The sequence below is a fragment of the Ochotona curzoniae genome, unplaced genomic scaffold, assembly GCF_017591425.1.
Source record: "Ochotona curzoniae isolate NIBS_2020 unplaced genomic scaffold, NIBS_Ocur_1.0 contig_2210, whole genome shotgun sequence".
In the NCBI taxonomy this organism is placed as follows: domain Eukaryota; kingdom Metazoa; phylum Chordata; class Mammalia; order Lagomorpha; family Ochotonidae; genus Ochotona; species Ochotona curzoniae.
This window is the reverse complement of record NW_024465369.1, coordinates 27019870-27264043: the sequence shown is the minus strand read 5'-3', so window position 1 is coordinate 27264043 and position 244174 is coordinate 27019870. Positions and strand designations below refer to the sequence as shown.

Here is a 244174-nt window from a genome sequence, read left to right as displayed (position 1 = left end):
GAGCTTAGGTGATCTCAGAGCTGAAAGAATGGAAGAAAGAGTCTGAGAGTCAGCGCTGCCGGGACCCCTGCCACGGCAGATCCCGGCGGGAGCACCGGCTCGGCTCCGAGCCTGCCTCCAGCGGCGCTGGGCCCGCCCTGACCCGAGTTCAGCCCTGCGCTCGGGCGCCCACCTGGAGAGGCGACGGTGCCGGCCGGGGGAGCAGGCGGCCCGCAGCTGAGGTGCCGGGGCGGGCGCCCGGGGAGCGAGGCCGGCGTCCCCGGAGCGCGCTGTGGGGGCCCGCCCGCCGCTCGCGCGCCCTGCCCGCCCCCCGCGCGCCTCGCCCGCTCGCCCGCGCCCCCACCCACCGGCCGCTCCTCCCCTCTCCCCTCCCTCCGCTCCTCCGCCCCCTCCCCTCCCCCGCCGCCTCACAGACTGCTCGGCCGCGCTGCTGAGGCGCCGTGGCGGGAGCGCGAGCGGCCAGGCCACCGCACCTGCAGGGCGCCCGTGCAGCCGAGCCGCTCCACACACACACGCCCCTGCACCCCACCAGCTTCCCGCCGCCTGAGAAGCTGCTCCTCACACGCCGGGCCTCCCATGACGCCCGAGCCCCGCGGCCGGCCACGATGACCACTTCCCTGCAAGATGGGCTGAGCGCCGCCGACAGGGCGGCTGCCCGCGACTCGCCGCTGGCCGCCCAGGTGGACGGCGCTGCCCAGGGGAGGGGCGACGCCCACGACCCCGCGCCGGCGTCCAGGCTGCCCCCTGCGGACGCGACCCGCGGCTGGGCGGCCGACAGGTAGGCAGGCAGCCCTGGGCGGGCGCGGGGGAGTGTCCTGGCGTGGCGGCCCGCGAGGGGATGTGGAGGCGGTCCTAGGGGGTGAGCCATGTGCCCGGAGCTGGGCCAAGTTTGAAAAAGTCTCGGAAGACAATTCCCGCGGAGCTGGCTCCCGCCGGATCAACAGGACATTGTGCTCTCACCGCGCCTTATAAATAGCATCACCGTTTCGTTGCGAGTTGGCGGTCTCCCTTGCCTTTGCTTAACGGTGTGACCTGGAGGGAGTTGTGCAGTGCCAGGAGCGGGCGGGCGGGGAATGAGGCCCATATTCCGGGTCAGTCACCCTCTGTCCCTTCTTCATGCCCCCTGTGCATTTTAAAGAAATCCCCTTTATTTAAAAGAAAGAAAGAAAAAAAGAAGCAGTGGCATATGTGAGTTTACAATAGAGTCTTATAATGACCCCAGAGAAGCAAAGCATGGATTCACATTTAAGCAGTCTTGCAGTTAAGCAGAAAAGAATGGAGGTTTTAAAAGGTTTCCCCATCCTCATGTCATTTAGCACTAAGTGGCTTCGGAGTTGAGCATACTTCAGGCAAGAAAATCGACTCCAATAATAGCGAAATCCAGAGTCTTTGTATTCATGCATTTTCTTCCTCCTCACCCCAGATTTTTGAAGTGCTCCAACTTCAGTGAAGTCACAGTGACTCTAGTGGACTGGAGTACATTCGTAGCAGCAAGTTCTATTAACTCACCTCCTCAGAAGCCCTGCCTTGCCGTTGAGTATCTCTAGTCACTTCAAAAATCAACAGACTGTGTGTGGGCTACATTGTGAATGGAATTTCAAGTGAGATGAACTACAGCTAACATTAATAGATCATCACTTCCAGAAGTCATTAGTAAAACATGACAGCGATGAACTCCCTCAGTGTAATGTAGGGACTTGGTTGATTTAACGGGTGCACAGCAAGGTTGACCTCATCAGGAGGATTTTTGCATTAGGAATTCCCCAGTCCATATTTCTTCCTCAGAAAAACTAACGAAAGTGCTGAAAATGGAGATTCCTTGTTTGGTGACTTTTCCAAAGGCCCCCCCACCCCATTTCCCTAAATGAGACAGAGTTCTAGATGAGTTTTATTCGCATCAATTAACATACTTTATTTTTATCCTCAGAAAGTACAGCAGGAAACTCTTCTGTATGCTTTATATGCAATATTTGAAATGTCCCAGGGTGCTCTGTGTCAGCCTTAATGTACTTTTAAATCCTGATAGCGTTTATCTTTTACATTCTGTTTATGTAAATTATATGCTCTGTTCTCTTGGTGTAGGAGAAAAAAGAAAGATCTTGATGCTCTGGAAATGCCATCCATTCCCAACCCTTTTCCTGAGCTGTGCTGTTCTCCGTTTACATCTGTGTTGTCAGCAGGCCTCTTTCCCAAAGCAAATTCAAGGAAAAAACAGGTATGCATTTCTGCATCTTTAAGTCAAAATACTTTAGGTGTGGTAAACCGTATGATCTGCAAAGATTTTCCCGTCAGTTACAACATTAACAAAGGATTTTCATGGCCTAAGTTAAATTATTCCTGACTGACAGTCCTTCAGTTTGCTTTTTCCTTTTTGGGCCTCAGTTTTCTCTGTTGTATAATGGAATTGCTAAAAGTTAACCTCTTGAGGTCTTGGGGTTGACTAAAAGAGAGAATGTGAGTGTAGAGCAGGTATGGTGGCTAGGAGATATTGTCATTTGCTGAATAAGTGGGAGAGTTCCAAGTGAGAATAGATTGCCAGTTTAAAGTCTAGGCTTGGGAGGCAGTGAGGCAGTGGAAGTGGGGACAACAGGGGACTGATTCGTTCCTCTGCCTTCCTCTTTAATTGTCTGTATTTTCAACCAGAATCAATCTCACTGCTAAAGCAGAGTGATACTATGAATAATGACACAAGGTCGATGGAGTTTAGGATTGCACCTGTTTTCTTCATTTCATTGAATTCCTCAGTTTGGAATCCCTGGGTGGAGAGGACAGGTGATGTGTAAGTGATGGTTACAAGGTGGACTTCGGTAAATCTGCCAAGAGCAGAGACATTTTCTGAATTAGGATGTTCAAAAGGAGGAGGCAAACCCTTAGCTGTTGGGACTGTGACTTTGGGAAGGTTGACAAAGAGATTCTTTTGCTATTGTGAGGAAGTTTAAATCAGATAGTATAGGCAGAGCATGACTTGGGGTACAGTCCTACTGTCTTAAACTGTGTGAGATTTTCCTTTTGGGTTAGGATGTAAGTTGTAATGTGAGATGATAGACCTGATTGTAGATTGTAGTGAGAAAAGGAAATATCTAATAATGACTTAATAGTCACTTGGGGGGATTCAGTAGATAATTTTTTGCCAAATATAGAGTGCCTGCTATGGTATTTGCAACATTTTAGGCGCATGGCACCTTGGTAAGTGAAAATACCCAATTCAAGGAATATTTGCTGAAGTGGCATTTTATCAGATTGAAGTAGGGAAAGGGAAATGGCTGGTAAGAGATGTAGAGGGAGAGATGTAGGATGACCCTCACCTTACTTTTCCTTGGGCATGTTAACAGAATGCCTGTGGGTACACTTAATAGGACAGGGTTTGTTTTGAATAGACGGTGAGAACATGTGCTGTGTTGATTGAACTATGTCAATACAGGAAAAAAGAGAGTGGGTGAGAAGTTGGGGTCACATCAGAGTATGCCCGAAAGAGGACACTCATTAGCCTAGAGGAAACATCATAGGGAAAGAGAACATTTCCTCAGATCATATTTAGCAAAGAGGAACAGGGGAAAATGGTAAGATGTTGCTATGGACTTCAGTACTTTTCTGCTCTGGCTTCATATCCTGTGCGTTTCTCAGGCAGTGAGATATACCTACAGAGATGGTTGTGCTGCTTCATGAGTAGAGGGTCTCAGCCTTGCTTCTAAGGGCCATTCCCTGGGGGTTGTGTCCACTTTACAAGGCCATTCTTCAGGAACTCTTCCTTGGCCCAAGGGTTGGAGTCTGTGAAGAGAAGTCCCAAGGCTGGGGAAGAGGAAGGTTTCTGTTCACTTTCTTTCCCTTTTTTCCTCCACCTTGATTTTGCATCTAGAGCAGATTCCTCAGGGAGAAAGTGAAAATTTATGTTTTTTATTTACAAGTAAATGACCAGAAATTTCATATGTTATATCTCATCTGGCATTCAAAATCATGATCCAAAGTTATTTTAAAGTATAGTGCATGAGTGATAAAGCATATTGAAGCAAAATGTAGGATATGGTTTTTCTGTTTTCACAAGTAGAGTGTCCCAAAGTAGGTAGCATTGTTGGATCTTAGTTATTATTTCAGTTGAGAGTTTAAATGAGAGAGAAGACATACTCCTTAGTTCTCCTGTTACTGTTTTGTTGGCCGGAAATGTTCTCTAGCCCCATTTTCTTAAATTTACCAGTAAAGCAGATTTAAAGTGTTACCTTCCTTTATTTGTATATGGCTTATAAGAATAGCCAGTGATAAAGGTGGCAAGTTATGTACTTAATGTCTTTTTATATACTAGTTTAAGATAGAAATTTACTGGGAAATTTCCTTTAACGATAAGCCCCAAGCATCTAAAATTTGTTGAGAAGGAAAGAGTAATATATTTTTAATTCTTGCAGCTGAATCAGTTTTTGTCTCACCGTTGTCTACATAGAGGAAGTTTACATAGATGGACATAGTGTTAACTGCTTCCCGGGACTATGAAATATAACTAATCCAAAATAAACACTCTGAAGATCCTAAAGATTACAAGTAGTTGTGCAAAACTGTGTCATAGGATATTTGAGTTGGGAGCTATTTTTGAGATTATTCGGTGTAGTAGTCTTTTAAATAGATGTTTAAACTCAGTGCAAGCAAAACTTTTATGGCTGACAGGGGCACAGCTGGGACCCATGGCAAGTTTCTGAAAACTTTGCCAGTTGCTATTTAGGAAGCTCACAATATCAAGTAGTACCAGTGATAAATGTATCGGTGTCAGTAGGTAAAACTTGGCCCCGAATGGAAGAGTAGGGTTGTTGATGGCATTGTAAGGATGAATCTAAGGACTCAAGAGTCTCTCTTTTTCTGCTGTCCTGAAATGTAACTTTGTTGTTTATTTCTACTTTCTTTTCCATTTCCTCCCAACTTGGGATAAAAATGATGAAATCATTGGTTATGTCATCATATGCAATTTATTACTATCATTAGCAGCCAACTTTTCTATGTAGTTTATAATCCTTAGGGTGTTACTTCAGAAGTCCACCGGGAAGTGAGTGTGTCGACCACAATTTAAGATTTAGAAAAGATTAAGAGAAACCCTGTCCTTGTCCTGCTCATGCAATTACAGTTAAAGGAAGATCAAAAGGAAGATCGTGTCTCAGGGTGCTTTGCCCCTTACCATACTATATCTATTCCAATCTCCTTCTAGTCTTTCTATATCTTAGAAAAATAAAAATGTATCTTCCAAGTAATTAAGCAGTAATTTTTCTATTGTATCTGTGATCTCCACCCTGCCGCCACTATGTTAGGAACTTTCCAAGGGCAAGTAGAGCTCTGTCTCCCAAATTTAAGGGCCTCTCTTGTGTGATTCTTTTGTGGTAATTATGTCAGCTTGTATGTGCTGAACATGTATAGCAGTTGGGATCCTGTGGGAATCCTGTGTGGCTGCCACATTAATTGAACTCTCATATGCTCATTTCCCTAATGTACTCAGAGTGGAAATAAGAAAACTCTGCCCCCATATTTTCATCTTTACAGACTTAAAAGGTCAAGATTTCACTTCATTTACTTTATTTATTCCCTTTATAAAATGCTTTCTTTCTTTCCTGAAGCCACTTGAAATACATTTGGAAAGTCTGTCATCGAATCCCTACCTGGCTTTATTTGCATCTCTGAAAAATGTTGTTTTCTTAAACAACCTAAATATCATTATTCTCTAATGAAAATAACAATAATTCCTTGGTTTTGTCTAAAACCATCCATAATCAAATTTTCTCTGTTGGAATGGCACATAAAATACTCAAATTACATACTGGTTATGTTTCAAAAGATTGCAAATTAGCTTTTTGGAAGTTTGAATTCATTTTCAGATGGAAACAACATCACAAATTGTATTTTGGCCCTCCAAGCTATTTTACAAGACTCCATTTAATGTGAAATGAAACATGAATATATATGCAGAAAGAATAATAGAAAGGACCTTGTCCTACAGCCATTTGCTACTTTTTCATGCTGACACTTGATGAATATCATTTTTTGAGGGGGAGACTTTGAAGCATGCACATCGTCATAGCAGGGTTGGAGCAGGCAGGCTAAGCCATACTTCTGGAAATGTGGTCAGAAAACCAGGTCCAGAGAGGAGTTAGACCTCTTGCAGATTCCACCAAATAATAATCTGGGAAGGACACAATCATTCAACATTTTTTTCCCTTGAGATATATACAAACTCTGGGCTACTCTTGTGCTCACCACTTTCATACTTAAACTTTGTGATCTTTCAAAATTGTTAGCACCTTACTTAATTAAGAGGAGGGGGAGTGTCACAGGTAGACATTAGTTAGTATTGAGTGTTTGCAACAAAGAGCTTTCAATGAAAGCTGAAAGATGGTGTTTTAGAGCTTGTAGACCAGAAATTCGCTGCTCTCAAGGAGGATTGGAACTGGTTGGAACCAGAAAGTCCGCAAAAATCAAAGCAGCCACTTTCTCTATTCACTCTTATTATTATTATTATTATTATTATTATTATTATTATTATTATTGTTATTATATTTAGAAATCACAATTACAGAGAAAGGGAGAGGCAGAGATCTTCTATTCCCTGGTACTCCCCTGAAGTGGCTGCAAAAGGCTGCCAGTCCGAGTCAGAGTGAGCAGCTTCTTTTGGGTCTCACGTGTGGGTGCAGGGTCTCAAGGACTTGGGCCATTTTCTGCTTCTTTCCCAGGCCATTCATTAGCAGAGGTCTGGATTAGAAGTGGAGTGGCCAGGATTTGAACTGGCATCCATATGGGACTCCGGTGCCACAGGCTGAGGATTAGCTTGCTGCATCACCATGCCTACCCATATTCGCCCCTTTTGTTCTTTCTACTTGTATAGCTCAGAAGCACTGTTTCTTCTGGCTACTCAGCTTTGCTTTCTGATATTTCTCAGTAGTTCTGCTGGCCCTGCCTTCATGTCAGCCCCTGTGGCCCTGAATGGCCAAACTGAGTTTTCTTGTGAAGGTAACTGATTGGAGTCTCTTTCTGGAGGAGGTATTTAGTCTGGTGTTCCCAGCACTTGTTCAATCAGTTATGGTAAAGCGATGAGAGACCTGAATCCCCACTCATTAAGCAAGGCTGTGGAGATAGATTTTGTGAGAAAGGCATGTATGTGTCGTATGGAGGACAGGGAAGGAAATGGTGGACAGATCATGTCCCAGTGGGAAAAAAAAATCTCAGACGAAAAACTAAGTCTTAGCATGTCTGTGATGAGCTATTGATCATTTTGTGTGACTTAGCCGAAGCTGTTCAGTGGTGTCCAGTTCTTCTGTCTGAACATACTTTTCAGTAAGTGTGTTTTTCCCTTCTGTCATCCCTCAGTGTATTCAGCTTCCTTGGCCTTTGTCCTGGGCTTACATTTGTGAGGTCACTTAGCTGAGAGGGTAGACGATAGCAGCCCCGAATACTCCTGGCCTCATGCTAGTTACCTTCATTTGCAGCAGCAGACAGCTGTCTGTACTCTAACACTCTAATCCCCTAGCAGTTGTTCTTTGTTGAGGTTGTATTTCCTGTTTGAAGGCAGCCTGTAATTTTTGGTTAATATCCTGGGAACATTTGCTGTCAAGTCCTTATCTATAACATGGGTTTTATTTTTCACTTTCCTGGAAACTCAGCTTTTAGTCTGCTCTTCCCTAGGGGCATGCTTTATGTTCTATTAAGAGATGGAAAACTGGAGTCATTCATGCTTCCATATAAATGTGGATCTTATTTCATATAAAAAATGTTTCTACAGTCATGGATATTACTTCGAAAAATGTCAGCAGGGATGGAATAGTAAGAAATTCTGTTCTACAAGTATGTGGTTACATATATTTTTAATGGAGATAGGCAAGCATGAGAATCATCTTTTTGGCATTTTGGATAGAGAACAACTCAAGGAAGATGCTAGAGAGTGGCCACAGCCTTTGACAATGCAAAGGAGAAATAGAAATGAATTTATTTAGAGAAAAAAATCAAATAACTGGTATATTGTTCTTGCCTTTGGCCTACTTAATGTTTTTTCAAGGATCAGAAGGAAAAAAAAACAATAATAGATTTAATCTTCTTAACCAGTTTCCAAATGCTTATTTTCCAAAAGATCATTAAAAACTTGACTGCTTACTCAGATTCATTTTTTCATAGATGTGATAGTTAGGTGGTAATATTAAAGTTTCTAAACCCATCAGAACTCCAAAGAATAATGTATTTTCAATATCCCCATACAATTTTTATTACTGTTATTATGGAAAATGTAAGTCAATAGGATATGATTTAAAGATACTGATTGAAATAATCAAATCCGGTTTTCAAGTCTGATTCGGCTGCTGATGTTTGATTTGATCTTAGCCCTGGTCCACACTTTTTGGCACTTAGAATTTTGTGATTTTGTTCTATTCATGGAGAAGGTTGCCTGATAGCTCTTGTAGCACCAAGATTCCTGTGCAGTAAGTGCTGGATTGGTGTGGGGAGTTGGTGGAGAAGAAAGGGAAAGTCAAGGGAAGGGGAGTTTGTTTGGATCTACTGTTCCCACATGCTCCTTCCCAGCCTCTATTCACACACTCAGTTATCAACAAGTGCATCTGGATTGTACAGGGCAAGAGCATAGCATAGCATATCAGCGGAGATGATGGTTGATAGCAAAGTCTGGTTAAACTACAAATTGTGCATCAAAGTCAAGTTTCAAATATTAGAAAAAAATCAAAGAAGGCGTCAGATCTAAAAGGAGCCAAATTGAGTGCTGAAGTTGAAGTACAAAAGCAAATACTTAAGAAATAAGAATATGAGACTTAAGATGAAAATTTATTTGAAGCTGGCATACTTCCAATGTGCATTTGGCTGTGCTTGCCTTGGAGGGTGTGGGGTAGGCCTAGCCTCTGTCATTTTCTAAATTCTTCATGTTCCACCCTCAAATCATCTATTTGGTTGCTCAAGCCTAAAGTCACAAAGAACATCTTCTGATCTTATAAAGTTTTACCATGTGTTTCATCCAAATAGACTTGAGCCTTTTGACTTTCTCCTTCATGCAGCCATTTTAATTTCAGCTGCTGTATTCTTACTTTTAGGAGCCATATGCTGGCATATGCTGGCCTCCTTTCTTCTCCATTAGCCTATCTTGGTCTATTATCCTCATAGTTTATGGAATTAGAATATTCCATATAACTGCCTCCCTGAAAAAATAAAAAACAAAAAACAAAAAACTTCTGATAGTCTAGAATAAAATCTGTGACTTGTTTGGTCTACAGGTCTCTGTATGGTGTGGCTCCTATCTTTTTAAACTTGATCTGCATTCTATCCTTGTGTGTGTGTGTGTGTGTGTGTGTGAACTTGGCAATCTATTTTATTTTTATCTTAGAATTTTAGGCTGACATGATTTTGTACTAGAAATTTATTTGTAAGGCAGAGTCACATAGAAAGAGCAGGAGGGAGAGAAAAAAATATTCATCTACTGGTTCACTCTCTAAATGGCCACGATGGCCAGGACAAGGACACACCTCTTGCTCTCTCTTTTTCTTTATCTGACCCTCTTCTATTTCTCTCTCTGTCTCTCTGTAACTCCAACTTTCAAAATAAATAAATAAACAAACAAATAAATAAATAAATATGATAAATATTTAAGATCAATTCTGCCAAATTAGATTGTGACCTTTTGTAATCGTGGTCTTTCATCTTCATCAAATTCTTAAAAATTATTTTTAATTCTAGTATTAGAGTCTGTTCACAAAAATTAACTTATGTGGTGAGCTCCTAGACAAATTGGATTTAGCAGTATGCATCTTTTGGTTTCATTTCAAGCACAGGAAGTTTTTATCATGCATAATAAAGTTAGTGGTCATGTTTTTTATTTTATTACTGTTTTAGTGTGCTTGTGAAAAGGGCTCACTGCATTGCTTTTTTCTAGCTTGCTTTATGTTATGAAACCCACCTCTTTAGAAAATCTAAAGTGGAAATGTCAGTGGGGTTTATATGAGACTCAAAGAACAATGAATAAATGCTGGCAGATGTCTTAATTATTAGGTATTAATGTTATTTGTGAGTTAGACCACCACCTACAAATGGTGAGACTTACCCCTTAAATATACACAAAGATGTTACAAGAGGTGCTCAAACTTAAAGATTTATGGGAATCTTCAACTTCCATGTGTATGTTTTCCTAAAACTTACTATTCTGAGAAGGCCTCTGTTTCACCATGGACTTCTCATCTGGTGTATTACCCTGGAACATTGAAACCTTTAGGGCATCGTTCAAAGGGAAAGCTTCCTTCAGTGGTTAAATTAAGCAGTGAAAATCATAAGGGATTTTTTTTTCTGTTTACGTCTTACTTAATTCTAGAAAGGATAACTGTAGCTTGGAATGATCATTTTGGCTGGTGCTGAAACATTCTGTGTTTGGATATATGATGCTGTGATGCGAGTAATAAACATCTTAATTTAAAAAAATTATTTTAGAGAGAGTATCCGTCTACTGGTTCACTTCCCCAAGACCTATAATGGCAAGAACTGGAACAGTCTGGAGCCAGGAGTGGGATAAGCAATCTAGGTCTCCCATGTTGATATTGGGAATCTATTATTGAAGGCATTACTGTTGTCTCCCCAGCATGCATTGGTAGGAAGTTGAAGTCAAAATGTACTACTCTGATATGGGATGCAGATGTCTTAAAAGTTTAAATCTCCACTTCCCAATTTTCAATTTCTTTTTTTAAAACATTTATTTTATTTTTGTTGGAAAGTCAAATACACAGAGAGGAAGATCTGCCTGTTGATTCAATCTCCAAATAGCCACAACGGCCAGAGCTGCAATCAGTTGATCCAAAGCCAGGAGCCTAGAGCCTCTTCTGGGTTTCCCACGTGGGTGCAGGGTTCGCAGGGAGCTGGATGGGAAGCAGGGACGCTGGGATAAGAACCAGCGCCCATGTTGGATGATGGTGCATGCAAGTTGAGGACTTCAGTAGCTAGATTACAATGCCAGACACTCCGATTTTTAATTTCTGACTTCATTTCTTTCATGGCCTATTGTTGGAAAATATGGCATAAAATACTTGTGGGGGGTTTGTGAGGATGAATCAAAGAGGTTATCAGAAATAGTAAATGTCGGAAGTATTCTTTTGTTATTTATGAAAAGGCATTTTTCATGATTCTCAATAAGTTTTTACAGAATATATAAATAGCTGGAAGGAAATGCACATGCTGATTCTAATATAATATGTAGGCTGGTGCAGCAGATGAGGTTTGCTGGGAAGCTGACTTTGGAACAGAGATATGTTTGGCTTCAGGACGTTTTATTAGGAGAGCCCTTAGGAAGAACAGCCATGGGCGCAGTAGCCTAGCAGCTAAAATCCTCGCCTTAAAGGTGCTGGGATCCCATATGGGCGCCAGTTCTAATCCCGGCAGCCCCACTTCCCATCCAGCTCCCTGCTTGTGGCCTGGGAAAGCAGTTAAGGGCAGCCCAAAACCTTGGGATCCTGCACCTACACGGGAAACCCATGAAGAAGCTCCTGGCTTCAGATTGGCTCAACGTTGGCTGTTGTGACCACTTAGGGAGTGAATCAACAGATGGAAAATCTTCTCAGCCTCTCCTCCTCTCTGTATATCTGTCTTAAATCTTTAAAAAAAAAAAACCCATAGGAATGGCCAGAGGGAAGAGAAGCCTCTCCAAGCTAGCATTAATTCATCCCATAGGAACTCGGGAGCTGGAATGGCTCTGTAGACTTGTATGAGGGCAGTTAAACTGCCTGGGAAATGTATGACCTGTGGCAGGGCTCCTCTGTTTAGTGGAGTGCTGTGGGTTTCAGAGTCTCAGTCCTAGGTTCTTCATGACTGAAACTCAGTCCCTGGGTGACCCAGTGTTTTAGCTGTGATGGGTGGATTGGCTTGACTTGCTACAGTTAGGGCCCGATTCTTCAGCAGAAATCTTTGTTGGGAGTTTGGAAGTGTCCAAGATAATCTGAACAAAACTGGAAGAGAAAGCTCGTACGTTACTTCTTTCAAATTTAGTGTATGTGATTTGATATTGTGGTTAAATATATTTCAGCAAATCATATTATGAACTATTTACTCTCTAAGTCCAGTCAATTTCCATTCTGTTTCACCCTCAGATGTTTTAATATTTTCCACTTCCTAAAAAATTATATGTTGGCTGCTGGGGTAGTTTTTTAAATGTATGCCATTTGCTTTCATTAAAAACATAAGCAATTTTTTATCTTGATGAATACTACATTTAAGGCGGATAGTTCTAATTTTATACTTGGTTTTTGTTTAATGAGATTCAGCTGAAATCCAGAGATGGAAATGCATACTCATAGAATTACCAAAATAATTCTGTATGCTTGCCCTACCTCTCCCTTATACTCCCCAGAATCTTTAGTTCTGTATTACTTCTGTCTGAATTCAGTTATTTTTCTTGTAAGATAAAATATATCATTTTCCCCTGATTTAAAATATTTTTACTTAGAATTGTATATTTATACCTCAGTTTCAATTGTAAAATAAAGTAAGATTTTATCTGAGAGAATAAAAATCTGCTTTGGCTGATTGCTTTGAGACTAAGAACCAACTTCAGCTTGCACGGTTGACATTTCCCTTACATTTAATAAGCTAAATCTGAGACCTTAATCTGTTTTTAAAGATTTATTTATTTTTATTGCAAAGTCAGGTATACACAGAGGAGGACAGACAGAGAGAAAGGTCTTCTGTCCGAGGATTCACTCCCCAAGTGGTCACAACAGTCGAAGCTGAGCTGAGCTGAGCTGAGCTGAGCTGAAGTCAGGATCAAGGAGCCAGGAGTCTCTTATGGGTTTCCTAGGTGGTGCAGGGTCCCAAGGCATGGGCTGTCTTCCTCTACTTTCCCAGGCCACAAGCACGGAGCTGGATGGGAAGCAGGGCCACCAGTATTAGAACCTGTGCCCATATTGGATCTTGGCACGTTCAGTGCGAGGACTTTTGCCGTGGCATGGGCTACCTCATCGGGCCCCAAGATCTTAAACTTTTGATGAGAGTAGATTCATAATGTATTTTGAGATAAAGTCGTTTTGTGAAAAAAAAGAAAAATCAGGCCAAAATCATATGAGTGTGTTGATTTGGTCATTTTGTGATGGATAAATAAATAAAATAAACCCACGTTTTTCTGAGTGTGAACAAAGTACATTTAGGGGAAAGAGAAATAAATCATTAATGGAAAAGCTTTGTTGATTTAATTGGATAACAAATACTTTTTAAGGAGGTGGTTTTCAACTTGATTTCTGTACTTAAAATAATATTTTTACTTGTTTGTTGTTTTTAAGTGGGGCAGAGCTTTCAGGGAGAGGAGATTGCCTATCCTGGTTCACTACCCAAATGCCCACAAGAGCTGAAGCTGGGCAAGCCTCAAGTCAGGAGCTTGGAACTCCATTTGGGTGTCTCATTCAATCTTTACCACTTAGGGTACCTGTCAAGCAGGCAGCTGGAATTGAGGGTTGAGGCAAGATAATCCCTCAAGCACTATGTGGAACACAGGTCTTTGTGCCAACTACGGACCCTGAGTTCATCTTCAGTCATCATATAGGAGATCCTACTTTATTCAGTGGTGTTGAAGGATCGTTCAGTCTAAGCACATCTAAGTTTGGATTACCCTTGCTCCAAATTAGTTCTGTGCTTTGTCTCCCTTGTAAGCATTTTCAGTCTTACCAGTGCTCGCATACCAATGAAAAGAAATATATGCTTCATGAGATTTCCAGTAAAGGCCCTTCAATCAGGTCACATTTACAGTGGAAGATGACCTTAATTCTTGGGAAGGGTGGCTTATGTGTGTCAAGCACAGTGTTCAGATGAAAGGGCTACTTTGGTATTATTTAACTGTGTATTGGCAAGACTCAGTCCAGTATCTAGTTTCTCTTTAGAGCCATTTTGCATTATATTACAGTACTCTTACTGTGCTCTGCCAAAGAAATTAAGATCAGCTGGAACACACTGTAGGTCATTGGGTTGGAATCTTAGGGCACTGGGAATTTCATGTTTTGTTTTAATGACCTCATTTAGGCTGAACCTGCCTTTGTCCCAAAGGAATAAGGGCCCTTTACAAAGCCATGATTGCATCTCAGGAGAAATGTGGAGAGACCCAGGGAGAAAAACAAATGACTGAATATTTAAAAATACTGGGTCAAGCGCCACACTTGGTGTACTTAATAAAGATGATGCTTAGTGGGAATTTATGGACCAGGAGACCTCATTAAAGTCTCCTTAGCATGGGTTTTAGTTGCCAAGTTCCATGTTATATGAAATTGCTTTGAAGCCTGAAGGGTGTAGTTTTAAGAAAAATGAAATGAAGAAGTGTTTACAGATTGTGCAGTAGTTTATGGGTCGTGTTCTGTAGGAGATGTTTTCTGGAGAGATGTCCCATCATTTCTGAATGCATTATTAAGGAATTATTACTCCCATTATTAAGGAATGAAGACCTCCTATATATTTATCAAAGTGACATTTTACAAGTATGATGGTAAGTGTGTGAGGACTGTTGAAAGGCCTTCTGGGAAGTTGCATGATTAGCACTGAACATAATTTAGGTGAATTTTTAAGTTTTTCTTTTTTAATTTTATGAGAGAGAGAGAGGAACACTTTGTCCTATCCACTCATTCACTCCCTAAATTCTTACAGTGCCTTTGGCTTGGCCAGGACTAACAAAGGTATCTAAAATTCAGTCTAGGTTTTCTAAATGGTACTTGAGCCATAATCATTTGCAGGAAGCTGGATTGGGGAGCAGAGTGGGAACTCGAACCCAGGCACAATGATATAGTATGCAGATGTCTCAAGTGGTGCCTTCAGTGCTATTGCCAAGTACTCCTTCCTACATGAAATTTCCGGAGAAACTAAATTGCCTAATATTATTGCCTAGTCCAAGATGGCAAGATGTTTAATTACTTCCTTATGTCTTGGTGATTCTGGCAGGAGCATGTGAGAATCACTCATGTGGTTTTCAGTGCTCTGAGAAATCTGTCTTGGTAACTACTAGGAGAGTCATTGATCAACTTTCCTCTCATATAGTTGCTAACTATGTAATTTGTCTCTGGAGGTTCTCTGATTTCACTGGACCCAGAATCATTGATATTGAGGCTATTGGATACGTTTTTTTTTTTTTTTTTTATTCAAGTGTCTTCTATTTCTTGCATCTTGCAGGAAATTGCTCTCACCGAAGACCACCTTATTGCCACTTTTTAATCTTGCCTTTATGTCTCAATAGTACTGGACATGTTGGACCACTGTTTCCTTCTTGAAATAACTGACTTCTACCTTCTATAGATCTCTGTTGTGGAACTTCAGTGTTGATGTTTATTAGGGTTTCATCCTGGAGCTTGTTGCTTTCATTTTACTGCCAATTGTTTCTGTTTCCATGGCCTCAATTATAATACATGCCTACAGTCTAGGCTAGATTTTTATCTTGGACTGTCTACTGGAAGTCTTTGCTTACATAGCTATTGGCATTTCAAGCTGCACATATTTCAAACTGATTTATTGTTTTTACTCTGAACTTGTGCCTTCTCTAATGTTTTCCTTGATTGGGAATAGAGTGCTCTGCTCATAGCAGAAACTCAGCATCTTACTTTACTGATGGTATCTCTTCATTCCTTTCTGTCCTCATCCACTTGGTTACCAGGTCCTCTCAGAAAAACAACTGTTGGATTTACCTGCTTTTCATAAACTCTTTGCCAAGGCACTAATGAGGCCAAGTCATCTCCTTCCTAGCTTCTTTGAAACTCTCTTCATTGATTACTCTACTTTGTCTTCTACTCTTAGAAGTATAATATTATATTAAAAACTCTTCTTAATAAGGAGGTAAATTTCACAAATTGTAAAATTAGGCATTTTAAAATTCATTGGCATTTCATACATTTATAATTTCTGCCACCATGACCTTTATCTAGTTTCAAAATTGTCATAAGCAGAAGGGGAAACAGTACACATTAAGCAGTTACTCCCCAAACTCCTTTTCCTCTTAGCTGCTGGCAACCACTAATCTACATTCTGTTTCTATGCATTGACCTGTTCTGTATGTTTCCTAAAAATTGAGTATCCATTGTGTAACTTTTTGTGTCTAGGTTCTTCTATGTAGCCTTGTTTTGAAGTTCATCCATATCGTAGCATGTACCAAGATGCATCTCAACATGCAGCCATTCTAAACATGTAGAGAAGTAACTACCTTTCCCCCCTTTTCAGAGCTGGTTGTTCATCTAGTGTGTCATCACTGTTTGTTTCTGCCTTTGTTCTCATTCCAGTTTGGCATCGCTTCTCCTTCTAGTTAGGGAACCACTGTTCTGAAGTTGCTGAGCATCCTTTCTTGCTACGTTTTTATGCTTTCCCAACATACGTACCCTAGCACATTTCAGTGACATTTGTAACAATATTTTTTGTATGCATTTCTGCAGCATGCTGTTTTCATTGGACATTTTTGCTTAACCTTTATTAAATGATGTAGATTCAGTTCATTTCAATGGTATATTGCTGTGGATATATATCATAATGTTTTAATTCTCAACTGAAAAAAAAATCCCATACTAAGAACCCTTGCTCTTGTGACTGTTTCAAGGATTTTTCTACCATATGTATTTGGGAGTGGAAGTGCTGTTGAGCAGGTGCACATTCAGTCTTGCTAGATTTTGCCAAATTGCTCTCCATAGCAATTGTACCCACTATATGTGTCTCCATTTCCACACTTTCTCATCAACAGCTGGTATTTTTCAGAATTTTACATTTTGCCAATGTGGTGAGTGTAATAAAATTTAGTTACTATGTTAATTTGTGTTACTTTGATTACTTGTAAGGTAGAACATATTTTTCGTTTGGTTTTTACCTTAATTGTTCTTCTCTTTGATTTATCTGTATGTACTTTATTTATTTATTTGTTGGAGGACTGGAGGAAAAAATATGAGGGGGGAGGAGAGAGAGAGAAGAAAGGAGAGAAGAGGAGAAGAGAGAAGAGGAGAAGAGAGAAGAGGAAAGAAACAGAAACATTTAATTGTTCACTATCTAAATACATGCAATGGCCAGAACAGGGTCAGGTACAAAGCTGGGAGGTGGGAACATAATGTAGGGACCTATGTGGGTGACAGAAATGCAATCACTGCGTCATCACTGCTGCCTCCTAGAATTGTTTTAGCAGAAAGCCAAATTCAGAGGCCAGCAGAGCTGGCAATTGAACCTTGGAATGCTGATATTGGACATGTGTTGGGTATCTTAATGGTTAGAAAAACATCCACTCTAAGGCCAATTTTTACATTATCTTTTAAAGATGATTTGCCACCATTCTTTATCATATTGATAATAATCCATATGTGATTATAAGCATTACAATTTTGTTTCTCAGTTATTATTACTAGCATTAACTTTGTTTAGAGCTCATTTAATTATAGACTATTTTAATCCGGTTTTGTTGTATCCTTATATATGTTTTGAAGATTTTTTTCCCCCTCCACATCATGAATGTATTTTAGCTTATTTTAGCATTTTACTTCTTACACTTGTGTCTTTAGTATAACATGGCATATATAGGAATCATTTGTTTTTTCAAATGAATAGCCACAATGGTTCATTCATGCAACCACTACTTATTATTTCAGGATTAAAAAAAGAAATCTCTTTCATCATGTCCTTTATTTTAGGTGAAACTAATACTTTTGAATGGCTTATGTATATCATTCTTCTCTTACAACTCTTCCATGGTTCTTTTTACTTTTCAAATTCTTCCTTTAATAGAATCTGAGAGTCTGAGGATTCTATTAAAGGAAATATTTGTACCACCTTGCTACACCTTTTTCTCTGTATTTCTTCCTCAACTACTGCGCTTTGATTCTATATTAAACTTCTTTTGTTTTTTTTTTTTTTTTTTTACCATGTCTTTCTTTGTCTTAGCTGACCTAATGAGGATGAGGTCTGTTCATGAGACAGATGTTAAGTTTTCTTTTGCCTGTCAGTCTTAAAGTAACTTGTTCAATTAGGTCCTTTTAAAGAATTAGTGGAGAGGCTTCTCTTCTGTTGTCACATTCTTTGGGTGACTGGGCTTGGCAAGTGAGTTACACTGAAGTGTCTGTCTGTTTACTTCTCAGTGTTTTATGACTCAGGTAACTATCTGGGGGCAGCAGAAATCATGTCTGCCTCAGGAAGCAATGTATTTCTGGGCTTTCTTGCTGTGTTGAGCATAGTGTAGGTTCTCTCTAAATATTTGCCTAATGAACAGAGGTTCAAATCATATTTTCATCATTCTCTCAATCAATCTGTTTCTCTCTTGTTCTCTTCTTTCCACCCGTCCTGCTTCTTTCTCCTTAAAAAACTTTGGAAAAAGCGTTTAAGTAGGCTACTGCAGAGTAGAATTCTCAGGAAGATATTTGCTGAGCCACATTTTTCACATTGTCACACAAAGTGGTTGATAACTTCAGACTTAGCCATGGGCTCCTTTCCTCCAGTATTTGCTCGGACTTGGTTGGTTTATTCATGGAATATAAGTCATCATAATAAAAATTTAAATGCAGAAATGTTTGTTACTTCTTTGAGGAATTTTTTTCAAAACTATTAAGATAATATCCTGAATTGAAAAGGTTGTACAGTATAAAGCAACGTTACTTCCTTTTGGTTATATCAACTAATAAGATTATCGTGCTGCGGTTGGAGAATCAAGATGGTGGAATAGGGTAAGGACACATTTAAACAGACAGAGAAACATTTAATCAGGATGAAGCAGAGAGGTCACATTACAGGAAATAGGAGAGGACAGAACAACAGCAGAGGGGTACCTGGAGACTGACAGACACAGTAAAGCAGCAGACACAATGGTGTGGTGTTGCAGTGACTGGTACTCCAGAGGCATTCAGCTAACGGCCATCTGAACTCCACCAGCAGCCGGAACTCCACCAGCAACCAGGTGGGAAGGGACTTTCACTGGGAGCTTGGGAGGTGAACCCAGACAAAGAACTGTCCATCCTGCTGGTCCGTTTAATTTGACGAGGAACAGAGACAGAGCAGCAGATCCCAGATGGGCAGTGTGAGAACAGGGTGGATTCCACTGCCCAGTCACCCTCCTAGAGCTGAATTGGGTGCCATTTTGCATAAGGAGGCAAAGGCAAAGGAAAGGACTGAGCATACGCTGAGCCGGGAGTGAACTCTTTTCTGACTCAGTAAACTGCATCAACGTGGCATTCTACAGGTTCCACCCAAGACAGGTCTGGGTAGCCCTCGGACCTAATGGCCAACAGATAAGAACTGTAGTCGTGGTATATCAGGCGCCATTTTGTACGCTGTGGCAAAAGCTTTGGGACTGCAGGAGACAACAGTAAACTGTGCATGTGCTGAGCTCACGAGAACTCAATGAGTTCCATGGATTGTACTGGTCCCAAAGGAAAATAATACCGACTGTGGCATTGTATTGGTCAAAATAGATCTGTGTGGCACCCAGACCTAACGTTCGACAGGTTCCTGCAAGATCAGAGCCACAAACAACCTAGCTATATAGGACACTTGGTGTCTCCCTAATTCTGGGTCCTGCTCCAACCGGAAGTGGGAAAAAGGTTGTACAGACAACGGTGCAGCCACAGCACGGCATCACAGAAGGTGGAGATTGGTGAGCCAGGAGTTGGGACTACGGAGTTCTTCGTGGAAATCTAATGTGAAAACCCAGACTGTGAATCTAATGTGAAAACCTGGGACTTGCTGGAGGGAGTGGCATTATTGGCTGCAAACAAAAAGTTGTGTATCAACTGCGATAAGTAAAATCAAACTTTAGACCTGTGAGTGACACAACTTAGAAACCTGCCCCAAGGAAAAGACTTTGCTAACCAGAAGTACAGTGAGCAAGAGCAAAAGACGAGAGAAAGGAACAATAAATATTACTGAAAACTTCCCTGCAAAGGAGCAAAACCCTTTGCCAACCTCAGAGTTAACTGAGGAAGACATCGAGAAAATGGGGGACACAAAATTCAGAAAACTCATTTTAAAGCTTCTGATCACATACAAGAGTTCAAATATTTTAAGGAATATTTTACACAAGCAATAGCAGCAGTAAAGCAAATCAAAGCTGATATATCAGAAATTAAGAACACAGTAGAGCAAATTAAAAGTACAGTGGAGAGTCTCTGAAATAGAATGAAGCAAGAAGAACAAAGAATCTCAGAATTGGAATATATTTCCTGTCACCAGGGGGAAGCAAAGAAAAAGCTAGAAGCAGAGCTGGATCAAGCCAAAAACAAAAATGTATATTCAAGAATTGAAAGACACTAGTAAAAAGCAAAATGTAAGAGTTATGGGAGTCCCAGAAGGTGCAGAAAGGGAAACTGGTTTTACAAATATATTTAATGAAATGGTAAAGGAAACTTTCCCTAATCTGGAGAAAGAATTGGGAAACAAAATCCAGGAGGGGCACAGAACTCCCAAAAGGCTTGATCAAAAGTGATCTTCACCAAGACACATGATCATCAAGCTCTCTTCAGCTGAACAAAGGAAAAGAACCTTAAATGTGCATGTGAAAAAAATCAATTGATATATAAAGGAATGCCAATTAAACTCACAGGAGACCTCTCACAGGAAACTACAAGGCAGAAGAGAATGGAGCAACATATTCCAGATTCTAAAAGAAAAAAATTGTTGGCCCAGGATAACATCCAGCAAAGTTTTCATTTGTCTTTGAAAATGAAATACAATTTTTCCACAGTGAGGAAAAGTTAAAAGAATTTGCCTCTTCTAAATCTGTCCTACAAATGATACTTAAAGATGTTCTCTTGATGGAGAGGAGGAATAGCATCCAACAAAACCAAAGGCAAATGTGAAGAACATCCCAGTAAAATAACAACAGATGACTAAATCAATGAACAACCCATTTTTAAAATGACAGGGCCAAATTACCACTCATACATATTAACCCTGAGTGTAAATGGCTTAAGCACAATCAAACATCATAGATCAGTAGACTGGATTAAAAAACAAAGCCTATCTATTTGTTGTCTAGAAGAGACACACTTTACCAACAAAAGTCAGCGGAAACTATATCACATGGGTTTTGATGTTTTCTGTTAGTTTCATCTCTTCAAAACACTTTCTTCTGACTAAATTCTTCAATGACTCATAGATCATAGAGTAACATCATTTTCCTCAAGGAGGTTCTTGATTTTCATTTCTTCAGCGACACGTTAGTCATTTAGTAGCATGTTCTTTAACTTCATGATGTTGTTAATTTCTTTTTTCTTCCTGATGTTGATTTTGTTTTGTGGCTTTTCATTTAAGAGGATGTATAGTAACTGTGTAATGGAGACTGTCATATCTAGTAACATGTTATTTAGTTTCATGATATTGCAAATTTCTATTTTTCTTTCTATTGTTGATTTTGTATTATGACTTTTCATTTGAGGGGATGTACAGTAACTGTGAAATGGAGACTAACATATCCAAATGTGAGGATACAATGTAATATGTATGCATTTCTACTCCAGACAAAGATGGACTCACAATGAAACTGTTTACTATATCATGACAATAGGGTGCTGGACTGTCTGCCATTGTCCATGCCCGCAGTGATGGACATATGACTGTGTATGAGGAACTATGCTTTAGTAATGATATAGAGCAACTAGGTGGGGAGAGGAGGGAATTGGGGCTGGGATAAAGGAAATACCAGGAGCCTATGGAACTGTATCATAAAATGATAATAATAATAATAATAATAAATAATAGATATGCAAAAAAATTTTTAAAAAGGTTATCATGTTACAATAATGACACCATTTACACGATACCTTGAGAGATATTCCAATTGTTATGGTTATATTGTCTGATTGTAGTGAATAGAATATTTAGTGTTATTCCTGTTTTACAAATAAAAAATAAGGCTAAAGTACAAGGGTTAAATCACACAGTAGGTGCTTTATAGCCAGGAGTTAAGACCAAGTTTTCATGATTTCAACCCCAAGACTTGTTACTTCATGCAAAATTAGTAGGTAGACATTTGAGGGTAAACCACATCAAAAATATATTCTCTGTGTTTTCTGTATTGGAGTTGCTCATTGAGTGAAATATAGGTTGAAACAATAATAAAAGGATCATTGTTTAAAACATAGATGAAACTCAACCTTAATATATTCTGATTCCCCCTCTACTTCCATAGTGACTTTTGTATGTAATTGTCAGGCTGCCTTCAAGGAATATATTAAAAGAACCCTCTTATCATTTAAGTAATTGTCATATCTTTAATCTTATTTTTCTTTTTTGTGTTGTAGATTTTGAATTTTTTTTCAAAGATTTTTCAAAAAATTTTGGAGATTTCTAGAGTAATTGAATCATTCTAAGCTCAGGATGTATTCTGGCTGAAAAAAAAACTTGTGGGGTGCTGAATAAATAAATTTTCAGTGACTGCTTCTTGCCTGGTTAATCGAGGTTTAAGCCAGTAAAAATCTTGCCCTGTGGCCTAGAGAACTAGTGGCCATGGTGGATGACTTGGAGAGGAATGGGCTTCTCCCAGTCCTTTTTTCCTCACTGGGCAGAACCCAAGTCACCTGCTGAGAGGAATGATTTGGCCTTGTACCTGTCAAATACTCATCATTAGAACACACATGGGACTATAAATCTCAGTGCTGAGAATACTGATGATTCAAGTATTTAGACAATGGATTAAGTTCCATGTAAAAAATGAAATTGACATTCTTTCAGCTCTCAATAAAATTATCCTTCAGTCGTAGAAATGCTGTTTTGTATGTAATGCCTCAGCATGGGAATTCTCAAACTTGAGGGGATGCAATTAGAGCAGCTGATAAAAGCGCGTATTCCTGAGTCGTCCTTGGAGAGTCTAATTTCACAGGTCATGGAATGAGGACTTCTAAAAAATATCTTGCCAGGAGGTTGTGATAATTCTGGTGCCAATTGTAGACCACGTTTGAAGATTTATTGATTCAGAATTTGGAACAACAGTATGTTTCCCCACAGAGCAAAGAAAAGGGGGATCTGTCATCTCGCCTCAAGTGTTATTACTGCTTCACTTTTTGTGGTGATATTTTCTTTCAAGAGTGGACCTTGTGGAAATATATTTTTCTATCAGTATTGACTAGCTTTTGGTTGAAAAAAGGTTTTTTTTTACTGCGATGTCTTTAAAATGAAAAACAAAGTTTATTGCTGAAGAACTACCTCCATGGGAATTATGACTCCTGGATTCCTAAAGTTGCTGCTGAAGTAGCTTACACAGGGGGGCGCTGTTTAAGTGCATTTTTGACTGTGAAGCCTTCCAAAGATTTAGAGCAGAAGAAACATGCTTTAAATGATACAAGCAGCTGATACCTGAGAGTTTTAAGTTCCATTATTCTAAATTGTGTTATTAATTCATTTCATTTAGACTGTTAGAGAACTATCCTTCATTGAAAATGAAGATCTGTTTGAGGTAGAACAATGTTAAGTGCTTGTAAGTTAATTAAAGAAATATATTTTCAAACCTGTATTTAAACAATTCTGGCTTGTTTTAAGTGTGTGTGTGTGTGTGTGTGTGTGTGTGTGAATTTATGAAAAGTGCCAGCAACTAGATCTCTTCCGGGTTGAAGTATTTTTGTTGTAGATGTTGATTCTGAAGTCAAATACTTAGACAATGGCAGGCATCTCTTATAGGTTAGTTCTTGAGTAAAATGTCATAATGTTCATCTAAGAATTAAAGGTTTATTTCATTCATACTGCACAAGAGGGATTTGAAGAATCTGTAGAAAATTTGTGTTAATTCCTTTTTTATTTTTGCACGAAGATTTTGAAACCCTCTTGTATTACGCCATTTGCTCCCCTCCTTCCAAAATGTAGTTTCTTTGCAGATATTTGTTTATCATTTGGTGTTATTATAATATAGTATTTCCTTAAATATGCTATCATCAATTTTCTGTGAGTTGCCATTGACTTAATCAGCTTTGAATTAACCTAGGCAGAAAAGGAATTCCCTCTCTGTTGTTCTTCTGCTTAAATAGTCAACATGTTTTTGGAGGTTGAAACTGTTCCTTCTTTTTTATTTCTTTGACTTTTACTGTGAACTCCGGATTCAGAAGCATACCATTGGCTCCAGGTCCTAGATACACACCATGTGAGTGACGGATGGCTTTGATGCTCTAGAAGTGTGAAGGGCTCTGATTATTTCGTGGCTAGAACACAGTGGACGTGGCAGTGAAACAGTTTATCATCTGAGGCTTTGAGAGACTCTAGCTTCCATTTCCAGTTTCTTACAACTCTCGATTGCCTCTCTGAACCTTGTTGTGCTGTATGGAGAGCACCTTGCTGGAGAGGCCACATAGCAGTTCTCTGGTCAGTATTCTTAGCCGAGCCCAGTTGTTTAGGCATCCCTGCTGACTGTTAGGACAGTGAGGCAGTTATGAATTCTTCAGACCAGCGCATCCATTGCCTGAAGTCTTTGCAACCTTTATCAACACTGTGGAGAATAGAAGAATCTCTCACATAATCCCTGCCCTCCCATTTAGGAGTGTTGTTGTAAGTCACTGTGTCTCAGGGGTCATTTGTTATACAGCAATAAAACAGGCTAAGGACTTGAGAGAAGAGGAAATGGAGGCAGCAGTAGATTATTTAGCTTCTTCATTTTGGAGGGAGAAACTATATTGCAAAGAGATGAAATAAAATGCTCAACGTCATCTAAACAGTGTAGTCTCTGGCAGGACCCCAATCTCAATCTGTTATCCTTGCTGTTATATACCGTTATATATAAGACTGTATGTATCTTATGATTTGTTAATAGAGACCTGTAGATGTGCAGCAGCCATTGTGGTATTGTCTCAAGTTGCCATCCAGGACTTGTACAGACCTTGTTGGTATTCCATTTTTCATCCAGCCAGGGAATGAGCACATGCTTGTTCAACCACTTGAATCTCTGCTATCTAGCTGGGAGACCCAGATGGAATTCCTGGCTTCAGCTTGGCCCACCTCCAACCATAGCATTCATGTGGGGAATGACACAGAAGGTGGATATTTCTCTTTATCACTTTCTTTGCTTTTTAGATACATAGATCTTTTAAAGGTTAACTGTTTTTCACAAAAAGACATATGGATTTAGCCTGGACATACTTGTAGAACTATCATGATAAAGAAAAACCTATGCAATTTCAAACAAACCAAACAAAACCAAACCAAACAAAACCACTCCAACAACTCTATTCTATTTAAGCACTAGTATAAAACATGATATTCCAGTGTAATTATGTTTCATTAACTAATATAACAAATACTGAAGAAAAGGCATATGCACAAATAATGTATACTCATATCATATGTGGACAGTTTCTACTTTTATGCAGTTTCTACTCCAAAATTTTTTGGTAAATTGGGAAACTTGGAGTTCATCCTATTGTGGAAATGGTGACATTCACAATTCAATTTAACATGTAACAAACCTAAAATATAGTGATTAAAATAATCACATTTATCAACTGTCTCAGGAAAATTGTGTTCCCAATTCCAGCTTGGTATCTGAACCAGCCAGTCCAGTTTGTCACTTTGTTTGACTTTGAATTTGGCAGAACTTATTGTTCATTGAGTGCTTAGAGGCGAGTGCCTCACTTTGCTGCAGGCACCAACTGGTGGCTGTTGGGCCTTCTTAATCCTCAGGATGAAGCAAAAGAGAATCCTGTGGACTTCAGACAGTGGGAGAGTGTGCTGTGCTTGTTGAAGAGGGAGAAGAAAGGGTGTAACGGCAGGGCTCAGGACTCATGCTGATTAAATTTGCTAGTTCAGGCCAGTGCCTGGTACTTTTCCTTCCCTCCAGTTTTAAGTATGTTAGGGACTGGTTTAATTGCTTTCCTTTCCACCTTTTCTAGTAGTTTCTGCTTTACAAGATATCAATTCCTTTTTTTTTTTTTAAATCTTACTATTTTATTTTACTGAAAAGTCAGATGTACAGAGAGGACAGAGAAAAAGATCTTCCATCTGTTGGTTCATTTCCCAACTGGCCACAACTGCTGGAGATGAACTGATCCAAAGCTGGGAGCCAGGAGCTTCTTCCAGGTCTCCCATTTGGACCATTCTTGACTGTTTTCCCGGGCCACAAGCAAGGAGCTAGATGGGAAGTGGGGTAGCTTTTGGGATCCCAAAGCGTGCGAGGCAAAGAATTTAGCCACTAGGCAACTGTGCCAGGCCTGGTATCAATTCTTACGCTCAGTAAACAACAGACCAAGTCATACAGTTCTCAGTATTTAAGGTGGTTTTTTTCTTTCCTTTATTGTTAATTTCTCTTTTGTCTTCTCTTTTCCTTTGTTCCCCCTCCTGCCTCTCTTCCTTTACTCTCTTGTTCCTCTTCACCTATTTATTGTCTTATTTCTCTTGAGGTCATTTCAGTTTCTTCTATGTCATGTGATTGGTAGAGCTGGTAGTTAATTGTAGCATTAACTAAATTCCTCAGTTCACTTTTAGAATTAGGAGAGGTTAGTGGCAATGCCATGTACCTCCTGCTTTTACATCTAAGACTAATTCTAAGTATTTCAACTTGATAACGAATGCTGGAGAAGAGGGACTGCATCTGTTTTGCTTTTATAATTGACATCATATAACTGAAAGTTTTGACAAAATTTGCTGCTTAAATGGATAAAGTTTAGAGATCACAGCTGTTCATTTTTTATGAATGTATGCCATGAGAGGGTAAGATGCACTAAAAATTATTTTAACATTCTAAAACATTCTATTGTCCTTTATTTCTAGCCTGCCTGTAAGACTAGGGTCTGTGAGATTTTTTATTTTCATTTATTTTATTATTTTATTTGAAAGACAGGATGCAGGGAGTAAAGGAAAGGAAGGCAAGGGAAGGGAAGGGAAGAGAAAGGGAAGAGAGAGAGAGAAAGAGAGAGAGATTGAGACAGAGATCTTCCCTGTATTAGTCCGCTACCAAAATTGTTACAAGGCCAATGAATGTCACAGATTCCAAGCAGGAGCTCAGAACAGATTCAGGATATCCAGATGTCCCATGTAGGTGGCAGAGACTTAGCTGCCTAAGTTGTCACCTCTTGCTTCTGAGAGTGTACATAAGAAAGAAGCTGGAATCAGGAGTGGGTGCAGTTTGCAGACTCCTTAGATGTCCCTCTGAATGCCTGTTGCTATTTAAAATTTTGCCTTTAGTTTTCTCTTTCATGTTTATTTTTGACTCTCGATGTTTTTCACTTGATAGGACTTGATTGTCTTGCTAGGACACCATCTAACAGTGGAACTTTGCAATGGAATAGATTGATGTAATTAATTAACTTATATTAAGGAATATGTGACATTAAATATTTCCATTATTTAGTGTCAGATTAAATAGATCAAGGTTTGGTAGGATATTTCTTTTCTTAAATTTATTTTTTATTATATTTTTGACAATCTTTACATAATTAGGGTAAAAATGTTCAAGGGCTATAGGGAAGTGGGTAAGACTATTATTTCCATATTGTTTCCTTCATGTATCTGAGGTAAAGTGGAATATTGAGGGAAAAGCCTCACCCAGTTTCCCACCCACCCCAAGTCCCAGATGTGAGGAATGCTCTGAGATACTTGCTCAAGTGGTTTTGATAGTTCACCAGTTATGAATCGCTGCCAGTCTCGCCACTCTGAGAATGATGAGGTCATTGAAGAATCCACTGATTGACACAGTCCATCATAGAGTCTCCATTTGCCCAGTATTTCATTGCCAATATATAGCTGAGGTGGTTGATTGACTTGTTCTGTCTTCTGTCTTTTCTTGGTTAGGGTTCTGCATCTGGCATTTTGATTGGGGAGATCTCCAAAGAAACTTTGAGGTATTCCCAGACCAGATTCTTGTGTATTCTAGCAAGCACAGGGCCCGGCACAGTCCATCTCCCCGATCAGCTGGTGGTTGCAATTGCTGGGTTGGTTCTGTGTTCAGTCCCAACTTCCACTGTAACCAATGGGTGTTGCAGTCCAGCCTGGTTCTGCCCAGCACATACTCAACCCTCACATAAACCAGTGGGAGCTGCAGCCCCTGTCAGGGCGACCCACAATAATCCACACCAGGCCCGCCCCCTACCCTGGTTTGCCAGTATATGTAGCAGACTAGACCACTTTGTCCCACATCCCATTTGGCTCTCGTACATGCCAATGGGTATTGAAAGCTTAGTTCCATCTAACCAGCTCAACTATCCAGCCCTCACGGATATTGTTGATTGCCTCTCTGTCTAGCCACCCCAGCCACCATCCTAGTTTTAGTGCCCTCCTGTGGGAGTGGTAACCCAAGAGGGAAGAGCCCACTATTTTCCTCCCAGGTATCTCACTCCTGGTTTATGCACTCTTCAGGTGGTTCTGTGGTTTGACTTGACAGAATTAGGCCCCAGTGCTAGCTTCTGCCAGCTGATGCTGCGGCTAAGCCCAACCAACCCTCACCCACTCTAATTTATGCTTGCACCAGTAGGAATAATCAGCCCAGCCTGGCTTTTCCCTGATCTAGTCCGCATGAGGCGTCCAGGTGTTGTAGCCCTGCTTAATTTGGTCTGTCTCCATCCCAGCCCATGCTCTCCAGTGGGAGTAGATGTCTGGCAAGGGGATGCCCCATATTCCCCCTGCCGGCTCTGCCCCCTTCCTTCCTCATTCTCATGTGTGCAGGCTGGGTGGCTGCGTTCACATCCGGTACAGGCAACCTCACCTTGGCATTCTGTATTGAGCACTGGTTTTTGTTGCAACCGAACCTGGCCCGGCCCACACTCTGTTCTGGTGTTTGGATTTCCCAGTGGATGACGTGAACTGATTCAGCCTAGTCTGCCCCTGACCCATGCCAAATGTATGCCAGTGGGAAACTTTCCATGGCCTAGTCTGGGCTGTTTCCTATCATGCTCCTTGCGCTTACCTGCAGGGTCTGTGTCCTGCCAGAGAAGTTGCCCAGGCTCCTCCACCAGAACCTTTCCCAATGCCAGATTTTGCACATACCAGGGGGTCCATGAGCCATCATTACTCAGTTCACTTCCTGTCCTAGCAGGAACAGTGGCTTTTCCTTACTGGCCTTCAACCCAATCTGGTTCTTGCTGTTGGATGTTTCAGCCTAGCCATAGCTCGTCCATACCCACATACGGCTCACTTATGGCTCAGTAGGGGTTGAGACCTAGCTTAGTCTGTCCCATGTCTACCCTGGTCCTCCAGGACACCAGAGGGTGTGGGGGTCTGGCCTGGCTCGGTGCATCCGGTCCCAGCCCACACTAGTGCCAAGGGAGACTACAACCGTTTCCTGATTAGAACACAACCCCCATTCCAGCACATGTGCCCCTTGGTGGGAACCTCAACCCAGTTAGGGTGTCCCCTTAGCTCCCCAACTGAGCCTGTTCCCAGCCATAGATCACATGCAGGCCAGTGGTTGCTCTGACTTAGCTTAGCTCATCACCTCACCTGTCCCGGCCTCTGCCTTAGGCAATGTGGCTTAGCGTCCCTGACTCTCACAGACCAGTAGGTGTAAGAGCCTAGCTCAGCATGACTTTGCTCCTTGCTGGTTTCTACTTTTGCTTGTAGGATAAGGTTTGCTCAGTCCTGCCCAGTACACCCCGTTCTATTACCAATTTACACATTAGGCCAACTGTTGGAGCTACTTGCCCAGCTTGTCCGACCCCCAGGTTTGGACCACATGTTCACCAGTGGGAGCTATGACTCGCCAGTCGAGTTTCCCAAGTTCCTCCACTTGATCCACTCCCAGACCCAGTTCTCATACATGCCAGTGGGTTTTAGGCCAGTGCCCAGTGCATTCTGGCCTTCCATTTGGCCATGTATGAGCTGGTGAATGTTGCAGCCTGGCCCACCCCACACCCTGTTCAGGATGCACATTCGGGTGCTCCTGTTTTGACCAGTCCAGACTGTTGTGGGTTCCTTTACCTCTGATTGATGGCAGGCTCCTTGGTCACACTTAGCTTAGTTCATCACCACCCAAACTCTTGAGCTAACCAATGGGGCTAGAATTTCCACAGGGTGTGACCCACACATCGCCCACAGAATCTACCCCTTAATATGGTTCTCGAGTGCTAGTTAATGTTGGCACTGCCTAATGTGACCCATCTGCTGATCCATCATCATGTCAGGTAATAGGGTATCTTGTTGGAAAAGCCCCAACCCTTAGCTTTTGCATGAACTAGTGTTGGGTGCTCAGCATTGTTAAGTGATTACAAGTTCTTCAAAGGAAGAGTTACTGTCATTGGGAATCTTTAGGATTGACTCACATCCTAGAAGCACAGTGGGATCAACCTGGAGCTACCTAAGCAGCGATTCAAAGAACCAAAACCCCAGAGCTCCCCGGCCGGGTGTCCAGCAGGCAGAGCCTGGCTCCAAATGGCACGCTGGATGCCTGGGGACAGCTCACCACATGCACGTGGTGGCTGGAGTCGGGATCCGAGCAAGACCACCCTGTCCTGAGGCCCACCAGCAGTCAGGAGGCTGCTGGAAGTTTAAACCCCCAGGCCCAAGGTTGCGCCCCTCCCCAATCCCATTCACCCCCCATTGAGGGCAGTAGGTAGGCCCCGGACCTACCCAGTCACGAAGACCTCCCCGCTCAGTGTACTCATCCCGAAGAGAGCAACCCCCGCACTCAAGCCAACCTAGGGACAGCTCACCACGTGCACATGGAGGCTGGAGTCGGAATCCGAGCAAGACACCCCGTCCTGAGGCCCACTGGTAGGATATTTCAAAGTCTAGGTTATTAAAGACTAGGTTTAGTAATTATTTTTTCCAGTCAGCTATTTTGATAAAAAAAAACTACTATTATTTAATAAAACAGAATAATTGGCTGTGTAGTTCCAAGTTACCCCAAGGATAAAACAAAATTGTTCTGAAAAAGTTCAAGGTAATTTGGAGTTTTGTGTTACCTTGAGCCTCATTTGAAGAGTGAAGAGAAGATGCCAAGAAGCTCCTACATGAAGAACAAGTTATTCTACAACACGATATCTTTGTGTATTTATCAGTTTTTTGACCTAGCCATTCCAAACTATTTGCTATTTTTATCTTCTTAGACAAAATGTACTTTAAATAATTCCTCTAGTCATCAAGGAAAACACAGCTATCTGAGACTCCCAGATAATAATATCAAGGGAAATTTAGAATAATAATATAAGGAAGCCTTTGTTAAAGATTTTGTTTTTTATTTCCTCCACTCCTCCCCTCACCCTCATTAAAAGGAATGCTAGCATTTTTTTAGGAGATATTAATTACTTTCTTATTATGCAATAATATTATGTTAAGGTTCAATATTGGTCATACTCTCATTGATATGCTTATTTTTTAGAAATTTAGCATTTAAAAAGACAAAACACGTCTTTTCACTTTATTGAAACTTGATTTATTTCAGTTACAGATTTTACTATAAGTAAAAACCTTGTTCTGACCCATTTACCACTGCTTAGTCATTTATGTTTGGGAAAAAAAAAAAAAAACCTCATTTTAAATTGTATATGGAGTAGAATTCCTAGAGTACATTCTAAATAGGGAGTTATACTTAGATAAAAATATAATACCACTTTTGTTTGCATTTTTCAACTGAGAATATTCTAGTTCTACTCAAGATCTTATTTATGTGCTATTCCAATAGTCTCTAAGTATCTTCAACTGGTATCCGGGATCATACTCTTTTTGTTTATTATTGCTAAAGTATTATTCATAAAGCCACAAATCTGAACATTACTTTTATCTACGCTAATTCTTGGGTGGCTCCCATGACTTAGAGAGTGGAGCCTTAGCTTTTTTCTGTTCCTTTCAAAGTTCATTTGGGATCTGACTGCTAAACCACTGTCCCTAGCATACAGTCTCATTTCTCCACACCTCCAAGTAGTTTACCATGTCAGAGTGCACATTCTCATGTTTTGGGGTGAAAAAGACAATGCTCTCCCTGGGCCTCTGCTGTGCCCACTGCATTTGTTCTCACAGGGTGTGTAACATGTGTATGCTCAAAGCTGTTCTGTCTTCTCTCAAACACTGAATTGAGGGTTTTACATTCTTGAGAATGGGCATCTTGATTTACTCATTCTTGCAGAGGAGCCTTTGGCACTGCATGGTTTAAAGAATGTTTGTTTGATGAAATAATGAATAGCTTTGCTAAACTTGAAGCTTTTTTTTCTAGGTTTTTACAAGTTTTATTTTTAATATTATTTACATTGTTGAGAGGGATGCATACCCATGTAGACCTCTTGTTAGGATGGGGAGGTTGGATTTGGATGAAGGTGAGTAGGACATATGTTTCAGTTTTCTTTTTTTGTATCTGCAGGGGAGGAGAGTGGGATTTGCTCCAGCTATCAAAATACATCAGCATCTGGGGATGGGGGACAGTCATTTGATGAAGGTTGTAGAAATCCTGATGTGGAAAAGAGCATTCTGAGGATGTTACTTGAGTGGTTTTGATAGTTCTGAGAAGTTGTTGGTTTCATTGCTCCAGTGTTAAAAAATATTTCCAAGGTCTGTTGGTTGATAAAATCTACTTCAGTTTATCTATAGACCCAGGAGCAAAGTTTGGTCAAGAGAATTGTCCATCCTCTGCTATGGCAGTTAATATCCTTTTGTTTGCTTTCCATTCTCTGATGTGGCAGTTATGTCCTCTGTTGGCCTAGTTGAGCTGGTTATTTTGTCTCTCTTGTGCTTCTGTACATGCTGTCCACTGCACAGACTTCAACAACTGAGGAGGTCCTGTCCCGATACATGCACTCTAAGGATAGAACACATACCCTGTAATTTTCCCTGTGACCAATCAGGGTTGAGTCTGATGGTCTAGTCTGGGAATCCCCCAAGAAACCTTGTCTGTGGTGAACTCAAACTTGACTCCTGTGTGCACCTGCCAGGACAGGGTAAGGTCTGGTCTGTCATTCCCAGCAGCCAATGCATATACAAGTGGATACAGTCGCCTGGTTAGTTCCATCCCAGCCTCATATCTCACATGAACTGATGGATGCTGTGACCCAGCCTGCCCCACCCCAAGACCCAGCCCTCACATATGCCAATAGGTACCTTCCCCATGTCGAGCCTGGCCTGATGCCAGCCCTGGTTCTTGTGCTCAGCAGTGATAGGTACAGACTAACAGGGGAGTACCCACAGTTTCCTGGCCAGGCATTTCTCAGCCCCAAATCTTATGCTGGCCAGGGAATACTGCAGTCCAGCCTGAAATGATTTGCACTCAATCCCTGGATTGCCAGCTTGTGCTGCAGTCTAGCCCAGCTGGCCTACACTCATTCTGGTTCTTGTGCTCACCACTGGATATGGTAGCCTAGCCCAGCCTGGGCTACATCCAGTCCCAGCTTTCATGCTCATAGTGGAAGCAGCAGCCCAGCAACTAGGACTTAAAAGTTCTCCAACTAGGCTTGCTCCCAGCTCTGAATTTTGTGTGTACATCAGGTACTGTGGCCCAGTCTGAGATGATTCACCCTTAGCCTTGTCATTTGCCAGCAGGTGCTACAGCTTGGTTCAGCCCAGCCCACCATCAGTTCCAGCTCTCACCAAGTACAGGAGCTTGGCTAAGTGTGCCCACACTTAGACCACATGTGAACTGGTGGAGCTTGTGGTCCATCCCAGCCTGGCTTGCACCTTGTCCTGACTCACACTCATGACAGTGTATGCTGTGAACTGACCCTTCCTAGCCTTTTCCCAGAGCTCACCAACACATATGCCAATGGGTGCTATGACTCAGCCTTCTTCAGCCTGCACCAGTAGCAGATGTACATAGCAAGGGATTTCGCCAAGTTCCATACCAGGACTACCTCCAGCAATGGATCTTGTGTGTACCAGTGGGTGCTACTATTCAGAATGACATGGCCTGCCCTGAATCCTGGCACTCACTGGTGTGTATTGTGGCCTAGCCTGACTGGCCCAAACCCATTCTATCATCAATCAGTGCTACAGCCTAGCCTAGCCTGCACCTCTCAGACCTAGCTGTCATGTGACTCAGCATGCCATGACCTAGCCTAGCTTGCCTCACACCCATTCTGGCTCTTGCGATCACCAGTATGTGCTAGAGCTTGGTCCAGTCTGGTCTTCCCCACAGACCCAGCCCACACACATTCCAATGGGTGCTACAGCCTTGTCCAGCCTTGTTTACCAACAGCCCCAGCTCTCTCATTCATGAGTGGGAGCTGCAGTCCAATAGAGGAGTCTCCAGAATTCCCCTATCATGCCTGTTCCCAGCTCTAAATCTTCTATGTGCTGAAAGTTTCTTTGACCCAGCATGGCATTTTCTGTTTCAGTGTTAGCTCTAGTTGGTGTTGCAGCTTAGTCCAGCTGGGCATGGCCTACATGCTGTCTTGGCTCTTGTGCATGGTAGTGAGTGCTGTGGCTTGGCTCAGCCTGGCCTGTCTCCAGACCTGGCCCACACAAATGCTGATGAGTGCTACAGACTTACCTGGGATAGCCTGTCCCCAGCTCTAGCTGTTGTTCTTCCCAGTGAGAACTGCAGCCTATTAGGAGAATTCCCCAAGTTTCCCTACCAGACCAGCTTCCAGTCCTGGATCTCACATACTGCCATTGGGGACAGTGGCTCTGCTTCACATGGTCTTCCCTCAGTCCTAGCCCTTCCATTTGCAGGCAGATGCTGCAGTCTGGCCCCGTTTGGCCTTATCCCTGCCCCAACAAGTGTCAGATGTGTTCCTGTCAGGTTAGTTCTGTCGTTCAGCCTGGACTGGCCAGTCATCACATCTAGCTCTCCATGTAAACTGCTGGGTGCTGTAGTCCAGCAGAGGCAAGCGTACAAGTCCCTTATAGCATCTAACCCCAAATCTGGTTCTCTCACATTCTGGTGGGTGCTGTGATCCAGCCTGATATGACCCACCCCTTGCTCTGACACATATAGGGAGGTACTGTTGCCTAGTACAGCCAGCTTTTGTGAGGGCCAGGTTTTGAGAGTGTCAGCGGGTGCTGAGTGATGCTATTTAGTCCAGCCCAGGTCTTCCACGCGGTAGGGTACCATGGCTTGACCCAGACATGCACTCTGGTTACTCTTCTGAACTACTGTATCTCAGCTCTGTTGTTTACTTGTGAGTGCAGTGGCCAGGTCAGTGGAAGACCTCAGAAATTATTCCTTCCCTGTCGGGTATGCTTCTAGCTACTCCCCCTCCAACATGTCCCTGGAATCCCTTTCCTGGGCAGTCTGCAGCTATCCCCTACTCCACCCCCATCCTGGGCACTGGGGTGGCATGTGCTAGCCTGGTGTTCCTCTTCTTCCCCTTTGTTTTATCTTAAAACAAAGACAGAAAAAGAAAAATAAGCAACTGTGTTGATTACTGATATAGTTAACACAGATTTGGCATTAACCAGGCCAAGAATGCCCACAAGCTTTTCTCATAGCAATGTAACTCTTGCCTAGGTATAAGACAATCTAGGCAGTTGCCTACAGCTGGGATGAACTTGAAACTCTTAATTTGCATTTTATCATGTAAATATAGATTTATTTGCATGTCCTGAAAATCTGTCAGCATCATCTGGGAAAGAGGTAAGATAGCTATACATATGTTCTTACGTACATTAACTGGATAACTTCGGTCATCAGCAGGTATTTTATGTTGTCAGTAATATGAAGGTATGATTATAGTTCATGGAAGGGTGTGGTATTGTGCTGTTACAGATACAGCTGTCTTACTTATAACCCACATGGGTACCAGTTTGAGTCCTGGCTGGTCCACTTCTTATCCAGCTCCCTCCTAGTGTGCCTAGGAAAGCAGTGGAAGATGGCCCAAATACTTCGGACATGCAACTCATATTGGAGCCCTAGATGGAGTTCCTGTCTCCTGATTTCCATCTGGTCCAGCCTTGACCATTGAAGCCATTTGGAAAGTTAGCCAGATCTCCCTGATTTTACAATTAAATTTTGTCATCCTTCCTAAGAGATCAGTAATGGGGCATTTCTTCTGGAATTTTCTGTTTTTCTACTTCTATTTTGGTGCTGTCTAGAAAGGTTACTCTTCAAAACTGCCATTTGGAATTTTTCTCTCTTTATTCTGAGAATTTCTTTTTCTTTCTCTTGTATTGTGTTCCCTGTTTTTTCAGTCTTCTCTCTGTCCTTTCCTCTCTCTGTAGTAATGTACAAATTTGGGTATTCACAACTATGAAAATATCTTCATAGTAAGCATACAATTTAGCAATAGTTTTGCTGAATAGAGTTCTTTCCCTTTTCTCTTTCTTTTGAAAGCATTTATTTATTGACTTTTATTTATGAATTATTAACAGTTTCAATTAATTAACAATTTAAATACTCTGCAACATGCCTTTACCCATTCTTAACGCTTTTAATGTCATCTTTAAAAAAATTGACAGGCAGAGTGACAAACTTGCTTTAGACTTACTTGTATCAGAGCTCATTTTCTTGTTTTCCTTTCATCCTTGCTTTTTATACTCACTGAATGTTTTTTTTTCAATTTATGTTTTCATTCTGAAATTATTTTTTTTGTTTCAGGAATTATGCTTAATATATAAGAATTTTGATTTCTAAATATTGCTTTAAATTTTTTATAGTAATCATGATGTTTATCTGCCAACTTAGATTATTTATGGTTGCTTTGAAGTCATCTATGTTATTCATTATGTCTGATTGCTATCTGTCTTATTCATTATGCCTGATTGCTATCTGTATGCTATATATCTGATATTTGTACTCTCTTATTTCTTTGATGGAGATACTCAACAGTTGTTGGCTTCTGGCTGTCCATTCATGTTTCAAAATGAGGTCATAAAAGGATGATTGAAAGCTTTGCTTTTTGCTTATGTCCTACATGGCAGAGCCGTGTTAATCAAGCTTATTGGGAATCCACAGGAGACTATCTGCATTTGTTTCTCTGAGGCTGTGGAGTTTTTCTACATGTGGCTCCTCCAGTGTGTTGCTGGTGAATATGAATCTGGAGATTTAATGTGTGGGAACTAGGTGAGGACAGTGTGCTTGGGGTGTGGCTATCTTGGTATTTGGAATGTAGATTTATAATCTCCCCGACCCTGGAACCGTTCCAGCTCTGTTTTCCTCAAGATTTTATATGTCTTGGGTGGTGGTGGTAGCAGTGGTCTTACTTTGTGGGGTATGAGCAACAGGATTTTAAAGACCCATTGGTCAGTCACTTATGCCAATGCCTTTTTAAAGCTGTAGTCTAGTTCCTTAGTACTTTGGGGCTTTTTAGGACATTGGTGAATTGTTGTGGTTCATTGCTTTTGCTCTTGAGTTTGAACTCTCTCTGTTCTCATAAATATTTATCATTCTTCCATCCACTTTATGTTTTCATGTGAATTTCATAGTTAAATCTGTTGCTTATCTTTTTATAAATGGTTTCTTCTTGTTTTTACCGTTTTTAATTAATTACTTTACTTACTTGAGAGAGTGGCAGGGAGGAGGGTTGTGGAGAAGAGAGATCTTCACTGCCCCAGTGATCAGAACAACCAGGTTTAAGCAAGACCGAAGCCAGAAATAAGCGATTCCATTTGGGTCTCCCATGTGGACGGTGACAAATCAAATAACTTGAGCCATTGTGTGCTACTTTATGGACATGGTAGCAGAGAGCTTACAAGATGCCGAATATCTGAGGCTGAAACTAGAAGTGCCAAGCTGTATTTTAACCCATTGGCCACAGTGCCTGCCATTACTCTTTTTCTTTGATGTTATATTCACTTTGCATAAATTTAACAGGAAGAATTAAAATATATTGATTATTTATTCATCTTGAAACTTTAAAATCAATAAAAATGCATTTATTCATTTGATTTTACTTGTATTCTTCATACTATCTAGGATTGCATGTAGTTTTCAATACTAAAAGTTTTAAATTATTCATAAAGGAATTTTACTCCTATTTTTGATTTCATTAGTCCATACTCAGTCCTTGTACAGATTCACTTTCATCAATGTCTTTTATGCATCCTCATGTGTATTTTGTATATTAATAGCCATGAAGATGTATTTGTTATAGACATGTTCTATTTGCTTTGTCTCTGAACTTAATAGTTTTTCAATAACTTGAAAGCAGTTTAAAAAACGTAGAACACTGGGCCTGGTGTGGTAGCCTAGTGGCTAGGGTCCTTCCTTGTACATGTTGGGATCCCATGTGGGCTCCAGTTCTAATTCTGGTGGCCCTGCTTCCCATCCAGCTCCCTGCTTGTAACCTGGGAAAGCAATCGAGGACAACCCAAGGCCTTGGGACCCTGTACCCTGAGGAGGCTCCAGGCTCCTGGCTTCGGATTACCACAACTCTGGCCATTGCGGCTGCTTGGGGAGTGAATCATCAGATGGAAGATCTTCCTCTGTCTCTCCTCTCTGTATGTCTGACTTTCAATGAAAATAAATCTTTTAAAAACTGTAGAATATTATATACCATAAGGTTATTTGTGTCAATTTATATTTAAGATTGATTCTTAGGCCCTTGCAATCACATATTTATGGAACACAACTCCTGTCATGGGGACATGCAAACTCTTGCTAATAATAGAACAAAGGAGTAAAGGTATGGAGGCTGAGTGGAGATATCACAAGAGAAACATGAAAAGAAGATAAAAAGAATTAAGAAAACTGAAAGTGGGTGGTTAGACTAATATTTATCAACTATGGAGTATTTCTACATATAGGAAAATCATCTGTGTAATGTGATGAGCTATATAAGGCACTTACAAAGTGAGCGGATCGAAGGGAGTTGGTTGTTTCATAGTGTCATTAAGTTCAGGTCTTATTCTTTTAGTTTTCCAGTTTGTGAGTAAGTTGCCACTCACATGATTTCAGACTATGAAGACAGAGACTGTGTGAATGCAGTGTGTCTAGAAGCTGACACTTGCTGTGTGCTTGCATCTTGGGCTGCTGGCATCCGAGAAGCAGAGCCTTCAGATCAGAGCTAGCTTGTCCGGGGCTCTGTCCCAAAGGTTTCACTGAGATTAGTAGTGTATGAGGCAGAGGTTCTTGGCCAACTTTACCAAATGCGTCTGCTCAGCTTCCCAGAACAGTAAGTACTGTTTTGGAGAAGGCGGTGGATTCAGGAAATAGTTCATGAGGATTAAAGAGGAATGCTAGGGAAGTAAACTGCCCCAACATCATTGGAAGCCTGTGATCTACGGAACAGCAGTTCCGGAAGACTCTGACTCCTTGAATCTCCCCTCCGAGACTCTGCAGAACGACAGGACAGTATTTCAGAATCCAGTTGGGCCTTAACAGAATAGACTTTCCTTTGGTATTGTTCTATTTCTGTCTGCCTCTGTCTTTCTTTCAAATAAAAATGAAAGTAAATTAAAGTAAGGATTTCTCTGCATACCCCACCCAAAGCAGTATGGCACCTCAATTGTCAAAAAGTCATTGAAATGGTCGCAAGATGTTAAGAGTGTACATGTAATTCCAACATATTGTTTATTCAGCACTAGGTCAATTGGTTCCAAAATGTTAATCGGGATTTTACTATTTTGGCTTTACCGTCAGATCAAAGAGGTCTCCCACAGAAGACATTGTACTTATCTGGACAATAAGACACTGGACTCTAGGCTTGGTATATGCTCGCATTGAGGGAATCTCAACTGAACTTAAACTGTGGTTACACAACAAGGTGGAGGTATCCACCAAGGTGGGAGGATTGGGGGAGGATGAGGGGAATCCCTTGGGAATCCCATTACCTACGGAACAATGTCTTATAAACACATGTAATCAATAAAGAGAAAAAAAAAGAAAATAAATGAACAAATAGATCTTTACAAGTCTGTTTATGACACTTGAACCAGAGGTCCTGTGTGGAATGTTATTCACTGAGGAATTGGGTAAGCTGTATTAAATTTTCTTTGAGCTGTGAAGCGTCTGGAGACTTTGTCACTGGATGAACACTTCAGTCTTGAGGTCTGGGCAGAAGCCCTCATTTAATGGACCGAGGTGGACGGTGTCTGGGTTATTTGGTGGCAGTAGAAGGAAACGCTGATGTCCTCTTCCTTTGTGCTCACTCTCTAAAAAAGTCTTCACATTTTTGCACAGAAGATTGATGTGAAAGAGTACTTTTGACTTCCAGTTTCTCTATTTAGCTTCTGAGATGCAGAGAAAGTTTCTCCTAAATCCAGGCAGAAATTGCTATACAATGTCTCCAACCAATTTGATAATTAGGATAGAAGGCAGTTCGTTGGTCTGATAGAAATTTGTGAGACCACAAGTAATTTTGCTATGTTAATAGCATAATTGATTTAGGATTGCAGCTGAGTATTGGCATTTACAACACATGTGATGTAGCTGCCTTTTAAAATAGTTCAGCAAATGTGTACACATTGCAAATGTGTACTAGTATAGTGAGAGGTTTAATATCAAAATAATAGCAACAATTTTCTGTTTATAGAGTGAAATTCCTGACTGTGTCTTGTTTATAATTTTAAGAAGTTGAAGCTATTCTACGCAGCAGTATTAAAGGAAACCCAGTCTTTAATTCAGATACTGAATACTGTGGAGGAGAAATGTTTAGTTTTAAAGAATTCATTCCCTGTCAGAGTGCCTTGTGCTGTATATAGGGCATAAATTTAGTGTTGATTTGTAATAGATTACATAATCTGAATAATGCTTTTGTTGCTTTCTTTCCTCCAAATTCTCACACCTGCTGTATTTGATTGTGGCTTATATTATACTGTTTTTGCTTTATGATTTTGAAAACGGAAGTTTATTTTTAAATATTGACAACAGTCTTTGAACAATTTGATGATTGATCTTAAATCCATGACAACATAAACTGTGCAGGTTGAATACTTGGTCCTCCTCAGTCCCTCCCATGGACCCAGATTCCTATATTGAAATCCTAACTTGTAATGTGGCAGTATTAGGAAGCAGGATCTTTGGGAGCTAATTATGACATAGTGGAGAGAGCCCTCCTACATAAGATTTGTGTCCTTGTTAAAATAAGGCCTGTGGATAAAGGGAGCTCTGTTTGCACCACATGAAGGCCCAGTGAAAAGCTGGCCATTTGTAGCCAGAATGAGGGGTCCTATCAGAACATCAGAACCCATCCTAGTTTTGCACTTGCAACCTCAGCAGCAATGAGAAATAACATTCTTTTGTGGTTGGATGCCACTACTGGTGTCCTGCTATAGTATTCCAAACTGATTCTGTTGGAGACATTGCTGGACTAAATCTAAAACTCTTGAGGTTTTCCGTTAAATTGCAGAGTGGAACATTTTGAAAATTGCTAATATTGTTTCAATGGGTAAGAATGATTGTAGTTGTAATTTGAATTAAATGCATCCCTAGTAGGACAGTTTCTTGAAAGTGAAAATATAGTGATGTAACTCTCTAGAAAATAGCAGTTATGTTTTACTCACCCTGCATTTTAGCACTTATAAAATGTCCGGATGACTCATTGTCTGCAGGAGAAACTTCTGTGTACTGTGATGTGTACATTCAATGTACGAGGAGAATAATTCTACCTGAGAATTCTAACTTGGAGCCAATACACAGAAATTTAAAGGTTTAAATGGAACCCAAATCTTCCCCAGTCTCCCCCACAGCAAACCGAGCATTCCAAACTGCTGTATTGATTTCAGAACCATGTTGCTAAGAATAGATTTCAACTCCTTCCCATTTATGCTGGAAAATACTAGTCTCTCCTTTGTGATTAAGCCATCAAGTATATAAAGGAGGCTGAAGATAAGAATATAGGCTTATTTTAAGTACTTTATAATGGAGCTCTGTATAATGAGGCCTAGCTTAATAACTTCTGAGACAGTCACTTTTTGAAAGATTTACTCCATTTGTATTTTCTGGTATACTTGTTAAATCAATATCATTATCACATAGTCACAGTTCATAAATATTTGAACTTAAGGTTAAAAAATGCGTGTTTCCTTAATTGCAGTTAAGAATACTTTTCTCTTTCCACCTACATACAACTCTGTAATGATGTCCGCATTTGTGTTTTCAAAGTCTCTGCTGTGACCACTGGCAGAAGCAGCAGAGCAGAGCAGATGGTCTGTTGATTTGAGTAGAGAAATTCTTTGGCCCTTATTTAATTCAGTAGTTCTAGCCAATCTGCTCAGGAGAGTCTAATGACAGAACATAAGGATGCTACTGTTAAGATGAGGTACATTGGCAGCTTTTTATGTATTTCTTGACTGCCCATGGCTGAGCATGGGTGTTAGTGTTCTTATCTTTACAGAACCATTGAACAATTATGTCAGTAATTCACATATTATATTTTCCCCAGGTGACATTTACATTTTCAAGAAAGGACTCTGTTTAAGTCTGGTTACCTGTAGAGATTTACAAGTTGGGAATGCGGATTTACCTATTAACAGTGGATGAGATATCAATAATCATATTTGGCTACAAAATAATTTGAGTGATCACCAGGGCTCTGCTGTGGAAGAATAGGACGGAGTATGTTGGAAGTCATAAGGAAGCAGAGGATCTTTGCGACTGAATGTTTCTTTCATAAGCCACCATGATGAACACTGTCTTTTAAATACCCTTGCTGCTCACTGCCTCTGGGGTCTAGGACATTGATTCCACTTGATCATAATCTTGTATGTTTTGATGTCCAGTGATGTCCTTTTCATTTGTCCTAATTTCTGGAATGGAACATTGCTTTGGTTGGTAATGGTAAATGCCGTTTTCTAGTCACTAAGGTGAGCTAACTTAGAATTGGGAAAATAGAAGTCAGTGAACATACTTGTCATGCTTTCTTTATTGGAGATTAAACTAATTGGTGGCCTGATTTCCTCCTAATTTATTGGCAATAATGTTATTTGTTAGTCATAATGTGAGAATTGGCAGATGTAGGCATAAAAGATTATTGTGTCAGTGCTCATGTTAAAGACCATTCCTATATTTAATAAGTTATTGTCCAGATATTGCTGTTAAACATGTTTTGGTACTATAGCATTCAAAAAAGGGAATTTTTTGTTGACAGTAACCAAAAAGACAACTTTCTTAGCAGTGTAGCTGTATTGAACAGAGGAATCCACCTGAGCTAATGGAAGGCCAGCCACTATTTTTGACACAGAAAGGATGTTCATCCGTCGGGAACTCTTTCTGTAAAGAATTTCTTCATTTGACTCTTGCCTTGTTTAATGATTGGTCTGTACTTTGAATTCTAAGTTCAAAACAGTTTGATTCTCAAATTTTTGAATGTATTGTGGTACTGTTGTCATCCAGCATCTAATTTTGCCGATGAAAAGCTTGTAATCTGATTCTTGCTTATTTGCAAGTAAGACGTTTATTTATTTATTTACTTATTTACTTTTCCAATTATTAGTTTTTCATCTTCCCTTGGGGCACCTTGTAGTTGTTCCCTTATTGTTAGGAGTTTGATATCTCATTAAACTATTTTTAAAATCATCTTTTTAAAGAAAATTATCCCTGCTTTGTTCTTGGTAAGCTCATTTATTCTGAGGCTTGCAGTCTTTTATTCAGCTAAGAGAACGTTATGTGTTTCATTATTTTCTCTCTTCTGTTTTCCCCTTCTGGGTCCAAATTTTGCCAAGCTGATGTCAGGCTTGTGGCTTTGAGTACGTTAACCTTTAACATCTTTGATCATCAATTGCATTATAAACTGGAAATTATGGTCCCCAGGAGGCCAGTGCCAAACATAGCAATTATTTTCTCTCCTTCAGATACCTTGTTCCTTTAAGCTTATCGTTTTGATCAAGGCACTTGAATCTAAATATAGATTTCTGGCACTTAAAGTGATGTCTAGGCTGTTTTTAGCATGAAGGTTACTGGACATGACTCTGTTTCATGGTAGCACTGCTTCATTTCTGAAAGCTTCTCTGGATGCTGTATAGCTTGTGTTATATGACAGATTCAGAATATAGAAAAGTGTCAAAGCATATATAGCAACAAGAGGATGTTAAGTAGCAGTGATTCTTAGAGTTTGCTTTAATGTAGTCTTTAAAAGAAATTTGTGCTATCTGTAGTACTTCTCTATGGATTCATCTGATAAATAACTTCTGGATTTATCTTTCCCAAAGAACACCTCTGGTCATATCCAATTACTCCTCAAAAACCTTCATTGATGAGGCTGGCATTGTGGCACGATGAGCATAACTGCCACCTGCAATGCTAGCATCCCATATGGATATGGGTCTATGCTAATTGCTCCATTTCCTATTCACCTGCCTGCTAATGCACCTGGGAAAGCAGTGAGAGATACCTAGGTCCTTGGGCCTCTACATCCATGTGGATGACCTGGATAGAGCTCTTCGCATCGGTCTGGTTCAACCCTGGATGTTGTGGCTAGTAGGGGAATAAGCCAGCAGATGCAGGACTTCTTTCTCTCTTTCTCTGCAACTCTACCTTTTAAATAAGCAAATAAATCTTTTAAAATAGCCTTCATTAGCTACTCTTTGCCTACAAAATTAACATTCAGTTCTCTCAGCTTAATTTTCAAATTGCTAAAAAGATTGGTTCCAATGAGATATTCCTTTGGCTTATCCAAGTGGCTTACTTGTGCTTCCCAGAGAAAATCCCTTCTGTTCACTGAAGTCCTGTCTGATTCCCATTTCTACTAATGAAAATTTCTTTTTAAGCTCCAGATTTGTGACTTCTTATTTAAAAAGCCTTTGTCAGGACTGTCACTGGCATTATGGTATAGAGGTTGAAGCCATCACCTGCAACGTTGACATCTCATGTGGGTGCTGGTTCCTGCTCCAGCTGTTTCACTCTGATCTAGCTCCCTGCTAATGGCATGGGAAAAGCAGTGGAAGATGGCCCAAGTGTTTAGGCTCCTGCCACCCATATAGGAGAACTGTATGGAGCTTCTGGCTCCTGGCTTCAGGGTGACTTAAGTCCTTTGAGACCTCTTGGGGAGTGGACCTATGGGGATAGTTCTGTCTGTCTCTCCTTCTTTCTTGGTAACTCTTTCAAATAATTTTCTTTAAACTTGTCTTCACTGATCTCTGTAGTTCCACATTCTGATGTCTTTGAATGCACATAATTTGTGCAACTTTTAAATTACTTAGCTTGCTGCACTGATGTAACTTTTCATAGGAATTGTGTCATATTAACTGTAACACACCTGTGTTATGTGTTCAGTATGTGGTTTAGTGGATAACTGATTACTGGATGAAAAGAAAAGAGCAGCATTATAAAGTTCAAAATATTTTAAGTCAAATCATTATAAATGAGGCAAGTTAGGCACTCTGTGTGTGTATGTGTGTGTGTGTACACATAACATATTCTTTACTGTTACTGTAAGGAAACCAAAGCATAGCTCTGATACAACTGAAAGGAAGGAAGAACAATCTTCCCACTGACATGAAAGAGCTCTGTATTCTCTTAGCTGTGTTAATGGCAGTGTGGTGGCCAGGGGAAGTCTGTGATCATGGAGATAGTGAGGTTTCACTTCATTCCTGAGTATACAGTATGAGATGCAAATAACTTGATTGATTTGATGATATAATGGATATGGATATTGGTGCATATAAGAATGATTCCTAGGGGTCTGCTTTGCGGCTTATAGGCTAATCCTCCTCCTGCAGTGCCGGTGTCCCATATGGGCACCAGTTTGTGTCCTGGCTACTCAACTTCCAGTCTCGCTGCTTGCTTATGGCCTGTGAAAGCAATGAAGGATGAAACAAATCCTTGGGACCTTACATCCACATGGGAGACCTGGAAGAAGCTCTTGGCTGCTGGTTTGGGCATGGCTCAACTCTGGCTGGTATGACATTTGGAGAGTGAACCCACAAATGGAATATACTGCTCTTTCAATCTCTCTCCTTCTCTGTGTAAATTCTCCTTTCACATAAAAATAAATCCAACTTAAAAAAAAATACTCTGGCCCCAATGCAGTAGCCTAGTGGCTAAAGTCCTCCACTTACACACACCTTACGTAAGTCTGTTGCTTCACAGATCTGTATCCACACAGGTGATCAACATTTGTGAGTGTCTATCTGTAAAGTAGTTGCGAAAGCTTGGGCATGAATAAGTTGGCCAAATAAGAGGATAGCCAAGAGCGTCAGTATACTGCTGAAGGCAAATATAATGAAGGATGATGAGGTCCATTTCATTTAGCTTTATGGAGATTGCAGATAAAAGGGCTGGATTAAAGCTTTTTCTGTAGAGATGTTAGATTGTAGTTTAAGCAGATTGCTTGGTTAAAGAGAGTAAAAAAGGATTTTGGGTAGAGAGCAATTTTATTATATTTTGTTTATAAATAAAATTGTGGAGCTGGGATTGTGGTATAGTAGGTTAAACCACTGCCTGCAATGCCAGCATTTTATATTGGAGTGCTGGTTTGAGTCCTGGATGCTCTAATTCTGATCCAGCTCCCTGTAAATGTGCATGGGGAAGCAGCAGAAGATGACTCAAGTACTTGAGACCCTGTCGCCGAGGTGAGAGACCGGGATGGACTTTCAAGGCTCTGACTTCAGCCTGGGGTAGCCCTGGCTATTGAAGCCATTTGAAGTGTGACCGATTGGATGAAAGATTTCTTTTTTTTTCCTATCTTTCTTTCATTGCCTTTTAACTAACCAAAATAAATTGTTAGGGCTAGTATTGTGGCATACTGGGTAAAGCCATCTGCTGTTAGTGTCATTGCACATATTTATGCTGGTTTGTCTACAGTTTAGTTTATACTTTTGGGAAAAGGTGTGATTGTGTTAAAGGCTGTACCTTCTCAAGATTTTTACAGATACTGCCAAATTCACCGCAAGAAGTTTATCCCCGTTCATATTTCTTTGAACAGTATGGAGAATTGCACTCTGACCGGCATTCAAACCTCCAATGCAAGTCATCAAGGCATTTAAGTTTTTCTCAAATAATAAAGGCGAGTTACTGTTTAAACTGATTAATTAATTGAAAAGCAGAATGACAGAGAGAGGGAGGGAAGAGACAGATCTTCGTTTAATCCTCCCTCCATTTGTTTTTAGTAACACACACATGCACACACACACACAAACACACATGAGTCTATCAGTTCTTTATAAAAACAAACTTTGGTGACTCTGGTTTTATTGTATGCTAGCTTATCAGGTTTGTAAAAACTCTCCTCATTGATCTTGTTTGTTTAGTTTTCTTAGCTATATTCATACTTTCTTTGAAGCACTCTGGATGCTTTTTTTTTTAAGATTTATTTTTATTATTTTTGTATTGGAAAGGCGGATATACAGAGAGGAGAGACAGAGAGGAAGATCTTCCGTCTGATGATTCACTCCCCAAGTGAGCGCAATGGCCGACACTATGCCGATCCGAAGCCAGGAGCCTCTTCCGGGTCTCCCACGCGGGTGCAGGGTCCCAAAGCTTTGGGCCGTCCTCAACTGCTTTCCCAGGCCACAGGCAGGGAGCTGGAAGGGAAGCGGGGCTGCTGGGATAGAACCGGCGCCCATATGGGATCCCAGGCGTGCAAGGCGAGGACCTTAACCACTGTGCCACCGTGCCGGGCCCTATATGTACTTTCTTTGTAAATTAACCTATCTAGTACTGTGTCATCTTCAGGGGAGTGCATCTTTAACAGCATCCTGTGTCTTCTGTGGTAGCTAGTCCCCTTGAAATTTTCAATTTCTGGGGTCAATTTGTGCAAACTCTTTTGCCCTAGAAAATTATCCATTTAATTAAGTTTTATTTGGATAAGACTGAAGAATGTCGTTTCTTATGATTCCCTCAATTTATTCTTCATTTTTTTTCTGGAATTATTTCTGGTTTTATACATTGATATTTTTCCCTCCCTCCATGATTCTTCCACTTCTATGTATGTTTCACTATTTATGTGTTACATATTTTTTTATCAACCTTTTCTCGTGTTTTTATTACAGTGACTTAAGTTACTTTATATTTTATTATAACTTCATAATCATGTGCTTTATTGAAATTTAGTTTCATAGTTGGTTTCAGTACTTGTTCTACTTCTTTCCCTAGTTTTTCTAGCCATCTCTTAGAGCTATCTTTGAAAAAGACCCCATGAGACCTTTGTGGTCACTGAATCTGGCTGGGTTACACATCTCCTGGCTGTTTTCTTTCTTCAATGATTTGGGAGCCTTTGTTGAGCCTCCTTGATCAGAGGAGTAAAGAGAAAGCTGTGATTGCCCCCTGTTGTGAAATTACCTATGGAGAACTGGAGCTGCTCTCCCTACATGCATCCCTGATAAGCTACTGGAAGGTTTTTGTCTTGCTGTGCAGAGGACTCCAGGGCTTTCACTAGGAAGTCTCAGTGTTGACTTTCTCTGGGAAACTGAATGATCTTTCAATAAGTCCTTTATTACAAAAAATTTTCTTACATTTTGTCCTGCGTGTTGATTGTTTTCCTTTTGTGAGTACCCCAGTTACATGGATTTAGATTTCCTGTACCTGTTTTTGTATCTCTGTTGTGGTCTGATGCTTCTTCAGTTTAAAGTGTTTTTCCTTCTCACATTGACTGGTTTTCTTACTCTTGTTTTCTGTTTACTTGCACTCTACAGTTCAGAGTAGAGCAGTTAAATCTCTTGTACTCTGGCAGCTGATGTTTGATCTCCTCTTATTGCCTACTATTTTTATCAGTGTGGGATTACTTATATTTTAGGGGTAATCTTTTCCCAGGTTCTGGATGACCTCAGCCTCTGCATTCTTGTATCTTATATCTCCCTATAAGACACACTGTGATGAGTCTTAGCAGGGTGTAAGAACTTTAATCCTGGGATTTCAGAGTATTGGAGACTTCCACCTCTCCACCCTCCTCTTTCTCATGTAGTTCTCTCTCTCATATTATTTTTCTTTTTATTTTTAATCTCTCCGTTCTATCATTTTGCTTGTTTATAGAGTCTGTCATTTCATATGTTTTTATCAGCCTAGTCCCACAGACTTTGTAGCTTCTAGAAGTCTTTTTTGCTTTATGTTCTACTGAAAGTGTCTATCTTATCGTAGTTCTGTATGAAAAGAAGAGAATATCATCTTTTTTCAGCAAGCAAATTATTCTCCCATTCCCCTCTCTTCTTTTTTTTATCTTATCAGTTTGATCTTAAGCAGGTGATTATAAAGAAAGTCAATGGTTAATGAAGAAAGGCTGTTTTTCCTAAGGATAGATTTAGGGCCCAGTACGATAGCCTAGTGGCTAAAGTTCTTGCCTTGCATGCACCCAGGATCCCATTTGGGCACCAGTTTGTATCCCAGCTGCTCCACTTCCCTTCCAACTCCATGCTTGTGGCTTGGAAAAGCAGTTGAGCATGGTCTAAAGCCTTGGGACCCTGCACGCATGTGAGAGACCCAGAAGAAGTTCTTGTATGCTGGCTTCGGCCGTTGTGGCCATTTGGGGAATGAGCCAGCACTCCTCTCTTTGTAAATCTTTCAAATAAAAATAATTCTTAAGAAATTAAATTTTAAAAGATCATATCTAATGCATGTGAAATTTAAAGAATATGTAGTCATAATTATGTTATTCTGGCCTGTAATTTTAAGTTGCATTATTGTATAAAGAAAAAACAATTTTTATGGCTTTAATGTGTACTTGAGTAATTGCTTGTACAAGGTCTACCCCCTGGCATCTTTGGCCCTATTCCTCTTCCTATAACTGCAGTGTCTCCCTTAGCCTCTCTCATGTGTTCTTGATGATTATTGCATTTTGTGCAGGATTCTTAGAAACAAGACAGTTTATCTTCCATACTGGGATGAAATTCATTTCATGCTCAAATATCTCTGCCCTTAAGGACGAGGTCCAGCCCCTTAGCACAATGTAGAATGACTATGTAAACCCTGTTTTTTTCCTTTCTTTGTTTCCACATTCACCTTTGTGTATATATATATTTTTTTAATTTAAATATATTTTTTATTTATTCAGATTCTCTTGAGTATCAGAAGTTAAATTTTTATTAGGAAGAATTTTGGAATGTAGATGCATTTCTTTTTTTTTTTTATTGTTGCTTACATTGTATTATGTAGTACAGTTTTATAGGCGCTGGGGATTCCCCCCACCCCTCCCATACCCCTCCCCCCATGGTGGATTCCTCCACCTTGTTGCATAACCATAGTTCAAGTTCAGTTGAGATTCATTGCTTGCAAACACATGCCTAGCATAAAGTTCAGCGTCTTATTGTCCAGATAAGTTCAGTGGCCTCTTGGGGAGACCTTCTATGGTCTGAAGATAGGTCTAACAGAGTAAAGATCCGGTCAGTTAAAAGCCCCAACAAGGCCTCAGTATCAATATACAACATTATGGAATTAATTGACATAGTATTGGGTAAACAATATGTTAAAAATAATGCAAGTTCCCTTCTTCGAAACATCTGGGTTGAGACAGTATCAATGACAGGTTCAAAAAATAACAAACAACCAAACAAAAAATTACAGGTTAAATCAAGGCAAACATGTGGTATCTAATCTTTTGGGATTCGCTCATTTCCCTTAGCATTATAGTTTCCAGTTGTGCCCATTTAGCCACAAAGAACTGCATTTTGTTTTTTTTAATAGCTGAGTAGTATTCCATGGAGTAGATGAACCAAAGCTTTCTTATCCAATCTTCTGCTGATGGGCAAACATTTCACAAAGGAACAAGTCCAAATGGCAAACAAACATATGAAAAAATGTTCCAGCTCCCTAGCAATAAGGGAAATCCAAATTAAAACATCGATGAGGTACCACCTAACACCAGTAAGATTGGCCCACATAAACAAGAACACCAACGACGCTTGCTGGTGAGGATGCGGGGAAAAGGGAACCCTACTCCACTGCTGGTGGAGCTGCAAATTGGTACAGCCTTTATGGAAATCAGTCTGGAGAACACTCAAACAACTCAAAATCTGCATACCATATTTTTGTTTATTTTTAAGTTGAAATTAGTATCACTTAAGAATCTGTGGGGTTAAACAGGAAACAGAAACAGTTAGCCTCAACTCACATATACCTTACTAGGTGGGACATGAACATAAGTTACTCCTCACTAAGTTATTGAAGATTTTTCTGCACACCCCTCCTAAAACTGTTCTGCACCTCAGTTGTTGACATATGCCTTGTTAGAGCTGTAAGCCAACATGGACTATTCCCAAATCCACCAAGTTCAGTAAAAATTGTGCTTCAACAGTATAAACTACTACTTCAAAAATGAAACTAGACATGAGACAGCTGAATAGTACCCTATAGCCTTTTAAGGTGTATAGCAGCCAGTTGTGTATAAACGAAAATTGAAATGTCAATGAAGTAAGCACAGGATGTGGTTAGAAAACTTGCGTTTTCTAATATATTGGCCACTCAATACCATGTCATTTAACTCCATAAGGTTGTAAACAGTTGTTGATGTTATGTTGTGGCTTTTAATTGGTCAGGATGATATTCTGCCAGCTCTGCCTTCAGACCAGAGATGGTCTCCCCAAGAAACTGTTGAATTTATCTGGACAATAAGATGCTGGACACTATGCAAAGTGCATGCTTGTAATGAACAAATTATGATTGGATTTGAACTTTAATACTGCAACTATGTGGAGAAATCCACCATGTGGGATGGGTACAGGGAGGGGTTGGGGGAATCCCAGAGCCTATGAAACTGTGTTATAAAATCAAAAGTAATAATAATAATAAAAGAATCTGTGAGGTTTTTACCAGATATCTCACAAAGAAGTTAAGCTCTTTCTTTTTTAATTTTTAAAATTTTTCCTTATTTATAGACAATTTTAAACCTTATCATGTTGTTGTAAAACACTTATTAATTCGACAAAAGGACAGAGCGAGATGGAGACACATATACAAGTAAAGGTAGAGAAGAAGAAACAGAGATGTCAACTGCAGTGGAGATAGATTCCTTCCCCTACTCTCATTTGCTGATTCACTCCCCTAGACCCCATAGTGGCTAATGCTGGGCATGGCTAGTCTGGGGCTGTACCAGTGCTAGAGGCAGGATGGAACACAGTTCACATTTTCCTCATGAATGTCAGGACTCCAATTGCTTGAGCCATCATCATCACCTGTCAGACCGTGCAATAGGAGATAACTGGAATCAGGAGTCAGACCTGAGGGTTAATCCAGGGGCATGCAGTTGACTGTAGTTGTCTTCACCATGAGGTTGCAGGCTCCGTCTCTTGTAAATGTGTGTAAGTGCCTGCCTGCTGTCCTCTCCATGATATGGTTGGCACTTTACGTCTCCTTCTGCATCTGCAGATTCAGTCAATCACAGATCAAAAGATATTTGGAAAAAATTTGTGTTTTCTATGAGGATGCATATACTTTTTTCCCTTGTTATTTCTAAACAGTAGAGTTTAACAAATATTTACATAGCATTTTTCCTGTATTAGCAATTGTAATTTCAAGTGCTGAAGAGTATATACATAGGTTATGTTGAAACACTGTGCCATTTTATACAGGGAACTAGAGCATCTGAGGTTTTGAGTATTCTCTGGGGGTACTTCAGTTGGTTGTTAGGCAGGGATAAAAATTTTAGAAAATAGCTTGAAGTATACAGTAGATAGGTCCATTTTGAAACACTTAAATGAACTGTAGTATTTGGTACTATTTGTTTTCACTTGAGTTTCCAGATCACTAAGCAGTATTTAAAAGAAAATAACTTATAGTAAAGTTTACATTAGTGAAAATCCTAGACTTTCATAATTGTATGAGAGAACTGTTAGAGCAGAGGTTGAAAATGGGATGGCGATAAATCAGATGTAGCTCATCAAATGTGGAGAAACTGATACTATGACACACACTCAAGGAAGTGATGGGTCTTATGAAGTGAGATGAGTTGAAGTAGAGGTTCTGATTATAGTTCTATGAATTTAGAGTACATATTAATTGCATAACAAAGTATTTTTAGGTTTTCCTGACACAGGAGTTCCCAGGACTATATTCACACTGTCAACCATTAATAGAACTGTGTCAGTGAAAGAATATCCAAATGTTGCTACAAAGAGACTGTGTGTTTTTGTTCAGACTAAATTATGAGGCTAAGAATTGTTAGGATGAGAAAGGAGGCTTGTCTGCCATGTAACAGGAGTGGCTAGTCTTTCCACGTTGATTGTACTAGAACATAATGCCTAACTGTGTGCAGAGAGCACTCTACTTAGTATCCTGGGAGAAGCAGGAGAAATAAGAGCCTAGGTCTCCCCTCAAGGCTGCTTTGGCAGAGGAGGTGGGGTGCAGTAACAGTAGACCCAATAAAAGGATTTAAGAAAGGCAATACATTAGTAAGTAAAGGGTAAGATGTGACAAACAGAAAGCCAAAAATCCTGAAAATAGGCAAAACAAAGAATGCTATAATGTAGGTGCAGGAATGACTTCCTGGCTGAATGGATTCTGACAAATAGTTGGGGAGATGAAGGGACAAAGCAGGTGCGTCTTGTGTAAAACAAGAAACTACTTGTCTGAAAGAGAATTTTTAGGACTTAGAAAATATCCAAACATGTTTTTCTACTTTGAGGGTTTTGTTTTCTGCATAAAGTTTCTGGGTGAATTACCATGTTGTTTAATGAGAGCTTACACATATTTCTGCACTCATGGAGCCTACTTTCTGAACAATGTGAAATACATACCCTGTTGCTGAAGCTGGGTTAGACTAGTATTTGACAAATAGTAAAGTGATAGTATAAAAAGAGTGGCTTTTGTTCGAATCTGTAAATGGAATTAAATAATTCAGATTTTACAGAGTTGTTAGAATAAAACAACATTTTTTGTTCAGAATTATGATTTTTAAAATTACATATATTTATGGGATATGTTGTGATATATATATATATATATATATACACACACACACACAGTTTGCAATGGTCAAATCAGGACAATTAACGTTTGTAAATTTTGTATTGTTTCTTATAAAGATTTATTTATTTGAAAGGCAAATTGGAAGAGAGAGGAGAGGCAGACTAGATCTATCCACTGTTCCCTTACACAACAGCCAGGGCTAGACCTGAACAAATCCATGGCTGAGGGATGCTGTCTTGGTCTGCAACATGAATGTCAGGGGCTTCAATACTTGAGCTGTTGTGAATTGCCTTTCTGATGTCAGGGACTTAAATATTTGAGCTACCATATACTACCTTTCTGTAAGAAGCTGGACTGGAAATAAAGGATCTGAGATTTGACCCAGAATTCTAGTTTGAGATGCAGACAGCCCAAGCGATGGCATAGTTCACTGTGCAACAATGCTGCCCTCGATACTAGTAGTTATTCCTCCTATGTTATTGTATTTTGATACACGTAATTCAACCTTTGTCTCCTTCTGCCCTATGTTTAATAGCCTCTAGTAACTACTCTACCTGTTTCTACTATGAAATCAGCCTTTTAGCTTCTGCATATGAATGAAAAGCATACATTATTTATTTATGTGCCTGGCTTATTACACTTTATATTGATGTTCTGCAGTTAGATATATAGTCACAAATGAAAAGACTTCATTCTTTTTATGGCTGAATAATATTTTATTGTGTATTTGCAGTTGCTTTATCCATTCACACATTAATGAATACTTCTTGTTTCCATGTCTTGGCTGTTGTGAATAGTGACATGATACATGTAGGAGTGCAGATGCCTCCAGGAGGTTCGTTAATTTTTTTTTCCTTAAATATATACCTATGATTGGGATGACTGAATCATATGGTAGCCCTAATTTTGTTGTTATTTTGTTCTATTTTTGTCAAAATTGATTTTATTTATTTGGAAGGCTGAGCGACAGACATAGAGTAAAAGACAAAGAGAAAGATATTCCGTTCAATGTCTCATTCACCAAAGGTTGCAATGGTTAGGACTGGAATAGGCTGAAGCCGGGGGTGAGGAGCTCCATGTTGGTCCCACGTGTGTGGCCAGGGCCAAGTGTAGGGCGTTCTTCCACTGCCCTTTCAGATGCGTTAGCAGAGAGTTGCATCAGAAACAGAGCAGCTGTGATTTAAATCAGGCATTCGGATATGGGATGCTAGCATCCTGGCAGCAATTTAACTTGCTGTGCCACAATTCTGGCCTTCCGAGTTTTTGTTTTGGAAGAAGGGCTCCAGGCTCTTTTCCATAATGGCTGTGTTAGTTAACACGTCCCCAATCGATTATGGGTCCTCTTTTGTCTGATTACCAGCATTTATTTTTCATAGTGATAAACTATTTTTGTTGTTCTTCACATGTGTGAACATATACATATATTTTAGCAACAAAATTGAATTTTGTTCTACCAAAATATTGAGGAATAATCTAAAAAATATACAGTGCTGTTATGTATTACTTCATTATTGGTCCTGTCACATAAAAATACCTCTAATGTGAAAATTTCCTTTTTGGAGATAAAAGACCTACATCAAAGAATAAGTCTTAGACCTGATTCTCTGAAATAATTGAACAGAGCCCTTTACTTTCTTCAACATCTTCCTTGAGCTGTTGCAGGCCTTATGCAGGCTTGATTTTCTTGATACCTACAATAATTTCGTGTTAGTCAAATTTTTTGTTTCCATTATGTATCTGAAGAAATTGCACTCAGTTGACAAGGTAAAGTGAGGGATAGCGTAACTTCTGATGATAAAAAGATAGGCTCAAGAATTTTGAATGAGTGTCTAACCTAGTTTCAAAGCACAGTAAAGCATAGTCAATGGGACACCCAAAATGGATTACTGGAATAGGAGATACCCTTCCCCCATTCTAACTACACATGCCATTTCATTAGTTTCTTATTCTGTTGACTATGAGAAGTGTATGATTCATTTTTGGCATCTTTTATAGCCATATAGAGTCACAGAATACTGAATTTTGTTCTTCATGATTTTCACAGAAAATCTGGAAACTTCAATTTTCGAGTGTTCCAAGGAGATGAACTATTCCACTTAAACAGTTAGTTGTCTGCCAAGTGTGTTTTGAATACTTCCAGAGCAGGCATATTTCGCTGTAATTAATACAGGAATTGGACAGTGTTTTGTTATGAAGGATTTAGTCCAGTATTCAGCAGGCCTGTTTGTATGATAGTTGCTTAGATTTCAAACAGTCAGATTTGAGACCTGCATCGTATATCTGCATCAGTTTCCAAGGTCTGCGTATTCTTTTCTTCAGTAACTTTTTAAAGAAAATATCAACTCTTCCTTGAAGTCTACCCTGATTTCATCATTAATGTGGAGTTTCTTCAACCTTGGTGAATGCTGAATACTTGTATTTTCATCACCACTGAGCTCAGCCCAGCTTATGGAAATAGTGACCACATCGTAACCAATGGTATTCGGGATGTAGTATATACTTTATGCTTTATGATTTAGTGAAAGGAGACCAAATAGGGTCTTTGAAACAAAAGATAACACTTTTTCTAAACTGAGGAAATAAGAGCAAAAAAGAAAAAACCCAAATAATATGGATGATTTTCTTAAAAATTACGTAATTTTCATGGGCTTTGCAATTGTTGATTTGCCAAAAAATGGCTCTAAGTAGAGCAGAATCTTACACTGCACAAATGGTATCCCCATGCCTGCATTCATAGAATTTTATTGGTACTTTTTTTTTTAAAAGACCATGATAGACATAACTAGATAAGGTGCAAATATTAAATGTATTAATACATGTTTGTGTTTTGTATATACCTGCTGCCTGCAGGTTCTATTCCGAGAGATTGAGTGTTTGGAGGTTTTGGAATTCAAAGTAGGGAAACATGGAGTTGTATTTTCTCTTTCTGCCCCCTCTCTCAAGAAATACAAGCTTGGTAGGTGTATAAAACATGTTCAAGTGGGAAGCAGTAAAATGAGCCCTGCCTGGAAGCAGTCTAGATAATGAAATGGAAAATTTGGATCCAGGTTGCTGAGAATATCTGTCTTTCCTTGTTACCACAACAATCATGCTGTCGGGTAGAATTATGAGAAATTCCTCTTCTGCCAAAGACTGAGGGTCATTGGGGTGAGTCATGACTGAGGAGCACTTACGAGGTTTAGTGCAGCTTGTCAAGGTGTTGTGTACTCTGAAGGGACTTTCCCTTTGTCAAACTTGACTAATGTTAACATTGAAACACTTTTTTTTTTCATTTTGGCTATTTTTAGTTTGAAAATTTTCTTGTTGACCATGAATATTTTTAGTCGTGAACCTCCATCAACTCCCCAAAAACATTATAGTGAAGCTTTTAGGTATTGTAACAAAATCCAAAATGGTTATTCAAATTTTGAGATACATTCAGTGAGAAGTGTCTATTATTAGAGTTACTTTAATGGAATAAAATAGTAAGTCACACATATCTGTGCTCTTTAATAATGTAAGGTCTTAAAATGCCTATGTTATAGTTTAATTTCTTCCTCTTTATATTTAACATCCTTATTTTAGTTGATTTTTAAAGTGATAATTAATGGGTCGATTTTGGCAGTACAAGACCTCAAGGATAGCCTTAAAATCTACAGTGCAAAAATTTTATCTGTTGAGGAGATAAAATGAATGAATATACCTTAAGTTCTTTTATTATATCGTAAAAATTAAAGTCAGCACCTTAGCTTTCCTTATTGTGCCTCGTGTATTATGTGTCAAGTATGCATTTATCAGTTTATGAACAGAATAAATTTGGCTCATTTATATATCTTTAAGCTTTAAGCAGGCCTATGTGGACAGTTGCTTATCCACCATATGTTGAAATGTTTATTATAGACAAAACTGCCTCATCAACCAAGATGGCATTGAATTGCACTGTTTTGGAAAAAAAAAGTTAAGCAAACTAGATGCCTGCTAATCTGCTTCTTTAAATATCATAAACAAAAGTATCAGAATGTGTTTCCAAGGACAAAGACGGAATTTTCCGGGCTTTGATTGGTTGCTGCCTTGTCCTGTCCCACGGCCATCCTTAATTGGCTTGGGGTGGATGGGAATCACATAAACAGGGTGACATTTATTACTTCCCTGGTTGCTCCTTTGCACTGAGTCCTGAAGTTCCCAAGGAGTGACCGTTACAGATTCTTTCATTTCGTCCATGACCTGCAAGGGGAAATCATGCTAAGGGAGGCAGGCATGAGTTTAAGTGCAAGAAGAGTGACTCTGCCTGCAGTCACGCCAGTAGTTCTGCAGAACAGGGTATGTGACTTCTTTCCACTTTTTCTCTTTCACTTTTCTTACTTTTTTGCTACTGTGTGTTTGTTAATACATTAGACGTTTTAGTGACGTATTCTTGAGAGAGACTGTGTACTTCACTGAGGCTATAAGTAACCAAAAGATGTATATAGGTATTGAACAGGACAAATGCTTCACTGGGACATGGCTAAAGTGGAAAGAGAAAAAAAGAAACTGCATGTAAAAACTAGTTAGTTCTAAATTTCAGATTATTGTGATTTAGAAACCATGAAGAAGCTTTGTGGCTTTTGGCTTTTTTCCCCTTCTTCTTCTGTGACTTTAGGCCTCTTCCTGTAGCTAAATAGAAAATCTGCTAGCTGTTATGTTTTAAATTTGTTACTGTGGAGTGGTTTGTTTCAGTATAATTCATAATACATCCATCTCTTCATTGTTGAATAGACTGTCTAGTTATTTTATTGTTTAAATGTCACCAGTTCATTATTCTCAAGTTTCAATCCATTTCTACTGACTTTTCTCTTTGTCTTAAAAAAATAACTTTGCATTAAATTCTTCTCTGAAAGGATTTCTGTTAATTATTAATGTGATCAATCATGTGTATGAAAATATTTATTAGATGTAGTTAATGTTATAAATATTTTTATGTCTTACTTGTGACATTGCTTTTTACTAAATGTTAAATACACCTCATAATGTAGCTAAATTTCCATTATAAGTGCACTAAATATAAACATTCTCTTCAAACAGTCAAATCTCTTGCATGGAGGGAAGGAAAGTACGGAAAGCTGTTTTGTGCGATATGGTTTCTGTATGGGTGGCAGTAGAAACTGTAATGTTTATTTCTGCCCTAACCTGTTAATGGTTAATTGTTAGCTATTAGTGCATTCCTTTAAGTCAGGGGTGAAGTTGTTTCTTTGAAACATGACAAAATCCAACGAATAAAATATCTTTTAAAGGAGCATTTTTGTGTGTGTGTGTGTGTGTTGTCTTTAATATTTAGGTTTTCTGCTGCTGCTTTTTTTTTAAAACCAGTTGACCATTTACTACCCAGGATAGTTATATGAGAATTTACTCAACATGTGTTTATTATCTTATTGCCCTTCTCTCAGCTTAAGAAAATTTAATTATTTTGCTACAAACTTAAATCTTGATTTTGAATTGGAATTAAGAATGCTAGAAAAATGGCAGTCTAGTTTGTCTGACTCATTTGGGGCATGTGAAATAAGTTTGTTAACCTATGTCAAACACTTTTTTGTGGGTTTGAATTCTACTTTATCTAGGTAATATTGCAGTTAAGACTGACCAAGAAACTAAGTATTTCGTTTGTTTTGGATGACATATTGGTCTAGTGGAAAGCATAGCATTTAGACTCTGTGTATTCGCCGTGTGGCCTTGTGAAATGATTTAACCTCCAGGAGTCATTGGTTCCTCACTTGATCAAGTTATTGCTTGTTCAACAATAGCTGAGGAGTTTTCAAAAAATCATTTAGTCAGTCTTAGTTGTGTCTGTAATTGTAAAAATCAGATAATGTATTTTATACTCTATGGCCAAACTGAAATGCTAGGTCATTTTTAGATACAAAATAAAATGTTTTTTAAGGGTGCTATCATTTTTAGGGACTATCAAAATACATTAAGCCCAAATCAAGTTATTCCTTTGCAACAAGTTCACAAGATGAATGCTCATATAATTTTGTACTCTATTATTTACTGAAATAGCATATTTACTATTTCTTTCTCTTAACATTTTAATTTATGGAGGAGCTATTTGTCTATTAAATTTCTCTGAAAATCTCAGTATCTTTCTTGTGCTCAAGTAATTGAATTTTCCTTACTAAAATATTAGTATTATCTGGTCATATAAAAAACAAGTTTTATTCTTATTCAAGATAGGAAATTTCTCTACTTATACAATTACCATGTGTTTAAAAACATCTTAGAAATAGTACAACCAGTTCTTAGGTATTTCAGTGGTAAATTCTCGTTTACCAGCAACACGGGTGTTTTTTCCACAATTTGGTATAAAGCTTGCTCATCTCGAAGCTGTTTTTTTTTTTATAAAGCTTTATTTATTTTTAATGCTAAAGAGATTTACAGAGAGAAGGAACAACAAAGAGGAAGATCTTCCATCCACTGATTCACTTCCCAAGTCTCTCCAGTGGCCAGAGCTGAGTCAACCCAAAGTCAGAAGCCTCTTCTGGTCTCCTACATGAGTGTGCAGGGTCCCAGGGCTTGGGGACATCCATACTGCTTTTCTGAGCCACAAGCAGTGAGCTGTTTTGGAAGAGGAGCAGCTGGTGCACATATGGGATTGTGGCGCTTGAAGGTGGATAATTGAAGGAGCGCCTGCGCCTTGAACCATGCTTTTCCCAGGCAGTTTACCGGCTGAGATCCTAACCATTTGAATGGTTGAATGCGTTTCTACAATGGCACATTCATGTGACTGAGTTGTTTTTTACCTATAGGTGTCTCACTTCTCCTGGGAGTGTTTAGGAACTGGTTATACATGGTCCTCAATGTGGTAGGGTCAGTTTTGGTCTTTGATGAGCAGGGCATTTCGTTAGACTGTCACTCAGTTTTTCGCTTTTAATTCTATTAGGATTGGACTTCCCTGACTGCAGTGCATTAGACTTGTAGCAGGGAGAGTTAAGTTGTGTCGCTCAGAAGTGATCACTTCCTTAGCAATCATTCAGAATGAATCCTTTATTCATAGTGTTCTTCTCAGATACCTATTGGGTCGTACCTTTGCTTTTTCCTGTTTCTTTCCTTGCTTGTTTCTTTCTTTCCTTCCTTCCTTCCCTCCTTCCTTATTTCCTTCTCTCCTTCTCTCTCCTTCCCTTTTTCTCCCTCTCCCTCTCTTCCCCTCTCTGTTTCTTTTTCTTTCTTTCTGCAGATGAGAAGACTGAGTCTATTGGGTGTTGAGTGACTTAAGCAAGGTCACCCAGAAGGTCAATGCAGAGCTAGAAATAGAATCTAGGTCTTATGACTTCCAGTGTGTTTCTTCTGGATATGTGTTACCTCCTGAAATTAGTATGTTAATGAAATTGCCGTATGGTGTGTATAATTGCCATTCAACTCCAAGTCTGGAATTAGCTTAGGCAAATCCTTTCATCTTCCTCTGCATCTCCACCAACTCCCATATGTTCTAGCATAGCAAACATTTTATTCAGAAAGCAACTGTAAGCAGCTCTGTGTGTGCGTGTGTGCGTGTGTGTGTATACAACCTAATGGAAAGCTAATTTACACCGGAATCCCTGGATTGTCACGATATATCAAGAAAACATTGTAAGGATCCTGGAAGCTATCGAAAGACTCAAAAGCATTGTTATATCTGAATTACATAAAAATTAAAATTGATACTGTTTCAGGAAAACTGCAGTCAGTGGCATGTATTCCCGATTTTGTGGGTCTGCGTGTGTAATCCCTCCAGACTGCTTCTGGTTAACAATGTTCTTCAAATTGTTTGCAAGAATGTTCACATCCATTGTCTACATGACAATTTGACATGTTCCTAAGCACACACAAACTTGAAGCAATCTCAATGAAAAAGAAGCATGACATGACAACAGATTTTTTCTTAAAATTTATAATCTTTAAAAAATACAATTCCCACATATACTCATCCTTTGAAAGTCCTTGGTGCTTATCTGAAAATGATCTTGTAGAAAGAGTGCAGATCACCAGATCTCTATTTTTCCTAGAAACTTTTCCACATTTGGAGTCCCAGAGTGCCTAGCCTGCAGTATGGTGTGGGCCTGCATGGCCCATGGTTCCAGTAGTTTCACAGGAACTCTCTGCTGGAGCACCCCTTTCATGAGTGCATCTTGTAATAGATTTACATGCCCATGTCTCTGTTCTCTTGCTCCCAGAGTCACACTCTGTGGTCTCCACCAGCACCTTCCTCCACTTGTCAAAGCCTCAGCCCAGGCTGTGGTCTCCTCCCAAAGCCTTCTGAGGCTATCCCTATACATTTATCTTCTCAGAGTCTTGATTCAGTGCTACCGCACAAATCTTTGTTACTCATTTGTCAGGTCGGCAGCTAATACCCTGTCACATCAGTTTTATTTTTCTTTTTATACTATTTTACTTTTTCAATTACTTTTCATTTACTGTTTATTTTTACTTTTTATATTGTGTAAACCTTTCTACCTACCTGTAAGTGTATGCTTTATTTCTTGGGTTTTCAAATTTATGAGGTGATTATCTCTGTATCTTTTTATATTATTTTATATATTCATTCAGTAAAATGCTGTTTTTGTCATCTATTGTCAAAAATTCAATTTCACATAAGCAAAAAATTTGAAGTACAGTAGAATTAGCAGGGAAGGGAATTATTTTCCTTATAGTTTGCAAGCAAGATTAGTCCAAAACCATTGGCGCAGTCCCGTATCGTCTTCAGGCAACCAAACTCCTTGCTTTCAACTGTATTTTCCTGATATGAGTCCTGTTACCTTTTTATGGAAAGATATATGCAAATTTATGTCATTCTGCTCACATTGTTGGCACCTAGGGCAAGCTGACTAGGTTACTTTGTTAACATGGCACTCTGAATAAACAGGAGCTTTGTCTTCCATCATACCCTGGTGTCACGTGAAGGAAGCCAGAAGACACAGACCTCATGCTCAGGACATTGCTCGCTCTCCAGATTCATTACAAAGGAAGTGGGGAGGAGTGACTACTGTGGGGTCATTAGCCACTTCCACCACAAGTGCCTTAAACTCACCAGGCATTGAATAAATATTTATCTCTCAATTTCTTAAAAAGTAATTTATCTATTTTTATTCAAAAGTCAGAGTTATAAAGAGAAGGAAAGCACTTTTAGTTTTAAGTATATTGGATAAGGGACACTCAACTTGTAGTTACAATTATGTGATAAACAGGGTTTTTAAGAAAATGAGATTGAGCTCTTTAAACAATGAACTAACTTTGATAGTTCATTCTTATTATTTGTCTCTCTGTTGCTTTTCTTTTGTTTATTCCCAAGTTTCATTTACAAGGGGGTGAAAAACTACATACTCAAGTCTTTTCATTATCATCATCTGGAGCCATCGTATGTGTGTGGGCAATTTTGTATACTCACAGCCACCCACACAGACCACTGAAAATAGAAAGTAATTAGATTAGGTTCAGTACTGATTATACATTCTCTTTAATTCTCATTGAGCCCTACAAGGAAGGTGGCCAAACCCATTTTAGGAAGAGGAGAATTGGGTTGGAGGGGTTAGATGTCTTCCTTAACAATTGACAAAGAACGGACAGGAGCCCATGTTTCAATTCCATGCAACTCAGAATTCTACCTGCAAAAATCACTGGGCCCCATGCACTGCAGAGCCGTCTCTCACAGTGCAGCTGCAGTGCCTTCTCCTTGGCCCTGCAGGCGGGTTCAGGTACGTATTTCACTTCTGTGCCATTCTGCCTTTTCTCCTCTGAGTTGTTTTCCTTTGCTGTGCTCAGTCTTTCCTCCATGGTGTAGTGAATAAATCAATGTGTTAGAGTTCCTTAGCATTCAGCAGGATTCTTGGGATCACTTGGAATTCACTCCTTACATATTATATTTTACTTTCAAAAATTACAGTGATGGGCCAGGCATGATGTTTCAGTGACTAAATGCTTGCCTCACACGTGCTGGATCCCATAGGGACACTGGTTCACATCCTGGCTGCTCCACTTCCAATCTAGCTCCCTGGTTATGGTCTGGGAAGGCCATAGATAATGGCCCAAAACCTTGGTACCCTGCACATGTATGGCAGGCCTGGAACACGCTCCTAGCTCCTGGCTTCAGATCGGTTTAGCTCCATCTGTTGCGGCCACTTGGGGAGTGAAACAGAAGACAGAAGATCTTTCCCTCTCTCTTGTGTTTGTAAATTTGCCTTTCCAATCAAAATAAATAAATCTTTTTAAAAAGTACAGTAATAACCACCAACTTCCACTGTCAGATATCAGTTGGCCAGCATTTTTCCCATTTTACAGCATGAGCCATCTATGACTTGTAACTGACAATAAACCGCTCGTAGAGCAGACTCCAGAGTCCCAGCTACTGTAGGCACCTGGACTGAACCTTCATGAGAACAGATGCTGGGCCTCATTCTGTTTGGTAAATTACAATGCATGATACATGCTTGGCAGGGAAAGCAGATTAAAAATAGCCCCGCTGATGAACAGTCTGAGACTTTTGCTTGGGGCAGTCTGTAAGGCAGGCCGTCCTGGCCCTGCCCCAGCACCCTAAGCCAAATCTTGAAAACAAGAGTCTCTTTTTGGCAGAGAAAAGAAAAAAAAAAAAAGACTTCTGGAAATTTCAAATACTAGCCCGCTAGAAAAGATAAAAGTTTTCCATCCCTGTCAGATATTTACAATGCTTGCTCCTAAGATAGTTCCAAGATGAGAATCTGAGAATTGTTTTGAACAAACAACAACAACAACCAAAAAAAAAGTTGTCAGAAAGTGTTCATCACCTCCTAATCTGACATGCAACTAGGACATATATTTGTGTTTGAAATGGTTCAGGAATATTGTTTTATAGTTTCAATAGTCAAAATAGCATGGTTAGTCCTATCAAAAATTTAAGAAAAAGTTTGGCATTTACAATCTAAATACCAGTGAATTTTTAAATGCATGTTACACTATGTGTTTTTTTATGTATTACACAATATTTAGGGGACCACAATTTCTTTACAACAAAATACATTAATACTTTCAATTGCATTTTCCATAAATATTTGAAGTACTCTCACATACATATAATCTCGTTATTGTAATTTAAGATGTAAAATTTATTTGCCATAAATATTCATGAAATTGAGAGCTCTTCAAATAGACGTAAACGCTATTACATGCTTACAGTTATATCAAGTAGAAACTCCACAGTGTTAACAATGTTATGGTTCTAATTTTCAAACCAATTTTTTTTTTTCTGTTTCTGTCAACTGAGAGATAAAAGCTCCCTCTCCTGGCTGATTCAGGATTTGCAATTTTTCTAGCAAAATGATGAGAAAAAAAAAAATCCCTAAGAAATGCAACTTATTTTGGCATCCAAAAAGTTAGGTCGACTGGGGACATGCATATATACTTATGTTCTCATGTTTAGTTATTAGATTTTTTAACAGTATGTTGCATAAAAGCAGAAGCTGAAGTCATCACAAAGTTTGGACAAGATGATTTAGAAGGAACTGAGCTTCAGGTTTTAACTGAGATGGGATGCCTGGCTAGTTCTAGAGGGCATGCCTGAGGCCAGTAGACAAGGCTATCTCTGCAGTCTCAGCTTCTTCATTATAAGACAAGAGAAATGGGTGTTGCTCGTAAATGCATTCTTACCTGTATTAAGATTTTGTAAAAAATAGATCTATTTAATTTTTGAAAGGCAGAGTTATGCATGTACAGAGAGAGAGAGAGAGAGAGAGAGAGAGAGAGAGAGAGAGAGAATCTTCCATCCCCTGAGGAGAGAGACAGAAAGATTGATTGATTCCAGCTTCCACCCCCTGGTTCATTCCTCAAATGTGCACAATGGCTGGGGTCGCGCCAGGCTAAAGGCAGAAGGCAGGAGCTTCTTCCAGGTTTCCCATGGGGCTTCAGTGGCCCAAACATGTGCGCCGTCTTTTGCTGCTATCCCAGGTATGTTAGTTAATCAGAATTGGATAAACTGGGACACTAAAGGATAATTGTTTTGTATTTTAACAACTTTGAGTCCATTTCCTTGACAGAACTACTTTATTCTTTGTACAGATTTTCCATTGATGTAAAACAAATATTTAGAAAAACGAAAAAAAATTAAAATTTGATGCGTTAATTATTCCTACTGCTGTCATAATGTGAGAGTGTTAGGATTTAAATAAATAATTACTTTTTATATGCTAATTAAGTTTGTAAAATGATAACCCAAATATCATAGAAATACTGGACATAGCATCTGTGATTGACCGTGTGGTATATTAAATCATAACAAACATCATTATTTTGTTGCACATTTAAAAATCAGTGAAATAATTTAGTCCAATAAAAGTGCTTCAGTTGATACCAAACAGGTGAATAATTGAAATAAATTCTGATATTCCCTGGGTCTAATGAATAGCATTATCTTTCCTCTTCTTTTGTTTTCCCTGTCTCTATTCTAACACTTCTCCCTTCACCTCTCTCCGACTTGTTCTTTTTCTCACTGAATGAGCCAGCATTTAGAAATGCTTATTCTGGAATAAAATATTGCTTAAAGACTCAAGTGAAACACAAGACAAAAATATTAATTCCAACATAAGCAAGACTTATCATTTTATGATTTAAATATGAATGCACATTAGCATTTTGAAGGTTTTCACTTCAAATATGAATTATTCAGCTTCAGAATCTTAGCAAAAATTACATGAATTTTAAAAACATGGAAGCATCAGAGAATACCTGGTAGGTGAAATCATTAGAAACATTATTGTGGCTGGTGTTAGGCATGGTGGTTCATGTCTCAGTTGTTCTGCTCCTAATCTACTTCTCCACAAATTTGCCTGAGAAGAGCAGTGGAAGATGGTCTAAGTGTTTGTGCCCATGCTATGTGTGTGTGAGTCCTAGATGAAACTCCTGGCTTTTGACTGGCCCAGCCCTTGTTGTGCCATCTAGGGAGTGAATGAGCAAATGGAAGATCTCTCTCTTTCTTTCCTCTCTTTGTGTATAACTTTTATAAATAAATTAAAAATAAATATTCTTAGAGAAGCATTGATGTAATATTGTTTTGGTTTGACCTACTCTAAATTATTTTGAATTTAAGTGCTAATAAAGTATCAGAAACATGTTTGTGGGATTGTAAGGTATTTTATAAATTAGGTTTTAATATTTTCCTTCCTTTTATAATGAAATTGGCGCAGCTTCTTTTGTTTTTCCCTTTCTTCCACATAAGAGAATAAACTAAGAGAATTACATGTTTCTCTCTGTGGACTTGAGCCTCCTGTTAAACAAGGGGCTTGCTTCTAATCCTGGGTGGGAAGGGAACCAGCAGCGTTCTTGGGTGGGAACGCAACAGACAGAAAGGGGGAGGAACAGGTGTGGACTCAGAGTACAGGAGCCGTAAGGAGATATTTTCGGCCTGCTCTTGCTACAGGCTGCCTGTCATCTCTTGGTTGGAAGTCTAGACAAGGCGTGACTCTGCAGTGTCACTGATCCATGCTGTCAGGTGTGGCCATGCTGAGATGCTTTCTATGCCAAGTCGAGGGCATTTCCTGAGGCGAGTCTGCCCTGGGCCTCTTTACCGTGACCCAGGAAACAGATCTGGTGGACATGTTTTGAAGCTTCCTCTGTGCATTCTGAATGCACGTCCTGGCCTCCTGGAAGCTCTCTATGAGCACTCTCTCCCTCCCTAGTAGTGTAGCTCCTATGATTCTGAATGAGTTCTCTTTTATCCAGGCAAGCTGTACAGTGTTCCTGTAGAAATTAATAATGTGAGGTTGATCCAACTTGTGAGCTTTGTTTGTAACATCTGTCTCACTTTGATGTTTACCTACTTCTTTTTGTGAATTTGACAAAATCTCAGCTGTGAAATAGACACCAAATTACCAATGAGAGGAGAGTCATGGAAAGCTTCTCCAAACAGTGGTTTGTCTGTTCTAGAGGAGCAGCACTAGATGGTAGGGACACCATGTTCACAGAAAGCCCAGGAGTGAAATCTTCCTGTGTATATAAGGAGCACAGCTTCATCAATACAGAACAAAAAACAACTGAGTGGGGAAAACAGTATGTGGACCCAGACACTAAGGGAGAGATTTCAAGAGAACAAATTTGGTCAGGAGCTCAATGAATTCATGTAATTCTGTTACTGGCTGCACAATCTTTTTTCAGTTAGTGTCTTTTAGTTAAATAGACATACATGATCAAGTAAAATATGTTGCTGAAGAACAGTTTTGAGGAACAGGCATCTGGTACAGACCAATTGGGATGCCCACGGTTTGTGTCAGGGTACCTGGGTTCAAGTACTGGCTCTGCTTCCAATTGTGACTTCCTGCTGATGTGCACCAGTGGAGACAGCAAGTTGGTAGCTTAGGGACGTGGGCTCCTGCTGCCCAGGTGGGGCGCCTGACGTGAAGTCTGGATTTCTGGCTTTTGCTGGCTCAGCTATGGCTGTGGTGAGCATCTGGGGAGTGAACAAGGGGATAGGAAATGGCTCTTTCTTTTTCTGTATCTCGATGACTCTTGCCTTTAAAAAAAAAGCAACTAGGTAGGTGCGTTAAAAACATCCCTCTGAATGGAAGTAATTTTAGACTTCTCTGATACCTGATTTCTTTAAACTGTATACTGTTTCATCTTAGTATTTAACATATAGCAAAATGATTCAGGGTTGAACTAAGAAAGCAGCAGCTTTTCCAGAGTGGTGTAAAGACTTTTGGAACAGTTAAGTTTTGTAAATGCATCATTTTATAATTGCTGTTAGAGTTTGGGATGGGAAATGATGAATAAAGTATTTCACATTCGCTTCAAGGGAATGTGTTGAGTTGCCTAATTCAAAATATCTGAGAATGTCTCTTCTTATCTTAAAACACTGCATTCCTATTTAGAAGAATGTAAAAATTCAGGGCTACTTTGTGACCTCGATAAAAAAAAAATTCCACATGACTTGGATAACGTGCCTATCTATTGCAAATAATTAAGAAATTTTGAAACATTTAAAGATGTTTTGTAATTATACTGTAGTTCAGTGGTGAACTTTTGAAGAATTATAGAAATAAGCTTCACTTTTGAACCTGGTTCACAGCAAACTGGTTATGTTTCCTATTTTCTATTAGTTACATGTCAATAATACACTTAATTCTATCTTATGTAATATATGCAATAGTTATATGATTTTTTTAAAGATTTGTTTATTTTTACTTGAAAGGCAGATTCACAGAGGGAAGAAGAGCCAGGGAGGAAAAGATTTCCCATCTGCTAGTTCTCTCACCAAATGGCTACCATGGTCAGAGCTAAGCCTATTCAAAGCCAGGAATCAAGAGCTTCCCCTTGGTCTCCCACGTGGCTGCAGAGTCCCAAGGACTTGGGCCATTCTCCACTGCTTTCCGAGGTCATGAACAGTGAGCTGCATTGGAAGTGGAGCACCTGGGACAAGAACCAGCCCCCATATTGTTTGCTTATACTTGAAGGTAGAGGATTAGCCTGTTGAGTGATATATTATATGAATTTTAATGTGTGAGTAATAGAAGATATGTTAATAAATTTGGTTCTGCTTAAACGTGCTTTTAATCACAATAATATCATACTTACCATGGTGTTTAAATTATTTTAGAGCAAATATTTAATTTTTATTTATTTAAAATTGAATTTAAATTTTCCCAAAATTCAGACATTAGCACCGAAAATAACTTCCTGTACTCTTTTTGTGTGCTTGCCTTCACTTCATCCTCTGTATTCTTGCTTATTCATATACGCTTAACCTGTACTCATTGTTTTACCTGCTGAAGGAGAATCTCATTTCTCCATTTCCTTCTTGGAAGAAACAAAGGGTAAATGGAGCACATCTACGGAGTAACTAATTGCTTTCCAGTTGTGGTGGCACTGTGGCAGAGCCGTTACAGTTAACAAACCCTGGACTTGTTTCAGATATTCTAATGTGAATCCAGATTGGAAAAGGACCTGGCTATCTATCCATTGCCTTCCCAATCCCTCAGGCCAGTGGCAAGGAGGAAGTAGGCTAAGCGTATCGTCTTCGCTCCAAGTATTCTTGGGACTTTTTAAAAGAGTGTGCTGTTAGACCTGACTTTGGGGAATTATTGCTGAGAAATTCTGTGTGTGTTTTGGAGGAATGCTGACACATGTTGAGTTGACTTTCAATTTCTATATCCTTGTATATTCTTGTGTATATACACTAATACACATAAGAACATATACAATATATATAATGTAATATATAGTATATATTTAATATATATACACAAGAATATAAGATTAGCCTGAGCTTCCATTTTAAATATTTTGTCTCTTAGGCTAAAAGCTTTAGTGTTCTCAAACTTTTATCCTGAAAATTACCATGCTTTGTTGTCTGAATTTTAACATTGTTGTGTCTACTCCTTTAAAATGGATTCTATTAATTTTCAGTCCCTTTCCCCCACTTAACTTTTTAAGGAGGATAGTGCAGGGGAGGAGTTGATGGAAAAAGTGTGTAAACATGGGTTGATAGGATGTTGGCCAGAGAATTGCTCCACTCACATTTCAGCAGAACCCTACTGAGGTAACTGTGACCATGTATTAAATTTGCTTTGTGAGATGCCATTTGCTGTGAGGGCAAATGTTTGAAGGCATAAACTCCTCCAAAGGCCAAGGCTGTTCTGATTGTTAGGAATACAGTGTCCCCGAAAGGGCTTCCAACCCAGCCAGTGTGTACAAGCTTAGCCTTCTCTTTGTTTCTGCAGCTGGGCTGGTGTAGAGACTTATCAGTGGCCTATAGCCCTGGCAGGTCAACTTTCAGGTCTCTGATGAAGAAGAGCTTATTCCTTTTCTTATGTCCTCAGGCAGGAATTATTACTGTTGCATACAATTTCAAATGATCTTGAAGGTAAATGGATAATAATAATATTATTACCCCAGTTGTCCCCCTTTATAAAGCGAAGTGGAGATTTTGTTCACTGAATCAGAAAGATACGATATTCCTTTGTTAAATAGCGTCATTAACTATTCCTATGTAGAGGAAACAGGATGCCAATATTTTGTTAAAATGTAATGACTCTGAAGAACAGTTCTGTTATTTGATATCTACATGATCACAAGTCTTTCACTTAGTTTTAATCCACACTAATCATGTCACTTTTGTAGTAGGTTGACATTTTTTTCTTATGTGGGAGTGTTTAGTGAAAGCATCGTTTTTTGGCAGGAAGCTTGTTCAGTACTAATAAGAGAGTTAAAGGTTAAATTAGTTTTTCTTCCTTTTCCATATGTTTTAAGGAAAGAAAGAAATAAAAAGAACAAAGGCACTCCATTGGTAAAGGAAGAAAGTTTCATAATACAAAACAGATCTAGAAGTTGACACGAATTTACTGCTAGAAAGTATCACTCATGGATGAATGTATATTTTGTACCAATGTCTGAATTAAATAGATTTTTAAAAATGTAACTAGTTGAAATGGAGTTCAAAATGTTTTCTCTCAGCAGGTGTTTATTTTAAAAACTGAGTAAACACATCTATTCCAGTCTTTGTTTCTAATGTGCCGTGACTTAATCTGAATGATATAACGGTATTTGACAATTGGTTAATTTTTCCTTTTCCCTTTTTTCTAACTTTGCCTATTGTTGTATTCTTTCGTTGTTTTGAATTTGTAGCATAGATATGGGAACATCTCCTATTTTTCATTCTATTTTTCTTTAAAAAAAAAAGATTTATCTATTTAGTTTAAAAGCAGAGTTGAGAGCGAGAGATTGATCTTCCATCCAATGATTGATTCTGCAAATGACCACAACTGTCAAGGTTGCACCAGGCAGAAATCAGGAGCCTGAAACTGTGTCCAGCACTCGGATGACAGGGGCTAAAGTACCCACACCATCCTCGGCCTCCCAGGAGCATTAGCCAGGAAATGGAACAGAGGCAGAGGAGTCAGAAGCTGAAGCAGTGCTCTTACTAGATGCTGGTATCGCAGGCAGCAGCTTAACATTCAGCAGTGCAGCCCCATACAGTTTTGTTTTGCTTTACTGTTTTATTTTTAAAAAGCAGTTGTACAGAGGTACAGGAAGCCTTCTAAGTAGCCACCGGTCATTTTTTTTTTCCACTACTCTATCCCCATGTCCTGTTCTGGTATGTACAGCAGAGAGCTGAAAGAATGACTCATCATTGCACGCATGTGGAGGAAAAGTTCCAGGAGCAGCCACTGGTACTTGATCCTCCTAGCTGGAAGCACAGCAGCAGGGCTATGTAAGGGAAGGCATCCTTAGAATTCAACTAATTTTCTAGCACAGAGACAAATATTGAAAGCATGCCCTGAAGAAGAAAAATGTACTAAGATGTGGGTACAGCAGAGTACTGAGACTTTAAATGAGACGTGGAGAATGTCTGGTCCACAGGCCATATAAGTATTGTGAAAATATTGTCTGGCTCTGCCAAGGCAACCGCAGATCAGACTCAAAATTCGCCAAGTCCTTAGCAGACCAGTTTTTAAGTTGATAATTTAGTTGATGTTATAAATACCCAAATGCCTTTGGCAAAAACAATGCTGCCTATCCAATGGAAGTGGCATCAAAGTGAACAACATATATGTCTTAATCAAGAGGAGCTGAAGAGAAAATTTCAGAGAAGATTATCTGATTTTGATGGTGCATTTTTCATGACTTTCCTTTTGTGCCCTTATGCTATCTCAGTGACTCCTGAGCTGCCATACTATTTTAGTTTTATCCGTGATTTTTTGTGATGAAAAATTGTATACCTGTTGCTTATTCACAATAATTTTAATTTATTGAGCACTAGAATTTAAGTACATAGTTCTTGTCTGAAAACATTTCTAGAGTCTTTTGTACAAATACATGTTGAGTGTGTATGATGTGCAAATCACTGTATTAAATGATCTTGCAGAATGTGTGAGGCTCACTCTGTCAAGTTCTGACTGGATTAGGTCCTGATGATGCAATGAAACTGGAAAATAGACTTTAAAAATCTTGATATTATAGTTGAAGAGGGAGACATGCAAACTGAAAAGTGAAAAATGAGGTTACAGCAAGGGGCATATTACAAAGCCTTGGAGAACTTTCTAGAGCATTGTATTGTATTGGTCTCTCTACCATTGTGAGAGATGTTTATCTTTCTTCAGTAACTTACATAATTCATAACATAATAATGGAAAATCTAACATACAGCATAGCTTGATAAATGTTGAGGGGTGTGTTTATTGTGAAACTCTAATTCTGTCCAATTAGCAGTAACAGTGGGTAGATGTGTCCTAGACCATAGTGAGTTAACATGATTGAAGTTCATTACTAGTTCATGTCACAGTACCCTATTAGTTTCCTAGTTAGGAATCATTTATATGGTCACTTAGGGACAAACATTTATTTTATCACAAGATTCCTCTTTCCTGTGGATACTTATTGTTTTTATTCAGCAAGAGAATGGGTAAAGAATGAAATATGATGTGTAAGAAACTTTTTTTGAGCTGATCCTGGATCAAAACATTCTGTGTGCTTACATTCCATTGACTAAAATTCATCAGATTTCATTAACAGCTAGCCAGTCTTTACCCAAACTTCCATAGCTGAAATGGAGAGATATTTTTGTATAGTCTGATTCTGTTCCTAGCTTTGACTTCTGATATGAACCTGGGAATAAATCATCACTGTCATTTGGATCATTTACAGGATTTAAATATGGATAGGAAAATTTAGAATATTGATGAGTCATGGATATTGTGGAACAACAGGTAAAGCCACCACTTGCAACACCAGCATCTGATATCAAGTGTCATACAAGTCCAGGCATTTCTGATTCTCAGCTTGCTCCCTGCCAATGTGTCTGAGAAGACAGCAGATCATGGCTTAAGTTCTTGGATCCCTGACACCCATGTGCTTTACCCTCAATAGAGTTCCTGGCTACTGGCTTCAGTCTGAACCAATCCTGTTTGCTGGGAATATTTAGGGAGTAATCCTTTTGAATGGAAGACCTTTCTGACTCTCCCTCTCTGTCAGTTGGAATTTCAGTTCTATCAAACAATTAAATTTATAAATTATTGATAAATTATATAGCTTTGTAACAGAACCATAGTGGTGGGAAAATGATATTGAATAATCATGGAATGCCCTTTATTTCAGTTCGTATTGAATAATCATGGAATGCCCTTTAGTGAAAGCTGTTGGTCAAAGTGGCTTTGATATGTAAATATTGTCTAGGTAGTCTTCATTTAATGTATAAGAAACTTGAAAGTGGAAGGTATGTGAGAAATCCTCAGAAATTACATTGAAACATAGTTTATGAAAAAAATGCATATTTAAAAAGTTTCTTGCACCAAACATATTTTCTTGTAGCATTTATTCATTTGAGAGACAGAAAGAATGTGCATCCATTTATTGGTTCCCTTTCCAGATGTCCACTGGGAGTAGGGAAGTCAGAGCAGGAGTCTGGAACTCGATCTGCTCCTCCATATCTAGCTTCCCTCTTGCCCATGTGGATTGACATTGGCAAGAAGCTGGAGCCAGAAATGGTGCCTAGTTATTCCAATGTTGGGTGTGCACCTGCTCGAATACCTGTTCCTCAGCTTCTCTTCTGATTGTATTTTTCTCTGAATGTTTCACATTTTCCTTGCATAAAGGACTTATGCTTAACTAAACATATAAGTTTGTCAACTTAATGAAATTATATTTTAATGAAAATTCTACTTGTGAACTGCATGAAAGATAATAAAGCCAAATGTATGATAATGATTGATAAAAAGATTTGTAAAGAGTTCATACTACTGAATGGTAGAAAAACAATTAAAAATGAATAATGGATTTGAATAAATGTTCCTCTAAGGATATAAAAGCAAACAACGGATAAATGAAGAGGTGTTCAATATCACTAATCATTAAGGAAATGCAAGTTGAAAGACTGAGGTTTCACATTAAAGCTGTTGAGAAGTCTGTTACTAAAAAGACAAGAAATAACAAATATTACTGAGGCTATAATGGGAAGAGATACCCTTATACACTATTAATGGTAATGTAAACTGTTAAAACCATTATTGAAATCAGGAGAATGCTTTAAAAATTCGAAATAGAATTGATAAAGATATCTGCACTCCCATGTTCATTGCAGCATTATTCACAATAGCCAAGGCATACAAACAGTGTAAATAGTTATGGATAGATGAATGAATAAATAAAGTGAGATCTGTGTGTGTGTGTGTGTATTCTATGGCATACATACACATGCAATGAAATATTAGTAAACCAAAAAAGGGGGGGGGCTCACCTTGCTGTTTACTACAGCATGGTTAATTTAGAAATATGCTAAATGAAATTACCAGATACCAAAAGAAAAATATTGCATGCATGACCTAACCCATGTACTCTTTTAAAAAGTCCAATAAACAGAGAGAGAGCAGAAAACTATAGCTTCAAGGGTCAGGGAGATGTGTGGAAGTAAATGTGAGGATACGGGTCAAAGGACACAAATGAGTAGATATGTAGGAAAAACAAATCTAAAGATTTAATATACAGTATGTGTAGTGTAGGTTGTTGTATTATTTTTTATTGAAAAGGCAGATTTATAGAGAAGGAGAGATGGAGAGCATTATCCTCTGTTAACTTCCCAGATGGCTGCAAAAGCCAGAGCTGAGCCTCTCTGAAGCCAGGAGTTTCTTCCAGGTTTCCTGTGTGGGTGCAGGGTCCCAAGCCTTTTGGCCATTCTCTGCTGCTTTCCCAGGACGTATGCTAGGAGGTGGATTGGAAGTGGAGCAGCACCCATATGGGATCTCGGTGCGTGCAAGGCGAGGATTTAGCTACTGAACCAATGAACCAGGCCCAAGTTATTGTATTATAATTGGCATTTTTGTTAAATCGGTTAAGTTTAGTTGATCTGGTAACGCAAAAATAATTATTTAGGTGAGTCAGAGAATGCATTGAATACCTTAAATTTTTACAGTAAACTTTGTTGTAAAACCAAAGCAAAGCACAATATTAAGTGTTTTTTTGTTGTTGTTGTTTCTACCTACACAGGTGATTAAAGTATACAGTGAAGATGAGACTAGCAGGGCCCTTGAGGTTCCCAATGACATAACAGCCAGAGACGTTTGCCAGTTGTTGATCCTGAGGAGTCATTGTGTTGATGACCACAGCTGGACACTTTTTGAGCACCTACCTCACATAGGTGTAGGTAAGAACGCAGCATCCTGGTTTCACATCATTGTCATTCCATCTCATATAATATTAATCATTGGACAAAAAAAATCCCCTGATGAATACAGCTGGAAGGGAATTATGCGTAATTATTTTCTTTACTTTTTTTATTTCTCCTTGTTGGTTGAGACACAGAGGGGCACAAATACAAACAAGGATAGAAATATTATATATTTCCTACCTCTTTTCATGTCATTCCATGGTACATGATAATTTGGGAACTAAAACATAGAGCTCAAATGGATATATAAATTTCCTAACACTTTTCCTAGACTTTTTCTAGTACAATGAAAACTGAATATTTACTAAAATAAACACTTTTTTTTTTTAACCTAGGACTATGTTGGGGATTGGTTGAAGCACAAGTACCCAAAATGGTGATTCTCTTTATGGGAGAGTGCACCCTATACTTTTTCTTGACGAAATATATATAAATGTATAGTTTAAATATATATAAACAATATATTAAAACAAATGTACGCACATATATATTAACCTTTTAAAAAGTTGAAATTGAAATGCACCTCTGTTTTGTGAACTGTGCAGCAGTTTTCAAAGATTTTTTTTAATGTTGTAAAGGATTCATCCCTCCACTAGAATGAGGCAGGATTCTGCATCGATTTTTATTCTTTGCCTTCCTTCTTTTACAGATATTAGAGATAGAAAACATTCTCACAGATAAGTAGATAACAAAGAAGGTGGCTTCTATGGCAATGCCATTTGATCCTTTGAACTCTGTGTTACTCTTCTTTGGTTGCTGTTACAAACTACCATGCACTTTGTGGCTTAACCAAGAAGTTGGTTCTCTTGTAACTCTGAAGGCCAGAAGTCTGCCATCATCATTGCTGTGTTGAAATCAGGCATGCGTGGGGATAGGATTTTCCCGAAGGATTCAGGGGAGACTTCAATCCTTGCCTTCGCCAGTTTGTGGTGGCTGCCAGCATTCCTTGGCATGGGGCTGTGCCACTCAGGTCTCTGCCCTCTGGTCTGGCCAGCTTCCTTCCTGAAGAAAACAGTAACACTCAGGGATCACTTAAGTAATCCAAAACAATTCTGTTTCCAATTCTTAATCATATCTGCAAAGACTCTCCACTTTTTTGTTTGTTTTTGTTTGGGGAACCATAGAATATAATATTCAGATTCCAGAAATTAAAATGTGGCTGACTTTTAGGGATTGCTATTCAGCCTGCCACAAATTCCTTTGTACTATATGCTTAAATTTTTAGTAATAAGTCATCAAATTCACTTTAATTTATCAGTAGCAACTCAGTTAGTTTCTTCAACTTGTTTAAAAAACATTGCAAAATGATTTCATGCCTAGCCATTAGTCCATTGTTTTCTCACATAGCTGCCAATACAGACTTAGAAAATTGTTCCTTTGTTTGATGCATTTGAGGGTTTACGTCCCAGAGCAATGTGCAAGAGCAAGGTTTGGTCTAGATAAGAAGTTTTTTTTTTTCCCCATGAAGTGGAGTAAAAAAAAAACATGATGTTGGCAGAAAGAGTGTTTTCTTATGAGGATTCATTTTGAAAAGATCCTGGAAAGTGGTTTTGCTTAACACTGCCTGCATTCCCTGGGCCTTTAGATAGTGTGGTATGCGTCTAATTTGATGACTGCTGTCCTAGAACTTGTCAGAGCCTCAGGGAGGAGAAGGGGAAGCCTGTGGAAACAAAGCTAGAATCATTCCCCCGTCTCCACAGGGATGCTGAACCTGAGCAGCTCCCCAGCGGACAGCTGCTGAGCAAAGTGGTGCCGGCTGATGGTGACAGGCAAGCAGACACAGTAGCCTGATGCCGAGAAAATCTGAGTTCTGAAGGTGTGCCATGCTGGCCTGTGTGACGTGCCGAACCATCCTCCTGGGGCAGGCTAAGCTCTACATGCATTTGAGATTAATTTAATGTCTGCTCATGATCCTTAATTGCTCAGATGTCTGAGAAAATTATTCATTTACTTATGGTAGCAGAAATATAGCTGTTTATTGATTAGTGTAAGATAAAATAACAGCATTTTATACCCCCAATATTTGGGGGAGGTGGGGAGCTTAAATTTTTTTGGTTGTTGTTTTTGTTATAGTCACTATAATTTACCTGTGAGAAACACTTTTGATCTTTAAGAATAAAAACTTGCCCTATAAATCCAGCAATGCTTTTCAGTGAGAATGTGTCACTTACATTAAGAAATGGAACGGACAAGACTTTTGAAATAAAAATTTAAAATGGAACACTGAGGATTAATTTGAGAAATATAATTAAATGTAGGCATCAAATAGTCATTCAAGTGCAATTTTCTATTGGGGATTTCTCTGCTTACCTGCCTAAGACTTTTCTACTCTTCAATTGTTAATATGTGGCTTGTTAAAGTTATGAAACTGTTTTGATAACCCTAAAACGCACAAAGTTCTGTAAAATCTTGCTTGAATACTATTAACTGCTAAGTATAAAAAACAATATTCAAAAAAACGTGCATTTCTCCATCACTATATTTTGTGGAAACAGCGGAAATAAAATCAAATGTTTGAGAATATTGTCCCAAGTCATAATTAACCATGCATTCAGCTGAAGCTTATGAGGTTAAGTTTTAACTTCACAGCTTTCCCATGTTCATTTTCTTCTTCTGTTACATTTGGATCATTATGTAAATAGAAAAGTTATAGACAGAATGCACTCCAATTCTGACAGTGATAGGTTGAACAGCCTACAGTGCTTCCATATAATACCTTCACAAAATAGCCACCACTGAAGTGCTGTGACTCAGCATCATAGAAACAGACGTGTCCTCGACAAATTTCGCATTGTTTATTAATAATATTTATAGTATATCTTCAGTATCTGTGCTGTGAGGTAACTTTTTCCATTTGTGTCTTAAATGAAAAGTACCAGTACTTTTTTCCTTTTAAATATGACATCTGGTTGCAGATGCCCTGTGTCTGTAGAAGGGACCACTGTCACTGACCTCCTCGAGTTCTGAAGATGCCAAGAACCAAGGGGACCAGACACTCAGCTCTATGCATTGTTTAGGAGACATTCCTAATGTCCTTGGCCACAACTATAAATTTTCAGAGAATAGAATTCTTAAAGGAAAGGGGGTAGTATATAATAAAAGAAAAACAGTATTTATAGGGTCAGACATTTGACACAAGCGTTGAGACATCTCTTGGAAAACCTACGTCCTGTATTGGAGTGCCGAGTTTGAGTTCCCACTCAACTTCACGCGTAGCTCCCATGCTAACCCACATCTCATGAGGCAGCAAGTGACAGATCAAGTTCTGGGATTTTTGTCTGTATGGAAGGGGAATATTAAATTCAGGCTCCTGACTTTGGCCTGAGTCAGCTCTTGGCTACTGTGGGCATTTGGGCAAATAATGGGTGGAAGATCTTTGTCTCTTTTTGTCTTTCTGCATTTCAAATGAAAAAAAAAAAGTATTCCTGGACTCTGAGCAGGCATTTAATCTAGCAGTTGAGATGCCAGCATCCCACTTTGGAGTCCACAGTTGTAGCTCCTGGCTCTAGCTTCTTGCCAGTGCAGACCTGGGAAGGCAGCAGTAATGGCTCAAGTAGTGGGCTTCCTTCCTCGATCTTGGGAGATCTGTTTGACATGTTGGTCACTGGCTCCAGCCTTACGCAGTCACAGCTGACTGTTTTTGGCATTTGGCAGTGAATGAGGATCCTGCTTTTTTTCTTCCTCTCAAATAATTTTTTTTTAAAAAATAAAGTACATTATAGTGACTCTCAGAGAGTTTTCTATGAATTTCAAATGCTTCTTGTACAAAATTTGCCTTTTAAAAATATTTATTTCATTGCAACACAGAGAAGGAGGAAAACACACACACACACACAGGGGAGAGAGAGAGAGAGAGAGAGAGAGAGAGAGAGAGAGAGAGAAATAGAGATCTTTCATTTTCTGGTTCACTCAACAAATGGCTGCTGTATCCTAGCCAGGCCATGAAGGGTCAAGCCGAGGCAAGGAGCCTGGAGCTCCATCTGAATCTCCCACATGGGTGGCAAATACCCAACTACTTGACTGTCTTGCACTGTCGTCCCAGATTAATTAGCAGGGAACTTAATAGAAGGTGGTGCTACTGGGACCCAAACTGTATTTATCTGGGATGCCAGACATTTAGCCATCTGAAGCATAATGATAGCCCCCCCAAATTGCTGTTAATTCCATTTCTATAAAATTTTCAATACTCTCATATTTATTTTGACCAAGTAAAAGGGTCATCTAGAAATAACATGTTCTTGAACTTGCACACAGCAAATGTCATGTTATGCACCTTTCAATATAGTTAAAATTCCATATCCTATTCCCAGAAATATGAACATATACTACTCAGAATTTTAACAGAGTAAATCATTCCAAGCAGCTAATAATACACTGATTTTGTTAACCACCTTCGAACATTTTGACTTGGGATAACATGGTCCTGGTTGTCCAGGCTGTTTAATAATCGCTGGATACGATATGTCAGCATCTCTACAATTATTGCTCATTCTTTGATACTGGTTTTGTAACTCGTGTGCCTTCTTTCACAGCCACTGGGTGTCACTGTAGCTCCCCAGATGGAATCGTCTGTTATTAGGGTCAATGAAAAAGAAAGTTGGGGCAGAGAACTTCAGCGTGAGTCCCCTGGAACTTTGAGATCTATGTTTGTCTTGCTCCCATTTTGATTGCTAATTGAAAGCATGGTATGAGGCAGTGGCAATTAACACAGTACCTCCAGCACATACCTATAGACTGCTTGGGAAGAGGAATTAATTGCATTTTAGTTTCATTGTTAGGGACAGCAGAGATTTCCATTGTGAGTATCCTTCTGGAGTGACTTTAATAAGCAAAATGAATGACTGGAGGCTTTTAATGAAACCGTTTTCATGTATGCTGCTATATCCACAAGTTCTCTTTAAAAGCAAAGCAACATACGGGTCAGCATGGGACCCGTTTACTGCCTTCTGCTTTGAAATGGTTTCTTTCTGTCTCCTTTTTATAAGCCAGTGAGACACACATGTTTTTCCTTTTTTCTGAAGCTGATCTATAATGGCAAATTCTGTGCTGTTTATAGCCACGCAGTCTTCAGAGTAGTGACAACCCTCGTTGACAGTTAAAATAATTGTGATGTTTTGGGGACAAGTAGCACTGTGCTTACTTCTTTCCAGGAGCTCCTGTGCCAGGATCCTGGTGGCATAGCCACTGGAAATGGGTACTGATTAGTCAGCAGTTTGAGAAGTACCCATAACTACTTTTATCTATTTATTCAACTGATTTTTCCACCCATCTATTCTCATATCCTCCATGGTCTGAGTTCAGATCCCATCATTTCTCTCCTCTAGAATTACTTAGCATTGCAAGGGGTCCTCTTGCCTCCAACCATTGCAAGGTTATTCTGAGTGCAGACCTGGCTCTCCTTGCAGGTTCATGATCCTGTGTGGAGCTTGTAACACCCTGTGGCCTGCAAATTAGCTTCCTGATTTCACTCCTCTTAGTGCCTCTGCTCTTGTTTATACATCAGGCAGCTGTCCACAGATTCTTCTATACATCTCAGTTAAGATTTTCAAGAATCCATTTCCTGTCCTTTTTTTGCCTTGCTAACTACAGTGCATTTTCCAAGGCTTAGTTATTGAAGCTTTTTTTTTTTGATTTGTTTGTTTTTATTGGAAAGGCATATTTACACAGAGGAGAGGCAGAAAGACCTTCCATTCATTGGTTCCCATCCTCAAATGACTGCAAAGGCCAGAGCTTAGTTGATCCGAAGCTGAGCTGATTTGAAGCCAGGAGCCAGGAGCTTCTTCCAGGTCTCCCTTGCGGGTGCAGGATCCTATGATTTGGGGCCCTTCTGTGCTGCTCTCCCAGACCACAATAAGCAGGAGCTGGATGGAAGCAGCCGAGACACGAACCAGAACCCATATGGGATCCCAGTGTTTGCAAGCTGAAGATTTAACTACTGTGCCATTGTGCTAGGCCCAATTATTGTGATGTTAAAATAGTAGGAAGGGGCCCGGCGCGGTGGCGCAAGTGGTTAAGGTCCTCACCTTGCACGCCCGGGATCCCATATGGGCACCGGTTCTATCCCTGCGGCCCCACTTCCCTTTCTGCTCCCTGCCTGTGGCCCGGGAGAGCAGCAGAGGACGGCCTGAAGCCTTGGGACCCTGCACCCGCGTGGGAGACCTGGAAGAGGCTCCTGGCTTCGGATCGGCATAGCATTGGCCGTTGCGCTCACTTGGGGAGTGAATGATGGGACGGAAGATCTTCCTCTCTGCCTCTCCTCTCTGTATATCCGCCTTTCCAATAAAAAAATAATAATAATAAAAAAATTTAAAGAAGAATGCTGGTTATCATTTATAAAAAAAATAGTAGGAAGATGTATTCCCTAGACATTTCTTGAAAATACCAATGAAAACAGAATAAAGATGAGATGTCTCGGCTGCCTAAGTTGAGTAATAGCTGGCCAAGTACCACTGTGTGGGGAGAGTTGAGATAGAAAAGCCATTGGAGACATCCCACATTCGTCTTTCTGCAGGTGGATTGTTTTGAAGGTATCCCATATTAATCTTTGTGCATTTTCCATGTGAGGGGAGGATTGGAAATGCATCTGCCTCTTCCGTATGCCAGCCCTTTGGTGCAGAATATTGCTTCTGAAGCTGTTTCTTGGGATGATCAGGATACTTGCTGGTAACACCTGTTCTTATACAGGTATCCCTTGCCTGAAGGCCACAGAGAAGTGCAGGAGACAAAGAAAGTGTTAGCAAAGAATTGTACCTTGCTGTGTGATGCTCCCATGAGATATGCTGCAGGTGGTGCAGCAAATAATTAGTTTAAGCAGGCATTGAATATAGGAATTTGTAAAGCAGGTTGAATATAGTATGGTTTAGTTACAAAAGAAAATCCTAATGTATAACAGGAGAGTACTAGAAATTATGGGTCATCAGTAGAATGTTGTGTTACGCAGCTCTTGCTCTCCTAAGTGTTTCCTCTGAAGACTGATAGAAACAAATACATGAAATTGATGATGATACTTGCATAGTCACAATGACTAAGCAGGTACAACATTTCCTAAATTCCAGGAGCATTGTATACGCATAGGCATGAGTAGACCCACAGAAACAGGCATGAAAGGGATATACAAAAAAATTGGATACTTATTCCTGTTTGGAAAGTTTAATATATTATCAGTGGTAAAATTTTCTCTAACGGAAACATTATTTTAGTAATCAGAGAAAAAAGCAGTAAGGTCAATATATAAAACTGTTCTAAATCAGATGATTTTTCTGAAGTCTTTTTTGGGTCTAAAATGTCTCCCTTTTTTGTTCGTTTCCATAACATTATCTATAGCCTTGTTAATAATGACTGCATTGCCAAAATCAAGCAGCAGTCCCATGACAACAGGACCCTGCTTACTAGGGTTTAAGACAAATAAGTATGTTTGTAACTAAGATGTGCTGAATTTTGAAGAAGTTTTCAAGTTATTCTTGAATGAATTATAAAGTACACAGAAGGAAAAGACTTGGAAGCAAAGTAACAAGTCACTTGCTAGTGACTTGTTAAAATTCCATCCCAGATGGAATTTTATTCTGAGTCTTTAAAGGATGCATAGAGTAATTTGAAAATTACATAAGCTGCTTCTAAACTCTTCAGATACTTACCCAGCCTGCCTATAATCATCTAAATGCAAACATTGTTGTGCAAAAAAATAAGGCTTTCTATGAAAATAATTTGTTATTGTTGGATTAGAGCTAATACAAAGACTGGATTTGCTGAAGAATGAACTGCAAGGCTTTTATCACCATCACCCTGAAGTGTCACTATTTTCCTATTATTGCACTAGGGGAGTTGAATCTGGCAGTGGCAATTTTCTGGGGGATCCTGCTGGCATTAAGTAGTATTCTTAGGTTAAGGAACCTTTTAGAAATTGAGCCCTGTTTTATTCTTTGCTTCTGCGCTCTTTGTTTTGCTTGGTCAGAAGCTGTTCATTTTTATCTGAAAATAAGATTGACAAAATGTATGTAGTTTCTACCCAGCACAGAGTAGTACAAGGACCATTTGTCTCCTGGAGTTTCCTGTAACAAAGGCATACAAAGAATTGTTTTCTGGGTGAATTAGAGGTAAAAGCCACTTTTGTTTCTTCTCTTATCAAGTGATGAGAAGAGTAGGGACTCAGGTTTCTATTTGAGCCCTATGCTGTACTTTCAGTAGATTCAGCCAAGAAATCCAAGCAGAAGGTCACAGGTGAGCACTTTCCATTCTTGGAGGATTGAGGTTTTTAAAAAGACTTTGAAGTTAAATCAACAGTTTCAGAAGAAACTTTTCTTCTTTTTCTCTTGTTTTTTTTTCTCTTTTAAAGAAGAAGTTCCTGAACATTTAATAGAAAATTAAATTAGAGATATTTATCGTTATTTGGTAATATTTTTTATTGCTGTAAGACCTTACCATTCCATTAGCAACAAAAATAAAACTTAAGCAATATGTTATTTTGTTTTTCAAAAGCATTAGAAAGTCATTTTGAAGCTTGTTTTCTCTTTTCCCCAATTCTTGATTGTTATTTTTACTTATGTTACAGTGGCATTTGAGAATAATAATTCATTTTCAGAAAGCTTTTTAAACTATATTTGTTCCTGTAACATTTTATTAGTGCATTTAATCTAGTGTTTTGGATAGATTATATAAAGTAAAAATAAATAATGTCTTTAAAAATAATGATGATGAATTTATGTGAAGACTACCTGGGGTCATTTCCAAGATGCTAACTCCAAAATTGTGTTCATTTTGGGCTTTGAGCATTGCAACCAAAAGCTCCTAGTTGCAGGATTGATCATGGTGTCTTTTACGTGTTTAAAAATACATGTTATAAATACTTCAATAGAATTACCTTGTTGGCTAAAATTTGCTTGATTATAGGGTGAAGCTAAAGGAGAAGAGTCAAGGAACGTTTACTGGGCTGTGGGGCTTGGTGTTAGGTGTTTTGCTTTATTGGGTCTTGGTAATGGTGTTTTATAACTATGCTTGGGCAAAAATAAGAGTCTTCAGTGATGTTTTACCTCCTTTTTGAGCATTCTTCTTTTTCCTTTCGAGGTAATCCATCTACCTAGATTGTCTCTTCCTGTTAAACTTTGTCTGCTAAGGTTTATATTTAATAAACCATCTGCATTAAAAAAAAACAACTTTGTTTATAAGATGTGATTGACTTGTGATCAGTTATATACCCTTCCAGGATTGTTTGGATTGTGGTACCATTAATTCTTTAACATAATGAGCTTGTTTAGGAGATGATGTATGACAGTACACCTAAGTTTGGATTATGATACATAAATTTACAAAGAATAGCTAATACAATTTTTTAAAAGACATGTGATAATCAAATCTGATCCCCATTATTAAGCCAGTGCTTAAGGTAAAAAAGAAAAACTATAGCTACATTTGGTCCTCTGGACTTTTATTTGCTGCCGATGTATGCTATCTGAATTTTCAATAAAATAATGCCAGAGGATTTTTTTGAAGGAATGGAACATCTGCTGTTTACATTCTCACAAATGCTCTGGTTTTTGATATTTTGCTTTTCTCTTACTTATGCCTAAAAGGCAGGGAGGCAGAAAACAGACAGACATCTTCCATTTTCTGGTTCAGTTTCCAAAAGACTGAGCTGGCCAGGCTCAAGCCAGGAGTCTGGACTGTATTTGGGTTTCTTTAGTTATTGGTAACATGGACCCAAGTACTTGAGCCATCATTTATTGTTTACCAAAGTGTGCATCAGCAAGAGTCTGGATAGGAAGTAGGGCAGGTAAAATCAAAGTGGACATCGCAAGAGTAACTAAGAACTGTATCGAGTGTTCATGCCTTTATATATTTATAAAGACATATTTCTTCTTAAGGTCATCAGAATATTCTCTTTATGTTAATAATTTCATAGTTTAAACATTTAATATTCTAATTCTGTAAAATATTCTCTAAATGTTTTATTCCTTATTTTTTCTTTCTAGATTGACATCCTTTCATTTGCAGGTTTCAGCAGAACCCCTTACTGGATTCACTTCTTTATGACCACATATATTAGAGTACCCGGCTTTTCAAATACAGCTTGCTTCTGCAACACTATTTATATTTTCTTTTCCGACAAAATCCAAACTAAAATGATTTATGTTACTTTCATGAAAAAAATCCAAATTAAAATGGTTTGTGTTACTTTCATGAAATAATAAGTATGATAAAATTAAAAGCTGGCCTATTATTTTGTTATATTCAAAATGTGGTTTTTATTTTCAATTAACTAGGAACCATTTATTAACACATTTTGGAATAAAAGAAATTGATGAAACTGAAACATGAGAACTACAAGAACATGATGAAATGATGTTGGCTGATATAGAGAGAATGCGTGGGATGGAAACAGAGCCAGCAGAGGGACAGGAGATGCCTGGCAGGTGGGGATGTTTATAAAGGCAGAATGGATGTTGTGCTAGTGAGAGAGCATCAATACAAAGCTGACATTCCACCTGGGCATATTGGCCTTTCTAAACTTCAGTTTCTATCTGTAAGATGAAAATATAATTTGCCTACTTGATAATATGTTAATTTCCTGTGGACACAATAACAAATTATCAGAAGCTTTGTAGCTTCAGTAGAAGAAATAGATCATTTCTTGTAACCTAGTGGCTAAAAGACGTGGCTTGAATTACCTATATCCCATACTAGAATGCCTGGCTTTGGTTCTGGGTTCTGCTTCCCATTGAAGCTTCCTGCTAATGTATATTCCATGAGGCAGCAGATAATAACTTGAGTCATTGACACCTCTGTGGGACTCCTGGTTTTCCCTGGCCCAGCTCCTGGTGTTGGAGGCATTAACTTGGCCCAGCTCCTGGTGTTGGAGGAGTTAACCAACAGATTGTGCAATGAACGGACTCTCCTCTCTCTCACACCCCTCTTCCCACCACCCCGTGTGTGTGTGTGTGTGTGTGTGTGTGTGTGTGTGTGTGTGTGTGTCTTCATTCCAGATAAACACAGATTGATTTTTTAAAGGGAATTACCATTCTGTAATGACAGAAGGGAAGTGAACAAATGGAAATGCATTCTTTACTTGGTTGTAAAGTGTCTCCCTCCTTCTGGAAACTCTGGAGGAATGTGGTGCTTGCCACTCCCAGCTTCTGGTGACTGCTACTGTTCTTCAGCTTGTGGTTGCCCAACTTGAATTCTGGCCTCCAGGATCTCATTGCTGTTTACTCTTTTGTCTGTATCAAATCTGTTTCTTCCTCACTCTTATAAGAATGCATAAGTAGCAAAGTGTTGGAGTTGTGCCTTTTGTTGAAGGACTATACTATTGTAATAAAATAGGGGAAAACAGTGGAAGGTAGGGAGGAGAAAGGGACAGTAGAAGGAAAAATCCCTGAGCCTGTGGAACTATATAATAAAAATTTAAAAAAAAAGAATGCTTGTGGTTGGATTTAGGAACCACCTGGTTAACCCAGGAAAATTTCCTTGCTTCAGCAGCCTTGATTTGGGTTCGGGCATTGTGGCGTAGTGTGTAAATCCACTGAATGAGTTGCTGGCATTCCAGGTGGGCTCTGGTCCGTGTCCTTGATGTTCCTCTTCTGCTCCTAGGAAAAGCAGTGGTAAATGTTTGCGCCCATGCTACCCATGTGGGAGATGTGAAGGAAGTGCCTTGCTCTTACTTTGATCTGACCCACCCCTGGCTGTTACAGCCACTTGGGAAAACATTGGATTGAAGACTTACCTCTCAGCAATACAAATTTCAAATTATTGAATATATTTTTTAAAAAAGTTATCTGTGAAGACTTTGTCATATAATATTACAATTAAAGATTCCAGAGATGGGGCTCTTGTAACTTGAGGGCTGTTATTCAGCCTATTCCCGATATTACCCAAATTTAGTAAAAGAATAAGATAGCCTTGGGATTGAGACATGCAGAGGTAACTGTAACTTGAATGCATTTCTTTGCTTTGAGTCTCCTGTCTTTTGTATTGCAAATGTTTTAATCTCCTATTATTTGTGCCTTGGATTGTTCTTAGTTGAGGTAATTAATCATTTCAGTTTCTATCTGTGAGTTTCATATAGGCATACTATTCCTAGGTGAGAATTTAGACCTACAGTCAGACCCTCAACATCCTGTTGGGAAATGTAAGTCAAAAGAGAGGTTTTTATTTAACTCTTGCCAAACTTTTTTTTTTTAATTTTCTGGAAACTCCTGCCACTCTTAATGTTTTTGCTATGAAGCCTCTAAACTATGTTATCTCAACCCCACATCCCCCAGTTAATTTAAATAACTTACTAAATGATCTTAATGAGTTCCAAACCTTAGAGCCTTTTTCTTTCTTTTTTTTTTTTATTATTTTTATTGCTTTATGACACAGTTTCGTAGGCACTGGGGTCTCCCTTTCTCCTCCCCAATTCCCCTCCCCTCCCCAGTTTTCCTTCCCTCCAGTCTTACAATAGGTGTCTTTGGAGAATTTCACAAGTCCATCTTGCTCCCACTGAGGTGTCTTCCAACAAAGTAGGAAATTAGCAGCCACTTCACTCACTAATTCCATCCTTGTGATGCATGCATTGGGGCCATACTTCTCTCTGTTTCTACCTATAAGCATATTAATTTCTGCTACACTTCCTTTATTAATCCCCTTAGGTACAGTCCACCACAGGGACAAAAGCTAGCTAATCCTGAATATTGTGCGGTCAAGCAATTAAATATCTGTAAAAGTTAAAACTCATAAAAGTCACAATCCTCAGAGGCTACAATATTGAATGTTGAAATCCTGAAAGCCACATTCTTATTAAAGCAGGTTGCAGAACAGAGATTTAAAGATCATTTCTGGGAGGAATTGGTGAGTTTTTAGTTATTTGCAAGTAGCTGCATCATGTTAGCTGGAACAAAACTCCCAGAAACCTTGTAACAGTCATTTTGAATGTATCTGTTGAGTGTTTCCTGGGTGGCTGGTAGCATTGTTCTTTGCATTTCCCTGTACTGTGCATTCATCTCTGTATTCTGATTAATACTAGAGGGATACATTTTTTTTTGGTCTTTAGAAAGTTTTAATTGGTTTCATGCGCCTTTTATAAATTTAACTGTGAAAATGCCTGATCACTTTCACAATATTGATTTCATGGGTGAGTATTCTGTATGTGCATTGAAAAGTGAAACTTTGTTTATTAAGGAAATGATATTTAAGGATTTGGGTTTTGGACAGTTGCATACATTAAGTTCATGTGTACATACATGCACATGAGGTATGATGCTTATGTATCCTCACTTTTCATCAGTACTTTCACAAGGCTTTGATGTTCCATCATCTGGTTTAGAAAGCTGGAGGCACATAACTAATAATAACACATTTGTACAATTCACTTTTTGCTCAATTTCTTAATGAATATGGCTCACCTGTAATTATTGTACCTGAGTTTTATACCTGCTAAAATATATATTTTTGTAGGTTTTGTTGGATAAAGTGGCTATGAAGTGTTCTGTCATATTTTTATGTTTCTCAAATTAATCTTTCTTTAGAGATGTGAACAAGATCTTTTAAAGACTTTAACAATTATTTATGCTGGAATAAATTTTCAGGATTTTGGACTTGAGGGATTGTAAACTTCAAGAGTTTTGATCTTTTGGTATTCTTATATTTGAGGGTATGAGTCAAACTCATTAGAGGCTATAGAAGAAAAAGTGAAATTGTCAACTGAAACAGGAAATTAGGGAATGGGGTTGTGCGCTGGTTGAGAGACCTTGGAAAGGAGAATGTCTGATACCTTGAGGTGACAGGAATCAGAAATGGAGAAAATGCAGTAGTCTTAACTCTATGTTGTTTAAAAGGGCGTGCTGAAAATAACATTAAGAGACATAGAGTTCAGAAAATTTAATGGAAAAAACAGTTTGAGAAAAAAATGAAATGGCCTTGTTATGTTTAAAGTTCTTTTATTTATTTATTTATTCATTTTGGTAAATGTACATAACATAAAACCTACCATTTCATCTATTTTTAAGGGTGCTATTCAGTGACATTGTTTACATCGCTATATCACAGTCACCGGTTGTTGCTAGAACTTTGTCTTCCAAACTGACATTCTGTGCCCCTTAAACAATAACTCCTGTTTCTCTTTATCCTCAACTACTGTTTTCTCCTTCATTGCCTCTATTCATTAAATGATTGTAATTACCTCAACTAAATGGAGTCATTCAGTATTTGCCATTTGTATCTGCCGTATTTACTTACACGTCAACTTTAAGATTTATCCGTATTGAAGCACATGAAAGAATTTCCATTTTAAGCCTGCATTCTCCATTGTGTGAATGTATTTTGTTTATTCATTCAATATTGATGGTTGTGTTGCTTCCAGGTTTTCCTGCTGTGAATAATACTGCTGTGAGCATAGGTTTGCAGGTATTTCACCCAATCTTGGCTGTCACTTCTTTGGAGTATATACTGAGAAATGAGACTGACTGTGTCATGGGAATTCTCTGTTTTACTATTTTGAAGAATTTCCATTCTAACATTGATTTTAGACAAACTGAGCAACCAGAGAATCTCTTAGCAATGATCCAGGAGTGAAAGAAATGTTAGCTAAATGATTTACACCAGCATTTCAACAGATGTGGCGACTGAAGAGGTTGAAGTGGTTAAGACAAAGGGGATGGAAGCAGTTGAGCCAAGGACTGAGTCTTAAGAGAGGAGTGAGGGGAGCCAGTCAATGAGACAGAAAAGGAGTGATCAGACTTAGGAACAGAACCCAAGTGTTGGTGCACTCTGAACTCACACTCATCCATATTCATTGAGCACTCTTACAAGAACTTCCTTCCAGATGAATAAGCTTCTTTTAAAGTGTGGCATTACTTTCAAGGGTTTGGGGGTTGAAGGTCACAGATCATTAGCAAGTGTTGAATTTCTGAGACACAGATACTTTTTTGAGAGGTCCTAGACACACTAAAAATGCAGAAAATTTCCATATTCCTTTTTTGGTTATTTCCCATTTCTTCTTGTGCATTGATAATTTTACAATTTTTTTTATGTGTTACTGAAATATGACATTTTATACAGCAAAACTTGAGCAAAACATATGTGGACAACTTAGTGAATTCTCAAATATTGCCTATGCTAAATATCCAACACCCAGTTTAAAAACTGCAGTGTTACCATTACTCTAGAAATCCCTTTCATCTTGCTACTTACCCAATGTTTCTATGAAGGTGCAGTTTCTCTGTTTTGAATGTTAGGTAAGAGGATTCACACAATATGTACTATTTGTGTCTGACTTTTCCTTTAACATTGCACTTGTGAAATTCATGCATACTGTTATAGGTCATGGTAGTGTATATTCCAATGTGTGCTTTTATGTCATTTATTCATTTCTGTGTCTAGAAGTACTAAGGTAATTTCCAGTTTAGATTTATTATTAATAGTACTGCTATGAACATTATCACAATTTCTTATTTAAATTGAAATTTTTCATGTTATTTTTACTGCTTTAGAGCTACCCTTGCTTACTTCATTTAAGTGCCCTTCATCCTACCTATTTTCCTTAATATTAATTTTAGAAATATGAAATGTAAGAGGAATTGTGTTCCTTCCCAAACTGTTTCTGCCTTTGCTAAAGTTTTCCTTGTAAAGCGTTCATCCTTTTTAAAGGATCCAAGGTATACATTTAAAATGCAGATTGAACCTGTCAATATTCTCCATCTCTTAATGAGGTGAATCATTCAACCTTGAAACGAATATTTTAATTTTGACACCATGATGAGTTAAGGAAAAAACTACTTCCCATATATTTACTGCAGGCTTGTTGTCAAACTTAAATGATAATTTAGAGAGTAACCAAATGAGATCAAGAATTGGCAAAAAGTTCATTGTGACATTTTAATGTATTTGTACTTTCAGGTAAGAATCTACTTGGTAATAAGCTCAGCATTACTGATTCAGCATTGGCTATTTCAGGATTTAATTGAGTTTTCATGTTGACTAAAGACAAAACATATTTTGTATTTTGTATGGGAATATATGTAGATGTGATATATGAATGAATGAAATTTTAAAAGTTTAAGAAAAGTTAGCATTGTCTTAAAAAAAAACGAACATTGTCTTTATTTCCATTTTGCCATGAACTTTCTGAAGTCTTTTGTGTATGATTTTATATCTGTCAAAATTCTCACTATGGTTTTCAGAAAGAATAATAGAAGACCATGAACTAGTGACCGAAGTGCTATCTAACTGGGGAATGGACGAAGACAATAAGTTGTTCTTTAGAAAAAATTATGCCAAATATGAATTCTTTAAAAACCCAATGGTAAGTTAAATTTTCATGAAACGTTATGGAAAAAATACATGAATTGGTGAAATTTTATGTAAACAGAAGTCACAATACATGAAATCATCCTATTTGGTAAATTGTGGGTAATGATTCTGGTTTCTTTAAAATTATGGTGACATTTCTCCCTGTTCTAGCAATAACCAGACAATAAAGCATAAACTCAGGAACTGTTTCTTAGTCAAACTGATTAAGTCTGAATTCACACAAATTTGATTCATTTTAGAATGAATGCAAAAAACAAACAAACATACATACAAACTGGTTTTGGGGAACCATTGCTTTTTTCTCTTGTGTTTTTAGAAAAAAATGCATGTTTGAGAAACTGATTATTACAGATTTTCAGAAGGATTCTAAAATATTATAGCTTAACACTTTTGATAGAATTTAGGAAATTTAGATGAAAACCCTTATAAAGTAAGGGTTGGATGATTGGACTATTTAATTTAGCCTGGAATTCGAGATTGACATAGATCTTGCTCTTTCAAATTATTTTGTTTTCAGAGCAATAATCCCCAAGCTAAGTGGAAATAAGATAAAGACCAGTGCTTTATCAAGTAAATACTGCTTTCATTATAGTTCTCTTTAAAAGAAAATAAACATATGTCACATTCTAATGAAGACTAGGAATCTTGAGGAGTCAGAATTGCCTTTGGGCTCATTATTTTAAATTGTTTTTGTCTCTGCAACTGTAGTATATTTTTACACTTAGTTTTGAATAATTGGATTGAAATGATGCTTTATGAAAAAATATATAATATGTACCATAATAGAATATTTTCAAACCCTGACAGACCTCTTAGGCTCTCTTTTATTTTAACCTATAAATAGAAACATAATGGGATAATCTTTGACAAAGAAAATGGGAGTTCTTATAAAAATTAAATAGAGTTATGATTTAAAGGGAAAGCATCTTCTTGTAAGTCTATTAAAAACAAGAGCTTAAAGATTACATTTAAGAAATATCTTCATAGCAAACTTTTGGTTTTATTTTTTAATCAAACAATGTCAGAAATTTGTTTTATAGACACCAAACAATGTTTTTTCACTGAGGGTTGGGGATGTTTGTGTTGTCACAACCTAGGCAGCTTGGTGGAAAGAAGATAGGAATGCTAGCAGCCATGCTCTAATGAACAAAACACAGAAGTTTTAGACCAAAACTTATTCATAGCAAAGTTCATTGAAAGTTATTGAGAATCTGTGTCCTCAAGGAAGTATGTTAGAAAAGATTTTCCCCAAACTTATCTGGTCATAAAACTTCCAACGGCTGTCCCAGTGCCTGTTAAAAACACAAAATCCAGGATCTATCTACCCAGAACTACTGAATGAAAAAAACCTCTGGAATGAGGACCAAGACTTACTGATTTTAAACAATTGGTTTGGATGAGCTTTATAATTGGGACTTGAAGCTCTCCAGGCCAGTATTGATTATTCATTCCTGCGTTGGTGGGCTGTGATCATTGCATACCTTCTGCTGTTTAATGAGCCTGAGGTTAGCCTGATTTAGGAAATGGTCTAATGGTGTCAGGATGTGAGTGAGGTGGGTCTCAGCACATTGTCCATACTACTGCAGTGGTTTGTAACTCCCTGCATCAGCATCATCTGGGGGTATACTTGATAACATTTGGGCTCAATTCCAGGCATCATCATGAAGATGCCAGAGGTTAGAGTCGTGGGATAGGCTTTTCAAAAGCACTTTGAATGAATTTTAGAGCAGCTTAAAGGTGATTGATCATACTGACTCTTTGCTGAAGTGAGTTTAGGGATAATTTAACCTGTATCTTTTTGTCAGTATTTTTTTCCAGAACATATGGTGTCTTTTGCAACTGAAACCAATGGTGAAATTTCCCCCACACAGATTTTGCAGGTAATGTTAAATACGTAAGAAATAACATAATATAAGGCATGTATGAGGAACATATGGATGCCTGCCCAGACTTTGAAATTTAATACCTTGAATGACTACATTTTAATATAGGAAAATTACCTGGGTAAAAATTGCTCTAGATTCGTAAAGCCGGATCAATATTCCTTTTCCTAATTCTGGTCAGTTGTCGAGAGATTTTAAACATAGAATGCTTCATGAAAAGCATATTGCAGTGTTTTATCCTGTACTGTGTATAAAGATGTTAGTATTCTTAACAATTTTTTTTAACTCTCCTGTAAACTGCAAATAGGTGCAGTAGCCTGTTGGCCAAATTCCTTGTCTTGCATGCACTGGGATCCCATATGTATACCGGTTCTAATCCCAGTGGCCCTACTTCAATCCATCTCTTTGCTTGTGGCCCAAAGCCTTGGGAACCTGTACCACCTGGGGGAACCTATAGCACCTGGGGGAACCTGTGCCACCTGGGAGACCCTGAAGAGGCTCCAGGCTCCTGGCTTTGGATCAGCATAGCTCTGGGCCATTGCGGCTGCTTGGAGATTGAATCAGCAGACAAAAGATCTTCCTCTTTGTCTCCTCCTCTCTGTATATCTGGATTTCCAATAAAAATAAAATAAACCTTTAAAAATGTATTTACTATTGTCTTTCATAATTAACATCTGCAGTTCTTAATGTTGAAAATATTAGGCATTATAGGGAAAAATTGATTGAGTATATTTCTACACTATTACCTGTTTAATGCTCTAAAATTCGTGCATATAATTGTATAAAACTAGGAGCTGAATTGAGATTAGTTTTTCTGCTAAAAAAATCCCTAGCTTTATGTCTGTTGAGCTCATTTCTTCCAAGTGGTTAGTGAGTGGCTTGAGATAGTCATTTTATAACACACAGTCATTATAACATGTCGGGATTTTTTTTTATTCTGATGCACAGATTTTATATCATAAGCTCTGAATTTTTTTCTTCACAGGTTGATATTCAACAGTGTCTTTAGAATGCTGCTACTTGAGCAATCCCCCACCCCTTGTCCTGCTCAGTAATCTCTAATCTTTAATACAAGCAAATTTCAATATTTCTTACATATCTATGACTATGTTAAATGGGTTTGTCTTTTGCAGATTTGCTTTCCGTGAGCTTTTGAATAGACTGTATTTAATTGTCACTATTCAGACTATTTTTAGAAAAGTGATTAGTCCCAGAGCAGAGTTTTCAGAATCTGGGGTGAATGACAGCAGCAACTGTATCCCCAGACCCCAGATTTAGTCAGGATGCCTCTCACTTTATTAATACACTGGAGTGGTTTGGAATATTCTTTTTTCTTTTCTGCCTCCTTTCCCAGATCTTCCTATAACATGGTTATATTGCTTTAATGTTAAATTATAAAAACAAGAGAAATGGTAGGCTTTGGAAGCAGCCAGCCCTGCGTGTGCCCTTAGCCTCTTCTCCCCACTGAGGCGATGTTTCCACTTTTTAAAAGGTTTCTTCTTTTTCTCGTGTGACCTCTGTGACTCTCTTTTTAAAATTTAATTGGTTTGGTTTAATAACTTGGAAAGCACTCAAACTAGAAAACCTACTTGCCTGTTTTGCATGTCAATTAATTAATATCCATGGCTCATTAAATTTAAAAAATGTAATAATTTACTTTAAAAAATGTAAATATCTACTATCAGCATTTCCTGGAGTAGCCTTTTAAAGTACGTTGCGTTGTTTTAGTTAATAATTTTCTCATTTGGTTTTTCCATTTTGCATTTGTTTATTCGTATGCTTTCCTGTTTCTTTCGGTGAGACACTAATGCATCCCCATTGCCTGATTCCAGGCACCAAGCACACCCACTCTAGACTGCGTCCTAGCCTTTTCATTCTTGTGTTTTTGACCATCACAAGCTCACTGTCTCAATTATTCCTATAGGAAAAAGGATTTCAAACCTTATGGGCTTTAGGTGCCCATTTACATGCTGTGACTAATTCTGTGGGGCAGGAATTTTAGAAAATTATTAGCTGGGTGAGTCGTCTCTGACTCCTGTTGCGTCAGTGGCTGGGCACTGTTCTGAGATAGCTTTTTCTCTAAGTGTGCCTCAGTGGTCCTGAGCCCCTCTTTTTCTCATATGGTGTCTCATTACAGAGTACCTTCTCCAGTTGCTGCTCACCCAAGGTGGACTCAGGGTAGCCACATTTCTTTTATGTGAGAGCAAACTTCCAAGAATCATCCTTGGAAGCCGTTAGGATGAAGAAGTGCTACATCCAGAACTCACAAAGCTTCACTTCTAGCGTATGTGTTGGTCAAAGCAGTGCCAGGCTTGCCCAAACTCAAGCATGCCATGATTCAGGATCAAGATTACTTTGTGCAAGAGCAGGTAGACTGGATGTACTGTTTTAGTTCTCTTTAGTAAACAAAAGCTGCTCTGCTCAATATCACAGGGAAACCATAGAAGATGAACAAGAGTATTAACTCTCATCAAGGAGGTGAACTTGCCTTAATTTCCTGTTTAACAATCCAAGTTTGGATTGCAGTCTTTCTTTTACCATAGTGAGATTGTAAAGTAAGCCTATATTCAGAGAGGAAGCCACAAAAAAGATTGAAAAGCACCAGTACATTGTAACACTTAGATGTTACCAAATTTTGTATGGATATTAGAATAGATTATACTTTTGATGGTTGCTTCAGTATTGATTGCTAGGAATGTACATTTTATGTACATGTTTTCTTTTGCAACCTGCTTTGAGTTTTTGAAAGACGTATTTTTTTTAAAGATTTATTTCCTTTACTTGAAGTTTAGAATTACAGAGAGAGAGAAGGAAAGCCAGAAATAGAGAGCTTCCATCTACTGATTCATTTTACAAGTGGCCACCTGTGCCAGAGCTGGACACATCCAAAGCCAATAGCCAGGAACTTCCAAGTCTCCCATGTGGAAGCAAGGTCTTCACTCCCTTTCCACCCCATAAGCAGGGAGCTGGATGAGAAGTTGAATAGCCAGGACTAAAACAGATGCTCATGTAGGATGCTGGCACCACAGATGGAAAGTTAACCTGATATGCCGCTGCATTTGCCCCCTAAAGCTATACTTCTGATTGTATATACATTATGATTTCTGTAATATTGTGGATGCTATTTGATCTTACACATTTATACTTGAAATTGTAACATGATTAGTTTAAAGCTATGGTATCACTGTCTCACTGATATGATAAGGGTTGGATTTTTTTCTAGATGTTTCTGAGTTCAAGCACATATCCTGAAATCCATGGCTTCTTACATGCAAAAGAACAGGGAAAGAAGTCCTGGAAAAAGGTTTACTTCCTGTTAAGAAGATCTGGTTTATATTTTTCTACTAAAGGGACATCAAAGGTAAACCGAAAAATTTATGATGTGTTTTAAATGACATATTAGCTGTGAATTTAAAGTAAGCTGTATGCTACCCTATTAATTGGTTGATATGAAGACTGGGTAGTTTTTAGGGGATTCCATATGTTCTCTGTAATCGTTTTAAACTAAGTATTCACTTTATTTAACACTTGTCTTATGGCCATCTTGCTCATCAAAAGAACATGTGGGTAATAGGGCAGAGTATATAAAATAATTAGGCTTTGACAAGTGCATATGTACAGATGTGGGGAAATGCAAGTGTCGTTCTTGAATGTCAATAGTATCTATTTTTAATCCTCATTGGCTTGAAGTGGAAATGTAGCACTTTGTAATGTCTTTTTGAGTGGGAGCACAGATGGCATTGAATAGGGTAATGATGATCCTAAGCATAGAATTAAAGTTTGGGTCATTTTGTTTTTTTCTATTGTTGGGTAGAAATGGACAAGTAGGAAAACCCATGCTGTAGCCATTGTGCTGGGGTGAGGCAGAGATGACGCTGGTGGGGGGCCATCTGTTGCTTAGGGAAGTCTCTGATGGGATCTGTATGCTCTTGTTTCAGTACCACATCTAATGTTCATTCTTCCTACACCTTATCCTAGTCAGAGATTTTGGCTATGATATGGTTTGTGTCTTTTCTTCTTTTCCTTAGATCAGATGACAGATCTTGACCATGTCTAAGTTTCTGATGATCAGTTAATAACACTTCTTTCTGTTATATGTAGTTTTACTTTTTTTTGCTGGGTTTTTTGCACAGATGTGCATATGGTGTATCTGTGTCTGTATTTCCTTGAGGTATGATGTTTCATGGAACCTGGATCAGCTATTTTTGTGACAATTGCCTGGAAGAAATCTTTTTAGTATAATCCTTTAGTAATAGGCAAATTGTATATTGGCTACTAGTGTTCCATCATACTATTTCTTAAGCATTCAGGCTAGTTCCCACAATTTTCTATTATAAATGTTTGTGTGAGTGGTTATCCATCTTTGCTATTAAGGTTTTAAACTTAATTATTTTAATGACATTATTCTTTCCCAAGTGTTCTTAGTGTATAAACTACCATTTATAGTGTTTGAAAAATAAAATGTGCTGGAACTTTAAAAAATTTTTAATATCAAACTAATTTATATATCCCTAAATCATGCTTATCTCATCCTCATCCCAGAGTGTCTTCACTGTAAGATGTAATGAAATCTTTTAAACTCCTGAACTTTTTTCTTTAGGATTTTTGTCATTAAAATCCACTGTCCATCCTAGTTGTGTTTAATTCTTTTCTTCCTTTCCCTGCTACTCTTTCTTTTTACAAAAATGCCTCCTCATTCCTCTCCTGGATCCACATTCTTGTCCCTGCAATGCACTCTCCCTTGGTAGAACAATGAGCATCAAATTTCTGTTCTTGTAATGTAGATCTCTGCAGCATCGTAAGAGAAGTATGCCTTCCCCAGTGATATGCTCCACATTCTACATGTGGAAATGATTTTAATTCCCCCTTCTCAAAGAAAAACATTAAGGCTATTAGGTTCCCTCAATGTTTATGACCTTAATATACATTAAGCAGGTTGTCTGATGTCTTCTATGGCTTTAATAGTTGGCAAGAAAGCCACTTTCATTCTTTTTTCTATAAGGTCTTGATGTCTGTTTTCCAAAAATATCTGGGCTGTATGGGAGCTGCAGTTCTTATGGATGTGGCTCTGACTTACATTTACAGAGGAGCCTCCTAGTACCATCCTCTCCACCACCACTCTCTTCCTCCCAACTCCAGAAACAAACGCATGGTTAGACTTTGCTAAAGCAATGCCAAGTCACAGTTATAGTCTTGCCCTGCTGTAAACAATTCAGGTATGTCATTGCAGAATAGAAACACACCAAGAGACGAGACTGATCATGTTTCTTTACCTTCCAGTGTTTCTCAAGCTGCCTTTCAAATGACTTCTGTAGTATGAAGGATTTTCAAAGGGTTCTGGAAAAAGGCTATTTTGCAAAAACAAAAGCAAAAAAAACCCCACATATAGGTTTTAAATATTCATTCAACATTCTATCAGTGGAGAGGAGTGGTTTTATTTCAGAGTCCAGAGTGTTAAGCATTGCACTATGGAACCCTCTCTTAGAGTGGTTTTATTTCAGCTTCATAGAAGTCAAACTTCTTGCTAGCATTAGTTTCTGTCAAGGAGTCAAGTGTTAAAAAGACCATATCAGTAAGAATATATTGAATATATTTCTGCTTCCTCCCCTTTTGTTCCAAGGGTCCTAAGCTGGATGCTTTATGCTTTATCCCATCTGCCTTATTTTCAGTGAAATAAGGAACCTCAGTGATTCATTTCGTTAAAATGCTTAGACCGAGTGACACACACAGAAATATTACTCTAAAGTTATCAGAGATAGTGCACTTCTTTGGATTTGAATAGTTTGCTTATAATGCTGAACGACCTGTGATTGTTTTCTTTTTTTGAGTACCTCTTCTCAACTTTTAGTGCATGCATATCACCTGGGCTCTTGTTAAAAATGCAGATATTGATTCAGTAGTTCTCTGGTGGGCCCTGAGATTTTTGCATTTCTCATAGGCTCCCTGGTCTTGTTGCTGGTGCTGCTGGCTTGAGACCACACTCCTTGGAACAAGGTTTTGGAGAACAAATACATTTTGGCCAGTTTTGATTACATATCCAACCTCAGACTTAAGAGCTTCTCCAAGTTATTAACCTGTCAAAGAGTAGTATGACCCAGTGATTTCCCAGGACCAATTCTAAAGCTCCTGAATTTCCCAAACAAATAACCATTGATGACTCCACTTTGCCTTGAAAATCAGGCACATTGCGCTTCCAGATAATATATCTGAAAGTATCTGTGTAGGCCCCCTTCTTTTTGTAAGGCCAGAAAGTCGTGTAGCTGAACTCAGTGCTTCCTGTGCATGTTATGTAGTTCAGATGTTCAAAAGGTTGTATCCAAAGGAAAAGGTATTATTGCCACAACTTCTTTAACTTCTGTGGCGGTAGAAACAAACTTTCATCCCTCTGTGGAACTATCATTTGAAAACTAGATAAGGAAAATAGTTTTTAAAAACAATTCTTGAGAGAAGGGAAGATGGCCGACGTAGGAGAAAGGCTATGAGGGAGAGTTCAGTGAGAGAAGGTTAGAGTGCTGCAGAGGCAGCGAAGAGGAGCGGCAGGAAACCGTAGGGAGAGGTCCGTGAAACTCCCTGGGACAGTGTGGAGCCAAAAAGTTCCACACAACTCGGAAGAACAACGAGAACGGAGCAGGGCAAAGGTAGAGAAGCCGACATCCCACTCCAGACCTGCTGAGTCACCTTTGAGAGCGGCCTGACGGGAGACGCGGCCAGCTTGGAGACAGGGAAATCGGAGGGATCGTCGCCGGCGGAATTCTTCAACAACAGCAGAAGCAGACTGCAGCAGCCGGACCTTGGTGAGCTGGGGATTAACGTGGCAGCCTCCGCATTCCCCACCCCCTGCTGAGGCTCCAGCCTCTGAGAACACAAGGGGCGCAACCTGAAACTGTCAGGTCTGTGCCTTGGGAACAGCGGTGCGTGTTGGTGGCTGAAAAGGTCCCGGGAAAGCGCCTCAGATCTTCCTGCGCTAAGTGGGCCAGTGCATCTCAGCGCGCGGAGGCTGCTGGTGGGAGTCTGGAATCCCCGACACCCTGAAACCCTGTGGGTGGGCGACAGCACCAGGAGGACTCTGAGCGCCGCGCCGGGCTGGGCTAGGCGGTCCCGCCTGCAGCAGCCGCCTCCGTAGCGCAGGAGTCAGGAGGGTGCTGAACTGGGAAGTGTAGCGCTGTGTGTCCCTGACACGCAGATGCCACTCCCATAGTGTGAACTGTCCATTCCTCGCCTCCCACCCCGCAGTCCTGAGTGTAGGCGACACACCGGGAGAGCTCTGAAATCTCCTGTGCCACACTGGCACTGTGCGATCCCGCTGAGAAGTTATTTTAACAAGGCGCCTGGGTCACACCTCCTCTACGGTCCTGTGAGGAGGAGCCACACACACACCACGAGTGGTGGAATCACTGCACAAGAGCCACGCCCAGAAAGTGCCTCAACCACAGTCTTGTGTGTGGGAGACACACCAGGCGGGCTCTGAAAAACCCTGCAGTCCCTGACAAGGAGAACGCAGGGAGAAAGCACATAAAACCTTCTACGTCCTGTGGATTCCCGTGCAGGGGGCGCGCCCAGAGAGCGCCTCCATCCCTCCACGCCCTGCGGTGGCACACCTGTAGAAGAGGTGCCCAGAGTGTGCCTGGAATCCACTGGGCCCCCAAGGTGGTGCTCTACAGCCCCGGGCCCTGAGAACGCACCAACGGTGCCTTGAAAATTACCACGCCCGGCAACACCACGCTTGCAGGCTCCAATCTCTACAGGAAAGCACCTGACAGCCCCTCAACACACGGGTCCATTTGCCTTACCAGAATACACCAACGCAATGGGAAAAACCACTAGAAAGAGCTGTGCTCCAGATGAAAGAGCCAGCACCCCACCAAACATGGGCCAAAAGCCATTATCAATATCGGCGATGCGAGATGAAGACATGGACGTGTTACCAGCAAAGGAATTGATGAAAATAATGCTAAAATTTCTCAGAGACGTGGACACAAAGCTGGAAGACTACCAGAACCGCATAATCACCGAAATACAACAAATCAAAACCAAACTGGATGCCCAAGAGAATAAAATTGAAAGCCTCATCAACAGAATAAATGCGGCAGAGGAAAGGATCTCTGAAACAGAAGACACACAAAATGAAAGTGCCCAGCGAATTAAACAGCTAGAGACAAACCTCAGCAAAACTAATAAAATGATGCAAGAGATGAAGGATTACCTTAGAAAATTGAATATTCGGATCATCGGCCTCCCCGAGGGAGTAGAAAGAGAATCTGGGATGCAAGCAGTGCTTGATGAAATTATACAGGAAAACTTCCAAAACACTTGGAACACGAATCCACCCCGCATACAGGATGGACAGAGAACTCCCAACAGACATGATCCAAAGAGATCTTCACCCAGACACACGGTGCTCAAGTTCTACTCCAATGAAGACAAAGAAGGAATCCTGAGACAAGTACGAAGTAGAGAAAAGATCACATACAGGGGAAAACCCATCAGAATTACTGCTGACTTCTCCGAAGAGACCCTACAAGCAAGGAGAGAATGGACAAAGATCTTCCAAGTCCTGAAACAAAACAACTGTCAACCAAAAATAATCTACCCAGCAAAGATCTCATTTGTATTTGAGAACGAAATCAGATACTTCAATAGCAAAGAAAAACTAGAAGAATATGTCTACACAAAACCAGCCCTGCAAAGTCTCCTTAGAAATGCGCTAGTCCCGGACAAAAAGGAGGCAAATCACAAACAAAGTTGGCAAATAAGAAGGTCTCCAAACTAAAGGCCGCACAAACAAGACAACTACATAGGCAACAACACATACACAACACAAACACATGGCAGGGCAAAATTGCAACCTCTCAATTTTAACTCTCAACACAAATGGTCTAAATTCACCAATCAAAAGACAGAGATTAATAGAATGGATCATCAAACAAGACCCAACCATCTGTTGCCTACAAGAAACGCATCTAACCAGAAAGGATGCAAAGAAACTGAAAGTGAAGGGATGGAAAAAGATATTTCACGCTAATGGACGAGAAAAAAAAGCTGGGGTAGCTATCCTAATTTCAGACGAGATAGATTTCATTCTAACTAACATCAAAAGAGACAGGGAAGGCCATTTTATACTGGTGAAAGGAATGATCCATCAAGAAGCAATCACCATCATTAATGTTTATGCACCGAATCTTAATGCACCTAGTTACGTAAAGCAATTACTTACAGACTTAAGGGAAGACATAGACACCCGCACAATTCTTGTAGGCGATCTCAACACACCTCTAACAACAATGGACCGGTCTACGAAACAAAAACTCAACAAAGAAACAACAGAGCTCACACAAACAATAGAACAACTGGACTTAGTAGACATATATAGAACTTTTTATCCTAAGGCCACAGACTATACATTCTTCTCAGCGGTGCATGGCACCTTCTCCAGAATCGACCACATGATAGGACATAAAGCGAATCTAAACAACTTCCAAAACATTAGTATCATACCATGTACCCTCTCAGACCACCATGGGATGAAACTGGAAATCAACAACTCAAAACTCCCCAAGAAGTATACGCACTCTTGGAAATTGAACAATATGCTATTAAACGAACATTGGGTCAGAGAAGAAATCAAAGATGAGATCAAAAAATTTATGGAAACCAATGAAAACTCTGATACAACATTCCAAAACTTGTGGGACACCGCCAAAGCAGTGCTACGAGGTAGATTCATCGCAATCGGAGCGCATGTCAAGGCCCAAGAAAGACGCCAAATACAGGAACTAACCTCACACCTCCAGGATCTGGAAAAACAGCAGCAGAAGAGTCCCACGCACAATAGGAAACAAGAAATCATCAAAACAAGGGAGGAGATAAACCAAATAGAAATCAAAAAAACTATACATAAAATCAACAAATCAAAAAGTTGGTTTTTTGAGAAAATAAACAAAATAGACACTCCACTGGCCCGATTGACCAAAAAAAAACAAGAGAAAGTGAGAATTAATAGCATTAAAGATGAAAAAGGCAACATAACAACAGACACTGCAATCATTAAGAAAATAATTAGAAATTACTACAAAGAACTGTACTCCCACAAATTTGAGGACCACCAAGAAATAGAAAAGTTCTTGGACTCCCACCACTTACCAAAACTCAGTCCGGAGGCAACTGCAGAATTAAATAAACCCATAACCGAGGTAGAGATTGAAACAGTCATCAAGGATCTCCCAACGAAAAAAAGCCCAGGCCCAGACGGCTTCACTACAGAATTCTACAAAACATTCCGAACAGAACTAACCCCAATCCTCTACAAGCTCTTCAAAACAATAGAGGAGGAAGCAACCCTCCCAAACTCATTCTATGAAGCCAACATCACCTTAATCCCAAAACCGGACAGAGAACCATCAGAGAAGGAAAACTACAGACCTATTTCTCTGATGAACATTGATGCTAAAATTCTCAACAAAATCCTAGCCAATAGAATTCAAAAAATCATCAGACAGATCATTCATCCGGATCAAGTAGGATTCATCCCTGGGATGCAGGGATGGTTCAACATTCGGAAATCCATAAATGTTATAAACCATATCCAAAAACAGCAAAACAAGAACCACATAATAGTTTCAATAGATGCAGAAAAAGCTTTCGACAAAATCCAACACCTCTTCATGCTAAAAACTCTAGCCAAAGTAGGCATAGATGGGAAAATCCACAACATAATCAAAGCAATTTATGAAAAACCCAACGCCAGTATCATACTGAATGGAGAAAAGCTAGAACCCTTCCCACTGAGATCTGGAACAAGACAAGGGTGCCCGCTATCACCACTGCTATTCAACATAGTCCTAGAGGTACTTGCAGAGGCCATAAGACAAGAAAAAGAAATCAAAGGCATACGTATAGGAAACGAAGAAGTCAAGCTTTCACTATATGCAGATGACATAATCCTATACATAGAAAAACCAGGAGACTCAATACAGAAACTGCTAGAACTTATACGAGAGTTTGGCAGAGTGGCGGGGTACAAAATTAACGAACGAAAATCAACAGCCATAGTGTACGCAAATAACACCAAGATGGAAGAAGATCTAACCAACAGGATACCATTCAAAATAGCAGAGAGAAGTATGAAGTATTTGGGAATAAATCTAACCAAAAGCGTAGGAGACCTATTCGAAGAAAACTACAAACTATTTAAAAAGGAAATTGAACAAAACCTCAAAAGATGGAATAACATCCCGTGCTCCTGGATAGGCAAAATCAATATCATTAAAATGTCTATACTACCACAAGCAATATACATTTTCAATGCAATTCCAATCAAATTGCCCAAAACATTCTTCACGGAACTGGATACAATGATTCAAAAGTTCATCTGGAAGCACAAAAAACCACGAATAGCTAGAACCATCCTGAAAAATAAGAAGTCAGCAGGGGGAATCACAATCCCGGACCTCTGGACATACTATAGAGCAGTGGTTATCAAAACAGCCTGGTACTGGCACAAAGACAGAAAGGAAGATCAATGGAATAGAATAGAAGCACCAAAAGGGAACCCACACAAATACAGCCAATTAATCTTTGACAAAAAGACCAATGACAGCTCAAGCAAGTGGGAAGGCCTCTTTGGTAAATGTTGTTGGGACAACTGGCTGATAGCCTGTAGAAACAAAAAAATAGACCCACATCTATCACCATACACTAAGATCCAATCTACATGGATAAAAGACCTAAACCTACATCCAGAAACCTTCAAACTCTTGCAAGAAAATGTAGGAAATACCCTGCAAGACCTAGGAGTAGGTCCCGACTTTCTAAGAAGGACACCAAAAGCAATAGCAGTTGAGAACAGAATAAACAAATGGGACCTCATCAAACTAAGAAGCTTCTGTACAGCAAGGGAAACAATCAACAAAGTAAAAAAGCAACCCACAGAGTGGGAGAAGATCTTTGCACACGATATAGGCGATAGGGGGCTAATTTCCAGGATATATAAAGAACTTCAAAACAACCAAAAAACCAAAACAAACAAGCCACTCAAGAAATGGGCACGGGAAATGGGCAAACATTTCACAAAGGAACAAGTCCAAATGGCAAACAAACATATGAAAAAATGTTCCAGCTCCCTAGCAATAAGGGAAATCCAAATTAAAACATCGATGAGGTACCACCTAACACCAGTAAGATTGGCCCACATAAACAAGAACACCAACGACGCTTGCTGGCGAGGATGCGGGGAAAAGGGAACCCTACTCCACTGCTGGTGGAGCTGCAAATTGGTACAGCCTTTATGGAAATCAGTCTGGAGAACACTCAAACAACTCAAAATCTGCATACCATATGACCCAGCAATAGCACTCCTAGGAATATATCCAAAACACCTGTTTTACGACAAACCAACATGCATCCCTATGTTCATTGCAGCACAATCAGTAATTGCAAAAACATGGAAGCAACCGAAATGCCCATCAGCAGAAGATTGGATAAGAAAGCTTTGGTTCATCTACTCCATGGAATACTACTCAGCTATTAAAAAAAACAAAATGCAGTTCTTTGTGGCTAAATGGGCACAACTGGAAACTATAATGCTAAGGGAAATGAGCGAATCCCAAAAGATTAGATACCACATGTTTGCCTTGATTTAACCTGTAATTTTTTGTTTGGTTGTTTGTTATTTTTTTTTTTTGAACCTGTCATTGATACTGTCTCAACCCAGATGTTTCGAAGAAGGGAACTTGCATTATTTTTAACATATTGTTTACCCAATACTATGTCAATTAATTCCATAATGTTGTATATTGATACTGTGGCCTCGTTGGGGCTTTTAACTGACTGGATCTTTACTCTGTTAGACCTATTTTCAGACCATAGAAGGTCTCCCCAAGAGGCCACTGAACTTATCTGGACAATAAGACGCTGAACTTTATGCTAGGCATGTGTCTGCAAGCAATGAATCTCAACCGAACTTGAACTATGGTTATGCAACAAGGTGGAGGAATCCACCATGGGGGGAGGGGTATGGGAGGGGTGGGGGGAATCCCCAGCGCCTATGAAACTGTACTACACAATACAATGTAAGCAACAATAATAAAAAAAAAAAAAAAAAAAAAAAAAAAAAAAAAAAAAAAAAAAAAAAAAAAAAAAAAAAAAAAAAAAAAAAAAAAAAAAAAAAAAAAAACAATTCTTACTGTATTTTTCCCTCTCAGATTCTTTGAAATGGCAAAGAGAACAGGAAGTTTAAAATAAGAATGAAAAAATATGTTATATCAAAGACTTCCAGTTTTTCAATACTAAATAATAAAATGTTGTCTAATTCTTGATTGGGTCAGGACAGTTGTGTTATAATTTCTTTTCCTTTTTTGTGACATTGTGCTTAAAATATTTTTAAAAATAATTTTTGTCTGAGGTATAAAATATACAATGTAGTAGAATCATAAAAAGAGAATGCAAAAATACTTATTGGGCCTTGCGCAATAGCCTAGTGGCTAAAGTCCTCACCTTGAATGTGCTGGGATTCCATAAGGGTGCCGGTTCTAATCCCAGCAGCTCTACTTCCCATCCAGCTCCCTGCTTGTGGCCTGGGAAAGCAGTTGAGGACGGCACAAAGCCTTGAAACCCTGAACCCACGTGGGAAACCTGGAGGAGGCTCTTGGCTCCTGATTGGCACAGAACCGGCTGTTGTGGTCACTTGGGGAGTGAATCATTGAACAGAAGATCTTCCTCTCTGTCTCTCCTCCTCTCTGTATATCTGCCTTTCCAATAAAAATAAATAAAATCTTTAAAAAAAATTTATCTAATTCAACCCTCATATGTGATTCTCTTTTTTTCTTTTTGAAGGAACCCCGACATTTGCAATTTTTCAGCGAATTTGGCAATAGTGATATATATGTGTCACTGGCAGGCAAAAAAAAACACGGAGCACCAACTAACTACGGATTCTGCTTTAAGGTACAGGCTTAATACTTTGATAGATGAATAAAGCAAGTCTCAGCTTTTTAGGTAAGAGTGGGTTTCTTTTCATTTCTTTTTGAAAAGAGGTAGCTTTTTCTTCTATATAGAATTTTAGTGGCTTTTATTTCAACAGGTATTACCTTCAAGATATGCATTAACGATAAACCATGTGCTGTGGCCTTCTAGCCTAACAAAGCAGGAGGGCCCCGAGACCTGAAAATGCTCTGTGCAGAAGGAGAGCAGAGTAGGACGTGCTGGGTGACTGCGATTAGATTGCTTAAGGTAATCCTGTTCCAGGTGTCAATTTCTATTAAATGCTATGGGCACCATGAAAGTTGTAAAATATCTGTGTTTTCAAATGAGAGTACTTACTATGAATCTGTGTGGTGGTGTAACAAAGAACGAAAGTGCTACCAAGTATGTGTGTGTGTGTGTTTCTCAATCTAAAGGGTAAACATTTGTAGAGTGGCATTATCTAATTTATCTTTTGTATTTGGAATAGATATTCCATTGCTAGAAAGTTTCTGATTTTCATTTTTGTAAGATTATTACATGTAATGCCTAGTTATAACTGAAGGAAATGACTGTTATCCACAACAGTTGCATTTTTTCAAACATTGCCAGCAATCAAGTATATTTAATATGTACCTACCTGACTATGTGTAATACAATTGTTTTATCTTCTATTTAAGTGTTTCATAATTTTTCTTTCCAAATTAGTAAGCATGATGTAAATTTCTGCATATGTTCACAGGACACTGTGAATATATTTTCAAAACAGCTAATTTTGTGCTCAGCAGACACTGCAACTTCCAGAAGTGTAATTTGAGGGTGAGCATTTTGAAATGAATAAAAACACAAAATTAATTTCTTCCAGAATGGAAAGGAAACACATGTATTCCAGTAAATTTAATACAATTTTAAATTTGCTAAAATTTAACTATTTCCATTTTAAAAGAATTCTCTGGTAGTTGCAAATAGGAAAATTATATTGAAAATTGAAATCCAAAGAGTGTTTATTCATTTTATTGTCAGCATCACTGCTGCTGAAGTCAGCACAATACATGAAACATAACCATGAAAACTTTGGCTTAAAATAGCTTGTCCGCATGAAGAAGCCAGAGTCGTCATCCTTTGTTCCTGGCAGCAGCTAGGGTCCATTCTCCTGAGTGGATATGAGGAGCCAGATGGGTAATAGGCAGTTGGGGTCTCCAGTCCCTGGTGAAGTTACCTTGTAATTTCTACAGTGTATTGGACTTAATATCAAGGACATTCAACATTGCTGTGGTAGGCATTCTGCCTGCGGTGTGATGGTATATGCTAACTATTGCCCTCAAATGTCTCCACCGACATCCTAGAATCACAGGACTTATGACTGCCCTTATGGCGGAAGTCTTTGTGGTAGAATTTGTTCCAAAAGCAGAGGGGAGAGATGTGGGTGATCGCCCCAGGCTCCTGCCCTGCTGCCTAGTGGGTGTAGCTTAAGCCTAGCCTCCCCTTGGTCTGAGGCACAGCCTTCAGGTTTATGGGTGGAATGGTGGAGTGTGACCTCCAACATGGCTACAAGGTCAAGGGTGGTACACCTGGAACATGACCTCTGACATGACCAGAAGATCCAGAGAAATAGACATGTCATACAGCCAATTGCAGCGTCTTTGGTAGGTGTGGGGTCGGCCAGAAGGCTCCCTTCTGCCCTCCCCTTCCTCACCCTTTAAAATTTGTAACCTGTGCATAATAAAGCGGACATTCCTCAAAATAAATAAATAAATAAATAAACAAAACAGTTTGTCCGCATTTCCCAAGGTGCTCTTTAAGATTCAAGCCTGAGCACTGATGTAAAATTGCCAGTGTGTACATAGCATGAATATGTTATATACATGATTCACTTATTGCCATAGAAAGATTCTGATTATCAATGTTGTATGTCTTAAAACTAACTTTCTGATGTGTTTAGAGATAACAGCCAGGACCAGTAGAGTCTTGTTAAATCTTTGGATTTTGCTGTATCTTTTAGCCTGAAGAAAGGAATGTAGTAGACTTTTTAATTGACTGTGCCTGTTCATTTTTCAAGGTTCACTTTTTTCATTCTATCATTGTGTTTTTTCTCCTCTCCTATAACTTGTTAACATGTACTGCCATCGGAGTGAAAGACAGAGAGCATGCTAAAGAAGGATAAGAAGAGCAGACTTTTTAAGTATCTTTCAAAGATTAGAGGAAAGACTTATTTTGTATTTTTTTTAATTGGCATGAAATTCTCATAATAATGTAGAATCATGGCACTTAGGCATTTAAGATGTTTTCTAGCTACCACCTTCATCTCATTCCAAAACATTATCATTAGCTCCAGAGAAAACTTTGAACCCTTTGCCCAGTTCCCTGGCCAGCACCAGGCTGCATTCTTTCTCCATGGATTGGCCTGTTCTTAATGCCCACGTATAAATGGAACCATATAGCTTGTGGCCTGTAGGATCTGACCTTTACTGAGCATAGTGTTTTATGGTTCACCTGCAGTGTAGCTTGTATCAGCTTTTGTTCCTTACAGTGACCATATAATATTCTATTTATACATTTTTATATCCATTTGAATAAACAGTCTGCTTATGCATTTATTCTTGATCAACATTTTGGTTGTTTTACCATTTGGCTTTTGTGAAACTGCTAGTATGAACATAGTGTGAACATACTCTGGTTGGAGTATCAGTTTTCGGGGAGGTGAGGTGTGATGTGTAAATTTATAAAAAGGGAATTACTGGATATTCAGCAAGTCTATGTTTTGCTCTTTGAGGAACTGACATGTATTATCCACAGTGGCTGAACCATTTACACTCCTACCAGCAATGTACAGTGATTTCAGTCTCTAAACTTATAGCAACACTGATGTTGGAAGAAAGGCCCTTGTGATTAAATTGTGCCTGACTAAACAATCGAGCATAATCAACTCCATCTCACCTGGAAGTTTTCATTCCCCTTTGCCCTGTAGCCCCTTTATATGTGTAGGTTTTGGGGATGAAGGTGTGGATGACTTTTGGAAAGTGCTATTCTGCCTACTGCATCCATGTCCCCTGTGCATTTCAGTGTTAGCACAGCTTTTCAGATGAGACAGGGAGGTGGGTGGCCATGAGAACCTTTCCCCTGGAGCCTGTGAGAAACCAAACAGGGAAGTTATGCTCTCTTCTTTATGCTTTAGCATACTCGGGTCACAGTTGACCAGGGCTTGCTGTGGGCTGGGCAGGCCCAACTCAGTCATGCTCTATAAAAGGAGAAAGTGGGCACTCATTGGCCACTACGCTCATGCAGCTGGATTCCCCTTGTGTAAGAAGTGTCCTTAACACCTTTTTTGTTCATCTGCTGTGTTATTTCCATCCATTGTCATTGTTTTTAGCGGAGAGGAGCAGGGAGGTAGTCTATATTATATTGACCAGACCAGAAATATCCTCAATTTCATTACACTAAACTTGCTATTTTATGGCTTAATGCTTTATTCCTTTTCTTTTTCACATGCATAAGGAGATTTCTCCGGTAGGCTATTGGAAGCATCTTTTTTTCCCTCTGGAGATCCAGTTACAGATAGAATTATGAAAAGCCTGAGACATAAATTGGGAGATTTACTCATGTGTAGTGTCCTAGTCCTACGTTATCTTCCTCCCCTTCCTTTTGAAGCCTGCCAACTTCTTTCTAGCATTTATGGTGCTTTATTTGCCCCTCCTAAAGCTAGGGAAATGTGAAGGTGACCCATGCTATGTTTGTCTGCCAGGGTTAAATACCTGCTAACCACCTCCAGCAATACAGAGGCAGCTTTCCAACCCACAGGTACTGGGGGCAACACCTCTTTGAAGAAAACAGTCTTAATAGTAGATAGAACGTGTTTCAGTGCAGATAAATAAAAGGTAGCTAAACAGAATATTTTTGTGAAAGTGTTGGCTTGAGTTAATTATAAATTCTCTAAAATGGGCTTGTCTAGGAATTAAACTACTCTGTCTTCTTTATAAACTTACTGTATGTTTAGAGTTGATTTAGGCAAATTTCATTTAGTCCCATTAATGTCAATCAAACCTTAAATTAAAAAATAATTTTTAGAAGTTGGGAAATAATTGAATAAAAAAGTCAGCACAGAGAATTTTTATTGAATGTGAGTTTGTATTCGTGTTAAAAGCAAAATCTTAAAAACAGTGACACCCTGAGAACCCCTCTGATTTTTTTTCCTGCTTAATTACCAAATATATCCACTTTGCTGGAACTGATTTTAAGGAAATAGTTCTTAGTAGATAAAATAGTTCTGTTTGAATGTTTAAAGAAAATTCATCCTTTGGTTGAGATTTGATTCCTAGGTATCTGCCTTTGTATACATCAGACCTAACTTAATTTTGACAGTGAGCAAGAAAACTTACGTTTAATATGAACATTCAAGGTTGAGTAGGTAGTACCAAGGAATTAGGCACTCAGTAATTGGGCAAAAAAGTGTGTGGAACATAGACTGACAACTGGTTTCAGTAGAGGATTTGGGAAATAAGGGCTGGTCAAGGGAGAGCCTCCCCATGGCCCAGGCAGACTGAAGGCAGCCTACTCTGGAGAAGGTATCAGGCAGGCCTAAGCCCTAGGGCAGAATCTGGTCCAGAGAGATGGGTTTGGAGTGGGGTCTGATAGCACCAGAGGCTCTCAGAACTGATGCTGGGGGAAAAGGCATGTCTGCTACTCAAATCCCTGCTGCTTGTAGCATCAGGAATTCTGCAGGTGCCATAGAAAAGAGTTAACACGGTCTGACATGGGGTTGATGGTGGTGTATTCTACTTCCCGAAGGGTCTCATTCTTGCCTTCTATACATATACCCTTAGTAATACATAGGTTCCAGTTGCTGGCTTGAGCTGCAAGGTCCAAAATGTAACACATACACCTGTACCATGTATAAGCTCTGAGCAGAGGTGGAGACAGGGAACTGGACATGGAACTTCCTGAAGTTTTTATGCTTACTTATTTACTGGTGAGGTAGAGAGTGGGAGTTGGGGAAGCACAAATAGAGTTTCCTTCCGCTGGTTTACTCCCCTAAATGTTCTCAATGTGTGTAACTGGACCAGACTGAAACTGGGTGCCAGGAATCATATGTTATCCCATGGGTCTGGCAAAAATCCAATCATCTGAACCATTACTACTCCCTACCCCTACCACATGCCCTTGTTTCTGCATTAGCAGAAAAGTGGATCAGGAGTTTCAGACTCCAACCCAATGTGGACTGCTGGTGTCTTAAAGCTGTAGCCTAAATGCTTACCTCTAGGATCTAAAAACTCACTAAGGTGAATTTTAATAGATGGGCCTACATTCTTGGTTGGAGTGCATGGGCTCTTGTTCCGGCCTGCATTCTGTGTTCCAGCTTCTTGCTAAAGCATGCCAAGGGAGATGGAAGCAGGGATGGCTCAAGTAGCTGAGTTCTTCCCTCCTCTGTGGGAAACAGAGAATGAGTTCCTGGTTCCCAAGCTTTGGATTTGCTCAGCCCTATTACAGGCATTTGAAGAGCGAGCCAGTGTTTGAGGATTGCCAGTAGTTGAAGGATCTGTGTATGTGTGTGCGTGTGTTAGGAGGGGGTTACCTATATGTTGCTTTCTTTTGTGTGAAATGGCTCCAATGTAAGAAAGTAGTTTCCAACTTCAGTTAGAAATGCCTCCTTGAAAAGTGTGGCAAACTCAGTGTTTCTCTAATAATGTATTTATAATTCATACTTATTTTTGTACCACAATGGGTGACACTGTTTTTGTGTGAACTGTCTTGTCACTGAGTAACTCCAGTTGGTTGTGGTACTATTTGCTGCTATGCATAATGAGTAGAAATACCAGTTGCTTGATTTTAATAGTGGTGAACTAGACCTTAACTTGTGGATCCAAGTAAAAAAAATAAATTTCTTTTTCAATATGTTATTTCAGGGCATCAAACTATGTTTAAAAATTATTGTCATTTTATTTTCCTTATGGAAAGCTCATAATTCTTTCTTGTACTGTTAATATGTAATTTATGACTATGTTGATTTTTGTAGATTACCAGTGCAGTAAAAGTGGTGGGAATGTGTTTTTATCTGTTTCCTCTGCAGTATGGCATGCAGCTCTACCAGAATTACATACATCCATTTCAAGGTAGAAGTGGCTGCAGCTCTCAGAGTCTGTCACCCCTGGTAAGCACTGTGTCTTGGAACGTATGCCGTATCTTATAGTTGTAGAATATCGACTTGTAATTATCAATGTACATTATGATACATTATTCTTTCCTTTTTATACATTAGAGTAACTGAAAACATTTTTGTGTGATGTTATATTGAAATTTTTAATCCTTGAGTTTTGTGTTTTTAGCTTGTGTGATAAAAATCACAGTGGATGTTTTTCATTGATGTGCATAACATTCTACATTAATAATTTTATACTTATATAGAATTATTTTGTGTGTTATTCTCTATTATTGCGATGTATGAGTCTTTGATCTTAAGTAGGTGGTTTGTAGAATATTTCCTAGTCACTGAAGAGTATGTTTTCTTAGTGATTAGTTTTGATGGTGGGTTCATTTATTTTAATATTGATTCTGAAACTGTCATACCCTAGTGGAGAGCTGCCAGTGACTCGGAAGGCTAAAAGCGGCAGTATGTACACGTATGAGCTTTTCTGCCTTCTGGCTATCTAACAGCAATTCTTTTCTTTTTTTTTTTTTTAAGTTCTAGGCTCTTATAAAACAGACTGCTTTCCAGGAGACCCAAAAACTGCAAGACAAAACATAGGTCGTACATTGCATTAACTCCAGTGCTGCTTCTCAGATTTATGCTAAATGTAACTTGGATATTTACTTGCAGACACACTCTGATTTATCTTTTCCCTTCTTTTGGTTCTAACTTTAATTTCCCATGCATTACCACAAGGACTTTATTTCTGAACTTTTAGTTTGTGTTCCACTATTTTTGCTACACTTGTTAATATTGAGTATATTGGAAATTCAGATGTATGTGCCTGTGTTACAAATCAGCTCATGTGTATTTTTGAAAACTGCATTTCCACTGAGGTTAAAAATATGCTCTTCATGGCTGTGGCCAAGGAAGGCACATTTACCCTACATGTAATGTAGCAGATGAAATACTCAGTTCTAGGAATGAGGCATGAAATAATGTTGATTATGAAAGCTGATAAACTAGAGAGAAAAGCAACTCCAATTTTATCATTATGGTACTTTAAATTTGCAACTTCTCATCTTTGTATCATTGCTTTTAAGTCCTACAATAAGAAACTAAGAAATGTAATGAATTTTTATAAAAGCATTCTAAGGTGAATATTTCTATAATTTGCCGGCTTCCTTGTTTTTCAATCCCTAATTATGTAGAAAGAATAGTAGATTTTATTATCTTAATCCTTTCCTAAATCCCTCCAAATTTTTTTCAAATTCTATACTTTTAGAGTGAACTTACTAATCACGACTAGGCATCCGATAGAGTGCTTTCTGTTGGCATCACTTTGTTGGCACACAGGTGTGGTCTTGCCATATTCCATGGAGAGGGGGCTGCTGCTGCTCACACGTGCATGACAGTTGGGTTGTTGTGGTACCAAAAGTCATTCCCTGAGAGAATCTCGCTGGAATAGGGACTATCACAGAAAAGCATCCAGTGCCTTTGTGGTCAAGACCTGTCCTCTGGGGGGGTTTTAATGATCAGAGAGGATGGTGTTTGAGATTTACATCTCTGCTCCTCTGAATGTCCCTGAAAACAACTCAGGCATTCTTTAAGGTGTTTGTCTTTGCTTTGGTGTCTACAGAGTTTATACTCCTCTAGACTAATGTGGAAGAACTAATGATCTGGTAGATCCCAGTACCCTACCTGCCCCAGTCACTAGGGAGGGACCGTTTTCAGTGAGCAACAAAGAAAACTCATCTATTATAGTTAGCTATTTAAAGGAACAATGATGTCTCTCACATTTTCATAGATAATTCTTTTGAGGAGAAAAATAAAGATGACATTCCTATATGGTAATGAACATCATAACCCTGTATAGCACATAGCAGCCACGATTATCAGCATTCAAAATGAGGAAAAAACTTTCATTTATAGTACCATCTTTTAATACAGCCATGGGTTAGGTGCTGTTAATATGGCCCTGAAGCTGGACTTAGAAGATAGGGCAAAGATCAGTCATGTTTTTTCCTTCATTTTTGACCCTGGAGTAGTCATTTTTAATATTGAATTTATTTATTTTATGATTTTATGATGCAGTTCCACAGGATGTGGGATTTCCCTTCCCTTCCCCAAATTCCCACCCTCTCACATTTATTTTCCCTATTACAATAGCATTACATTACAATAGCATAGCCCTTCGTAATCAGGCACAGACGTTCTTAGCTGCAGTTTCTTATGTGTTACTTCTTTACCACAAGCTGTGTGTGACACCTTAGTCAAGCCACTGGCGCCCTGCAGGATGAACAGAGGAATGGTCTCATAATCTCTAGAGTGCATTTTATCTTTGGAGTCCTGTTCTTTTCTGCAGATGACAGCTTTATAAGCTTATCTAGATCCTTCAGAAAAGATGGCAGCGTGTGTGGTTGGATACTAGTTGCCATCAGAGTAGATGTTTTACTTGTATACCTCACTGAGAATGAATAGATGTAACCTCATCGTGTAGCCTGGGTAACACAGGGTATACTAGAGCCTCCGTCTTAGGGGGAAAGCCAGGCCTTCGAAATCATGGATTCTTTTATTTTGGTTCTGTCCTATTTTTTCCCTGAGAGTGCTAGAAAAAGGGACAAATATTTGAGAAATACAAGCGGTTCTGAAGTCCAACCAAATTACTTTCCTATGAGAAAGAAATTGAGCTGACAATGACCTTTTGAGTTTTAAGTCAGACTCTGCTTTACTTCCATTTCTTTGTCCACAAAAGGTAAGCTATTAATTTTTCATCTACCAGCTGCCATTCAGTAGAAAACACTTGCCTTATTCCTGTGTTTTTCCTTTAGTGTAGTTAAGGTAACAAATCAGAATATTTTTCCTTTGTAGTGTGGTTTCCCTATACATGTCACATAATTATAGAACATGGAACCCTGTTTTACATTTTGTACTGAATGAGACATTGTAAAAAGGAATAGCTGATGCTATTTATTTTTCTGTCCTAACCGCATTTTTATGCTATCAGAAACTTCAGATTACAGAATCCATCTTGGCGTGTGGAGCTAGAGAGATTCAAAGGATAAAGCGATCACTACAACTGAGGCTAGTAACTGTGCTTGGGGCAGGTGGACGCTTTTCATTAATGTTGGCAAAGCAAAAGTGTATCCAACCAGTCCACAGCCCTGCACAGAAGATCATGGGGTGAGAAGGGCAAACGAAGGTGTGACAGCAAATAGAGATTACAGAGACAGCATCTGTCTGAAAGAGCAGCTGTCAGTTATAAAAGCTCCTGTAACAAATGAGAGATTGCATGCCAGATCTCTAGACATATAGATGAACCATAATAAGATTCTGGGGCATTCCAGCATGGTTTGGAGAGAAAATAAGAAATAGTAGCAAGTGGGATGTGTGATGCAGTGATAAAGGACTCTAAATTTCTTTTGTGTGTGTGTGGTTGAAGCTTTGTTTGAAACCTACGTTTGACCTGTAGTTACAAATGCAAAAATGACTGAATCCATGTAAATATGAAACAACTGAAGCCGTGAGTTCCTCAATGCAGAATGATCCATACTTTGCCATTGTAATTCCACTTTTGAATTCACTCCTGCATAAATTAGCAGAGAATAACTATTAAATAATTTTTCATAGGTTTAATTTTTTTTCCTCCTCAGGAGTTTTAATTTTTCCTCACATCATATAAATTGAGTGAGATTCCTAATTAGATATTCTGACAGTTGTCTATTTTTATTTATAGTATTCATGACTCGTTTTATGGTAGTAAATTTTGTAGAATATGTCTGTCAAGTATAGCCCTAAACAAACAAAAAAATAAGAGCCAGGTTTTGAATATTTTATTTTTATCCGAGAGAATGTAAGTGCAAAAAGTAATGAGTGAATCAATCAATAACTTTATTATTTATTTAAATTATATTTGATTAAAATGCATTGTTTCCTATCATTTCATCATTTAGACATAATTTTTTCAGGTGGGCAGGCATTGGTGACATGGTGATGTAAGCCACTCACCGCTAAGGACACACAAAACTCAAATTGGCGTGCCTGGGATGCAGTTTCAGCTCCATTTTTGATCAAGCTTCCTTCTATTGTACACCCTGAAAGTTCCTAAGCGACAGCTCAAAAACTTGAATCCTGTACCACTCACAGGGAGATCCTAATGGAGTTCCTGACTCCATGGCTTTGGTCTGGTCAGGCTCTGCTGTGGCAGGCTTTCAGGGAGTGGACTAGCTCTTTCTGTATGATTCTGTGTTTTTACAAGTAAATCTTTAAAAAATAAAAATGCTCTCTTGTTAAACCACTGAAATCTTAATATAGAATTATCAAGCTATTACACACAAATTTTATTCTCTATATATGGTGAAAATTGATGTGATAAGCTTTCAAAATATGTATTATAGTTTGCTCCAATATTAAATAAGAGTATTATTTCTACAGAGATGTTACAAGTCACTCTAGGTTATGGTTTTTGTGCATGATGATTCTCATGCTTCATAACTAGGTGGATTGACATTTTGTTGGTAATTGATATATACAAAAATTTAGTAGATGAACTTAGAAGTAATGATTGTTTTCAACCTTGGAAAAGATTTATTTAAAGTCTTCCTATTGTACTACAGAATATTAAGATACAGTTGTTCTAGAAGTAAGATACATGTTTTAAGGAAAGCCTTTAAAACATTTTTCTACACTTAACTCAATGACCTTAACAAATAACTGTGTAATTTATTTAGTGAAAGAGTTATAAAAGCACCATATTTTTTCCTAAATTTACTATAGCATTTTAACTTATTGATTTCTTGCTTGCCACATTTGAAATCCCATCCTAGAATGAAAATGTATTTTTAAACAAAGCATTAAATGATAATTTTAAGAAACATGTTTATGGTTCAAATATGTTTCCTTTTTCCAGAGAAGTATATCAGAGAATTCCCTGGTAGCCATGGACTTCTCAGGTCAGAAAAGCAGAGTTATAGAAAACCCGACAGAAGCCCTTTCTGTTGCAGTCGAAGAAGGACTGGCTTGGAGGGTACATATAGCATCACTTTCTCTAAAACATCTACAATTTGAGTTAGTCTTGTCTAGAAAGTTGATATTTGTTTTCTCTTTCTTGCTCAGAAAAAAGGATGCTTACGCCTGGGCATCCATGGTAGTCCCACTGCTTCTCTGCAGAGTTCAGCCGCAACCTTGGGTATGTCTGTTGGTAGTTGTTGTGACTGAACTGTTGGATCAATGGGCCTGTAGGTATAGTTACCGAGTGGACGTGGTTCAAAGTACATGCAGTGTAATTGTGATCACTTCAAAGCTTTGCACTCATGCATTTTATTTCTTCAGCTATCCACCGCTCCCAACCATGGTTTCACCACAGAATTTCTAGAGAGGAAGCTCAACGACTGATTATTCAGCAAGGATCTGTAGATGGGTATGTTTGATGTTTTTAGTCTTGACAGAATCCTGTACATGGTATTTATTTGTTCAGCACGACATGCACATAGAGGATTTCAGTTTGGGCTCATTGTAATGCAAAAGAGATTTTTTATAAAAATTGTTGCTCTTGTATTTCATAAGTGTCTTTATAATACTTTAACATAGCGTGTGCCTAGCATTTGTGTATAAATGAACAGATAACACAAAACAGGATGCTTTGTTCTCCACCAGTGTCACAATTTTATGCCATTTGTAGCATCTCCTATATTAACTGGTGAGGGGAAAACTGAAATTGTTTTGAATGTCACCATTTTGAGTGAAATATGTAATTATAATTCCGAAATATGTTTCATGTCATGATTTTATCTTGTATTTGTTTTTAGGTATGTATGTGTATATCTATAATGAACATTTTTTCTGTTTACTTTATCTTAAATTTTAACATAAATTGACTGAATAACATGAATAAAATAGCACAAGTCTAAGAGAATAGTGGTTTTTTTTTTTTCTCTTTCTGCTGTTATCACTAACAGGATATTCAAGAGAAATGTTAAATGTGTTATGGAATATTTATTTTCTGAAAAATTATTTCCTTTCATAGATTGCTCAATATTTCAGTTGTTTTTCATAATATCTACTAAATTTCCTTTCCACATGCACATAAATATGGAAGGTTGTATTGCAGTTTGGTTGAGAAGTGAAAGCAATATCAGTTTATAAACAAGTGGTGATGGGCTCTATTATCTTCAAAGTTGGCTTAAGATGACAGGGATTTGAAACAATTTAATACTGACATTTGGATAAAAATGTTTCTTCTCATGAAAGGTTATTAACAGCAATTCAGCATTTCACCAGACTCTGTATGAGAGATTTTAATATGCTTCTCTCCATGGAATGCAGTCTTTTGGGGTATAAATTTGAACAGCAGCAAAACCACAATCTATTGAGACCAAGCAAATAAATGACATAGAATAATGGAAGTGTTTGGAGAGTTTTCATTTCCTTTGCTCCTGAGCCCCATTTGTGTAAATTGAATAAAATAATATTATGAAGAATAACATGATCTTTTAAATGTTTATTTCTTAATCATATTCCTTTGGAAAGGTAGTGTGAAGTGGTCCACTAGGTGGTAGTGATGATCTGTTTTGAGAATGGGGAGAGAATTATGGATCAATTTTGCTGGAGAAATGCCCTTTTGTCCTAACTCCTACTGGTGCAATGTCAGAATCTCACACAGCACAAGGGGAGTGGATAATATCCCAGTCTTCTGTGATCCTTCAAATTTGGTTCCTCTTGGTCTAGGCACAGTGAAATTAGTATTGTAAGCACCAGTGGGGAGTGTTTACACAGTGCATTTGCCAATAATAAGTGCATGACTGATTCTATACTGCCTTGCCAGTAAATAAGAATACGTGTCTGGCAGCCTTTTTTTCTCTTAGGCCATTAGGCTATGTCTGATTTGTCTAGCCCGACATTATTGGGCTTTTGCACTGCATTCTTCCAAATTAAAGTGCATGCTATTTGGGCATTTCTTTTACTGAAAACATTTGTGTTTAAACACTTAATAAATGATTTCAGGATTGATTGTTCAGACTATATTCTTTTCTTGCTTTCTTTGTGTATGTGTGTAACATTAGAAATCAAACTTAAATGAAGAAAGAGCATCCAGTGTAAAAGAAAGTATAAAAATGATTTAATAATAAGCCATTAGCTCGTTTGAAGAGAGGGGCTTAATGTGACCCAGAAGCTATAAAATAATAATACACTAATGATTTGTTTTTTGAGTAAAAAAATTATACATGTATATCCATTTTTCCTGTGGAAAAGGGACAAAGAACTAATTATTGATGCCAGCATGTTATTATATTGGTTATTGGAAGCAAATAATATAATAGGTTTATATTCTGTTGAAACTACATTAACACCAAGGCAAGTTTTATAATATAAGATGGTGTTTTACATTATGCCATATCATTTACTGGTTGAGTTGGTTGAGTAGCCATACCCATTGCATACTCAGTTAAGGGTCCACAGCTCATACATTGTAATTCTGTGAAATCCATGAGTAAATGCAGAAACATTGAAATACCTTTTTTCTTTTTGTAGAGTTTTCTTGGTACGAGATAGTCAGAGTAACCCCAAAACTTTTGTACTGTCAATGAGTCATGGACAAAAAATAAAGCACTTTCAAATTATACCAGTAAGTAATTTGTGATTTTACATTCGTATATTAGAGATGATCTTAATGCATAAGCTTTTGGAAACTTTAGTTTTCTTTTGTTCTTTTTATTAAATATAATTTGGGAGCTTGTGCTTTGACTAAAGTTAAGTTTGGCAGAAATGGTTTTATGAGCCTGAATTAATACAAGAAATACAGGAATTGTAAAAATTAAATTTCCCTTTTTCCATGAAATGTGATTTAGCAATATTGTATAGACCCCATGCCACCTATTGTTAAAAGGCCACTAAAGATACATTCTCCTGGATTCTACTAATGGGTCTTTAGAAAACATTATTTTAAGGCTCTTTCTCTTCCATTTTCTTAAAATTGATTTTTCATTGTTGTTTTGTTTTTAATCATTATGGATAAAAATTTAGGTGCTATGAAACTGCTGGACATTGAAACTATTCTGAGGACATTTAGAATTTTTCTGTAATTCTGTTACAGATGAAAGTTTTCTTTGGTATTGTTTTACATTTATTGTTGCTGATGTGGTTATTGCTCGTATGTGTGTGTGTGTGTGTCTGTCTGTGTCTGTCTGTGGAACTACCTTTTGGAAGATATAGTCTATTTTTCAGGAAAGAATTTCTTAAGATTATTGAATTGTTCATGCTTACTTTTGATTTTTTTTCCTTTTGGTAATTATCCAGAGAGTATATAAATATATTCTCTTCTTCATTGAGTATGTGATCAATGTCCCCAGCAAGTATAAATTGTTTAAAGCTAAACTACTTTAGTGCCAAAAAGAAGACAATTGACATTCCATTAGTATAATATTTGATTGCCTCAGAATCAATTTGCTGATGGAAATTATGTGAATATTCATTTTAAATATACTAAGTGAGGCTGTTAAGTAGACCACATTTAGAAATGGAAATTAATTTCTGTAAGTGGAGGCATTAAACTGTTCTGTTTACTTTTATCTGAGTACTATAGCTTTCTCACTGTTCATTGATTCAAAACAGTCACATTTCCCCAACTACACAGAAGTTTGGAGTAATTATAGGTCATAAAGTAGAACTACACAGCTTTCAGTGAGGATCAGATTATATATTTTTAAATGCAATTCCAAGAACTGGACTTGCTATACATCCTTTTCAGTGTCTTTCAGTTATATTAACTTACCACTTTTTGCATAGGAAGGATATGGATGGAATGGAATAGGATGGCCTGCTAGGTAACTTAACCAAATTGTGACCACCTTATTAAATTTCCTCCTGCAGGTTGAAGACAACGGTGCAATGTTCCATACACTAGATGATGGACACACAAGATTTACAGATCTGATTCAGTTGGTGGAGTTCTATCAGCTCAATAAAGGTGTTCTTCCTTGCAAGTTGAAGCATTATTGTGCTAGGATTGTTATTTAGACAAACCAGAAGTGACCTGTGAAACTATTGAAGGAAAAAAGGACTTAAGAAGAAAAGTAAAAGAACAAGACCTTAAGTAAGGGTGAACATGTTACCCATGAGCAAAAGAATGTAATTCATCCACAAGTTAAAAAGAAATAGTTGTGCATTACAAATAAGCAAAGACTTGGATTGATAGTACATATACCATTTAAAGTTCATTCATTAAAATTAAATATTAGGAAAAAAATTGACCTGACGTGTTGTTGTGTTTTTTACATTATTTTATTTTTCCCAAATATGTATACAGATATGCATTTAGCGATATAACTTTCAAACATAAAGTAGGAAGAATAGTGGGGAATTATTTGAAGATTGAGTTTCATTTACATTCTTCATTACTAAGAATTATGAGACAGATTTGAGTTATCAATTAAACTATCTACAATTTGTTAATAAGTGAAACTATTTCAAATTATCTATTTTCTAGTATAATATAATCTTCAATTAACCTCATATTTTTAGATAGTAGATTAAAACTATGTTGCTCTGGATAGCTTGTATTACATTTTAAAGCTATTAATTATACTATAAAATCTATATGGATTTCTGCCAGTTAGAGGCACATTCTTCATTCCATTTTTTATGCATTTACTGGCTAGCTGGAATTTACCTGTTTTCATGGAAATAATTAAAATATAGAAAAGGTTTGTATAATTCACACATGTGTCCCAGCATATAATCTCTGACAGTATGACATTGTCATCTTAATAGCTCACATTTCCCCCATATTCTAACCTTCAGATCACTTTTGACTTTGTCACTAATAGAACATTAAGCCAATCAGGTCAAATCTATACAGATCCTAGTAGATAATTCCTTGTTTTTATCTACCCCCATTGAAGTTTCTTATCATTGTCAGCTTCAATATAGAAGCCAAACAATTTGGAAACTTGTACCAGTTACATATTATAAACTACCAGTCTGGTATCCACAATGCTTGAGGAACACAGGACCTCTGAATACACCTGCTCCTTTCAATAGCTCAGAATGGCCCTGAGTACTTTTGATTTGTTTTAAATTTATAAAAATACTCAGTACTTTTAAAGGGAATGATTTTTTAAAATTTTATACCCAGTTTAAATAATATCAGAAACTATAATATTTTAAATGCTAATTTCTCAAAAATTTTATCTTATTTGTATGACTAACATTCATAAACTTTACTGCAGGCCTTAGATTTTGTATATAATTGATACTTTTGATCTTAAAGCATAAAAAAAAACTATTTGGGAAAAGTTGATAGAGAAAAATCACTATTTTCCTGATTCTTTTTGAAGATGTTATGTATATGTATATAAATCCAATGTGACATTAATCCTAAGAACACTACATTATTAAAATGCATTCCCTAAAAAAATGTGAATTATCTTTATATTCTGTCACCTTGTTCTGTTTTGGTACAGACATAGGAATGAAACCTCTTTCATTTTTTTCCCCACATATTTGGATTAGCATACTTCGCTCTTCAGAAAGAAACAACTCAGTAGACCATCAGTTCCATGTTCTTTTTTCTTTTCTTACGTATGTGTTGAAGAGTTAGGGAAATTGAAATACTTAGAAGACACAAGCACACAAGAAATAAGAAGAATACTTTAATTGAGACTAATTATATGTGTAATAGAGCACGTGCTGACTGATTTGAGCATATTAGAGGAGATATTCATTCTGCTGTGTTTAAGGTTGATTAGCATCCGTTAATCAGAGTTTCATATGGTTTCTAGCTTTGGAAAACCAGCAGTGGAATCTTCACACATGGTAGTCATGCTTTAGTAGTGATGTAAGACATTAATTGATAACTTCTTAGAAGAGGAAAGATTCTCATTGGGTAGTGCATGAGTATGTCTTGGTGTCCCAAGCTGAATCCACCATTCCATTATTGCCAGGAATTGTGAAGGCTTGCTGAGTAATGGATCTGTCCAGCAGCTGGGTGCTGCCCAGGCTTCACTGCACTGATACCTTTAAATGTATGGAGCAAGTATGTAGAATTTCAAAGCAAATTAATCACATAGAACCACATGCTATTTGATATTTGTGTGAGTGCATCCCAGAAAGAAATGCTGCTCTATCTCCTGGCTGTTTTGACTGTTGATTCTGTAATGTTTCCAGTTTTTTGTCTTATATTCTTTAGAGAACTGAATGAGTGATGCATAGATTCTTACACTACCAGAGGGCACAATAATTTGCTGGAGTTGCAAGAGTCCTTTAACCCTCATTGAACGTTCCTGAGCCAAGCATCTGTGTCTACCTTGGTTAGTAGGCATTGCCTCATGTCAGCCTAGCTGTTGTACATTTACTGTGAAGAACTGCTCACAATGTTTCTAACAACATATGCCTGAGACCACAAGTTATAGACTTACACAAAAGAAAGGCCAACCTCTTGGCTAAGCATATCACAGTAGTGAACTAAAACTTTACTACAGAGATCTAAGTGAATTTTTAAGTAATGTGCATACTTGTTTCTACATTTGAGTTACCATGCCAATATGCTTTTATTGGTAAATAATTCGTCATTTTCTAATCCAGCCCCATATAACACATACGGCAGTAGAAATAAGCTAACATGAAACCTTCACCATCTGTCTTGATGGATTTGAATTTTAACCCATTACTCAGTAACTATGTGACCCTGAATAAATTAGTTTCTTTACCTCTCTAGAGGGTTCACCACCATCACAACCATCATCATCTTTCCTTGAGTTGGCTTGGCAATGAAGTATATAATTTATAAAATGACTTGTCTAGCATTTTCATTGATAGACATATTTTATTGCATTAATGATCATGCACTGAGGGCCTACACTTTCCAAGGATGTTATCCCTCTTCAACTGAATGCCTTTCCTATGCTACCTCTGATTTGCCTTTCTTGTTGATAATATGATGTTGCATATGGCATATTGTGCTTCCTCCATTGTGATAGTCTTTCATGTAAGGCTGCTGTTATAGAAGTAATCATGAAAAATACAGAGCTGGAACATTCAGTCCATCTTATGGACAGTGATTGAGCCAAGGACACCTATATCATGTCCTATAAAATACCATGCTCTTTTGTCTTCACCTGATGATGAAAAAGATTAATAGGATTACTTACTCTCTTTAACAATATTCCCCAAAATTTCAGTAACAGATAGGCTTGAGTAGAAAATACAGAAGCTTTTAAAAAAACAAACTTTAGGATATATGCTTGGACAATATAAAATTGGAATAATGTTTGGCTGGGTGCGGGAAGATGAAACTTCTCAGGTTATTGATATATCTCTAAGAAATTAACAAACATGATTTACTTTTATGTTTATGGGTTATTTATACATCCAGGGAATCTTGCTCCCTTCAGAAGCTCTCTTACTGGTAGAAGTCTGATTAGGAATTGTGTGCATTGCTTCTTGGCCTTTTGGCTAAGATTAAGTGTGATTAGGAATTGTGAAAATTTTTCTTGTCTTATTGCTTGCTAACTTCCCTCTAGCATATATTGTGAACCTATCATGTGAAACGGATTTTTGGAGATACAAAGCTGAGTACTAGAGTGTAGATATGCAACTGTCTGCATCCATCTGGGTAAAGATACAGTAAAGATACTGTGAGAGCAAGGTACTGAGTAGAGTTGCTGAAACATGGAAGGAATTAAGTAGATTTCTGGAAGACCTACAGGAGTTAGATTACAAAGCTCTTGAAAAAGGACTGTATGTTGTCATCAAAAGGGGGAACAACATGGAAAGGGCACTGATTAATTTCAAGATTTTTTTCAGTGAATGATAACTATTTTAAATGAAACAGAATTACAACAAGGAAAGAGAGTTACGGCAAATTGGATCGAAATGGCAACTTCCTGCTGCACGAAGAACTTTAATTTAGCGAAGTTTATATTTAAGGAAAACTATAACCAGGTACCTCAGTATTTTGCTACATTAAAGTTTTATCTAGTTAAAATCATGAGTGGTCTTTATTTATTCTTCCATGTACATTATAAATTCTGAAAAACAAATATAAATGCATTAGTGAATTTGTTCTAGCTGACATATAGAAGTACCTTTATAATGATTAGAGTTAAAAAAAAAGCAGCTAAATATTGTACAATCGAGGGCTGAGGGGAGAAAGCTCTAAAGATTCCCAGCAAAGAGCTACTGAAATGATTCTGGCGGCAATTATAAGTTGTGAGCCACGAACATGCAAAGAGGTATCCTGTTAGGGTCACTTACCGTGATGTAGTGACTTAAGCTACCACCTGCAGCTCTGGCATCTCATATGGGCAATTTTTTCAGTTCCAGCTGCTCCCCTTCTGTTCCAACTCTTTGCTAATGTGCCTGGGAAAGCAGAGGAGGATGGTACCAGGGCTCATACACGTGTATGGGAGACCCGGATGAAGCTCACGGTTTCTGCCTTCAGCCTGGCCCGGCCATGGTGTTTGCAGACACTGGGGGAGTGGATCAGAAGACAGAAGGTCTCTGCCTTTGTCTGCCTCTCCCTCTTTGTAACTCCAACTTTCAAATAGATAAATTTTTTTTAAAAGGAAGTGTTATGGAAGGGACATCTTTAAGGATATAAGTGAACAGATAGGAGGGAGCACTGAGAAGCAAAGAGGAGTGAAAACTGGTAAGTAAGTTTAGTCACAGGAGGTAGGATGTTTACATAGGTGAAAATTGATAATTCTAACATTAACAACTGTCATCAGAATTCTTGCAGAAAGAATCGTTTTCATTCAAAACCTTCTTATATACAAAGATGAGATCTTAAGTCTATAATTTAACCACACTGCTTCTTGCACCATGAAAGGAATGATTGTCCTTACAAATGCAAGTGACTTGGGAGAGTGATGTTTAAAAATGTGGAGAAAGAGCTGTACTGCACCTTAAGATTCAGGTGGTATGTAAAAGTAGAACACAAGAAACTGAAAGATTGGCAGTACAGGAAATCTGAAACACATGACCAAATATCAGAAATTATGACATTGGACATTAGTCTTCCAAACAGAGTTTTACAAAGTCTAATCAATTTAAACGTTAGCATAGCAGACTTCCCTTGCTAGCATATATTTGTCCTTTTTACAAACCATCCATTTATATGAAAGACAATCAATAGACAAAGGGAGTCCCTATCCGTTGGCTAACTCCTCAGTGCTCACAGCAGTTGGAATTGGGTGAGTGTTAGAACCTGAAGCCAGGATTATAGCCCAGGCCTCCCACAGGGTGGCAGAAACCAGATTATTTGACCCATCATTGTTACCTACTGGGGTCTAAATTGCACGACAATGCATTTAAGAGCTCAAATCAACAGGGGTCAGGAGTCTTGTGGCCTAATTCTCCAGCTGCGGTACCAGTGTACCAAATGGATGCTCTTTCAAGTACCCTTTACTCCACTTTCAATTCAGCTTCTGTTATTGGTCATGGAAAGCAGCAGAAGAAACTCCTGCTCCTAGTTTCAGGCCAGTCCAGCTCTGGCTGTTGTGGCAGCCATTGGGCATGTGAAGCCGCAGATGGGAAATCTCTGGGTTTCAAGTAAAGTAAGATGACTATTTTTGTTACAAAGCTTAAACCAGGAATTAGATATCTTTATGTAGTATGTGGACATCTTAACAATTTTTCTAATAATATGTATTTCAAAAATCACTGACAGATTGCCTTACTAAAAACAAAAATACCTGACATTTTTCTTCATCTATCTATACATCACTATCTCTTCATTACCTATTAAAAGTCACTGATATCCTCTCAAACCTACGAAGTTGGGTAGCTATATAAAGGATAACTTTTGCATGCATTGGGATTGCATATGGGTGCCCATTTGTGTTGCAGATGCTCCACTTCCCCTCCAGCTCCCTGCTTGTGGTCTGGGAAAGCAACCAAGGATGACCCAAGGTCTTGGAACCGTGTATTCATGTGGGCAACCAAGAGGAAGCTTCTGGTTCATGGCTTCAGATCAGCTCGGCTCCAGCCATTGCACCCACTTGGAGAATGAACCAGAAGATGGAAGATCTTTATATCCCTTTCTCTGTAAAAAAAATCTGTGTTTCAACAAAAATAAACGAATCATTTTTAAAAAGTCTGATCTCCATTGACATATTAGTAAACACAACACTACCATTCAGGTTCCCAAGCAGAAATCAGGATGGTAGTAAGAGCTGATCACCCTTCACATTCAGAGAATATGCTAGGCTGTATCATTGCCACAAGTCTATACTGTTCTCCACATCTGTTTCCATCACTCAAGTCTGGACCACACTCTACTCTAGGCAATGGTTTAAAACTTGAATGCGCTTTCCTCTGTTGTAACATCTTAAGATTGTTCCAAATATTCATCTGATCATCGTATTCTAGTAAAAGCATCTGAAGTTCCACTTTGCCATTGGAAAAATATGTTCTTCTGTTTATTCACAAGATATTGTCCATGTTTGAGCCTTTGCATTTTCAAAATCATCTTTAGCCATTCTTCTTTACATTCTATTTACTACAATCAAGTCTATTCTGAAATGTTTTTCGTTTCCTTGATTGTATAGTCCTTTAAACTTATTTCCAGAGATAATGTAACATTTAGGGCAATTTCCTTGATCATAAATTAGTTGCCCCACAATAGAGTTTTTCAGCTTTTCTGCAGTAACATTTATCTTACTTTAATAAATTACTCCCTAACTTTTGTTATACCTACAAAATATAAGTTCCTGGCAAGGAAATATTATGTTATTCATGAGTGTAACCTCAGAAGTTGGGAGAATGCATAAGGATGAAATTGTTAAATCCTAGTGTAGCTTTTCCTTGTATATCATCATTCTAATATTACTACAAGAATAAACATACAGAAATATGAATAAATATACAAGAACAAGAATATTGACTTGCATATAGTCAATATTCTTATATATTTACAAGAAGCCATGACTTAGAATTTGATTGTCACTTCAAAAAGTAATTAAAATATATTGCTAAGCAACAGTGACAAAAATGGTTTTAGAATAGAGAATGATGTAGACATCCTATAAATCAGCTGACATGACTTCTTATGTTGCTGCTGAACGATCTGAGAAAAACAAATCTCTCCTACTTCCTGTCCTCACTTCAGAAAGCACAGAACCACATTGTGATTATAAACAGCTCCGTGACCTTACACATTTGACTTCTATCAACCTCAAAGGAATTAATAACTTCTGTTAGGACTATTGAAGAATATAAAAATCTACATTATCCAAAGAGTTAGAACCAGCTTCCTAAACAGCAACAAGTGTAGAAGTGACCTAAGCAAAGGAGAAAGGCACAGTTTAGCAGAGAATGAGGAATAGTGGTCACTTGGGATTTTCCTGAGAATCAGAAATCTGTATTCTGATCAGGGTTTCTGTAATAGTGTGCATACTCAAAATATAGACTATCCAGAGGTCCAAGGGTAACCTGATATCAGATGACCAGTTTGATAACATTTTTTTGCAAATGGATCCAATGATGTCTATCGTCTAGTGAAAAATATGGCTACAGGCTTCACTGCCTAGGATAATTTTTTGAATGTTAAAAATTTAAAATTTCTCTTACTCAGGTACCATTAAATTCCTAGCATTTTAAAATGGAAAAAGAGCCAGGAATTTTCATGAAATTATAAATCAATCCATTTTTAAGTTGTGTTGATAATCAGTGTCTGATATTTCCCACGGCATATTTCCTAGGTTAGATACCTGATTCTGCTTCTGTCTCCAGCTTCCTGCCATTGCAGATATCAGGATACAGGAGTTGTAGGATAACTATTGATTCTTGCCACCGTTGTGGGAGACCGAGTTATATTTTTGTTCCACAACTTTGTTGCTGGCTGAACCTTGGGCATAGCAAACATCTGGTGAGTAAATTAGCAGCTGGGAACCCTCTCTTTACCTGCTACTCAAAAAAAAATTAAGAAAAGTATTTTAAAAAGAGATTACATTAATTGCATTTCAGCGAGAAATTCTGTTACTAGAAATTTATCCTAAGGAGAAAATTAGTTGATTCATTTATTTATTTGTCAGTTAACTTGTTTGCACAGCATATACTGATTAATATTTACTTCATGTTTGATTATAAAACATTAACATATTGCACAACAAAATCATTAATCTTATGAAGCTTACACTTCAATAAAAAAATCAAAGCCTTTTCAGGCATTTAAAAGCTAACTCAAATAACTAATAACAAAAATAAGAGAAAGATCATACACTGCTTATAGTCTCTAACCATCTTACTTTTAGGGACATGTCATTTAAAGGGACACAAATTGTTGAAAAGGTCTAGCCATGTGAGAGCTGTGTGAACTATGAATTTCTTACACAGTAGGGAAAACATGCATGGAAACTCCAACACACAAACACAAAAATAATAAAATGAGATACATGAGAAACAAAAGGAAGATTCAGTATTGTTAGTTGGTAAAGGGGATGGTGCAGACAGAAGCGAAGACACTATTTCAGGAAACATTCAGACTCATTCCATTGGTCTTTGTGGCCAGTAAAGTAGTTTAAATGTGATTCTAAAGACGATGGAGAGTCATCAAGGGTTTTTAAACAAGCAGAAATAAGAGATGAAACAGGATGTCCATTTGAAATGTTCATTCTGGAAGCGTTGTAAATAATGGAAGGGAAATGGACATAGATACTGCCTTCAGTACCCATTATAATTTTTTTTAAACCTAAAAAATACTTTTAAGAAGAGAATTATTTATTTTTTTCTATGTAGTATTTATGAATTAATATACTTTATCCCACAGGAAAAAATATTTTAGGGAGAAAAACCTCCTCCATAGGAAAACATCCTATATTTGATTCAATTTGCAGTCATTTCTTAATGTAGACTGACATTCTTTCCCAGTAAAAACCATGTTGAAATTCTTGTCCATTTAATTCAGTATTTCATTCTAAGCTTGGTACTCTTCTGCCAATGCATGTGGTTTCATAATTTCTCATTAACTGTCAATGGACAGTGAACATACATCTTGGTAAATTCTTGTGTGTTCCTTAAAGAAAATAAGCCTAATTTTAGGATGTTTCCCTAGGCTGTGGTCCTTATAACTCAAAGAAATTGAAAAATTTTCATTAAAAGAGACCTGTTTTTATCTTCTGAGGATAGGCTAGCTCTTCATCCCGAAGGACTGACTGGTAAAGATTACAAAGTGGCTACAGCATCAAACTCCTGAGTCCTCCTCCAGCTGCGTTATCTTAGCCATACACGACTACTACATAGGTCCTGGGGTGTCTGAAGGTTGCTTGAGCATATTTTCTGAAAGGGCACTACTTTCTTGTTGCTGTCTGTTAAATATTGTAACATTTTACTATGGTTAAAAAAAAAAAGTAATTTACCCAGAATTGCAATCTACTTGGTAGATTTTTCATCCTTCCAAAAAGACGGGAAATAATTTTTCTTCCTTCAAGTGCTAGATGCTGATTCTCCTGCTCTGACCACTTTATGACCCCTCCCTGTAACACCTTCTCCTTGGTTTCTCATTGAAAATAGCTTAGCCTTTGCGCTTTCTTGCCCTTGTATATCTTAGCTTCTTAGTGCTTTTCGAAATTGTCCTTTACTCCATATCACAATTATTAACTTAAAGTTATTAAATCAAGGCTTCCAAGTATAAACCCAACCTCTTTGTGCAATAACTCAAGTCACCCAAGAAGCTTCTGGTCATTTGAAAGCTTAGTTGTGGGGTTTAGAGATTTGATCATGATATTGATGACCAGTTAAATATCATCAAGACCAACAGATGCTCCTTTGAGGATTTTCTTTACCACCATGGTTTTCTAAGAACTTAATACATGTTTGTTACTTAAAGTAAATATCATAAACGGTATACCTTCATTACAGAAAAATTAGACATTAGCAATAAATTAATTATAATCTTACTACCTATAGAGAACATAACACTCAAGAGATATTAATATTTATGGCAAAATAAATTACACATTATCTTTGGACATTTCACACCAGTAATCTCATATTTAGACTTTATTTATCAGCAGTCATATAATATACCTATCTTACACACACTACAAGGAAGATGTGAGAAATGTTTTCTCTTTTAAAAACATATGATGAAGCTTTTGGTGATGGCATAATGCTAGAGACTTATTTCCAAAGAATCAAAGAATTTATTACTCTGATAAATACTCATGTTGTTCCCAACAAGAAATCTAAAACAGTCTGTGCTTGCATTCTGTATGGGACTTCAAGATAGGATTACTGAATGTGACAGATTCAGCATTCATGATCAAATGTTTTCTCAAAGATTCTGACATCACTTTGAGTGGGGACCTTTAAATCTTAATTTGTAATAAACATTCAGATGTTTCTGATACTTCCTAAGCTTTGAGAAACACCATGATAGTGTACATGACCATTACTGCCAGTAACTGTGTATTTCAAATGCTTTGCAGTTTTCAAAATTCTAAAAGCAAGACAATTCACCAGATTCCTATTAGTATAAAATTTCAGTATCACATTTCACCCATCATAGAACTTTTGAAGTGCCTTGTCCTGAAGTTATTTTTACTCAACTTGCAATACTGAAAAAGCCCTATTGGAGTTATTCTAACACAGCATACATAGAGTGGCTCTCCTATATTACTGAATTCCTAACTTTCAAATGTTAAAATCATGATCCATTAAATGAATATATATAGGTTAATCCTACTAAAATTAATACTAAAGAAATGCATAAATACCTAAAGCTTACTAGTATTTTTGTTTACATTCTGCCCTATAAATTCAAAGAATTGAAACTGTGTTAAAGAACAGCCAGTGGATGTCACCAGTGCACCATGAATTTTTAGAACTGCACTAGGAATAACGCACTGTTGGCATTATACCTTCCAAACACTTATTTTTTTCTGTTCCTTATAAATTATTGACTAATTCTGTACCAATTAGTTCTACCAGTCAGTACGTTTGTTATCAAGTTAAGCTTCAAGACAAGAACCTGGACTCAAATGATTAAAAATTTAGAGATAGTTGATTAAATATGCAGATAGTCTGTGAAGCCACTTCTTTAAACTACTGTATTGTCTTTTGATACTAATGATTTCTATAATTAATTAAAAAAACCTTGAAAACAAGAAACAAAGAAGTGATGCATTTAAAAGCAGCAAATGCAATGCCAAGAAGTGAGAATATAGTTCTATGAGGACACACAATTTAAGGCAGTCTTCACTAATTGTCTGTAGAATATGATTTGATTTTTAGCAAATTCTCTTATTCAATTATACAGTTGTTTTTGGAAATTATGTGTTGGATCTTTGGCTGGTCTGTGAACTAATTAAAGGCATTTTGTGAATCGTATACCTCTACCTTCAATTAAAAATCCTAATTACTCCAGTGACTTTTTTAATTTGAAGGTTTGTTGTCAAGTCTAAACTGTGAAGCAGAGCTGTCCAAATCAAATTGGGATTGGTACTTAGATCCCTGAGCTTACAAAGAGCTATTTTTAGTTAATTGTAAAATTACAAATTTGCCTTAAGCAATCCTGTCCTCCAAAATTAATTTTCAAAGTGAGTTTTTTTTCTCTTCCATAATGGATATCTCTGTGCAGTTTACATGATCCTGAAGTAAGTCTAGGAGTATTCACTGTGTGGCAGCACAAATGACCGTTCAACTGATTCTACTTCCGTTTCCTTGCTGTGTTACAAAGCAAATTGAGCAATGTCGGGGTGAGCTATCATTGTTTGGGATATGTTCAATGTGAGGCAGCATCACAGGCTCTGCTTAGTTCGCCTTATGCAATTACGATTTCTCTGCACAACCCTCCTAAAACTGTTCTGTGCCTCAACTGTTGACATATGCCTTGTTAGAGCTGTGAGCCAACATGGACTATCCCCAAATCCACCAAGTCCAGTAAAAATTGTGCTTCAACAGTATAAACTACTAAATATAAAAATGAAAATAGACATGAGACAGATGGATAGTACCCTATAGCCTTTTAAGGTGTATAGCAGCCAGTTGTGTATAAACGAAAATTGAAATGTCAATGAAGTAATCAGAGGATGTGGTTAAGAACTTGCATTTTCTAACATATTGGTCACTCAGTACCATGTCATTTAGTTCCATAAGGTTGTAAACAGTTGTTGATGTTATGTTGTGGCTTTTAATTGGTTAGGATGATATTCTGCCAGCTCTGCCTTCAGACCAGAGATGGTCTTCCCAATAAATTCTTGAATTTATCTGGACAATAAGATGCTGGACACTATGCAAAGTGCATGCTTGCAATGAACGAATTATGATTGGATTTGAACTTTAATACTGCAACTATGTGGAGAAATCCACCATGTGGGGTGGGTTTAGGGAGGGGTTGGGGGAATCCCAGAGCCTATGAAACTGTGTTATAAAATCAAATGTAATAAAAGAAAAGAAAAGAAAAAGTGAAACAAAAATGTACTAAAGTTTAAAAAAAATTGTGTACTATTCTGATGTTGTTAAAGAAAAAACAGAGAAATAAAGTGCGTTGCTTGCCTTGAAACAATTGAGTGGCTGACCCTTAAGATATTTTTCAGAAGGATTCCTTTTCAGTTGATGATTCTGTTGCCAATGCTCAGGTTTTGCATTGGATATTTTCCTGGGATAATTTGCCCACTTAGTGCTGGCAATGCATGCCTCAATGAGAGCATCAGGAATACCAAAACGCAAAACTCTTATGCAGGAAGTATCTGTCAAGCTTCTTGTAGTGCCCATTAAAGTGTCCTTGGGGGCCTGGCGATGTAGCTTTTTGGCTAAAGCCCTAGCCTTGCATGCACTAGGATTGCACATGGGCAACATTTTGTATGTTGGCTGTTCCACTTCTCATCCAGATCCCTGCTTGTGGCCTAGGAAAACAGTAGATGGCCTGAAGCCTAAGGATCCTGCACCCACGTGGGAGACTGAGAAGAAGCTCCCGGCTGGGGGTTCAGATTGGCTTAGCTCTGGCCATTGTGGCCACTTGGAGAGTAAACCAGCAGATGGAAGATCTTTCTGTCTCTCCTTCTCTTTATAAATCTGACTTTCCAATAAAAATAAATAAATCCTTAGAGCGAGATTAGTCTCTATTGATTGCACAGTTGAATTTGGTTCCTTTGAAGATTATTAAGTCAGACTCATATAAAACACTCATGTTTATAGGTTAAGATTTAAAATAGTATTGTAGAAGACAGGAAATTTAAGAAGGTACCTGCAGCCTTAATTTAGAGATGAAAGCAAATGTAATGGTTGTAAATGGCAGCCTCAAAACCAGAGTACAGACTTTACTGTATCGGTGATTGTCTCTTCTTATGCTCAACCTGGGATACCATCTGCTTGTGGTTGATTGTCAACCTTTCTTCGGTTAGATGCCTTTTTCTGAATATGCCTTTCACTACCATATTTTTTTTTAATTTTCTTTTCATGGATTATCATTAACTATTTGCTCTCAAATCATTCCAAACACAGCATGATACAATTATTCCTGTGGGTACACATTGTATGGGAATGAAATGGCAATTGCAAAATGATTTAAAACAGGTTAAATTATTAAGAAATCAATGTAGATGTATAACGTTAGCATGTTGATGGTATAAACTGTTTTCATTTCAGTCCTATTAAGGATTGGTTCTCAGTACTCTGAAAAAGCTGTCTTGCAGATGCTTACACATACAATTTCAGTTGTTATGTAATGGTTACCGATCACCTCTCTCTTCATATGCCTTTGTATACATGTACATTTGATGTGCATCTATCATTGTCCATCTCGTGTACTTGTCATCGATCATCTCTTTTTAAACTACTGGACTAGAGGGCTGTATGTTGAGGAAACTGCTGCCAGTTGTTTCAGTAGAAAAGTACCTTGGGTGCTGTATATATGGGTGATGGCAGCAGGGAGGGTGAAGTGAAAATACCATGAGTATTACGCACAGAGAGATAAAGGTTCTAACTGCCTAAGTGACTTTGAACAGATAATTGCTGTGCACTTCAGTTTCCTTTTGCCAAAGAATGAGACCTCGGATCTGGAACTAAGTAGCCTAATAAATACTTCATTTTCTTGTTTACCTTTCCTTTGTGTTAGCATAATCATTCATACACTTTATTTAAAATTTAAACTGTTAGCAACCGTATAAGCAAGTTTTAGATCCATCCTCATCAAATGCCTTCTGTGTCTTATTATTTATTTTTAACCATGATCCTGTTGTCTCAAAAATGTCTGAGTTTTGCTTTCACTGATAACTACAAATGCTTCATTGGTACTACATTTGTTTCACTTCTGCTTTCCTGGAAGTAAACATTTTCCCTCACACAAGGCTTCCTTCATTGTTCACAATCTTGCTATGCTTCAAAGTAAAACTTAAAATATGCTCTTTCCATGAAATCTTCCAAGAAAAAATATTAGATTCATACAGCAAGCAGTTCTCTGAAAATGTTACATTTCTAAGGATATGTTGAAATGGGCTTTGTGAAATTAGCATATGTTTGAAACAGACTATGAGGTTCTCTTGAGCTGGAGTGTATCTCATATGCTATGTTCTGCCCCCTTGATACTTCCTAGTAAGCTAGGCATACAAATATGTGTTGATTTGCATAATAGATACATTTCCCATCAACTCATATCAGAAAGTTAGAATATAAAATAATACTTCTTCAGGACTTTAGTAGTAAGCAATTTTGTCTATTTTCCTCTTCATTTTTACCAGTATTTTCTTTCATGCTTCCTCCCCTTTAGCATCACTCTCTTCTTTGGATCCTACTTTCCTTTCTCTCTCTCTCTCTCTCTCTCTGTTTTCCTCTCCCCTCTCTCTCTCTCTCTCTGTTGAGAAATAAAAAAAAATTGGGCCCGGCGCAGTGGCGCAAGTGGTTAAAGGTCCTCGCCTTGCACGCCCGGGATCCCATATGGGCACCGGTTCTAATCCTGGCATCCCCGCTTCCCTTCCAGCTCCCTGCCTGTGGCCTGGGAAAGCAGTCGAGCACAGCCCAAAGCTTTGGGAACCTGCACCCGTGTGGGAGACCCGGAAGAGGCTCCTGGCTTCGGATCGGCATAGTATCGGCCCGTTGCGCTCACTTGGGGAGAAATAAAACAAATTGAGTTCAAACACATTTTCATGTAAGGAAAACATCAATGAAGGTTTTTTTTTTTTTTTTTAGCCATAGTTGCTTTTTAAAATTCCAATAAACTACATAACATTTGTAGATCATTTCCTATGTTTTAGGAACTTTCCTTAGTGCTAAGGAAATGAAGCAAGGTCCTTGTCCTCAAAGGATTCATAAACAGTAAGTAAGGCTATTCCACTAACACAGAAGTATCAACCTGTGATTGGTACAGTGAAAGAATTCAGATGTAGTGGAGGCATCCCAAATAGGCAACTATGATTGTGGCTGCTGTTGTTTGTCAAATAAATTGTTCCTGTTCACAAAACTCTTGATGTGAGGGGGATACACACTTTGCCTTTGTCTTCATTCTTGACTTCCTACGAAATTGTTTGGGAAATCTGAATGCCACATTCCTGCTGAGCATGTGTGTATGTCCAAGTATATTTGTACCTGGGGTAGGTGAATGTGTGTACTCCATTCAGAGAATTTCTCCATTTTACGTCTGAAACTACTTTCTGTATTCCCTCTTGTGGCAATATGGACAGGATGGTCCTAAGACAACTTTATTAGTTTACAAAATCATCATCAAGAATTTGGAAAAGATATTTTCTTAATGCTAGTATCCATACAAAAATAACAATATATTATATTAATACTTCCATAATTTCTATATTATTTTGATGTAGATAGTAGGTTGGGGAGTGGATTCTCCAGGAAAGATGTATCACGTTCATTGCCAAGTACAATGGACAGAATTTTGGCAAATTTCACACAATGCAATTTTTTTTCTCCATGTGAGCAATCCAAAATATCTAAGTCATTCTTGTCAAGATAAAGAAGGCAATCTGCTTCAGCTATGCCTGGTTTTATACATGAGTTTTTCCATTTTACATAGTCCCATCAACAGACATTTTGTTAACTTACATTTAAAGATCTGACAAGGTTCTATGTTAAGCAAGTTAGCTTATATTCCACCATCTCATCACACTGTGATTGGTGTGAGAGTGGCAGAACCTGAGAGGGTGGGTTTAATCAGTGTGGACATTTGTGGAGAGTAATGAAATTTAATAATAAGTAATTCCAAGAGTCCTCGTTAAGCTGGAACACTATTATCGAACTGAATATGCATGTTGACAGCTGTACCAATAAATTTGAGAGCTGTGAACACTTACCATGTAAAATAATGAAGGTCTTTTAAAAGGTCTGGCTGCTCCAGTTGCTGTAGAATGGCTGCTTGCTGCCTTTATTTTCTTTCTCTATCGCAAAAGGGGAAAGGGAGGGGAGACTTCTGGGTTTGTGATCAGAGACAGGCCTGAAAAGAAATGCAGCAGGTGTGAATGGATCGAAAGAAAGTAATTCCTCAGCAAGTTTATGACTTATCTCGGCCATCAAAATTGAGATTACAACTCTGTTTGAACACACACATTTCCTTGTTATTTCATATTTCATGAAATTGATATCGTTATTTGGGATTTTAACTATGTAGAGGAATATATGAAAATTATTTAACTCCCCTGATCTAGATTCCAAATGTAGAATTTGAATACAAGCTCATTTTCTACATCTAACTTAGTAGAACTGTGAAACAATAGTTACGTATCCTTGAAGACAGATTATCTTTGCAATTTCCAATAGTTTTGCAAAAGATAAAGGAAGCAAGCAAGCAAGCTTCATGAGACTTTATTGTTATAGAACATGGATACATTTCGGCATTAAATCGCTTTTACTTTAAAAATACCTGTTATGCAGCTGCACAGAGAGAAATATCGGCAAAAAGACAGTGGTTTAACTGAGCTAGAAAAAATCCAATCTACAGTAGAATCAATATTATGATAACTGAATTTGGTAAAGGGACTCACCCTAATGAGTTTAGGCATAATTGTACAAACACTGACATCACTGAAAATAAACTGAATAATCACAAATATTCACCTTGTAAGATTTTTAAGGTCTGTGCAAAGGACTTCAACAATTTTTTGCTTTTTATACTGAAGCCAATAAAAAGAAATGAAGCAATGGGAATCAACCATCCTTAATTGATTTTTATGCTTTCTCATAAATTTACCAAATGATTAAAACTTAGTACCTATTTACTCCATGCTATTATCAACAAAATATATCTGCCTTGCAGTGTTAAAAATGGGCCTGGCACAGTAGCCTAGTGGCTAGTGGCCTAGCCTTGCATGCAACTGAATTCTATATGGGCACTGATTGCTATCGCAGCTGCTCCACATCCCATCCAGCTCCCTGCTTGTGAGCTGGGAAAGCAGTTGAGGATGGCCTAAAACCTTGGAAGCCTGCATCTGCTTGGGAGGCCCAGAAGAAGTTCCTGGCTCCTGGATTCAAATTAACGCAGATCTGGTGATTAAGGCCACTTGGGGAGTAAACTAGCAGATGGAAGATCTTCCTCTCTGTCTCTCCTCCCCTCTGTAAATCTGACTTCCAATACAAACAAATGGATCTTTTTAAAGCAAACAAACCAAAAACAACTATAAAGATACAATTTATGTATTTGTGATTCACAGTGTGTTGTACACAGCACATTAAATTAAAATCAAATTAAAATTATTCCCCAACGTGCATTTTATGTGCATTTGTATCTGTGAGGTGACTTCTCAACCTGGATTGATAGTCTGCCCCTTCTGTGCCTCAGCTCTGCTTCCAACTTCCACTGATTGTCCCCCCCGCGGAGTTCTTCCCACCTACTCCCAGTAGTCACCCGTGCTTACACCTTAGCAGAACCTATCAGCACTCATCAGCACTCAATTTTCTCTCCTGCCAGCACATGGAGGACAGATCCTTTAGATGAGTGAACGCTGGAACTTCTGGCAAAAGAAATACAGTGGTGAAAGGATTCCATGTCTTTAAAAAATATATTTATTTTTATTGCAAAGTCAGATATACAGAGAAGAGGAGAGAAAGAGAAGGTGATCTATCCGATGACTCACTCCCCAAGTGACTGCAACACTCAGAGACGAGCCGGTCCAATGCCAGAACCCTGGAACTTCTTCCAGGACTCCCATGTGGGTGCAGGATGCTGAGGCTTTGGGCTGTCCTTGAGTGCTCTCCCAGGCCTCAAACAGGGAGCTGGTGGGAAGTGGAGCTGCCAGGATTAGAACTGGTACCCATATGGGATCCTGGTACATTCAAGGTGAGGATTGTAGCCGCTAGGCCACCACACCAGGCCCAGATTGCGTTTCTTCTTAAAAGAAAATTTATTTACTTAGTTTAAAGGCAGAATTACAGAGAGAAGGAGAAACATGGAGAGAGAGAGAAAGAGAGAGAGAGAGAGAGAGAGAGAGAGATTGATTTCCATCTCTGGATTCACTCCCTAAATAGCTGCAGTGATCGGGTTTGGGTTGCCAAAACCAGGAGCGAGGAGCTGCTTCTTGGTCTTCCACGTGAGTAGCAATGGCCCAGGGTGGTCATCTTCCTCTACATTTCAAGATGCATTAGCAGGGATCTGGGTCAGAAGTGGAGTAACTGGAACTTGAACCCGTGACAGTGTCGGATGCTGGTAATGCATGTGGTGGTTTAATGTGTTGCACAGCATGGTCCACAGCCTGTGTGTCTCAATCCATTTACTCTTGATTCTGACAAAGACATTCAGAGGACGTTAGCATAATCAGAGATGATGACACCTTTGTCGCCAGATCTGGGTAGAAAAGAGTTTCTTGCTGCTAAACTCTGAATATATAATCTGAATGAAAAGCATTTTTATGTAAAATCAGTTCAAGTTTTGGAATTGTTTTAAAAATGTCTTCTCTACTATGTAAAACCTAGTTCTACCTAATTAGTAAATGCTCTAATACAGGTTGATTCCCACGCCTTACGCTTCCTAGAAAAACGAGAAAGTTTAGCTGACATTGTCTCTGCTAGCTGCCCCATTAGATTAGGAGGGTTTTTTAAAATCCCATTTGTATGAAAATGATAATACAGAAGGTTACTTGTTGGTGGCAGAAAAGAAGGTGAGGGACAAAGACAAGGACAAGGGTGATTAGAAGTAAGAACCTCATCATCCAAGTACATAGTTTTCCTGAGTATCAGAGCTTGATGGTGAGCTGGTACAGGGAATAATTCAAAGCCCAAATCCTTCATTTCTCCCTGTGGTTCCAATAAAGCACAGTCATTTCTTTAATTCCAAAGCTTTCCCAGTATGCATGTCTGTGTAAGCTCAGAATTCAATTGTTTCATAAATGGCAAATACTTTAGGGTGTTTGAAGTAAAATTCATTCAAGAACCAATGTGAAGAGTAACCGTAACACTAGTTCAGGAAGTAAATTCTGAAACTGACATAAACACCAAGGGTGAGAGGCAGATTATTACATACTTCCTCTCTTCATTTTTATCTGTCTGTACAGACTCTCATTCTACCACTCTATGTGGCTCAAGTCTCTGCTTTCCTGCATGCTATTTATTTAGATTTTATTCAAAGTCTTGCAATTCCAAGTAACATGGCAAACAATCTCAAAAATGTCTTTTCTTTTTTTTAATTCTTGTTTTTCATTTCGCTGTCTAATAAGTATAGAGCTTACTCTGTTTCCTTCCCTTACCACTCTCTTGCTTCTCCCTTCCCCACTGTTTCCTGTGTTTTCAGTGAAATAGCACCTCAGCTGTAGTCTAGATTCCAACATTCTGCTTTTTACATGACATTGTAGATGTAAGCAGTGGTATGGTCTAGGATCTTGTCAAGGAATATTTGACAGTTATATTGCAGGCCTTCGTTTATCTGGGAGTAGAGATACATACTACAGTTTTTGTTTCCTTTTATTATAGTCTCCACTACATTGTTCATGTATGAGATTACAATTGTAAACTTGTTTACCTGTACACCTTTTTGTTTCATATTTTACATGAAAGTTTCCTTATATCAGAGAGAACATATGATATTTATCCTTTTGGTATTGGCTTATTTCACTGAGCATGATGGTCTCTAATTGGGACCACTTTATTGTAAATGATAGTATTCAATAGAGTAAATGTACCACGGTTTCTTTATCCAATCCTTTTTCACTGGACATCTAGGTTGCTTACATATCCTTGCTATTGTGAATTGTGCTATAAATATGAGATGCCAGTTCTTTTGGATATATTCTTAGGAGTGGGATTAATTGATCATATGGTAAATTAATTTTTAGTTATTTCAGCACTCTCCATACTGACTTCCATAGTGGCTACACAAGTCCCACCAGAAATGAAGAAGGATATTTTTCCCCACATCCTTACTAGCAGATGTTATTAGATTTCTGCAAATTGGCTTTTCTCACTGGAGTTACATGAAATCTCAATGTTGTTTTCATTTGTATTTTCCTTATTGTTAGGGAGCCTGAGCATTTTTTCATGTATGTTGGCCATTTGAATTTATTCCTTTGAAAAATATCTGCTCATTTTTTGACTATTTCTTAATGATTTGTTTTTCTGTTGCTGTGTTTCTGAAGCTCTTAGTAAATCCTGGATATTGGTCCCTATCTGTTGAGTAATACACATAGATTTCCTCCCATTCTGTTGGTTGCCTCTTCACTTTATTGACCATTTCATCTGTTGTACAGAAGCTTCTTAGTTCGAAGGGATCCTATTTGTTTATTTGGGCTTTGACTGACTATGTTTGGTGACACTTTTTAGGAAGTTTTGTCTATGTCTGTATTGAAGTTGTATTTCCTTGTGAGAATTTTATTTCTGCTTTTCATGTTGTAGTTACACCATGTACCCAGGGACTTGTTGGATTGTAGATTTTGCTCCTATCTCCAGAACAGGACATGTCCAAAGTGCTTTAAAAATTGATCCTCATGGTTTCAGCACTGTTACACCCTAACTCTGTACATTGTTCCACAAATGTTCTTTCTGCCAATCTGGTGTAGGTTTGTATACTTTGTGTGAATATCTTTTAAGGGACTCATATTAACTGGAAACTCAAGGTTTTTTCTGTTATTTTTTAATGTCAAATTCCTTACTTAAATTGCTATTTGTGTTTATATTACATAGAAGAGCTTAAACATATGGTTTTGGTTCTCTTTTTGATGTGTGTTTCGAATGCCTATTCCAAGTGTGTGAGTTATTCCTAGATTTTGTTTATGGATCTCTTAACTGTGTAATGGGGAATATCATATCCAGATGTGAGGATACAATGCAATATGCATCTCTACCTCCAAATCAAAGATGGGCTCTCAAAAAAACTATTAACTATATCTGGACAATAGGATTCTTGACTATTTGCCATTGTCCATGGACATAATAATGGGCATATGACTGTTTATGAAGAACTATACTACAGTAATAATATAGGCGAATTCAGTAGTGAGGAGAGGACTTGTAAAGGGGTTAAAGGAAATTCCAGGGCCTATGGAACTGTATCATAAAATGATAATAATAATAAAAACATAAGTAAAATTTGGGCCTGGCATGGTGGCCTAGTGGCTAAAGTCCTTACCTTGAACACACTGGGATCCTATATGGGCGCCGATTCTAATCCTGGCAACTCTACTTCCCATCCAGCTCCCTGCTTGTGGTGTGGGAAAGCAGTCGAGGACAGCCCAAAGCCTTGGGACCCTGCACCAATGTGGGAGACCTAGAAGTTCCTGGCTCCTGGCTTCGGATCGGCTCAGCTCAAGCCATTGCGGCCACTTGGGGAGTGAATCATCAGACAGAAGATTTCCTCTCTGTCTCTCTTCCTCTCTGTACATTTGACTTTGTAATGAAAATATAATAAATCTTTAAAAAAATAAGTAAAATTTGGACAATTTTAAAAAGGATTAAAGGAAAAAAAAGACTAGCATACTGGGAAGGGAAGACATATTATAAGAAGCATGTGTAGTCTAGAATAAAAGAAAGACTTCAAGTGAAACAGTTAAATAAACCTTAAAAATATGGTGTTAGATTTTCTTTGTACCTAAAATTTGGAGATGCAATTAAATAAAACCATGTTAAAATTGTACTTGATTATAAAGACTATACTATACTGATATGGAAGAAAAATGGAAGGTAGAATGGGGAAGAAGACATTGGAATGCAAGGGGAGACTCCCTATTCCTATAAACATGTATCATGGAAAATAATAAAAATATATAAAAAAAAAGAAAAAAATCAACCCATCTATTTGCAACCCCTCATTGCTTGACATCTAGGAGCTAGGAGTCATAAACTGAAACTGGGTCTCATACATGAATGGTGGAGACCTCACCAATCGTGTCATGATCATTGCCTCCCAGAATGTGTATTAGTAAGAATTTGCGATTGTAAATGATGCAGGTGTGTTGTTCCATTAGATGGAGCTGGATGTGCAGCTAGAACTTGAACACTGGTACTCCAATACGGGGTGCGAATGTTGCAAGTGTCTTCTGAACCATTGTGCTAAATGTTTGCATATATATGTATATATGAATACACACACACACACACGAATATATATATATATATGTATATTTTAATCACCTTGGAACTTACATGAGTATACATTGGTTGTTTGATTTTATATTTGTTATTATTTTTAGTATGAGAAATTTATATCCTAGCATCGTTTTCGAGTAGTTCATTACTAGCATATTTTCAATGCCAATTTTTTCATTAAACAAGTTCACCTATGTGCATACTTCTGTTGATGTTTCTTTTCTCTTTATAAATTTATCTTTTTCTATTCTATAAGCACAATAAGTTAATTCCACAATTATATATAAAAATACTCATTTATAAGTGATAATACCTCTTTGTTCCTTGTTTTTTTTTTTTTTTTTAAAGAACTGTTTGGTTAGTTTTTGAGCTTTGTTTTCTTATATGGAGTTATGAATCAGTTTGTCAAAATGTATCACAAAATTCTATTATGCTGTTGACTGGAATTGCTTGAATTTATAGATGTCCATGGCATTTTGAATTGCCTACATAACAGTAATATATTTGAATAAGGGATCAGTATATATTTTTAATGTTATAGAACAATAGCATATGTGTATCACTTCCAAATCTAATAGGACTCTCAAGAAATGTGAACCTACATCGGAGGTACTTTAGAAAGAAGAGCAGGTGGTGTTTAAAAATGGAAAAGAATTTGGAGAGGATTCAATTTTAAAAACAGAAATAGGGAATGAGCAAAAATGTAACCATGGCAGAAAATGAAATGACATCTTATCACAAATGTGGATGGGGAAAGGAGTGCTGCGAGGAAATCACACAAGAATACTAGTTGTATTGTTTGATTCTTCAGTGTCTTGAAATTGGAAACTTTTCGAGTGTATTTCGAAGTGGTAACCCTTTCCAGCAAATAACAAATAAATTCGTTTCAAAAACTCCTGCCAAGTTCAGGCTCCTGAATCTTCCAGTTTAAGTGGTGTGTGCCAGTGCATTCTTGTGGAGCCCACTTCCCTCTGCCAACCTCATTGCTGATTGGGTACTGATGGATGACACTGCTCTGTTCCGCTGTAGCATTTTGTAAACAACATAATACACTGGCTTCAGCACAAGGGCAATTCCTGTTTTTTTTTTTTTTTTTCACTAATTGTACTGACTGGAAACCAATGATTTCCCTAATAGCAGGGTTTGGATGAATATAGCACACTGGATTCATTACCAAAAAATATGCCAATAAGGTATTAAATCAATAAGTATATGAACTTATGGTGAAAGTAACGTTTTAGGAATAAAGTGAATTTATTATTTAAATGCACTTAGGCTGCCAGTAATGAGAAAAAAACCTAAATAAAATAATTTGATACCAGGGGAAATGTCAGGCGCACTGCACATATTTGTTAGATAAACACTGCTGCTTGGCATTAACTAATGTTAGTATTGGATGCTTCTAATGTCTCTCTTTATGATTATTTTTTTAAAAATCACATTTCCTCACAGACTTAAAACTTCTCAAGATAAAATCAATAAGGCTTCAGTGTTTAAAAATTTAATTTACAGAAATCTGATATACAAAAGTCAAAATTTTAACATTGTCTATTTACAGGATACTATCACTACTAAATTTGTTGATATCAAATTTCAATGATCTATTTGGTCATTCGAGGATTCTGTAATAATGACACCAACTAGAGTAAGGAGGCTCAATAATACATTCTGAAACAACTTTACAGGTATAGAGTAGGAATTGTGCCTATGGGTAATCATTGGATCCATAAGGCTTTTACATAATCATCCAATCCAATCCTGCCATTTGACTGAAGAGTAAGCCAAATACAGGTCCTATTCTAATTTGTAGGTTACATACAAGATCAAATATTGCCATTCTATTTCACAAATGAAAAGTGAATCATAAATATATTAGACAATTTATTTAGGAAAAAGAAAGCCAGATTACCAGTTTTGTTTTTCAAAGAATGCCAAAATAATGTAGATCCTAAATAGGATATTTTAGATTCTGTGTTATTCTGCCACCATGGGATTCAGCTCAAACTTAACTTGTTTTGACAACTCTTTTCCTAGTCAGGTAGTCTCTTTTCTTAGCACGTACCAGGTCACTGCGTATGGAATGTTCTATGGAGAATTTTAATAGATTTCTTCATAATCTATCCTGCTGTGAGTTTCTTGAATTCAATAAGAAACATTATGTAGCATTGAAAGTTTAGAGCTAAGATAGTAAAAACATGGGTTTTTATCTCAGGTTTATAATTCGATAAAACAATGATCTTGGCAGATTATCTAACCTAATGCAGGTGGGTGTTTTTTGGTTTATAAAACAGGAATAATGATAGTTGATTCATTATAAAGTTAGGCTAGAAAAATTTTAAGTGGAATTAAAATTGGTTAAATGATATATTGGAATTAGAATTATGATCATTAAAGCCCATATATTTTCTATGTAAATTAGCTATAATAGTAATAATAACTGTCTGTATCTTCTATGTTCAGCACTGCCTTAGCGTTACAAGCATATTTGCTGCACAGCTAGGGCTCTGAGCAGCAGAAATGAGCAGACTTCCTTCTGAATTTACCAGCTAGTGACACATTGCTTCATGAACCCTGAAGCTTAACCTTCAATACAGAGAAGTATCCCTCCCATAGCTATGTTTTCTTGCAGCTTTAGCTCCTCCTTGGTAATCCGTTTGTCATCTCAGTCGACACATCAATTCAGCCTATATAGGATATTATTTAACACATAGGGAACAGGTTTTTTTTTTCCCCCCACACACTGGTGTTTTCTAAACTGAAGGAAAAAGGCATTGACAGAATTGTGTCTTTTAATTGGTTCCTGAAGAAGAGGGAAGGAGTTATTCTGGAGTGGTGATTGCAGCCATCAAATTTTGCTTGACCTTCATGATTTTATTCTGGCTATTCCTGCAACAAAGCAAAAAAAAAAAAAAAAAAAAAACAACAACAAAAAAAGCATAAAACTCCGAGCTCTCTTTCTCCACCATTCCCAGTGTATATTGTTACTGAATGTGCAGCATTGTGACTTGCATATTACATTTGTCCGTAAAAGTCAGAAAAGCTGCCTGGGCGCTGCCTTGGAAAATAGGCCTCATGGTATCCAAAGTTTCTTTAAAGACTGTTTGACACATTGAGAGCTATCCACTGGTTCATTCTCCAATGGAATGCCATAGCCATGACTAAGCCATGCCAAAGCTGGGTGTCAGCAACTTCATCCTGGTCTCCCACAAGGAGAGTGGGGTCCCAAATACTGAACCATCACTGGCTGTCTCCCCAGGTGCATTAACCATAAGCCAGATTAAAAGCAGAACAGCCAAGACTCAAACCCACACTAATAAGGAAAGGTTACATTGCAATAAGTGGCTTAATCCACTGTGCCACAGCTTTGGCCTGGGATCTGAAGTTTCTGCCTTTAATAAGACTCCTATGGGTGGCAGACATTTAACCTAACAGTTAAAACATCCACATCTGACTTCAGAGTACCTGGATTCGATTCCTGGCTCAGCCGCATGACTCCAGCTTCTCAGCAGTGTAGATTTTGGGAGACTTGGCAAAGGCTTAAAAAGTTTGGTTCTTGTTATCCATGTGGAAAACTGTATTTCAATCCCAGCTCCTGTTTTTGGTTTCGGCCAGCTCCGGCTGGTGATATTTTAGTTGTACACAGAAGCTTTAAAAAAAAAATGGCATTGCTACTCTATATTTCTCAAATAATAACAAAAATTTTAAATGACATTGTGGTTATAAAATTCAAACCTCTGTAAATAAGCAAACATAAAGAAAGCAATGATGAAAGAAAAACCTTCCCTCCAGAGAATGAATCTTTTCACAAACAAATCCATTACATGTCCAGTGCTAAAGCATTATGGACTAACAAGGATCATCAGAATCAGTTTCCCTGTAAATTCAAATTTTATGGTGGTTACAATAATATGAACATATAGGCAGACTAGATAGGATCCTAAATGAAGGTACCTGAAAGTACTGGATGTGGCCTCAATATTTAAGGAAATATCTTTGTCAGGAATAATATAATGTTAGTATGTGACAGAAAAACATGTGGTTTTCCTTATGACATACTAGTCACATATTAGCTTGAATAATATTGTGAAATGAGACTTCAACCTATAGTTTTTGCTGCAGGAAATCCTTCCTATGATCTGCAGTGTCTTCCTTGAACCAGGTTCTGCTTCCCATTCCTCTCCTCGCTCCGCAAAGTTTCCTCTCTTATCCTTCAATTAATTTATAAAGGGGAAAGTGAGGAGAGAGAGAGAAAGAGAAAAGAGAGAGAGAGACAGAGAGAGAACTGGGGCTGGGCCAGGATGAAGCCCACACCCAGAATAAAAACCAGTTCTCCCGCATGGGTGGCAGGGTCCCATCTGCTTGAGTCGTGTCCTGCTGCCTCTAAGGGCGCATTAGCTAGAAGTTGGAACCTGGAAAAGGCAGGCCCAGAACCCACCCACTGTAATAATGAATGCAGTCAGTTCAACTGCTATGCCAAATGCCTTCTCCATTCCTTCTCCTCTTTAAGTTCTCCTTTCAAAGATTTCATCTCAGAGGTCTCTCCTGGTCACCTTATCAGTATCTACCCTCCTGTTTACCATTTGCTTTATTCATATCTTCATAAAACTTTGAAATATGAATTATTAGTTTTGTAAGTTTGATAATACATGTGATCTTTCTTTTTCAATAGACTAATTCTAAGAAGGACTCTCATCTGCCTTTAATATCACAGCATACCTAGCATTTAGCTTATTACCATGAATGTTGTGCATGTGCTGGTGTTCAATAAATTTCTTGAGTGAAAAATCAGTGAATGAATGAAATGGTATTTCTAATCTACTTTCAAGATCTATTAGATGAACTGATCATCTGTGTTGGAACCCTAAGCCTAACCCTTCCTATGGAATATATATTATTGATGACTCTACAACTTTTTTTTTTTTGGCTTGGCAGAGAAGGGACTGTGGAGCCAAGTTTGAGAAGTGCTGGGCAGTGTGTCAGAATTCTGGGGAATATGAGGACAAATTGAATATTTAATATGCATTATTTATATGGAAAGCAATCTGACTGATATAAGTGGAGAAATATGTAATCTTTTTCATGACACATATTGCAATTTAGGAAATGAGAAAGATCCTAAGAGCAGGGGAGTATAGCATGAGTGTGGTTGACAGCCTGAAGTATTAATATGCTATAAGAATGCCAGTGTTGCATCAGGCAGCTTGACTGTCCATGCCACGATGCCAGCCCCTGTTTGGCTTTTAAAAATAACATTTTGTAGACAGTGATTTTACATTCTTTGTAGTTTATAGGCTTTGTGAATTCTTAGACTCTATATTTCATTCCTAAAATACCCCTCTGTTCTGGTAAATCTATCTGGTGGCCATTCAGTTACTGTGTAAGTCAGGAAATATTCAATTTCCTATAAAGGATCAGTGTTGTGCCTACCATGCCAGGCAGTGGGTCCCTGTTATGAATAAGAGAGAGGATTTCTTTGCCCCGATTGTGTTCTTAACTTCTTGAGAAACACAGATATTAACTTAATGTTGACTTTTGGTAAGGACGTTGGCAGAAAGAGAGTGATGAGAAACATAAGCACGAAGGGTATGGTGGGTCATTGTAGCATGTGTAATGAGAGATGCTCCTAGGGAAGGTGACATCTGACCTGATGAAGAAGGTTGTGTGTGAGCTGCACATGGGAGAGAGGAAGGGCCCTTCCACTGGGAGGGCAAAAATAAGGAGAATCACACCGTGTGTGTGAGACTCTGGGACAGGTTGCAAAGAGGTCAAAGAGGAAGGTCAGGAAGGACTTGCCAGCTGGGCTCAGGAGTTTGAATCGCGTTCTAAGAAAGAGCAAGGAGAAATTGCTGAAGTTTTGTGAGCCATGGGATTGGCAGGATCTGGATTATACATATTTTTTGAAGATTTTATTTTACTTTTATTTAAAAGGCAAAATTACACATAGAAAGAAAGAAAGATCTGTTGGTTCACTTTGCAAAGGGCGGCATCAGATGGAGCTGAGCCCATCTGAAGCCAGGAGTCAGGAACTTCTGGATTTCTCCTGCTCCAGTGTAGGGTCCAGGGACTTGAGCCACCCTCTGCTGCTTTCTCAAACAATAGGGAGGGAGCTGGATCAGAAGCAGATATAAACCGGTGTCCATATGAGATCTGGTGGAGGGATTAGCTTGCAACACCCTGTACTGGCCCCTGGGTTACACTTTTTTTTAAAGATTGCTTTGAAGATAATCATAAAAGATTGTCCTTGGATCTGAATTTGTTCTCCAATATCCTCTGTTGAAACAATGAAGGCACACCCCTGGCTCATAAGGCCTTTAATATTTATTGAGCCCCAGTATTTCTTGCACAAAGGTAAGAGACTAAATTATAGATTCAACTGCCCCACTAGTTAACTTCTCAAACCAAGCCTCTGCTACGACAGGTTTAATGGAATTTGTATGCCCTGATGAAATGGCCATCATCCTACCGACCCTGGTAGACTAGGCATCTTTCATTGGGCACTCCAAGGAATGGCACACCTACTGTAAACCCACCAGAGGCCACATGGCACTGATCATGCACTACTCACCCCCAATTTGCATACCAGATTCACTACCTTAACTGCCTTGGAGAGCCTTGTAATGAGACATCAGCTGCCCAACTCTCTGCTTGAAGCTCTGCAATAAACATTTACTTTTTCTCCAAATACCATAAAGTAAATGACCGGCTGACCATGTGTCAATGTGTCAGGTAAGCAGACACAGGTTTTTGTATTCTGTAGCAACCTTATTTTTTTTTTTTCCTGTAACATTAAATGATGGTGCTTTTGGCTCCACACTCAGAATGGATTAGTGTCTTAGAAGAGGGCTGGAGAAACAACCATATGCATTTGGAGGCGCTCCTGCTTTTCTACCACATGAGAACATAACGGACTCCTTTTTGTACATTCTGACCTTTTCTCTGTGTATCACTCACAGAGCAACGTGTCATGCTTAGAATTCTCTGTCTCCACAATTAGGAGATGTAGTTCTGCTATTTATGTTTCTATTGTTTTCAAGTCTCAGGGGTTTGTTTCAGCAACACTAAGAGATAAGAACAGGATGAAAAGGGGAAATTAGAAACTACAATCTCTGTGACCACTGTTAGACTCCTCTTTGGAATTATGTGAAGCAACTCAACAAATCATAACAAAAAAAAAATGTTGTGCAACTTTTATGTACCAAGCATGTGCAGATGTAGCAAAGGATGCTGGATTTTGTCAACAATATTAGTGGGCTTTTCTATGGGGACAGAACTGTCATGTTTTTCAAATTGATTTCTTCATTCATTTTCAATTTCTCTTTCATGATTAACAAAATCGAAAGCAAATGTTTGGGGTCCTTTTAACCTTCTCACCTCAAATCCTCTTTCTCTTTCTTAGCAGATCTGTAATTTCCCAAAGTAATGCGTGGCCGTGACATACAGTACTTATCCCAAAGAAGCAGGTTCTGCTGGGGGTTCATGCTTGAGTCCATTTTTCTTATCTTTCTCAAATGGCCGAAGTTAACTGATTTGAAAGGGCCTCGTTTTAAATTACATTCATTCAGTGAAAACAGAAATTAACACTTAGAGACATCTATATGCTAATGATTGTAGCTCAGGGAATTCACTTCTAACCTTTTCAAAAGGCGCTGGTAAAGAGCCATTTCACTTGAAAGCAACTTAGTAAAACTGGTAGATTAATTAAATACCATAAAATTTCTTTAAAATCTTTATTTCATTTATCATTTATGCCATTATTTTTTCTTCTTCTTCTTCTTTTTTTAATGTAAGCTACCTTGGTTCAGATTGTGCCTTCTAGGACACATTATTTAGCCGATTATTTGACATGAATTATGCAGAATGGAAAGTAGTAATATAATGTAATGAAGACCGTGGAAGAACAAAAGACAAACAAAGGAACTCTGTTCATCAAGCCACTCCTTGCTTGTGTCGCTGCTCTGTGCACATTTTGTAAGTGCTCTTTCTTTTGTCAGTGAAGTCCTGAGCAAGGGCACAATACAGGGTGTGTTAAAAGGAGGAGGGATTTAAGTTTTATTCACAAGTCTTTGCACAGTGACCAAATTTCACAGCTTACATGGAATTCTTCAATATCTGTCTCACCCCTGTCTTAACTTGGCTGTGTTTACTTATTTACTTAGCTTATGTTTATCCCTGATTTGATGTATCTTTATAGTCTATTATCAGGATAAGAAAGCTTTTCCCCGTGCAATAAACTTTCTTAAGGATTTTGGAGTGAGATGCATTTTGCAAATTGCATGGTGAGGAGGCCATACGCTTAAGCAGGGCATTCCCTTGAGAGGATTGATTCATGAAGTCAAAAATCAGATTGCTAGTTTGCTGTTGTTGAGTTTCTGAAGCTCTTTGTAAATCCAGGATTTTAGTCTGTCATGTAGTATGAAAATTATCTCCCATTCTGTTGGTTTCCCCTTCACTTTGTGGACTGTTTCCTTTGCTGTATGGAAGCTTCTTAGTTTGATGTAGTTCCATGTGTTTACTTTGGCTTTGACTGTACTTTTGGTGACTATTCTAAGGAATCTTTACCAATGCCTACATCTGGTAGACAATTTGATAATAGATTTTCTATCTTTGTCTCTACCTACAATGCCATAATATATTAAATAACAGAATGCTAAAGTTGTAACTGTTACTAAAGGAGTATAAATAGGGAGGGAAAGAGAGGAGGACAAAGAATTTCCTACACCTACATAAACATGTCATGGACCATAATAAAATAATTTATTAAATCAAATTGCTTATTTTCTTAGTAATGAGTTTTGAGATTCATTTAATTTTTTTATCATGATGCTGCTCACAAGTACTTTCTTCTTATATATGCTGCTGTGTTTTCATTGTCCTTTTGATATCTTTTAAACAAAAGTTCTTAATTTTGATTAAATCCAGCTTATCAAATTTATCCTTTGTAGATCTTTTCCCAATTAAAGATAATAAAATTTTCCCCAATATTTCACTTGAAAAGTTGTGTAGATTTTTTCATTTATTTCATTTCAGTTCAAATGTAAAACTTAACCTTTGAAAAAAGTAACAGTAGTTATTAAAAGCTAAAGTGCATGGAATGTGTTACTGCCAACAGTAAGAAACCAATGTGAATGGCACACACTGAGTAGAATGCCTAAGATGAATGCCATGGTAGCTGAGGATCCAGTTAGAGTATTTCAGAAATATGATGAAAGATATGAATAAATATCTTTTAATATAGAAATTAAGCCTTATAAAGTATTATTTGTTGAAAAGCTGTTTTTCTGCATTATTCTTTTTTTTTACACCTTTGTAAAAAATGTCAACCATCTTTATGTGGTTCCATTTATGAATTCTTTCATTGAATTCCATTATTCAATGTGTATTTCTAAGACCATAGTAAATTTGGAAAACTTTTAAATTTCAGCACAGTTTGTTGAGTGCCATTTACCCAAATCTTTAATTTATCACAACCAGACAACTTCAGTTTCTTTTTTAGTGGAACTAGATAAAATGGTCTGTAGGGGACAGGACTGTGGTGCAGTGGGCTTGGTGGCCACCTGTGATGGTGGCATCTCAGCGTGCTAATCCCAGATTTGGTCACCACACTTCCCACCTACCTTCTGGCCAAGGTGCCTGAGAAGCAAGAGTCAGTTCTCCCAAGCACGTGAACCTCTGGCACCCAGAAATCCAGACGGGGTCCTGTTCCAAGGCTTTATCCTGACTCAGATCTGGCTATTGTAATTTTAGCTAATGGAAGGAAGATTTCTCTCTCTCTGTCTCTGCCACTCTAATTTTTAAATAAATAAATAAATAAATGGATTTTAAAAATTAAGTGGAGCAATTTTTTCCGTCAGTTCTCTCTAAACAGTTTTTGTTTCACTGGATTTGTGCTCTTTGTTGGGTAATGCTGTGGAAATGATGGGAATACACTCACAGACTACTTTCTGTTGATACAAACCTGTAGAAATGAGCATAAACCACCACAGTGATCATGGTGGGCTGAAAAAAAATCAAATGAACCCTGCAATGCTGCATACTTTCTGAAGGATGGCTGCTAATAAAGTATCCACTTATACATTGTGTATTATATCATCCATTTAAAATTGCATGCTTTTTTCTTTATCCTTTGTTGTACACACAGAGGGAAAGTGTTCACTTTTGTTTTAGGCATGATATTAGGGATTCTTGAAAGCAGAGGCAGACCAGAAATCCCAGAGCAACATCCAGTTGAGCCAGCTTGAGAACAGGGCTTTCTCAGGTAGGATCCCACTTATAAATCCCTGCTGTCAAACTGTGACGGACATTGTTTCAGAAGTGGAGAGAGCCAGTCTGAGGGAGGAGCCCGACAGTATCTGTGCTGAAAACTGGAAGGCAGGGAAGGTGCTTATCAGCCCTTAATAGGTTCAAGCTGATTGGCGAGCGCCTTGTTGATGCTAATGAGGCTATTTTTATACTGATAGCTATATTATTCCCAGCAATTGTCATGGTTACACGGACAAAAGGAGGAGAATGGTAAACTTTCTGAATAAAGGAGATGACATGAAATTGGAATCATTTAATCATTTATTCTAACAACAAAAACAGCTCCTTTCTAAGATGAGTTAATGAACTCTGCTTTACCTTGAGGCTATAATCCTCCACTGACATCAGTCTCCTCGTCCTTTAAAATGAGGGGGTTGGACTAGGTGATCTTTAAGGTCCTTTCCAGCTTTGAAAATTCTATGATTCTATGATTAGTTAATCTATTTCTTAGTTACTGAAGGTTTTGCATTTACTATATGTAGAAAGGAAACAAAGAAAACTTAACTTGGAAAGTTTGAAATTTATTTGCATCACAAGCTTGAAATCAAGAGAGCTGGGATGAAGATGTTTAAATTGAAGACTCTGATCTCTAATATATGTGACCACATACAGTAACCTCCCTACTCACTGGTTTCTTGATAAGGTGAAGGGGAGCATATAAGCATGGAAAATCCCTACAGCCCAGGCTAGAAGCACAATTTTGTATGCAAGCTAGGTTAGCTTTCCCCACCAAACAACTTGATATTTGTTAACTCCAAATCTCCTTCAAAATGGTTGTAAAACACAATCTGACATAAATACATCAAGCTGGTACATTAGATATGCTTCCCACTTAACAATTCATCAGAATGTGACTTATCAAATCAGGATTATCTTCCCCAAACTTGAATAGGGCTTATCAGGACATTAAGCCAATGGGTCAGAATTCTCACACATGATGCTTCAAGTAGGTTATTAAGGCTGTTGCATATGTGGGCCACAATGGGCAAGGCTTTGTTTTATCCTATATTTTTTTGTATCATAACTTCAATGGAGAATGATCATATTGCTAGAATCTATTACACAAAAATGATAGCTGATTAATATACTTCCATTCATAAAATCACCTAAACTGGGGTGATGCAGTTGCTTAAGACAATTTCCCATATAAGAACCATTTCAGGTCTGCTTCAATGTTCAATACCTCTCCCTAAAAATGCGCCTGGGAAGCAGCAGAATTTAAGTGAGGAATTTTAAAAAAAATATTTATTTAAAATAGAGAGATAAGGAGAGGAGAGAGACATGGAGATTTTCACTATGCCAATTTTTTTTTTTTTTCCAAATGGTTGTAATAGCCAGGGATAGGCCAGCCTGAAACCAGGAGCCTGGGATTTTGTACTGGTCTCCCACAGGGGTGGCAATGGCCCAAACATTCTAAGCCATTTTCCAGTCATTCCTAGGCATATTAGCAGGAAGCTTGATCGGAAGTGAGGCAGACAGGAACTGCAGTGAGGGCTTTTATACAATGCCAGTGTTATAGGCAACAGTTAATCCATTGTACCACACAGCAGCCCTAATGTTTTATTCCCTAAACTCTTTTCTTTCTGTGTATTCAGTTCGGCCTTAGCATGGAGTATCTTCTGTGACCCTGTCCTTAGGTAACAATCCTCTTGGACAGAGAGAAGTGCAATTGGCCATGCATGATAATGAGCATTCTTGTCCAAGGGAGCAAAACGTTTTCACAAATTAAGTATTTATTGTGTGTCATCTACCGGGCATACCTCTCCCTGTGAGAAGGATGTTGTCATTTCTGTTCTACAGATTATAGTTCTGAGTGTGAATCTAAGGGCAGTATCAATGCAAAAGCAAAATCTAAAGTCACATATCCTGAAGGCTTTTGATATAGAGTTGAGATCTCATAAGTATGTTGCATTCCCTGAGCACAAGGAAGGGCAAATAGATTCCTTCCTATTGTTGGAGTCATTGATGGGGGTAATTGATGGAGGTAATTGGAATGCTGATTGACAAAGCTTCTTGGGGCTCATCTAGGATTGGAAGGATGTGCCTTGGTCTTTTTGTGATGTACTGCAGATCCTCAGCAATTCCTGTGTTGGCTAATTGCACACACATACCTAAATTATTTGAGAAATAACAATGAGGAAAATCTCAATAGAGTCTGAAATGATGAGGGAAAAATTTCAGGAAGATTAGAAGCATGGCAGTCTTGACTGATGGGTAGAATTTGGACAAGTGGACAGAATTCAAAGTGGTACTCCAAAAACATCAGTGACAATGATAGTGAACTGTTAAGGTAAAGATGGCATAATTTTTAGGAGGCCAAGATACTTACTTGCCTTCAAGCCTGTGTTAACAGTGGGACCAGGAACACCAGTGAATCTTTTCAACTGGCTCAAAGCCCTTTCACATTTACACTGCACGAACAATCCTTTTGTGTTTCATTAAGTGCCAATAAGTTATCCCTTTGTTTCTGCACTTGGTTTTATGGATTCTATTGTCGTAATGATGAGAGCACAGGGAAACCCTGTAATGACAGGGAGAAGCACTCACTAGGGGAAAGAAAAAACGCTTTGAAGCAGTGAGGCGCCCACACTGCAGCTGGGCACAGCGCCAGCTTTTCGGCAGCTGAAGAACTTGCCACGGAAACAGCTGGCAATGGCTACAATTCACCTGCAATAAAGACAACTGATACAGACCACTCAGCACACTAATCAATGATTTAAAAATTGTGTCAATGAAACAGATTATTCAGCTGGCTCTGGGGGATGAGACTGTGCCTCTGCAGTTACATGTCGCCTTTTGGAATATCCTGGCTTTCCTCAGCAGACTTACCCATTTCACCCGGTACTTTTATTTTAAGACTCTCCTGGTTGCAACTTTTATACCAACATATATTGGAACATCAGATGCCCCTTAGACCACTGTTTATTGACATTTATGGAAGAGGCAGGAAATTCTAGTGAGTGAATAGAGCCTTTCCCCATTCTATCTATCTGGATTTGTAAAATCTCTCCCCAGTGGCAGTGCTGTCCCCGGATGGGGGGAAGGGGTGGCAGGTCATACAATGCCTTAGCTCCAAACGAGCTGCTGCTTCCTGGGATGCAGCACAGTTCAATAGCACTGAGGGCATTTTTTAGAAGGAGTGTGCTTATAGGATGTATCATATTTCAGATTTCTAGTATGTTTTCCCTCTTCTTATGTACTATTCTGAATTCTCCCCCAATTGTGAACCCAGTCGAGGACTGTGACCACATTTCCTCCTTCTCACTAATGCTCAGATGAACAGATTCAATATAGTGTATGGGATTTCATTCCTGACTCTGTACCAGTGTGCAGAGCATCTTGCTGGTTCTCTTGCTCTCTGTGGTCCCTTTGCACAATTCCCTAAGTGCACACCTTAGGAGATGCGTGGTAGTTATTGGTCGGGCCATCACAGCAGTTCTCACCATTGCTTCACTGTTACTTTCTTCTCAGTGTTTCTTCCTAGCGTTTCTTGTCCCACCCTACATTTTATTTATTTTTTTAATTTTACTCATTTGAGAAATATGCAGAGTTCCCATCCACTGATTCACTCCTAACATGCCCATAAATGGCTGGGAGGGTATGCATCCGAAGCCAGGATTTAAGTCCTTCATGTGGGAGGCAAACACTCAGCCTCTTGACCTCCAGTCTGCTGCCTTTTATGGTCTGAATTGTCAGGAAGTAGGAATGAGGAATGAGCCAAGACTTTATCCAGTCATTCAAATTTAAGGCAGGCATCCTCCCTGGGGTCCTAAGTCTGTGCTAGGTGACCATCTCTACATTTCCTTGCCTTCTTAATTTCACTTAATTTAATGACTGTCAACAAATCATTGACATGTTATTTAAATCTAATAGATTTGAGCAACCTGATCATACATGATACTGAATAAGCTTAATAGGTCTTTAGGGACCTACTTCTCAGTTAGCTAACCAGATGTCTCAATTGGCTAATCCTTTGCCTGCAAGTGCTGGCATTCCATACGGTAACCAGCTCATGTTCCTCCCTGCCTATGGTCTTGGAAAGCAGTGGAGGATGGCTCAAGACCTTGGGACCCTCCCTGGGTGGGAGACACAGAAGCTCCTGGCTTCTGGCTTCAGATCAGTTCAGCTTCAGCCATTGGGAATTTAACCAGCAGAGGGAAGATTCTCTCTTTCTTCCTCTCTGTAAATCTGCCTTTCTAATAAAAATAAATAAAATCTGAAAAGAGTTGCTGAGCCTTTCTTAACAGACTTTTATGAGAAAAAAAAAAAGAGAGAAGTGGTTAAAATGATTGTGTAATCTTTTCTCTAAGAGTTCTTTACTTACTTATTTGAAAGGCAGAGTTAATGAGAGCGAAAACGACGAAGTTTGAGCTTCCATCTATTGGTTCATTTCCCCAAGAAGCAAAATGTTCAGGGCTTGATGGGGTTGAAGCTAAGAGCTTGGAAAACCATTCAGGTCTCCTCCGTGGGTGATGGGGACCGATCACTTTGTAACAGTTTTAACTCTTTTCCCTGGCACATTCAGCGGAGCTGGATTGGAAAGCAGACAGTCAGGACTCTGATCAGTACTCATATGGGATGCTGATCACTGTGTAGCCACAGTGCTGGCTCCAGGATAATTGGCTAGTAGAACTTGTTGGCAGGTGTGCAAGATTTCAGTTAGGTTAAAAAAAAATATCATGACCTTCCTCCCACCAGCAAGGGCAGAACAGTTTAACATTTTTTATAAAGGATCCATTCTGGACCCTTTTCCCAGATCCAGACGGCAGTTATTATTTGTATGCCAAATTCCTGTAGTCCTGACATCAGGCTGTCTGACCCTATTTTAATTCTTTAGAACTCAGACATATTTTTTATTTGATATTTTCAGTGGAGAGTCTTGGTATGTACTTGGAGACAGAGAATCCCTCTCAGTATTCTGATATTGTGAAAAATTTGCTTGTACAGCAATATATTTGCTCATATTATATTATTTTAAAAGCTCCCATCTACCGTCACACTCCTTATCTCATTTTGGGGGAGTTAATTTTGGATCTCCTTAATTCAGAATTTGATCTATGGAAGGATTGTTGCTTTTCTAGAAGTCCAAATATGTTAATGAGCTTAGTTAAGGCCTAACTAATATTCATGATACAAAGGACTGAGTTAATGATGATGAGATATCAGGCAAAGTGACGGATATTGAGGGATATATTTTTGGCCAGAGGCTCCGCCTAATTCCATTCAGATTTCATGGACAGTTGTCTATTCTATAAGCAAATGAACAATATAATTTTCCTCTTTTTTTCCCCTTCATAATTTTGACATAATCTATGCAGTAGAAAGCAGATACCGACAAGCAGTATCCATTATGTATGGAGCCAATTTTATTAAGGATCTAGGAAATCCCTCCATTGGTGGCATATTTAGAAAATGCTATTGGCATCCCGTCCCTCCGTGTTACTAGTGAGTGACATGTCAATGTCTTGATGCCTCATCTTAATTATTCACTGTCTGCCATTTCCAGAGCTCTGAGATGGCTTTCGTCTGCGCTGACACATGGAATAGAGCACAGAGTGCTAGTGGACTCAAAATATGAATATGATAACAAAATAGGAAGATTACATGTACAGGCATTGCAGCCACATGTATAAATATATGTGCATATGTGAAGGCTGATGCACCCAACCAAGCCAGGAATCCAGTCTAGGTGCTGAGAGCACCTTCTTATTCACAGTGATTTTTTTCCATGCTGACTATTCCCATTCTCCACAGAGTGTATCAGATTGTTTAAATGCTAGCTGCTAATACAGATGTGATGTTTTCTCTTTTGTAACTTGTAAAGCATTCCTTTGAAGATAAAGGGAGAAATATGGAAATACACATTGAAGATTACAAATTAAACATGGGAAGACACATTTTATCATAATTTTACATATAATACTTTTTATATCATTCAATTTATTTTCCAATTTTGGATTATAAATTCTAGGGTACTCCAGTAGACATCAGTTGGATTTTCACTGCAAGTACCAGAATATCACAACACGAGCACAGTAGATTGAACAGATTTGAGAACCAAAGAGAACATAAGAGCTTGAATTGGATTCCCAGTTTCGCTGATAATAAACCTCATGCCTTGAGCAAATCATTTGCTCTCACTGGTTCTTTGAGAACTTGTCTGTAAAATGAGGGGCTGTTTCAGTCGATTCTAATTTTTAGGGAATTGTGGAATTTAAGCATATGAATTCTTTCATAGAGGAAAGTTTTCTAACACAGTCTTTTAAAAAAAATTGTAACAATTAGCTTTGGTCTAGTGCTCCATGGCATGTTAGCCTGTAGGAATGTGGGAAAACTGATGTGTTTCCCTGAAATTATTTTATTATCCACATACTTTTATTGGTTGTATTATTAGGTTGTTAGGATATGTGGGAAGATTCAGTAAAAACTGAGAATGCAAACAAAATTAAAAGCTTTGGGGAAATCTATTGTTCACAGATTATTTTTTTCCAGTCTGATTTGCTTGTCCACATGGAGATGATAAATAAAAGGCATTTTTCTTTCTTTTAATTTCCCCTTCAACTTCTCCCATTTTCTTCCTTTTTGCCTTACTTTCTGAGTCTTGTTTATGTAGGAATTAATTTGGACTCAAATTCATGTAGGAGTTAATTTGGACTACAAACTATATCTATTGCTTGTCAATAATTTTCTGAGAATTCTTATTAATGCTCATTAATTATGGAAGATGAGAGTTGAAACAATAAAAATGTACAGCAGAAAGTACATTTTAGCATCTCCCACCAAGAAAGTCATAGATTTCCAAATTATATGACCATGTTATGTTCTCAGTGACAGAGTTTCAGTATTCCTCGGTAAACAGCTTGCAATTTCAGCAATTTCTCTATTTTTACAAAGGATTTATTTATTTGACTTGAAGTCAGAGCAACAGATAGAGAGGGAAAGACAGATAGGTGTGTACACACACACACACACACACAAACACACAGACATACACACATACACACACACACACACACACACACACACACACACACCTTCTCTCTGTTGGTTCACTCCTCAGGTGGATGCAATGGCCAGAGCTGAGCTAATCTGAAACCTTGATCCAGGAGTTTCCTCCAGATCCCTCACATGGATGCATCCATCTCCCACTGCTTTTCCAGACCATAGCAGGTAGCTGGATCAGGTAGAGTAGCAGGGGTGTGAGCTGGCATCCATATAGAATGCTGGCGATGGCAGATGGTGGATTACCCTGTTAGGCCACTTTCAAGGCTAATAATTTCTCCATTTTAAAACATCTTTGAAGGGTCAGCCTTCTAGCTTACCATATTAAACTTCTAGCTGTGATGTCAGCACCCATGTTACATTTGTTCAAGTCATTACTGCTGCACCTCAAACCGAGCTCCTTGCTAATGTGCCTGAGAAAGGAGCAGAAGATGGTGTAAGTGCTTGGATCCCTGCATACAAGTGGGAAGACCTGGAAAAATCTCCTGGCTCCTGGCTTTGACCTGGTTCATCCCTGGCTATTGGTTCTACTGGAAGAGTGCACCAGCAAATGGAAGATCTCTCTTTTGGTCTCTCCCTGACTTACAATAAGTCTGACTTCAAAATCAATCAATTTACAAAGACGACCAGTTTTGTTAAATTAACAAAATTAAACAAAATGGTAGATAAGCCAGAAATACACATCTCTGAGGGCCTTGATAATAGGATGGTATTTGAATAATAACAAAAAGAGCGAAGGAACAAACCTCTATGATTATGTTTGGTGAAAGTATCAAGGCTGAGAAGATCTTGACATAGCAAAGAGATGATGATTTAAGATTAGCTAGAAGCTAGAGGGCAATGCACTTGGCGTCAATGATAAAAGAAGCAATAGAACATTATGCTCATGTGAGAAGGGGCCAGCAGATTCCATAGGACTTTACAGGCAATTGTAAGGAAATAGAAGATCAGAAGTTCATTGGAGAGTTTGAACAAAAGAATTATTGCAGCTAAATGATACTGCAGTAGAAGTACAGTTAAGGGTCAATTAGAGTGAACCAGTGGCTAGATAATGGTATCTTGCAGCAAAAGGATAGTGGTGGAAACGATGAGGAATAGTCTAGGTGTTTTTGATGGAAGAACTGACAGAATTTGTCAGTGAATGGATAAGGCATATGAGGACAGAGTGTTAGTTCAGGCCAAGGATATAGTATGACAGTACTATAGTTAGTTATGATGTAAGATGGAGATAGTAGGAGTGTATTTTCATATGTGAATTTTTATGCAGTATGACAAAGTAATGTTTTCAAACTCTTGATGTTATTTTATTAATTTATTTTCATTAATATTTAATTGTAAGAAAGGAAATTGAGAAAGGGAAAAGCACGGGATAATTATTTTGATTTCATTAATTCCTTCCTTCAGTCTTTCAGCTAATAAGTGTATGTATAATCATCACTCACACATTAAAAGCATTCTGAGGGGTTCCGAGAAAGAAAAAATGTTCAAACACAAATTAGACCATCAGCACTCTGTAATTTAATAGGGACCTGGCAGAGGTTGGAGATGTGATTAATTTGAACAAAAAGGTGCCCTAATGTTTGGGTGTAGAAAAGTGACTTAGAGGGGTGAGAAATGGCCTTAAAATGGGTTGACACTTTATACTCCTGAATGAAAATGATCACATCAATAAGCCAGGAAGATCATGGAAGAGATGTCATAAAATTATTTTTTTAAAATGATTTTGTGACTGTTTTGAAGATAGTCAGAAAGAACAATGTAGACCAGGCTTTCTCAAGTAATTCCCAGAATTCTAATGTTCATTTTGTGTAATGAATTTACTTAGCTCATAGTATCTTGAGTGAATTTAGCTGTGTATCATCCTTGGGAATACTGAGAAAATTATCAATGGTTGAAGAAGGCTCATCAAATTTGTAGGGATTCTGAATTCAAGGTTATATTTATATGTAATCTAAATTCAAGGTTATATTTAATTAGAAAAGAACTCAGATTTTTGTCAAACCTCCACTTCTTACTAAGCAAATAAGATGGGTGGTGGACCTGATGTCTGTTGAGCCTGACATTAGCTAAGAGGCTCTAGGTAAGTGCAAGTAGCATAAGAAAAAGTATATATATATAGCTCTTACTCTTGAGGGTCATATAATCTAATTGGGAAGACAAACACAAGGACACATTTCTGGGAACAGCTTTACAGCATGATCTAAATATTGCCCAATGATAAGGCAGTCTTTGAATGTGGACAAAGAACAGGGTGGTGATTTGCATTAAAGAATAATCAAGGTTGGCTGGGTTCAATCAGAGGGACAGCCTTGAAGGTCTGAATCTTAAGCAAATGTTGGTAAGTCACTAACAAATCGGTTTAAAGACATTTGAAGTGGGTATTTTATGAGCTAAATAATTGAGACATTATGGAAATGCTCACACTCAGTTTTCAAAAGATTTGCAGAATATATCCTCGTGTACAAAAATCTTTCCTTTGCTCATATTTGTGCTTCTCCAGTCTGCAAGAATTCCTTTCCTGAAGGCTGATATCTGTCTAATACTTCAGTTGTGACAAATGTCCTTTTTGATAGGCTCTTTCATTGACAGTTATAACATTTCTTTTTGGAACTCACTGACTGTTGCCTTTACAAAATGAACTCTCCAATGCCATGAAAGCTTTCAAGAAAATGCACGGTCTCATGGTCTCACGGTCTCACTCACACAGCTCTCACTCCCCACGGTGTTTGGTGCGGCATTGTTTCTCAGGATGTGACTTCACAAGGAATTTGGAGGTACAACTTTTTTTTGACTCAGCAGGGGGATTGATCCCTGGAGCGTTTCAAGCAAGACTCTAAGGACCCCTCTACACATTGAAGGGAACAGGGAATCACACTGGCTGTTTCTAGTGCTTTCACTGTGTGGTGTGTTGTTGAAACCACAATTTGTGATGGTAAACATTAGAGGTGAGATGCTGAAGGGCAAGCACCGTTGCATGCTACACTGTTTTCTGAGGGCAGGTTTGGGAGGGCTGAAAAATATTTGACAGCACCCTGAGTTACCTGAGCACAACACATTGAATATCATATACGTGATACATAGTATTTAATGAGTTGGGTCTAAAAACTTTAATTAGCTTGGAAGGCTTTTTATTATTTTATTTTTGTTCATTATATTTTCTGCTCAGTCTCTGTGGATGTTCTGAATTCTCATCATCAAATGACTGGTTGGCTATTTTTGTCAAACAAGAAGCCTGAAACCATCCAGTCTGAGTGTGGAGACAGTCTGCCCGCTCTGTCAACAGGATGAAAGTGAGTCTCGGGCTTTTTTAATTACAAGGATAACATGTTCGCTCATCTAATAATGAAGATGGTTAGCAATTTTAAATTTTAATAATCAATTACTGAAAGTAATTCTCCATTAAACCACAAGAGAGCCATTAAATCTCAAAAGATGGAACATGCTGTATGTAACAGTAGCAAATTTTCTATTTTTAAATATCATTAGGGAATATCTGATTGTTTCATTTCTCTGCATTTCTTTTACCTTTTTCCTCATGCAGGCCATCTCATTTTCCACAGGAAGACAGCACATGATCTTATAAATAATAAAAGAAAACCCTTGCAAGACTTGATCCAGGGGTGTGAAATATGTGCTAAGAATGTAATTTATTTCAGTCTGGCATATTTTGATTGAATAATAAGGAGGGTGACTAATTAATATTACACTATGCTGTGGGCAAGGCAGCACAGTGGGCTAATCCACGCTCCCTTCACCTCTGGAGACTGCATCGAAGCCTCAGAGGGGTCAAATGCATTGCACAGGGCTTGGGGGTGGGGGCGGGAAGCATCAGATGTCTTTTCCTGGAGTGGAGACCCTGTCTGTATTCCCAAACACCCTGAACATCAGCCTCTGTTCTCAGGTGATGAGGGAAAAGACAAATGATTGCTTGTGGGCTATGGCGATTTGGCAGACTTACATGTAAGGGAAAGATTGCTACGTGACAGCTTCAGCTTCTTAGACTCCAGCCTGGCTTAACCAGCTCACTTTCATCCCATTTAAATATTTGGAAGTACCTGAAATAAAAGTGGTGTGTGTGTGTGTGTATGTGGGGGGGGGGAGGGTATAGTGTGGGGTAGAGGAGGGGTTGATTTATAGTGTTGGTTAAGAAAAGCCAAAAAAAAAAAAAATAGAGGATGATTCAACAAATTCACTTTTTTTTTTTTTAGAAGCAGTTGATTCTATTTCTGTAGTATCGAATTCTGAAAGAATGAAAATGTTCTGTGTTTTAATTCAGAGGCCTTTGATTGACATTCAGGCAAGGGGAGGACCTCTTTGAGTTTCACCAGTAACAGCACACTGAGAACTCACTTATCCAGTCCAAGGGATGCAGGGAACTTGACTGCAGCACGGCCAGAGGTGAGGTGCTTATCATCTTCGATTGTTTGTCTGATGGGGAGTAAGCCTGCATTCCTGAACCATAGTGACCTTTACAACAAGCAATGCCCTGCTTCTCTTGGAAGGGATTAGTACAGAAACCAAAAGGCAAGCCAAGCAGAGAGGAATGGAGGAGATCATGGGGGATAAAAATAACTAGCAGAGGGACTGTCACAGTTGCCTAGTGACTAAAGTCCTCGCCTTGCACGTGCCAAAATTCCATATGGGCGCCAGTTCTAATCCCAGCAGCCCCACTTCCCATCCAGCTCCCTGTGTATGGCCTGGGAAAGCAGTTGAGCCTAAAGCTTTGGGACCCTGCACCCACATGGGAGACCTGAAGAAGATCCTGGCTTTTGGCCTCAGAATGAATCAGTGGATGGAAGATCTAAAAAAGAAAAAAGAAATAACTAGGAGAGAATTCAAGGCATGAGATTATGATAAAATTCACTTGCACTAGTTGACAGGAGATTTCAAGTTTGTATTGTGGGCTCATTCTGCTACATGGAATTGCATCCTCAGTAGAACAAGCCATAGAAAGAGGCTGATTTGGTTGAGAAAAAGGAGATAAATGTAGCTGACACTGAACAATTTTGATCTTTGTAGGTCTGGTAGATTAACAAACGTTAAGAAAAAACATGAATTATTAGTCTCTGCCATAAATTTTAATTATCTAATTTGATAATTACTCCGTGTTCTACTTATCTATTATTAGTATGTGTAATTGGGATCTGAGGGAGAAGCAGGTGTGTTTTACCCAAGACATAAGCATCTATCTCTTGTGGACCACCTAGGCAAGTTTCCACGATCAGAAATCCTTCTGACAGTAAGATCTAGATACAAGGGAAAGCAGATTTCTCATTCACAGGTGTGGTTCTACTTGTTAAATTGATGTATTCTTGCATATTCATCCCCATCCCATTTTATACAAAAAATAATTATGGATCCTCAAAAGGGCAAGTAATAGGAAGGATTGCTATTTTATCTCAGATCTATATTTAGAGGCAAGTTCTAGTTACTGCTGTTGTGGTTTAGTGAGGTTGCTATTTTGGAGCTGTGTATCACTTCTATAATGTGTGTAAAAATAGGATGACCCAGGGCATGGGGATTCTAGCTTCGTGCTGACTGCCAGCTTTGTTTGGGCTGCTTTAGATGGGTCCCTGGTGTGCCTGCAGGTAACTCAGCAACACACATTGGGTTCTCAGCTATTTTGTTTGAAGGTCAGGCTGCAAATCCTCTCCCCTAGGAATCGTTGCTACTTCAGAGTGGGAGTCAACACTTAGTGGTTTCCCTATAGAATTTCTGATACTCCACAGACAGTTGGAGAGAAAGGACAGTGCCAAACCTCCCTTACCTGCCCAGTGGTGTTGGTTTGCTCCCTGGAGGTGGAGAATTGTCCATGGCATCATTAAAGGCAGGGCTGTATTGGACATGGCAGATAGAAGGGTTGGGGATGAGAGACACTCAAGGGAATCCTCTACTGCTTGCTGAGAGGCAGACAGCAGAGTAAGAGTAAAGCGACAGGGAAGCTCTATCTATTTTTTTTAAAAACTTTTATTATTTATTTTTATTGGAAAGGCAGATATACAGAGAGGAGGAGAGACAGAGAGGAGGAAGTTCTTCCGTCCCATGGTTCACTCTCAAGCAGCCACAACGGCTGGAGCTGAGCCAATCTGAAGCCAGGAGCCAGGAGCTCCTCTGGGTCTCCCACGCGGGTGCAGGGTCCCAAGGCTTTGGGTTGTCCTCGACTGCTTTCCCAGGCCACAAGCAGGGAGCTGGATTAGAAGCCGGGATTAGAACTAGCGACCATATGGGATCCCGGTGCATGCAAGGCGAGGACTTTAACCACTGCTATCGTGCTGGGCCTTGGGAGCTTTATCTAAAACCCAGGAGAAGCAACTGCATAACCCCCGTAAGGTATATTGCTAGCATCATAGAAAACTAGGGGAAACAGGAACGCTCTTAGACTGCTCATAAGGATTTGAATGGCTCATGAACATCAGAGACAGATGGCAGCCCTACCTAAGCAAAAACAGAAGACCTGGAAGTCCTGGTTTGCTGCAATAATGAAATTGTGTATAGGGAGGTACATTGGTTCACTATGAGATTTGAGGCAACATGATTGTGACTTGGTTGAAAATTCAATTGTACTGGATTTGAATCCCTGCTCGGGCACTTATTAGCTGTGTGACCCTAGTAGTTTATTTAATCTCTTTATAGTTCATTTTTCTCATTTGTTAAATGAAGATAAAACTGGGGCATAGTTTCTCAGTTTCGCAACTTTTGTACTATTGGCCTGTTGAGAGAGACAATCCTTTGTTGTGGGAGTTACCATGTTCGTTGGAGGAAGTTTGAAAGCATCCCTGACCTATGACTTAGACAACAATATCATAACCAATCTTCCCAAGTTTTGACAAGGAAAAAATGATACTAGACATTGTCAAATATTTCCTGGACTCATGACTGTTGCATGGAACATCACTGTAAAATTGTCACAATAGGGGTAAACAAAGTTCAGTGGAAAATGTTCAACAGGGTATCTGGCATATCATACAAATCAGATAGTATCATTTTTACCCATTGATAAAAAATATGAGTATTACTGTATGATGTGTTAAACAAGGCACATATTAAGAAGTTCTAATACTTCTGTTGGGGTTATGTGAATATTCTTGGTGCAAAGTTCCAATTGGCCTGGCAATTTTGCTATGAACATGGAGAAAGAAGTTAAAAAAGACATTTTTTTGAAATTTATTTTTTTTTAAAAAACGATTAATTTATTCTTATTTGAAAGGCAGAGTAACAGAGAAACTAGGAGAGTCAAGGAGAGGGATTGTCTGTCTGTTGGTTTTATCCACAAATGGCTGCTACAGCAGGAGCTGAGCCGAACCAAAGCCACTATGTGGTTGCTTTGGTGCAGGAGCCCAAGATTTGAGCCATCCTTTCTTTCCTTTCTGGGCCATTAGCAGGGAGCTGGAACAGAAGTGGAGCTGGTGGGACTCAAACCGGTGCCTGTACCGGATGCTTGGCAACTCAGGCACTGAACCTGATTTTTCAGTATTTTCATTTGTATTTTATATGTATAAAGTTAATGCTTTCAAAGCTTACCTAGTGGAAGGTTTGCACAAAAGCAGCTGTATGATTAGTTGAGTAAATACTGCAGTGTTTACAACATATTCTAGGAGAAGAGTTATCAAGTTACCAGTGTAAAAGATGACTTGATGCACAGTAGTTGCCCACAAATATTCATATTTAGAAGAACATGCATGACAGTTTATGTAGGCTCCCATTAAAAATTCATTTAGGTTGTTTCTTAAGCATTGAATATTGATTTTTTTGTTTATACAATGTATGTAAGAAAGCTGATATTTTTGTTTGATGTTCATGTTAATGTCCTATCCTGTTTGCTTTCATTTGATAGTATTTAAAAATAGAATAGTTCAAAATGAAATTCTTCAATTAAGTAATTAAAACAAATCACATAACATAGTCCACATGGTATTAGCTTCACATTCAACTTCTATCACTTTTTCAGTGGCAGTAAACTTCTGACTATAAACAGGAACAGACAAGGTTAAATAGGGTAATTTCTTCCTGCGCTGATCTTAAACTCCCTAAGAATCATCAAAGATTTTATTTCTTTGGCTTCATATTGAACTGTTGACTTTCTCAGAAAACATTAAAACTTACACAATGGAAATTAAATTATATAAAAAACACTACTGTCATTAAGAACAATAAATAAGTGGAGAAAAACATGTAGTTTTTCTTTAAAAAAAAAAGTTAATTTGTTTTAACAGGCAGCGTGACAGAGAGAGGGCGAGAGATGGGGGTAGCGGAGATTGAATCCATCTGCTGGCTCATTTCCTAGATGGCTAAAGCAGCCAGATGTGAACTGGGCCAAAACCTGGAGCCAGAATCCAGCAACTTGGCCCTCCCACATGGGTGGTGGGGCACAAGCACTTGGGCCATCATCTAGTGACTTCCAGGACATGGAAGCAGGCAGCTAGTTGTATTGGAAGTTGGATAGCCAACACTGACCTGGCATTGTGGTTTAACCCATGGAGCTACAAAACTGGTCCCAGAAAATATGGGTCTTTGAGCTTTATAATAGATTTACATTATCTACCTGTAACTTATCTACGTATCAGTGAATCAATCTATTTATCCAACTATCATCTATCTATTCATCTATCCATCCATCAGTCATTTATCTTTCATCCATCTCTTTACCCATACAAAGGCATCTTTGGCTTCAGAACTACCTTTCAACTTACATGAGTGACATACAAGTTTGTTTTTCTCATTTCACATGTTTATTGTGAAACTCAAAGAATTACTTCAGAAACACTGATTTGATAGATATTACATACACATACTGGGAAAATTATTTGCACTGTATTGGATTCAAATTTTTATTTTATGAATTGTAAAAGTGAAATTTATTAGTATTTCATTTAAGCCTGTGTTATATGGTCTTCAAGATCAACTATTAGTTGTCCTTATCAACTTCCCAGCTGTTAATCTTTCATGCTGGTATTATCTTCAAATATATATATTTGCATTTCCTTAGCTTTTCTTTTTGGATAATTATTTCCACTACTTTCTTGATTTTCTGGATCAAATCCCAACCTTCCAAATCTCTTTCATTGCCACACACGTGCTTTTCTTTCATGTCCCTTCATTACTTAGGTGAGTGTATTTATTTTTTACCAATTATTTTGTGCCGTTTATATTTCTTAATAATTTCATATTGATTGCATGTTTTTTGGATCTTTCCAATGAGATTGTTATATAAAGCAATGCCATAGATATTTGACTTATTTTCCTCAAAGTACACGTCAAAATATTTTGAAGTTAAGCTAAGCTCATACATTAGGGCAACACAAGTGAAACTGACTTCTGTCTTGGATTCCACTTTCCTGACAGAACTCAGAGGAGTAACTTAAACCCAAAGACCTTTTATTCATCTGTAAAATGGGACCAGCAACTGGATCTACGTCAAAGTGTCTAACACTTTTGATGCATTTTACCTGTAAAAATGCCACTAATAAATGTTACCTATAATTATTATCAATCCAGCATTTTAGAGTGTCAAGAGCATATAAGTTATGTCATCTCAATATTATTTTTAGATATTACATATGAAATAAAATTTATATATTTATAGTGTAATTATAAATGCTTCCATATAAATAATGGTATACTGTATGTATTATACATTTTATAGTATCCATATGTTTTATAATATATCTTTCTTCTTTACCTTATTAAGGTCTCCAGGATTATTTCTTTTTTTTCTAAATTCTTTAGAACAGAAAACTTCTCTGAGTTTCCAGTTTAGAGAACTTCAATCTTACAGATCCTTTTGTTTTTCATTTTCAAAAAACTCCACAGAGGCAAGAAATAGTTGTCAAAACCTTAAAAATTATTTCATATTTTTAAGTCATATACCTGTTATGGGAAGTTTTCTTTCAAAAAGTGAAATAATAGTGAGGTAAATGTATTATTTTATTCTTAAGTATCACAATATTTTATAACATTTCTTTAAGAGAAGGAGATTTAATAGAAATACAAAGTTAACATGAAGAGAAAAGTATGGATTTTTAAAATTAATTCCATATTTTATCCAATAACTTTCTGGAAAATCTATTAATGCTTTACAGCACTAAGTTTTTCAAACATTTTCTCCCATATAAAATCAGCTAGTGTAAATGCTTTTCCGTGGTCACAAGCAGATTTGAAGTATGGCTGTGCGAGGCCAAACTCCAAGTACCTACTCTACATAAATTTATGTCCCAAAGGAAAATGCATTATGCTTATAATTGAAGTTATCATTTCTAATACCACCATTAATGCTGATTGAATCTTAAATTTGTGTTGGAATCATTTATTTGAAGACACTGTATCTCTTAAAAATTCATGTCAAGTACACCCTATAAAGGTTAATCTATAGTCTTGAAGCTATTTCTTAGGCTGTCGCAACCTGAAGAAGGTCAAATTATGAATCTATGCAAAAATAAAAGCCGATTTTTAATAGGTTGAGAGTGATACTTATTTTACAGAAAGAGGAAGTTTGGAAATTTAATGGCAAGGTTTTATTTTTTAAGTATAAAAAGTTCATAGATATGTTAAAAACATTCTCCATTAAAAAAACCTGATTATTTACTTTTTGTTAAATATACATTTTCACCTTAAAGCATTTCCCCCCAGTCTTCATATGATGAGTTCCTAGAACAAGTAATCTCTTTCCAATTTTTCATGCTCTTCTGTTTCATCAATTCCTTTTCCTAATAAATGGTTACCACTCGCTACCCCCCTGTCTTATTTGCCAAGTTAGTGGGAGGATTAACCTGGTTGTTCTTTTCCTTCATTTGCTCTATCCAGTTAGTATTTAATAGGCTGCTCTATCTTACAAAGAACTACAAAAGGTTAAAAAATTGCATTATTGTATTCTAGTATCAATTTTGATGTGAACCAGTTGTGTAACCATTAGAAAGGACAACACGAAATCGGCACTTGTGTCAATCAGAAATAGCATGCTGACAAACATTTAAATTTATTATAAATAATTTTCCATTGTTCTCTTCAAATTCACTTACTTCACATTCCAATCAGAGAACTCTTTCAAAAACGCAAATCTGGCCATAGTTTGCTCATCTTGATGTCTTCTATGGGTTTTTCATTATTCTCAAGATAAAGTCCAAATTTCTTTCTGTGATCTGTAAATTCCTGCTTGAGGGGAAATCAATTAATCTCTTCAGCGCCATATTTTCCATGTTTCCGCCCTTCTAGTTTGCTTCATTTTATCACGTTCCCTTCATATGTATCATTTCCTCAATATGAACTGTCTTTGTAGCTTCTTTTTTAAAAGATTATTTATTTATTTATTTACTTAAAAACACAGATTTACAGAGAGAAGGAAATACAAAGAGAAAGATCTTGCACCTGCTGGTTTATTCCCCAAATGGCCATACTGGCTGGAACCGAGCTGATCTGAAGCCTGAAACCAGGAGCTTCTCAGTCTCCCACAGGGGTTGGGCCATCCTCTAATGCTTTTCCAGTCCACAAGCTATGAGCTGGATGGGAAGATGACATGGAGAGACAGGAACAGGCACCTGTATGCTATCTTATCATGTTCAAGGACTGGATTTATCCACTGAGTCATCTTGCTGGGCCCTGATTACCTCTTTCTTTGGCTAAATCCAGTTCATCTTTCAGATTTCTATGTGACTAATATTTCCCCTAACTACCCTAGTCTGAATTAGAAGCTCTGTTAACATCTGCAGCACATTTCATTCTATTTAATACTTGCTTTTTCTATTCTTTCTTTCTTTACTTAATATATTACATGAAGAAAAGAGACACGTATTTGTTAGATGTCTGGTTATAGTGCATAGTAGGTATGCAATACATTTTGGCAAGTTATTCCCTCAAGTTAGCTTTATCTTCATGTATGAAATATGATGTTCATGGGCCTAGTGTTGCATCCCATCCTCAGACAGGGTCCCTGTTATTCCTTAGGTCATGGAACCTTTAGGAAGTAAATACATAAGGTGGAAATCATTTGTGAATGAATGCATATCATATATAGGTAAGAAGTTTGCATTTTTAGATATATTTGCTTCTTTATTTATTTATGAAAGTAGGGGTTACAGAGAGAGAAGAACACACACACACACACACACACACACACACACTTCCACCTGCTGGTTCACTACCTTGATGGACATCATGGCATGGCTGAGTCAAGTTGAAAACAGCAGCTAGGATCCTTGTCTGGGTCTCCCACATGGGGAGATAATGGGATATATTCTGGTGATTTTCCCAGGCTATTTGTGTGGATCTGGGAGTAGAGCCTTGGGGACAGAAACAGGAACTGACTTCCATATGGGATACTGATATTTTAGGCAGCAGGTCTACCCATTCACCACAATGCCAGCCCTGTTCTGTTACAGTATCTAGCTCTAGTATCCTGTGTAAACTCTCTACAAAATATCTCTGTTGATAATTTTAGTTGGTTTTTTTTCGTTTGTTTGTTTCCACTAATTGGAGAAATTTGGTTGAGATTTGGCTTCTCAAATCTCAACAGCTGTGTGACTTATGAGGAAACATTATCTTGAAACTCCAATTAAATCAAGAATCGTATGTTTTTAATGGCAATCATTGCAAATGCCATTTTAGTCCTTTAATAAAGAAAACACTGTGAATCTAAAATATTGTGAGATCATTTCAAAATTATACTCATTAAACACTTAAAATACAATCTAGGTCTTGTGGTTGACATAAAAAGAAGGAATCACGGGTAAGATTTTGAAGTGGAATGAGTAACTGTTCAAGAACAGAGATACAATCCAATTTCAGAGCTACATTATTTATCAGCAGGCTGTTACTGTCACTACTTAGCATTGTTTTACCTTAAATATCAATACATTTATTGGTTTGGGCCCCAAGATTCACTACTCTGGGAGTTATTGGTTGCTTTGAGGGAAAGACTGCTTTAGCAGGGAACAGAAGCCTGAAATCTTGGTGTTTCTCTTGCTGTCATTTTCCTGTCAGAGCCCTTTTTAAAAGGGTTTGGGGTTCTCCTTTCATTACATATGCATAACTTCCATTAGTGTTAATCACATGCTCCGTTTTAGAGATGTTTTGGCCCCTCCGGTTAAATGGGCGTTTAAGCCGTTTTTAATGCATTATATGTACTTATTTTTTAAACAAGTATTATATGCCCAATTGACTGGAATGAATACAAAGTCCATCAGGTGAACACAGATTTATAATTGTTTTTAAAGCATGTATTATTTACTCACCCAACCATGACAGCTCTTCTGGAATCATTCCAACTGAGAGGGAAATACATGTGTGTGTCAATATCAAGTAAACCTTCATGAAACCTTTTAGTGAGGTTCTCTCCGCTAAGCTTAAAGCTTTATCTGGCTAATGATTTCCTTCATTCTCTCTCTTTTCACAAATTCTCAAAATCTTCACTGTTATTAGTTTGCATTATCATTGTCTGTGAACCAGATGAAAGGTACACAAGACTTCCTTCAGCTGAAATAAACTTAACAAATTTAGCCAGATCGTTACCGTGTATGCACAGCTTCAGGATCTGAAACCAAAAAAGACAAAATGTGCACAGCTCTCAAATTAGCTCAATTAACCTGCGTGAATTGTAGTTTAATAGATTATTTTGTATTTTGAATTTTCCAGTCTGTCTAAAGATTATTGGAACTAAATGAACTCAAAAATTAAATATATTCCTCCTCTTTTCTGAGAAATGCAATTGAACCCCTTTGTGCTTTCCTTCCATACATTAAAGAGGGTTAGGCATCTTCTCATGGGAGTGTGTTAGATTATTCTAAGATTGTTTTCCAAACCTTTTATTTACTTTCTACAACTCTAACAACTCCATATTTTAATATACTAATAGATTAGCAATATAATAAGGAATTGGGGTATTTAGAAATGCACCCATATTATGTATCTACAAAGATCTACATCTATATTGTATATCTGGATCTATCCATATCTATATGTTTGAAAGACAGAGAGGTAGAAACAGTCCCTAGCTGGCTGCAACAGTCAGCTTTGGGCCAGGGCAAAGCTGTGAGTCAGGACAAGGATCCAATTACTCAGATTATTATTTCTTGCTTTCCAAGAGACATTAGCAGGGAGCTGGATTTGAGGTTGAGTAGCAAGGATTCAATAATGGCACTCCAATACAGAATGACAGTACTGCAAGCAGTGTTTTTCTTTCTATTTTTTTTTAAGATTTATTTATTTTTATTGGAAAGTCAGATTTACAGAGTGAAGGAGAGACAAAAGTCTTCCATCCAATGATTTACTCCCTAAGTAGCTGCGTGCTTGTTGCTGAGTTGATCTGAAGTGAGAAGTCAGGAGCCAGGAGCTTCTTCTGGGTCTCCCACGGGGATGCAGGGTCCCAAAGGTTTGGGCTTTCCTCAACAACTTTCCCTGGCCACAAGCAGAAGCTAGAAGGGAAGTGGAGCAGCCAGGATATGAACTGGTGCCCATCTGGAATCCCAGGTGTGTAAGGTGAGGACTTTAGCCACTAGGCTACCTCACTGGACCCTCAAGTAATGTTTTAATTTACTGAGCTATAGCACCAGTTTCGGATTATTTTTATTTGGTTTTAAGCTCAAGAGAAACAAACTGCCATTTTAGGCAAAGTATTCAGATTCTGTCAAATTGATTAGGCTACACCAAAGCATAATATAAATCATGTCCTATGGTGGATGGAATTAAGTCATGTTAGTTTTGGAAAGATAATGTATTTTATATTAACAAAAAAGTATAGCACATAAAACTTCAATTTCTGACTGATTGAAATTGAAGAATTTCAAATTTTCAAATGCACTTTAGGAAGAACTTACCGTGCTTGTAATTGAAAGCTGAAACTCTTCATTGATGTGGCCATGGGCGTTCCTCTCCACATGACACACAGCTGGAGATGGTGCGTGTGGTGTAGTCTGGCAGTCTGTCTGCAGCTCCTTGTCTAGGTCTTGAGGTGGTAAAGTCTCGTCACACAGCAGGACTGTGATCCCACGTGCTGCTGCTGGATCACCTTTTCCAGGGCAGCATGATTTTGCCATTGAGGAACTCTTTAGTTGTGACATTGTGATTCAGAAATGGCCGAATTGGTAATTTTTCACTTCAATGATTGGTTATAGCTGTTGTCTGCATAGTCACAAAGTTACAGCTTTCTTTTTTTCTTAAAAGAAAAAGGAAAATGTGCATGATGGGTGAATGGTGGTCTCTGTGAAATGAAAAATAAACTCACTTTGTCATATATAGCTTTGGGTATTATAATAAAAATGGTTAGTATAATAAAACAGATTTCATCATAAAATTCTCCATGTTGAATTTCTTACTAGAGATACATTTTCAGCCCAACAAATAACAAATTACTGTTATTTCATGCCCAATCACAAATATGATTTAATTTATTACTGTTGATGCTCTATACTATTCCCTTTTTGGGGGGTCTATGAATTTATTGCCCTTATTCAAGTCCATTTATCCTTTTGTTTCCATTCATTTCTTGCTGTTCACTTGTACAAATACTACTAGCAAATATTCCACATGTCCCTGTCTGAACTTGGGTGCTCTGAATGACTGATTGTTCAAATCTTTATAATCTGGATCTTTTAATATGAGGAATATAAAAAAAGAGATAATGACCCAAACTTATAAGTGTATAAATGTAGTGTTAACAGAAATACCATGAGAAACACATCATTTGGAATTTTTTCCAGTTTTAAAAATTTTGATTGATGGGAACTGTTTTATACTGTTTTAACAATAGCAAGAGTCCTCTTTAAACTGAAGAAAGACATTTCCTGGAAGGATAAAAACAATTCTACTAAAAATTATTTGAGAGCTCTTCAATGCTAAATATATGCATGTTTTAGAATATAAAACATACACTTAATAAATTCCATACAATAAAAGTATTAAATATAGAAGAAATAGCTTGACCTGAAGTTGGAAATCATTACAAATATCATTACAAAACCTAACCAACCAGAAGTATAACTTATCAAGGAATAAAATGAACCTTTATATGTTATTGTAAAAAAATGTAAAACATATTGGCACCACATTTCTTCCCTACTTTTCTTAGACATTTAACATTGTTCATAAGTTAGAAGGGAATATCTCTCTAGAGAACAACATGCAATCATTTCTTTTCTCTTAACCTTCCATATCATCAGCATATTTTCTCTACTGCTTTATAAGCAACTGACTTCCTTGCCAATGTTCCTATTCCACAGTGAAAAGCCCTCAGCGAATGGGCCACATTCTGTTACACACACTGGTTCCCGCAACATAGTCGTGCAGCTTAACCCACCTAGCTCCTTAACTGTTACAGTTGAAGAGCTCTGTAAACTCCATCAGAAAAGTGAGTAGTGATGTGACATTGGCCGTGATATGTTCTTCTGTTGCTGTTTTTTTTTTTTTGGTTGTATTTTAAAATTGCTTCTATTCCCTGGGTTATTTTCCCATTTTAAAAGCAGTATTATAGAAATGTTTTATTTCAAATTAACTACTTCCACATTTAGTAACCTCTTTAAAAAAAGTGTTTTATTAGTTGGGTTTTTTGAACTCTCACGTTAGCAAGGCAACAGTTAGCGACAGCTTGTTCCATAGGCCTTACAAGCTGCCACTACAGGGAAAAGAGTTAGGTAAATAAAAATAATTACTATCAAAGCAGTGCTGCGCTTGCATTTCAGAAAAAAATAATTGAGACAAAAGTGTGAATTTTAAGGCATTTACCGATGTTAATACTTCTGTTTTCTCTCCCTTCTGTGACACAGATGGTGGCTTCAATGAGTTTTTCTAGCAAGGAATAAACTAAACAGGTAACACAAAACCAGACAAAAGTATACTTTATAAAAAGAGAAAGGAAATCTATATATTTCACTGTCCATTTTTTCCCATTGCATTTTTTCCTCATTTCCTTATTTGTAAAGCCAGATGTTGAGGTGCACATATTTCGGTATTTCTTTGTTTCGGATAGCACCTATCTTTGAAATATTTTGCTTTGTTATTAAATATTTCCTAATATTTATTTGTTAAAACATTCAAAGCCTGCCAGGCTAATTTAAACAAAAGACATCAATTTTGTATTGCAGATTTATTTTCTCTAAAAGTCATGTATTTGAGAAATCAGAAAATGCATTGTGGTTTTCAGAGAAGATAAACAGCAATGTAAGCAACAATAAAAAAAAAAAAGAAAAAAAGAAAGAGTTGAAGTTTTGTGCTTCTTTTTTTTAAAAATTTCTCTTAGAACCCCTAAAATCCACACTGCAGCTGAGCTGATTTCACATTAGAAAAGCTGTCCTAAGTGCACAATGACGGAGAAATGGAGAGATGGGGAACAGATCTGTGTGTTCTCTCTTACATACTGGCCTGCACGTGTACGCGTACACACACACACACACACACACACACACACACACACACACACGCTTTGCATTGTTTAAGAAGACCATGCAAGGGACCCTGAAGCTAATATTTAAGATACAGACTGATTAAGACTCATGTGTTTATAAGTATGCATGTCTTGAGGCTGCAAACAATTCACCTGATTTTGATTTTGTGTATGTTAGTAATTATACAATCACTGTTCATCTGAATGTGGAAAATATTGCCCATGATCTAGGTAAAAAATGAATATAATCAGGGACTAGCTATGCTTTATGTTGGTATGGGTGTATATTGGAAGGTGATTTCTTAATCCTTGTATGATACAGTGAAGTGCTGAAAAGAGGCTACAGCGATGTAGAGATAGAATTCCTATGTATCTTTATTGAATGTGAGACAAATAATCAAAGCAAGCTCATAATTAGGTACTATTGCTCAAAGCTTCTTTGAAGCAGGAATTCTGTTGATTTTTTTTATTTTATGTGATTGCTTACAGATTAGTTCTCTATTTGCTCCTAAAGAATATACTTAAACACTCAATCAATGAATAACCTACAGCAGTTTGTTGTAGATTCAATAATGGGGAATGGTGCATTGTACCAGGATAGTCAGATATACCCATAGGGAGTGTCAGTGGTCAAAATGCTTCCATTGCCAGAAGGTACTCTGAAAATGGTCTGGAAATTCAATACAGCATTGACCCTACATGTATACATGATCCACAGTCAGTTTCTCAAGCCTACTGGAAGTTTTAAAAAGCATCATATTTAAACAAAACAAGAAATTTTTAAAAATCTCTTTTAAATGAATTTTCTGTTAGTTTTAAAAAGCTTTGAATATATTAGTCAGATGAGCTGCAAACATTTAAATACTTGTATTTCTGGTTAGATTTATCTAAAACTGCTGTATTATAAAATAATTGAATGCTTCAAAATTTTAAAACTTAAAAAAATAATTTGAAGCTTATACTAATTTTCTGCCTCTGCAAAGGATAAATATTCACCTACTTTACCTTCCTAAAATTCTGATCGTCAAACAGCAAACTGCCCTGTACAAACACGAACCTTGTGATTCCTCTGTGATTTCTTACATTGCATTTTTCTTTATCAGTGGATTGAGGATAAAAATGTCAAGATTGCCATATAATCAGACTAGAGGCATTTATCAGATGACACAAATATTTTGCTTTTTCCTACATTCTGAGAATTACCAGTGTATTTTGTTAAAACATTTATCAACTTTATGCTCTCTAATTACAGATTTCTTGAATTGTATAGCTATTGCAAACTGCTGTAAGATGACAATTTTGTTAGTCTGAAATTGAAATGAGGCTAAACATTAGTATTATTACTAATAGAAAACAGTAATTTAAGTTGGAACACACCTAATGTTGTAATATAAAAATGCCGTGTCTCCTGCGTATCCTCATTGAACTCCTATACAGTGCATTAATCAATTGATAATGAACATTGAAGTAAAATCACATCAGATAAATCCTAGCACCCATTTTTTAAATTTTAGATTTTCAAATTTCAAAATTATAAGGATAAGTGCATTGGCATTTTAACAACTATAAGAATATTTTATTGCATTATAACAATATTACATTATAAAAATAACGAGGTGTGCATGTTTTTGTATAAAGATATATTTTAATGTTTCACTTAAGGATATTAAATATAAAAGTGAGACATAAATTCTGTTCACCTTAGAAACTGGTACTAAAATCTTAGCTTGACGGTTATAGTTATTTGACCAAATAACACGGATTAATCACAGAATCATCCAGTGACAATCTTTAAACAGCATCCTGTTTTCTGTCATGCAATTTTTCCATGTTAAATCTCAGCACTGTTTAATGGTAACAGTAACAACTCAAAAGTGATGTTTTCTCCACATTGTTGGAGTGGCATTTATTTACTTATTTTTTAACATATGAACTACTAATCTTGGAAGTTTCATTCATTCTTATGGCTTACCTGTTATTGAAGCAGATTTTTAAAACCTCTTCCGAAAAAGTTTTCCTTAGAAAAACTTGTGTATCTAATGACAGATGATGAAATGGTGGTGGAATGTGCGGTATTAACTCAAATATCACAATGAGTTAAGTGCTAATGGTTTTCTGCTATGAGCACATCTGCACATAGGCCAAGTGCTTGTGATAGGGCTGGGCACACACAGGTTTCACAAAATGTCTGTCTTTGTACTGTATCTTATTTTCATCAAATGTATTCTAATGTTTTGTGCCTTTCATGAGAAAGGACTACATTTTCTAATTTATGAAAAGCAGCTGTGAAAACATAATGTGCCTTGAAAACAATGTAGGTTATGGAACTGCATTTGTGTAAGGACTGAGCTCAAGGTGGCTTCAAACACAAAACTTGAAACAGAAAATCTTTACTTCTGCATTGGTTCAAAATTGTAACCTGGAAGTTCTTCTGAAGTGACTCGTCCAGCTTAAAACTAAAGATCTCCAAAATGAGAGGGCTGTGCATTTTGTCCTGTTCACAGTTGTTTATCCATCTCCCAGGACACACTAAATGCTCAGGTTACATGAAAATGAACAGAACTCTAGTGTTTCATTTTTCCCTCTTTATCAAGACATGAAAATTAATTAAAAATTAATTTGGTGAGGTTACAATATTTGAAAAATAGTTAGAAACATTACTGACAAATTGTTTCATATCACTGGCTTTCCCCCTCTACTATTTAAGATAAAATGTTTTCAATAGGATCATGACTCAGGCTCCTTACATGAAAGAATTTCCCATCTGCATCTCTTATTTTTTGTTTTCCCTTGTTGAGTATTATCATTTCTAAGACAGTACTCCTACCTCAACTACTGCAGATTCACACTTTTCAAGTAATTTTTTTTAAACACAGATGTCTGAGGGTGGGATCCCTGGAAGGGATCTCACATTCCTAGGAAATAGTGCAAGCTTGACTTCCACTGATACACGTATTTGTACGAAGAAGCAGGAGAAGACCCTCTCCACCAACACATAAACCCTTTTTCCCCTCTGAAACCTAACAGCGTTTTGTTCTTCAGAGCTCTGTAAAAGTTCAGCGCATAAAAGGTTAGGAGCCTGACTTTTTTCTGTCGTGTATATCTTTGAAAAATTGGTTTATGAAGAGTCATACATCATGTAGCTAGACATATGGGAATAGTTAAAGATTAAGGTAAATAGACAAATTGAACTGCTTTAAATCATTTTGCTGGTTTCAGTTTTATGAAAGAGCTTATGAACAAAATCTGACGTTAAACAATCACAATAGGCTCTTCTATATGTTTTAGACAGTGGTAAAGACTTTAGTGTCAGAGAGTGTAGCATCACCAATAGTTACATCAATTTGATTGGTGTCCAGATTTCAAAAATGTTACCTTGTCAAACCATAACCTTTTCCAAGTCTTTCATTTGTCATTGTTTTGTAGATTATATCATTTATTTTACATTACCTGTATCAGAAAGCATGGATCATGGATTATAAGATTTTTTATTACATATTGGTTGTTTTTGTTATTTTAAATAAAATTAATACTGTAGGCATTTCTGTTCAAAAGGAACTAATCAAATATTTTTGGAAGGAAGTTTGATTTTATGTAGCAAACATTACAGTAACTTCACCTAAGGAGACCTTTGGTTCTTTTTTTTTTTTTTGCTAAAGGAAAGACATTTTAGAACCACTAAGAGAACATTTTTAATAAATTGGGTAAATATGCTGAACTTTTCAGGGTATGTAATACATGAATATCCTGTAGAGAGAAGCTAGAGGCCAGACTTTAAGATGGGTCCCTGGAATTTGCCCAGTGGCATGGTGACAAGCCCCTTCTCTTATGAAAACTGCGGTGGGATCTTTAATGTCCTCACAGGAGAGGGAAGATTTGAGATTTTGTGGTCTCATTTGAAAGACCCCTATATAGGAAGCTGCATGGAACTCAATTTATCTGCCTCAGGAGGTGAGAAGTCTTTGTAGCCCCTTTACCACCAAATCTAAGACATTCTGTGAATATATGCCTTCATATTCATGCTGCACAAATCCCCTTCTTACAAAATAATCAAAATAACTAAGTCTATGATCATCAGGTTGATATGGATAAAAATCCATTAACTTCTCATCATTCCCACAGCTGCTTTATCAAAGTACAACTAGTTTTGGGGCTAGCACAGCTCCCCTAGAGCTACGCAGGCACACAGGAAGATCTTTTACACATGCCTTTGGTGGTTTGCTTCTTTTAGTGTATGTGCTGGGTTTAGGGACAAATGATGGCAAAAATGTAACTTAAAAATTCTGTAAATACATGCCCAGGAAAGTGAGCTCTGCTAAGACTCCCACAGAGGAAGCTTCCTACACGCTAAAGAATGTGATAGGAAAATAGGTAACCTCCAGGAAATGTTGATTCCGTGTTGTAAAGCTTGATTTCATTCTATGTGATATAATGCATATGTGTGTTCCCAGCCCAGAAAGTGATGCATATTAGGCACGGGATAAATGTTCAGTTTTTTTAGCTTGGAGTATTCTAATCATCACTAAGAGAACTTACTAGAAACAATCTGGTAAAGTTTACTAAATCACCCCCAGGATATAAGTGTAGGAACTGTTTTCCACAAGAAATCAGTGTGTAAGACAGGAAAACATCATCATTTATATTTTGGGAAAATTCTAGAATTTTTGCAGTTTGGGAATCTCCGTGGAATTGGGTGCCTCTGATTTTTGTTCTTGGTGTTTCCTTATTATGTCTCTAAGCACAAGGCTGCTTTCACTTGAAAGTTTTAATTCACTTAAAGAATGAGATTCTTATTTGCATTTTAGGTTGGGTTATTTAAGTGGCCTTTTGAGATGAATATGGTTAATGTCTGCATAAATTATTGCTAATATTCATGATTTCCAATTTCTTCATTACACATCCCAGAAAGATATATCCATTATTTAAAAATGAATATATTTAGTCCTTGTATCTGTTCTTTTTATTATGAAATCCTTTCTCAAAATATACCTGAAGCCAGTTCTTTCCTGATAGTCCTTTCTATATTTATCACAACCATTTGGTCAGATGCACTCAACACTGTGCTGTGATTTATTTGTGAAATGAAGGAAGTTAAAACTGACAGAAGACAAAAGTGAATGCGATTGTTGAACGGGAGCTATTTTTCTCACCTTTAAAATGGGCTATTTGTTAAAGCAACCTGGCTTCATTATAATTTGGATTCAGAGATAAAGCTTTTTTTTCTTTCTGCTGTTACTAGAAACAATGTAAACTCAATATTTTATTGTGTATTGTGACACTGAACATGAAATATCCTTTGTTGTTACACTGTTGTTGTTAGTTTAGTTTTTCTCAGCTATTGCAGCAATTTAAATAATGAAAAGATATCCTAAAATAACTATAAAATTTGACAGGATACCACTGAAGCTATACTTTAACAAAATGAATGCACTCTTACAGTTAAAAAAAAAAAACCTTAGATCATTTTAACTTTCTCCAGTATGCTTGATCACAGAATGATATTTAAGCATTTCTAAGTTTAAGAGCACATTTACGTCACTTTTGATGATAGATATATATTTTAAAATTTCTTAATATTGGCTGTAAAGCAAGTGTCAATGAGTTTGAGCTGCATACAAATGATTTCTCTTCTGCAAGGAGCTTCAAAGCTGTGGGCGCTAGAGGGTGCTCTTGGAACTGATACTGACAATGAGACGCCTCAACTTGTTCTTTCACCATCAATACTATCAAGATCCAAAAAATACTTGGAATGAAGCCTTATATCATTAATGATGTTTAAGACTGGGCTCTGTGACTGTCATCTTCACAGCGTCCAAAACAAATCAACAACACAGCAATTAAAGCAAGGAGTCCAGGAGCGTGACAATTATTTGTTGTTGAAATCAAGATTCTTCTCCTCTTCTATGCTTGTTAATAGCCTCCTACTCTTTACTCAGAATGTATAGATTGGTGTTTTAAAACTGGTGAGCAAAAAGGACTCATCAGGAAACCAACATTTTCTAGGGAATTTCAGTGCTCATAGCCACAAAAGATTGTTTCTTTAAAGAAATGAGTTAAGAGACTGTGGGTCCAACTTTTCCCACAGTGCTTGGGAGATAATACGGACATGGAAAGACACTTGCCCGTAAGAACACCCCGCTCTTGTGCCAGAAAGTGTTGCTTTGTATGGAAGTTGAAGAACCATCTCCTCCCCCACTCCTGGTTATTTATAAAGGCATCGTTGGTAGCTGCCTTGCTCAGACTGTCCCTGCAGGCATGATCAGATTCAAGCAGGCATCTGTTTTCCTTTAATTTTCCACAGCAAGCCAGTAATGCTTATGATTATTGTGAAGTCAGGAAAAGTTTAGTTTCATCAAATGACATGTAGTGATACAATTAGTTACTTAAGCACTTCTCATAAAACGTTCCACCATGGATCCCAGTTTGTCAGATGCAGCTAAATATTAGCATCTCATATTAAACACAAGAGCCAAGCTGCCTCGTGGAAAGCACAGCTGACAGCTCTCAACATGAGCTGAATGATCACTCTCAATTGTAATCGATTCTGTAAGTACTGAACACAAACCCCCAGGCAATTGAAGAAAATAGGATGATGAAGGACTGCAAACTAATATGTTACACATCTTCATTGATTAGACATTGATTAACCATTATTTTCCTGAATGACAAACAGCTAGTGGTAAAGTAACTGAGGCTGGTGATTTATTTACATCTGAGACAGAGATGACTTCTTTATTCAGCTGATTGTGAGCTAATGTGCACCACGAGACAGCAAGGATCCGACAATCCAGACTGCTGTTAGGTTCCTTTCTTTTTAAAAATTCCTCACAGCTAGTCTTCCAATGTTTCTGGCATGTTTCTATTAGACACACATTTAGCATGATTGAAAAATGATCAGATGAATTCTGAAATATAAAACGTGCCTGTGGTATAACTACATTTAAAGGGAATATTTTATAGAGTCGTTATTTACAAGCATATTGATCAGTGTTTATTGACCTTTTAATTTAATTCTCTTCTCTTCAGTGCTTTATTGGCAACTATATGCGATTTTTGAATGAGCTGAATAAGAGTTTGTGAGTGTCTTCCGCTGCCGTTTCTTCTGTGAAGCACACTATCTTAGAACCATCAGTCTACTGAATGATGATATGTAGAAAGGGGAAAATGTTTTAGAGCTTAAAACAATTTGGGGTTCAAATAAAACTGAAATATCATTGATGATCTTGAAATCATGTAGTAAAATATTGCAGCAATGCATTAAAAATCAATTCCAATAGGTCCCAAATAATATTCACACTGGAAAAACATGATGTTGAAATTCCAAGCAATCTTGTTTTCTATTACAATGAAGAAAAGACTACAAGATGTTCAATGAAATGAACTGGATTAGTACCAAGTTAAAATCCAATTATAATGAGAGCAGCAATTTTTTTTCTAGCTTTCTAGATTATTCCGTGCATTTAAGGTCCGTGGGAAACATTATTTACAAGCAGAAATAATTAAGATGTTCTGGTATTTTTCATCATAATGGTCATGGTAAAGACTTTTGTTGTTCAGGAAAGCATAATTTGCTTCTCCATTGGAATTTGATTGTAAATTAGCACTAATTAATGTTCATTTAAGTGTTACAGATGTGTGATATATCTAGTTAGTTGCTAAAGGGATAGCTGTATAAAATTTGTTCTGTCAGAGTATATGAATTTATAGTAGTGGTTAGAGTGTCATTTTAAAAAATAAGAGAAACTCATTATCGTTTCCAGTGTTGTAAGTAAATTTTAACATAATTCAGAAAAAAGGAAATTAGTAAACTGTATTATTTAAATTAATATAGGGATGGATTCATCCCCACCCTTATTAGTTATTGACATATTAGACATATAATTATGAAATTTCATTTTTTTTCCTTTAATGTAATTCTTTCCAACTTAATAACCCAAATTAATTCTTTATGGATGTACCAATTTTATCATAAAAATATATGAATACGCCTTTTCCCACACAATTTTTCTAGTCTCACCTAAGACGCTGCGACTTGGGTATCCGTGTATTAAATCATCTTTTGTAGTTAAAGCGCTGTAGAGTTTCAGAATTTTAACAACATTTGGTAGAAAAATACAGAAGTTCATTTTTATATTTTTATGATTTGATATTGAAAACCTATTCCACTTGTTAAAGAAGCCCAGCTGTACTTTCAGGGCAAAGAATGTGTTAAGTGTTAAAAAGAAAAGTGTGTGTAGTTGGAAAAACATGTGGTGCTCCAACTTTTACAAAGGAAATGAAGCCAAATCTTGACTCACCAACTTACCCTTAGTTAAAGCAGATCAGCGAACTCATGTTAACTATGAAACACCTGCTTAGTATTAGGTTTTTTTTTTTTTTTTTTTTTCCTCAAGGCTGAGATGCTTTCTCCCTTAGCACGATACCATGCTCAGAACTTAGGGAAACGAAAGTGTTGATTGGCTATTGGAGGATGAAGAAAGAAGAAATGAAAAAAATCATGCAACTGCTGTTTCCCAGAGGGAGCTTGGAACCCCAGAAAGAAGCCTAATAGCGCGCTGTCTCTTTGGCCATCTGCGTGCAGGTGAGAGCGCCACAACAGGGGGCTGCGAGTAAATGTAAAAATCAAAATCTGGGATTTTACAGGAACAATGATGATTTGATATTTGCACAGCAACCCTCTTTTGGGAAATGAAAAGCAACTCCTTGGGTGTTAGTGATCTTTTCCTTGGGGTGTGAGTTTGTGCGCGCGTGCCTGCACGTGCACACATGCGCTTATGTGGAGCTGCTTATGCTCCAGTTTCCTCAAGCATATTTAATATCTTTAAATTTTAAATGAAAATGTAGCTGTCAATTTTAAACTAATTTGGATGGACAGCAGTAAAATGCAAACCTCATTTCAAATTAGAATTTTCAGTGAGGATTTCTAATGGAAAGTAATTGCTGACAATAGGAAATGACAAATTACTAATTACTTAGTTCAATTAGACTTTTGTGCCTTTGGTCCTAAGTGGCAAGCATACAGCAAATCTTGCACTTTTATAACAATTAATGACACTAAAACTATTTAAACTGCCAACAGATGTGAGTAAGAAGACATGAATTGAAACTTACTTAATTTACATACTATCCCTATTTTATATCAAGTAAATGGTGTTTAATTTTTATGCTACAATTAAATATTACTACTACAGTGCAATTTTTAACAGAACTTCATAGGGCAAAATATCACTGTGGAAAAGCTGGGCAGAGTTAATGCTCTCTTCTCTCTTTATCACAGCAGTATTTCTCTTCAAAACATTCTTGGAGTATGAATTTTTTTATGTGCTGTATTCATGGCTATACATTATCATTAAGTAAATAACAGTACTTTGCTTTTAATTATTTGCTCTTTCCATATTTTTCTATGCGATTCTGTCCGTATTTAATATCCTAATAGTCTTTAAAATCCATGCAGTATCTACTTCCTTTCCTTCCCAAAAGACTAATTCAGGTGTGGTTTTAGGAAGGTTTCTGTTTAAAATTTCAGTTCCATTAACTGTCTCCGTCTTGTTAACTTCTGGCTGTAGCCCAGAGTGAATGAATTTCATTTGATATAGTGCTATTCTTGTTGGTAATTTTGATTTTACACATGTGGAATTTTTGTAATGTTTCTAATTATAATCACAAAGACCTTTTTTTTTTTCTCAGTAGGTCAGCAGCTTAGCAGTCTACTGCAGATGCATTTAGAATGAAAAAAGAAAGACAAAAAAAATCCAATTATGTTGTTAATGATCAATTTTGCTAGTAAGACTTTGAATATATTTATTTTTTTAAAATGTGTTTAAAAAGCAGTTCCCTGTAAAATGAAAAAATAATGATGTTTATCAGTACAAAAGCAAATTTACCTGGCATCTTGTGCCTGCACAATAAAGAGAATACTTTTAGGCAACTAAATAAGCTGTGAAAACAAATGTTAGAGGCTATCATAGAAAAACAAAACACTGTTGCCATTAAAGACTTTAAAATTATTGCATATCTCAGCAAAGAAGTGGTTTAGTATGGAAACCCAAACTTCCTATCATATGCCAGAAATCTCCTCGGGGAATTGTTTAGCCCATGTAATTCTCCACATGGCAGTAAAGTTCACGCAGCAGAATTTGATCACCCTCTTAGTGTTTGGGGTAAAACTGCAAACATACCATTCACAATTAAATGTGTTTTTCCTGTACTTAGCACAAACAGATTAAAAAGGCATCATTTTGTCCCTTATTACTATTGAGAAATATAATTGGGTGAACAGAAGCTTTTTGGTTTGATTCCACTATAAACAAGTGGAAAATGTAAATATGTCTGTTTTATCACTTGGAGTCAGGAATCGGGACAAATTTGGAACCAAAAGATTTGACAGTAAACAGATTACAAGTGCTTTCTCAAGGATTTTTTTTTTTTTTTTACTTACGCAATTAAACTATTTAGAAGCAGTATGATAAATGAGATCCAAATATCCAAGGATAGTTTTTGGGCAAACCTCTGTTGTTTCACCACAGCTGTAGTTTTCTTTTCTCATGAGCCCTGTGAACTTTAAGGGCTAGAAATATAACAGAGAGCGTACTAGATAATAGAAGGAAAAGGAAAAGCTTAGGCAGGGGGTAGGAGGCCTGGGCAGGGACAGACGAAAGAAAGACTTTCACAAATCACAAGAAAAATGGCACTGGCATTGTGCCTAAAAAAAGATAATGTGGAAAAGAGGCAAGAGAAAGATAGACTTAGCAAGTATATTTAGAGCAAGAATGATAGGATAAAGAAGTGGCCTAATTAGGAGAGTGGGATAAGGAGAGGGGGAGATGGGATAGGAGCAAGGGTAAAAGAAATGTCAGGAAAATGAGAGAGACAAACCAGAAACAAATGTGAGAGAATTAACAAAACCTCGGAAGCACAGGATACATCCTTCCTTGTGTCACATGCAGCTTGAGATTAGAACGCTTCAGTTGATGCAAGCAGTGTAGGAATGAATGATTTCTTTCCTAGTTTGTCATTATTATTGAGTCTCAGACACCATAAAATGTCACTTTGGTGATTTAAGTCCCTTCATGGTAGTTATCTGTAGAATTGAAAGGTATTTACTACCTCAGTTATGACAGATCACCATATTTACTTCTGCAAAATTTGTGTTATGAACTTGGGTTACATATGCCCTGTGTCCAGGGAAAGTTTTAGGGAGATTTTCAAGCTCTAAAAATCACTTTCTTTTTGAAATATGTGAGCATGCAAAGTTTCTTGGATTTTGGGAGAATTATATATTTTGTAAATGGCATTTTAGTCTCATGGTAAATTAAATTAAAGGATAATGTGCGTTTTCTAGTTTTTAAAAGATTTCTGTATTTATTTAAAAGGCAGAGTCGCACACAACATGTGCACATGCACAGAGGGGAGATCTCGAGAGAGGATCTTCCATCCATGGGTTCACTCTCCAGATGCCCAATAGCAGGAACTGTTCTGCAGCTGGAAACCAGGAGCTTTTTCTGGGCTTCCCACATGTGTGGGGCCCAAGTACTAGGCCATTTTTTTCTGCTTTCCAAGGCACATCAGCAGGGAGCTGGATTGGATGTGCAGCAACCAGAACGTGAATTGGCACCCATATGGAATGCTGGTACATCAGGAAACAATTGTAGCTGCTATGTTACAGTGGTGGCCAGATAATGAATTTTCAAAGTACTTTTAGAACATCCCTGATCAATGTACATCTATCTGTTTATCTACCTATACATACTTAAACATATACATGTATTAGTATGTTTAGTCTTCCCAGGCAGATTTACAAATGTTAGAAGATAGTTATAGACTTTTTTCCCTTCCTTCCTGGCAGTGCATCTCCTGTGTCTTCCTTTCTTCCTTCTTTTGTTTTCCTCTTTCTCTCTCTTCCGGATGTATAGGGTCTCTGAAAGACCTAGCATGAGCCTGATTGGATGGATTGCCCTTGGGATGAATTGGATATTACTCTGAATATACATTTTTAAATTCACAAGATGGACAGATTAGGACAAGATTACCTTTGGAGTTGCTGCTGAATGTTTTGTAATTTCTATCATTAAGGCAAATCTAACCATGTGGGTATTGGTTATCAGTAGATATGTTTTTAATCTGCCTCTTTTTGTTCAGAACACGGAGACTTTGGACAATTTAGTAATACTGTGGCATTATCTGTAATGTATTCCAACCTAATGTGTTCCATGGATACTTGATTTCATTTAGCAAGTTACTTAAGTGCTTCCTTCAACTGTTGATTGCTTTCATAAAATGCTGCCTAGTATAAGGAAACCCATATCCATTTCTTTCTTCATCTGTTCTTCAGGAGACCAAGATCATGAAAAGCAACAAGCTGCAAAAATCTCTTTAACATTTATGGAATATGTACATTAAGAAAAACTGTGTTTGAGTTTCATACTTTTTTTGTACCAAAATTAACATACTTTGATTCAGTTTTTAAAAATTCTATCAACAAGCATATTTTTTCCTTGGAAAAGGGTATCTGACTTTTAGATTTCTTTGTCTCAGGTAAGATGTGAACCTTAAAGTAGAAAGAAAAGAACTGAGAGACGATATGCAAATGTCCTTAGCAATGTACAACTTTCACTGATAAAGAGCTCATGTTCTTTTTTTTCCATTTTGTCCTAGCAAAATATTTTGTAGTTCACTTCCATATGTCTATGAACATTGATACTCATCCAGATTTCCTCAAATAATTCTGTGTATTCAAGGATGCTTTGATTTAATGAATGGCAATATACACAATTATCAGTTCAAAACATTTTTTCCACTGTCACCATTTTTATAATTATGACATTAACAGAAATATTTGCATTAATATGGTGATGCAAGTATCTTGTAGGAAAAGAGTGTGGGTTTGTCACATAGCAAAAGGAATTTGAAATCATAAGGCATTTATCCTGAAATAATTTTTTCTCAGTTTCTGCAAGTAGCCATACTTTAAAAGTGAGCACTTAGAGAATACTTATTGTGTTAGCAACTGAAAGTCATGGCATATTTTGTGCCTTTCTTGGGAATACTGACTTGTGCTCAGCGAGTGATTTGAGTTATTTTGCATTAGTATAAATGAAGACATTGCACTCCTGATTTTTAAAGAAACAGAACTTTTTAGCAAATAAGCTAAGTGTGCTTTTGGAATTTAAATGATTCAATGTTATATCAAATTCCTTCTTGGTTTGGGAAGGAAAGGTGCACTGTCAGATGTGACTATGTATGAGGAGGCATTTCCATGGAAATGATATACAGGTGAAGGAAGCATCAAGGGAAAAATGTATATGGGGGGTCACCACAATTCAAGCACAGAATGTCATATTTATTCTAAGACTCTAGTCTTGCTGGGCAGATAAATGGTAAGCTTAACAATCACAGCTTCAAAAATGAAGGATGCTTTTTCTTGATTTATGACAAAGATGATGTGGAACATTTCTGTTTTAACTAAATCGAAGGGAAACCTGAAAGAATATTTACTTGCCAAGTTGGCTCTGGAAATGAACACTGAAAGTTTGAAATGCACATTATTTTGGGATAAGACGAGGAGGAAGTTGTGCCTCTTAGCCTGTCATAATGCAGATGTGATGCCTGGCAAGTTTTTTTAAAATCAAGACTTCAGAATTTGCCTTTTCTAAGTTGTTAATATTTTTAGCGTAAACTTAGAAAATATTTAAGCAAAATGTAGTGTGTGCAAAAGTATTAATAGAAACAGACATTTTGTGGTTTTCATTGTCATTAATGAATTCTAATAATAAGTATTATCATTAAAGTATTTTAACAAATTTCTTGTTTTTGAAGTGTGATACTGTAATGCTTAACGACAGTTTTTCAAAACGAATACTCCATACTACATAATATTTCCATCAGTTAAAGATTAAATCACAGAGACATGTACAGAAAAACAATAATGTGTTTACATTTAAAATTTGATAAAAAGGAAAAAGGGAAAGTAGAAGAAATAATGAATAAGAACCCAGGGCACTCTACCAGTAGGGATAGCTGTGTAACACAAAAAGCAACTTGATGTTAAACTAGATTGATATCTTTCAATTATTTCATCTTTTAAAGATGGATTTATTTATTAGAATGAATTGCAGAGAGAGGGAGAGACAGAAAGACAGAGAGCGAGAGATCTTAAGTCTATTGGCTTACTCCCTAGATGGCCATAATGGCTGGATATAAGCCAAGAGCCAAGAACTCCCTTTGGGTCTCCAACACGGGTGCAGCAGCCCTTGCTGCTTTTCCATGTGTATTGTCAGCAGCAGAGCAACTGAACTTGGACCAGTTCTCATATGGCAGTGGTTTATCTGTGCAGCCACAATGCCAGCCCCCGAAACACCTTTCCATTGAAAGTATGTTTTGACATAGCATGGCTCAGATTACTTGAAGAAACCAATTCTTACACTGTATTCTTATTGTACATAGTTACAAAAGGCTCTATAGTATGTCAAAAATCTCAGATTCATAAAATGCAAAGTTGCAAAAACTCAGAGAATATGTTAACAGGATTCTTGAGGCTCTGAGAGCTCTGTTAGTCTAGCTTCTGTTGTGATTTAAGAGCCTGTTTTATCTGCATTCCTGAGCCATTGTCATCCAGGCTGTACATGATCACCTCCAGTGACAGAGGTACCATGCCATTATGACTGAAGCTGAGCTGGTGTTAGTACCATTCTTCATGCCTCCAGAACTGTGAGCTAAACAAACCTCTTTTGCTTATGTAGTTACCAGCTTCAAACACTTTATGAGGATGAACTTCGTTATACCAAAAAACTGCATACTTTTACCTTTTCATAAAGATTTATTTTTTTATTGGAAAGGCAGATTTACAGAGAAAAGGAGAGATAAAGAGAATGATCTTCCATCCACTAGTTCACTCCCCAAGTGGCTGCAGTGGCTGAAGTTGAGCCAAACCAAATCCAGGATCTGAAAGCTTCTTCCAGGTCTTCCATGTGGGTACAAGGTCCTAAGGCATTGGGACATCCTCCTGTTTTCCAAGGTCGTAAGCAGGGAGCTGGAAGGGAAGTGGGCAGCTGGGAAACGAACAGGTGCCCATACAGGATCCTGACTGGGTGCATGGAAGGTGAGGATTTAACCACTGAGTGTTCATGCTGGAACCATACACATTTAATTTAGGCATGAGTCTGAAACTGTTTGCATAAGGAAGCTAATAATATCTATCACCTCAAAAAATTTCCCGTGTCTCCACTTTTTTGAGGTAATGACATTTAACACCTAATCTGCTCCTTAAACATATCTTAAAAATGGTTAACATAATTCTGTTAACTATGGGCACACTGGAATCTCTCAAATTTACTCAACTCTACATCGCTGAAGCTTTGTACTGTTTGAAAGGAATTGCTTCTTACTGGGAAAGCCTGGAGGTTGGCATTCTCCTTTCTGTCTCCATGAGTTTGCCCACTTTAGATTTCCAAATGTGAAGTCCTGCAACATCTGTTCAGCAACTTAACTATCCCACTTAGCACAATGTCTTCTAAGTCTGTTTATGAACTCTAACCCATCTCTGTTAGATCCCTGCTCATTGACTGATACATTAATCCACTCCACAACTGAAGATTGCCATCTGTATCCTAGGTGCTATGTAGATACTGAACATAGAGGAACAAAGAACATTTCTGCCTTTAAAAAAGCGTACGTTTTACTGAGGGGTAGTGATAAAAATTATGATAAATAAATTGTATATATTTGCATGCTAATAAATATTTTATATAAGAAGAGATGAAAACAAATGAAGTGGGAAATCTGGAGGAAGAGGTAAGGTGCTGGAATTTAGATAGAGTGGCCAAGTAAGTTCTCATGAATTTGGAATTCTAGCAAGAGATATGGCTTAAGAATTTAGAGTCAATGGTATACAGTATGTGCTCTTTAAACCATGAACCTAGATGAATTATCAAAATTATGAGTGAAGACAGGTTACAGAAGCAATTTAAAGACTAAACTCTGGAGCAGCACAATACTTACTCCTGTGCAAAGCATGGTAGTAGTTTTCAAAAAGCTAAGTGAGTAAAATGGTCTTAGCTGTCTCAAATGTTTCTGAAATTTAAGATGAATACTGAAAATTGGCCACTGCATTTAGTGACATAAAAGTGATTGCTATGATTTGAGCATGTGTTTCCTCAGAATTCATGTTGAAATTCTAATCCCCATGCCGATGAAATTAAGAGATAATGTTTATTGGCTTGTGGTTAGGTGATGCGGGCACAGTCCCCAAAAGAATTACTGCTCTGATAATGAAGAAAGCAAAGGAGTTACTTGGGCTGCCTACAGGCTTTCAGTTAGGAAGTGGACCTTTAGCAGATACCAGATCTGTCTGCCCATTGCTCTTGGATTTCCCAGTCTCTAGAACTGTGAAAAAATAAGTTTCTGTTGTTTATAAGTTACTTGGTTTAAGAAACTTTATCTTAACAATCTGGTTTGGTGGAGCAATAGCAAAGAGAAGCCGGATTTAGTATAATAATTCTGAAGACCATAGGAGGAGACAGCTTGGGGACAATGAATTCTCAGGGAGAATGAGTGAAAAGTGAGTAATGAGTTTGATGATGGAATGATCCCATAATTATTAAACTTTGAGAAATTTAGGTTAATGGAAATAAACCAACAAAAAATAGGGAGGCAATGAGGAACTTATTAGTGCATGGTATTTTAAAAATATTTCTATCTATTTATATTAGTTTCTTATTTGAAAGACAGAAAGAATTAGACAATGAGAGAACTTGCATATACTGGTTGATTCTCTAAATGCCTGCAGCAGCCAGGACTGGGCAAGACTGAACACAGGAGCCAGGAACTAAGTGCAGGTCTCCCACAAGTGTGGCCCAAGTACTCAGGTCATTACCTGCTGTCTCTCATAACGTATATTTAGTTGGAAATCAGGATTTTTAGTGCAGTAGAGATTCAAATTCAGGTTCTCCAATTTGGAATGCAGTCAGTCAAGCAGGACCTTAACTGCTTATCAGATACCTGCCTTGATCATATTTCTTGAGTAGTTGAGAGAATGGGCTACAGTGGACAAGAGGAGAAAGTGGCCATGTTAGAAGATGGCTCTTCATGTGTTTCTCACGTTTCTGTGTGTCTTCTGAGCAAAGCCATTTATTGCCTTTTTGTTGTGCACTATCCTTTCAAGGATGTTTGCACAGCAAAGAGCCTTGAAAGTTAGAGATAGTATCTATTTCCCTTTGGAATGAAGCAGGTTTACTTACCGTCCAGTATAATAAAGAAAATGTCTCCCACTGGGGAAAGGTCAGGCAAGGTTGCTTACACTCCATGTAAAATATCCAGGCTCCCTAGGCTCAAAATTTTTCTTCTGCAGTGTAACCCAGTGTCTATGCAGAGGTCACATACTCGTCATCATGCTGCCTTGTCAATTTTGGGCTGAGGGAATTGTGTTAATCAGCATTATTGGGAGAAACAGAACCAATAAGATATATTTAAATACACTATAGGCCCTCTGTATTTGGTGCATTCCAGCTCTATAGCTCAATCAACTGGAAATATAAAACATTTGGTATAACAAAATTGCTTTAGTACTAAATATTTTCATTTAAGTTTTCATGTTGTCATGATTCCTTATACAATAAAGCAACTACTTATGTAGAAACATATTATATTATACATCATAAGTAATCCACACATGATTTAAAGTGTGAAAAGAATGCACATGTATTATATTCAAATATTACATTATTTTATAGAAGACACTTGAGCAATCTAGAATTTTGATATTTTTGAGGGGTCTTGAATTTCCTATGGATACTAAGAACAAGTGTTTATATGATACATGCCATATTGATGTAATGATATATGTAAAGTGAGATACACATAGATCATATTGTAAATAATGGAATTACAGACTAACATATGAGTGGCAGATCCAAAAGTGCTATGATATTGTCTTAGTCTAAGGGCATGTGATGAGTGTCTCAGCTGAAAGCCAGTTAAGTGGAGAGAAATTCTCCAAGATTTTTATTCTCTCCAGCGTTCAATGGATTGAGTGGAGCCCTTCTGCAAATGGGAGGATAATGTGTTTTAGCCATTTGGAGAGTGAACAAGCTGAAAGGAAGATCTCTGTCTCTCTATATTTCAAACAGATTAAAAAGTCTTAAAAGAGATCAGGACTTGAGGAGTCAAGGAAGAGTTCAGAACACTAGATTGTAAGTCTATGTCTTGAGTGATCAAAGGATGGCACCATAGGCAGGGAGCTTGAAACATTGTTTTTAACTCTCATATGAGCTATTCTTTTAGTGTGCCTCTTCTAAGTTATTTTATTCCAGTCCATTTTTTTCTTGATACTTTGTGCTAGTCAAGTTAACAGTATTTACCCCATTCTCTTAATGTCATAATGATGTTATTAAAAAGATGAATGAAGTCAGCTATGTTGCCTATTTTTAGAAAAGCCACGTTGATTTTCAATGTTTACTACATTTTTATTTGTTTCTTTTTTTCAGATTTTTACAGCATGCTTCTTTCAGCATGTGACTCATTATGGATATTAGCCTCATAAAACTATTATTTAGATTTATTCCCATGAAATCAATGACTTCCACAATGTCTTCTACTTGGAAGACAGAAAGAAAAAAAATAGAGAATTCAGATAGCATACCTATCTGCTGGTTATCTTCATAGGTACCTACACCAGTAAGAAGCCAGCCAAAGCTGAAAGCTTGGAATTCAATCCAGTCCTCCCAGGTGGCAGGAATCAATCACATGAGGTATCACTAAACTGCTGTGTCCTGGGAACTGACATCAAGTGCTTCAATAAAAGACACAGTTATCTTAACTGGCATTTTTAAATTTATTTTTCATGATACAGTTCCATAGGCTTAAGGATTTCCCATTCCACACTTTCCATACTCTCTGCCCTGCAATTGTTTCCCCCTGTATTATTACAATAGTATAATCTTTCAACATCAGTCACAAATCCATCTTTCTTCTGTTTAAGTGTAACATGGTATCGTAGGTGTAGGCAATGGCAGAGAGTCCAACTTCCTATTGTCAAGATATAGTTAACTGTTTGATTGCGAGTCCATCTTTGATTTGGGAGTAGAGATGCATACTTTAATGTATCTTCACTTCTTAGTAGGCTAGCCTCCATTCTATAATACATCTAAGAGAATATATGTATATACATGCTTACCTAAGTACCTGTTGATCATGTGTTTTATGTGAAGTTTGCCTTATGCCAGAGAAAACATATGGTATTTGTTGTTTTGGGATTGACTTATTTCACCAAGCATAATGGTCTCTAGTTGGGACTATTTTGTTGCAAATGGTAAAATTTCAATCTTTTTAATGGCTGAGTAGTATCCCATAGAATAGATGTACCACAGTTTCTTTATTGATGTGTTTAAATGTGCAGTATATTTAAATGCAGACACAATAAAACACAATTGTCATAATTATATGCATAATAAAGATTGAACAATTGCAGAAATTGAAAAGGAATGAAGAAAAGTTGGTTGCAGTATTATTCCACCTTGTTATTCAGGAAAATATTTTCATTACATTTTAATCACTATATTTTAGCCAATATTAATACTGGTATTACTTTGAACACGTTAAGGAAAATAACATCACAATAGTAAATCTGACGAGACTACCACTGTTTTTTAACTCCTGAGTGCCTGATGAGAAATTTGCCTATCGCAGAATGGAGAGCATAGCACTAGAATTTTCTAATTGCTTGGCTGTAGTTTGTGTTAATAGAACTTACTTCGATCTCAGAATGTTTTGTATCATTTTAAATTTTTGTTCAATTTATGAAGGGACATCATATTAACACAAAACCATATAATTTGCACTTCTTGTTCACTGGTACTCTGAAGTTAAAGCATTTCAATTCTGAGCAAAGACCGCTTGTGTTTTGAATTCCTTCTATGCCATCAGGATGGCTTGATAAACCATTTAGCGCATGCCATGGTCTCCCATATGGAACTGATGGGGATGCACTTGTGAAGTTGTATATTAAGTGTGAGCGCAGCCTCGTGTATTTTTAATTTCTGCAATAAAATCACCAGAACACATTCTAATGTTTTACTTTCAGCCATAGTGAATTGTTTTTGCTTTCTCCTAACCAGGGTCACTAATGTCTTAGCATGTTTAAACCATGTCAGAATAAATCTTTTTAACTTTCAGTTTGTCACAGCTGTCAAAGGAAACTATGATACGTATTATGTACTCAGTCAATATTTGGTGAGTAAATCCATAGCTTATACTTGATTTAAGCATCAGGAGCCTGCCTATTTCCAATATTTCATGTGCTTGTCATGTGTTTTACTAAAATTAGAAATTACATTCTCATCCTGAATTAGAATATTGGTAAATCCCGTCCCTTATAGGTCCCATTTGAAAATTTATTGTTGGGGCTGACACTGTGGCATATAAGACTAAGCTTCCACCTGCAATAGTGGCATCCCACATACCACTTTGAGTTCCAACTGCTCCACCTATGATCCATTTCCCTGCTTATGCTCTTGGAGGGCAGTGGAAGTTGGCTCAATTCCTTGGGCACCTGCACTCGTGTGGGAGACCCAGGCTCCAGACTTCTGATCAGCTCAGCTGTCATGTTGTGGCCGTATGGGGAAGGAACAAAAAGTGGAAGATGTCTTGTCTGTCTCCCCTCCTATCTGTAACTCTGTATTTCAAATGAAATAAATCTTTTAAAAGAAAATTTATGGTCAAATCTAGTTTTAAATGGCATTGTTTTTAAAGTGATGTCTAGCTACCCTTTCATTATTATTTTGTTCTTGCCATGTTATGCTGACATGTTTTTGTTCAGTATTTTAAAAGCACTGTGTAGGGCCCTGAGGGATGGCTCAATGGGTAAATCCTTGCCTTGCATGCACTGTGATCCCATATGGGTGTCAATTTGTGTCCTGGCTGCTCCATTTCCCATCCAACTTCCTCTTGTGATTTGGGAAAGCGGTAGAGATTGTCCCAAATACTTGGGACCCTGTATCTGCATGGGAAACCTGAAAGAAACTTCTGGCTCTTATCTTTGGATTGGCTCAGATTCGGCCATTGTAGCGACATGGGAAGTGAATCTACAAATGAAAAATCTCTCTTTATTTCCTTCCTCTGTAAATTTGCCTTTCCACTTAAAATGATCTTTACAAAACTTGTGTATGCTTCATATTTATAGAATGATTTCACATAATATCTGATAAAAATTAATTTTCAATACTGTAAGTCCATATCAATTTACCCAAGGAGCAAGTTTAGCTGCATTTCTGAATTTCCTCCTGCCAATTCCTTCAATCTCAACTCCCCTCTTGGATTTTTCAGATACCCTTTTCAGTGGAATTACTACTCCATCACAGTAAAGGAACTAAATGTATGTGAAGAATACATGGTGGAAAAAGTGAAAAAAGAACAAATGGTGAAAACATATTCCATGCATAGTGTATGTGTGTATCACAAATACATAATATACACATACTGTAATACTGTATACATGTACATGTAATTATGCATGTATGCACGTATTGGTATATGTATATATGTGTGTATATACACAAAGAAAGTCCTCATATCTTGGGGGTGCTGACCAGCAGACCTCCGTGTTCAATGAGGGGATGAAGTAATGGTGTTCCTCAGAAAGAACTGAACCATTCTAGTTAAGCATGTCCATTTATTGTAAAGTAAGCACAATCTTATACAACCCAAGAAAAGGGGAAGGTAGAGGCATGTCTCCCGACAATCTCCCCACCTAACAACAGCACTGTAATTGGCTAGAAGGCATTAGAGGCATGTCTCCCGACAATCTCCCCACCTAACAACAGCACTGTAATTGGCTAGAAGGCATCTCCATTTCTCTGGAGCAACCAGTCATGCTGCAAGTCATGTATACCACGTATGGCTGGCAGGTAAATGTGAGACAGCGCCCATTTCTCAGAGATGCTTATCAAGGAAGACCCAACACAGTTCACCCACGGATAGAGAAGGAAAACCAGGGCACAGCCCACTGCTCTTGATCAGAGCATTAAGGCCAATAAGGCCATTGATCAGATCAGGTTAAGGTCTGTGTGGCAAGGCTATTGCTAGGGGGCTCCCCCAGGGACACGATGTGCTGTGTTCTTAGGACCTCCCACATAGGCCAGGTATGCAGAGACCCAGAGGTGATTTCCCACACTCATACTCCTGAGACATCATTCCTTAGTATTTGCCCCTCATCTACTTTTCCTTTGTTCAAAATGCATGGAGTTCTTCTGTTCTCTCTTCCTTCCTTGCTCTGTTTAGCGTCTCATCTCCACTTGTTCTATCAAAACAAGCATCAACAACAGACAAAATTTCAGATCCTATCAATTGAATAGGTTTGTTATTTTAGGTAATTTTGCAATCTGTCTATAATTTTTATAGTTTTAATGCAGAAAAAATGGAACATCAGCTCAGGGTGCTTTTAGGTGATCCTTCCAGTTTCTTTCCTGGTACACTGCTGTGTTTTTCTTCCAAGATTTTTCTTTCTATTAGGGAAATGATTTCTTACCTCCCTGTTTTTCCATTGCCAGCACTGACTAAACCCTTACATATATATATATATATATATTTTTTTTTTTTTTCTGTTGGAGACGTTCTTATGTCCGTCATTGATGACAAGTAGTGGCTTGTCTGTCAGCATATCTAGGAAAAATATGTCTGTCTTTTTTACACTTTCATTTATTTAGAGAAAAAATAAATTTCCTATTATTTTGTCAGGAACTTGGGAATGATTTAAATCTGAGAAAACACAACTTAGGTTTCTGAGGGAGTTTATATTTCAACACTTCAAGTCATCTGACATTTTTCCTTTTCACAGAGCTGTTAAATGATGAGGGAGAACTTGGAGACAGGCTCCTTGAACACACTCACTTAATTCCTGTAGTTCGTGTTCGTATATGATCATCTGGGCACCTAAAAGCTCGCTGGGCTTCAAATACTCGTTTTCTACTCTAAGCAAGTGTAGCGTCCCCTCACATATTGCAACATTTATGCACCTAAGAGAGAGATCTTTTTTTTTTGAACTGCAAAGACAATATTCTTTGAGAATTCATAGTGTTACTTTAATTTGTAGGTCAGGATTGTAAAGATCAAGTCTAAAAGCAATTAATGATATGAGTAGAAACTTGGTTGGGACAATTTCTGTAATGTTTTCATTGTGATTTTGGAAATGATACATTTTGGCTGCGAAATTTGATAAATACAGAGTACACGAAGAGAATTTTAGCTTAGCAGTAGATATTAGTTAATGGTTTACTTCCGTTTTCGAATTTTGAGTTGATCAATAATTATGCTAGTAAACAATAATTTCTGTTGTTGTTTACAAGTAGAGGAATAGAAATGGAGGGAGGAAGGGAAAGAGAGAGAGAGAGAGAGGAAGAGAGAGAGAGAGACTGACTCAGAGAGAGATCTGCCATCTACTGGCTCACCCCCCAGATGGACAGGGTTGGCCTCCCCAGAGGCCAGGAGTCAGGAGCTTCTGCCTGGCCTCCCACATAGGCATAAGGGCCCAGTTACTTTATCACCTTCCTCTACTTTCCCCCAATTTATTAGCAGGGAGTTGGATCAGAAGAAGTGGGAACTTCAACCTGTACCCTTGTCTCAATGTTGGATCCATATATGCTTTAAAATTTTTTTTAAATTATTTTTTCATACAGTTTAATTGGCACTGGGGTTGCTCTTCCCCCTCCCCCAAATTCCTTCCTCGCCCCTCTGTTCTCCCCTCTAGTCTCACAATGAGTGTCTTTTGTGAATTTTTACATGTCTATCATGCTGCTGGAGTGTCTCCTAATGATGTAAGAGATGGTCAGTCATTTCACTGTGAGTCCATTCTTGTAATGCATGTATGAGGACTTATTTCTCTGTTTCCACCTATGAACATGTTAATTTCCGTTACATTTCCTTGATGTATTCCCTTGAGCACAGTCCACCTCGGGGAGAAGAAGAAGAAAAAAAAGAAGAAAATGATATTGAACCTACATCCACATGAGGTAAACAAACATATAACAAAGGCATCAGTGTGGTGCTAGGGTGCTGAAAAAGAGTGTCCAGCATCTTCATGTAGGAAAAATGTCAGCATTTGTTTTTAAATCTGGTTTCTTTTTTCTTTTTCATTGGAAAGTCAGATATACAGAGAGGAGGTCAGAAAGAAAGGAAGATCCGCTGTCCACTTATTCACCCCCCCAAGTGGGTGCGACGGCTGGAGCTGTGCTGATCTGAAGCCAGGAGCCAGGAGCTTCCTCCAGGCCTCCCACATCGGGTGCAGGATCCCAAGGCTTTGGGCTGTCCTCGACTGCTTTCTCAGATCACAAGCAGGGAGCTGGAATGGGAAGCAGGACTACCAGGATTAGAACTGGCGCCCATGGTTCTTGCAAGGTGAGGGCTTTAGCTGCTAGGCTACTGTACCAGACCCCTTAAATCTGGTTTATTTCCACTTAACAGAAGACCTTCCTATGGATGAATCAATTGGATTTTATTCTGTATTCATCTTACTCTAATCTTGACTGTGTTTGTCACTGTAATTGCTTCCTTTTGTATTATCTTAAGGTATTTGTTGCTACAGCTGCAATATTCAACACAGCCAAATTTAATGATTTCTATTTATACAATGAAATGTTTTTCAGCTTCAGCTTTGATTTGACTCCTATTATCTTTCTTCTGTTCCCACATTAAAATCTTTTTGAAGAATTTATTTTATTTTTATTGCAATGGTAACTCTATACATAATGAGAGGCAAAAGTCTTCTGCCAGCTGGTTCACCTTTGAAATGACTGCAACGACTGGAACTTAGCTGATCTGAAGCTAGGAGCCAGGAATCCCTTGGGGTCTTCTACGAAACAGAGTCCCAAGACTTTGGGCTACCCTCCACTGCTTTCCCAGACCATAAGCAGGGAGCTGGATGGAAGTGGATCAACTGGGACACAAACTGGTGCCCAGATCAGCTGCTTGTGCTTGAAGGTGGAGGATTAACTAATTGCATCGCTTTACTGGCTCCCATATTTCTAACTTATACTTAGAGAAAGATTTCAAAGATAGTGAAAAAATAAAAACTGCTTGACCTTCACGTTAATTCTCTATTTGTTAATATTTTGTGATATTTCATCTCTCTCTAAATGAAGTCGGTATTTGGCTTAGCCAAATAAGATGCCTGTGTTTTACATTGAAACAGCATTGAAATTCCTAGTTCAAGCACCTACCTCCAACTTCCTACCAAAACAGATGATGGGAGGTATCTTTGATGTTCAAGTCTTGGCATCCCAGCCATCCACATGGGAGATGTGAGTTCAGTTTCCAGTTCCAGGCTTTGACTCTTGCCCAAATCTAGCCAATGGGGGCAACAGTGTATAGACCAACACACGTCTCTCTTTCCATTTCTCCTTCTCAAGCAAATGAATACATATTAAAGAGACATGTATGTGTATCAACATCGATATCATCATATACTTATGTACACTTAAAGAAACTTTTTTTGGTTGCATTCTGTCTTAGAATTTTGATGATTCAGGCTCATATATTTAAGTCGTTATTCCTTTTCAAGTTTGCTTGTATATGAGGTAGGAAGTGAAGATCAAGGTTTAGTTTTGTTCACATCAAAATTATGTTTTTCCATTACCATTTGTTGGAAGCATCTTTTTTTTCCCATTAAATCACCATATCACCATTATTAAAAATCAATGGTCTATATTCATTCATGTAAGTGTATTTCTAAACATTCTGTTTCATTGCTCTGGGTGTTTATCTTAATGTTAATATCACACTATTTTAATGAATATAATTTCTTAGTCTGCAGCCACTAAATTTTGGATGATTTTAATTTCAAATTGATTATTTTTTTAAAAGAAAAATTTTTATTTTAGAATGCTTCTATTGCACAGGATTATTGAGAACATAGTACGGAGAATTTCTTTGCAATTACACCCATTTTTCCCCATCATTAATACCTGACATTAGTATGGTGTGTTTGTCATGATTAATGAAATAATATTTATGTTACTATTTAGTAATGTTTTTACATTATTACAATTTCCATAGTGCTGCTCCACTGTACTTTTTGTTTGTTTCAGTTACAGAATCCCATGCAGCTACCATATAACCTTTGGCATTCATGTTTCTTTGGGCTTCTTTTTTTGCTATAAGTGAAAGTTTCTCAGACTTTTGAGAACATTTTGAGTTTTATTCATAGGTGATTTATGGGATATATCTCAACTGAGATTTGTCTGATGTTTTATTCATGATTAGAAAGAAGAAATACGGTATTAGGAGGAAGACACAGAGGAATGTATGTGATTCCTGCAGTGTTTGTCCATCAAGGAGATCAAAGTATCAGTGTCTATCTAGAGCATGTATGGTGGAAGTGACTGACCACTGTCCACTAACTTTGATTAACTTTGATTGCCTGGTTTCAGCTATGTTCCACTTGCTTAAGAGAAAAGTATTTAAATAAGTTAGTTTAAAAATGTCTGCCTAGTACATTCTGCTTCATTTGCTTGTCAAATCATTTTCTTATATCAGTAAGGACTCTTGAATATTTACGTTATATTCCCATCAATAATCAAATACTAATTGCTTTCTTGCTCAAACTTTTCTAGCTTTGGTCATCAGTTTCTCTTTTAGTTGTTTTCCGTACCCTTTAGCATTCTCTATTTTTATGAGGTCTCCTTTCTTGTTGATAAAGTTGAGCACTCCCTTATTTTCTTTCCTTTTTGTTTTTATTATTAATTACATTGCATTATGTGACACAGTTTCATAGGCTCTGGGATTCCCCCAACCCCTCCCTGTACCCTCCCCTCATGGTGGATTCCTCCACCTTGTTGCATTAATACAGTTCAAATTCAGTTAAGATTCTTTCATTGCAAGCATATACCAGTCATAGAGTCCAGCATCTTATGCGAAGACCATCTCTGGTCTGAAGGTAGAGCTGGCAGAATATCATCCCGATCAATTAAAAGCCACAGCATAGCATCAACAACAATTCACAACATTATGGAATTAATTGACATGGTATTGAGTAACCAATATGTTAAAAAAAAGAAAAGAAAAGAAAAAAAGAATGCAAGTTCTTAACCACATCCTGTGACTTCATTCCTTTCTCACAGGATCCAAGGTCATCGGAACAACAGCTGGGAGCCCTGAGTGGTTCACAGAAACAGAAGAACAGTAAACTTGCTTTGGGATTAGGGAGAGGAGCTTTCTCTGGTCCTTACTTAGTTCCAACTTTGGATCCCCACCCTCTCTTCATTGACCATCAGGGTCGCTCCGGAGGCTCCCCCCACAAAGCAAACAAACAAGCAAAAAAAAAAAAAATTAGAATGGATAGAGAACAACAAGGAAAGCTTAGAATCAGACAGGAAACGGTCAGTGTGGACTCACATATACCTGACTAGGTAGAACACAAAGATTAATTACTCCTCACTAGGGTATTGAAGATTTCTTCGTTATTTTCTTTTACTTTAGAATGTTTGAAGTTCATCTTGTTTATTTGCTGCCCAGTTCTCAAGTTAACTTTATTGTAAAAGATAGGATATTTGTCTCAATTCATCTTATTTGCATATTATGTTGAATTCTTTTATTACCTTTTAAAAATTATAATTTCTTCATTCAATTGCTATTGAGTCCTCATAAAGTATTAATTGGCATTATACATGACAGTTGACTCTAAGTTCTATGTTCAGTTATATTATTTCACATGTCTTACATTGTCAACACAATGTTAAATGTTAAATGTTGTTAGGTATTTTTCTTTATAGTAAGTTTTGAAATTGGTGTCGATTTAAAATTTTTATTCTTTTTCAATATGTTTTAACTATTCTAGATCTTTAATTTTTTAGATCTAATATTTAAAATCAGATTTTTGATATGTACAAAATAGCTACTGGGGAATTTGATGGGGATTCTGATGGATTTATAAATCACATTTGAAAATATGGAAACCTCAATAATATTGAGTTTTCATTTACATTAACATGGAACACATTTCCATTTTTCATGTCTTCTATGGCTTTCTTTATCATTGCTTTATATCTTTCTATGGAGAAACTGTATGTAGTGTTTGACTTCTACCTAAATAATGTATTCCTGGTTGTATAAATAAATATTTATTTATTTTTATTGGAAAAGTGGATATACAGAGAGGAGGAGAGACAGAGAGGAAGATCTTCCATCCGATGGTTCACTCCCCAAGTGACTGCAATGGCTGGAGACAAGCCAATCCGAGAAGCCAGGAGCCAGGAGCTTCGTCTGGATCTCCCATGCGGGTGCAGGATCCCAAGGCGTTGGGCTGCCCTCCACTGCTTTCCCAGCCCACAAGCGGAGAGCTGGATGGGAAGCAAGGCCGCTGGGATTAGAATTGGTGACCGTATGGGATCCTGGCATGCAAAGTGGGGACTTTAGCCATTATGCTATCGTGCCAGGCCAGGAAAACTTAGGGTTTGAAGTTTGGTTACTGGTGATTCTATCAGAAAGCTCCCCTCTTCTTAAAAATTCAAAATGCACTGAGCAATTTCTAGAACTCTTACTTGGAAGAAGATATCATTAGCATTAAAAAAAATCAGATCTCATTTATGACTTTCATATTCCTGGATAATCATCTAGATTTCCTCAGTGGTTTAATATGAATTCACAGCTAAGATTTCCTCAAAATTTAATGTAATCTTGGGCACTTCAGTAGATGCTAAAATTGAGATGGCAATGGTTTCTGTTCTTTTTATTTAAGATTCTGGAAAGATCAGATTTTTGATCAGATATATCAATGAATATTCAAAATTGTAAAATATGAAATAGAAGTAAATTAGTAGTATTCTTTTAAGATTTATTTATTTTTACTGGTAAGACAGATATACAGAGAGGAGGAGAGACAGAGAGCAAGATCTTCCGTCTGATGGTTCACTCCCCAAGTGACCACAATGGCTTGAGCTGAGCTGATCCGAAACCAGGACCCCAGAGCCTCTTCCGGGTCTCCCATGTGGATGCAGGGTCCCAAGGCTTTGGGCTATCCTCCACTGCTTTCCCAGGCCACAGGCAGGGAGGTGGATGGGAAGTGGTTCAGCCAGGATTAGAACTGGTGCCTATATAGGATCCTGGTGCTTACAAGGTGAGGACTTGAACCATTAGGCCACCATAAAGGGGCCCAAGTAGTAGTGTTCTTATTTATATCCTTAATTTAGAAAACCTAAAAAGAAGAAATCCATTTTAGTCACCTTCCTAATGTACATGTTTGTTATTTTTTCTTAATTGTGAAATGGTTACAATATGTTTTAAAATTTCTTCTTTGTTCTGTTTGCAGTGAAGTTTGAAGAGAGTTGGTTGCTAGCCAACTATGCACAGCAACCTTCCCCACCTATAGCTATTCTTGTCTCTTTTTAGTTGAACCTTTTTCAGACTAAGTACCATCAGCCACTTTATGTCTTGTGCTTCATCTTAGTAAAGTAGTTTGATATTCATTAAAATGGTTTTTTAGCGGTATTAAATTATAAATCTTCAAATAGTGTTCAAACTGATCACCCATTAAATGAAGCTATCCTTTTATTTGAGTGTAATGACAATCTTTAACATATCACAGACCGTTCTAAAATGCCTTAATACAAAATAGTTTATCTTAGAAAATCTTCAGTTTTCATCCTGCTTTTCCAGGCCCAGAATATTATGTTTGGTTTTCAGATTCATAAATTCTTTTCGATCTCCAGATCTAGTTACAGATTGTTGCTTTCTGCTTTTTAAAATATTTTAAAATTTTAATTATTTATTTGAAAAGTAGAGAGATAGAACATGTGTGCATGTGTGTGTATGTGTGTGTGTGTGTATGCACATGTGTGAAAGAAAGATGGATCCGGGAAAGAGAGAGAGAGAGAAAAGAAAGAGAGAGTGAGAGAACAAGAGAGCGAGTAAGAGAGAGACTGTATCTGCTGGTTTAATTTCCAGATGGCCACAATGCCTGGAGCTTGTGAAAGTGGAAGCTAGCAACCTTGAAGGGTTTTCTAAATGGTTGCATAGTCCCAAGTTCATTTGCTGTTTCCCCAGGTACATTAATAGGACCGTGGATAGCAACCAGAGGAGCCAGACTTGACTCAGCACTCCACTATAGATGTCTATACTGCAGGCAGTGATTTCATGTGCTAAGTCATGACCTAGCCCTCTTGATCTTTTTGATACAACAGAAAGAGTACTTGAGGAACATTATCTTTGTTAATTATGATAATTGAAAGAATAACTCTTAATGATGTCCTGAAATTCCCCAAATAAGATTGATTTTTGAGGAGAGAAATTTCTTATTTATAGATATGAGAGATATCAGCTAGTAGCTCAGTCACTGGACGTGGTGGAAGTCAGTTGCTCGGGAACATAAGGACTAAGGCAAGATTATACGTACAATACCTTTGACTGTCAGTTAACTCAATGTGCCTTTCAAGAAGTCCAGGATCCTTTATATCCTCAGAGCACAGGTCCAGCCTTTGTTGGGATGTGTACAAAGCTTTATCACATGAAAACAAGAGTAACAATTTGCATTGAAACACTATGCAATGTAATATGTCGTGTAGTCAAATAGGAAAACATAAGAATGAATACTTTGATAATTAAGAACATGGAGGAGTTAAGTTCAAAACATTCAGCTGGGCCCTGCGCAATAGCGTAGTGGTTAAAGTGCTTGCTCTGCACACGCCAGGATCCCATATGAGCGCCGGTTCTAATCCCAGCAGCCCTGCTTCCCTTCCAGCTTCCTGCCTGTGGCCTGGGAAAGCAGTTGAGGATGGCCCAAAGCTTTGGGACCCTGCACCCGCATGGGAGACCCGGAAGAGGTTCCTGGCTCCTGGCTTCAGATCAGCTCAGCTCAAGCCAATGCGGTCACTTGGGGAGTGAATGATCAAACTGAAGATCTTTCTCTCTATCTCTGTTCCTCTCTGTATATTCATCATTCCAATAAAAATAAATAAATCTTAAAAAAAAAAATTCAACTGTATTTTTCTGGACCAGGAAGTATGTCTCTCAGAGGGCTGGGTCAATACATGTGGAAAGAGGCCTGTCACAAAGCAGTATTAAAAAATCTCAGGAAGTGCTATTATGGTCAAACTCCAAAATACACATAAGTGAAAATAGAAAACTGCTTCCAGATGATACATAAAGACCTCTGTGGGACTGAACCAGCAGATGAGAGATCTTTTTCTTTTTCTTTTACCTCCCTACATTTCAAACATAAATCTTTTTTTAAAATGGTAGCACTAAGCACCCTTTTCCCTGTTTTAAAATTATGGAAAATGTTTTTCTTTTTCTAAAAGAAATAATATAAAGATCATAATGCATTGTTTCATGAAAATATATAGTAAAGATTAAGTTAATTTGAAAAATATTTAATGGTAACTCAAATTAAAGAAATCACTTATTTAAGAATGAATGTAATGGGGCTGGTGGTGTGGCCTAGAGACTAACGTCCTTGCCTTGAATGCACCGGGATCCCGTATGGGTGCTGGTTCTAATCCCGGAAGCTCCACTTCCCTCCAGCTCCCTGCTTGTGGCCTGGGAAAGTAGTTGAGGACGGCCCAAATCCTTGGTACCCTGCACCCAATGTGGGAGACCTGGAAGAAGTTCCTGGCTCCTGGCTTTGGATTGGCATAGCACCGGCTATTGTGCTCACTTAGGGAGTGAACCATTGGACGGAAGATCTTCCTCTCTATCTTTCTTCCTCTCTATATATCTGACTTTGTAATAAAAATAAATGAATCTTAAAAAAATTAATGAATGTAACAAAATGGTGCTAACTGGAGACCATTATATTCGGTGAAATAAATCAACACCCAGAGGACAAATATCTTGTTATAAGGCTGCCTTCATGTGAAATTCAAGCTCGATAGATATATAGGCAAACATGTATGCACATATATATATATTTTTTAAAGATTTATTTTTATTATTATTTTTTTATTGGAAAGGCAGATATACAGAGAGGAGAGACAGAGAGGAAGATCTTCCGTCCGATGATTCACTCCCCAAGTGAGCGCAACGGGCCGATACTATGCCAATCCGAAGCCAGGAGCCTCTTCCGGGTCTCCCACGCGGGTGCAGGGTCCCAAAGCTTTGGGCCGTCCTGGACTGCTTTCCCGGGCCACAGGCAGGGAGCTGGAAGGGAAGCAGGGCTGCTGGGATTAGAACCAGCACCCATATGGAATCCTGGGCGTGCAAGGTGAGGGGCCACTTGCCACTTAGCCACTTGCGCCACCGCGCCGGGCCCGTATGCACTTATATTTATCTAGAGGAATTGTACAATGGAGGCAAGTATACCATGAAGTGGAGATACACTGCAGTATTCATCTCTACTTCTGAGTAAAAGATGGAGTCCCAATAAAACTGTTAAATATATTTTGACAGTAGAATGCTGAACTGTGTACCATTGTCTATGCCTACAATGTCAGGATACACTTCAGGAGTAGAATAACGGACTTGTGACTATTTCTGAAGGACGACACTGATGCTGTAACAGTGGGGGGGAGGGGAGTGTGGAAGGGGAGATCCCTAAACCTAAGGAACTGCATCTCAAGAAAAGTGAATGTCAACATTGCAGGACAGAATATGATGCTTTCTTTTTGTTGAAGTTGCATTATATAGAATAAATAGGCTTTTATTTCTCTTGATATCCTTGTTTTAAAATTTGGTTATGTCTGCAATGATTTGTATGTAAGTACAATTTTATTATGCTAGGTATTCAGAGATGATAAATTAAAAATTCAAGCTATTTAAAAGTTTTTTTAAAAAGAATACTTTAAAAACTTGAGCTAGTAACTTTTGACATTAAAAAAAAAATCCAAAACAATAGTACTCATTGCGTCATTATAATTTAACTGCAAATTTGAAATACATTTGATTCATTCAGCTAATGCCATTTAACATTTAGTTCTGAGACAATAAAACAAATGTTGATAACAATGCTTTCTCCATTAAATTATACATTATGGTTGAATAATTGCCAATTGTACAAAGTTTTGTGCTTGTTGCTCATATTAAATTATTAAGCGAAACAAATTACTGCTTTTCTAGCTACATTTGGTTTTATCACAGATTAACTTGATCAATTAGTCCTCTATCCACCTTGCAGCCTCGTTGATAACTTTCTTTGGAGACTTTGTTAAAACATTGAGAAAGTGCTAATTTCTTGGTCTTTCCCCTGCTAAAATTGTGTGTTAAAGTGCTTCCTATTTCAAATAGTGAAGTGTTACTATATCACGCATACAATAATATGTATCTTTGGTAAGGTCTCATGACATGACATTTATTTGCTCTAATTTTCCCATGATATAAATCATACTTCAGGGCCTGCTGCGTTAGCCTAGTGGCTAAAGTCCTTGCCTTGAATACACCGCCAGAATCCCATATGGCACTGGTTCTAATCCTGGTAGCCCTGCTTCCTATCCAGCTCTCTGCTTGTGGCCTGGGAAAGCAGTCAGGACAGCCTAAAGCCTTGGAACCCTGCACCTGCGTGGGAGACCCGGAAGAGGATCCAGGCCCTTGACGCCTGGTTTCAGCTCAGCTCAGCTTCATCCCTTGTGGCTGCTTGGGGAGTGAATCATCAGACAAAAGATCTTTCTCTCTGTGTATCTGACTTTGCAATAAAAATAAATAAATATTTAAAAAATAAATCACACTTCAGATCTACTTTTAGTATTATATGGCTTATTTGAAAATCATCTCTAAGAATCAATTTTAAACTACCATGGCCATTGTGACAGAGGGGTATTGGCATTGTAAAGCAGCACAGAGCCAAGGGATTGCTTCCTTCTCCAGTACTGATATAACCAATGTGACTTTTGCCATTATGTTTTACCACATTTAAAGTCCAATTTATACTTCTGCAGAATTGAAACAAACAGCCCTTCCTTGTTTGAAAGTGCAAAAATCTCCTGAAGCACCTTGTTGCTCGAAGATTCAGACTCCTGACCAGTAATTTCTCTCTACGTTTGGATAATTTGAATTTAAATGTATATGAATAGGCCAGGAGTACGCTTATAAGTTTGATTCTCTAGGAATTTTGCTTGTCGTCTTCTAGTGATTCTTACCTTGCTTTAGGTTTAGTGCATGCTTATAGAAAACCTGGTGTAAAATTTAGAGAGATGAATTGCAATCTTTACAAACAGCAAGTGTCCGCAACTGACTGAAGTGAAACAGGGAAAAAGCAGAAGCCTCAGTTATTGGGGAGATTCAAAAGATGCCCGCTCTGTGAAACTGTTAGAGCCCAGGATTTAATCAGGCAACTGTACAAACATGCATGTGCCGGGCTCTTGAATTACTTAGTGTGAGTCGGGTCGGGTTAGGGAAAGGCAGCGGCTAGAAGGACAGACTTGGCCCAAATAACGGGAACAATTTTCCTCCAGAGGATTAAAGAGAATCCTCTGTTCAATTGTCCAGGTAATAGTACCACATAGACAATAAATGAATGACTCCTGACTGTAATGTAATATGATAGCTTCGTAGTGGTTATTGATAACATGTTTGACTTCTTGTCAATTACACTTTAGACCTGACAACTTTTAACTCAGATACTACACACTTAAATTTTTTTATCATTACAGTGATTTTTTTCAATACTGCTTAAGAAAAGATATATAGACTATTATTAAATAATCTTAACACTTATAGGTGACATACTCTGCATTAATTAATTCAGTTAATTACTGTATGTGATATCTCATCTAAATAGTACTTTTCTGTATGACATACTTGGTGAGGAGGCACAACATACTGAAGAATTTTGATACTTTAATTAGTCCCCAAAGTCATACAAAGAAACAAATCCTTAGAATTTGGGTGAAATCAAACAAGAAACAGAAATATTAAAAAAAAAACCCCACAAAATTTACATGATTGAATGAGACCTTACCAGAAAAATAAGAATGAAGAAAATTCAGAGAAGGAGAAAGTATGTATGTGGAGGCGTGGCTCTCCTCTACCCATCTAAGAGACATGTTTTCAGTTTAAGACTTCTAGTTCACCCGGCCCAGCTTTGGGCTATTTAGAGACGTTGGTCAGTGAGGCAGCAGGTGAAGATTTGCTTCTCTTTGATTAAACAAATACACACAAAATTAAAATGAAGAAATCAAGGTGCAATTGCAGATGATCTAATAACAAGGGGGTTGTAAGGAGTGGTAGAATATGGAGAGATTGTGAAGACTAACTGACCAACAGGAACAAAGAGAAAATTTAGACATGAAGACTCTCTTGAGCAAAGTGTGGCTGCTTGGATAGAAGATGGCTAGCTGGAGCTCAGACAGGTGCCAAGGCACATTTTCAACAGCTCCATAACCTTCATCTTGAAGGCTGGGGCAGGGAACTAGATACTTGTGGAACATCAGTTCTCTGTCTCAGTTGTTACATAGTTCCAAAGTGTGCAGGCATTTAGTTAAAGTGATGAAATGGCAGTATAGATGCCCTTTCCTTATCAGATTCAAGCTCAAGCTCAGGTTCAAGTTCCTGATAGCGCACATCCTGGGATCCAAGCCACCTACATTGTAGACCCAGATTGAATTCCAGGCTTCTAGCTTTGGCCTGGCCTACCCACTACTGTTGGCATTTGTGGAGTAAATCAGTAGATAGAAGCTCAGTCTGTGCATTCCTTTCTGTCTCTCAACATAAAACTTTAAAAACCGTGAACACAGGCTTGTGATCACAGATGTATGATAAAGCAATGGTGAGAACAACAATAATAATGGAGTCAATATGTAGTCCAACTGTATACTAAACACTATGCTAAGAAGTGCTCCTCTCAGCACTTGCAGTGTCCTTTTCTCCCGCACAGCTCCTTCTCTCAAAATTTCACCTGAACTCTGGGCTGTCACAGATGCCTGTGTAGAGAGCACGCTGGGAGCTGTGCTCCCCCTCCCAGTCAGTGATAAGTGGGGGCACATAATGACCCACCTCCCATCTATGTCCAAAGTCTTAAGAATAGCAAAGAGCTCAGGGGGTGTTATTGTACATGCCCTTTTCATTAGCATTCAGTTTTGGTCTGTTGCTCATGATGAGATAGGACAAGCGTTTTCAGGGTGCTACATTAAATTTCTTCCTAACGTCTGAATCTCTTCATGATAGTTGGAAGATAAGATGTCCTTGTCCTCAGTGTCCTCTTATTATTCACTCTAACCTGGTCCTCAAGTCTCCATTCACCCCTTCTGAAGTCTTCTTTTCCTAATCTTTGTAGATTATTTCTCCATTTTTTTTTTTTAAGGCTGGGCTGTTGGCTCTTAAATGTTTCCTGCAGTCCTTTCATTTCACTGAATTTTAAATATTTCAGCCAATTTGAAGAGTTCATAATGATGAATAAGATTAAGCTTGGAGCTTAACCTTTTGAAACTGGGTGACGCGTTAACTCGGCTGGAACGCTGGTTAATTTAACAGCAGGAGTTGAATTAACTTGTCACAGTTCTGCCATTGTTAAATTTTCTGCTCCTGATCCTTGTCCCAATCTTGCACAGCCTGGTTGTCCTGGGACCAAAGGATGAGCTAGGGTGGGCACAGGAAAGGAAATATATGACACGTTTTGCTAGGTTAGAGCAGCATGGTCAGAAACCACCGGATGAGGAATCCATTGTTGTTTAGAATTGTAAGAGGAGCGAACAGAAGGGGGAGGGGCTTGAACAATTAAGATCACACAAGGAAGTCTTGGGAGAGTATGTGTGAAGAACAGAGGGAAGTTGAGGGATACAAGAAAAGTACGTCAAGAAACTGCTATGAATGACTTTTCTCCAATTCCTACAAATTTCATTATGTTTAGTAATGAACTGCTGTGAATATTGACACATAAAAATAAAAATATCTGCAGAAATGTGAATGTTGGCCCAAAGGAATAGTTTCCAATATGATCTCAGTAAGAGAGTGAAGTAATTCTAAAATTTGCTCAGCAAAAAGACTGATTTTGCATAACATCAGATCTATATGAAGCATGTTGACACCTCACAATTTAGTCAGCAGCTAAAGTGATGGAGGAATGGTGAAAGGAAGTAATTCATGAACAGTGAGTGAGTCAAGGGAGAGTGTGGGGGTGAGAGTTTTGAGTTCTTTCTTTCTAAGGAATAGTAGAGCAAAGGCTTTGTAGAAGTCTGGGATGGAAGTAGCCCCAGCAGGTATGTCTGCACAACTGTGTTCCTGTTCACAAAGTAGCAAGCAATCCAGGCACGCTCACTGTATGTTTTGCTTGCCCCATGAGTAACTCTCAACTATGCATTATTCCAGGTTTGCTATTCATTCTCAGACAGGAAGCTCTTTGCAGTTGAGTAAGCTGCTCAGCCTCGGGGCAGAGGCCTAATGACACCAGAAATCCAGGCAAAATAAGCAGTCTGCTTCTAAGCACCAGCCACTTTGAGACCCATCAATAGAGATCACCTAGAGCCTATCTTCCTTTCAATTGTTTCAGCAGTGCCTTAACTTAACATCGAAAAGACATTTTCTTTTCTATTTGTATGATTTTGTTTCAGGGCTCATGTTATTCCACAATGCTCTAACAGGTTTTCAGTTTGCAAGAGAGTAGCCTGAAAAGACTGTTGGCAGTTCAGGAGCCTAACCACTGCTCAGTAGCTGGATCTGAAGCGGATTACTAAGGATTCCAGGGCCTTTTGCTTCTGCCCAAAATTACTTTAAGGTGTAGCTTTCAGATGGCTGGGCTCTGTCTGATGGATCAAGAAAGTGAGGCAAGTGGGGAGAAGGTTAAAGGCAAAAGCGGGAAATAGAGAACAAAAGGAAGTTTTTTAAAAGTACAATAAGAATGAAAAAGAATGAAAAAAATTCTTGTTCAATTTTAGGATAGAAACAAACTCTTAAGGCTTTTTAAGTTCAGCAATTGGTGCTTTAAGTAAAAAAAGTGTTTGATTCCAGGTAGCTAGAAATACTGCATGGAAAAGTTACCACAATAGAGGAAAGCTTTTGAATTAGTGTATAAGAATGAATTATCCTCACGTGCCAGAAATATTTTGCTAAAGGCAATTTGATTTTGCTTCACATAGTTCAAGCAGAATTACCAACATTGGTGAAGGTTGTCCAGAACTGAAGATGTAAATCTGAATTGCTGTTTATATTGCCACAGTGTTAAGACCAATCTTTGCCCTTTTTAACAGTCTTTTAAATATTTTATTTATTTGAAAGGCTGCATTGCAGACAGACACAGATACACAAAGACACACACATGTGGTAGGGAGAGAGAAAGAGGGAGAGAGAGGAGGAAGAGAGAGATAAAAGGAAGAGAAAAAGAGAAAGAATTTTTCATCCATCAGTTGTTTTACTCCCCCTGAGGCTGCAATGGACAGGATGGGCCAGTCTGAAATCAGAATCTTCATTCGTATCTTTCAAGTGGGTACAAGAGCCTAAGTACATGGGTCATCTTCTGCTTCTTTCTCAGGCACAATGGCAGAGAGCTAGGTTAGGAAGTCATGAATCGAATTGGTGCCTATATGGGTGGCTGGTATTACAGTTGGCAGCATAAGATGCTATAGCACAATGCTGACCCAAACAGTTTTAATGAAAAGAATATGTATATCACCATCTAAAATGTCATGTCTCACAATGAAAATATATTTTAATATGAGGAAGAATAGGCTTGTTCTCTAACATAAGATTAAGTTTTTCTAGTTCTAATATCTTTAAAATATTTGATGCCTAAATAGCAATATCCAAGGGCAGCACTATACAGAAACTCTAACACCATCTTGAACACTATGATTGTAAGTAGTATTTGGCATACCTTGATTTTGATTGGACTTAGAATTTGTTATGTTGAAATTAAGTAAGGAAAACGTAAATTCCAAAGGAGTAGAAGAATTCCTGAGTGCTGTAATACCCATAGTCTCAAATGAACAAGATAGTGGTTTCTAAACTCCATGTTTTCCTTGTGCTTCTGAGTAGACATATTCTTCCTAAATCTATTGCAGTCATTCACTGATTTTTCATAAAGGTACTCAGAAATAATTTTGACCTGTTTACTATTTGAAAGTGGGAGATTTTGACATTTCCAGTTCCATCAGCATGATGAGATGCTTCAAATTCCCTGAGAGAAATACTCAACTGGATTCTTCAAGGTGAGCTTGGATGAGTCCTCGGCTTGTTCTGACTTTAGGGTAGACAGTGTCCTAGGAACATTTTGCATACTAGTTAAAAGGATGCTGTGAAGTTGCTACCAGAAAAATCAGGTCTCAAGTATTTCCACTGTATATTTTGTGGTTACAGAGAGGAAGGGGATGGCTGTGTGGGCTGCCCTGACTCCCATGGACAGGACATTCTGTACTCCTAGGCAAATGGCCATCCAGGCACCTCGGTGCTATTTTATGTGCCTGTAATTTCCATTATGACTTTAGACTGTCATCTTTCAGCATATTTTCATTTATTGTTTTTAGCTACAATCAGGGCAGTAATAAGAGAGCAATTCTAGGGAGTGAGAGTGCAGATAAAATATGTAGACCCTGGCAATAGTGAGGTCTACTTAGCCACACCTCATATTTCAGTTCACAGAAATGTGTGTGGGGGCTGACATAAGTACTCCCTGTTGTGTTATTGCTTACGGCTCAGTAGCCCTTTGAGAAGGTTGGAGAATAAAGGACTGCAGAGACCGGGTGTTATAGAAACAGCAGTGCTGGGGAGGGTGCATACATGCTCTCGAGAGAGTTTTATGTTTTTTAACAAATGTTTTCTTGATGTTACCCTTAAATCCCACCTGTGTTTCCTTCTCTTGCCATCCACATCAGTCAACTCTCTGCTTTGCAGGCTTCCTTTTGAGGCATCGATGATCCTAAAGGAAAACAGCATGATGGGAATTTCAGGACAACTTGCAACATTCTGCTCTTTCCTGGCAAACAAAGTTATTGAATAGTATTCAGACTCTCACTGCAGGGCCACAGCTGATCAATAATTTCCAGTAATCCCTTCTGACTGTCAGAAGCAAAAACAAGGAATGTCGCCAAATTGGTTAGAAATGGCACACTGACAGAATAATTTCAGTGAAATCAGAAGATGAGCTGTAGCATTTGGTTATGTTTATTACGTAATAAGGCTTGGTCTTGGCACGAGAAATTTGGTTTCTGTTTTAAGGCTATAGAGGGCTTTGACTAAGTAGAAAGATAGAAGTATGATGAATGAGTATTTTGAACAGCTACATGAAGAAATTGAGGTTGTCAAATTCCCCCTGGAGACATTGAAGGTGAAAAAACAGTTATCTAGGTGAATAGTTAACGATTTCATTAGAAATTTGATTTAAATATTGTTTCCTGGGAAACATTCTCTTTTTTAAGATGGATATAATGTTATAATCTCTAAACAATTTTTTCCCTCAATTTTCCAAGAGGAAACTCATGTTTCAATGTAGTACAGGTATAGTTTTCTTAGCTTATTTTTGAGGTATGTAGTTGCTGCCTGATTAACTGAGAATTGTAATAGTTACTTTTAAAAAGTTTTAAATTTCAAAGTGCCTTTGCATGCTAATGATAAATATAAGTTGTTATTATTTTTTAGTGTGAAGCCAGTCAAAATCTGACCTCTTTCTTTGTGTTATGCATGGGAAGAATAGAAGGCATAAACTAATACAACATCATCGTCATCAAAGTAATTTTTCAATGGATGCTGATATGATACAACATGTAGAGGATAATAAAAAAGGGAACAGAATTTCTGGAGTTCTTATTGTCCTCTTGCAAATTTACAAGCTGATGGTAGGTTTCCTTAAGAAGTCCTATAGGTCAAGAATGGTCAATTTCGAACCTGAAAGGAGATCCAAGAGACATTATAATGCTTGCTTATTTTTAAGAGGAGAGTTAGTGTTAAAAAATTTGTAGGTATAAAGTCACTTGCTTTTTTCTTAATTATTCCACCTGTAAAGTGGACATAGAGTTACATTTACCTATTAAATATTGTGAAAGCATGGCAATATAAATAAATTAGCATAGTACACTCTAAGTATCATCATCTTCCTTGAAAACCATTCCAAAGTAACTGTTAGAATTGGCTGGAATACAATCTTCTAAAAGGATATGATTAACATTGATAAACACTTTGAAAGGGCCAGACTTCACAGAAAAGGAGAGAGATCATGGAACTTTAGATGCATGTTGTGCTGTAATGCATAGGCAATATCATTTAATTTTTCATTTAATTTTCATTTTGAAATCATTTAAGGAAAATTCACTGGATGGAATTCAGGAGTGAGATATGCATAGTTATACAGTAGTGATGATGAAAATTAATAGACTATTTATGTATTCCACCAACAGTTGATGAAAGCCACACTATACCAGCAAAATAGCAGTGCTGGACGTACGAAATTCATAAGGCATGAGTCCTGCATTCAAGGTGTTCACAGTTTAATGCACCATCAAATACTGAGCTAATGTCATGTATAGTGAAATATGTTAATGACTAGACATGGGTACAAGGTGCAGTTGTAGCAATGAGCAGGAAGAAACTATGTTTCTCAAGAGGATCGAGGAGATCTTTTCCAAGGGACACTGCTTATAACAGTGCTTTTCTTTGTAAATGTAATTTGAATTTCAGAGTTGTAGGGTCCAAGAGCTGCCCCAGAGACGCGAAGTCACAGGATCAAAATGCTTGACAAAGAAATTCCTTTACATATAGAATGGACTGGAGTGTGAGAAGGCAGAAATACCTGAAAAATACTGGCACACACTATCAAGGAAAAAAGATGGCCTGATGGTCAATGAATCTGGAAGAATTAACGGATGATAGACTCTGTGTCAAAGGTAAAAGAAAAGACATGGTAAATATGGTACATTTATAAGCTTAAATGTTGTCACAGATAATTGTGTCTTTGATATATAACAAAAAGATGAAAAGTCAAACAAAATGTCAGCTTGAGTGAGAGTTAATTATTTCTAGCACAGAGAATTTCAAGTGGATGTCAAGCAACAGAACTGAAAGAGAATTATAAGCATTTCTGAATCAACTTTATTTTCTTTTCTACGGTATCCAAACAGACACAAAAATGAAATGAATATGTCTGAGAAACGATGAAAGTGTTTGTTTTTTCTTCGTTGGTTTTTGCATCCATCAATAGTAGGGAAATAAAAGAAATATCCCTATATGTAAAAGGGGTCTTAAAAACTATGGAAAATGAATATGTAGAACAAACTGCATGGTTTTCAATTATTTTATGCCAAAACAAATAAAGCTTTTTTTTTTTTTTTTTAGAAAAAATACTTCTTTGAAAGAAAAACAGAAAGAAAAGATGAGAAGTAGGGTAGAGAGAGAGGGGGAGAGAGAGAAACAAAGACGGAGAGAGAGAGGTCGAGATTACTCTTCAAATGTCTGCAGAAGCTGGGTCTGTACCAGGACGACATGTGGAGATTGTAATTAAAACCAAGTCTGTGATGTTGGTGACAGGGACCCATCTGAGCTGTGAACTGCTGTCTTCCAAAGGACACATTAGCAGGAAGCAGGACTCAGTCAAAGAACTGGAACTTGAGTCCAGATATTCTCACATTCACTTCTCAATTGGTTTCTTAACTGCTACACCAAAAGGCCACACCAATTTCCATTTTTAAAGACTTTCCTCAGGCATGGCACAGTGGCCTTGCGGCTAAAATCTTCGCCTAGAAAGTGCTGGGATCTCATATGGGCACTGGTTCTAATCCCAGCAGCCCTGCTTCCCATCCAGCTCCCTGCTTGTGGTCTGGGAAAGTAGTCGTGGATGGCCCAAAGTCTTGTGACCCTGCACCTGCATGGGAGACCCGCGTGGGAGACCCACATGGGAAACCTGGAAGAAGCACCTGGCTCCTGGCTTTAGCTTCGCTCAACTCCAGCCATTGTGATCACTTGATGCGGTCACTTGGGGAGTGAATTACTGGATGGAAGATCTTTCTCTCTGTCTCTCCTTCTCTCTGTATATCTGAATTTGCAATAAAAATAAAACAAATCTTTAAAGCAGAAACAAACAAAAACTATCCTCATACCCAGACATGTTTACTTTGTTGCAGAGAAATTTTGAGATAACATGCTTTTTTATATCAATATATTAGAAAGTATATATATGATATATACACATACATATATATTGCAAAGCAATATATGAATGAATATATACTATATGAACAAGTATCAATAAGTGAATGAAACCTGCTTGTGAATGAGATCTTTAAAAATTTTTCATGTTCTTGTGTAAGCAAGTATATGTAAAAATAAGGTACAATTGTTTTCCTTGTTTCTTCGGGAATATGTCTTATCTTTAGTCTGTTGCCAGCATCAATAGCATCAACAGTTGTGGTTATAGATGACTGATATCACAGATGTTGTAGTTGTGGCCTAACGTGAACTTCTGTTCTATGTTGTTTTCTGACTTTTTGAGTACAGGAAAATTTTCACATTTCCTTGGCAGTACTAAGTGAATTTACTGGTTTTCTGATTCCAACATAGGGTAAGAGTCAATGCATCTTTTCTATTGCCTATTGCCCAGAAAGAAGTTTTGTTTGTTTGTTTGTTTGTTTTTTTGTTTTTTTTTTAAATAAAGTAAAATAAAAAAAACCCTAGGTGGGCAAATAAAGAAAAATAGCCCAATTAGTTATGTGAAAGAGTTAAGGTGCCAGTGAGATGGGAACACACACACACATACACACGTACATGGAGAGAAAGAGAGCAAGAGAGGGTCCATCTGCAATTTCGCTTTGCAGATAGCTGCAATGGACAGGACTGAGATAGGCATAAGCCAGGATCCAGGAATTCCATCTGAGAGTCTACTGCATTGGTGACATGGGTCCAACATTTTTAGGCCATATTCTGGTGTTTTTCCAAGCTGGATTTGAAGTAGAGCAGCCTGGAAGTGACACACATGTAAATCTTCTCTTTGTTAATGAAAAAATATGGCAAGTTCAAGAACACTTAACTTTTTAAAATCAAGATATCATCCTGTCAGTCTTGCCCTCATGATGAAGCAACAGCTTAAAATTGTTGTTACCTAAAGCATATTCCCAGTTATATTCAGAAATTAAGAAGAAATAGATTAAGCAGACATCATCAATGAGCATAATTAACAAAAATCAGAGCAGTGAAAGAAAATACTGGAATGTTTATATGTGTTCTTTAAACATTTAGTTGATCCCAAGTTCCATGAGACATTCAAGAGTGGCATGGTTTGCTGATTAGGAGCATGGATTTATCATTACACAGACTCAAAATAGTGGTACTCAAAATAGAGGACAAGTTAAGGTCTGTCCTAGAACTGTTGAGTCACGCTATAAGAATTTGCTTTATTAAAAGCAAAAGGGGGGGGGGGAGAAAAATAACACTTCTTTTTTGGTAACAGTTTTCTAGATTTTACATTTGTTTTTTTCCTTGGAGGAAGGGCAAATGTAATAAATAATATGTCTGTAATTAGAAACAACTTCAAAGTCTATTCAGTTTACTACTTAAGATCAAAGCCTACATTTTTTGATTCTAATTGTCTTTCATTTAGGGAATGGGATACACATATACCTTCCATACATACACATTCCATACAATGTTATCTTTTGTAAGTAAATGTGTAAATATATATATATATACATGTATATACACTCACAAACACATGGCATATTTTGTATATAGAGAAATCTTTTTGTAGACATACACAACATATATATTTCACAACATATGAGTATTAGTTAAAATGTTCATGAAAAATAGAAAATAAATTTATTTTTGTTCAAAAATTGTAAACCCAGTCATAGTATTCATTTTTGTGAACTACTTAAAGATATGTTATGTACACACATACACATCAACAATGTGTTATTTTCAGCAGTAACTTAATAAAATGAGTGAAATAAATACATTTATATATAGAACAATAGTTTGACAGAACCAAACATAATAGAAACAGATATAAATGTGAGGAAAGATTCTGTGTATGTAAAAAAAAAAACAATTTGTTCTGGACATCTTGTGACTCTGTGAAAGATTTTCCTGAAATGCAGAAGCAAAAGCTTTTTTTCCCAGCTTTTTCCTTCTCCCTCTCTCTCTCTTTTCTCCTTCGCATTTTATAAAACTGCAGTTTTATTGTTAGATAATATGGTAAAAAGATTCATTGTAAGCGTTACCTAACAACGTTGGTGGTGTTGATGAATAGTTGCAATTAATACATTCCCTTAATTAGTCTGATACCCAGAAGATGCACCTGGCAGATCATTTTAATACTACAATTGATTTATAGCTGCTAGAAATGATTTTACCAGTTATCTTCAGAGAGTACAATTAGAGTGGATTTCATTTTTTTATGCATTTTCACTGAGGAATAAACATAAAAGGTCTATGTAATTCAGAACAAAGCAGCTATAATGTACTAATGGTTTATGGATTTTATTAATATTCAGCTAACATTAGAGGCAATTTTAGGGGAGAGCAGCCTATTTTCCTTATAAAGTATTCCGTTTTTTACTATGTGTGTGCTTTGTTTAAAAATAAACCTTTAGATTGTCTGCTGAGTTGCTTCTATTATTAAAAAGAAAGTTTTCTGCAACATTTGAAAAACAAAATAAAAATTTAAATATTATTTATTAAATACATGCAGATGCATTCATATACCACGTATTTACTCCTTAGATATATGTAAATTTAAAAAATAAGTCGTTAGGCATTCATGTGATTTAAATGGTGCTTCCATTAATATAATTGTTGAGCTAATGGATGGAGTCTATTAGTAATGGAGGGAGTTGCACTTTGTGGTTGAACAGGTAACAGAATATTTTAAGTACCTGATTACATATCTGTTTTTAATTTTCTCTTTATCTGGTATATTAATTTTGCTAATTGAGAATCTTTATCCTTCCCTCTTATTGTCCATAATATAGAATAAATTTGCTTGTTGATTCTGACAGCAGAACAATTAGAAATCAGTTCACAGATAAAACCAACAGCCCTTTGAAGAATATTAATGCTCACTCTTCCTAGGACTAATATCAACTCTACCATATAAAGATGTCTTTATGAAAGTGTCAAGAAATCTCCCCTACAGGGAAATATACATATAAAATAAAAATTCATTAAAAATTTGAACTATGATTTTTTTGAGTGAGTGCCTACTATGTGTAAACAACTAAGCTTAAAAGCACTGAGGAATTATAAGGGAATAAAATGAAATTGTTGACCATGTGGAATTGGAGTCTGGAGGGAAAGAATGACAAGAGGACTCATCAACTGATACACAGGTACAAAATTACTAGCTCTTGGCTTTCATACTGGGAAATTAAAGGCACCTGATTGCAGCTCCATTTATACATTTCAGAGTCGGACTGGAGATGGAGAGCTTGGTCTGAGCCACAAAGAAATGCGTCATAGCACCTGAAGTGTGTATCAGACCCTCTCTCCACTGTTCACAAGGCAGATGCTTCTGGATTGGCATTTGTAAGTTACTTTCATTTTTTATATAGTTTTTTTGTTGTTGTTGTCTCATTGAAGTGGTAATAGAATTCCAAAGTGATTCAGACTCCTGTCTAAATTTCCATCTTACTAATGCTGTGTGTTACAGATGGTCAACTAACAATAGATTTGAGGATGAGGTATTCTAATTCTTTGGGAATTGAGAACCTATATAGATTCCAATTTAGCAAGTCCTATAACACATCTATATTCAGAATAAATATTGCTCAGCTAGCACCATTCTTGATAATAGAGGTTTACTCAAAATTACAGTTCAAGTGGGATTTTTTCTGGAGTTATGAAAGCAAGGTAATCTACCAAGGCAATTTATGATTTTTTTAAAAATTCATTTTATGACACAGTTTCATAGGCTCTGGGATTCCCCCAACACCTCCCCATGCCCTATCCCCATGTTGGATTCCTCTGCATTGTTGCAGTAGTACAGTTCATATCCAGTCATGATTCCCTCATTGCGAGCATGTGCCATGCATGGAGTCCAGCATCTTATCCAGATAAGTTCAACCGTTTCATTGGGAGACCATCTCTGGTCTGGAAATAGAGCTGGCAGAATATCATCCCCTCCAATGAAAACTCACAACACAACATCAACAACAATTTACAACATTATGGAGTTAATTGGTATGATATTGAGTGACTAATATGTTAGAAAATGCAAGGAAGATGTTAAGTATGACCTAACAAGAATAAAACAGGTAACTTATAGATAGCAGAACCGAATCTGCATTAGACCTTAGCAAAACTATAAAAACATAGAGTGGGAATCAGGAGTCATCCTGACAGCTGCTTAACAGGAGGCGATGCCGACAGGGCAGGTAGGGACCCCAGAGTAGAGCAGGACGGAAGGAGACTTGTACCCCAACCCTGGAGACTCCCGGATCCTCACCTACAACTATCAGCATGGGCACCAAAGGCTATATACCAACTGCCAAGGAGACTATTGGGAAATGGAATGCCCTTGTAGTACAAGAACTCTGAGGTCATCCACTCCCTTTCAGAACTCCCACATGGGATGGAAGAAGCCCAGATCCTTCCCCACAGGCTCTAATGTCATCGGAACAACAGCTGGGAGCCCTGAGTGGTCCTCAGAAACAGAACAGTAAACTTCCTTCAGGACTCGGGAGAGGAGCTTTCTCTGGTTCTTTTTTAGTTTCAATTTTGGATTCCCACTCTGTGTTGCAATGACCATCAGGGTCGCTCCGGAGGGTGCCCACCCGCCCCCTGCCAAAATTAGATTAGATAGACAGAGACCAATAATGAAAGCTTACAATAGACAGGAAACCTTCAGCTTGGACTCACATTTACCTTGCGAGGTAGAACACAAAGATTAGTTACTCCTCACCGAGGTATTGAAGATCTCTCTGAACACCGCTCCTAAAACTGTCCTGTGCCCCAATCGTTAACATATGCCTTGTTAGAGTTAAAAGCCTGTTTGGACTATCCTAAATTCACCAATTTATGATTGTTAATTCTTTGCCTTTTGTGTAAAACCTGCAAGTTAGAAAATGTGTGCTTGCTTATCAAATTTCTGGTATTCTGCAGAGGAATGTCCTAATTCGAAGAGGAAACTAATATGTGCTCACAAGCAATTGAAAATCTACAGGGATTAGAAGCACCATCATTTTGTTTACTAGCATCTTTGCATGACTCACAGAGGGTAAGCCTATGATACCCGTTGATTATGAATCCCTACTATCTCTTTCACCGCTACTCCAGTGGCTATACTGTTGGAGTCAGTGGTTATACTGTTTCTAATATGTAGGATGCGGATTCAGGATGCCATTTGATTCAGTCCTCTGCCTCTGGACAAGATACTTTCTGATTACCTTGACTCAGAACTCTCTTTGAAACCAATATAGATGCAATGCCTTGTCTTGGGATTTGGTCAGGGGCAATACATGGTACTATGTGAATAGGTAACTTTGTTCCTGGTTTTGGTGAATGAACATTTAAAAGTGAAAGTCCCCCCTCCCCCCTTCATTTTACTTGCAGTTTTGTCTGACTTATATTCTGTAGTGGTTATAATGCTGTAGGAAGCTGACCGGGGATCCTGATGGCCATCTGTGCTCGGCCCCAGGCGTGGACTCTCTGAGGATCTATTACTCTCACCTGTTGGCACCACAGGCTTAAGCTGTAATTATCATTTTAAAAATTGGCATGCACAAAAATAAGAACAGGAAGTTAGTTTTATATCCTGTAGAAGAGTTGTTATGCTCACCATTTATTGGGTTACACCTCATTACTGCTGGCTACTGCAACAACTCTTTGTATGAATTTTTTTCACTTCTGATTTAAATGCTGAACGGCTAGCTGTCCGTAACGTTTCTCCTAATTTCCCATTACCCTGATTATGGGGATTCCAGAACTAATAAGAATTAAAGCACAAAAACAACCTGTGGCTTGTAAATACATAAAACACATCCATCTCCCTCACCCATACGAAAGAAGGCAGGCTATTTTTTTTTTTCTTTTATAGTACTCCCTGACTCAGAGGCTTTGAAACTAAAGATAAGCACACATCATATCCCTGTAAGGCCGGGTTGTGAGAGGCAGATGGAGACCAAAGCTGGCAGACCAACAACATCCCTGTCACCTGGGAGCTGGTGAGGGGCAGAAGCTTAACTCTTATCCCTATCTATTGAATCATAACTGTTTTTGATCAAGATTCACAGGTGAGTGGTATACTCATTAAAGTTTGAGAAGCATAATCTAAAATTATGAGATCATCTCCCAACATGCTTCATTAGCACATAAACCTGTTGACAGTTATGTTTATAGATGCTGATGATGAAAATTAATAACAAACTGGATGGTGTTCTGTTTTGTCTCATGCTAACAATTTTTCAAGACAAGATACCTGGATAAAGGAAATCTTTTCGTGTCTTCGTCAATAAAACTGTTGAGGGCTAACAAAGACCTTTTCCTGCATTATATGCAAACAGGGTAACTAAAACAAAGCCACTTTGAGCCCCTGACGGTATGTCCAGGTTTCTAACAGTAATTGTGTTTACATTGTATGGTGCCTAGTATTGACAAAATGTTGTTACCCTATATTAAACAGATGAAACAGGAAAAAAAAAACTGTTGAGGGCTGTTTTTAATAGGGATTTGATTACATAATTTGCACACATGCAATCAACTGAAGATTAGTGATAGAAAAGTATAGTTTTCAGTATTCAGTTACCTTCTTTCCCATCAGCAACCTTGAATTTTGCAAATGAATAGCTCAACTAAATTTTTCCAAAACTTAAAAAAAAATTCTTGTTTCTACAGTTTTTGAAAAACAGTTCTTAGAGAGATTGCTGAATTTCTCTGATATTTCCTTGTCTATAAATATGGTCATCACTGTTAATGCCACATACATTAGTTTGGGATTCAAATAACTAGCTATGGGAAAAGTTCTTGGGCCAGGGTCTATCAGTAGCTCGTGTTCAGTAAATAATAAATGTTTCAGAGCAGCGCACTTGCACAAATGCACAAATAGCACTAGGCATTTATAAATGCCAAATACATATATGCCACACTCTGGTGTACTCCCCAGAATGGGCTGACATGGCTATGGCAAGGGCCAGGCCAACCTGGAGCTTCTTCTGAGTCTACCGGATGGGTGCATGGGCCCAATTTCCTAAACCAATCTCTACTGCTTTTACAAATGTGTTAGCAGGAAGCTGGATTGGGAAGGGAGCAGCTGGGACCCAAAATGGTGCCTATACAGGTGACAGTTTAACCTGCCACTAACAGCACTGGCCCTTTCTTTGTACTTTTTTTGTTTCAGGTTTTTCTCAAAGCTCCACTTCTATACAAGAAAACCAAGTTTCCCAAGTATAGGGATTATGTAAAGATAAATCAGGAATGTCACATCTGGCCCAAGTTACTCTGACTTCAGGAATTGCCAGCAGTCTTTATAAATTTTCATAGTTTCAGTTATTTCCCTTGTTCTGATGTATTACATAAAATAATAGTAGTATGTAGGCTGACTATTACCCTTGACTGGTGTTTCTCACTGTATGACTGCAACTGACCTTTATTTTCTTCTGATAGTAAAAGGATGAGAATATTCCTCCCCCTCCCCCCGAGTTTCCGTTGGCTAAATTCTAAGTTTCCACTACTTTTTAAGCATTTTGGCAATAATGGAAGAAACATAGTTTAGAAAATAGCATTTATTTCTTGTCACCAAAAATTAAAAATAAAATGTGCTAAAGAAAGTTGACCATGGAAAACGGCTACTGAATTAGCAATATCTCAACCCTGAAATAATTCAGAAAATCAAGAATTTTCACATGAATGAGATTTAGAGGGTCTATTGTGAAACAAATCAACAATCTGAGTCGTTTTAATTGAATATTCATAGATGTAACAAAAACTAGATATTCTTATCTTTTATCAAAACTTACTACTATTTAACAAAATAAACCAAAATTTAATGGAGAAACAACTGGTCTACTCTTTCACCAAAGAATTTGTCCTTTTCATTTGGGATTGAGGCAAGTTTCCTTTATTGCAAAGGGCAGTTCATATTGAGGCTGTCATTTATATTGATGTTCTTTTTTCAAAATGACACCTCCATGTAATTTTTTTCTACAGAAAAATTGGACTTCAGTGTTCAGGGTCATTGGTAAGAGATCTTTCACTGATTCAAAATTCATTTAAAAATTTTAGAAGGGTGATGGTGGGAAACCAGAGGAACCCCCCACTCCCAGGTCTCCCTCCCCCTCAGACACCCCCAACCTGGGGTTATGTTCCTTATTTGGAAAACCTAGTGCATTTTAAATGGGCTCACCAAATAGAAGACATGTTATTTCCTTTGCTAATTTAAAAGCAACACATGGGGATTTCTTTCTCTAGAATTTCATGGAAACGTACAGTTATCATAGTTCTGTGTGCAGTTTGTTTGCTTCTCACAACAGAAGAGATGATTTTTATTGACCAATCTTTGATCCGAGAGATTAAAGAAAGTACTACATGAGCAGTGAGAAAGATAACACCATGGGGGTCAATAGGTTTTACTACTATTGAAAATGAAAGTGTATCATCCCATTGGGAGATGGGGTAATTTAGCATTCTTACCAGGAACTCAACATTCTTTGTTTTTTCCAACTGCAGGGGAAAATATTCAAGTTACGAGTAAGTTCTTCTATGACTTCATACTATGGCTGCATGTGAGGTCATTTGGAGGGCACTGGATTCACCAATGTAATTCTGTGCAATGCCTTTTAGCCCAAATGGGTTGGCTGTCGTATTCTCATACCCTTGATTGAAATGTTCCTGGTAGACTTTTGGAATGCAGTCTGAAGGCTTAGTGACTCAATATTTTCACAGTGAATACATTTCCAACCTCATAGAAAATTTGCCACTAACTATTGCTGAGGTTATGCCTCCTTCCGTTTTCCCTGAAGCATTGTGAATAGAGCAAAATTCAAGTTTAGCTGAATTTTGAAAAAATAACACATAATAAATTCACACCACTATTATTTGCCTTTTAATATTCTCCTATTCATTGGGAAACTATGTAGCTACCATCTTAAAACTGATGGCCTATAAAAAAGTTACCTTATCACGCACTTTTCATAAATACAGCATTTTTTTCTTTTATTGTTACTATGAATCAGGGAAGAATAGTTGTAAGTGTGGCATCTGGCATGATTGTGGCTGCAATTTGTTTTGAAATGCTGCTGTTAATAGATTATTCACCAAGATTTCTGAGGTCTGACAAAATGCTCATGTTATATTTGAAAGCTTCCCTCCAAAATTTCATCAAAACAGCCAGTTATATTCTTCATTCAATTTGCCAGACACGTTTTATTATTTATTTATTTAAAAGAGCTAGATTGTACATCCATGAGAGATCTTCCATCCTCTGACTCATTCTCCAAATGGCCACTACAGCCATGGAGGGGCCCACCCTGAGTCAATAGTCAGGGTCTTTGGGTCTTTTCATGTGAATGGTCTGGGCCCAAGAACATGGACCATATTCAGCAGCTTTCCTGGTTCTATTAGCAGAGAGCAGAAGTAGAGCAGTGGGAACATGAACTTGTGATGAAATGAGATGATCATCCCACAGTGGGCTGCCTAAACCACTAGCCCACGACACCAGCTCTCTGTAAGAGGCATATAAAAACTGAAAATTTTATTATAAAATTTTGTCTGATGATTTTTAACAAAGTTAATATCTGCAGTTCTAAAATATTCTTATTTTTCTTTTAACTGATTTTGGATATGCCAAGATTGCCAGTAACACATCAGCAGTTTACCATGTAGGGCTCTCTAGGCCCACACACAGTCATCAGCAAACAACAATTGTTGGCAAGCATGTGGGGAAAAGTACCATGTTCCACTCTTGGTGGGAAGGTAAACCAGCACAATCACTTTGGAAATCAGTTTGGACAACGCTAAGACAGGTGAGAATTGATCTCCCATATGATCCAGCCACTCAACTTCTGGGAATATATAAAAAGGAAAATAAATCTGCATTAGAGTTAATCTTAATGCTACAGATTCTATTGAGTTTCTTTATGCTAAATTCAGTGAATGCTATCATTTTGATAGTATTTATTTATTGAGTCAATACTGTATGTTAAATACTGTGTTTAATAAGCACCAAGCCACTTATTCTTTGAGATAAAGTGTTTAAGTGCTGGTGCAATGGCTCAACTGGCTCTTCTTCCACTTATAAGCACTGGTGTCCCATATAACACTGGTTTGTGTCCTAGCTGCCCCACTTTCCATCCAGCTCTTTGCTTATGGCCTAGAAAAGAAGTGGAGTATGACCCCATAGCCTTGGGATCCTGCACCCATGTGGGAGACTAGGAAAATCTCCTGGCTCCTGTCTCAGATCAGCTCAGCTCTGGTCGTTGCAGCCATGTGGGGAATGAACCAGAAGGTGGAAGATTTTCTTTCTGTCTCTCCTTCTATCTGAAAATATGCCTTTTCAATAAAAAAATCTTTTATGAAAAGATAAAATGATTAACTAATGACAAAAAATGAGTATAAGACTGAAATTGAATGTTAATCCTACATATGATTTATCAATCTATGGCACTGTAAAAAGTAATTGAAATTAGAAATAATTAAACACTGCCAATAATAGAATCCTAAGCTTCATTTAGAAGCTCATTGAAATTAAACTGGTTAATCATCAATTTAATCATGAAAACATGAGGAATATATCAAAAGTTTATAGAAAATGTGTTTTATTAAAAAATATGAATGGGTTTCAATGTTTTTGTAACAAATGTATTCAATTCCACTTTCCCACAAACTTGTGGATGTATTTTCAGGTATAATTATAGGGTGTATGTAAAGTATTGGAAGTGGAGTATCAAAAGACTACTTCTAAAAATATGTATAGAGTTTACATGTATGTTTAAATTTTGTCACATTGCACATTTATTTGATTCACATTATAGCTTTTAGATTATATGCAGAAGTAGGACACTGGGGATAATTTAAATTAATTTTAGCCAAGTAACTTATGTTCTAAATAACAAATGAACTGAAATCACAAATTTGTATATTGTATGCATTTGTGTTGAGTCTCCAAAATAATGCCTGATCTCTTGATCAAGCTTAGCTGAGGACCTAAAAGTGCAAGAGAACATGTTCTAAAGACTGATGTTGGAACATCTGTTTTTCCCTCACAGTCATTATTTTATGAGCCCTAAATTGAATAAGATTTTAGACTTTAAAACAGATAAGCTTAGGCTGAAATTCTGTTCTACTATTTACTGGAAACGTTGTGATCACCACTAAACGTGTTGAGCATGCAACTTAACATCTTTCCCTATTATGTTAGTTCAAAATAGAACTACCTATCATGGCCTGTTAAAGCGATTGTTAAGAATAAATGAAATAAGGAATAAAAATGCTTATCATACAGGTTTTGGCATGTAATAAATATCATTTGTTTTAATTATTACTGCTGCAAACTCTAGAGTTAGGACAAGATCTGTGTCAGTAACTGAGATTGATCATTGTGTTAGTAGCATGCTTTGCACTTCAAAAGTCTCACTGAACCCTTTACTGAAAGCAGCAAAAGATCGCAAGAACTGCCAGGCAAGATATGCTGGTTTTGTGCCCTTCCTATGACTCAGAGCCAGCATCGCTGCTTTGCAGTTAATGAGAATGGTGTGGGTGTCTCAGAGAACCCCAACTCCATGTCAGCTGCAGTCACATACTGCACAGTGGATTTAGGATGTCTTGAAGATTCACAGATTTCTACCTATTTTTATTCTTTTCAAAATAAACACTTCACATCATTAAATATAAAATGGCTATTGTAACTTGATTTGCTTCCCTTAGGGTTTCTTCGAAGGATAAAAATCTTCAGCCTTGATCTTAATATGCATGTCTACAGCCTCTGTTATGTTGTATTTTAAGTCTGTAATTATGTTTTGAGCTAGATCTTTTTAGACTCTGGTATTTTAAAAAGCAAAAGTCAAAATAAATCGAGTTTTTTTTTAAAGGTGTTATTGTGGCATTTTCAAGAAAAGCAGGAACTCTTTGATACGAACATGAAAAAATTCCTCAGAACACTCAGGACAAATCTTGAATGTTACCATATTACGGAAATGTTTATAGTTATGTCCCTGAAATAAACAACATCAAGAACAAAAACGCAGTTTTATAATCAATTGATACTTTTAAAAGCTGTTCTTTTCTTCTCTTTACTTCAAACTATTTGATCTTATAACTGTTGTACAATGGAGGACACAGAGATTAGACTAAAATGTAAAATGCAACAGAATTATAAGACATTCAGTTCCAAATGATCTCTAATTTTGTCCAAAGCTTAGCATAAGAAGAATCATTTAAGTGATATTACTCCTGAATTTATGCAATTGTTGAGAAGAAATTAATTTTCTGGAAGAATTTTTGACTTTTTAAAGCAAAACCCAGGATACAGAGAGTCTGCAGGGTTGGAATTTCTGTTGAATTTCATTTGGAAGATCTCAGGAGGGCTTATATGTGTTCTTTATGCTTTGAATCATTAAAGATTAAGTTGAAACTGCTGTGTTCGAATTTCAGTTTGCCAATACAATATCATCTTGGTTATGTAACTTCATATGGTATAAATTCTGACTGATTAATATTTGGAAAATGAACTTCATATTCATATTATGATAGTCATGTGTGTTAAAAAATTCCATCAGGTTGTAGAGTATGAAGGTTGTATATGTTGTATGCAATTAATTTCTCATAGTAATTACTTGGAGCTGGCAGAGACTTCCCAGGATAAGTGCAGAACGCTCAATCAGATTCTTGTCATTTTGAAACTAGGAAGATGCACTGGAGCTCTTGGGAGATTTGTGTTTCTGATCAACTAGGTACACATCCAGAACTTCCTGCTCCTCCCGCAGGCTCAACACTTCACTAGGATTACTCCCAGAACTTGGGAGGAAGTGTTAAAAGTTGTGATGAACTTTTAATTAGATGCATAAGATGGTATCTGTGATAGTTCCAAAAATGAAACTTCTCCATCCTTAGGATGCATTGCTGTACTGGTAAAACAATGAGGCTCACCAATCTGAAAGCCCACTTGGGCTTCAATATTTAGAGGGCTTTTTTGAACGTTTTACTATGTAGACAAAATTGACTGAGTCACTGGCCAAGTAGTTGAACCCCAAATTTAACCCTTCTTCTTCCCTCCATAGAGGTTGTATTGATATCATTCGGTTCAGAATTTCGACCTTCTAAGGGCTGGGCTTTCCAGTGAGGCTAGCCTCCATTTTGAAATTTTCTATGGGTCCACAGTGGGTCATCTTGTTAGCATGATCTCTGATATAACTTGAAATGCTCACCATAAATAACACACTCCTATCACTTGGGTAATTCAGGGGTCATAGGCTCTTTCCCAGGACCTGTAGGACAAAAGTACAACAAATTCTGTACTATATAATTGTAGAACTTTTTTTTAAAAAATCAGCTTTATAGCATTGATACAATTCAAGCTTCTGTATTTCCTCATGTATTTGCCTTTATTGAGATCTTTCTTTGTTTTTTCAAAGATTTTGTTTTTATTAGAAAGTAAAACTTACAGACAGAAGAGATGAGAAAGATCTTTTGTTCACTGATTCACTCCTTAGTGGCGACAACAGCTGGAGCTGGGCTGAACCAGAGCCAGGAGTTAGGAGCCAGGAGTTTCTTCTGGGTCTCCCACTTGAGTGCAGGGTCCCAACTATTTGGGCCATGCTCAACTGCTTTCTCAGGCCACAAGCAGCGGGCTGGATGGGAAGTGGAGCAGCAGGAACATGAACCAGTGCCCATATGGGATCCTGGTGCATGCAATGCGAGGATGTTACTCACAAGGCTGCTGCGCCGGGCCCAATATTTGTGGAACTTTTAAGATCTTGGTTTTGTTGTGTGTGTACCATGCAGCATGTCAGACAAAAGACAAATGTCTGAAAGCTGAAATCATTTTCCTGGGCTGGATCTGATGTCACCTGCTTGTTCCCAACTCTGGTTGTGCTTCTGCCAAATCCTCCAAAACCTGTAGCCTATTACTTTCTTAACAAACTCAAGATCCACCTTGTTTTTAGAAGATCTGGTAGGTTCTTTTAATTTTTTTTTTAAAGTTTTAACTTTTCTTCTCTTTTCACATTTTAAAATTATGATTAATATTTTATGGTACAGTTCCATTGGCTGTGGGATTCTCAACTCCCTCTTGAACCCCCTCCCCTCACACATTGATTTTTCCTATATTATTACAATAGTATAGTTCTTCATAAGCAGTCATAAGTCCATCATTGTGGGCATGGACAATGGCGGAGAGTCCAGCATCCTATTGTCAAGATAAATTTAACAGTTTCATTGGGGTCTATCTTTGATCTGGAAGCATAGATACATACTGCAAAAGTTCTTTCTTGTTTGATAAGCCTTATTGTGGTGGTTTTCTTTTATGTCACACTAACTTCATATAATATGTATCAGGGTATATATGTGTGTGTATGTGTGTGTGTGTGTGTGTGTGTGTAGGTTATCTGCCCATTCCTACTCTCCCAACCATGGATATTAGATAATGACAGCTCAGAAGCAGCTAGAAGTAATGACTGGAATATGCAAATTAAAGTCAACAGGAAGTGAAGGAAGATTGTAGACATGGGAAGATCTTTACCCTAAGATGCTAAATTAGGTCTTATGATTTTGTTATTTCTATGAAATACAGTACAATGCTATTCTTTTCTAGTTATGGCACTGTTGCAATTCTCAGAGTGATAAGAAGAGTACGTAAATTCCCAGGTACCATATATTTTAGAGGCAGGGGTGAGGTGAAAAGCAAGCAATCACCTACACAAGATATTTTCAGAGAGTGATGTAAAGACAGGAGAGGAAAGATGGTAGGTGACTTGAGTTTGGATGGTCAAGAAGGCTTCTCTGTAGATACAATAGATTGTACAGGATGATATGAAGGAGCTAGTCACACAATAACCTCAGACAGCGCTGCAGGGAGAGGGAACAGCAGACAAGTCTTCAAGGCTAAACTTCACTTGGCTTGTATTTGAGGAGGAAAAAAAGAAGAACAAAAGCCAGGGTAATTCAAGATCAAAGTGTGAGAATGAGATACATAAGAATAAGAAGGCAGAAAAAATTATTGTAAAGATTTTGGTCACTGACAAAACATACGAAAAAATCCCCAGTAGTAAATACTTATCATAGATAAAATATGGGCTAATTTCTCTTATTTTACTATATAAATGCAGAAATACAGTTGAAAAATAAGTTCTCAAATGTGGATAATTTTATAACTTGATTTTTTGTTTGAAAAAATATTGTTTTGTGCTGAAATATAATTGTGTCACATTGTGATGCATAATACAGCAGTCATTTGTATAAATATGCCAAATTTATTTATTCAATCCACTATGTTTGCTTTTCATGTTCATTTTTTTTCTTCAGAGATTATTCTCATACATAAAAATTGTGCTTATTTATAATTATTGCCTCTGCTTAAATTATTAAAATGTAATTGCTGGATCGAGCAGTATGAACACTCCTGGAACTTTACATTTTCCTGATATATAAATATTTGTCTTCCCAGTCCATGGCTAAACTTCCCAACTCACTAACTCTCCCAAAATATTACAGAAAGCACAGCTACAATTAGCAAGCAAAAAAAAAAAATGTAACTTGGATTTTTACTTACCATGTTTAGTGTTTATTTTTACTAATTTTTGGCCATTGTTGTTTCTTTGTTTATAAACTAGCTTCTTCATTTTTAATAAGCATTTTGTTCATTCACCAGGTAAAAGTCTGTCACCTACTTCTGACTTTCTAGAATATGCTGTTTGTGTTTTATGGAGCTGTTTTTGCTTTTTTATTAAATAACTACATGTAAATGCCCCTCTTGATTTCAGACTGAAAATTGTGTTTTATTTAATTTTAATGCAATGCCAGTGTTCAACATGCACTTGTTGTTTCTATAACTGGCAGCATTTATGTGGACAGTTACCATTGAACAGTGAATGATCTTGAATGAAGTTATCCTTTGTATTTATAATCCTTAGTTTATTTTTCATTAAAGTAGCAATTATTGAATTGATAGTTTTGATGAACTCGAATGTTTAAAATCCAGTTGGCTGCATCATGAATTATTATTTCATTATCATGTTTCCTGTTTTCCTATTATCATTTTGCAATCATTTGATTCTTCTTTAGTGATGCGTTTTTATTAATTACAATGGAAATTGATCTGCAGTTTCATTTAGATAGCTAGATCACACTTCATTGTGCATCAGAATGGGCAGGAGTGCTTGTAGAAGCAGAGAGAACATTTCATCCTGCAGGTCTAAGGTAAGGTCCAAGAATTTGCATTTCTAACAAACTTCCAAGTGAAGTGAATGTGGTTTGTCTTCAGACCACATTTTGTTAAATATTGGTCACAATGACCTTCAACATGTATCACCTTGGAAAGAAACAATAGTTGCTTTTCCACAGAGCTTTACTGATAAAATTGGTCTTAGCAGCGACCATAGCAATGAACTTTGAGAAGGAATTTTGCCTATAACCTTGTAGGAAGACTGCCTTAATGCCTTGCATTTTCTCTTGCTGAGAAATCCCCCTGTAGAGAGGCCACCTCTGATAGGATTTTAGAACTTTTTCTGCTTTAAAGGACCAAGTGAGTTCTGAAGAGAGAAGAGAGAGAACAATGAGGGGTATGGAAGTGGGATGCAGGTGTGATCAAATGAGTTCCATCAGTTCTCCCAAACTCCCCAAATGTAGAAGCTGGCATTTTGGCTCTTCCTGAGGTTGTCTCAGAAGGGAAATGTCATGAAAGAATAAACTGCTGCTTAGGACAGCACAAGTCCCATGGGGCGTTAACTTGAACAAAATTTTAAAAACCGTGTGCCAGCTTCAAGTTGGCAATTTTGAGTTCACTTCACTGTAGTCGATGACGCACCTTCACACAGTGAGCACAACAGAGACAAAGAGGTGCCTTGCCACTGCAGGAGAGAGAAGAGAGTCCTCTGAGATGAAATGTTCACATAAGAAGTGGAAATGGTTTGTCGTAGTCACAAGCTGGCTCTTTGGGGTTCACTTTCCTATAGTGAGTGAACTGAAGTATGGTACCCTAGCAAAGAGTCTCAATAAAATTAGAACGATCATTTAAAAAGGGCAGGGGGAGAGAGAGGCGTAGAGAGAGAAGGAGAGAGTTCTTTCTTTAGTGTGTGTGTGATAAGAAGCTTAACAAAAGTGGGAAGCGCTTTATATGGATGTGAGTTTTCATGGCAGTCTCAAGCCGACACTCAGTTGCCTTTATTATAGACGAAGCTACTTTAGCAAGCAAAGAATAATGGAGAGGCAGAGAACGCTGGAAACAAGTCAGGTGGGGTGGGGGTAATCTATATATACATTTTCATTGTGGTTTTACACACCATTTCCTTAAATCAAAGAGTATGTAACTCTTTGCCAGAGCTAAATCCTTGATGTTCTTTTTGAAATGTGATTGAATAGAAACAGTAATACATAAAATAATGTTATATTTTATGTTTAGGGCCAGAAAAAATCTACACATGTAAGAGAAAAATGGACATAGAGGGAGGCATTGAAATCTTAATCATTTTAAAAAGACTACAGCATTTTATAGTGGTAAAATAAGCAGGAATTTCTTTTTTTATGTACAGGAGCCATTTGTTTTTATTCATGTGGTGTTCTATTTTTATTTACAAAATTTTAGCAGATAGATAAAAATTGCACATATTTATGGGATGCTATGGTGTACTTCATTGTATGTATGCATGAACATGCAATATAAACAGGACAAGCATATTTATCTCTTCAAAGATTCAACATTTCTTTACAGTGAAAGCAGGCAAAATCCTGTCTCCTGATTTGTAAAAATAGAGAGAAATCCCATACACTGACACTGTCATAGTCACCCCCCAGTGCATGAAATTCCCCAGAATTTCTTGCTTCTCTAGTTTAGTCTAGCATCTATCCATTAGTATCTGTCAATGCCCTCCCCCAGCCCACCACCCACTGACTTTGGCAGCCAACTTAGTTTTTACTGTTGTGAGTTCTTCTATTTTTAACTCTCCACAGATGAGTGAGATCATAGAATAGTTGTCTTCCTATCCTTAGTTTATTTCACTTAATAAGTCTCTAGTCCCATATTTACTCTTTCAAATGACAAGATCTTGTCTTCTTTTAAGGCTGAGTAGAATTCCATTGTGCATATGTTCCATGTGTTCTTTATTAATCCATTAAGTGACTGATTGACACGTAAGTTGTTTCCATGTCTTGAGTATTGTGAATTGCCCTCCAATAAACATACAAATATAGATGACTTTTCACCAAACAATTTTCATTTCTATCAGATATGCACCTAGAATTGGGATTGCTTTGGTATAGCCTTAGGTGAGCAAAAATATGGCACTTCTATTTTTATTTCTTTGTAGAGTCACCAAACTCTTTTTCATAATGAGTGTAATAATTTACATTCCGATGAGCAACGTGGCACAGTTTTTTTTCTCCACACTCTCACTAACCCTTGACGTCTTTTGTCTTTTTGATTAGAGCAAATCTTACTGGAGTGGGGTATTATCTTTGTGAGCTTTTGATTCAAATTTTCCTGATGATTTGAGCAATAGTAAGCATTTTTTCATATACCTGCTTGCACCATTTGTGCATCTTCTTTGGAGAATTGTCTTTTTAAATCTGCAGCCTCTTTTTCTTTTTTTCAATTTTTTTCCCATCTAATTATTAGCTTATTTTTTAAAAAAAAATGTTTTGTTTGTTTGTTTAAAATTCAGAGTTTCGTAGAGCACAAGAGATTGAGCCCAAGAGAAAGAATTAGTATGAGACAAAAGTAATTTTCGAGGGCTGGTCTACTCCTGAAATGATTGGGACAGCTAGGGCCATACTAGGTCTGAATCAGGCACTAAAAAATTCTTTCAGGTTCCCCACGTGGGAGCAGGGACCCAAATACCTGAGTCGGCCTCATCTGCCTTTCCTAGGGTGTTAGAGGGATTGGATCAGGAGTACAGCATTTAGGTTTGTTGGCATAAGCCATGTTTCCTGACTTCCTGTTCAATGCTTTCTTTCCTTTCATGTCACACTGCCTTCCTAGCACCATATTTTGTGTATAGATGGTAAAAGTCTCTATTCCACATACTTGGTAACTGATCATTTAGAGTCCATTACAAACTACTTAGATTTCACTATATTCTGTTGCTAATAAACACAGCATATTTATTCATATTCTTTTGGCTTTATTATATTGAAAATTACATTAAGAGGAAACGTATTTGAAATGTAAAATCGAGTTAAAATGCAGATGGGCGGAGATAGGAGAGATGGAGAGGCACACAGAGACAGAATTTTTCCATTTGCTGATTCGCTCCCCACATGCCTGCAACAGGGGCTAGGCCAGTCTGAAGCCAGGCTCTCAATATGGGTCTCCTGTATGGGTTATAGAGGCTTATCAGCAGGGCCATCAGTCCGTCACCTGCTGCTTTCCAGGGACACTAACAAGCGGCTAGACTGTATATGTGAAGTGGCCTGGACCCATAGCAGCTCCTCGGATATGGGAGTGGGATCCCCAGGCTGTGGCCTAATCTACTGTGCCATAATGCCTGTACCCATAGCTGAAATGTTTATTATACTGTCACATCACCACTAAACAGAGAAGTATAATTTATTAACCTGTTTTCACAGGCAAAACAATGGATAAGAATTCCCTTACTTCAGGAAATAGCTGGAATATATGTTATTCCTCAAGTCTATATCAAGATGCTTCACATCACATACTTTGTCTTTTTATTCCACCAATTCTTCTCAAGTGCTTTTCTAGTAGGAATCTGCATTTATTAAATCCCTCCACCTTTTATTCTGTGACTCAATCAGATTAGCTATTATCTCTAATACTAGTATATATCCCTTTCAAACTGCTAATTGCTCTTCATGAAGGGATTCCTACTGAAACATAGATTTAAAGAATGAGTGATGAATAAAAGATTGGTGATAATCATTCCGTTTATTACAGTGAAGAGATTCTTTACTTCCTTGTATGCTGTCATACTTTCAGGTTAACACAGAATCTTACTGTTAAAAAACTCAGTTTCTTGTCACCAATGTTCATTTCTTACCAAGCTATTAAACTGGCTATTATGTTTTTTAAAAAAATGTTTCAGCATCATGTTATATTTCTGCCTTAACTGGATGTACAAACTGAATTGCCGTGACTGGAACAGATGCTAAATGACTTCACTCAAGTCACTTGTGTCCTATTTTACATTTTACTCGTGAACTACCTAGTCAGAGAGGACATTCAGTACCCAGCTCCAACTTGCACCATATGTCTTCAAATTCATCGGATATAGACTTGTGATCAATTTACTGTCCAGCTGATCTCACCATTGCTTTCTTAAAATTTAAGTGGAAGGGAACATGCAAGGCAATAAAAGTCTGAGTTGTAATAATAAGTGTTCACATATTTAAGTTTTTAGTAGAATTAATTTTCTGTTAGTGCTATTCAGGGAATAAGCAATAATTTTTATTGGCCGAAGCATAAAACTGCATAAAATTATCAGTTGGTTTGTACAATGGCGTGAATTTGAAGTGTGTTTATGGAAATTTTATATATGTTTTAGGGAAAGCACCATTAGAAAATAGGGGGAAAGGTGTTAATTTGAAATTTGGACATGCAAGGCTACTGGGATAACAAAAGGAACTATATTAAAATTAAAAATTGGCCATGGGAACAAGTAAATCTGAAGGGTGACAAATTGGGAAGCAGCCTTCCAAGAAATATGTCCTTTGACCCAGTACTAGTCAATAAACCTTGCAGCAACTTTAGTGTACATTGGTCTTCTGTACGCACTCCTCTTTTCCTTTCTAACCTGATTCCCTTAGGAAATGTGTAGCACCTCTGAAGACACAGGTTTATGGCAGTAGCTGCTCTACTTACACAACACACACACTTCTCAAGGTTTTGACTTGAAGCAATTCAGCAAATTAAACCTTAAAATATGTGCTTCATTCCCGAACATTTCTTTCAGTTTACCTTGTGTAGTGATTGTGTTTTGAATGTCAACATCAGATCTGTACTTCCGTGTTAAATGTAGAGGCAGGACTTTATCAAGAGTTTTGAATAGAACCTCTACTCGTAAGGCAATAGAGGTCATGTACCCTCACTGGGAGCAGGAGAGTGGAAGGTGACACAACTGTAACAGTAATTATGAAACAGAAACTTTTTGTCATTTGCAGAGTATTAAAGAGGATAAGATCGCTTTTCTCCTAGTTATGAAGAAAGGAGAAGAATCACCAGTTGAATGTCTGAGAACTGAAACTACTCTGTTTCAGCATGTTGGCTACCCAGCACAAAGAGATCTCATACTTCTGATCATTACAATTTCCCCAGGGCTGTTCCCCTACCATGCTGATCAGATATAACTCTCAAATC

At 37.8% G+C, this 244174-nt stretch overlaps 1 protein-coding gene across 2 annotated transcripts; it reads left to right on the top strand.

Moving 5' to 3' along the window:
- Positions 1 to 605: 605 nt before the first annotated feature.
- Positions 606 to 123016, top strand: GRB14 (growth factor receptor bound protein 14). 2 transcript variants are annotated; one of them, XM_040972043.1, is made up of 14 exons: positions 606 to 778; positions 2083 to 2215; positions 75368 to 75524; positions 91697 to 91818; positions 93632 to 93706; positions 96933 to 97070; positions 107540 to 107650; positions 107840 to 107935; positions 113730 to 113810; positions 118696 to 118812; positions 118902 to 118974; positions 119118 to 119205; positions 121317 to 121410; positions 122655 to 123016. In XM_040972043.1, the coding sequence occupies exons 1-14, from the start codon at positions 606 to 608 to the stop codon at positions 122799 to 122801; spliced, it is 1605 nt and encodes a 534-aa protein (XP_040827977.1). In that variant the 3' UTR covers positions 122802 to 123016. The 2 variants fall into 2 exon arrangements, with proteins under 2 accessions (XP_040827977.1, XP_040827978.1); XM_040972044.1 differs by lacking the exons at positions 606 to 778; positions 2083 to 2215 and adding an exon at positions 57530 to 57745.
- The last annotated feature ends 121158 nt before the right edge of the window (positions 123017 to 244174 follow it).

Excerpts from the sequence above, each read along its gene's own strand:
- GRB14 (XM_040972043.1), top strand. The coding sequence starts at position 606 with ATGACCACTTCCCTGCAAGATGGGCTGAGCGCCGCCGACAGGGCGGCT. Across the intron at positions 75,525-91,696 it reads CCTACCTCACATAGGTGTAG|AAAGAATAATAGAAGACCAT; the intron begins GTAAGAACGCAG and ends TATGGTTTTCAG. Across the intron at positions 118,813-118,901 it reads AAGAAGGACTGGCTTGGAGG|AAAAAAGGATGCTTACGCCT; the intron begins GTACATATAGCA and ends TTTCTTGCTCAG.